A 243,793-nucleotide genomic window follows, 5' to 3' on the forward strand; every position below is an offset into this window, starting at 1 on the left:
CAGACCTGGGGAGGGATATGACATGCTCCAGTCTGTTTTCACCTCTCTCTTCTTTTCTTCTACTGTCCTGCTGAGCGAGCAAGGACAGAGGAACTCATAAATAAAGCCATGGATTTAAGTCAGGACTGAAATCTTATTTGAAAGGATTTGCTCTCTATTTCATTTTTTGTTCAATGTATTTTTATTAACAAGTCTATTCAATCAGAACTGCAACTCGTTGCCTCCTGTGCCTGGAAGGATCTTTTCTCAGTGTAATTTGTCAGCTGGATTCCTTCCCGGTTGTGCTCCTGGTTTTTCTCAGCACATTCTGAATCCCCTGTTTTTCATCAAAACCAGACACTTCCTATTGCTGGGGCACAGGGACACTTCAATCATCATTTTTGTCCCAGACACACACAAATGCACATATATATATATATATATATATACACGTATACACACATCCCCCTCTTTTTCTTTTCTCCCCCCCCCCCCCCCTCTTCTGGTCTCAACTTTTAATTGAGTTTGCTGTGACTCCCTGACAACATAGGACATGAAATTACAGTCTCATCATCTACTTCACAGAAATTGTTTGAGAGTGTTGTTACCTGGGCAATTCCCTGCTACTACAGCTGTAGCAGCACTGGCAGCAGGAGGATGCACTGGTAGTTTTTGTTTTATCACCCAGACAGCAAGGACTGGGGGAATATGGGCTTTCATCTGGTACTCAGAGTCCAGAAATATACCCCATTTCTGCCCCTTGATATGTAGAGGGGAGGAGACCACCCTGGCTTTGTGGGACACCCATGTTAATTTAAAAACTTTATAAGAGAGAACGGGAGCTGACCTGAAAAATGGAGCTTCTAGCAGGAGCGATGGATTGAAACCGAGCTGGTGTTTGGAGCTGCAGGCGAAGGGGGAAAAGCCCAAACAGGGTGACTACTGCGGTTCTTTACTGTGTAATAGGAAGGTTGTTAGGAGGAGGGCAGTATAAAACCATGTCTAGAATAGATGCCCAGAACCTTGTTAGACTGTACTTAAATCCCTCATTCCTAGAGTCCTGTTTAGGCAGCAGCAAGACATATGGTACCGCTGTCATGCTGCTGATGGCAATATAAATATAGACCTGAAGATATGTACCAGGGACTAGTGCCTTGCTGATTTGATTTCCAACACCCAGCCCTTGAAGCTTCCACTATTTCCTAGTTTTAGGGGTTTTGTGATGACTGCAGACAGGGGAGTTTTAAGAACTGGCAGTTTTCTGCTGATTGCGATTCCATATCAAAACTTTGATTAAACTTTTTCCGAATCCTACTCGTTACATAATTTGGGTGGATTTATTCTGTGTCTCAGCAATATATCTGATTATTTATGGAAGCTAAAGGCTGATTACAATTAAGTTTGATGAATGTAACGCTTTCTGGAAGAAGGAGAAAAATATCCCCTCCCTTTGCTATAATTTATAATGCAGGTTAGTTTAGTTTGTGGGTACAAATAAATAGCACTAGGTCATAAAACATCCTGACTCAAGGCAATGAGAGAATCTTGCATTATGCCATCAGGTGGTGCACACCAGAGTAACTTCAACAGAATTCAAAGAATTGCACAGACTTAATGCAATATGATGATCTAGTCCTTCATCTTTAATCTGATATTTTCTGCTGATTAGAGCTTTACTAGAAGTTGAGGGGGGGACTAATTTATGTAGATTTATGTGCACTGACAATATTTATGTAGGTGCTAGTGCGTGCACACCAAGAGGACGGGGAAAAAAAATCGTACCATTGTCAGAGACGTCCATAGTGAGTAGAGGCTGTGGTCTCTGGAGAGGCTTTGCCTTGGGAAGCAGCTCTCTATCCAAGCTAAATAAGAAATCATCTTAACTTCAAAAATGAGAAATGCTGTTCCTGAACACAGTGCAGCCTTGAAACGCAATAATACCCGGAGAGGTTTACTGTTGAAATTATCTGGCAAGGGGAAAGACAGCTTCTCCTGAAAGCTCAGTAAAGCACACCACCAAACCCCGAGTACCACTCCATCTCCTCTGATGGGACATGGTTACGCTTGTCCAACCAGCAACAACCCTGCACAGGCTTTCAGGTTCAGCTGCTTTGTTCAACCCCACCCCACCCACGCCTGCCTTCTGAGCAGAGGGCTTATTTCTCTGTAGAAAGAATCCCGCCAGTTCTGCTGCTGTAGCTGCCTGCTGCAAGGTCTGTCTGCAGGTCTGGAGCTGGCTTGCGAGGGTTAGGGCAGCAGGTCACTTCCCTAGAGCTGTAAGGGTGGGCGATTGTGTAGCTGCACTCGCAAGTGCTGAGGCCCCGTGCTTGCACCAGGCAGTGGCATGGCTCAAGTCTGATTGCATGATGGAAACTCACTCTGTGTCCTGAGCAGCTCTGGAGTCTCTCTGCCTTGTGAGAAACAAAGTGCCATGTCTTGTTTGGCATGAAGGAGGCTTCATGCTATTCCGTTGTTTCTGCTACTAACCTGAGGATAAAGATCTTACATGGAACATTTTATCAGCTGTAGTAAATGTTCTTTCTTTATTAATTCTATTTGGGATCAATAATTAATGCTGCTGCCTCCTTTACAATTCCCCTCAGTGTGAGAGGAGCACGGAGGCAGGCTAGTATTTCATAGCTTTACTGTTAGAAGAGCTTTGCATTCTCTGAAAACCCCTGTGGTCCCAAAGTATATAAGGGTTCTTATACTGTGAAATTCCTTTCCTTGTTTAGGGTCAGCAAGATCCCAATTTAAGTAGACTGGCAAGGTATATAATTGGGCATATAATTCCCATCAGAGAGAAAATGCAGCAAATGCATTGAGCAAGGGTCTCCTTGCTCAACATAATAAAGAGACTTGTTGGGCAGAAAGTCAGCTTTAAGTCGACAGCACAAGCAGTAACAGAGATAGTTTCTCTGCTAACAACCATCTCCCTACTGCTTAGCATTTTCTGACCAAGCCTCCACAATCTTTTTGCAGAGATCACTGAATTACAGGTTTGGTACCATGCAGCCTAAAACTCACATGCTGTTGGCGATTACAGGATTGTCAGACCCCTGTGACATCCTGCTGCTAACAAAGCAGGGCAGGTTTGCTGCTAACCTAGAGGTGGAAAGGCTTTGTGGTCTCCCGTCTGCCACTTGAGCCACTGCACATCCCTGGAGCATCTCTTACTTAAAACTCAAAGTGATTTGGATTCTGCATTTTAGAAAACAAATAGGTCAGGACTAGGGAGACAGAATTTCTTTAGCTTCTAGCTAATGTCTTTAGCCATTAGCTCCACTCGGGCCAGTCTACGGCACATCAGGGTTCTTTCTTGGCTGCTTTTCTGACTAATGCATTAACCAATAGGAGAGAAATCCTAAGCTTATAAGTTTATTTCTGTACCAGACAAAATACCAGGATGGGATCTTTGTGCCAGCAGCACAGCCCTCTCTCAGCCACAGTAGTGGCTGTTGACCCTGCTGTGGGTAAAAAGAGACTTTCAAACAAGTTGGCAGGGTATCAGATAAAGGCTCAGTTTGTTCAATGCCCCTTTCATGCAAGAATGGCAAATGGGTTTTGCACAGACTGTTGAAGCAAGCCTGTTTCTATCCCTCAGATGTAGATGTTATCATCCTTTCGCATGGCAGGGAAACACAGGCAATGATTTAGAATAAAATTTTCCCAATTCGCATCTTCTCAGATCATTTCATTTTTGTGCTGCCTTCTCACAGCTTCTTCCCTCACTTCTTCCCCTCCCCTTCCCTTTTGCCCTTAATCAAAAACAAGTCATCTAACTTGAAAGATTACGTTTTTACTTTTGAATCTGAGAAAGTGCAACAGCAATAAGCCTGACCCTAATACTGGGACAGATATTCAGCTGCCAGGAAGGTTCTCAACGTTATGGAGAGGAGAACTCAGGCTTATTCCGAGGGCTTGTTCAGGCATTTTTCTCTCTCTCATTCGTTATGCTTATACTATGCTTTGGGGGAAATTCCCCAACCCTCTTTGCTGAGCATTGGTGTCAGCTGGTGTGGTCCTTGCAACTCAACCTGCTGCTGGGTTGGGCACTTACTGATTTATGCCTGCACCCCTGCTAACAGGCTTGAAGCTATAACGATTGGCCAACACCCAGCTCGCAAATCCAGCTGAGAAGCTGTCATGCCAAATGCCTTGCATCGATTACTGAACTGGTGTCTGTGTAGCATCTCAAAGACTGCTCCTCCCGAGCATGTCTTGGCTTCTCTGCAAGCCCATCATTTATCTGAGCTGTGAAGCAACAGCCACATTTGCTCTGGTTTTGCTTCAAGGTTGCTTGTTTTTTGTTGCACAAATATAGGAGATAGCTCATATATGAACTGATCCTCTTCCCCTTGGCTTTGTCCCACACATGGAGACAGCAGCTCACTGTAGTTCTCAATATGTGGATAATCCAAGTCCCTGCACAACCTGCTGGAAACTCCTTCTGCTTCTGTTGTCCTTGTCGTTTGTCACTGATGTTTCTACTTGCATCTCAGATTTCACCAATAGTACTTTTTCTTTTGGTGCCCAGTAACTTCTCTTTGGACTGCATTGTAATTGCCTAGTTCCTGGCTCACGTGAAAGATCTTCAAACAGATCTATGAATTCAATGAGGTGGTCAGTCTTTGCCCCACGTTTGAGCCCTGCACAGAGGCTCCACAGCATCAATTGCATTAGTATTGCCTTGGCAATCCTCAGCCTTTGCAAATAGGCTCCTCCTCACTTGAGTATTCCATTCTCTTTGGTTTTGCCTCATCCTCCACCAAAGGCATAAATGGGATTATACCCTAGCCCTCCAGATAGTCACAGACCCAAAACGTGAAAACAATGGAGCTATCTGACAGCATAAGTGAATTTGGGATTCAGAGTCTAATTAGATGGGGAGACTGGGAGCAAATATGTAAATACCAAGACGACTATTGTAAAAAAATGTTTTTAGATATTTGTACTGCAGGATTTCTTGATTTGCTGCTGGGACTGTGAGGTTTACCTCTGTGGTCTCTCAGGAAAGAAAAAAAAAATTATACGCAAAGCAAACCAGTGGTTGTCTGGTTTTGTTTTTCAAATATGCTGAAAAGGGGAAGGGCAGGTAAACATCAATAAATTAAGAGGAATATGAGGGAAAGGAAAAAAAGGTCTCAAGGATGATTAGCAGTCTGATCTCTCTGAACACCATGTGCCTGGATATAAAGCATGGTGTGACTAGTTAATGTCTGAAAGATATGCAATACAAATAGATCCAACAAGGGTGCTCCCTACCCCTCTGCTGCAGAAACCAAGCAATGAGACACACTTATTTTTTTAGTTAGAAATAGAAATGCCTGGTAAGAACAGTTTAATGAGTGCTGCTTTAAAAAATGGAGCAAGGAATAATAGACAAGAAGGATACATGCCCATTCTGCATCCCTGAGGACTTTGTCTGGGCCCCAGTACTGTACGTCCAGATACACAGACATCCTCAGAATGTCACAGAAATGCACAGCGTTTTCTGGTGGAGGCATGGCACCTGGAAAGACTTACAGGCTAAATCCACGAAGGTACTGAGGCACTTTTTTGAACAGTGATGTGCTCAGGGTGACCCAGGACAATGAGCAACCTGCTCTGCAGCCCTGAGCGAACGCCAAACAGGCTCCTCCTTGAATTGCTGCAGGAGGCTTCTGTGAGGTGTGGTAGCCTCAGCCCAGCTGGGGATCTGGCCATTGCATCAAGTTTACATGGGACTTGGGACGTTAAAAGCTGCTGAAACAACAGCCCCAGGCAGGAACTTGTGTTCTGTGGCAGGTAACAGAGTTTGTAACATGCTGATCGGCTGAAATAAAGGAAACTGGTCTTACTGGTAATGCAATTGCCATTTAAGATCATCCAAACAACCTGTGAAAAAGAAATTGCCTAGAGGAGAGTCTGGCCTTTGAGTAAAAGCTGAAGGAAATTACTGTGGTACCTCAGGGAAAACTCTAAAGAACTGATTTAAGATGGGTCAGAATAGTTCTTAGTACAAATTGCCCGGTGTAATTTCTTGTCTGCCAAGTGCCAGCCTATCTCCACTCTCAAATCCCTACATCTCCAAGAACCTTTCCTCCCATGATCTCTTTTCATCCTCCTTTCCTGAACTTTTAACCCATCTGCTTTAAATAGAAAACATCTTTCCTTTCTGCTGTGAAATAGAGACTTACAGTTATCCTTAAAGAGGAAACAGCCACTTGCGCAAAAGTGAGTTTCTACACTGCTTGAGCTCCAGCTCTATCTTCTCAGCCCACCAGGGACCTGCTTCCAGACAGGAAAATGCTTAGCAGCTGAACTGCATCCCACAAGCAAAATTAAAAATGCTCTGAAAGGAAAAGACAATAACATTCTTTGAGCTGGAAACTTGATTTGCCCCATGACCATGTTTTCTCTGTGGCATAACTCTTACCAATTAATATTCATGAAATTAAAAGGGGATTCCATCCGGAAGCCACAAGCTAGCCATAATCATGTTGACCAGTATTAGTTTACCAATGTTAGCTTTTTCTTGCTGAGCTTAGTCTGATCAACTTTAATGGCATATAGTACTGGCAACCCATAACAATACTAAATGCAGAAACTTCACTTCTGTTGCTAGTTCGGTGCAGGAAAGCTGGTAAGCAGCTATCTGTTTTGGGGTTCTGTGTTCTTCACAAAGTCTCTTAAAATCTGGTTATTGCTTCTCTCATCTAACCTCCCATCACTGCTCTACAACTACTTGGAGCTCTCTGAGGGCTGCTCAGAGGCTGCTCAGAGGAGAGTCTTGTCTGTCATTTCTGCTAGGGGAAACCCATCTCCCACTAAGGCCTCTGTAATGTGCTACTGTAATTTAGGAGTGTTTCTGGATTTCTTTGATTTGAAACCAGAAATGTTCTGATATTATCATACCAGACATTATAATTGTCTCTGGAGAATGAAGGATGTTCCCTTTAAACACACAGGTATCACTGGAAACACTCGAAAGTTGTTCACATCTGGAGTTTAAACAGAGTTCGTAGCCTGTCCTGGAGTAACAGCCAGTAGGAGGGCAGCTTGCCACAGCTTGATATGACATTTTCTTGGTCATCTTGAGGTCTCTTGGGGTCAGGAGATTCAGCCTCTGCTTGCTAGGAAGATTCACATGAGGTGAGTCAGGCCATAACTTCCTAGGTGACTCGTACTCTTGTTTCTGGTAAGCACAGTATGAATGGAGCCAGCCCACGCAAAGCCTTGCTTACTGGTTCTAAATGAGATTGGGCCATGGGGCAGAGCCAACCCAAACCATTTCCAGCATTGACGAGTTTGTCCGCTTAGACACATCCAGCTGGTGCTTGCTGTAACACTTGCTGCACCTCCTGGACCACAGCACCGTAAATATTGGGAAACTGACACTGAGACATTATCCATGACAGAGACATTTTTCTTTAATTCTACGCAGAAGTTTGTGAGAACCAAGATAAATGAGGTGTGCACAGGATGAAATCGAGGTGTGGAGTCAGGAACACAAGCCCTGTGCCTGAATTTAATTTTCAAAACACAGTTGTGATTGCAGCTGTATCACTTCCTATATCCCTCCCACTGTTTAGGCTGGGACCTGAACATGGGTAAACTATGACAGAACTTTTCAGTCTCAAGATCCCCTGGTTTTTATAGGGGAGAGGAGGAAATCCACAGACCTCCTTGTGTGGCACTGCCTCAGTGGCTTTTGCTTTCAACGATGTAAAAATTACGCCAGCCTTTTCACCATATACTTACTGTTTTCATTTCACCTCTACTCTGTTGCTGCAACGTGTGGAGGTTTTTCTCTTTGGTGTTCAAAGACTGCTTCCTATGGTTTGGGTGAACCACAGGCTCAGCGCTGCCCTGGGTAACTCTCTCCCGCGTTAACTGGTTGGCAGCAGAGCCAGAAGAACCTGAGCCTTTTGTGGTGTTAACCACGGAGCCATGTCCTCTCCTTTTGTAAAAGACCTTGCCATCGCTACTGCTTCAAAATCTAATCTCTTGACCCTCAGCAGCTCTGGGTCCAGGTCCATGAAGACCTGGCTCTCTCCTGATCACTGCTTTTATGAGAACTGGGTTTCACCTCTGAGGTCTGCCTGTCATTTGAACCGGAGGGCTGGAGGTACAGGGATGCGGCTGCAGCAGCACGGGGAAAGGCAGCGTGAGGAGTGGGAGCCTGGAAGACATTTTGCCATTAAGTGGTGTAATTTAGTCACTGCTCGATGTTTTGATTTTGCCCAGCTGTGTCTGTGTGCATTTAGATTAATCCTGTTAGCTGGCAGGAGCAGGGCTGCCTGCTGTTTATCAAGAGTGCTTGTGTGATTTCTACTTGATATGCAGTTGTCTTGGAGAGGGACTTTGCAGCCTCCTCCTTGCTGTGGCTGGGCTCTTTTAGACAGACCTGTCTGGGAGTGGGGAGAGCTGCTGAGGGCAGGCTGCTGTCTTCCCTGAGACTGTCTGAAACAGGAGGGAAAACAGCCAGTGCCTTGGTGGCCCAGAGGGCACCAGTGTGTGGCGATCACGTTTTGTCAGAGCAGAAACTGGCCAGTTGATGTGCATCGGTTTGTGCCACTGCCTGGCTGGCATTACAACTTCCCTGCGTTGGGTTTTAGTTGCTTGCAATGAGCAGAAATAGTGAAATTCTTCCTCGCCGCAAGTGACAGGAGTGTCTCAGAACCCCTCCCTTTGCCAGGGAAGGTATGGACTACTTATTGAAATTAATTGCTCCTTTAACAAATCACCACTCATTAGCCAAGCCACCGTGACTATGTGCACACTCTTGGCCTGTCTTATCTATGAAATTAAAAAATACTACCCTTAAAAAAAAACCTCCTAATGATTAGCATAACTGACTTGACTGGCCATAACTCTATCAGCATATGATAAAAAGTGATGCCCCATGTTTCTAACAGCCATACTAATATAGCATAATACAGCACACACCTTTGAACTCCTACATGGCTGGTTCAGTATGGAGTATCTTGGCAAGTCTTACTGCAAACTGAGGAGTTTGATCGGAGATGGGTGCCCAGAATTGGCCATCCTAGGTCGGAGAGATGAGCTCTGCATTTTTATTTGTACGCAAAGAGGTTTGTGACCTTGATCGCCTATTTCATCAGTCTAAGTCAGTCCTCTGTCCTCAACCTTTTTTTAATTCTACATATTTCAGTGAAACTTGCTGCATTAGATGTGATGGAAGTGGAGCATCTAGAGGGGTTCAAATGGCGATTAATCATTTCTATGGGCAATGAAAACACAAAGTTATTATGTTAGTTATGAAGGGCAAAAGTCCCTTATGTCTACTGAACACGAGAGTATGCTGCGATGAGATTTTTGTTCTTGATTATTTCCCTCTACTTCCTGCGCAGCTGTTCCTTTAGCAGAAGCTAATGGATTTGGGAATATTCTGTCCTTATATCTCCCTGAAATTATTCTTCTTAAAAATATATCAAATAATAAACCTTTAAGCTGGGAAAATTTTCCTTTTCTCATACTAGTTTTTTTTCAGAAAATACATTATTTAGTTTAGGTTCCTCTACTTCTTTGATCATGTGTATTATCCCATCTTTCCATCATCTCCTAAGCATTGTACCCAAAATATTAGCCTTATTAACCATTTTCTGTTCTGCACTGTTTTCCCATGGTGAGCTTATATATCAGTTCAGAAGGCAGGCTGCAGATACCCAGCTGCCCACCTACCCCCCCAATACTGTCTTGCCAACCCCATCATTTTCATCAAGAGGTGACCTTTCAGCCTGTATGATTCTTGTCCCAATAAATGTGCTACACTGGAGCAAAAAGGGTGGAGGAAATCCCTACATGCGTCATGTCTGCTTTCGTTGACAAGGCCAAGGTTCCCAGTGGTGCCTGCAGGCTCTTCGGATAGAAGGTGGAGCTGTGCTGTAACCCGGTGTTCCCTGCACTAAAACCACTTTTAATCTGCCAAGTGGTTTTCAAATGTGCTAAGATGCCTGCACTACAGTTGTTCTCAGGGAAGTAATTCTGTGAGACTAGACTATAGAATTCTTTGCTGCCACATACTTCTGAGCTAAGGGACAAGTGAATTCAAAATGGGATTAGGTATGTTTGGGGAAAATAATCCTCTCCTGGCTGGAGATTAGACCTCAAATTCCTGCCTTGCTACACACTCTTTTTTTGACCTTAAGCAAATCTCACCTTCTTTGTGCTTCCGTTCCCTGTGGTCATAAAATGGGGATTCACATTTGTTGTGTTGGGAAAATAAATGCACCAGAGATCCTGATGCTGATGCTCAGCTTTATGCTAATAGGGAGCCACATCGGATATGTAGTTAATAGGATTTAAAAATACTAAAAGTGGTATTAATTAAGGACATAAGCTAAGTACTAACTGATGGGGTCATGAGGAAATAGCTGTCCCTAAACACAGTTTATCCCACATCTGTCTACTGGCATCTTCTGTCGAAGCATCTGGTACTGTCAGATGGGTTACTGAACCAGATGGACTTGCTCTACAATTCACTCTAACACTGTCTTTGTTCTTGCATCTCCTGACTGATTTCCCCCTAAAAGTTTCCATTTTCTATTTGCTGTGTGTCAGTGGGGATTGATTACTACAGAGCAGAATCTATACCTTATCCATGTGGAAACCTGATACATACAACAGGCTTGACTGGGACTGAAAGTTTTTATTTTTTTTCTAATAAAATTAGAAATCGTAAATCAATATTGCTGGTTGGTGTTTAGACTTCGGTGATTTAGCCAAAATGGAGTAGCATGAATGAGAGGGAGGAACTACAGAAAATTTGTTTCTTTGTCTTGGAAGCATGTGGCCATACAGAAAGGTCAAGAACACAAATCTGTATCACTGACCTATATCTATCTGCATAAAATGTATATCTCGGGTCCCTCTTGCCTGTTCTCCTTCCCACCAAGTCACCACTGCAAGCCCAGTCGTGTGTGTTTGCTAGCCCAGCCAGGTAGCCATCAGCTGCCTGGGAGGTCAGCTGGGTGGAGGGTGTTTTTGTGGACACTGATCAGTTCCCACCGCTTACAGAACCAAACACGACACTGAAGTTTCCTTGCTGATCACTGCTGACGAGGTTTGGTGATGCGTTGGGCCAAGGAGTTGGATGCCCTCAGTGACAATCCTTGGCCCCAGTAGAGCCAAAACTTGACTGATCCTCTGATCACAGCAAAACAGAGGAGTGGCAAATTCAGCATATGCTGCTCCTGCTGTTGTGCGAGGAGACAGAATAGAGGCAGGTCTGATAAAGCAGAGCGAGGCTGGGAGACCTGGGGCACCGCTGTCCCACCCGCCAGCTCTACACAAGTCCTGACGTGCCTTCGACACTCTCAGCATCAGCCAACTGAGTATCTTACCAGGAAGAGCTGACTGGTGTACTTTAATTAGAGTTAAGAGTAAATTATATCCGACTATGCAAACCCGATTTTTTCACAACAGCTTGGGGAAAATGGAGAGACTAGCATTTTCAATTTAAGGTTTAGTTAGATAATGCCTGTTGGTGCCAGTAGATTACAGAGTGGATATTAATTCCTCCAGGATTTGCAATGGGAAAGTACTCACAGAATCCATAAGTAGGCAGGAGAGCATGGCTATGGAGCTATCGTCCCCTGGAGGTCCCGAGTGGGAAGAGAAAACGTGAAGTAAATCTTTTCTTTGAAAGAGGCTTCATGTAAAGAGCACACGTATGCAGGCTGTGGCCTTTAAAGGTTTCCTTGTTAAGAAGCTTTCTTGCTTTTGACAGCAAGCAAATGGCATGTGAAAAGGTAATAGGGTCTGTCAAACTGCTGGAGCAGGGAAATGTAAGGCTGGACTCCTGAGTGCTAATGGTGTTGCTGTGGGGTTTGAGACAGGTCTCTCAAGGGTCCCGCAAAAAGACTTTCTGTGCATGTCCCTGTAAAACCAAGACAGCTGTCCTGTGGCACTGAGTTGCAGGGACCCTAAAGCGGTTCACAACCAACTCTGGTGCTGAGCTATTTAATAAAGTCAGGGTAAGTTGATGCTGCTGATGCAGGGGATGATGTGCAGTTCCTGACAGCGGCAAAGCAGACTCTCTTCCTGGTGACTTGGGATCGGTTGGTCCATTTAGCCCACTCCAACTTCAGCAGGACTCAGGAGCACCTGGGACTCATCAGGTTCTTTCTAGAGCTTGTCAAAGTCGGGCTAACCAGGTTTAGGGTGCCAGCTGTAGGAAGATTGTCCAACACTGCAATACAAGGGAGACGAGCCAACACTATCGTAAAGCATCTGGTATCAGGCCTTATCAGAGTCAACAAACAGTCCGAGGTAGTGTGATAGAATCTGCTTTGAGTCCTTCCTGAAACATACCCAAGAGCACAGAGTTCAGCATCAGCAATGCCGGGGAAGCTGCTCCCTTTGGTCTGTGCCTCTGTCTCCTGATGAGGGAACTGCAGGCCATGCTTGCCTACCTTCTCAGGGAGAAAGTGTTGAAAACTTGTATTTACAAAAAACTGAAGATCATGTAATAACAAGTGATGGAAAGGGCGAAAAGTTTATCCTTTATTACTCAAATATGCAGAAAGCTTTGTCAGACAGTGCATGGCAACTATTTCAGGACTAGACATATGATTGATGGAAGTGTGTAAGATTGCTAGTTTAAGTGCGCTAAAATGTGCAAATTAATTACCAGAACTAACCATGTATGTTTTATCTAGCTTTTTTTTCCCCAGTTAAGGGAAATATTAATTGTAAGCTTCCTTACAATTCTTTCTCTTCAGAAGAATTACTTCAACAATTATTTCTATTGATTTAATTGAGAGTTGTTTAAATATTTAAGTAGAGGAAAAAGCTGGGGTAAAAAGAATGTATTGAACCAGTTTTGTATTTGTCGTTGTTGGTTTTTTGGGTTACTGTCTGGACGACTGTGCTGTGAGACATGGGCCTCGCTTGTACCAGGCAATAGTGTGTCTTCTACTTGTCTGTCGGTGAGCTGTGGTGAGCTGGTCTATGAGAGCTAAACAAGATGAAAAAGCTTTTTCTTGTCACATGTTGAGGGAGCAGAATTACTGGTTGTACCATATCTGTAGATGCAAAGTATTTCCTATCTGTTTCCAGACCCAGTTCTATGTGTGGCAGATCCATGTACTTAACTTCACGTGTAGTAAGTGACTCTTGAAGGCAGGTCCTAAGCTAGCCCCCAAGGTTATCAAATATGCAAGGTAGAATTTGGCCTTGACCAAGGGTCTGAAACTGGTGTCACTGTGCCCCTTGGCTCCAGCACGGTCTGGAGGAAATGCTCTGTTATGCTGCGCCATTTCAAGGTCAGTAGTCCAAAGAGCCGAAAGTCTAAAGATCACATTCTTGGCAACGAAAATCCAGAAGCTATCATAGTCTTTTATTGAACATCCCAATAGTTTTATTAAGAACACGTTCCTGTATTTTATGCTTGCTAATTAGCAAATTCGAACACTTTATTTCTGTTATCTTTGTGCAAGAGTGTCAAATTTATGTCATTAAAATATTGCAAAAATTTAAAGGTTCACAAGCAATTAGATTTTATTATTCTTGTTTATGCCCCTGAAGAATTGTTCATTTTAAAACTTTATAGTTAATATGTACAAAGATAAAACAGCGGCCTGTCTTGTTCTGGTGACAGAAGTCAAGTGATGGAGTGAGCTGAATGACTTATTAGAGGAGATCAGCTTTTAGAGCTCCTTGCTTTGATCCTTAGCTGACAATTGCAGGTGTTTTACATCCAAGAAGAAGGTCTGCCCCTGTGTTACGTACAATTCCCTCGGACTACCACAGATCATGCATCATGCTAGTTCAGAAGCCCAGAATTACATTTATATAATACATGTATCACTGCAGCAGGCCCAGCCCCTGCCCTGCCTGGCCCCCATGGTGTCTTGACCTGCACTGAGGGTGCTTTGGGCCGGTGTCAGGCTGGGTCTAAAGATCTGCAGGGGAGAGGCTGGAGTTGCTCTGGTGGGCAGTGGGGGTTTACGAATAAAGTCTGTGCTGAGAAACAGCCTCCTCTGGGCCCAGAAACTAGACCCAGAAGCCCAAACGTTAAGAAAACTGCAAATTGTTGGGGGTGAGAGAGGGAGAAGACCACTCTTGATTTCATTGGCATCCAGGCCCCCCAAAGAGCTGTTTGCTTCCCTCTCAGTCCCCTGAATGTAAATTTTGTCATTGGGCCTTGCTCTGATGCCCAGCTTTGGGTGTTTAAGTGTCCGCTGCTCTTCTGCAGCTGCTGGCTGGATCAGAGAGACCCATCACCCCCATCCCTTCTCCCAGGGATCTCCTTGGGATGGAGAGCTGCTGCCTAAGCCCAGATCTAACCCCTCCGGTCTGCCTGAGTAGAGGGAGAGGAGCAGTCCTGTCTCCTTCAGCTGGGCTGGCTGTCCTTGGTCTCCGAGCTGGGTGTGCAGCAGCGCTGAGCTCAGACCGCGCTTCCAGGTTCATTATGGCATGTCTGGGGCTGCTCTGACCAGATTCCCTAAGCCGGCACGATGCAGCCCTGCAGCTTCAAGGTTCATTACTCCATCCCCGTGCTGTTGGCGTGGCCAGTCCTGCTTGCTGCCTCAGACTGCTTCAGCAACGAGCTCCAATATTTTTTTTTCTAGTGTCACAGAGTCCAGGAGTGCGGAGCGTGCTCATCACTTGCTCTTCTCATGCTTAAATGGTGGAACTGAGATGTTTGCAGCAATTTCAGACAGAAAGAAGATTTCTCTTTGATTGCTTTTTAATCACAGTAATAACAGTAATGGAGGCAGTGAGTGGAATTGATGGGAAAGAGCTGAGCTCTGTTCTCTGGTAACTCCCATGTGGGGTAAACAAGAAGAATTTACTGGCTTCTCAAGTGAATTGGTAGTATCCTTGCTCTTCAGGAACGAATCTCTGGGGAAAAATAGCTGGTATCCAGTACCTGGGAGAAGAAATATGCCAGGTATTCTCTGGAATATTGCCTGCCTTAGTTTATCTAGGGCAAATGAACAAACCTTGCCTGCCTCTGTTCTTATCCCCACAGATTCAACAGTACAGTTGCTCTTTTAAGCGGCCGTCAGGGCTACCTCTATGGGTCTGGCCTTGAATCTGCATCTTTAGCAGCCCACAAAGGGGTTTATTCTCTCCCACAAATGGTTTTATTCTCTCAGAGACAATAGAAGCCGTGATATAGGCAAGAAATTTGAGCTGTGCAGAACTGGAGGCCTATATCCCCAGAAGGGTTCAAGTGGGTGGAGGGTCCCAAAGGTGCCCAAAACCAACCTCCCAAGGTGACATGGCTCCAGGCTGGGGCAAAACAGCGCCTCAGCTCAGCTAGTCTCCTCTCAGCGTGGTCTCTTCCAGGCTGATTTTGGCCTGTGCACATGTGAGCAAGCTCTTTCCTCCAGTGGGAACTGGTGAGGTTTAATTCTGACAGGGCAGAAGCACTGAAATCATGAACAACTGCAGGCTGAGGGGTTTCTAGAAACGCCCTTGCAGGGAAGGACTTGTGTGACACTGGTGTTGGGGAACTGACCTGGTTGGGTGTATCTGCAGGGTAGTCTTAAAGTATTGTACTAGAAGTGAGTCCATCAGTCTGGCTTTGACCTTCAAGGATGTGGGAGTTCTCTGAGCTGACATGACCCTGACTCAAAATATCCAGAAAGCAGTGAAAACAAAGCCTCTAGAAGCTGGGAAAATGGGATCTCCAAACCCCTTGATTGTATAAAAGATATTTTGAAGAGACTTAACCTCACTGAGACTCTTAAAAGCATACAAACACCAAAGACAGAGAGAGACTTCAACCCCAGGGTTTTTGGTCAGACATGGAGCTTTCTCCTTTATTTCTGCAGTATGTGTTGCACACGTGAAGGGCCTCACTTACATCAGCGCAGTCGTGTCCTGTCTGAGGAGGTGGAATTCTTCTTGCTTTGCTGATCAAGACAAACACGACAAAAACAGTTCATGCACAATACACCTCAAAGCTAGTTCCCCAGGACTGCGAGGTAGAGCAGGGCTGGAGCTGTGCCCCGTCCCGCACTCCTCCGGCAAGGCAAAGGCTTAGGGGGAGACCGGCGGGGCTGGAAGGGGAGGCCTGGTGTCCTCCCAGGCTAACGCCAATGGGGAGCAGCTCTGTTCCCCTCGCTGGAGTGTGCTGGTGTGAAAAGTCGTGTGTTCGAGGTCTGAGTGAGGCCCTTGAAGTGAGGAGAGGAAGGGAAGCAAACAGGCCGTGGGGACTGCAGAGGTGGGGAAGGGCAGAGCCGGCGGGGAGGGGACAGTGGGAGGAAGGGGTCACTCGCTCCCTCAGGCTGGCCACTCGTGTGCTGGGCGAGGGGCAGTGCAGATCCCGGCTGGCACCGCAGCAGGCCTTTAGGGCAGGGAAGAAGAGGGGGATTTTAATATCCAAGTTTCAGAGGAGGAAGAGGGAGGGATCATGCCCGCATTTTGGAAAACAGAAAGGAGGTGGTGGAAGTTTGTACTGGAACATAAGGGACCCAAGTGGTTACTGGACGCTGCTCCGGGCAAAACAGTGAGATCTGGAGGGGGCTTATTTTATCCTTTCACACACATACTCAAATCCTTCAGTGTATTCCTGGCAACTCTATCCCACTTCCCTTTCTCTACATCCTTCCCTACCATGCTATTCCCTTCCCCTCCGGTCATTAAGGAAAAAAATAATTATAAAATAAGTGCCATTTCACATAATCTAGAGCAACCACGTTTCAGCCTCAAAAGTTTTGTCCGAGGTGTCCGATTAAAAAGCAGCGAGTATCTTTGCACAGGGATTAGCAAGAAAGTAATCTTCAGAGAGTCATAGGTGTGACTTCTCTCAACAAGGTGTTGCAAGCATTTGCAGGTAGGAAAGGTAGGGGGAAGCCATTCCAAAAACCGCTTGAACAGAGCAAACCATGAAAAGTAGCTATTAGGTCTTGGTTCTCTGTTCTGCAGCTGCTTACCACCGTTTGAGGGCTCTGATCCTGCAAGGGGCCATCTGCTCCCATTGACTGGCTGGGGACATTTTTGCATAGCATGGACCAAACCTCTCAGCTTTGTCCAAGGGAAAGGAGAATAATCTCAGTGAGATCATGGAAAGGTTAACCAGCCCTGGCTGGTTTGCAGGCAGGGTGGTGACGTGATTCGTCTATCCAGGGGACAAATAAAAAAATATTATCCTGAGTAAAAAGCTATGGTACTAATTCTCATTGCCCATTGCAGAAAAAAGTACCTGAACCACAATATATAAATCAATTTTGGTTTAGGGGGATTAAAAAAAACACCACAAAACAAAACAGAAAAGCACCTAGCACCTATGGCATCTAATCAATCTTATTTTAGTAGGATGGATTTTCTTTTTATTTCTTAATTTGAAAAGGTGGCTAGAGGGGTACTTTAATGGGATAGAAAGCCTCTCTGCCCTCCACCAGCAGCTGGCCCCGGGCTGTAGCAGCTCCAAATAGGTCCTGTTGGATGGCTTTTTGGAAGGTAGCAGGAGCAGAGCTGAGCTGACGGAGGGCCCTGGGGAAGCGTGCTGCTACGGGCATGGGCTGGGGGAGTCTGCGGGGACCTCAGGGAGGTGGCAGCGTGGGACTTGACCCCAGTGAGAGCTGTGTGTCCCCATCCCAGGCAGGGCCAGGTGACAGGGTAGAGAGGCACGGGAAGAACTTTAGCCTGTCACTGGTCCAGTGGCTGGCTGGGGCCTTTCCATTCCAGGAAGACCTTTAGGTACACCCAGCTTGGGACCTTCACTAGGACTTTACAGGTATGATCATATAAACACACTCAGGACAGTGGGGCAACGGGTATAGTAAAGTCAGGGAGGGGGGTGCTACCCAAGCATGCATGCTTCCCATGAGAAGCAGAGCAGCTCGCTCTGCAGAAGCAAAGGGAAGGGCATTGACAGAGAGGGAATAAGGAGGTGACAGCAGAGGATGGGGTTACATTGTTAAGGCCTGCAGAGCTTTCAAGGTGATTTGGAAAAAGTCCTTGTTTCCTCTAGTAAAGGTTATTCCCTTCTGCACCTTCCCTCTCCCTGGCAGAGATTAGAGCAGTAAGGTTAATACAGTAGCAGGTACATCCATGAAAATCCGCAGCTGAGTCTTCACTTCAAGTGCTGCCAGCTCTTCCCTAAATCTTCAGGAATCAAGGTGCCTCGTTGGAAGTGGCTCCATTGCCTTTGTTGACGTAAAAGGGGCGGTAATGTGACTGCAATGGAGAATTTGGGGCATGTGAGTTTGACCTACCTTCTTTTTCTGACCACCTATACTTTACCCTCCTAGGTAGCCCAACCATGCATATGTTAACATGCTCCTATCTTAACACCTTCAGTCTTTCCTCTTGCAGAGCAACACCACCTCATTTCACTACTGGAGGTGCTGGAGTGATCAAATGCAAATGGTGTTGCTTTTTGATTTATACACATGCTTTGCATGGACCTCATTCCTGAGCCAAATGAGTCTGTGCATCATATAAAATCGCAGACTATGACTCATGATTTGATGAGAGATTTCTGGGAGAAGAGGAATGTCACCTTTATTTTTATGCTACTGACAGTGTCTTTTAATTGCTCGCTAACTTGAGAGCTCATGGGAGTTTTCACACTTAAAGCCATGCACAGTTATGTGAGTGATCAACTAAGTCGCATGGTATTTATTTGTGCTCTCTGGCTGGCAAGCCAAAACTCTTGTGCATGGAAATTTTCACACAATGGTGTATTGTTTATTCACACCTCCGTATGTTGCAGAGCCTAGTACTAAATGTTTGTGTAAACAGAAGCGTAAGTGGAGAGACAGGGGCAGAGCCTAAAGGAATTGCTGTTTTCTGTCTGTCCAGCTCGTTACTGCCGTCCCTAACTGTATCTCTTCTCATCAGGACCTACCCCTGGAATTTCATTCTTATCTGCACCACTGCAAATAAGCAACACGTGGCAAAATTGTGTTGTGCAGCCTAATGCTGGCTTGGGATGACTGCAAAACACAAAAGCCAAATTACTGATTGTGATAGCTGGTTGCACTGTTCAAGGCAAAATCTCTAGCCTGGATGAGAATATGGTTACACCAATGAAGCAGTGACCAATGCAATCGGGAAACTGTGGTTTTGTAATGTCTGATCTGTCTTAGGTTTGATCCCATGCCCAGATCTCACTTGCAGAAGGTGAGAGAGACCCCCCCAGGAACATGCTGGTGTTTTTGTGCAGTGTACTAGTTAATATTAGACACAGCAGGGGGCTGGAAGCATGGGCAGAGCAAACCCAACCCACCTCGCTGCTCAGTGCTGGCTCCCAATACCTCCTGCTCAATGCTCCCTTTTGTTAAAATTCTTTTCATTTTATGCCTTTAATTTCCAATATAATTAAGAGATGGAAGAGGGGGGCTTCATTTTAAAGAACTCCCTGTGGGTTAAAAAGACATTCCTCCTTAAACAGTGTAGTCCTTTGTGAAAATTCATATTTACAGAACTTTTAGAATGTGTATTACTTAAATACATATTTAAGACTATTTTAAAAGCTAGATTATTGGCCCAATAGACCATAAAAGCTCCTGCAGAGCTACTGCAGTCCAGAGCATGTACTTCTATTTTGGGACTTCTTAATGCTTATATTTATCAACTCAATTGTTCGGTTCTGGGCTATCTGGTGAATATAGGCTATAAAAATAAAATAGCCGCTCTGAGCGTATGCATGAGAGAGAAAGGGAGGCAGAAAAAGACTGGTGACTTCATGTGGGCAAAGTTACCCAGGCTTTCTCTGTGGGGATTAAGGAAACTATGGGTTGTGCTCACGAAGCACAGCACGCTTGACTGTTGTGCAGGGGGGTGCTTATTGCTAAAACAACCCCACTCACGTCCCAGTGCTAACAGAGACTGACCAGAGTCCCCAGTATAACACCACCATTGGTGGTATCTGCAATCACTGGGAAGAGTCTCCATCTGAGCACACACGTGATGAAGTGGATGATCTTTTAGAAAGGGGGTGATCAAACACAAGAGAGAAGATATTGCAAAACTTTGCTGTTCCTAGGATACATTTTTTTTTTTTTTTTTTTTTTTTTTTTTGCTGTAGCACAGTCAGAGACTCAAAGCTGGATTTTCTGGAAGTGATACAGTCTACCAAGAAACATCCCTTTCACAGGCATTCATCTCCTGGTGGGGCCTTGAAAATTTAGCAGACATACAGCTGCAGTCCTTAGCCACTTTCTACCTGTTGTGCATTTCCTCTGTTTTCTTCCTTGAAGTGTGGGAATGCTCTTGATTCTTGACCCTCTGCTGCCTACAAGTCTTATTTCCAGGGAACAGTAAATAATCTTTCACAAATGTATAATCAGAATTCAAAAAATAGATTTCATCTGTGGAGATGAGGGCAAAAACTTGACGATCTTAATGCAGATCATGCAAGATCTTAATGCAGCACAGTGTGAATGGATGTTAAGGAAAACACACGAACTTAGTGTTTCGTGGTTATGCATTAACTGTTTGTTAACCTTGTATATTTAAGATTACAAGACCTAAAATAACATTGTCCTCTGCCTCTTGTAATGAACTGTTACCTGTTTTGTGCGAACAGTGCAGAATGAGTGACTTACAGATGTTCTAGTGATCGTAGTTTGACCCCTCATCTTTGATATTGCATCTGCCCACTGCAGGACATAATTAGCAAGATACTTTTATATGGTTGTCTTTGGTGTCATTTACACAATCTGTGCTTTCTAGATGTCACAGACGACTAAAAGTCTGATGTCTCTGCAGGGAGGAAAAGTACTACAAATAGCAGCATGTGTGCTGTAGTATTTGTATAGCTTCTAGAAGCCTGGATCAAATTTTAGACCAGGGCAAAATCTTTTCAAAATATCAATTTGAAGTATTGATTATTCCTACATCCCAGAGCTGTGGAGGCAGGAGGTGCGTGTGTTAATCTGCATCCCTCTGTGGATGCAGTTAACCACAGAAAAAAATAATAGAAGCTGTTGACTTGAAGCTTTTACTTTCCCATCTCCAAAGGACCCAAGCCCTAGTTTCTGAAGTCTCAGGTATCCCTAGGACAGATAGCTCTTTTGCTGAAGCTGTGCACATGCTTTCACACCAAGGGTATATTTCTTACCAATACAGACTGCTTAGAGGATTTCCATGTCTGTGGCGTCACCTTTGCAGACTGATGTCTCACTATTGAAGGATAAGCTGTGACAACATAAAACAGCCTGTTACAGATCAGTCCCTGCCACCATCCCTCTCTCCCCTTGCAAGCCTCAAGATGAGTAGCTGGACTGGCAGTGCCACATAATTAGTATTGCATATAGCTTAACACTGAAATGCAGCCATTTCTGGGGTGGGACGTAACAGCCGTCAGTCAGACAGATGTGTATTCCACCACCCAATCAGTTAGGAAAAGGGAGTAAAGAAGGTCTGTCTAATTAAAATGTCTGAGGAAGGCAGAGAGGTGGAATGCAATCAGTCCAATTAAATTTAGGCCAAGTCCTGAACGAAGCATTCTGACTCTTACAAAGAACACTATAGGCTATTTAATTAGAGCAAGGAGCCGAGGCCTGGATTTCTTGTCAGAAATTAATGACAGTACCTCTGGCAGCACGATAAGCTCTAACCCCCTTCTACCACGCCAGCTCCATTCTGATTCAAAAATAACACCAGCCCTGCCGAATCACAACCAGTTTCAGTGCTATGAGGCAATGGCCTTTCCCCACCATCTCCCATTCGCAAATTAATCCAACCTGACTCTGCTTGGCAGGTGCTGATGCTTTTGGATTCCACCTCTGGTGCCCTTGAACTGAACTAGTGGTAGTGAAAAGAGGATTACGAGACAGTGAACGGGGGATTCTGGTTCAGATGAAGGAGGACAGGCAGCTACTGCATATTTTTTTAAAGTTTGTGCTCAGTGGCTATTATTCTGTCAAGATGATAGCTGTTTTAAAACACTGATGAAGCTAGAGTGGTAAATGGCCATGCACATAGTTTCCTACTATCTTTCTCTCCCTGGTCCCCACGCCTCTAAAATTCTTACCTCTACCTGTTACAAACAAAATTTAAAACCCCTTCAACTATTCACTAGATAAAACTTTTTAATACTTTTAAACACACAATAAACTCCTGTTGCCCTGGTTCAGCAGAGTAAGTTGTTCATGTAAACATGTGCATGTATCTAAGGGATTGACAGTCAGGGCAGGAGATCTGAGCCACGTGTAGGACTGCTCCAGGCCTCCTCTGGGGGAGAAACTACAGGATTAAATGTCTTATCACCTAAACAAGAGGTAGAAGGAAGGGGGGGAAAAACTAAATGCCTAGTACCGGTCTTAGTGAAGAGGCTTCCATCAGACTGTTTGCTGAAGTCGCCAGGCGGATTCTGTCCCACCGAGGAGAACTGAAAAGGCAGCTTAGTACCATTGCCTACTGGAAGATAGAAGAGGTTGTGTTATTCCATGGTGTTGCATGCTGCAGTGGGGAAGCCTAAGCATTTCAAAACACACCCTGTAAAACTCCCTTCCTCTAGCTTGGGGGAAAATGGGAACCAATAGCTTTGTCCCTTTTCTCTTAGTAAAAAAAAGGCAGATGAGAGCAGTCAGTTGTGGGGTCCCAGTGTACACAGTGTGCGAGTGTGAAGAGATCCCAAAGCTCCAGGCAGGCAGGGAAGAGCCTTTTTTTTGAGAGACCCAGAGTGCAGGTGTGACTGAAGAGCAGCAGCTTCCTCGTAGGTAAACTGCATCTCCAGAGACTGGACTAATGAGGCAAAACTACGTAACTGCCAAAGCTCCCTTGCCTCCAAGCAGTTGAGGCTTTATTCAAAGCCCATTGAAATTAAAGCAAGGCTTCCCCTCCTGGCCTCCTTGGGGTCAGGCCCGGGCTGCCAGAATGAATCTGAAAGCAGAGATGATGAGAGGGAGACAGCCCTGCCTGTGGCATGAAAAGCAGGAATGACTTAGGTGTGGCTGTGAGTCACCAGAGCTCCCCCAGGTAGAGTGGCCGTGGATGCTTGTAGGCTGCCTCTGAACGAAAGGAAAAGCAGGACCCTCTGAGCATGAACGAAGCAAAGAAAATATAGGTGAGAAAAAGGAAGGTAGGGAGCTGGGAAGAAAAGGCATGACTCGCCACTGCTGGTTCTGGGTACACTAGCTCAAAGCACCCCCTCCCCGTTGTGCTGGGTGCTGTACAGACAGTGAACATAGGGCAGGCTCCGTCTTTGAGAACGTATGAGCTAAGTAAAAGGTGTACGTGTGATAGAGAAGAGCTTGTGCTTGTGAGACTGCCTGAGGGTATTTGGAGTCGGCTCCCAGTTCTGCCACAACCTCCACAGATTGCCTTGGATGGTGTTGGCACTCCCGTCGGTTGCAGTTGGTTAGGTATCTCAGGATCTTTGCAAATTGGCACCTATGTTTTCCATCTTCTTCTTTCACTGTCTGAACAATGAGGACCAGGGGTGCCTTTCCCTCCTATATACATAGCACCTAGAACAGTGAGACCCTGGGTTTGGGTGTATGCAGATGGTGCTGATAAGCCAGCTAAGAGATGATTCTGTGAGGGATTGACAGGTGACAGGACAGCTGAGAGGGGAAGCAGAAAAGGTTGGTTAGCCAGCTAGAAAGCTGTGGCACGGGGGGTTAGATCCTTTCAAACTGAAGTCGGAATTACCCGTACCAAGTGTTTCCTCAGTCGCCTGGAAGGAGGAAAATTCCCATGATCGTGGGTTGAAACTGGCTGTAAAACAAGAGCATCCAGTTCAGCAGTCGGCTCCTGATGAGCTGGCTCAAAGGCCTGTGCCTGGCATTGCTCTATGAAACAGTCCCCACCAATTTGGAAGCAGCCCCAAACCAGAAATCTGGGTCCAGGGAGTAGAGGAAAGCCTGGTCTTTTTTCTCTGGGTTCTAGGGAACGGTGAATAGACTTCTCATTTGGAGAATAAAGTGCTCTCACTGCCACAGAGCTGTCTTTAGCTGCATTAAATTGCCAACTCAGGTTTGCCTACTCAACATGACTATTCTGCAGAGATCTGCAGGCAGAGGCTTGGATTTAGAGCTCAAGAGACACAAGTAGAGGAACATTTCTTGCTCAAGCACACATTGTCTCGGCCACTGTGACAGGCATGTACTCCAGAGTTTCACTAGGACATCATGCTGTGATGGGCTCGTGCTGTTGTACCCCTTTTGTGAGACATTGGACTCAAGAGTGAAAAAGAGATGAATGCTTTGAGCTGTTATGCTGCCATCCTGTGGACTGCTTTTCTATTTCAGCAGTGTTTCTATTTAAGCAGTTCTCTGTCTCTGTGTGCCTGAGTCCCTTCTACTCTTCATTCAAAGACTTCCAAAGGCACGAGATGATCTTTCCAACCTCCTCCTGGCTTTGGCCAAACTGTTTGCAACATCAGGAGAAGAAAGCTCAGTGGAAGAGAGCAGAAAGGAGTGTTGAGTAGTTGAACAGATTGTTCCTCTATATTTTAGGCAGCATTTGAAACCTTTTATGTCTCCCCTCTGCCTCATTATGTCATCCCTGCAGACAGATGCTCTGTGATACTGTCTTTAATGACAAGAGCAGTGGAAGGCTCCTTGAATTTAAGCAGGGCTTAAAAACCTATAGGTTTAGCTCAAATCTAAGCAGTTTCTTAGGATGGGCCACTGCAATTAGTGCCAAGCACTACTTGGGTAGCATTCCTCAATGCAGCAAACAGACTTGCCGCTGTGGACTCAGGCAGAATTTGCAGTCATCCAACCTAGCGAAAAAAAGGGTGTGTTACAAAACTATCGTGACATATTCGAGGATTCTGGGCATATTGTGCAATGCAAAGGGTGGTCCTCTTTTTTTTTTTTTTTCCTCCCGTTTTATGGAATTCCTTAGAAAAGGTGCAATCGGAGGCAGTGCTGGACTTCTACATGACACACTGATAGAGCACAGAAAGCTCTAGAGAGTTAAATGATTATGGGTATATTGCATTATTCATCGGATAATCCTTTGCTAGCCAGCATGCAAGCTAAGTGGGTCATGTCTCCTGTTTTGCCTACTGATTCATTCTGTTCCCAAAGTCCCCATCAGTGTGGTTTCAGCAGCTGGTTCCTTTCTGTCATGTTTGAGCCCTCACCCTGGTGGAGAATCTGGTGCTGTTCAGCCCCCATTTCAGCAGAGACTCTGTGTGCAATCATGTGCTTAATGTTGTTTTTTGACAAAGTAACTTTGTTGGTAGAAAATACAGAATGAGTAGTTTTGGAAGGCAACATGTCTGTGCTCTCAGGAAAACGTAGATGTGTAGGCGGAACAAATGCTCCCCCAGTATTTGTATATTCAAAAGTCCATTGCAGGAAGCAGTGGGCCACTGAGCTGCAAGGTACAACCCTCACACTACTCTGTAGCTGACTGCATCCAGCAACTGTCCCCGCTGGCTCCAATAAACAGCACTAAATAAGAAACCCTGTATCGAGCAGTCCCTGTTGATCCCTCCTGGCTCTTGACACGTCCTGGAGATTGGGAACCTGGATCCTAGCTGGGAGCCAGGGACCCGCTGCTCCCAGGTCTCAGGAACTGATCCTCTAGAGAGGAGCAGAGGGGGGTCCAGGCACTGCGGGGGGGGAGCAGTGAGCAGCCAGGCTATGCCATGCAATGGCACTGCCGCCAACGGCCTTTCCCTTCCTTTTGCCACGTCAGGTTTCAGCCCTGTCCCAGGGTGAAGGCAGAATGGTGTTGCCTGGCATTAGGGCTGCCACGCTCTTCAAATGCATGTTGGGCCGTTTCCACCTGAACCCAGAGCCCTGTTTTGGGTAGGGATGGGTTCAGCCCATGCACTTTCAGAACAAACTTTCAACCATCCCTTAACATTGGGAGTGGGTTTGGATACTGGGCACGGGGCTGAGCCTGTGGTCTCTCCCCAGCATCAGCAGCTCCGCTTAGCAGAACGTGTTTCCCTGACAGCACAGGGCCCGTAAAGCCCTGAAGCAGCTGGGGCAGAACAGCAGCTGTAACCATCCAGGTGGTGTCTGGAGACAGGCTCCGTGCAGAAAGAACCCACCGCTGGCACAGCGCCCCTCTGCAGCCTCTGATGACAACTTGGGGGGCTGCAGGAAACACTCCTGCTAAAGGCGTGCTGAGGCTGAACTGGGAATGCCGCCTCTGGTATCTGCTCTGAACAGCATCCTCACCCCCACGGCGCCAGGCAGGGCTGCCAGCGAGCTGCCAGGCGTGGGCTGGTAGCAGAGGAGATGGGCAAAGTGGAAATCCAGACAAAGGGCTCAGTGTTGGGATCTGGGTTATCCTCCCAATCCCTAACGACAGAGCAGGCAACATCACACTTCAAATATGCCTGCAGGGGAGTGCTACTGCTAATTGCTGGCATATCCCTTCGCCCTGCCCACCATCTGGCTTTGCAGCACAGCAGCTGTAAACACCTGGCAAATCCAGGCAGGGCCTTGCTCTCTAGGGACCAGAGGAAATTTTGTTGCTTGTTTTGTGCTACTCTTTCTGTTCTTTTGTTTCTACAGGCTTTGCCTTGCCTAGGCTTTTAGCACTCTGCTTCTCCTACGGGAGGTCCTGACACTTAGACAACTCTCATTTTACAACCCAATGTGTTGAAAACAGTCATTCACTCCAAAGACTCATCCTGTAGTGTTCAGGTAACAATTGGGACATAAGCAAATCACCAAGGCTCTTGTTGTTGGTGTCAGAGCTCAGAAAGGCCAGACTCCTGCTTTTCTAGGACACCTCCTCACTTCTATCGCTGTAGGAAAAAAGTATGTTTTCTGGTGTAAGTCAAATCCTAATGCAAAGCAAGCCTGGCGTAGCTTTCACACTTGATAGCACAGTGGGATAAGCTTCTGGTGGAGAATAACACTTGAGTTCAACCTAGTAACACATGTTAAAACTCCCCTATATTCACAAACTATACTCTTTGAAAGAGTTCAGTTACTCCAGCTCTCCTCCACAGAGTTGAGAACCTTTGCTGCCTTGTTTGAAATGAAAAGGCAAAAACTTCTCAAAGCTCTGTAGGCTGGAGACAGGACCCTGCATAAACAAATGGAGAGGGATGGATCTTGTCCAGGGGACAACAGGAAATATGAGGGAAAGCAAATCTGGGGACAAATCATGAATGAAGTTCCTTTCCTATGCTGTGTTTGAAGGAAGCCTGACCACCATTAGGGTGCCATACCTTTGGGAGACAGGAACATGGAAAATCTCTTCAAGTTGTCAGGCTGGTTCCACTCATAGTTGTTCATCATGTACCGGTGATCACCTGGAGAAGCAGAGCAGGGCGTGAGCTGGAGAAGGCAGTTTGCTGGCCTTGAGAGGGATGGGAGAAGGGGGAAGGAGATAACAGATTGGAATTGATTCCTCAAGTGCTGCAGGAAAATGGTTCTGCTCTTTGAAAACAAGTTCCTCTGTTTTTTTCATTCTTCTGTGGGACTCTTTGGCTGGGAAATAAAGCAGTGCTGTAGCTACCCAGAGGTTCAGCCTGGGATAAAAGAGAAAGCTCCTTCGGAGGCATAGCACAGCTGAAGCATTTGGCCATTCAGTAGATACACTGTCTCCTGAAAATCCAAAGGGACACTTGAGGGTTGAGGCGTTTTCCTACCAAAATACTGCTGTGTGGCTAAAAACGTATCCCACTTCAGAAGTAGTGGTTTGGGTTTGGCTTCTTTGGTGTGTTTAACCTGTGCACAGATCTCGAACTGAAGTATTGCAAAGCTCAAGAAAATCAGTGTTGGGGAGGGCTCAGTGGGTTGGTTTCTTCAGTTTTTAAAGAAAGATGCTAAACCTGAGTTGCAAACAGCTCTAGCTTCCTGGGCTCTTGGACAGGGGTGTTTGGTTCAGGCTTCACACAAAGTAGATGAAACTACCCTTTTGCCAGGTATTACACAGCCTGATTTTGTTTTACTGACACTGATCCACGGGAAATGATGCTCTATCAGTAAACTTGCTCATAAAAATACTTTATTTTATGGCCTCAAGTGTTATATAAAGCTATTGTTCTCTGCAAGGGGGTAAATTTGGTTCCCATGTTTAAATAGTTCCATTTTTTGATTCAAAACAAACTTTTATTTCTTAAATTTATTTCTGTGTTATTTAAACTCCCTGGATGCTCTCTGATTATTTGCCTCATTGCCACACTGCTAAGTAGGTACCTGTTACAACTAAAAAAAAGTGGATTCCCTTTGGAGTCTGCTATTAAGCAGGTTTCATTCCATTAATATAATATTTCTTCCTGGGAAGTTTTTTACACTAGAAGATCAAGCCGGTTGCAAATGAATTTGTTGCAATGACTCAGGGGGAGTCTGAGTTAATTAAATCCATTAAGTAATTGTGGAGTTATTTCCTTGCAGTCACTAGATGCAGAGTGCTGTCCTCTTTCAAGTGTAACTGGGGTTTGAAAAACGGAGAGCTCTGAAGTTTCTGAGACTCTCCTTAAATAACATTTCCCAACTGAGTGGATACCACTGTTCTTCTCATTAGGCAGACTCCAAGCTGTGTCCATTAAGTCCTCAGTAAAGTTTCTGAAAATGCCCAGGTTTCTGGCAGTAGTCAATTGTTGCCCTGCTCAGAAATGTTTTGGCACTTGAATCGCATGGATTTCAAATACCATCGAGGACTTCTGGCATCAGTAACATGGAGGGCACCCTAAATAAAAGTGATCAGTGATCAAGTCAGTCTTTATCCAGAGCTACTAGAACTGAACATATGCATACTCTTGTTGGGTTGTACAAATGGCCAAGTGAAATGTATTTGCTTCAGGATTGGCAAAAAACAGCTCAGCAGATGGAAGGTAACTTCCTAAGTTATGGTAATTTGAATGCAAAGTGCTTTTATGCTACTCATCTAGTTTTCAGAAGTGCTGTGAGTAGTCAGGCATCCAAAACCCCTTTGGCATTATGCCATCCAGAGTTTGCAAATTCTGCAAATCTCCAGGTGAGCAAAGAAGAAGACAGAAAAAAATGTACAAAAGTGATTTTTGTATCTGAGCTGCCTGTCATCAACTTGTACTAAGTTATAGCCAAATTTCTCAGCAAACGGGGTGTTGAGAATCTGACCAGGTATGTTGCAGAGTTAAATGTTGGAAGACACGTTCCATTTCTGGTGCTACTTTAAGGGTATGGCTCTGGCTATGCATCGTGAGCACTCTGAATGTGATTCTTGACTTTTCTGAAAGGTTGGTTCTCTGGACCAGAAGTATCTGGTCCATCTAATCCATGTCTGATGGAGAATGATGGTGCTAGGTAAATATTAACAACCTGTTTGCAGTGCAGACTCCTTGGGGCCAGGGACTTACTCTCCATAATGTAGGAAGGCAGCAGGCTGTCACTTGATGATTCACTTGAGAATCACTAGTGATTATCATTACAGATCTGAATGTTCTCTGGTCCCATGTCACCCTCATTCTTATTGCTCTAGATTGTGAATGCCAGACAGGCTGATTCACAAAACCCAGGCTCTGAAAAACATTTGTGTGTTGACCAGTAACTGAACCCGTGTTGTTCTGACCTCTATGTATCTTTTCAGTGGGCTGCTTTTTCTCTGGATTTTTGGGTTTGGTGTTTTTTTTGGTTGTTTCTTCCCCTCTTTGTTTCTCATATCATCTTGTAATGTGGATGTGTCTTTTCTGTAAGGAAGTTGGAGTGATTTGCATGTCTGTTGCCCAGGAAAAAGGTGGTGTATTAACGTGGGAGAAGTGTCTAGTGAGTACTAGGAATTTGAATGAAATAACAGTGATCTTGCAGATTTGCAGCAGAGTTCCTCGCCTGTTTGTATTGTATGAACTGGACTTGAGATTATTCCTGCATCATTTCAAACCACACGTTCTCCTGAACAGCAGAGTGCAATTTATCCTCATGTTACCTATCCAGCTTCTTGACCTTTATTGTTCTGGTATCTAGGGTTCCACAATTATTTATAGATTATAACTTTATAGCAGCCTGGTGAGATAACTAGTAATTCTGATCCCTATTATTCTTCATACAAGAGGTCATTTCATGGGATTAAGTAACTTGCCCAAGGTTACAAAGGCTGTTTGTGGGAGATTTGGAAAGTGAGCCTCAGTTGTGGAGTCCCATTCTAGTGCCTTGTCCTCCTAATCTTACGTGTGAGCTTGATGCAAGACAAGTCCTTTCTGCAGAACTAATTGGGAGACACAGAAAGTAAGTGGGCTCTAAAACTTGTATTGACCATGATCCCTGTATTCACATAAGAAAGATCACCCATCCTTAAGCATCTCTGAAGTGTGAGGACCATTTGGCACTGCAGGTCCCTTGAATACCCTGGCTGAGGGCAGGCAGGAAACAAAGCTCTCCCTAGCAGAACACACAGAGAAGTACGATCAGGGAGAGTTATGCTGGTTCAAGTTGTAGCTTAACCTGAACACCAAAATGGAGACCTTTTTACTTGGAAAATCTGTTATTAGATTTTCAGTGACAGGTGCTTGCAGGGTATTTCATGTTCCAGCCAGGCAAGTAGTGGCTGAAACAGGCTGTTGTAAAATGGCATGTCATACCAGCACAGCACATGTGCTAACCGAGCTGTACAAATAGGCTAATGACAGGATTTCAAAATTGCCATACCGGGGTGACTACATTCATATTTCTGCCACTGCGTCCTCAATTTACCTAGTGAGCCACTGAGTTGCCTTAGTATATCTGTGCAGTGTTCCACATGGAAAACTGTCACGCTAAACTTGCAGGGGCTCCGTGGAGCCTGGCGCAAGGCAGAGGGCCCCTGCTGGCCTCTTGCAGGAGAGAAGGGCCACCATTCTCGACCCCAAAGAGGAGTGTTGATCTGAAGTCCCATGCCGGAGGTGGCTGAGCCAATTAAACACTGCGAAGCCATAACGTGAAACAGTACTCAAGAAAGCAGGGCTAGTTTGGACCCCTGGGTCCCCTACACATGAAATATTTTAAATCCCTGGCAGTTCAACTGGCTCTATCCCCACATAGGTCTGGCAGGATAGCTCTGATATTCCAGAATGAATTCCAGCTACAGGCAGTGTTTCTCCCACTTTCCCTAGGTCCCTACTTACTCTCTGCTCTGTGAGAGCACGCTCATCACACTTCATCTCCTCTGACTCTGTGCTAGGCTTTGCTGAGGGAGGGAGAGAGGGAAGGGGAAGATCTCAGATACTCTACCATTCTCCATGTGGTTCCTCTCTATGAAGTTGCGGCCAAGGTCTGCCTTGCAGATCTTCTCCACGTGCCTCATGCAGACATTTAGGAGATCATCTCTGAGGAGTCCCATAGATGGGCTCATGCTCTCCCCTTCAAGCAGCACACTGTATGTTGGGAGAGATGGAGGGGGGACATAATTCCGCATCAAAGCCCCAAACTCCTGCCAAAAAGAAGGGAGGAGAGGTTACCGAGAAACATAAGAGACAGGCTAGATCGTAAGGAACTGTCTAATGTTAGACTCCAAATAGTGTGAAGTGTAAAGGAGAACAGTGAAGATGGAAGGGGCAGACAAATGTTCTACCCGTGAGCTGTAGCCATCTACAAAAAAAAGCAGGCGTTGGCACACCTAAGTTCATTCTTCACCTACCAGAGCAGACACAGCTTCAAATGTCAGGGTCTGTTCCTGCCATATACATGCATTGAACTGGAGAAGATTAAAGCATCTTACACCAACTTAGGATTTGTCTCTGGGACAAATCCTTCCTTATTGGAAAAGTTAAAAGGAAAATGGGATCTCAGTAACCTGCAGGAAGAGCACAGAATCACTGATCTGGTGGATCTGCTCCCTGTTCTCCTTGTCCTCCCGCAGAAGCTTTGCCCTCTCTTCCAGTTCATCCACGATTTCTTTCACGTTCTCTGATGCAATCTTTTCCCTCTGGTCCAGGGCAGCCTTCACTTCATCCCTCTGCCTCTCCAGGTCACGGATCAGCTCTTTGAAATGCTGGTCCACTGTGGCTTTCTCGTTGGTGGTGTAGTTCTGCGGAGGGAAGGGGCAGAGAAAGGGGGCAGCAGGAAAGGAGGCAGGAGAGATAAAATATTAAACTTCTCGGGAAGTCATTTGCTAATAGAGGGATATAGAGGGGGATATGTCCAAGCATTCTCAGCATTCAGACTGTGACTATGGAGACTCTGGGTACGTAAGTCTTAGCACCAGAGAAGTTGTGCCAAGAGAAGTAATACTTGTTCTTGCACTAATTATGTGTATGTAATCTAAAGGGCATACTGTCTTCCTGATCATAAGAGCATATCTTTTATTTCAACTCATGAAATGCACTCTTAGGTGGTATTTAAAAACCCTGTTTAACCTTCTAAATCATGGTTCTGGCTCCTCAAGAATTTGAGGTCCAAATTCCCACCATTTCAAAGGATGAAAGGTGCTGAAAAACTTTTTACAAACCTGACCCCTAGGCCCTTCTGAAATACTCCTCAAAAGGACTGTGGATGTAACTATATTCAGAGTTAAAATTTCTAGGTCAGATTTCCAATAATAATAATAATAGTAATAATAATAAAGCAGACAAAAAGCAGAACTGGCAAGGCCAATGTGCATGTACCACATAAAAGGGAGAAGAATGGCTTTGCCTATTAATATTATGCAAATTTTCTGGGGTGTCTCCAAATAGTGTTTTCACTGCTCTATTCAGTTAGGGTATAAATGAAAACAATTAACACCATTACTATACTCTAACCCTTAGCATGGTGAAAGAATTATAAAGGAGCCTTATATCAGTATGGAAGTAAGCTGTTCCACTGTAAATAAGATGTTTGTTGGTGTAACTCCATCTGTTCCTGTTACTTTATCTCTGTTTGGGCAATTCAGAGCCCTCCTGGAGTTTATTTTTGTGTGTGGTCCAGCAGGAAAAAAAGCAGCACACCTTTGTTTCCAAATCAGCCTAGCTACTGGTGGCTGAAGAACTGTAAGGGACCCAAAGCAGGGAGGTGCCTTGGATCATTTTGTAACAAGGCTGTGCTGCCTCTTCTTGATCTCCTGCAGGGTATGTTGCAAGATGACTTCAGTAGGAGTTGTTGTTTCCAAGACCTGGCATGAGTGAGTTTTGGAGAGTGATGAGATAGAGACTGGGTAAGGGATGGAGTGAGTAAGAGCTGGATATATCGGGGAAATTGAGGAAAGGAGGAGAGGGGTTTGAGAGAATGGAAAAGAAAGGGACAAGTACAGGAGAAACAGAGAAGTGGACTTAGAAGAATATCCCATACGCACCTTGATACGGTCCCTCTCCTTCTGCCACTTATCCATTTCATCTTCTACCTCAATGATCTTCAGCTGCAGTTGCTCTTTCTGCAGTGAAAGCTCAGCCTGTGAGAAGAGGGGAGTCTCATGAACTGGGGCTGAGGGTGGCCTACTTCAAAGAGGTGCTGTGCTTCCACTTATGCATTTGGCCCTGAACAACAATAGCTGGGAGGTACAGGTTCCTGGCACTGCTTGAAATGGAGATCATGTGCTGACACTGGACAAGATCCCAGAGCTTCTGGCTGGGTCAAGAGATTCAGCTCCCTCAGCAAAGACAGCAGCAGAAGCACCCACCTACTAGGCTACCGTCATGGTGCCGCTTTTAATCACATTAGAGTCATTAGCTGGAGGGGGAAGAGGCCTGTTTCAAAATTCAGCTGTGTATGCAGTGAAGGGCCCATCCCAGGGTGTGCCTCTGCAGCAATAACAGTTTTCATGTAATTACGGAATGACGTTTGACGAGTGTTGCAACAAGAGGACGATGCCTCCGGCAGGAATTCTGTTTAGACAGGATTGTGGATTAATTTGCTCTGAATTGAGAGCTTTCATGTTATGATGAAGCTGGGGAATGATTGGAAAAAATAAAAAACACAAAAGGAGGAGGCAGGAGGTGTAGTCAACCATGCTTGGCTTAGATCAGCAACTTCACTGGGATTCATTTGCATTTCGTTTTGCACTGGCTTCCCAGAGAATCTCAGACCAGACAATTGCGTGCAAGGCAGTTCATAGGACTGGAGCCCACGGAGGGCTGGGCAGCCATGCACTGGTGTAACACGCCGGTTGGTGTGCACGCCGTGTCTCTGGATCAGACCAGGACCTGGCTGTTTAGTAATGCCTTGCGCCGTTAACTCTGGGCAACCCCTCCCTCGGTCGTTCATATTCACCACGTCCCTGCCCAACAGATCATGACAAAGCTTTTGTTTACGCATTTCAAGATCTTTCTGTGTTTCATGTGTGTACAGGTTGGTCACAGGACAGCTGTAACTACCGGCAATCTGTCTATGGGACACTTATCCCCAGAGCTGTTTCAGAAATACTCAGTTGGCAGAAATTACCTGTATTCCACAACCAAGCTATGTCGCGTTAGAAAGGTTCTGGAAACCCACTGTTCATGTGGAATCCTTTGGCAAATGGTTGTGTTACCCAACAGCACTTACATTTAGGCCAACAGTTAAGAGGCAGAGGAGATGAGGGGTGGATAAATCCACTTCCACAGCGACTAACACCGTGAGGTCTCCCTGCTGTTAAATACAAGGTGTAGTTCCCCCTGCTTTACTGCCCATCCAAGAACACAACACAACATGAAAACCTGGGACTTCTCTTGTGATCATAGTTGCCCTCAGGGTGGGAGTTTAAAAGTTTTCAACTCTCCATTCAAGGAGTAAGAAACAGCATCACATGATGAAGAGCAGGCAACAAGCTGTCAACTAGCTCAGACCAAGGAAATCAGCCCATCAGGGCTCCTGTCTTGGTGCCAGTCACTGTAGTGTCTGAACACCTTCTTGAGCTTGAATCAAGCACAGCTGCATCTGAGAGCCATTGACTCTAGCTGTTTAATTTAGAAAATCTCTATTTATAGAGGGAAAACAATCTGATAGTTGTTTTATTGCCTGATAAAAGAGAAGAAAGGTGGAAAAAAAAGGCAAATGTACTCAAAGATATCTCAATGCCAGAAGAGCTGCATCCTCACGTTGTCACTGTAATTGTCCTTTTTTGAGAGTTAGGAGAGCACTGGCCCTCTAAATATTATCCATACACCTTGACAACCTTCAATAGTCAGCTGAATGCTGTCATGAGCTAAAGTTCATATTCTGGGGAATGGCTTGGAAGGGCTTTGCCCTACAGGATCACCAGGGAACCATATAGCTATCAAGATGAGAAAATTTGCTCTACTACTGATCAAGACACTAAAGGCATGAGCTTGTTCCTATAGTTTTCACATTTTCAAGACACCGACTTGGAGGCATACATACTTTTTTCCATTCTCATGTGCATTGTGAGATGTCCTCTGCATCAAGACACAAAGGTGTGCAACTATCTTTGCATAGCAGGGAAATGCAATGAGATAAAAGCATTTTAGTAGCAGATATCCATTGCACAGCAGTAACCAGTGCGAGAAATTACACTATAATGCAAGTTGCTTCCTTGAGTCACAGAGCTACATCCAGATGGCATTAGTTGTTAGCAAAGTAAAAAGCACATCTCCTGAGTAATGGGAGGTCTTGTTTCCTTCCTCATCCCTAAATATCAGAACATTCTTATGACAAGAATGTGAGTGAAATCATACAGAGGAGGACTGGAGGGATTTCTTTGAGAAGAGCAGACCTACCACAGCCACATAGACATTCCCAAACACAAGGGATTTGAAAAGAAAGGTAACAGGAAAAAATGTCAGGTGATGGCTGGAAGGTGATGATAACAATATTATACTTTTATAGTGCTTTTTAATTAAGTCTCAAAGGAGTTTTGAAGACTACTACTTGCTCAAAAGTGATAGCTAACTCTTACCAACTTGTTGCAGTTATAATATCCCTTCACCCAGAAAGGTAGTTTGGGTGCCTCTGGGATGGGATGTAACAACTATTTAAGAGTGGACCCACGCTACAATTTAGAATGAGAATTATGATTTGCAAATGGAATTACAGAGATAGTCCCAATAGCCAGAAAGCAAATACCACAGTCATCCAGGTTTGGCTTGGGTTAAAGCACCCATACTGAGGACAAAAGGAAAACACTAGTACAGACACCAGCAAGGGCAAGGGAGGTGAAGGGAGGTGCTTCATTGCATGATAGTACAAACATTAAAACTAGTCTTCCCATAGAAAAAATTCTGGGGTTGGCTGGAAGATTTCTTTAGCTGTCCGTGTATATCCTGTGTTACATTTACAGTAGGGTGGTTACAGGTACTAGGGACAGTCAACTTCTCAGCTTCATTCCCTATGAAGAAACTTCTCTCCTACCTCTCTTCATATTTCTCAGGTTTTCCAAGGTCAACAACCCCTGATCTCTGTATGTGATGGACCACCCAGAACAAACCCATTGGGTGAGACTTGGATTTCAGAAGGTTCCTGGTGAAAGATCATAGAGCAGCTCCACCCATTGTGGGGGGAGTCCTTGCAGTGCAGAAATAACAATAACAATGAAGAAGATCTAGGAAATATAAATTTAGACCATTCGGTTTGACCATAGCAAGTTGAGAAATGCTGGCACTGAGAGTCTTTGAGCTAAGAGAGGATCCTGTATTAGAGTTAATTAGGACAGTCAAGAGGCCTAAGTGAAAGTTCAGAGTGTACGCCTAAACATCCACAACTGAACCCAGCCCTTGTGCTGTAAAGGACCTGGAGATGTGAGATTATGAGTCTTGCATCATGATGCAACTCATTTTTGCAAGGCAGCAATGCAAGCATCATCATGTCTTAATGCTCTGGGAACCCAGTCCCTGAATCAGGGAACACCCCTGTGTCACTAGCCTGGGAGAGCTATGCTAATTACCTGACAGCAACAACCAAATGCAATAATGAAGCTGGAGAAGTGTTTAAACTACTTGTCCTAGTACAGGGCCTGTATTGGAAATGACATGGCTGAGAAATCAGCAAATTGTTTGAGACGTTATTTCTGCTGGTTTTACCATTACACTTTCTGTCTAAGCTTTTGTTAAGCAGAGGTGGGCGTCAGTGGGCTACAATCCCTGGAGACTCTGCCAGAATCCTGCAGAAATGCCACGAGTCACCGCGTGGGCTGAGGCCAGAAAAGGCTCGCTGGTTTGCACAGTTTGAAGAGAACTCCTTACTTGCAAACGGGTGGATTTTCCCTGGGTTCTGCCCTTACTGTAGAAGCCTTAATGCAGAATGCAGGCAAACAGGCAAATCTACTCTAAATCACGATTTGCAGCAGGTCAGCTTCCCCAGCCTTCCAGCTAGGAAGAACATCCTGCAGGTAACTGCACCATCTCTGTGGAAAGAGCAGCTATTTTAAGCTGCATCCGCAGAGCAACCACAACTAGTGTAGATAAGGTCTTGCAGCCACATCGTGCCCTAACCTTGCACCAGTGAGAAAGGCCAAAAATCCTTCCGCTGCCATATTGATACACTCTTGTTTGCTCTCAATTCAGACAGTGGAAGCATATAGAGAGGGCTCAGACGGAAATCCCTCTGGATCCATCTCTGTGAACGGTTGACTTCAAAGCCTAGTTCAGGCTCTGTGAAGTCTCCCCTTTTAAAAGTCGCTTTGTTGAAACAAGGAACACCCATCTCCCCTTTCTGCACGGCAGTTCTCTGCTGCCTCTTTAAACCTGCTGTACAATGTGAACTTTTCTTTAAAGGTAAAGAATTAAAGAAAAAAATCAAAGTGCTTTTCACTAGAACTGACCTGACATGCTGAGTACTAAGGCTGGCGCTGGATGGTAACACCAGGTTATTTACAGCTCTGTGACTGGCAGGCATATGTGAAGTCGTCTCGTTTTGAGAATAGGCCTGTAAAACAGGTTTTGAATGAAGGATCCCCTTTCAAAATGAAGGATGCAGTCTGGAAGGGGGGCTCTAGTTCTGCTGGTAAATCAAGCTGGCCAGAGGGTTTTATTTGAGTGTACAAGCTGCTATTGACAATTCTCACTTTTCAACTGTGTGTGGTTGTTACCCAGACTCACGGCCTTTTTCTTGGTTGTTTCTCGTACAGATTCTAGTGGGGGTGTTACTTTTCCTTTAAATCTGTAACAGGAAACTAATGCAAAGTGGATCTGGGGAAGGCATTAAAGGTTTGCTGGGTAAAATACGCAAATACTACTGGGTGGAAACTCAGAAAAAATGTCTCTGTCTTCACTGCCAAGTTGTCTCTGACCCCCTGTGCCTTTCACTCTTGTCTGCTCAGCAGCACACCAGGAAAGGGGGGATGAGTGATTCTCACCCCAGGCTCCCGAGAGGTGGAGGATGCTGCTATGTTCTCCCTCTGTCTCACAGACAGAGAGATGACAGGCTTTTCACTGCTTGCCTAAATGCTCTAACCAGTGGGTGTCTGTATACTGGCTCGTTTGCATTCCTCTTCTCTTAAGTTGTACTGTCTCTGTCTGCATTGTGGAGTGAGCAGAGTTACCTAATTCTGCAGAGAGATCTTAAGCTATCCCTTGCTTTCCCAACACTGGAGGTACAGCACCTCTCTTCCCTGCAGGCCTACAGCAAAGATAAACTCATGAAAGGACTACAACCTGCAATAATTCTGCAATACAAAAGGAATAGATGTACCTAAAACAAGCACATTCCACCTTATTATGTGACAGTTCTGTGCCACCAAAATTGCGGAGCACCTAGAGTAACAGTCAGGCTTAAGTGCATCACAGCATAGAACCCCGCCTAGTTCTGCTCAATCCTCTCCACATTTGGAATCACAGTATAGCCAGGGACTGGGAAATCCTTGTGGATAAACCAACTGTTCCTTGACAACCAACACTGTCTGGACACAGCTGTATTCTGCTCGCTAGTCCAGTGGCATAGTTAGCAAATCTGGAGGGAGTAAAGCTACCCTGGAGCTGCTTGGATGCCAAGCTGTGAAAACAGGGCAGGGATAGGGATGACCTGATGTGGGTTTTTTGCTTAGTCTTTCCACAAAGGCCAGCAGCACCAGCCACACTTTGCCATTCTTTCAATTTGTGGTCACATTCCAGCTCGGCTCGTTTGCAAGACTTGAAAAGAATAGGTGGTGCACACAAGGGACTTGGAAATGTTCATTCCTCTTTGTGGTTCTTGCTAAGGCTCCACCTATGGGGAATAAATCAGGGCTAGGAATAAACATTTGTAAGCAACAGCTATCCTGTTAATTGTTTTTGTCTGAGTGAATGCTCACTCAAGTTACAGCATGATCAAAACTCGTTGTCAGGAGAAACTTGCACATGTGTATGATTCATATTGATAAAGCCCTAAATCCTTTAGGCTTAGCAGCAGCAGAAACAGCACAGGACAGTACAGGAACTAAAGCATGGAGCTAACAAGAGCGGGACATGGACTCGGAGAAAGAAATCAAACATCGTTTAAATCTTACATAAAGTCATCTCTGCCCAGCTATGGTTGCCTCTTTAAAACTAAGGTGTTCTAGGTCCATCCAACCATAGGAAGAAGGCTCTGACTAGCTTTGGTTCCTCAGGGAGTTAGGCATATGCTATGTGCAGAGCTGACATCAAAAACACAAGAACAAGCAATTATGAAACAAACAGCAGGCTAGCAATCCTTGCGGGAATTTCTTCAAGAAAGACTGGCTGAGACGTGGAAGAAACTTTGTCTGGTTTCAGCAAGGCTGCAAGTTGGAGATGACATTGCAAGAAAAGACCGAAAATTTGCACAGGAAGATGGAGATAAGCTCTAGACAAGATGCTCTTTCAGCCTCATGAGATAAATTTTCCTAGCACCTTAGAAAGAGTTAAAGTGTTCTTCCAAGTTAAGGGTAACTCAAGAATTTCTGGCAACAGGTACTTGTATTTGCCTGTTCACCCCATCAGAGCGCTGGCTTGGGCTGTGCCTAAGAGGATCTTAGTGCCCTTCCAGTTTCTGCAATGGACTGGCTGTGTGACTCTAGACAAATTGTTTTGCATTATTGTTTCATGGATCTCCTTTCTGTAACCTCTCCTGTCCTGTCTGCTTAGATCTGAAGGTCTCTAGTCCAGAATACGCTTTTACAGTGGGGATGTACAGCACCAAATATGTGAAACCCTGATCTTTACTAAAGCTAGTGGAATAATCATACATCCACCCAGAAAGCAAACAGCATGACTTTAAGCGGACAAATGTGAAAGGCTTTTCATTAGTGAGCACTGTTCCCCATACCAGCCTCATCTCCTTAGATGTCTATTCTCTAAGCCTATTGTAGTAATACTTCAGGGGAAATTATAATGTTTTGTGTTTACACCAGGGTTTTCTCTTCATCTAAACTTCAAAATACTCTTCCCATAGGTGTGGCTTGACACTATTATAACCATAACAGAAAAGAAAAACAAAAAGCCATAATCTCTAAGTAGCTGAGATGGCAATTTTCAGTAGTAACCTCGCAGCCACTAGCAACTTGAGCAACCACTGATCTGACTACCTCTATTCTGGAGGTCCTGAACTTGAGCAGTGCCCCACCTTTCTGGCTGTGGGTAGCGCTGCACAAACACTGTCAAAATTTGAGACAGTTTTTTTTTAAAAAAACTTAACATGTGGGGCTTTAATTCAGCTTCTGCTGAAAGTCTGTGGTGCAACCAGGGGTGGAAACCAGGTTCTCCACCCCCCCAATCCAGTCTGCTACACAACACCAGTGCTATGCTGCTGTAACCAGCCACAAGGAGAATGACAATCCCGTTGCAGCAGAACCCAGGCAATATCAGTTCTCCACTAAATACTTCCCATCCACCACCCCTGCATCCCAGAATTACATTGCAGACATGATTTGAGGAGAGACTGTAGGCTGGAGAGCAAAAGCTGTGGTGTAATATTGAGATCCACTGGAAGGACTGATGGGAACGTGTAATAAAAAGAGCATTACCTCTTTTCCCGCTTTCTCAATCTCCACTGTCACTGTGCTGTGGTTCTTGTGCTCTTGGAACATGCAGAGGTAGCAGATGCACATCTGGTCTGTCTGACAGAACAGCTCCATGGTCTTCCCATGCACAGGGCATTTTCTTGCTTCAAAGTCCCTGATGGGGTCCAGGAGTTGATGGTCCCGGAAAGCTGCTCCCTCCAGATGGGGCTTGAGGTGCAGCTCACAGAAGGAAGCCTGGCACACCAAGCAGGACTTCACAGCCTTCTGCTTGTTATCGATGCAGGAATCACACAGAACATCCTCGAGCTTCACTCTGGGCCGTGACCCAGCTGCTCTGTCAGGCTTATTGAAGGTGGATCTTCTCAGGTCCCCTGTCTCCACCAGAGGAAGGGAAGTTTTCTTCAGGTCCCCCATCTGCCCCCCAGAGAACAACGACTTCCTCCCTTCCCCTTCACTAGGCAGGAAGCTCTTTTTGGAATCCAAGGAGAAGAGGGGCTTCCTGAGATCGCCTTTCTCTGCAAAGGAGAGGGGTGGTCTCCTCATGTCTCCTATCTGTCCGCTGGCATATTGCATCTTCTTTGAGTCAGCCGAATCCATGCTGAAATAGGATCTCTTCTCATCGGATGACTCCACAAACTGAATGATGGGCCTCTTCCAGTCGCTCCCAGAGAAGAGGGAGCTTTTGATTTGCCCTGTCTCCAAAGAAGCACTGCCAGTGCCCTTCATAGCTTCCTTCTCACCTCCACCAGGGTTTGTGGTCTTCTTCACTTCTTCTTCTTTTTTGGGGGCAGATGGACTCTTCACATCCTCTGGCTTCCCAGTGGTACCATTCGTCCTTGCTGCACTCCCCGTTTCCATCGTCTGAACAGGGCAAATTGGCTTCACTGCTCAGTCTTTTGTCCAGTTCCTGCCTCCCAACCCTCCACAAAGCGGGTATGTCTGCCCGGTTGTTGTCTCAGCAAGGAATGACGGTGGAATGCAGGAAAGTTCTGCCCAAGTGACGCACCTGGCGCTCCTGCAAGGAGGAGGAGAACGCCTGGATTATGCTAGGTAGATGCAGGGAGAAAGAAAAGAAACAGACGTTACCAGGGATCAGAAGCTACAGCTGTGCAGTTAATTATACAAGGCAGTCCACACCCAGGAACATTCTTGTCTAACCAGGTTTGGGAGGAAGGGCTGTTTATATACATAGAAATGGTTTTTTTTTTAAGAATAATTTTCATTAAGATGTAGCAACCAGTTCGACTGCTTGTTTCAAAAATAATTTTGCTCGTTGTTGCCAGGAGCTGAGGTTACCTCCTTGCAGAGATGGGCAGGGTTGGAGAGACCATGAGATGCCGAAGATGGGTTTGTTAACTGGGTCATACACATGCACAAAAATAATTATGGTTGTAATTAAAATGAACGCCTAGAATAAAGCATTCTTAAACTGGGTTCCCCTGAGGGCTTACTGTATTCAGTAGGACAGGGAGGGGAAACGTATGGATAATACTGGGTTTAAAAGACCCTTTTATCTTTATTTTGATTTTGATGTTGGGTTTGTGGAAGGTCCATCCATCTAGACCTGGAAGTAGCCCAACCATGTACCAGAAGAACACAGCTGACCTGAACTAAAAATTGGCTAGTCCTGTTTTTCCTATAGGCCATGCAATCTTCAATAATGTGACTAGTAGAATCAAACCCCCATTGCCTATTTCGTTGCATGTTCTCACTTAGATAAGGGTTCAGGTGTATCTTATGTAGCTCTTCCCATAAATGTCCAATAAACTGAGACACACATCTGTGCCATACCTGGAAGAGGAAATATTTTACAGCTAGATGGCCAAAATATTTCTTGCAAGAAAAAAGAGTTTTAAAAATAGATCTGTCTCCACTAGCTGTGTTCCTGGGAAACGTTCAACTTGTTGGAATCACAGAAGACTTCGGAAGAAAAAGGCTTTGTGTTAAGCACTGGTGAATTTCATCAACTTCAAAAGGTCGATCTTCCACTCATATCGTATCAATTTAGCATAGATTATGCTCTGAAGTTCAGTGAGATTACTCCGAGATTAATGCCTAGGGCGTAAATTAACCATGCCTAAGATTTGTGCTTAATTTCATTTTTGCAGAATGCAATGGTGGTGTTGCAGGAGAATGGGATTTTTAGCCTGTAATAATTTCTCGTTAGAAATCTGTAACAAAACCCCGGTTGGAAGTGTCCTAAGTAGTGGAGGAAAAATCCAGGTCTGCATTTTGCAGCCCTTTTTTAGGTGTGGAGGAAATAGAGGTGCAGCCCAAAACAGGAACAGCATACATTTTGGATCTGATATGAGAATGAGATAGCCAGGAAGAGCCTGTCTTACAGATACAGTTTCTAAGGGCTTTGTCTGTGCAAAATGAGAGAAAAGGGAAGAGAATTTTTTTTTTTCTCTTAAACTGAAATGTAGTTGGGACCCCTAGCTCATAGATCCAGTCCCTCTTACCGCTTGTATCTTGTTATGGCTCTCTATATATGAGAAATTATTCAGTATAGAGTATTTTTTTGGATAATAGTTGTTGGGAAAGGCTGTGCCTTTTGCAGTAATTTCTAATGGACATGGTTTTTTTATTAATAGGACCATAGTCTTTCATGAGTCAGAAGTCATTCTCTGGCATAGGAAAGGGCAATGCTATTTTTTAAAAACAAATTTCATAAAAGAAAGAGATTGGCTGACATATATGTATTTCTTTCCCCCTGGCTTCCTGATCTTTATAACATCAACAGTCCTATAGATCTCCAAGTAATTAAAAATACTGGAGGGTGGAGGCGCCTGTTCTCATGTGTACAGAAAAGACTCAGCAGAGTTTTTCCAAGCTAGCATTAATACTTAAGAAACAAAAAACATCTATATGAAGAGGTCTAACTTGGAAGAAGGTGGCCTTGGTTTCTCTTGTTTTCCTGACATTGTTAAGATTTTGGAGTCGGTAAGGCAGTCAAAAGATTAAGGACTGAATTTTTTCATCTTGGTTTTACTGTTGCAAATCCAGAGTAAATGGGTTTAATCCAGTTACTCCAGGCAGATTTGAGAGTAACTGGGCTCAGGAGGAGTTTTATTATTGATTCTTTTGTCCATGTAGAGGCACATACAAGACTGGCACCCTCCAGTAAGTCAGGTTACGGGTGTGCTTTGCCTGACCTACCCTGATGCCGGCCGTGGCTTTAGCTCCTCCATTTGTTGCAGTACTGGTGAAGTGTGGTCTTGCTTGAGATGTAAGACATTGCAATGTCTATCATCTATTGCGGCTCCAGTAAGACTCAGATGGGCTGTTGTCAGCCCTCATGACAGTCGGTATGTTCCATAAAGCTGCAGGTTCTGCTTTGGCTTTTGAATAGCTTGGGTGGCATTTGTCCTTGCTGCTTAATCCTCAGCTTAAATACTCTGTCAGACAGAAAGAGGAGGTCATGTGCATATACGCAGACTAATGGAGCCAAGTGCAAACTGGACTTCTTGAAGAAGAATAGGTGTGCCAGTAGTCTGGGCTGAACCTCCCTTGAGTCTGCAGAAAGAAAGGAAGGTTGTCACTCATGTGCGTAAGGAACATTCCCTGCTGTTGCCACTCACTTCTGCACAGTGCCACTTTCACTGGTTCCCTTTCAACCTCAGCTCACTCTCGAAGCATCCCACATGCCTGGTATTAGCGCCTTGGGCACGTCCTGCTTGCACATACCTGTGAAACCGTGGCAGGCCCCTGGGTGACCAGCGAGAGCTAAATGCATCACCCCTGCTGCCACACGTCCTGGGACTGTGGCTTTGCTCGGTAGCCAAAGGCCAAGCCCACTCTTTTCCCCATATCTCTCTGCACCTTATCACACCTCATCGTGTCTTTTTCATGCCAAAAAATTGTTTGCAAGTGGGGCCCACCTCTCTCTTGTTATTTCTGGCCTTTCCTGGGAAATCTACTGTTCAAACCCATCTGAAACTTGAGGTGCGCGCGGTCTTATTGGTGCTCATAACCACTGCCAATGCTGGCTGATTCTGAACCACAAGGAGGACTACTGGAGTTAAAGGGTAGTTTGTTAGACAATTTGTGCTTCAGTTCCTAACCATGTTTAGAAGACTGGCGCGCACACACGTATTTCAGGCAATTTAGAAGCCAAAATAAAGTACAGACTGGACGTCTCTCTATTGCAGGCTTTATCTTTGCACCTCCCAGAGGGTGGCTCCCGATTTCTGTAGCATGAGTTCACACTTGTGTAAGCATCATCTGTGATTTTTGCACCAGCTATCCCTACATTTTCTGCAGAGGACAACTGTCTCCTATCTAGTGCACTGCGTCAAGCCCATCACACAATATGCCCATGTCTATGCCTCTGACTCAGAGTATACACCCACGTTTGGCATCTGCAGTGCCTTTCATCTGAAAAACTCGGAGCGTTTTTCAAAGGTTCACAAATTAAACTTGACAACACCTTTGCAAAATAGGTCTGGGTTGCTAACCCCATGTAGCAATTAGAGAAACTGAGGCATGTACTGTGGAACTGAGTGAAATTTTTCAGCAAAAATGAAACATTTTTTTCTGAAATTGCTATGCAGCCTTTTTGCTTGCTCATTCTCTTACTTTTCATGATTGTGACCCCTCTAAATCCTTGACTTTTTTTAAATATTCTGTGATGCTTTTGCTCTTGTTTTGAACATCATCTTTTCATTGTATATGCACCAGTAAGTTTGAGTAGTTTATTGCTTGTAATAAAGTGTTTCCACTGTGCAATGTGCTGCACAAAAATCTTCATGGGTAGGTACCTAAAAAAGAAGAATTTCCCCAGGATGGAAAAAGTGAAAAAATTGGGTCCATTTCAAACTAAATAGAATAGAAACAGTTAAGCCAACCCCAGGGCACTCCTTTAGACAGGCTCCGGAGCAGAGTTTCAAACACCAATGATTGATGAAGTCATGGAGAGTCATAGAGAATTAGATCAACCAGCCCATGATTCACTGGCCCCGGTTCTCACAACAACTCCAACCAAACTAGGAGCGGGGAACCTGTCTGCTAATTGTCTACTCTGTGCTCTACCCACTAATCCACACTCCCTTTCACATCCTACATATTTACAGTCCTTTCTCATTTCTTACACCTTTATATAAAATAAATCCACAGCACAGAAAATGATACGCTGAAGTGCACGCAGGCCACCCCTGCTACAAGAAAGCACCAGGAAATCAATCCATCAAGCATGTAGACATCATTGAGCAATGACCATGCATTAACCAGCTCCCAGTGTGACAGCAGAGCAGGCAGAACGAGTTCAGGGCTTCGTGTTGCTTTCACACGTATCAGATTCAGTCAGCAATGCATCCAGATAGATCAGTAGAGCTAGACTGGTACGGAGCGCATGGGGAAAAAAACAACAATGCTGCAGGTGTGCTTAAAGCAGATCTACAGATAGTCTCAGAGCTGTGATTTAGAGAAGATAGACTCAATTTATATGGCATAAACAAGTTCAGATATTTGTGACAATTTGGGCTCACCGCCTCCATGTGATAATCAGCTGTGTGTCTCAGAGTAGGTGATGAAGGGAAGAAAACTGAACCAGGAGGATCCAGCTCTTTGGGGGATGCATTTTCATGTTAGGGAGCATGCTGAATTGAGAGCTCAGTGGAGATGGTCAGGACCTGGCTTCAGATACAAGGACCGGGATTTTTAGGGTAGTGTGAGCATCAGAATAGCTCCTCTAGGGTACCATGGCAGGCCAAACACAAGCTTCCCAGGGCTTAAATCAGGCCTGCAGGCTATGAGCTGGACCATGGGGAATCTTAATTATTGGAACAAGTTGCAGGCAGGATAAAAATGCCCGTTGTGTAACAACGATACTCGGTGAGCGTGCAGAAGGAGGGTGATTCACTGAAGGAGTGAGAGGGTGTGTGACGGGACAAGGGCATTAACTGGAGGATATGTGCTGCCTGGGGGAGGACCCCTTTCTAGTGGTTATGCTGAGTCTTCAACTTTGAAAAGGCTGAAGGGGAAAATGACTACTCAGCATTAAATTCATGTGGAGGACAGGAAGGGGAATACCAACTAAAGAAGGAAGTCTATTTGAATTAAAGGACAGTGGTAGTGTAAGATCAAATAGGGTAAATTTGTTCATTAAAAAATATAGGCTAGAAATTAGAAGACCGTTTCTAGACATCACAGGAGCAGAGTTCAGGGATGGTCTTTGAAACAGAGTCTTGGGCACCAGGATCCGAACTGGATTCAAGATGAGCTTGCTACAGTCATCAACACATTGCATAACTGTATGGATGATACTGCATGCCTTCAATGTACTTACAAGACTTGTTGCACCATGTTCATATTGTTTTTAATTAATTAATTAAACCTGTGTTTCAAGGCTTCTGCTGGTTGCCTGTAGAGGCCAGGAAGGAGTTTTTTTCCCCGTCTTTGATGATTAACTTGGTTTCTGTGTCATTGGTTTTCAGTTTTTGTTTTCTTTTCCACCTCCTTTTCATGCACTGGAGATTGGCACAACCTGAGGTGGGGAAGTTGGGTGGAGCTGGTTGCACCTCTTAGGTGTCTGCTCAGCACTAAAGCACGATCTCCAAATTTGTGATCAGGAAGGGAATATTCCTTAGTTGTATTAGCAAGGACCACTGGAGCTTTTTTACCTTCTGCTGTAAGATGGCATAGTCTCTTCTGGCTTCTTGGGAGCATGGTCACCGGCAGCTTTCAAGTCAGCCTCAGTAACCACGCAGATGTGATTTCATGTGAACTTGGGAGATAGTGATTCTGTTCTGCACTAACCTGTTTATAATCTTCTAAAGCGCTCTGGGATCTTTGGGAGCAAAGCATACTACAAGAGATAGATATTATTTATGTAAAATTGACAGTTTATATAATCTTACGGTTTTGGGGGCTGTAGAAGTAATAAATCATTCCCTGCTTTGCAGCTGGCAGAACTGAATTTATTGATATCTGGATAGCTGCAACAGGTTGTATTCCTTCCAGAAAAAGATTTGGTCCTGGGGTATAGGTGCTAGCATGGGTCTATAGCCCCCATCTTTGTGTAGTCTACTGTGAGGATGCTCTTGTTTCTCTGATGCTTGGAAATGATAACTTTTAGCATAATTTGCTGTTGTTCCCAGCAGCAGGAATTACTTTGTTAGGTCTAGTTACCTGTGAGTTTGCATGTCAGCAAAAAATATGCCCTGCATCAAACTCTGCAAAGCAGGGGCATGCCATCTCCATCTCATGCCTCAGGAAACTCAGGCCTGCTAAAGTCGAAAAACATTGGTTTTCCAGCAAGCCAAAGGCAGAGACTGGAAAATCCTCAAACAGAGACCTTTTTGTTCTTGTCCCATTGCTTAAAAACTTTTTTCCCCTCTAGAGCTTATTTTACTGGTCTGTGAGATACAGTTCCAGCAGCTGAATCACTGAGGAGGTTTCTGGTACAGTGTGTCAGCAGATGGGAAAGGCTACTAGGGCATATCTGGGGCAGGGCTCCTGTACGGTCCTTTCCTCCCTGAGCAGAGGGACAGTTTTTGCTCCCTCTGAAGAGTTGTGCTGATTAAGCTTCTCATACAGCTATATCTGGGGTCCTAGACTGGGAGAGAGGTGCTGTGGGATGGAGCCCAGGCTGGGAAAGGGTTGAGGGCACCACTGGTGAGAGTTTTATTTGTGATGGGAGAGACTTGACAAGTCCACATCATGTGCTGTGGTCAGGCTTGATATTCAGAGGCTCTGTGCTAATGGAGCTGGAAGAAGCTCTACACTGGTGATGGGTGATAAAAAGTCGTTATAAGGAACATCACTACTTGCTCGTCCTTAGTCTTTTTCTAAAGGTCATCCCCTTCTCTGTAATCCCGTGGTTCCCCATTCCCTCATCTCCAAGCATCTGTGCTGTCCCAGGTCAGCAGCTGTTCCCCAGCTTCCCTCTCGGTGCAGAGTCTCTACCTTCATGAGATTGAAGTCCCAGCTCCCTGGTAAGCAAGTGAACCTGATGGGATGAGGTATGACTCATGGTGCTAAGCCTGGAGGAGAGAAAGAGGGGAAATGGATAAAGAAGAGCAGAACCAGAACAGGCAGGGAAAGAAGAAAAAGGACAGAGAGCTATTAATAGAGTCTCCCTTACACACAAACTACTCTGAAATCCTCTGCATTTGGCAATATCAAGCCAAGCTTCCCTCCAGGCAGCAGTTGTTTCTAGCAAGGGTAGCACGGAGAGCTGTGCATGGAGAAGCAGTCCTTGCCCTGGCCTACCCTGGAGACAGAAACTGTGGCTCTGTCCCTCCCGAGGCATCCAGGCCCATGTGGCCACCGAGCAGCCCAGCGTGGTGGGAGGGGGAGCAGGACAGGGCAACCTCTGCCCCGAGAGAGCGCTGCAGGTGGGGCTGAGGAGGGGGTAGATGCTTCCTCCCCTGACACTGTGCTTGTTCACAGTCCAGGTGGTGGTGAGGGGCTGGGGGTGACGGCAAGCTCACAGGCTTGTGGGATCACCTTTAGTCCTGGTTTTCCTTGCTAAGAGCAAGTGCCATTGCCCCCAAATCTTTCTTCACCTCTTGCAAGAGCCTCAGTGTCTGGAGTCAGATCTCTGCAGGAGACTCAGCCTCCTGAGACAGGCCCCCCTGCAGGGAAGTTGCCTAGAGGGACAGTGAGCTGTCACCCACCCAGGGCAGCAGGGGTGCTCTGAGCAGTCCCACCGATGCGGAAGAACCCCAGCGGCAGGGTCCCAGCTGCCCATGGCTTGTGCCCTGCGCAGAAACCTCCATCAGAGGTTTTGCCTGTGCAAGGGCTGCAGCTCCTCTGTCATGCCAGGAGACAGCTCAGCACTTGGGGAGCTGCAGCCTGACCTTGCTGGGCTTCCCTGCCCACTGGGGAGGCTTTAGGGGAGGCGGTGGGTGGGCCCCGGTCTGTGTCATTGTTGGGTTCCTGGAAATCGGGAGCACAGGATGGGGGGGTGAAGCCTGAGGAATGAGGCCACCACACACAGCAAATGACTGTGAGCTCAGCCCTTGTGTCTTGTTGTTCAGAGGAATTCTCATTTTGAAAAGCCCCTGGGAAGTTAAATGGGAAAACATGTTGAAACAAGGACGCTTATTCACTCTGTGACTGAGCAAGACAAATATCCAGCGTGTGTGCGTGCATGTGTCTCTTGATTTACTCCCCTCTTCCCTTCCTTTATAAATACAGAAGTAAAAAATAGGACAGCAAAAGAAAAATGAGACAGAGGTGAAAGGGGAGAGACAAAGAAGAGGGAAAACACTGGAAAAATAAGAGAGCAGGAGAAGAAAACCAGAACAATTCTGGGAGAGAAATATAAACCTTAGATAAGAGAGTGAACTTGGGGCCTGAGCCTCTCTTACCCACTGCCATAAATACAGGATAACTTGACAGAAGCCTAGCAGGGTGAGGGTCAGGACCAGACCTCGAGGAGGGTTAGCATCCACCACTCTTACTCATCAGGAGCTGCGCTGTGCTGCGTGCCTTGCCTGGACTTGCTTGTCCTTGGTCAGCATTATCCCTCTGCAGCTGAATCCCACCCTCTGGTTTTAGGGTGGTGGCAACTGCCTGGGAAACAACTGTGTCATGCTATCCCCTTCTCCAAGTGAAAATAACAGGATCAGCAAGCTGCAGGGAAGGCCAGCAAGGTTGCTTTTCTCCAGGCAGCAGCGCAGAGACCGTAGGGATGGGAGCAGGGGGCAGGCAGTCCTTGATGACATCTTGTCTTCCTACGTCCTTTATCTGCTCCTGTCAGGGGCTGCTCAGTGTTTGGGGCTTGGGAAAGGATCTGCAATTCAGTGGGAGCATGTGGACACTGGCCCTGGCTTGCACAAATGGGAGTGAAATTTGGCATCCAAGGAGAGCAGTGTCTGATGGAAAATGTGTGATGTTTGCCTTGGAAAGGATCTGGGGACAGGCTGATCATGGTAGCTCTTATGTCACTGGCACTGATCTCACAGTCCTTCAGCACCTGTTTATACCTTCTTCCAAGCCCCGCTGTTAAATGGCAGGAGCTCAAACTTCACCTCTCATCCTGCTATCCCAGCTCTCTGTCCTAGCTCCTGCCTCTTTCCAGAAGCATCCTCGCTGCTTTGGACAGCCCAGAGGGTCTCCTGCACCCTGAATCTCCCTCACAGCCTCCCTGTAACCAGCCTCCATCTTCCAGCCAACTGCACTGGGGCCTCTTTGCTTCACTCCTACGTGGTCTGGTGGCAGAAAAAGCTGTTCCCCTCTCCATCACCACCCATCAAAACAAATCTCTGAAGGTTCCTCCAGCTCACAAAACCCCCGCAGCAGGACTTAACTCAAAGTCAGGGGAGATAACGGGCTTCTTGGTGGCACAGGCATGGCCACCTGCTGCATCCTTGCCCACAGGTGTCTGCCTGTCCATCCCATCCTCTCATCTATCTCCCCAAGGCAGGGCTTTCTGCGTGGCTAGCATGTGTAGCTCTCTTCCGGACTTGGTGGCAGCTCTGTCACTGTGGTAGCAGCTGTGTGTGGTGATTTAAGTTGCCCATAATAAGGTGCAGGGTAGCAGACTGGACACTGGCAGCAGCGGCAGCAAGGGGCACAGCCTTAGGCAGGCATTTGCCACACTCCCTGCATGCCAGCCAGCACTGTCACTACAACTGCCTGCTGGCCCCACAGAACAGGATGGCCGGTCAGGTGAAGGACTCTCTTACAGCTTCATGTGAGCTTTGGAAAGTGCCCAGCACCCAGAGGGCCCAAAAGCTCATGTATTCCTGCCTCCCCACCTCACTACCTCCTGGCAGAGCTTGCTTCTGCAGCAGCAAGCTTCTGGCAGAGAGGCAGGATTTGGCCTCCTCGTTGGTGGTATAGTTGTGAAAGAGGGGAAAATAATGGGGGAGATTCCCAGGCAGCTCTGAGCTGTGTGCTGGCACTGCAGCTGCACGGGCCGCAGGAATGCCAGGGACTGGAGAAGGGATGTTGCTTGTTGTGCATGGGCAGGGAACACCTGGAGCTTGGGCAACTCAGGGAGCCGTCCCTGCTGCTTCGGTTGGCTCCATGCATGCACTAGCTGCTGGCCTTTATTACATTAATTGCATTTAAGTTTGAGGCTCCATCAAGTCCAAACGCAGCCTAACGTAGCGTCATGGGGCTGGCTGGCACCCAGGAAGGAAAGCCAAGGGGGTGGAGGAAGATGGGGTGAGAAAGCTGCAGGCCTGGGGGAGCTGCAGCTCTCTTCTGGTACAGGGAAGGGCGCGCTTGCCCTTGCCTCACACTCCCTGCCCGTCTCCCTGGGCCCTGGCAGCAATGATCCTGCCCTCCGGGCTGGCTGGGACAGCCTTTCGGGTCGAGTTCCCCATGTCAGGGGGACACATTGCCAGCCAGAGCCACCTCTGCCACCACAGGAGAGGGAGGGGGCAGCAGGGGACTGCCCTTGCCCACCTGCTTGTACTTCTGGAGATCCTGGCCCCATGGCAGCAGGAAGGGGAGAGGGGCAGTGTGTATGTGTGGACACACATGGACACCTTCACTCTCACTGAGGAGAGCACACGCCTCACACCACTCAACACCCAGATGAAGAGCAGCTGATTTGTAAAAGGGCATTTCTGAGGGCTGAAGGTCTGTTGTTGGACATTTCTGGAAGGTTCCCACATCTCTCACCTGGTGGGCTATAGTGCTCAGCTTTTCCTGGACTCTGTGTTCACATCTGCAAGTTCACCAACAACACCAAGCTGTGTGGTGGGGCCGACACGCTGAGGGAAGGGATGTGCCATCCAGAGGGACCTGGACAGGCTGGAGAGGTGGGACTGTGCAAACCTCATGGAGTTCAACAAGGCCAAGTGCCAGGTCCTGCCCATGGGTTGGGGCAATCCCAAGCACAAACACAGGCTGGGCGAGGAGTGGATGGAGAGCAGCACCAAGGAGAAGGACTTGGGGGTGTTAGTGGATGGAAAAGTGACTGTGAGCCAGCAATGTGCGCTCACAGCCCAGAAAGCCACCCGTGTGCTGGGCTGCATCCAGAGCAGTGTGGGCAGCAGGGCGAGTGGGGGGATTCTCCCCCTCTGCTCCGATCTCCTGAGACCCCCCTGCAGTGCTGGGTCCAGCTCTGGGGGCACCAACATCAGAAGGACACGGACCTGCTCGAGCGGGGCCAGAGGAAGCCACGAAGATGCTCGGGGGGCTGGAGCACCCCCCTGTGAGGACAGGCTGAGAGAGTTGGGGGGGTTCAGCTGGGGAAGAGAAGACTCCGGGGAGACCTTAGAGTGGCCTCCCAGGACTTAAAGGGGCTACAGGAAAGGGGGGAGGGACTCTTGATCAGGGGATAGGGATAGGACAAGGGGTGACGGGTTTAAACTGACAGAGGGGAGATTTAGATTAGATATTGGGAAGAAATTTTTTACTGTGAGGGTGGTGAGACACTGAAACAGGCTGCCCAGAGAAGCTGTGGCTGCCCCCTCCCTGGAAGGGTTCAAGGCCAGGTTGGACGGGGCTTTGGGTAACCTGGGCTAGTGGAAGGTGTCCCGGCCTATGGCAGGGGGGTGGAACTGGATGATCTTTAAGGTCCCTCCCAACCCAAACCATTCTGTGATCTTGCCCATGCAGTAAGGGAAACTGAAACAGTGACCAGAGAGGTCCCTCCCTGTGCAGCTTTAGTGACTTTTTTATAGAGCAGGGCTCTTGGAGCATCCCAGTGGTGGGGGGAGAGGATCCCCAGGCTGGCTGGTGCAGCTCTACTGGCCACCCAAATTCTCCTTCCCCTATTCCACATCTGCAGTCCTCCCCCAGCATCCTCTGGCCCATCCCAGCTCCTCTTATCTTGCCCGTCCCTATGCCCTGCACCATACTGGGGAGACGTGGAAGTCCAGCTTAGAGGTGCTTGTTCCTCCTCACTGATCTGCACCCATATACTCACACCATGTAGCATTCAAATAATCTCCCACACAGCCTGCTCATGCGAGGACGTGGGCTAGGAGGATGCCAGAGGTGCTGAGCCCCACTTTCCCCCCCCCCTCCCCATGCCATGGGACTGTGTGATTTCCCTGGGCCTGGGGCTTGTGTGCGAGCACTAAAGATGGAGCTGTGGGAGAGAGAAGCTCCCAGCAGCTCTCTGCCCTGCTGCTCCCACCCCGGGTGAGCGGTGGGGCGAGCATCTTTAGGGCAGCCTCCCCACCCTGTTCCCAGGAGGTGGGGTGCTGTGGGGTGAGGGCACCCAGGCACGGCTTGCTAGCCACTAGGTGTCCTCCGTGGCCCACACACGGGTGTCAGGAGCCCCGTGGGGAAAGGGGCCTCCAAAAACTTGGGCATGCTGGAAAATCCCTCCATGAGAGTACGGGCCAGTCCCCCTCCACCTGCCCGTCCCAGCAGAGCACCATTCCCAGTAGGGCCCAGAGCAAGTGCCCGGGGCCGAGCAGGGGCAGTGGGTATTATCTCAAGGCCACGTCTTTGGTGGTAAGGTGGACGCCTGGACCTGCCCAGGGCTGCATCCCAGAGGGATGTGGCCATCATCACTGGTGTCCCTGGAGGTCCTGGTGGGAGGGAGGAGGAAGGGCCTTCCCCATGCCCATACTGAGGTCAGGGGGCAGAGGACAGGACTGGAGCTTTACTGGGTATAATCTTCCTGGCTTTTCGGCACTCTGCTAGAAAGGTAAATCCACTGCCATTGAAACACCGCCAGCCCTGGGGAGCAAGAGAGCTGTGCAGAAGGAGCAATGACCCTCTGTCTGTGTTGGAGCCAGCCTCCTCGTGCACTGCTCCCCTGGTCCATGCCTGTCCTGCGCGGACCCTAGCAGGGCGAGTGCCTTCAGGATTAATTTTCACCAGGTATCAAGGGCTCCTTGGGATGTTGACAGTACCTCTTCCCCACCTCCTCCCTGCTGGAATGCCCCGGATGCTGGGAAGGGATAATTGGGTTTACAACAGGGAAAACACCCCAGATTCCTTCCTGGGGGAGAAAAACATGATCCTGGAAATCCCAGCTCTCCCAGTCCTGCTTTTCTATCCTAGAAGGACCTTAAAAGAAAGACCCTAAGCAGCCTGAAATAAATGCTCAAGAGTAAATGCCATTACCTCTGTAGGGTGCCAGCAGGGTATTTCCCAAACACCTTGCAGAATACAGCTAGCAGCTTCCCCATCAACACATTCCCACCTCACTCAAGTCAGCTAGTTCCTGCACTATCTTATCGGCACACTCATTATACCCTCAGAAACACAGTGTAAACATCTCCAGCAAACTGCTCTTGATGACAATTTCCTTGCCAAATAAGCCACTTCCCTGCTTGAGTGATGGTTATGAGAGAGGATTTTTGTAACTGCTGCTGTTTGAACAAGTGAGAAGTAAATACAGCTCCCTTTCTGGGAGCACACACGTGCACCTGCTCTGAAGAGTTTCATCACAGGCAGAGGTAGGAAGGTGTCTGTGGGAACTGCTCATTAAAATACTGGCAGCTCATCACTACTGCTTTGTTCAGTTTCTAACCTGGAATTTGGCTGAGGGAGGAAGATAACACTGGCAGAAGCTGCCAAGGGAACTTTTATAGTCCAGGTTGTCAGACAGTTGGTTTTACATCTTATTCCAAAAGATGGCACCGCCACTGGCACAGCATCTCTCGTCAGGTGCGTCAGGGTGCTGACACGGGCTGTGCCGGGAAGAGATTGGTTGTACTGGGGATGACAAAATTGCAGTGCTGCTGCTGGGCACCAGTCAGAGAGCGGAGTACTGCTGTGCTAAGCAGCAGGAAGATGACAGAGCACTTGCCAGCTTCAGCCCCTGCCTGTCTCTGCTTTCATTCCCTGCCACGGCTGCTGTGGGAGTTAGAGCAGTCCTCGGCAGTGCTCTACTTCACAACAGGTCGTGCAGATGGGTGCAGATGGGCTGGGACCTGTTGGGGATTTCAAGTGCTTCCTGTGCTCTTCTTCAGCATTTTAGCTCAAGCGCAGCCTAAAAAAGCCCTTTCAGCTTTCCCTGATGTTTATTCCTCCACTGAGTGACCCAGCCTGCCCCATCAGAGCCGTACAATCTGGCTGGAGCTGAGCCCTTGGCCGCGTCGCTCTCCTATTCAAAGAGAGAAAGAGGGAGGACGGGGAGAAGGGGAAGAAAAACAGAAATTAAATTAGTCTCCCAGCTGGTAGCAGAGCTTCCGTGCAGCGATTCCAGAAGTCTGTCCAATTACTTCTCCCATGACGAGGCTTTGTTGCAGACCCTCGCAGCTTGCTTTAAGAGCAGCGCTCCTCTCCGTGACCAATGTGCTAATTCCTCCCGTGGACTGGGCTGGGATGGCTTTCTCAGATGGGTACATTCCCACCCCGCTCTGCCTGGGTCTCTCTTTTCTCTCAACTCATATTTCACAAAGATTTATTTTTTCTTCCCTTCCCCATGTAAATAACACCACATACGGCCACAAACAGTGTATTCAGCCAGCAGGGCTCCTCCTGACAGGAGCCAGTGCTAAACTAAGCAAACAGTATCATTCAGCAGCCTGGCCTGATGCCCACCTTAGCAGGCTGAAGTAATGCTTTAAAGATCAGGGAGGGGGCAGAAACATCAGGAGGTGAAAGGGAGGATTTTTAGAGAGGAACTCAAATACAGATTAAAGAGAGAAGAAAGAAAATCCCCTTGGCGTTCAGCATTGATCGCTTTGGTTTGTTTCTCGCGGTCATGTAATGACACTGAAGCAAATTTCTGTCCCACTTCATGGCCCCTGCCACATGTTAGAGCAAGGTGCTGGTGCACAGCGTGCTTCATACGATTGCCCTGTGTCCGCGTTAGCTCTTTGTACTTACGTATCTAGTAGTTGCTGTTATGGTGACTGAGAAGAAGATTTAACAGAAACTAAGATCTAAGCATAGACCCTTGGTTTTTACCTTGACTTTTCAGAGCTGGAGGGATTAGAAGAGAGAGTGAAGGTAAAGCCTTGTCCGTTCTGTGCTGAGTCCCAGCTCCAGTGGATCCCTAGTTCAGGAAGCTGCATTTAATCACTATTTGCAGTGTGCCCTGCTTTCCAGGCAGAGGATTAATTGCACCATGCAATGCAACATCTGTCTGATGAGGTGCAGAAACAGCAGGCCTAGCTGGAAACCTTGCTCTGAGATGAGATCTGAAACAATTACAATTCCCTGAGGGTATATATGGTACAAGGGGCAATACAGGGCTTTATAGTGAGAATCCTCCAAGTCTTGACATGCCATAAACAGAATCTATTAGACTTAAGATCGGTGGGGAAAGAAAGATGGGCTGGTCCTGGCATTGTGAGGGGGCTGTGCAGATTTCCAGGGTCAGACAAGGACATGGACAGAGTCCTGCATAATTATTCACCTGATACAGGCTGAGAAAGTGTGTTCTTATTCAGGAAGTGAAAGTCTCTCATTTAGCATGAAAAATCAATGTCGCTAATAACAGTAGGGGATACATTCTGGCATGTGTGTTGCGGATGAAAATACTTGACACTTGAAACTGAAAATAACAGTTTAAGATTTATTAATAGTGTGAGGTAGATCAAAAGGTTAAATATTAGCAGCACTTAATGATTGACCAATTTAAAGATTAACAAAGTGATTTGGTAGATTATGTTATAATTAAACTAGCAACTTAATTACAGATTTGAGAATTACAAGATTCACAGTAACTTACTACAAGGTATTTCAAATCAAAGTGTGTGTATATATGTGTATATACGTATAGACACAAAACATACACAGAGACAGCACGGAAATATTTGGATATCCAGTGAAATATATAGACATCCACATTCGTGAAGGCAAATGTGCATATTCAAGCACGCAGATAGGTAGAGAGGTGAATGGAAGAGACTAGTCATAGTTAAAATTTCCCTCTTCTCGAGTTTAGAGCAAATACTCACAATGCATCAGCATTCTTCAGTGGACTATAATTGAGCCTTGAGAAGTCTGACTTCACCCTGGCCTTCTGTTGGCTTTGTGGGCAGACAATCTTCAAACTTTGAGGAGTCTGAGCCCGAGAGGCATCCCAGCTCAGGGGAGATGCTGGTCACAGCCCGTGCAACCCAGGAAAGAGGGATCGCTATTTATAGGGTCTGAGATAATTGACTTTCGTCAGGTACTTTTCCATTTCAGCCCAACTCAGATGATGGAATATTTTGGTACTTTCTACCAGTTGTGCAGGTCCAGAACTTGCAAGGTCTTGTAGTTCTGGTATCACCCCCTTTGGGCCACAACCCGAGTATGGATGTACTAGGCTGTCAGGAGGTACTGACCGTCATTATTGTTCTTAAGCAATAAGGGAGGGGGGCAGAAACCAGGTGTGCTAAGGGGGTGCCTTAATGCTCTGCTCCACTGCCTTTCCCAAGTCATCTTGGGTTGACATCTGGCCCGGGGCAGGGAATTGCACTGAACGGCCCAAGAGAGGGGGGGAGCTGCACCACCACCACGCGTGTGATAGTGGGTGAATTTCTTCACCTGTGTTCACTGAACCAATGAGGAAGGGTATTGCCCTGGGTTTTGATAAGTGATGAGGGCACCGTACTGAGAAACTAACCTTGGATTCAGAGATTAACTGCTGATTCAATTAAAATAAAATGGAAAGACAAACAAAGCCTGCAAATAAGGTTCTTGATTTCAAATAGGCAAATCCTTGTTGGTTAAGAGGAATCCACAGGAATGAAAATTTGCCTCAGGAGCCCAGAGGAGGCTTGTGATTTTTCTAAGTCAAAAAAACAAAGTTCAAAATGTTTGAGAGGTGGGGGGTGGGGACACCTTCCAAGGGAGGTTTCTAGTTCTAGCTAGATGAAATAACCACCTCAAAAGGATGCTAACAGTAATCAGAATGCCTGCAAGGGATGTAGAAAGGGTCAGAAAGCCTTAGAAAGAGGCTGGATCAGCAGCTTAGAGGTCCACATGTGGAGGAATCAATGAGAGCTGTCAAAAGCCAAGCTGACTAACCTTGCAATGGGCGTTAACATAACCAGCCTTAAGTTCTTTGGGTGCAGAACAAAAAGAGCAAGAAAGGAAAGAAGAAATGGTGATGCTCTGCAATCAGCATGGGGTAGAGATTAAGGCGGGTCTAAATATTGCCTCAGAGGGACTTAATCATCAGTGGGAAAAAGGGCTAAATGTGGGGCAAGTGAAGGCAAAGGTATTCAAAGGGAAATTGCCAAGTTCCTGCTAGAAACAAAATTTAGAGCTTGCTTTCTGGTGGGGGGGATGTAGGGAAATACCTTCTCCCCTCTGGGTCTAGAAGAGCAGAGGAAATCACAGATCCTTCACTGGGGTTTCTAACAAGTTTGTGTCATCTCAGCATTATCACAGGACCAGAGCACCCAATCCAATACCTACAATTAAAAAGAGGATGGGGTTGGGAGAGATTGTTGTAGGTGACTACAAAAATGCTGCCTCACTTCTCAGCGGGATGTCAGAGCAAATTTTGCAGGAGCGAAGTGTTACGGCTACATGTAAATGGAAAATGAAATTAATTGTGGACCCCTAGGAGGGACTAGTTGTTTTTTTAACTAGTTGTTTTTCTTTTCTAAAATAATTCCATTTGTAGATAGAGCCTGGGGAAAACACCTCTCTAGCTTGCTTTAGGATGAAGCTTGAGCTATTTCAAGGAAGGGAGTGTGTGATACGGTTTCTCCTAATACTAATCCAGTAGACCCTTTCCCGTTCCTGGAGGAGGAGACAGGGCTTCTGAGAAGTACTGCTGCTGACCAGCTTGCACATACACCTGTGCTGGGAGCAGCAGCCACAGAGGCGCTTTACCCTGCAGTTTAATTGTGCAGGTTCCCAGCTGAGTTCCTGGGGAATTCGCTGCGCTGCCCGTTTCCTCAGCGGTGCCCTGGCCGCCCTGTCTGAGGCAGGGTGAGCAGGCAGGGTGGGGGAGTCGGGGTCACCACAGCCAGCACTGCCCTTCAGTGCCTGGAGATTTCCTAACTGCACAGCGAGGAGGCAGGTCAGACCTGAGTCCAGCGTCTGGGTCCTCCTCTTGGCTCTCGCGCCACTGGGTTGCGTGGCCGTGGGCAGGCTGTGACCCCGTCACTGAGATTACGGTGCAGAGACAAAGGAGGCTAGAGAGATGCCAAGTATCACTGTTGTTATTTCCGACCATAGCATATTCAGGTCTCTTCCTCCGCTTCATTGCACACACATACACGCTCTCTCTCTTGCTGCCCTAATAGCTCACAGTAACCTGAGTCTGTCCTTCCCCTTTTCCTTACTTTCTCTCCTCTTGCTCAGGCACGTTGCTGAGCAGGCCAAAAGTCAGTGTTACTTCAGGAGGGAGCCCCTTGTGCTCTCAGCAGTGACACAGGAACAGAGGAGCCAGCTGGCAAGGAAAGGAGTCCCAGAGACGGAGAGGTGGCAGGACAAGGGAGAAGGCATGATGAGAGGAGGAGAGAAAAAGTTAAGAAGAAAGAGAAAACATTTCTTGCCGTGATTTGTGGGAAGTCTCTCTGCTGTCCATTAGCAAATTTCTCCTGTTTTTGTAGCAGCTGCAGCCTCAAGCTACAGCCTGGAAGCAGGGGAAGATGAAAGAAAGGAAGAGGTGGGAGAGGGCCCAAGTCTTGCTAAACCAGCGGGATGTGAAACCCGCAGTACTAACTGGCTGTCAGCGCTTTCTTACTGCTCCCTGCCACTTTCCTGGCAGCAGTTCTGAGCCCAGCAGCAGGGTGAGCTTGCAGGAGAAGGAAGGGGCTGCAGAGAAGCAGCAAGGACAGCAAGGGAGATGGGGAAATGGGAGGGGAACTGTGCTCCTAGCAGTTTCCTGCAAGTACCTCAGGGTCCAGCAGTGACCAGGGACTGCAGAGGACTCCCTCGGGACCTGTCTTTGCCAGTCAGGAGTTTCTCCAGGGCCGCCTGGTACAGATAAAAGCTTCCTCTCTTTTTCTTGCTGCCCTGGCTGGCAGGGAGCAGTTTGACTCCAGTGCCTGCTTTGCCTCTTGGCACTGGAGGAGCAGATGGGAAGATATTCTAGCTCAGTTGTAAGAGTCTGTTCTGAGTTTGGGGTTTTTGTTCTTTTTTTTTTTTTTTTTAAAACCACAGTTAATGTCTCTAATACTAAGCTGGGCTGCTCATAATTCTCCTTCAAATCCTGCACTAAGCAGGCCCGCTCCTGCTCCGACTCGGGGCAGGAGATGTTCAAAGTGCTCCTGCAGGGCAGGGGAGGGGGTTGGCAGCGGGTTGCTTCATCATCTCTTTCAAAGCTGTTTATTGACCTTGCAGCTCTGCACTCTCCCCTGTGCACCCCGGACTATGGCCTCTGCCTTTCTTGCCCCGCTATGAGCTGCTTCCTCAGTGTCAGTTTAAGCATGTTTTGTGTGGGAGAGCACAGCTGCCTTCTTGCCAGATGCCCTATATGGACCCTTATGCCCTCTGGCAATGCCCAATAATGACCAGGTCAGTCCCACTCACCCTCAGAGGGGCTGTGAATATTCACCCCCAGCTCTGAGACAAAGTATTCCCTAAACACCAGGCACAAACACAAGGTATTATACCAGCCGACAAGTCTCACCTGCCAGGATTAATCATTACACCGAATGTACTTCCCTAAAACCTGAAACTGCATTGGCTATATGAAAACCTGAATGACTTCAGTGGCGAGCTAAGCAAGAGCTGTCGTGCCCTTCACTGTCCTGCCCTCAAGCTGTCCCTCGCAGCCTCACGAGGAAGGTGCATTTAATGCTGGCGTGGCAGCAAGGCAGGCGCTCCACCATGGGTGTCAAGGGTTCCTTCTGCCCCCCGCCTCCAGCGTTTGCTGGCGCGTGGCAGGAGGCAGCCAGACTCGCCTGGGACCTGAGCTTTTTATGGACCTGAGCAGGGGGGCCCAGCGGCAGAGCGGCGATGGCCAGAGTGTGTGCCCGCCACGACCGCCCAGGGTGGGCGAGGCTGCTCCCCTAGCTCCTCCATCCCCTGCACTGTCCTGGAAGGGTCCAGGCATGGGAAGACTGGCTGGCATCTTCTGCTGTCTTGCTTCATAGCTGGTGGCTTTGCTCAAAGGCAGGGAATAGCTCTGTTTGGAGCTTGTGTTTTGAACGGGGGCCCCTCTTTCTGACCCCACCTCCTTTCCCCTTTTACGAGAAGCTGGCCTCTTTCAACTGACAGCAAGGCTTTCCTGCCAGGCTTGTTAGCTTTAGCTGGAACAATTTCCTTTGAACTCAGCTTGAATTAACATCGTCATGGCAATAGGATCAGGGCTTTGTCTCTTGCAACCTGCCCTTCACCCTCAACAAGAGGTTCTACCAGGAGGTGGGAAGGGAACAGTGTGCCACCCTGGCCAACGCCACCACCTCTTCCTGGAGAAAAGCAGAGGCGTTTGCTGGGAGGACAACACAAGGATGATTCTTCTGTTTGTAACTTCCCTTGGGGAGGGGAGGATCGGGGAAGCTGCAGCAGATGCTGGCAGGTCCTCGCTCAGTTTAGATTAGCTTGCTGCATAAAGTGCCAGTGAGTGAATGTGTGTGTTGGGGGTAAAAGGAAAGCAGCTTGTTCCATCTCACCATAACAATCACAAACAAACACAGTTCCCCTGGGACTGGATTTCTCTGGTGCTGAGCCAATGCAGCGAAAGGAAAACAGTCTCCCACTTTATCCAAACTCAGCGTTTTCCCTTCTGCCCCGTGCTGTCACCCCACCTCTCCCACAGCCACCCAGTTGCCCACCTCCATCTCTGCCCTGTCTGCGCCTTCATCTCCGTGGCTTGGGAATCTGCTGCTGCCCAAGGAGGTCGGGCTGGGTCGCTCGCCCATCCTCTCACCAGGGTATGCGATGCACGTAGCACTTCCTACCATAATACCTTCTTTCCCCTGTAGTATGAAAAAGCCACATGCAAGTCAACGACTATCTGGCTGTTTGCTCATCGGACACTTCTCCTTATTCCTCCCCTCGTTTCCCTAGAAGAAAGATCCTCCTCTTCAGGCTATTATGAAACTTGACCTTTCCAGTTATGCTAACTATGTATCACCCCCAACCCAGGCACCAGATAAAAGGCCACTTTATTCCCTCCCTGTCTCACTCCTACTCCCAGCCCTGGCCCACGTGGGTCTGTCTGTTTGGCAGTAGTGGGCTCTCACTAACAATATGGGGTTTTTTTCCTCTTGTAGAATGAGAGGCTGGTTTTGCAGCCAAGTCTGTAGGTGGGAAAAAAGAGGCCTTTTCCTTTGAATGCCAAGTAAATTCTTTGGGAGCTGCCTCAGGGAAATCAAATCTCAGTTTCTTCTTTTTGGGGGCAGGACAGGGGGAGATGTAAACACTGCAGCAACCACTTCCCCTTCTCTTGCTCCTCCTCTGTTCAGTTCCCTGCTCCTAATATCCTGGGAAGGCCATGCTCTCCCTGCTCCCAACATCCTGGGATGGGCTGCAGGTGTCTGGGCAAGACAGGAAAGCCCCAGATGGATGTTGTGTGTCCAGAGAGGCTTTGCTGGGTGTTACACTGAAGCCAAGGTCACTGCTGCTGTGATCCCCCAAGAGGCTCAGGGAGCAGAACAAGGTCCTCTCCAGCGTGACATGCTGGGGTCAGCGGGGGTTCAGCAGAGTGCATGAGGAAAGGAGCGCAGGGACAACACTGCAAGGCTCAGAGCTCTTGACTTTGCGAGGCAGTTGTGCTTGTTTGATTTCCTTTTCCACCTCCTCCTTCCCCCACAGCGCTTTTTCTCCCTCCTCCAACGGAGTTACTGCAGCTGGATCACAGCAGGCAGTTTTCATTCTCTGTTAATGAGAAACTCCTGCACTTTGTCCCTTGAAACGGAGCCATGTTCTCCACGTGATTGTGGGGAAGGGCTCCAGCTAAGGTTACAGCGAGGAAGAGAGGCGAAGGGATAAGCTAGCTGTCCTTGTACATGTGGTTCTTATGCCAGGGGCTGGGCTGGGTGGTGGGAAGGCATCAGCTGAAAGCCAGTTGCTGGGGGAATCAAAGCCTGTTTGGCCTCACCCTGCTGACCCCGCGCTGACTCAGCGGGCTGTCTGGATCTCTTCATACCAGGGAATGGGAATTCATCCCCCTACACTTCCCACCTCCCCCACCTCCATCCTCAGCTGTGATTAGCACGCAAGAGGCTACATGCACGTACCAGCCTCCACACTCCTGTAACCGTGAATCATAAACCAGTGGGATAGTTTCCTGGAGCTGGGGAACAGGGGTCATTCCTCACCCCCTGGTATAGCTGGACTGGTCTCTTCCCACAGGACCATCTTTTGGGCAGGGCCAGGGAAACCCCCAGCATCGGTCAGCTGAGGCAAACCCCCAGCTATTCCCTGGGGCAGCTAGCAGGAGTGTCCCTGAGAAGAAAGGGGAGATTTCCTTTCCACAACCTGGGCTTTGCTGCCAACAGTGCCACAAACCTGCTTGGCATCACCAGGGGTGCAGCTTTCCCCACTAATCCCGCCCACCCCCCCTTGCCAAAGCGTTTTGTGAGCACACTTGCAGGGAGCGGGTCCCCTCTGTGCAGCCTGTCAGGGTACAGCGTGGGCTTCATGACTTTCTGCTCTCCCTCCTCTGCTCTGGACAGGCAGCGCACAAAGCGCCAGGCTCTGCCCCCTCCTGCTCTAATTAGTGCCTCATCCAAGCAAAAGGTCTCTCTTTTCTCTCTAATACAGACAAGAGTGCCCTGGCCCTTTTGTGGCTCCATCCCAGTCAGGGATTCTTGTTCTCTTGCACTCCTGCCCCAGGAGCTGTGAAGGGAATATACCGTGATTTCTCCTGCAGCACTGAGCCGCTCAGTTAATTCTGGGCTGCAGATGTCCTTGCAGCAGTGCCCCACAAACAGCATGATGTACGCTCTCAGGCCTGGCACTCGCTGACTAGCCTGGAAGTGGTTGGCAGGGCAGCCGCAAGCAGGACCATCTTGTTTTGTCCTTAGCCAAGCTCTGAGCTTCATGCCACAGTGCCTTGGGCACACAAAGAGGACTTCCCAGTCTGCCCAGCAGTAGCTCTTACTCCAGCTCTCGTGCCCCCTTTCTGTTTTCTTTCACGCTTCTCTGCTTCCATGGATCGCTGTCTAATAGAGGACTCTGATTTTACTCCACAGCATGACTGAAAGACACATCCTGAGCTCCAGAGTAACAGCCTGAGCCAAACCTCTTCAGACTTTGGGGTATTTGAAATGCAGAGCCCAGTTCTTTCACGAGGGACAGTTGGGAGCTCTGGGATTTGGGAACAGGTAGCTTCTCAAAAGATGCTGCTGATTTCTCCCACATGCCACAGAAAGGGAAGGCAGAAGCATCTTGCCTTTGATGCCCTGGAGGGAATTAAAAACTTCCCAGCTCTGAAGGCTTCTCAGCTTTTGCATTCCTGCTTTCCCCACCTCCTTAACGGGGGGGGGGGGAGGCAAAGCAACAGGAAACTCTCAGACAGCTGTGATTTTTCACCAGATTCCGAGAAACTGTCTGAGCTCGGCTGCTGCACTTAGAGCTGGGTCATTAAAATGACACAGCAGCTCGGCTGGGCTGTGGGGAAGGAGAGCCTCCCAGCACGGGGGCCTTTGGGAGCAGGGGTGGGGGCAGTCCCTTCTCTGAAATAACTGGGGGAGAGACAAAAACAGAAAAAGACTGACAAGGGACATAGAAAATTTTCCTCTAAAGTCCTGGTACAGCGCCAAGCTAGTGAGGTGCCGTGGTTTTTAGCCACTGGACTGGGAGCAGGATGGGGGTGTGTAAAGGGTCACCTGGAAGAGTTAGGTTTCCTTTGCTGGCCTTGTGCTTCTCACGCTTTATCAGTCCTCCAGCAGTGCTGGAACTGAGGCCAGGCAAGGAAGAGATTTTTTTTTTTTTCTTTGCTTCATCCCCCAAACGCCACATCAGCAGCAAACTGCAGGATGACCTCAATGAGGAACAGATTGTCCCTTGGCCTGCCTCCATCTCGCTGCCTGCAAGGACATCAGGCAGGGGGACCTTGAGCTAGGAAGACAGAGACAAGGGAGGGTGGACTGTTTCCAGGAGCCACGCGTCAGGATAACGGCACCCGGGAGCTGGAGCCAAAGCAGCAGCAGGGTTTAGGAGCTGCAGGAGGGGCTGCAGGAACTGGCACAGGGGGGATTTCTTTCCGTCATCTCTAGTTTGATGGCTTGTTGGCAGCACCCAGCAAAGATTCACAACAAGAGTTAGTCAAGAGCTGTGATCAGTTGGTGAAGCTAACACTGTGACCTGGACCTGAACCAGCTCTACCCCTCCCTCTCTCCCACGGAAGCCCAGTGTGGGGTGAGTGCTGCCAGCTTCGCTTCAGAAAGCTGGAGGGAGGTGACACCCCTCCTGGGCACTGGCAGGCCCCTTGCCACAGCCCTGCTGCACCAGAGCTTGCGGCCTTCCCTGGGAAGGAAGGGAAGGTAACGTTCACCTTCACCTGCCTTCCCAAGCAGGCGTGGAACAGCCCTTCACCCCCGTGTAAGGTAGAGCAGCCTCTGCATTGCTCTAACCTCCACTCAACCGCCGTGCGCTCCCCAGACTCAGAGGTGAACAGTGCGGCTCCAGGAGGGAGATGGCAGCCCTGTCCCCTGGCAGTGCTGGGCTGGAAGCAGGGTGGCTGCAGAGCCTTTTCATCACAAGAAGCACAGGCTGTGCAGGCAGAAGGTGTCACCCAGACGAGGTCCTCACCCTTTTGAAGATGGTAGATAACACTGACAGAGTCCTTGTGTAGCCAAGGTCATGTGTTCTCCTTGTTTGACTGCATCCCTCACCTCCGAGTTCAAGATGTGTCTGTATAAGCTGTGCTACTCTGGTTCTCAGAGCCAGCCAGCACCCCAGGTCCTTCACAGGAATAGACTCCTGGCTTGGACCTTGTAACTAGTCCACTCTAGATTCATCAAGCCTAGCTTTCAGTTTTGGTTTCATTTCTTGACAGGCTATGAAGTTTCTCTGCTTTTACCTTGTTTTGTTAAATCCACCTCTCCAGGTTGAATAATCATTTCATCACTTAGTACGTTTATTGCAGCAAGATCTGGGCTTCTCAGGTAAGTTCCAGGATCTCACCGGCCAGGAGCTGTCAACAGGCAGCATAAAGACAGAGCCTTAACCCCAGGAGTACTCAACCACGAGTAGGATCTTGTTTGTCCTTCTTCAAATGTTATTGCAGCCCCATGTTCTACCCTGCTGTAATAACCAGCGATGTTCTCCATCTTAAATCATTCCCCATCATTTTTCAAAGCGTGCTAGGTTATCATACATTTTTTCATGTCTGCACACATGGCGCATAATGCACCGAGGTGCTTTCACTGTGTTTCAGGCTGGTCTGGACAGCACTCATCCTCCTGGAGCCACTGGAAAAGTTTTAGTGACAGTACAGAGTGAGTGTTTCATGGCTTCAGGGCTTTTGTTTGTTGATTGTATCACCACGATTATTTCAGCGTCTGTATTCAATACTGATTGAAACCACCTCGGCAAAAGAACAGAGTGAGAAACAGCCTGGTCATGAATCTCCACTAAGTCCCAGGGCTGCATCCAGCTTGCATTTGCACTATGTGAAATCCCCAGAGCCAGATCCTGGCCCCCATGCTCACAGGGACTAGCAGCATCCCTCGCATCTAATGATTTCAGGGTAGGACTAGTTGCAGAGGCAAAATAATTCTTGGTGTAAAATTATAGAAATCTAGGACAGAAGGGTAACTCTAGTGACCTGTATGATTATTCCTTCAGGACGGACTGTAGCTGAGGCTTATTGCTGTTTCAAATAATTGGAAGGTTTACTGACAGCCAAAGGAAGGCAGGAGGCATTGATGTGCCGCTGTGGGAACCAGGGCTCGCAGGAGTTTGTTCTGGATTTGGTGTGTAGCTTCTAGCTGTTAGTCACCAGACCTATTTTCCAATTTCCAGCTCATTCGTTAATTCCAAGTGTCACATCTTATTCCTTCCAGCTTGGGCTAAATCAGGTTTGAATTTTGCTGATGCTGAATGTCTGCCCACCTCCTTGACTCCAGGTAATGAGCTCGGCAAGGTTTTACTGGAGGCGCCTTAAAACAGAGGTGTGGTACAAACAGCTCTGTAAGGGTGGCTTATTCACTCTCCCCTGGTCATCCCAAGCTCTTTAACCCAGTTCCAAGCTGATCCCTGTGGTTAGACCCCCCACGTGGCTTTGATGAGAAGAATATAATCTAATGTAATATAACAATATTTTACAAAACTATTTCCAGCGAGCTTTAAGACCACATAAAATTAGGTGACACAAAATGAAAAGCATCTGTCCATAGATGAAGTGAATAGACATTTTGGTTAACTTGGGGGTTTTTTTAAAGCTGTTTGATTCAGTGGACCCATCAGTCAAACAGACTGCCTAAGTTTGCATTAATGTTCCAAGAAAGCACAGGAGACGTTTCCAGCTAAATCTGCAAGAAAAATATTTGCATTTCCCTCTAGGCTGATTTCTAACCTAAATTGTTGGGGTTGGGGGTTTTGGGAGGGGGTTGCTGCTTTTCAGTAAGTTTCCACAAAATAGATATTTTCCTTTACTCTGGAAAAATGAAATTCAGACCACTGCAGATGCTCAAATGCCAAATGACTTTCAAGCACGAGAAAATTTTGAAATCGTGAGTATAAAACATATGGCACTTTGCTTTGGAATAAGTTTGGAAGGGAAAAGCTCAATTGTAAAGCTGAACTGAGGATGTTTTATTATTCAGAATGAAAAGAAAGAGCTTTCTTTTAGCTAAAGGAAGACAGAATTTTGAGCAGATCTGACTATTTTCTGAAATTGATTCTTTTCCAAAGACAAGCAACAGCCTTATTAAATATTTGTATTGTGGTCGTATTAGGTCAATTATTAAATCACTCAAGTGAAAACCAAAAGATCCTTAGGCATTTATTTTATGTGAAAGTGGATGAAAATGGAAACGACTAATGAGATTTTTCCAGTTTAAGAGAAAAATATTAACCACTGTCTCCCTCTGCAAACGTAGATTTGGGACAGTTCTGCCTTTAAACATGGGAGGCAAAGGGGGAAGGAGGGGTTCATTGCTCATAACTGAACTGGAAAAAATCCCCAAATACTTTTTTTGTTGTTGCTTCACCGTACACAGGAAAGTTTGAAATGGAAATGAGCCTCCCTGGGGAAGAAATTTCAGACAGGACTATGCTGGCTGCCTCTGCTCTTGTCCCCTCATCTGCAGGGAAGCCGGACCCCTCGGCAGCTCCGGGGAGAGGGGGAGCCACTATCACCCCTCCCAGCTCATCCCTCTCACTGCGGGAACTGCTGCGGGGTGTTCGCCCCGTGGCTGCTGGCACTGGGCACCCAGCGACACCGCGCAGCGGGGCACGGCTGAACGTGCCTAACCTTTTGCTGAGGGCTTAAATTGATGCCGATCTCTCTTAACTGTTTTGAGAGTCGACCCTCCCCACGGGGCCACCTCTCCCAGCCCGCGTTGCTGCCCCGGGTCCGACAGAGCCGGATGAGTGCGGTCAGTAGTGAACTCCGCTTAACTGAGCACCCCGTAACGCTCCCAGGACCTTGGGCTGGAAGACTCTGGGGTTCCCCTGAGCAGCGCTGTCGTTATCTTCACTATGTTACATTTACCCCATGCAAACGCCCCCATTTTGCTTTCTTGCCATTCATGTAACGTGGGTCAGAAGCCACTGTGGCTCAGTGTCGTGCTCAGAGAAGAGCAGCTTTCCCGACCCCTTCTGCAACTGGACATTCCCTGAAGCACAGCACCTCATTAACCTTGTTTTATTCTTTGTTGCTGCAGGTGTTTTTATTGCTCATAAACCTATTCTGGTCCCTCTCTTCAGCTATTCTCATCTTCTGTGGGCCATGACTCTTTTTGAAATGTCCATTTTATAAATCACTTTAATTAGTTTTATATCATTCTCTTATATTTATATCACTTGATTTAGGTTTCAGATTGCTTCCATTACATCTTATATATTGCTTTGATTTTATTTATGGTTTTTCTAGTGCATTTGCATTGCTTTCCTTAGATGGATATCATTTTGGCTGGATTTACAGTGTATTTCTTCAGTTAGATTTATATCTCTTTAATTAGATTTATATCCCTTTAGAATTTGAGGGCTTCAGTTAGATTTATAATATCTCTTTTTCTAGGCTTATCTTGCATGGAGATTCACATCCTTTTTGTTTTAAAGGATACTGCTTAACTCAACACTGATGTTGCTTTATCTAGACTTTGGTCAGCCTCCCAATTAGATATATGAAGCATCACCACCTGTTTTCTTTCCCGTTAATTTCCACTGGGATCATTCCAGCATAAACTGTGCTGATTTAAAGTAACCTCCTCCAAGTCAGCACCATCAGGAATGTAATGGAGATCATCTCACTGACTGGATTCCTCAGAATACCCAGTGGGAGTCCAGTTAGTGAGATACCACGTTTATTCCTTTCTTTCCTGTACACTGAATATCGCACCATCACAGGGGAGCTGAGCACCCTCTCCCAGCATCGCAGGGGCCAGGACTGTACTCTCCCAGGATGCAAGACTCCAGAATCAGTGTCCAGTTGGGCAACGTAGGCCCCAAACTGGGCTTTCCCTGTCCAAGCAAGTGCCCTAATCATGAAGCAAGTGAGTGTTGAGAGAGCAGTAGCATTTCCTTCTCCGCTTTCCTTTTTCCAGGAAAATACTCAAATATTTTAAGGAGAGCTCAGAGCTGGTCATCCCAGGCATAGTGGCATCTCCCTCCTCAGCATTTCCTACTTGCTGGTGTCCCCAAGACCACAACTGTGCAAGGCAAGCACGCACCGGGGCAAGGCCATGCCCCCTCACTCCTTGTTGAGCTCTTGCAGGACACGAAATTCCAGTGCAAGAGCCTGTGCCCCAACACCACAGCAGGAGGAAAACAGCAGTGCTCTGAAAAGCCGCTCTTCCAGTTACCAGACACTGAGAACTTGGCTTTGTGTTTCCTGCCCAGCTCTGATCACATCAGCGTAAGAAATCAGCTAGAAGGGATCTAAATCCACGTGTTTCAGGGTGAAAGCCAACCTCTGATTGAGACGGGTCAGTAGATGTCCCTGAGGGCTGTTATTTCAGATGTTCACAGCAGGATATTTGGTTGCTTTCCCGGAAACATGTAATTTGGGGCTCTGTTGGAGGGCAGGACAGTGGGCCAAGTGGACCCCTGCTCCTAGACCTTACCCAGTTCTATCTCTAAACCCACTGAGGGCCTTAGCTGATGGGCTTTAATTTCTATTAAGATCTTCAGCACTTAGTTTGGTAGGGGCACTCACTCAGAGGCCTCATGGAGACAAAACCAACCTCCTGAATCTCTTCTTTTACAAAACACAACACGACACTGGAGCTTACTGTGTGTCCAGGGACACTAAAAGCTTATGAGACATGCCACTCACACAGCTGCAGCGATAGGGTACGTGGGGCCTGGCTGTGGGAGATACCTGCCAACCAAAGGACAGCCTGGCAGCAGTGCAGAGAGTTGCACATCCTCCCCACCCCTGGAAATGGCAGGAAGGTTTCCCTTCTGCTCGCTGTGAGTACTGCAGGGCAGCCTTCATGGGACAGTTTCAAGAGACTTTTGCAGTGGGTGTGAATGGGATTCCTGTATTTGTGAGGCATTTTGGAGCCCATGTCAAACAGGCCAAGAGCTGGGTTCAGGAAAGGAAAAGGAAGAACTTTTTCACCTACTGATGCCTTCATCCTGCCCTGTCTTTGTCTCTCTCTGACCTCCCCTTCTTTGTGTTTATTCCCTCTGTGAACAGGACAAACCCTATGAGGCATGAAGCAGAGAGGGAGGCAAGGAATGTGTTACAGAAAGCCTGGTGCTTGATAGTTGAATCCAGATGTTAAGGGAAGGAGCAGAGTTGTGTGAGTGGGACAGAAAAAGGCTGGAGCAGGGGCACCAAGCCTGCCCTGCCATTTAGACCAGTTAAACGCAAAAGGGATGTGAATTCGACTCTTTGGGTACAACCTCTATTCTGCCCCCAGGAGAGGACAGAAGCTGGACTAAAAGGGAAGCCTGCTCAGATCTTCAGGGTAAGAGAAGGGCTGACTTGCAAAACCTCCTAAATCCTACTCTCCTATTCCAGTGCGATGTATTTTGGCCCACACCAAGAGGTGTCTTCTGCAGAAGGCATCCACAGCCAATGCTTAGCCCTGAGCCTGCTTCACAAAAGCAGCTGTTACTCCTGTGAGGAGCTGTAGGACAGTGTTGGCCCTGAGGAAGATTTTCCAAGAATTTCCTAGTAGCTGCCTGTCCTGGTTTAACCAGGACACTCCCAAATCTACACCATCAGCATGAACTCTGAAGTCCAGACTTTTCCACGTGATCCTTCCAGCTCTCATGGCCTTCCTAAGGAAGGGCAGCCCAGATCTTGATTACTGTTAGTGGATGATCCCCACCAGCTCCCACGGTTCAGAATTTCTCTCTTGGGGCCTCAGGTCCCCTGTGAGGGATCCTTATCTGTATTGCATGGTGTGGCTTCAAGGATATTATTTTTGTGGCATTTCCCTATTCCACCCTAGCTGTGAACCAGGTCACACGGACCATGGCCAGAGCAGGCTCATGCTTCTGAGTCTCTTCCCATGAATTTACCCAGGAGAAAAGGGGCAGAACCCCTTCTGCACACACCAGGAACTGCTCCAACTGCTCTCCTCCCCCCTTCATCTGCCTTTCTCATCGTCCCTGCAGCTGCACCCAGCCTCTGCATAAATGAGTATGGTATCTCAATTAATGTGCATCTAATCAGGACATCAGCATCTCTGGAAGAGAGTCTGCATCGGCTATAGATGTTGAGCACTCAGTTAACCTCCCAGTGCTCTGCCACTGGGGCCTGTTCATTTAATTACACCCAGGCTTCTGTACTCCTCAACCTTTTAATTGCCCGGGGCAGAGAATAGGGTGGTAAACAGGTCAGATAGAAGATGCCAGGCATTGTTTTGAGACAGTAAAGCTGTTTTTAAACACCATTCAGAAGCTTGTTTCATGTAATTGCCGAGAAAAGGAGGGCATTCAGGAGGGGCAGGAGGGAACACTCAAAAGGGATGCTGAATAGTTTTTAGTTAATGAAAAATGACTTGAAGCCTGATTCCCCTCTGTAACAGTGAGATCTCTACCGAACACCACAACACAAATCCTTTCCCAGAGCCTCAGATCAAGCCATAGGTCCTCTGTAGTAATATTCCTGATAATAGCTGGGATTTAGTCAACAAGTTGGGGGACTGGGAGAGTAAAAAAAAAATCCAATTAACTCTCCCAGAGCCCTATTAGTTCTGCAGTGCTGTGAACAATAGTAAAAAGCTGGGTTTTATGTGTTCAGATCCCCAAAATAGTTGCCCTGATTGAATCCTTCAAAAAGCACTGATGATTCTTTCATGTAGCTTTAAAAGCAGAGTTTGGCATGAAAATGAAGGATGGAAGATTAAAGAGATCAAGGCAGAACATTTTGGTCTGATCCCTGACCTCAGTTACACCAACTTTAGTTGAGATTAACACCAGCGTAAATAAGATGAGAAACTCAGGGACTGAACAGGGGGCAAAAGCTTGTTCTTGGTTGATTTTTGAAGACTTGGATCTCTCAGGCTGTTCTGGACCACTGCTGAGTGGGTTTTCAGAGCACAACCAAAAGTCTGCTTTTCTTTCCCCTTGCCTTTGCATTACTGCCCTGAACTCTGTCTGTGCAACCAGTTAGCCAAAGTGCTGGAAGGAAAAGTCTGCCTGGCTCTTGGGATGTGCACACAGAGCTCTTCTCAGGCCAGCAAGGGAAATAAACCTGATGAGGCCAGGGCAGGGGACAGAAAGCCTTGGTAAACCACAGGCAAGCTGCCCGGAGAAGGCTGGAAGAGAGGATGGCTCTCGGGATCTGCTAGCTGGATTAGCAGTCTGATCGGGGTACAAGGCCTGAGGCTGTGGTGACAGGGTGTTTCCTGGGGTTCTGCTCAGCTCTGCAGCTTCTGAGACGAGCTAGCTGTGCAGTGTTTTCCCTGCTGAAAGTGCTGCAGGAAGGACCTGAGGAGCTGAGAGTGTGCTGTGAGTAGCTCCCAGAGAAATGCATTGCCCCAGGAGCACAGGTGAGCCTTCTCAAGCCACTGTTCTACCTCCATCCAAAGCACATTGTGTTTCCCAGCTCCAGCAGGGTCAGGATCTTGCTGCTTCCCATTGCAGTTTGTCGGCAATCCTGGTCTGTTGTAAGTGAGCATAATCTAGTCTTAAACCTCTTGCCGTGACAAAACAGGTATATACACCAGCTTTGATGCTTGCTCCATCCATCTCCTCCACACCTTAACCAAGCAAGGACAAGGGTGCTGTGCACAGTTCATTAGACACAGCCCAATAAATCACCTTGAAAGAAATATGGCTTGACATCAGTGCTTTGTCTGAGCTCTGGCTTGGAAAAGACTTGGTGTCAGGGCCCTGAGCACACCAGCAGGCACTAATTGCCCCAATGAGCATCACACACTCTCTTCCCACTGGCCCCACAGCTCCATTTAAGCCCAGGCCCCTCTGCCCTCCCCTGAGCTGGCTGTATGGAGCACCCAGAGGGGGGCTGCCCCCCCTAGGGAAGATGAGCAGTGTGGGACAAGGCTGCATCTTTGCCAACACAGGCATGATCCTGGGCAGGGTGAGCAGAGCAGGCTTAGCGGGGATAACTGGTTCAGCCAATGGTCCAGTGAGCACCAAGCAAGTGTGAGATGATAAGCCAGGTCCAGGGCCGTGCTGAGGAGACAAGTCAAGCCAAAGAGGTCCTACCTGCAGTGGAGCTCAGGTAAGGGCTAGGGTCTTTGCTTAAAAGCAGCAGTGGAGCCAGGGCAGAGGGGGTGCAGGGGGAGAGCTGAGGCTGGATAACTAAGGCTTGTTGCTCTTGGGGTCCCAGCAGTTAGGCATGGCACAGACCTTCTGAGGGTGCCCTGCCTGGACATGTGTGTGCCTTCCCTGGCAGCCAGGGATTCCTAGCTGCTGCGTGGCTTCTGTACTGAATTTCTGTTCAACAGAGTGCAAACTGGAAGTGGCAAACAAGAGGCCTTTCTGAAGAAGTGGAGACAATTTGGAGGACCTAGAGCTTCTTGGGAACCACTGTGGTTGTTGATTTAGCAGTCTGAGGGGAACCACTCTGGCAGTGATAAAGCTTGTTTCTGCAGCAGCGGCGTTGTGCAGGACTAAGATCTGTAAGAGGTATGGTGCTGCTCCTGCATGAAATCCCCCTGCAGCCCCCAGTCACCCAACACAGGCAGGGCTGGCTTTCTGCCTGCTGCAGAGGGTAGGAGCAGTGTCCTTGCCCCCCCAAAGGCAAGGGATGCAGAGGAATTGCTGGCAGCAGAGTAGTTCTCAGCAAGCTGCTGTTCCCCACTGCCCAGCCTCGCACAACCCAGCTCCTCAATGAGTTACCAAAATAGTTTCTTAGAATAAGCAGCTTGTTCACAACAAACATCCTCACACTTTGATGTATTGCTGGTGCTGTTGTTGCGGTGTTCTAAATACCTTGGTTTCATGCTCATAATAAGAAAACTGGCCACAGAGCCTTACTGTAAGTTGATGAGAAAGTAGCAGTAATTATTGCTCTCTCCTCCATGGGAGAGTAAACTTCAGATGCTAATAGCTTCTAGACTATTGACTGATTACTCACATTGGGGTGAAACAGCAAGGGGAAAGGGCCTTTGTTCTCTTTGGTCTTAAATGTTCCCGTGTTCAGGGGACTGGGCAGGAAGCATCCTAGACTGCATAAGAGGGTTGCAGCAGCCTGATTTTGGACTAAGGGAGTGAAGGGATTTGGCGGGGGAGGGACAGGACTGGGCATATGTTTTCCTGGAATGGGTGAAGGGAGAGGATGGTGCAGGTATTTACGCATCATCCAGCTTGACAGCATGCATGCAACAGCAAGTGGGTGGTAAGTGGTGAAGACAGGGTGGCTGCAAACATTTCTGTTTGCCTGGTAAATTTGCATGCAGGGAAGGTAGGGCTCTTGCAAGCCGTTTACCCACAGAGCCTCGTGTGGGATGCTGTAGGACTCCTCTCACTCTCTGCTTCTGTTTTTCCCTTGCCTGCTAAGGCTCTAAGCTTTTTACAGTGAGGGCTGCCTTTGAGTCCAGGTTTTTGTGGTCATCGATCCCTTCCTGGTTTTCCAAGGTGCCGATGTGACTCTGAGCTTCTGTAAATGAAGTTTTGAGGTGAGGAATAGGGAATGAAGATTTGTAGCTTGGCCAAATATTAGTGGTTTTCCCCAGGGATGACAAAGGATGCATCTAAGGCACCAAGGCAAACCCCATGTCAGATTGTAATCCCCTGCTCCCACGCACTGCCCTGCTTAAACTTCACAACAAAGCACAGCGGGGAGTGTTTTCTTTTAACAGCATTTTTTTTTTTCCTTAACCTTGTTCTCAAACACGGCTGAGGTATTTTAATGGAAGTTTCCTCACAGTAAAAAGACTGCAGCGTGCACACATACCAGAAACTCTTGGCCCAGACCATTAACATTCAGTAAAACTAAACACAATTCAGCAACTGATCCTGCAATGGGAACACTGAACTGGAAGGCATGTTCCAACGTTCCTACAGCTCGGAGAAGAGATTACATGTATGAAGAGCTGTCCCATGCAGCGAGGTAGAGGCGGCCAGTTGACACCAGTAAAGAATTGGTTTGGCCATTTGGACGTGTCCCAGAGTCTTTGAGCTGTACTTACTCTTCTCTGGCCACCCTTAATAGCCAGTAATTCTCCACACACCACTAACCTGTTGAAGTGTCTCTTGCTGGGATGCTGACCAGCCTTTAGTCTCGCTCAAATCTCAGCAAAGTTCTTCTCTCCTGTGCTCCCTGGTTACTTTTTTGTTATCTGCTATTAGAGAGCTACTTGCTCTTTAATTCTGTTGCCTGTCTGTGCGTCCATTCATTTTAGGACTGGGATCAAATCTGCCATTCCCAGGTCAGACTTAAGGTTCAGTTGTGCCCTGCTCAAATTGCAATCTGCAGGACTACAGCGTTCCTGGCAAGGTGCTGAGCCTCAGAAAAAGCTCTCCAAGACAGCATGCTTTCTGATTTCCTTTGCTCTAGGAGGTACCAGGGGAAAAATGATATCACTTACTCCAAGCCAACTTTGCTAGCTCGGCAACACAGCAAAGGATGGTCCCGAATTACCACTCTCACCCCAGGATGGGCACTGCTAAAACCTGCAGCTGGGAGAGTGTGTTCCCGCAAACATGTAGAGCCACAGGGAGTGTGGCCTTATCTCCCTTTATCCTTTACTCTCCAGCACAGACACGGGACTGTGCTATGCTCTGGTGTTGAGGCTCAGTTGGGAGCTGATGGAGCTGAAGTAACCCTGATGCAAGGGAAGTGGATTCCAGATCTGGGCCAAGAAGTGAGTGTGGCTCTTTGGAAGTCCTCCAGGGGTTATTTGTGCCCACTGGCCTCATGGCACTCTTCCTTCCAGCCCCTGCTGGGGTCCTCCTGTCTTTTTGCATAATCTCCACTGAATAAATAGACTGTGAGTGGGGCCACCCCCTTTGCAACTTTTGTCATGAGGAACTGTCTTCCTCTACGTTTCTACCTTGTGGGCCCTGCTTCTCTTTTTGTATCCGAGCTGAGCTGTTTCTTTCCTCGGATCTTATTTTTAGCGCTGCTATTGTCCTGAAATGTATTTCAAGGAGACAATTTGTTTGAGGGAGGCTGTGAGAATTTAGGGTTAAAACTTGTGTGAGGCCCCACAAAAAGCACTCCTTGGACAAGAGTGATCTCTTTGCCTGGAAGCGTGGATTTAAATGGTTGTTTCTATTTATTTCTGTGCTTCTCCTTGCAAAGCTCTTTCTCTGAGGCCCTGATCCTGCTGCCGCAGTGACCTTTGTGTTTGCAGAGAGACCTTTTGAAATCAAAGGGGCCCTTCATGAGCATCTGCCCATCTGGAAGTGATTGCAGAATGGGGTGGGTGAAGGGCGGATTAGGAGCCTTTTGACTGTGAACTGCAGGGTCTGAAGTGACCCAGGTCCAGATGGCTGTGAAAGCAAATCTGAAGTGCCCCGCGCTCCATCCTCAGGGGCAAGAACACGTCCTCAGGGGCAGGCAGAGACCCTCAGGGGCAAGAACACATCCTCAGGGGCAGGCAGAGACCCTCAGGGGCAAGAACACATCCTCAGGGGCAGGCAGAGACCCTCAGGGGTAAGAACACATCCTCAGGGGCAGGCAGAGACCCTCAGGGGTAAGAACACATCCTCAGGGGCAGGCAGAGACCCTCAGGGGTAAGAACACGTCCTCAGGGGCAGGCAGAGACCCTCAGGGGTAAGAACACATCCTCAGGGGCAGGCAGAGACCCTCAGGGGTAAGAACACATCCTCAGGGGCAGGCAGAGACCCTCAGGGGTAAGAACACATCCTCAGGGGCAGGCAGACATCCTGCACGCCTCACAACAGAGCTGTAACGGTGCGCGGAGAGCCTGAGCAATCATGTAAATGTCGCTTGATTCACAACACCCACATGTTTAGAGGACTCGGGGTGGATTTGTGCCGGCAGGAGAGCTGGGTTTGGTGTTACCGCTGCCCTCCCTTCCCCTTCCCAACTGCAGTTTGGGAAGAAAAACCCCCAAGCCGCGCCAAGCGAGCGCGGGGGAGCCCCGGCGCTGGAGGGGGAGATGCCTCTCTCCATCCCCCCGCACCCCGCGGGCAGGCACGGAGCCGTGTGTCCCCTCCCCTCCCCTCGCTCCCCCGGGGGCGGCCGCGGCCCGGCGCTGCCCCTTTAACGGGGGGGCGGCGCGCAGCCTGCGCGGGGCCGGTCCCTGGGCCTGGGGAAGGAAGTGACGGCCGGGGGGGGGTGGGGGTGGGCGAGGGAAGAGCCCGCCGAGGGCTCGAATGAAAAGGGCGAGCGGGCGGCGCGCCGAGGCAGCCCAGCGGGGCCGGGGCCGGGGGCGCGGCGGGCCGCCATCCCGGGCCGCCATCCCACGCCGCCGCTCCGCGCCCCATGGCGGCCCTGCCCTGAGCCCGCGGCGGCCGGCCCCGGCTCCGCGCCCCGGGGCGGAGGAGGAGGAGCGGGGGGATGCGCGGCCCGCGGAGCCGGCTGCCGGCGCTGCCCGCGCTGCTGTGGCTGGCGCTGGCCCCGCTGCCCGGTGCGCCGGGCCCCGCGGTGCGGGCTGAGCTGCGGGTGCGGGTGCGGCTGCCCGGCGGGCAGGTGACGGAGGAGAGCCTGCAGGCTGATAGCCGCTCCGACTGCGTCAGCCTGGAGCTGCGCACCGCCGACGGGGCCCTCGTCACCCTCACCGCCGACTTCAGACAGGTACGGCCCCGGGGAGAGCCCCCCCCCGCTCCGCCCTCCCCGCCAGCCCGGCATGGGGGGACGCGGGGCTTTCCCTGACCCCTCCCGCCGACCCCCAGCTCCCGGGAGGGCGGCGGCGGGGGGACCCGCGGGGGTTCCCGGCGGAGCTCCGAGCCGGCAGCACCCGAGCATGGTCCCTTCACGCCTCGCCGGGCAGCGGAGGGGGTGGGCGAGAGGACGGGGTCAGGGCTCCGGCGTGCGGGTTTTTGTGGGGTGGGTGCCGGTGGTGCCGGTGCACGGGGGGTCCCGCCGCACTTGGGACCGACTCGGAGCCTGGGAAAACCCTGGCTGAGGGTCCAGGAGCCAGATCTGCTCCTGAGGAGTGGAGGGTCCCCCGGCACCCACCGCCGAGCGCCGGGGTCTTTGCAGTCCCCGCAGAGCGGTTCCCACGCCATCGCGCTGTCCCGGCGGTGTTACACCTGTAACCTGCCTCCTCCCTGGCGAAAATAGGTGCCAGAATCCTAGCGGGATGGATGGCAAAGCCTTCCCCCGCCCAGCTGCCCCAGTAGCTCTGCTTCTCTTCGCTGAGCTGGGAGCAGCACGGTTTTGCAGGGCAGGAGGGTCTCGGTGGCGGGGAGAGCTCAGGTTCTTGGCTCCTGGCTGGGGGTGACCACGCTCAGCTCTATCTCCGGGACATCTCTCCCCACGATGCATGTGGGATACGGGTAGTTCCTTAGGTGGGCTCCTGCTGTCCTTGAGAGCACGTGTGTGAGTTTGTGGCGTGGGAAGTGTTTGGCTGACAGCTGTCTGTGGGACTGACGACAGCCCTCCTCTAAGGAGAGCCTTTCCTCCAGCCCGTGCGTGAGAGGTCGCCTCTCTGCGGGGATGCGGTGCTTGCTGAGCCGAAGCCCAAGATCCCACACTTCTCGGCGGGAGATGGTAGCTTCTGGGCCAGCGTGGCATTCTTTGGAGCATGCCAAGCCTGGCTGGATGCAGCGAACTTCCTCTTGCACAGGGAAGAGCTGTTTGCTGCCATGTGGGTGGCACGGCTGTCTGGGTGGCACGGCAGGGTTATCTTGTTCCAGCCCTCCGTTCAGACTATTTGCTCAGGTGGACTTTGGTTCGCAACAGGAGGAAGCTCAGACTCATGAGATAGGAAGGTGTTGTGTCCCAACCTGTTGTGAACCTTGGAGCCTTTTGCCAGGGATTGTTCTGGTGCCTCTTCCCCTTTCAGCCACGCTCTTTGGTCTTAGTCTCCTTGCAAGCCTCTCAGACAGCCCTCTTCCATCTGGGGGGTGCAGGATCAAGCCCACCTCTTTCCAAGATGCTAGCAGAAGCCATGGTGATTTTGGAAGCAATCGTATGCTCCATGTACTGCATGTAGGAAAGCAGTCCCATGACTCCTGCTTAAAAAAAAAATAAAATTGTAAGAAGACATGGCACACCAGGGAAGTTAAGGGAAGAAGAGCTCTTGAGCCTGCAGAGTGTAAACTTGCATACCACAGCATATTCCTGGCCAAGGGAAATCCAAACTCATGATGGGTCCTCTAGGTAGGCCCTTTGGGAGCCTGGGATGTGACTTGGGACTTCTGGTGTCCTGAGCTGTTGATCACCTCAGCATTTTTCACCTGCTTTAGCTCTTCTTGAGGGGAACTTGCTCTCAAATCTCATCAACAAACCCAACAGAGTGTATGTTACCTCTTCTGTTGCTCTCATCCTTATTATAGTTGAGCTGCTTCTGGGGACAGGTTCTCTGAAGGTATCTTGACTTAAGTATGTTAAATCCTTAGCTCCATTCATCCCCTCAGCTCCTGCTGAAAATACAAGATGGTCCCTGGAAGGCTTTGCATCGGACTTGCAGAAGTCCATTCATAATCTTTAGTTTTGGAACAGTTGGGTACTGGCTTTCTTGGTTTCATGGCTTTGCTAGAAAATAGCTGAAAAAAGCCAGAAAAACATAAAGGACCGAGGAGATGAATTTACGGTGCAGTGAGTAATGATGTGAGCAGGCAGCTGCCTGGCCAGGCTTCCCCTCCTGACCTGTTCTGGCTGCACGCAAGCATTTCCCTGTTCTGCTCTGGTGCTCTTCTCACTAATATTACACAACTTCTGCTCTCCAGAGAGAAGGTGTTGAGGCTCTTAGCCTTGGTAAAAACAGCTGGGGTTGTTGATCTGCTAAGGTTGTGTGGTCATGCTGTGGCCAGGATGCTGGGGTTTTGCACAAATGCTTTTTCCACTTCTCTGGCTTAAACTGCAGGGGGTTAGTCCAAAGGCAGATTTTTTAAATTTTTTTTTTTCTCCTTTGCCAACAAGAAGTTGCTGCTAGACCAGGGGCTGGAGAAGAAAGGAGTTATAATGAGATCACGGTTCATTTCTCTTGACACTGGTGGAAGCTGGGTGGGACTTGAGCAGTGGTTGGGTCTTCCACAGAGGTGGGTTTTTCATTTCTCTTCCACCCCTGCATCCCCTCCAGAGCTGAACCTGAAGGAGTCATGTCCTCAGAGCACACCAGGCTTTCTTCCCATTCTGTAGTGCCGCACAAACTGGTCTGTGGGAGTCCAAGCTGGGACTTGATGTTTTCTGGGCAGTGCAGTAGTGAAGACCGTTTACTTTCTTGCAGTTTGAAAGAGCGTGATGAAAACACTTCTTCTTTCCCTGTGTAGTACTGTCAGGCATAAAATCTATTGCAAAAAAGAGTGAGGGGGGAACAGCAACCCTAAATGTTGTGTCTCATTTGAATAGTGTGATCTTGCCAGTTGTTCAATAGTGGCCTGAGAACAAAGTGGGTGGTTTTATTCCAAGGTCAGCACAAAGATATAGGAAAGTTTCTTTTTCCATTTGATTGCTGGAAAAGTTGTGTTGGAAACACAAGGGAGAAAGCATGGGTAATTGTATTTTAACACTTGCACTGCCAGTCCTTTCAGTTTCCTTGTTAGTAAAGCTGATGTTATGTTATTCTGGGGTGGTGTTTTGAGAATTTCCTTCTGCCAGGCGTCCACTGTGTTAGGTGCTAAATGACCAGATGATACAGGAAAGCATCTGCCCAAAGACTGTATCTGTGTAATTTGGAAAGCAGTCTCTTCTCTGTAGAGATACCAAAAATATGAAAGGAGGAGCATTCAGCACTCTCTGGGAAGGCAGGAGGGATGGCGCATTAAACCAAGGTGGTGGTTGTTACCCTGAGCTGTAGTGAAGTATCTCAAAATGCTCTCTCTTGATCAGAGCACTCGAGGGCGGGTGGATAGTGGATAGCAAGGGCAGCGCGGCGGCTGCTGAGCCGAGCACGGGGCTGGAGGGCTCAACTCCTGCCTTACGGCCAGAGCTGCCCTTTGCTCACTCCACTGCTTTGGGAAAGTAACTTGTTAGGGAGGATCCAGTTTCAAAAGTGGTCTCTGACAATTACTTTTAGGCATTGCTCACGTTGTGGGTGCTGAGCACAAGGATGCTTAACCTAGAGGATGATTTTCTGAGCATTGTGGGGATTTCTGGCTGCTCAGTGCTTGTAAGAGTCAGGGTCAAACCTTATTGCTCCTGAAAATATGGGGGGTTTTTTTCCACTCTGCCAGCACATCCTTAATTTGCCTTTATAGATACCTGAGCTTAAGAGGCAATGCACCAAAGTGCCTTCGTTCTAGCCATTTCCAGTAGGAAAGGGGTTTAAAACCATAATCCCCACCCAGGCAGGGTAACTCAGCTGGCCGGACCCCTGATGTGGATGCAATAACACATTCTCTCTGTTCACAATGACTTTCTGGCCAGCTGTAGCAGTTTCCCCAGGGCAGCGCAGGCAGGGCCCTGACCACAGCAAAGGCTGCTGACAGGGTAAGGAGTCAAGCCCAGGAGCATCGGTGTTACCCAGAGCCCTGAGCAGCGCAGCCCCTTCCATGTACCCCCCACTCTGAGCAGGCGTGTGACAACAGAGACAAAAGTGGGTCCCACAGCAGCACTGATGCGCTTGAGGGAGAGAAATTTGGCAGGAAAACTGAATGGGTTGTGGGGAAGAAGACATTGAAATAATTTATTTCCCTGGGAACTGGTATGCTCCACTCAATGTGAAGTTGAGATGCTGGGCTCAGATCTAGACCACACAGGCTTGTAAGTCTCTGTTGGATAGACCCGGGAAATGGGGGTTGAATTGTTCTCGCACCCCAGATGACAGTCCCTGGAGGAGCTGGCTGAGGACGGTGCGAGGAGGGAAGAAGTTCGATGATTTCCCTGCTCCTCCTTGCAGGCTAGTCTTTGCTGGAAGTCCTTTTCATAGGTGCAGGCAGCCTGGGCTGTTGGGAGTGCACTGATTTCCTTTCAGCCTTTAGGAAAGAGGAGCTGCTCTCCCCTGGCTGTGAAAGCCAAGGCTGCGGTTACCCCCAGTGCCATGGCTAGAGCTCGGCTGCAGAACTGGTTGTTCTCCGTTACACCAAGCATTTGTCGTCCAAACCTAAACAATAGCTGTAACTGTACCCGCCACACGAGTGCGGGTCAGGGCCAAGGATTCTCAACGCCCCCGTGATGAGTTCATCCGGAGAGTCCCCGCGTTGCAAAGGCAGTGTTCTGCTGGGACTTGTTCGCTGCTGGGAAATTTTGCAGAAACCCAGAATTAAAGGTGCCGTTTGTTGCCTTGGCCGGGTACCCGCCTTGGCACTGATTTGCCCTACTGCTGCTGGTGGGAAAGAGGTGAGGTGGCTGGGGAGGGAGAGGCGTGCTCTGAGTAGGAAGAACTTCAGTGGCTCTTTCAACGTGAGAAGTGTGACACGTTTTTGATGTGACAAGCTTGGGTTCTTACTCCACCTGAGGTTGCATAGCCAGGGCAGGGAGAGCTGGGAAGCTAGGGAAAGCCAAGCAAAGCTTTGAGACAGAGTGGTGAAGCAAGGCTGGGGAAAAGAAGAGACTGACTGCTCAGGAGAGAGTGGTCACTGCAGAGGACACACGTCCCAAAAAAATGGGCCAGTGTGTGGCACAGTTTTAGCCTTGCTCTGAAATCCACAGCTAGGGTCGCTTTGGGTTTACTCAGAGACAGGTAAAGGTGAGATTTTTCTCTTTAGAACAACACGTGCCATAGGAGCCAGCTCCTCTAACAGAACAGTTTGGTTAAAGCTGTTCGTTGGTTCACTGGTTGTTTCAGTGTGGGCAAACCCAGTCCATTCCTGTCTTTCCCAGTGCACCTCCCTCAGTATCAACAAGTGTGCTGGAAATCCCTGACACCTGGAGTTCAGGCAGCACCAGAGCCCTCGTCATGCCTCAGTTACTTGCTTTAGATGATGTGGAATGAGACAGAGCTGGGAGAGGGACGTGGGCCAGAAGCCCTGGGGACACAGGGAGGAGGAGACGAAATGACCCCTCTCTGGGGGACCCAAGCCTGACATAGCAGGGGGTTACAGGCGTGGAGGGTGGCAGCTCAGGGCAGTCACTCTTGAAGGCACCAGCGTCAGTGGGGCTGGTGGAATGCAGATAAAGATCTGGCTTTGCTGTTTCATGTACCTGTCCAAGCAGCTGGGCACAGAGCCTCTCGGATTCAGCTGGAAGGGGCCGCAGCAGGCAGGTGGGGAGCAAAGGACTGGCTGGGTGTGTGCCTGAGGACAGGAGGGGGGAGGCGTGAGAGCCATCAGCTGTGCCTTTCTGAGAAAGGAGAATCTGGGGCTGAAGGAAGGGATGGGTCACACAGTGGGACACCACCCCGTTGCTCTTTACTGTCTTCTCCCTTGCCCTTTCCTCCTGCAGCTGTAGCCCCCCCACTGCAAGACCACCTTTCCCCACCTTTTTCTTTCCCTCCTTCCATCCCCTAACAGTGAGCTTCAGTGATGATTTTTGCAGAGATCTTTACCAGAGGACTCGTCATGGACTCGTCAACCTATAAATCAGGAAGCACACAGAGATAGGCAGATAAATATTTAGATTAGCTGAGCAGCAGCCCCAGGCCACTTGCTCGCTGGTGTGATGGGAGCAAGGCTGGAGCTGGAAGGGATACAATAAGGTGCTTTGAGGGCAATACAGCAGTGGCTGGTGACCCTGTGCATGCCAGGCTTGCTCCTGGTGTCTGCCTTGGGTTGGAGGGGGGAGTAGGTGCTTGTCTCGATGCCGAAGAGCTGTTCGTTTGCTCCAGTGGTGCATTGATGTGATATAGATTTGGTCCTTCCTCTCCTGTGTGCTTGCTTGGAACTCAGAAACACTTAAAACAGATATTTAAAACCTTTGTCCGAATTCTTCACTGAACAGGGTCACTGAACCCAGGAACCCTGTGTATACTGTGGCAGTGGTGCCTTGGGACCTGCGCCCACTTGGGAGGGAGCTTACCTCTGCCTAGACTCTGCGGGGGCTCTGGACTTTGGAGGCAGAGCGAGGGACCCGCAGCTGGGTGGGATCGCTCGGGAGCTCTGGATCGTTCGCTACGAGCAGTGAGAGCTGTGAATCTCTCACACATATCAGTGGTGAGGAGGAAAGAGAGTTGGATGTCTGAAGGCTAATTCTTAAATAGGCAGATCAGGAGGACTAATCAGTTGCTCAGCATGTTCTCATTTTACAAAAATTGCCTCCAACCTGGGAAGTACTGCACTGTTTTTAATCTCCTGCCTGTAGAGGTTTTCATCCCGAATGCAAAACATGGCTATCCCTGTTTGCGTTTTCCAGACTAAATGCTGATTGTTCAAAGTGAATTAAAATTAAATTCGCAGCTGAAGAATATGCCAGGGTCAGCTGCTAGTTTTAGTCTACTCATCCTTGGGCCCTGCACAGTATGGGAGCTCACAGCAGACGAGCTCAGCTGGACTAAATGTAGATCATTCCAGTGGTGCCAAGGTCTCAGTGGGAGTTCTCCCCATTAAAGCTGTCAAAAAATAATGATTCCATAGTAATTGCACAAGCATTTTTGGTGTATCTTTCTTCTCAAACTTCCTTCATGTCTTCCTCTTACGGCGAGTTTTCAGTCAGCAAATGCACCAGCAAAACCCTTTCTCCTGTGCTGGGGAGGGGAATGTATCCCAGATTGCAGCTGTTCTTTCATCTGTCCAGATGTGCACTGAATTGCATAACCATTTCTCTTCTGGACATGGAAGAGAAGGCAGGGAATAAATAGTGGGCTGTATGAGCTAGTCTGCAGAAAAGCTCAGCGCAGACACTGCTTAGAGCTTGTAGAAAAGAGAAAGGCTCTCTTCTTCTCAGGGCAGGATGACGTTTGGAAGAAGCTGAGCTTATGAGCCATACGACAGGAATAGCTCAGGAGGGGAGGGATGATCTTAGCAGCTTGGCATAGCTTCTGCTTGCTGGTCCCTAGCCACCCGTATCTGTCCAGTTCTCTGCGGAGGACGTTGTTAAGAGTGGTGGGTGCCAAAAGGCAATTAATTGCTCTTCGTACTGAGGAGGAGGCACCGTTCTGATCCATCTGCTTAGCCCTTGTAGTAGCATGGTCTGACACCAAGACAGGGGATGGCAGATTCCCACAGAGTCTACAAATGCCCCAGAAGCCAGATGATTTGATACCTGCATAGAAATCACTGTCAATCTGTGCCAGAACAGGGTATAGGGAGGTTTTGCTATTGAGTCTACGTGAAGGTAACTGTGACTGGTTGCCAAGCTGGATTTGGAGATGGACTACAATCCATGTCAGAAGCTCTATATATAACATGCCAAAATTATTGACCCAGGCAGAAAAAGGAGGTCAGCTGCAGCTGATCATAACAGGTTCCTTCTGGCTTTAACAGTTTAACTTTCATTTCTGTTCCACGTGCTGTTGGGTTCAGGAGTAAATAACTTGTTCTCCAGGATGCCAGTTGCTCAGAAGCAAGTGAGGGAAGGCAGCAGAGAAAATTTGGGACTGCTTGCCCTAGGTAGTGCATGGAGACAATGGCTGTGTGATATTTGTTTAAGAAAATAAAAGGAGACTCCTTGGAGGCTTGCCTCCCTGCTTGGTAAAGGATAGAAACCTCCAGCTGTTGTTTGAGGAAGACATGGATGTGGGATGTGACCTGGCAGCAATTTGTCCTTGCCACAGTGGGATTGCGAAATCCCTCACTTCTTTACAGGCACCAGTTATTACGCTGCAGGCTTTTGGGTGGGATTGAACCTGGGACTACACCCCTGTGCTCAGGTAGCAGAAGTATGAGACCTTTGACTTTGTTCTTTTGGCCGCAGCCTTTCTCTTTAACCCTGACTTCTGGGTTCACCCCACTGATGCCAAAGATCTGTGACTCTCACTCTGTTTATTTATGTCTTTGTCAGGAGGTGAAGATCTTCCGTGCCTTAATCCTAGGGGAGCTGGAGAGGGGCCAGAGCCAGTTCCAAGCACTCTGCTTTGTCACGCGGCTTCACCGCAACGAGATCATCCCCAGCGAGTCCATGGCAAAGCTGCGGCAGGTAAGGGGCACCCTGCAGCTGGCTGCAGTGCTGGCTCCATCCTCCAGTCCATCAGGGTTTCCTAGAGCTGTCCTGCCTGGATACCCTTCCCAGGCAGCTGCCCGATTGTTCAGCTGTTAGACCCACCTTTGATCACCCTTGCTGCTTGAGGGACTCGGTATTAAACTGAGTTTATCAATAGTATTGATCCTGTTCTACTAATATCCTAGAAGGAGGCATGATTTAGTTCAGCCTAGTCTGCATCAAAGGGCAGGTGGATGGTTAGAGCAATCACCATGAAAATCCCTGCCCCACATTGCCCAGTGAAGTAAGTACTGACTTGGGACCATTCGTCATGACAAAGCATTGAGAAACAGTCACAGACAAATCAGAGCAGTGATAAACTCTCACCAGTTTCAGCATCAGTATGAAGTTTTTTAAGTGCCTTCCATCCAGAGAGGATGCAGGTGCATTTGCAGAGGAACATCCAGTTGCACATCATCTTATGTTGGCATGAAATCACAACATGCTATAAGGAATAATTTGTTGCAACCAGGATTCACGTTTTTGCTATTTCATCCTCTGCAGAAAAACCCCAGGACAGTGCGGCAGGCTGAGGAGGTGCGGGGCCTGGAGCATCTCAGCATGGATGTAGCTGTCAACTTCAGCAAGGGGGCCCAGCTGAGCTCTCACATCCACAATGTCTGTGCAGAGGCCAAAGAAGCAATTTACACCCGAGAAGATGATGTCAAATTTTGGCTGGAGAAAGGTAAGTTTCCCTTGGTTTCGTTGGAACTGCTCCTGTCAGCAAGTTGGCACTCTGCTGTGATCTTCCCTGCCAGGTTTCTGGTGATCAGCGCAGATCGTTTGGGCTTCTCTTGCACTGTCTTTACAGTGGATGAGGCATGCGTATCGCTTGCATGGCGCGTTGCACCAGTCTGTCTGTTAGCATGTCTGACTTCTTTCGGTGGTGCTCTCCTAGTGAACCTGTTTAGGTGGGTATTTTCAAGGTAACCTTCCACCTGGTCCGTCACCCAAAAGAAATACGTTCTTTACACAGTTTGTGTATCTTTTGGCTTACTTTCCCCAGGGCCCTTTCTTCTCCCACGGTTCCTGTTTGGACTCATGTCCAAAGAGCCCCTGGAAATGCACTCTGTCTAACCTCCTTCTCCTCGACTGTCCTGGACGGCGTGCGGAGAGCGCAGCGCTTGCCTTGGTGGCTCTCTCCTTTGGCCTTGCCTTTTGGCAGCGCCCTGAGCAATGTCTCTCTGCTTTCTCCCGCAGGGGTGGATGGCTCCATGTTCGAGGTCCTGCCGCAGACATCGGATCTCCCTGACCTGCAGCGTTGCAAGCTGTGTGCAGACCGCTGGAAACCCTGCATCTGCAGCTACTCGCTGAGCATCGAGTGGTACCCGTGCATGCTGAAGTACTGCAAGAGTCGCGATGCTGGGGGCAAGGTTTCTTCTTACAAATGTGGCATCCGCAGCTGCCAGAAGGGCTACACCTTCGATTACTATGTGCCACAGAAGCAGCTGTGTCTCTGGGACGAGGAGACCTAGCAGAGCCAGGCCAGACCTTTTCAAGGGGCAGCTCATCTGCCTCCTGCCACCGTTTATGATGCTAAGGGCTTCCTGGAGCTGGCTGCTCCAAAGAAGGAATATGGTTCACAGCGGTGCCTTGTAACCAGGAGAGCTCTGTGTGTGTGCCTTTCCTTCTGGCCCCCTGTGACTCTCTCATACTGTGATAAGCAGGCTCAGCCCCCTGCGTGTTGATGCTCTCCTGCCGGGACATCCGGCTCCCTGGAAGAAGCAGGAGCCGCAGGTTTCTGGGGTGAAGCACGGGGAGGGGTGTGTTTTGCCCTGCTCTGGTGTTAGCAGAGGTGAAAGGAGGCAGCTCTGATCAGTTATCAGCCTCGAGCATCCTGATCCTGTCAGGGCAGGGAGAGAAATGGTCTTGATGACCTGGGTTGTCAAACATCTCTGCTGCTGAAGAAGCCCCTTCACTGACTTCACCACCTCCTGGTGATGCAACAGCACTTCCCAATGGGAAAACAGCTGTTTTATGGGACCACATACCTGAGCAAGGAAGGTGTGAAGCCTACCCAAAGCAAGAGCCTGCCTGTAGCTTTTCCTAGTATCCAAGTGGCTATTTTATCCTTCCTGTGACTAGAAGATATAATGGGGGGATACATCCCAGCAATGACTGTTGCCCCTAAAGGGCTGGTAATTAGGGCTCTAATTAATCCCTGTTTAGACTAGTGAAGGCCCAACTTTTTGTGTTGGTCCTGTGACTCTCCCACTAAGAAAGAAGCATCTAGAGACTTGTGACTACCATCATAACATTGTGGTTGCAAGGGGGGAGGATGATCCCAGGTGGGTTTGTGCTGTCGTTTTGAAGAAGACAACATCCTACATCTACGTCCAGTTTTATATCCTACTCTGCCAGCTATTCACAAGAAGCTCTTAGATAATTGTACTGCTTTGCTGTGCCTTGGTTTCCCCTATATGTAAAACAGGGACAACACTGAAGCTGACCTTGGCCCTGGTGTATACCTGGAGGGCATCAGACAAAAAGCACTGCAGGAGTGCTGCCTGGTTCCTGTGTCCTCTTCCACCCAAGTTAGAATAAGCAGGGAGGGGAGAGAGGCTGTTGGGGTCATTTTGAACCCCTGTACCTCCTGGTGAAAAGCCTTCACAATGTGCCTTTTTGTCTAAAATACAGGAATTTTTGACAAAAAAAAAAAAAAAAGAATTTGGTCGCAATTATTTTTGTATTGATCACTTAAGGGGGGAGAAGGGAAAGGTATTTTAATATTGCAACATGAAGTAAAACACACTTGAAATGATTTTTTTTTAAAAAAAACAAATTATTTATCATTTGTAAGGTAAAATAAACTGAATTTTTTAAAGCATCTCTGGCCTAAAAGATTCTCTGTGCATAATAGTCTATGTGACATCCAGATGTTTGGGGTTTTGATTAAGAGTTGCTCCCTTATGGGTAAATCTCAAGCCTGCACCTAGGACATTGAAGACCTATGGATGGGGGGGAACATCCTGCTGTTCGTGACCATGACCACGTATCGGTGTGCTCCTGCATCTCAAGCATAACGTCCACCAGCTCCTTAGTAGGGAGACAGCTGTGACTCTTCTCAAGCAGCTGTGGCAGCTTCGAGCCTGAGCTCCGGTAAGTAAAAGACCAGCAGTGGAGGCAGGTCCTGGGGTTAGGCAGGCTGGTGCCTGCTCTTCTCTCCGAGGGATCGTGGGGTCCCACGGGCGGATGTTCTCCAGATGTGCCGCTGCACCATGTGGCTGGAGGCTTGTCTGGGTCCAGCAGCCTCCATAAAGTATTCTTTGTCCGTTCCTCTGCAGCTATAGCTGAGGGGAGGTGAGGGCGGCAGAGTTTTGGGCCAGCTCAGAGCTCTAATTCAGCGGCTGCTGGAGGGAGAAACGTGGAGTGCTGATTCCCCCTAGTGTGGTGAACGCGGAGACGGGACAAGGACTCCTGCAGCCGCGGCCCTTCGCTTGCCCCCTTACTGCCATTTCTAGGGAAGCTGAAATTGCTGCTTTTTCACTTAGGGGGTCAGCGTTTACAGGGGTGTGTTCTCCGCTGCCTCGGCTCCTGCTGCGGTGGGACCCCGTGGGATTTGTCCCTGCTTGCCCGAGTTAAACCCGGCTGTGGGGCAAGGTGGGCTGTGGGCAGAGGGGGCGGGTTGCAGGGCAGCTGCGAGCTGTGCTGCGGGGAGCCCTGCGTAGCCCATTTCCACTGTTCCCTCCAGCACAGGGCTGCTGGGAGGGACAGGAGCTCGCTCTGGGAGCATTGGGTCATATCCCAGCAAGCTCCAGCGTGCTGATTTTGTAGCGGAGAGATTTTGCGCAGAGACACCTCGGCCCTTCCCCGGTTCTTGTGGCAGCATCAAGCTGGGGTATCCCCAGGCCACCTCGGGAAAGCAGCGTGATGCTCAGCAGTACCAAACCGTCGCCTCAGCTCGGGGGGGTGATGGAGGAGCCTTCTACGAGCTGGACCCACGCTCAGCGGAGCAGGTTGGAGAGGATTTTGAGCTCCTGCATGCAGCAGGACCAGCACTGTGTCGTGGGAGCTCTGGGAGTAGCAGATGAGTGACGGACATTAACTGGAAAATGGGCAGATACACTGAGCTCAACTCGACAGTCATTTCTGGATTGGTGGGCGCCCCGGTGGAACTGGGCTTTGAGGGGAGGCAAGCAACTGGGGCCTCAGGTGGTGCCTCCCCAAGCTAATGCCACCTGCATGCCCTCAGCTACGGGGGCCTCCAAGGGGTCCGAAGGGTTGGCCAGAAGTGGCGGGGTCTCGACAATCGCGGGGGGCACTGGTGGAGCCCCAGCACTGCCTGGGCTTGGGACAGGGTGGGGTTCTGCCCAGGGCTGGGGGCTCTGCCGGGCTCTGGGGGGGCTCTGCCCAGGGCTGGGGGCTCTGCCGGGCTCTGGGGGGGCTCTGCCCGGGGCTGGGGGGTCCTCCCCGGGGCAGCCCGGCTTGCGGTGCAGCTTTCCCGTCCTCCACAAGTGGGTGCTGGCGGAGCACGCCTCGGCTCTGCGGAGGTGAGGGGGGTGCGGCGACAGAACCTCCTCCGGGCTGTGCTCCGTGCCCGGGCTACAGCTGCGCACCCCGGTCCCTGCAAGGTCTCGCTGTCTCCCCAGCCTTGCGAGGAGAGAACTGCACTGCGGTGCCTTTGCCTTTCCAAAGAAAAATCCTTCTTCTTGCTGCACTTAAATAACACTCTCAGAAAGCAGCTGTTGCAGGTGGAGACAGGAGACCTCCCTGGCACAGAGAGAAGGCGCAGTTGGCCAAGAGAACTGGTATAAAAATCCTTGCTGCTAGAAAAAAGCAGTGGGGGATTTTGTAACATCTTTCTGCAGGCCAGGTTGGATGAGGCTTTGAGCAACCTGGTCTAGTGGAAAGTGTCCCTGCCCATTGGCAGGGGGTTGGGACTGGATGGTCTTTAAGGTCCCTTCCAACCCAAACCATTCCATGATTCGTGCTTTCAGGGCCCGTCCAAAGGCCATACTCCATAAATCAGGTGCTATCTGCAGAGCTTATCTTCCTCCAAGAGGGGAATAAACATTGACAGCAGGCGTGGAGGAACACATGAAAGCAGATGGATCATTCATTGATGGCCGTGGAAAAAAAAGAGCAGCATATCTGCTGGCATGTAGGAGTGATCATCTCGGGACAGAGTTAAAGCAAATCTGCCTTTGCCTGGAGAAGGGGGTCTTCTTTCCACAGCAGAAAGGAGTGATGATGCTGGGGTCCCTCCCCTGTTTTGTCTCTCTCTGGGTAGCAGAGGTGTTTCAGGGAGCTTAACAAGGGGGGGGTGTATTCTCTTGCCTGCATGGCACATCACTGAAGCTGTCTGGGGAGAAAAGTGCCTCGATATTAATGTTTTCCCTGCTGTTCCGTTGACCACAAAATAATAGTGGGAAAAAGCAGATCCCAGCGGCTGCAGAGCAGGACTGGTGGCGGCGCGGGCAGGGCCAGGAGAGGGCACTGCGGGCTTGCCCGTGGCCGGGCCAGCATCCCCGGCCGAGGATGCCCGGGATCCCTGTCGGGCTGGGTGAAGGTGCCACCGGCGAGGACCTGCCTCCCTGGGGCTCCGGGACAGGCTGCTCGGCTCTGGAGCAAAGGACCAGCACCAGCAAGCAGAGAGAAAAGATCGGTGTCAAGTGAAACTCCCGACCGGGGGACAAAAGGTGCTCTGATGTGGGGGGAAGGAGAGCTCTCGGGGTCCCCAGCCTTTCCAGGGCCTTCAAACTGGCTGGAAGCCACCAGCAAATCTACGTTTGACGCAGTGAAGACACCTGATCGCGTCAGTCTTCAGGATGGGGAAAACCCAGACGTGCATGCAGAAAACATGACCCAGACGGGTCATGCAGAAAACACTAGAAAACAGACCAGCAGCTGCCCAGGAACGCCCCGAGGATCAGGGCCTGAATGGCTGGGGCTCTGCCACAGGCTGGGGATCGGTGGCAGGAGGCCAGCCCCTCCAGCAGCTTCAAACAAGCTGCCTGTGCAAACCACCCCCTGCCACCTTTCTGCTTCCTGGAGCAGTGCTAAACGCAGCCCGCAGAAATCTCCCCTTGCGCCCTGTCCTGCAGACGTTAGTATGACTCAGGAACTTCCCCTCCGCCCTGCTTTCCCCCTTCCATTTCTCCCCCCACTTTCCTCCACTTTTTCCTTGTTAGAGTTTCGTTTAACACATCCACCCTTTCCTCCCAGCGTGTTGCCCTCTCCCGAGGATGTCCTCTCTGACCACGCAAGCCAAGGGCAACCACTCCAGCCCAATAACTCGGACTGGGTTGGAGGTGAGGCTCCAGAGCCTGCCCGCCCGCCCACCCATCTCTTCAGAGAAACCTGTCTTTCCAGGGAGGGAGAGCAGTATGTGGGAAAGCCGAGAGCCCTGGAACGTGAATTAGCCAGGGAGAGATGAATGTGTGATAGCTTGTACCTGGCAGCTACCAATTGAGCGTGTTAACGCTTTCAGGAGGGGGTTGAGCAGGGCTGGAGCTCAGGCGTTGAACGCAGGCGTCCTGCTACCCTGGGCCGTGGCAGGGGTCATGGAGGCAGCGCACGGCAGGGACAGGGACCAGCTGCAGTGCCCAGGTCCATCAGGGTGACTGTTGGTCCCTGTCACGGCACAGAGCGTAGGCTGAGGATCTGGCCTCTGGCAGCTTCCTACAGAAGAAGCCAACGTTAGGGGATTTTTTTTTTCCCCTGGCTTCCCTGGAAGTCGGTTAAATGCTGCAGCCTTAAACAACATGGAGGAGGAAGAGGCTGTCTGCCACTTCTCCACGCTTCTTGGGGGACTGACGTACCACACAGCACAAGTCAGGAAAGGGGAGTCTCCATGTGCTGCCTAACACTGTGTCTTTAGCCAAACCAGGTTACCTTTCTGCTCTTAACTTTCCTTTCTGTGCTGACTGTTTCGTACGGCATCACTCAGGTTCAGCCCAGACCTAGGGGATGCCAAGACTCAACCGCACAGGCTGCTCTCATGGCTCACTCTGAGCAGACCCCAGGGTTTATCAGAGAGGCCAGAAATGAAGCGAAAGGGCTGCTTACTGGAGGGGCAGTTCCCGCAGCTCAAACACCTTCCCTTCTGGGTGCTGGTGGCCACTGCCCAGCCTGGCTCGATGCCTCGGCCTCTCCTACCCCTGCATTGCAAGGGGCAGAGCCAAAAGCCTACCCACGATGGGACTACTCGGATCTGGGGCTGGCGGCGGAGCCCCTGCAAAGCCCCCCGCTTGCAGCCCAGCGGGCAGGTGCTGCGGGGTGTATCTGTGCAGCTGAGGGCGGGCAAACCGCCTTCCTTCCTCCCTCCTTCCCACCCCACCCCACGCCCTGGTAGCGCTGCAGGGACTCATCCATCCCCGAGTTACTAATATGCAAATGGGTGCTTTTGCATGGGCCGGGCGCCAGGCTGCTGGGTGTCAGGGCACCCGAGGGAGCCGGAGGTGGGGCGAGGCGTGGCGCGGCGCCGCATGCTCACCTGGCCCTGCATGGCAACAGGCAATGGAGCTCTAGGTCCCTTCGGGAGCGGACCCACGCCCGGTTCGAGAGGCAGCGGGTGGCAGAGGAGGGAGGGCAAACTGGCAGCCCCTGGTAACCTGGGGCTGACGGCAGGAGGCTGGGCGCACCGCGGATTTCCCTCCACCAGCAGGATGGTGAACCTGGAATCTGTGCACGCAGGTAAAGAGCACTTGAGGAAGGATCGGGCTGGAGCTCACCACGTAGCTGAGACCGTGGACTTGGGCAGGAAATGGGATTGCTCTGATTCCTATGAACTTTCCTCCCTCCTTTCCCTCCTCTCTTCTCCTGCTGGAGTCAGCTATCACAGGCAGTGGCTGGTTAAGTGCTCACGTTCCTACCGGGGGATGGATGCTGCCCTGATCCTATTTAGGGGGATGCCAAGCCATGCCCACAGTGTGGGCGCAGCGCTCGTGCTGCCAACCCTAACGTGGGTCTGGGAGCAGAGCACAGAGGTCTCTCAGGTACCTGGAAAATGGGCACCTAGTGCCTGACCTGTGGGTCCAGTCACTGGGATAAAGCCGGGAGGTGTGAGAGGGGATAAATTCAGAGGGATGCGGCAAGGGTGAAGGGGGGTGTGTGAGTGAGAGCGAGATGGGACGTGGGTTGAAAGGAGAAAAGTTAATGACAAAGAGGGAAAAGGAGGGAGAAATGAATGAGGAGGGAGCTGCAGGAGGCTGGGCTGGGTGAGGAATGAATGAACAGCGATACTCAGAAGGAGGGAGGCTCCTTCCAGGGAGTCTGATCCAGAGGTACAGCTTAGGTAGTCTCACATCTTCTCTGAGCAGACCTCCCTCTGCAATTAGCTGGGGAATGAGAGCAATCACTGCCAAATCCCTCAGAGCTGTGCTCAGCTCTGGCTAGCCCTGACAGAGTGAATTTAGCTTCTGCCCTCAGCTCAAGACCCCGTGCTCGAGGGGAAGGACGGCGTCCCTGGGCATGACGGAGCTGAGGGTGACGCTGAGGTGGGAGCAGGGCAGCAGCGGGGAAGGCCAGAATATGACAGACACCAGGGCATTGGGGGTACAGGAGCCGTGTGCCCTGCTAGTGACCTGCGTCCAGTGCTTTGTGCAGCACAAAACCCTGCGTGTTGTCCCCAGGTTTGGAGGGGAGGGGGTGGATGCATCCATCGTGTCCCAGGCCCGTTGCTTTTGCGTACCTATTGGCATGCTGCAGTGAAGCTCGGGTGTTTGGTGGTCCTGCCGTGCAGGGGAGACCTGGCAGTCCATGCTCAGTGCTTGTAGCCCCTCAACAGGCCCCTGTGCGGGCTCAGAGGCAGCCCTGCCAGGCGAGGCAGATGCTGTGGCAATGCTATCACCCAACACAGTGCCAGCCTGCCGTGGGCCAGCAGAGGTGGCCAAAGCCTCTGCTCCACAGCTACATTGCAACCTCCCCACGGCTCTGGGGTGCCAGCAGCCCCTTCACAGCTGGTTGGCACCCCACTGAGCAGGCTGGCTCCCTGTGCCAGCCACGGGGGGGGCAGCGGGGGAGCCCCCGGCGCTGCGCGGCCGGCCGTGAGGAGAGGCTGCGGGAGGCTCGTGGTCTTGGCTCAGTGTGTGAGCCTGACTAGTCTGAGCACCTGCGATGGGCGTGCTTGTGTGTGGTGTCTCTCGGGGACGCATCCCCCGCAGGCTCCTATCCACCCATCTGCTTTGCTTGTGGGCGACTCTTTCTTCATGAGAAGATTCCCAAAATCGATACTGTGCCCTCTGTCAAAGCCAGTGGCATCAGTCCCAGGGAGGATTTGGCCAGGAGCTGTGCAGAGCTGGGTCCATGCTGAACTTCCATTCTCCCAAATCTGTGAGAAGGACCTAAGCTTTAAGCAGTCTTTTCGCAGGGAGGGAGACCAGCCTGGCCCCAGACGCTTTCACGGGCCAGAGCCCAGCGCTGGTGGGAGGGTGTTTCTTCACCCTCGTGCAAAGGCAGTTCAGTGTGTTCAGTCTTGGAGACCCCAAACAGCAAGACCTTGCAGTAAGCTGCTTGCAGAGGTGTGCTCTGTTTCTTCCCTGGCCGTGTAGAGAGGACACAGGGTGCAAGATGAAGGTGGGCTGCTCGGGCTCCACACGCCCTCCACCCTGCCGAGAGGGTTTCCCTGCAGCAGCATGTTCCCCGGCGTGTACCACCACCTCCTCCCCAGGCGTTTGGAGATTTCACCTTCCTGCAGCCTCCAGAAGGGCTCGGGCACCTAAAGCGCAGAAAATTCAATAGGCCTCATGCAATGGTCTCAGTCAAACTGAGTTCCAGCCCCCCCCAGCACCACGGGCTTTCGTTTTCCCTTAAAGTCATCAGGCTGGTTTACCCTAGTGCCCATGTCTGAACAACTGCTAGGAATAAGGGCTTGGGAAAGCTTTATTTGCTGACAGCATTTGTTTCAGCAAAAATATAGATGCAGATATATCCCCAGAGAAGTGTCTGCACTGGCAGAGTTTCTTTGGTCTGGGTGAACAAACCAGACTACCCCTACTCCAGGTATGTTTGCTAGCTGAGGTATAGCAGCACATTTTTAATATGGCCCAGGCCACAGTGGCGGCTCCTAATAGGTCTGTGGTTAGGAGTTAGGCAGTCCTAAGTTGCATTATTTTTCCCAGAGATTTTTTTCACTAGCCTGCTTATTCTCTATATATTGCCGACCTGGCAAAGCTGTATGGAAGGAGCCTGCGTTTAGCTGGACTCACAGCCTGTCGTGTTTTCAGATGGAGGGGAGGTCAAATCCAGGTGCATCACTCTGCCCTGGATTATAGTGGAAGACTCTTGGGTGTCAATAAAAAGGTGTTGCCTTTATCTTGGCTACACTTATATCGTATTAGAACGTAATTCCTCTGTACGTCTGCTCCTTGGTCTTAAGGACCCCTTGGAGGAGGGCCAGGGCTGCACTGCTGTCCACAGAAACACAAAAGCTGGCCAGCCCCAAACCAGGCTTTGATCTAAAGGGGTTTATTTTTCTTCCTGTTGCTTTTTTTCCCCCCACAAGGTACTTAAACCGTAATAACTTGTGTACATTTATGATGGGAATTTGAATCTTTGTGAAAATAAAATTCTTCTGCTCTATGTATGAGAGAATCACGGGGTAATATCTTCTTATCTCCTGACTCCAGAAGGAGGGAATTTAACTGATGGCTAGCATGTGATATGTAATCAAGTCACAGCTGCAATTCCACCTTTCCTCCCCGCCCACCCCAGGTTATAAATGGCAGAGGGGCTGAGGGTTTACTCCTAGGGGAGGGAGAGAGCTTCTCATGGTTTGCTTCTGTGTCTTCACTTCTTCAACTCTGTCTGAATTGCTCTGTCTCTTGATCTGTGCCCATAAGAGACACAGTGATCTCAGTGATTAGATAATTTTCTTTCACTAACATGTGTTCATTTGTTGTTTCTGTGCTCACAATGAAACCTGCATTACTTTTTTTGCAAACTTGCAGACTTTCTCACTAAAGCAAGCAACAAACTTTTGCACAGTTTATGGTTTTTCTTACTCTATTTTATGAGAACTTGGCTCTTTTTTTTTTTAAGACACTTTTTGGCAGCAAGCAAAACTTTGTGCTTTGTAGATTGCCTCAGTTAGGGTCCTTTGGCAGTATTACAAGACAAGAAGATGTTTATAGCTGATGATAATTACTCTTCCTGCAGTAGAAACACTTAGAAACCCCACTAAATGTTCATGTCTTAATTGCAGTGGGTTTATTTGAAGGGGGGGGGGGGAAATCCCACAACTCTTCTCTCTCCTTTTCCCCCCTCACTACTTAATACAACTTAAAGAAAGGAAATTTCTTAAGTATGTGAATGTTTCTGTGCTCTGTCTCTGATATAAAATCTTGTATTTTTTTTCTTTCTTTACTCATTTGCTGAAGAAAAAGACTCAAACTTTAACCTAAACAAAGCTATTCAGTTTTGGTCAAAAAAAAAAAAAAAAAGATAATTTGTCATTTGCACACTGGAAGTTTGAGTAGGGGAAAAGAAAAACTGAACAAACACACAAACAAAAAGGCCTGCCTGCTTTAGTGTGTGTAATAGAGGGAAATAGGTATAAAAACTTATGGGGTTCTTCTCACCCTTTTGGCTGTTTGGAAATAATACAAGGCATATATAGGAAAGAGGAAAAGGTTTGCATGATGCCTTTAAGAAGGCTTCCACCTGCCTTTTCTACCCCAGCAAAACCACAGCAAATACTGGCCCAGCTTTCACACTGTTGTTATTACCCGATGCAAATCGGGTGACTTCTGTGGCCGGGATTGGCTGCAGGAAGCACATGCAAATCAGTTGGTTCTTTATAAAAAATTATTATCTTTTTTTTCCCCAACTAGCCTGGAAAGAGTTAAAATTCCCATGCAAAGGGTAGAAGAGCTGAGGGGGTGTCCATCTGAATTTGAATAGATAGTCTTCCTTCTTTTACTGGTGTGTACTTTGCCTCTGTTAAGGAGGAGATGAGCAATCCAGTGCAAAGTTGACTCTTCCCACCTTTTCTTTCAGCTGTCCCTGAAGGAGAACGTGGCCCCGGGTGTGGTGGCAGCCATCACTTCAAGGGTAAATGACAAATTTATTGGCTGGATAAGGATGGGGGGAAATACGCAGGAGCTTTATGGCAAAGCACTCCTCTTGCTCCTGGGTTGGGGACAGTGCTTTGGAGCAAGGCAGCTTCTTCATGGTTTGAGAGGGCTGTGAGGATGTGCATGTGGGAGAGAGCAGGGGTAATCGTTTGCAAAGAGGGATCAGACCTATTGAAAGGAACAAGCTGAGTTTGCAATGGAGCGAGAGGAGAAGACTTTGCTTCCCTCTCAGAGAGCATCTTGCTCTGCGCCTGCCTTTCCAAGGCCGGTCCTCCCTGCGTGAGCTTTGTACAGCACCAAGCACCGGCCCAGCTGAGCCCTCTCGAGGGACAAGGAAAGGATGTGGGAGAGGGGGAGAAGGCTGGGAGGGCCCCCCTGCCTCTACAGGTGTGGTGGGGGATGGAGTCAGGCTGAGAGCCATGCCACCTGGTTTGGGAAGCCAGAATAAAGCTCGGGGAAGAGGCTGGGATTAACCAACCCCTCATCCTCTGTGGGGGAGAGGAGTGATGGGAAAGGTGAGAGCGCAGCAGCAAATTGGGGAGGGGGAAAGGAATGAGGGGGATGCAAAGAGCAACAGGAGGGAAAGTGCATCCTCGGAGCTGATGAATATTCTAGTGACTGTATGTTGAGGAATCAGAAATTTGAAAGTCTGATGGTTTATTATAATTACACATTCATTTGTGCTGTTTAGTGGAAGCCACATGTGCCTGTTGCCTGGGACTGTGACCTGTTATTAAAATCAGTTGTGCCTTCTTTTCCAGAGATCAAGATGAGCGGTGATGCGGCAGATTCCACAGATACTCGGCACGAACCTGACCAGGTGGAGCCAGGTAAGGAGGGTCCAGGATGTGGGGGGCAGGTGAGGGAACCCAAGGAGGGAGGGGAAAGAAAAGAAAAGAAAAGAAAAGGGGGGCACAGGTGCTGGAAGTTTCTGTCTGTGCTTTGCTTGACTCCTGTTGCTGCTACGTTACGCTCTTCCAACCAGCCTGGGAGCTGATCAAGAATGTGCTCTGGGCTAGGATTGCGTTCGTATCTTGATCAGCATGCAAGATCCTTCTGTAACAGCAGTGAATCAGTGTGTGTCTCAGTAAAGTCCTCTGCGGTTTTAGCATGGAAATACGCTCACGTCTTGCCAAAGGAATAATGCCATTGAAATGCTCTTGGTCCGCTCAGTTTAGCACAAACAACTCTTCATTTTATACACGGCTCATGCGAGGAACATTTCCTTAGACACAACTCCCCGGGGAATAAGCCCTTCTTGGCCACGTATATGTAGAAAAATAGGAAGGACTTTGGGAATAATCAAATCCAACTAGGTAGTTCCAGCAAAAATTGATCACTCCTCATCTTGAAGCATGATTGGGTTTCTCATCTCCACTACTCCCACCTGACGGCTGCTCTGTGACTAGAAGCCCCAGTTCTCCTTGAATATGGAAAGCTGAAGAACAGGGTGTTCCTCTGAAGATGACAGTGCTGGTGTTAGCACTGACTTCTGCCAGGTTACCTACCAACTTCTGCACTGTCACAAGGTGTGATACGCACCAGAAAAATCAGTTTTGTATATTCTGGCATTGCTTCTGACTGACGCTGCCTGCAGTGGGCTTTGAATGTGAGACCTCAAGTCTGTAATTTCACAAAGGCTCACGGTCAGATTCCTTTTTAGGCAAATAAACAGCAATAAGAAATATTTTTAGCACCCACTAGGCATAAGAAATTAAGATTATTAGAAACCCTGAGGCTCGTCTATACACCTAGAAATAAACACCTTTTAAAACCAAAACTGGTAGAGACAGTGTGGAGGAATCATTGTTCTCTGAGTAATGGAGAGCCCTAGGCTTGGGGTGGGGGGGTGTGTGACAGCAGATTAAAACTTTATGGAGAATGATGTTACTGTTTCTCTTTTACCTCTGTCATTTGAGAGAGCTTAGAAAAAATGAGATCTTGGTAAAACCAGAGAACTCTAGTCATGTTTTAATGGGACTAAAACTACCCCTTTATTTACACCTTACACTGAGGACTAGAAATCCTCTGTGCTCTTGCTATTAAACTGGGTTGTTTGACATAATCTAAGGTAGAGATAAAATCTGGTCTATTCACGTCCATGAACTCTGATTGACTTTGGTCAGGTCAGCTTCTGCTCAGGGCTTTCAGATGACCCCAAGTTGTTTTTTTGAGATAAATGTTTCCAAGCCGCCTAGCAACAAACATGTCCTCAACTTCCCAAGCTCTTTCAAAAAAAACCCTGGTAGCTGTTACAGGGCCTTAAATTGGGAACCACAGGCTCCTGAAATGTTTCATGCATCTTAGAGTTGGTGGATAGCGTAGTTGAATCAAGATTAGGGAAGGCTGTATTATGTTGAGATTATGGTTGGGTTTGGTATTGGCTGTTACTAAATGTAGTGGGACATTCTGGCTGCTGATGCTGTAGTCAAAAGTGTTAAATGGGCGAGAAGCTGGCACCGCAGTTGATTGGATAAAATACGTTTTTCAGCTTAAGCTTCCCAGACAGCCATTAGTGTTAGCTGTAGCACCTCTTTCTAGTGGTAATTGGGCAAAGAAAGCAGAGAAGTGAAGTCAATTTGTTTTAAAATAATAAAAATGTTTGCAGCAGCATTAGCGCTGCTCTAGGAGCCTTCAAATCAAGCAGGGAAATCAGAACAAGTAAATCTCCTTCATTTGCAAAAGAGTGACACTTCCCTGCGGACTGATACAAGGAACCTGTTTAAATTATTCTTTTTTTCTAATGCAGTCCCCGTGACTGGTTGATGTGTTCAGGCTCTTCAGAGATCACCGGACTTAGCTGTGATGAGAGACACTGCAGTGAGTTAGGAGCTTCTTGTGGGACTCTCCAGCCAAAAGCCACAACCCCTCCTGCAGGGTGAGCGGTCCCTCATGGGACTCTTGGAGAAGAGGGTGGCCGGGGCAGGAGCACACGCTATTGCTCACTGTATGTTCTACCTCAGGTGCAGTAAGCTGGCACATCAGCCCCACTGGCAGTCACGACCAGTCAAGCCCACAGAGGGTCTGCCTCGATGTTTTACCCAAAACCTCTACGCCTCTTTGTCGTTTTTTTTTTTTTTTTTCCCTCTCTTTCCGACCATTCTGTTTATAAACAACAAAGCTCTTTGTACTGAGCTTCCCTGGAAGTTTTTACTTTCCCTTATACACATTGTTAGAGGAATATTTACTGCAACACCTAATAGTTTAGTGTTTTGTTTACTAGCTTCATGTGGGAAAATCTGTTTTCCAATGACTCATTAATTGAAGACCCATTTCCTAATGAATTAGACCAATCCACACAGATCCCCAAGGAATCTTGTTACCCCCAAAGGAGAGGGCAGTTACCAAACTAACAGTATTACAGCTTATAAAGAATGGAAATCCTTCTAGGTGCATATTTACAAAGACCTTTCATCACCAAAAGATGCAGACTGGCTCCAAGAAGAATTAAAAAAAAAAAAAAAAAAAACCAACAAAAAAACACTGGAGGGAGTTGGGTGCCAAAATGCTTTTGTAAACCAAGCCCTTGATCTAAAACTGATGCCTAAAGATCTGATGGGAAGTGTCAGTAGCAGAAGTATAATCTCATCCTTTCATATCTCTGCCAGTTCTAGGCTTAAGAGGGGAAAAAAGGGTAATTTGGGGCATTGTTTTACTTTGAAAGTGTTTAAAATAATCGTGGGGCTTTTTTTTTTTTTTTGAGAAAATTGTCAGAATTGTTCATCTCTTATAGGAGGTTAGGAAAGTTAAGCTTTTTTTTTTTCTTTTTCATCTACACCAATTTCATAGAAAATGCTTCAAAGCTTTTTAGTAAGATGTTCTCCAAAAATCCATGTTTGTTTGATTCCACCCTTCCATGTCTACTGGTTGTAGCGAAACTTTGCCATTTTACAAAAAGCTATGATTAAAAAAAAGAATACATTCTAAGGAATGTCACCCACCCTGCCCACTCCTGTGAATCTTAATCCTTCCTTTACCTTAACTCTGCCTTTTTTATCATCACAGTATGTGTGTGAGGAGGAAGAGGGGGTAGGCAGGAGTTTCTCCCGCAAGGGCCGTGGTTTGGACTGACTTCCCCTGTTACCCAGGAGCTGTGTAGGTCAGTCCCAGGCCGAGCGCCGGGTCATCTCTCCAGTCTGAGGGTCCTCTTTACCCTTTCCTGGGTGATGTCAGCGTGGTTTAACGCTTGGCGTGAGGCGGCGGTGGCTTGGCTTGCAGGCAGTCCCACTGACTCCATGGGGGGTAATGACAAGCGTGAGTTTTATGCTTGGCTGTAAGCTCTTTTCATCTTTTTAAACTGATGAAAGCCATGCCAGCAAGTTCTGGGCTGATTTTTTTTTTTTTTTTATGGGAACTGTGGGGGCTTGGCACTGCAGAGTGTCGCCCCTGGTCTTCAAGCCGAGAGGCAGAGATCTCCCCCTTCTTGTGGTTTATCTAAGCCCTCTGTATCTGATGCAACAAAATGCTGAGGTGGGACTTGCCTCTGTCTGTCTGTTTGTTTGTGTCAGACACTTGTTCCCCGTTTATCTGCTTGATCAAAACAGGTTACACCAAGCAAAGCTACTTCCCTTTGATTTCATCTGTTGAGGCTATGGGGGGGAAGCCAAAGCTTTAACAAAAGGGCGATAGGGAAGCTCTTCAAACACAACCATCGGTAACTGAATAGCTGCAGGCGCTCCGAACATCTTCCCTCCCCACCCTGTAACAGGGGGAACTGGCCGGCCTGCCAGGAGCCCAGGGCGGGGTGCGCGATGGGCACCCCGGCACACGGGGAGAGGAGCTGGGGTGTGGATGTGTGGGTGCAATATAGGACAGCCCTACGGCGTTATCGCTGCCTCGGGAGCAGCTGGTATCGCTCCCTGGGACAGTGGGGGATGGCTGACCCGGCAGCTTCGCCCTGCTCTGTCGGGGCTGGGATCTGGAAGAGCAGCAGCCAGGTAGAGGAGTGCGGTTTCATGGGGAGGGCACACGGAGCCAGAAAGCTGGGCTCTTGGCCCGCTTCTGACTAGTGGCAATGGTAGCAGGGTTATCTAACCCTCACAGCTTGGGTAACCTATCTGAGTCTATTAGGAAGCAACAAAGCAGGTATCTTCTCTCTGAGGGTAAGAAAGACCCTTTCCTTAAACCCCAAGAAAATGGCAGCGGTAAGGAGCTATGATGCATCTGCTCCTATGGCCTTGCAAAGTGTCCCTTTTGAGGAGATGTTCCTGCGAATGTCATCTTCTCCCCTGGCATCCTCAACTTCAGCCAGCTTGTGCCTGTGGAAGGATATCGGTATGAGACACCATCCTCCGCTGCTGCCCCCAGAGACCTAAGGTCCCCTGGCAGTGGAGGAGGGAAAGCAAGGGCAGCTCTGGAACTGAGCACCAAAACTTCCACCTAGCACCCCAGCTTCTGTGTATTTAATGCATTTTGTATTAAATCAGGGTAGATGGAAAACCACAGGCCTTGTCTCAGTCTTCCTCTCTGCCACACACTCCCTGTACAAATTAAGTCTATCTCCGTTCCTCAGCTCCAAAGTGAGGGTCCTGATCTCTTCTGCCACCTTTTTGCCAGGGTGTAAGCTCTTCGATGCAGGTGCTGCTCTCCCCAGGGATGGTACCGCTCTGGGCAGAAGGGAGCCAGGATCTCTGCTGGGCTCTGGGAAGGCTGTTTATTGTATTCCAATCACAGGGGTCGGGCTAGGGGCTCTTTTAAACTTGATGGCTCATGCTGGAACAGGGTGTGGAGGCTCTGACCTCTGTGTCAGATTCTAACTCGGGCAAAAAGAAATGTGCATCAGCAAGGGATGCCAGACTGAGCAGTGCAATGGCTTGTGTGAAATGAGTCGGTGGGTGCTCGGGCTGTGCTGCTCGGTGCACAGGCACACTCCCTGGTGCGCTCAGCAGGCGAGCTAAGGGCTGCACAGTCTGAGATTTTTTTTTTTTCTCTTGCCTTTTGTTGTTACTTCTTCAGATCTGGCTGGAAACAGATTGCCAGGGCAAAGTCTTTTGAGGAAACTTGGCCTTCCCCGGCCCCCCCGCTGAGCCTAGACCTTTGCTACGCCTTTGCTCTCCAAGGCTAGCTCTCCCTGGTGAAACTTTCCTCAAAGCCTCTAGGATTTCTCTTGTCTCTTCCCCCTGCAGCCATGCACAGCCCCAGGCCAAGTCCCGGATAAATGAAAGCAGCAGCAGTCGGGCTGGAAACAGCTGGTTGCTATGGCAATTGGCCCTGCTCAGGATTTGCATAAGGCTGATGATTTTCATAGCACAGCCACATTTAAGGCAAGCAGGAGAAATTTCCATATTCCCAGCTCCGAGTCAGTTGGGGCGTGGGGGAGGCCAGGAGGGGGATATTTGAAATTCAAATGAAGGTGATTAGGGTTTGAGGTTGGGTTATTTTATTTTTTTTTTCTTAAACATCCCATTATGGAAGAGGATAAAAAAGGATGGGGAGGGGAAAGGGGAACAAAAGGCTGGTTTGACTTGAATTAGAGGGGCAAAGGAAGAGCTGGTCTGATCTGCCTCTTGCCTCTGGTCTAAGAGAAGAGACTTGCCCTCTCCCAGCACCTGCAGGTGAACTGTTTTCCGTGGGAACAACTGCTGCCCTCGGGTTTCCTTCTGGAAACTGCCCGAGTCTCCCACACTCGCTGTCCTGCTTTCTCCCCCTGCTCCCTGCCCCATGCGAAGGGTATATTGTGCTCAAAGCTGCAGTGGGACTAGAAGATGGGATTTCTTTGAGGCACTGCTGACAAAGGAAAGGTGTTTTGATAACCCAGGGGTTTCCACCCAAATAACACACTTGAGTCTTCAGTGAAAGCTTCCCCTGAAGTCTTTAGTCATCTGAGTCAGCGCAGATTCACTTCTCTCTAACCAGCCTCAACTTTCCCATGGAGATGCTCCGATGCCCCAGTTTGGTCCGTTTGTGTCTTTAGAGCAAATAGTTAACATGAAAATTGCAGCCCTGTCCAGCTGTCTCCAAAACTCCCCATTCTGTTCACACTTTTCCTTGCTCCCTTTGGAAAGCACTTCTTAAGGCAAGGCTTGGGAACAGCAGTCACACCAGAAGGGCACGTAAGGATCCAGGGAACTGACTGGTGTCTGCTCAGCTTCACTTTCTGCTCCCCAGTGCCACTGGATACAGCAGGGGGGAATCAGGGGTAGCCACTAAAATGGAGAGATGGTGATTTGAGTGAGCTCCTACCACCCAGGGCTTTTCCTGCTAGTTCTGGAGAAGGTGCTGGTCTGACTGGGAACAGTAACATCAGGGCTATGACTGGGCGTTTGCTTGAGTCTCCAAACTGAATTGAAATCCTGCAGGGTGTATTTGATGCTGAATATATTTTTAGCTTAATACAACCACATCTTTCTCGGTGCAGGTGGCCATTTTGCTTCATTTACAGCATGTGGGTCCAGTATTGTTTATAGTTATAATAATTGTTGCCACTGTTTTCTTTACCTGCTCTCGGGTAATCTTTTAACTTCACATGTCATTTGAGGCGAGAGATTTGATTTGTGTCTCAGTTAATGTGAACAAGTTAGTATCTAAGCTTCTAGAAAATGTACATTGAAAGGCACTCTGCATATGGCCTGCTACGTCAGTCTCTAATGGCATCGTGCTTTATCAGCTGGAGTGCTAAAGTCTTCAGGATAGGTGAGATTAATCTTAATTTTAGATATTCAATACTTTGAAGCTGAAGTCTGACCTGCTCACCCCAGGCTCCTTGTACAGTCAATGATGAAAATAAGTATCTCCAGAAGGTGATTCATCTCTCTGCCGTCTATCTCTGGGGCGAGATGAATTGCCCTCTGGAAGCGCCTGCTTCCTCTCCGTGGCTGTAAAGGGAGCCTAGAGCAATTGGCTCGGAATTAGACACCTAAAAGTTAGACATCTAAGCCCAGGCAGCTGAATCCCCTGCCTGGTGTCTGCCTGGCACTGTTCCTCCATCGCCGTTCAGCTGTTCTGAATTTCCCTCCCAAATGCACGCGGCAGAAAACTGATTCCCTGTGGGAATTCCCCAACACCTGTTAAAGATTGAAATCACCTTCTAACTCCCTGTCCCTTCTGTGCAGCTGAGATCAAACCGTGGGGTGAATTCAGCGTGCAGTTGGGTGGGAAGGGGGATAAGGGCAGCCTCCTGGTTGCAGCCCTGGTTTTGGCACTGGGTGAAAAGCCACGGGAGGCTGTCGCTCCCCGTAGGTGACACCTGCATGTTGCTGCATGTGTTGCCTTGCGAAGAGGAGGGAACACCCCAATCTTGATTTTACTTTTCTCCCATTACGGCGCTTTTATCCTCAAGTGCTGGACTGGCTTGGCGGCTTCCAGTGGGAATCGTGTCGGTTCTGATAGAACCGCTTGTCTTTGGTTTTCAGAGCAAACGCCGCGTTCCAGGCAGGGGGAAGAGCAGCGGGTGGGGGGAAGCCGTCCGGAACTGTTCTGCTGCTCCCATCCCCAGAGAAACCTCCCCAGGCAAACTCGCACCAGATCTGATGCCAGTGCTATGCAAAACAGCTGCCAGGTGAACCAAGGAGAGCAGCATGGTCCCTGTCTGCCGTGCTGCGGGAGCCAGCTGAGCTTATCGCTGCCTTTTTCCTCCTGTCCAGAACACCCATAAAGAGGGGAAGGAAGGCTTTTTTGGTGGGGAAGCTCTCAGGAACAGTAGTGCAAGGGGCTCAAAGCAATCTTTCTCTATTTAAATCCCAGGGCTTCCCCAGTTTGATGCAATTTAAGGAGGGGAGGACTGCGTCTAGCAGACGCTGGAGACTTTGGATCCCATTGTGTCTGGCTGGTGTAGCAAGAGGCAAGTTGTTGGCTGGTGTGAAGCTCCATTAAAATTAGTGGAGTTCTGGCAGTTTACAGCAGCTGAGAATCTGCTGCCACTTACACTTTTCTTTCTTTTTATCTCCTGGAGCTAGAAAAGATTAAATCTTAAGTGCAGATCCTTGTTGTTTGAACAACCCGTTCCTTTAAGGAGAGAAATGACTACTTCAGTGTGAGTCCTGATGTTGATAGAAACTGGGAGGAAACCGAGTCTATTTTTAAAATATTTGTAGGAAAGTTACTGATTTAACTGAAAGAGGAGAGTTGTTATCCCTATCACATTCAAACCTTGTCTTGCAGCTGGAATCGTTTTAATTTTACTCAAACACAAGCTTTTACTGAAATAGAAAAATATGAGATTTGTTTGCAAATAAATCTGTGCACAAACACTCACTTGTCCTGCTGAAATGTTGTTGAGATTTGTGTATCCAGCTCCCATTTACATAACCACTGGGAGTAGAAATCACCTCGCCCAGTTTTAAATATCTCACTATTGGACATCTAAGTCTGAACTAGTTGCCCCTGGGTCCCTTTGTAGTCAATAAAGAGAAATAGTCATCTCCAGAGGGCCATTCATCTCAACTTAAGATAGGCGTCTAAGATAGGTCAGATGAATGGCCTCTGGAGGTGCCTATTTCTCCTCACTGTCTACCAAGACAGCCTGGGGCAGTTATCTCAGACTTAGACGCCCAAGCTACGACTGAGTTAATGTCAGTCTCCATGCATATTTGCAGTATACTCCACTGTCACACAACACCTGGCTGAGGTGCTCCCGAACACTCCTGCTGATCTGCAGCAGGACGTGCAAGAGAACAGAGGGTAGGAATTGGAGGAAGCTGTGTCTGGCCTTGAAGGAGAGGAAGGGGGAAAAAGAAAGGTGGAAGTCTGTCAGCTGCACGTGCTTGTGAAGGGAGTGAAAAGTAAGAAATGGTAAGCGTGGAAGAGGAGGAAAGAATATGCTGGAGAACTTGGACCTGGTGGTAGCGATATGGAGTGAAACTCCGTTCCAGCTGTGCATCTCAAATTGCAGGTTTTGGGGTGTATGATAGTGACTCAGAGACATCGTCACTGGGACCCAGGGATTTCCCTCAAGGTCTTTGAATCTGGCCTCTTCAACAAGCTGCATTTGAACGTGAGCAAAACTCTTGTATCCAGGATACCAGAAGATTGCCTTTTCCTTCCTGTTCTATTTTAGCAACTGGGAACTTTATTTCCTCCTTCTCTCCTCCTTGCCTTTCTTCCCTTTAGCTACTGCCTTTAGATTGCATCAACCCCCCATGGGTTTCAAAGGTAGAAACTGCAGGCCTTGAAGATCCTCACACAGTCCCGCTCAGGTGTGTGGATACTGATTGCGATCATCTATTAACACTATCAGCATTCCCATCGTTTATATGTGCAGTTGTTGGCTCTTGGGGCGTAGAGCTGGAACGCAATGAATGAACAAATTCCTCAGGCGGGAGCAGCTGGAGAGAGGTGGTCAGGGAGCAGATGGTTACAGCGAGTGGCACGGGAGCACGGAAGCACGTGGCAAGTTGGAGGTTGTAGTAGAGTAGGGAATTACATGGAAGAAGATAAAGACCTGAGATTGGGAAGAGAAAAAGCTTTGAGAAGCAGGTCGGGAGGAAGACAGGAAGCCAGGGCAGGCTCTAGCACAGCAGAAATGCAGACAGGCTGGGGGAGAAGGTGCAGAGCTGGATCTAGGTTGAGTTGCAGGTGGTGAGAAGACAGAGGAGATTTCAGACCAGGGGAGGGCAACAGCTTGTTCTGCTGTGAAATAGTGCTCTGGTATTGTTTGAGAACAAAGACCTGCTCAGCCTAACAAGAGCAGCAAAGGCAGCTCAGTTTCCACTGTCCATGCCGTTAACGTGTTGCAGATTAAATCTCCAGAGCTGTTTCTAGATAGCAGAGAAGAGGGTGCCATGAAATTGTTATCATTGACTCTAAAATATTTTGCCATCTATGAATAATAGTACCAAGCACGCTCCCCCTGAGGACCTCAAAGAACCATGCTGATTCACCTGGGAGTATTATTTGTATGGTGCAAGCTGAAAAGCTGTGTGCTAGAGGAGGGTAGAGGCTTGTTCAGCTGAAGAAAGCAAGTCAATGGGAGAGCTGGATTTGCACTCCTGCCTGCATAGCCTCTCTTAACCGCTTTCCAACTTTTTGCAAGAGAGACGTGAACTACTGAAAAACATGATGTGTTGAAGCTTGATCAGATCACAGGGCACGGGCTATGCTTTATGGGGAACGTTATACTGGAAAAAACAGGAGCAGGAGGCCCTCAGGGCTTGTGCCGGTGGGATGTGAACAATTTAAGACTGTTTATCACAAACTCAGTTGGACTGGAAGAGAACAACTCAGGGAATGGTTTGCAAAGGGAAGGGAAGGGGTATCTTGGGGTTGCCTTTGCACTAAAGAGCTTCGTGGAATCCCTTAAAGCATTCATATCTGTGGAGCGTACAACCTTTCCTCTGTGATGTTCTTGATGAATTTGGCAGGTGTGATGGGGGGGGAATGTTTATCATCAAAGGGGAATGAGTGAGGGCCTGTGCGGTACCTTCAGGCTGAAACCTGTCTGATTTTTCCCCCTGTGCCTGCCAATCTCTTTTGGAATCAAGGAGACGCCTCTTGAGCACAACCCCACGGCACCCTCTGTTCCTTTAGATATCCCGTAATTACTCAGTGCCACACGGGTTCCTGAAGATCCCTGGTTAACAGCCTCGGCCACCTGTTTGCTAACCTCTCCCACAGTTAGTTCTTGTTTTGTGTACAGTGCCTTGGTCCTGGATGTCTCTGGAGATTTGTAATGTCCTCCAGCTCACCTCTGCTGGAATCTCCCTTGCAGTCAGTGAGCGTCCCCCCACCCTTGCTGCTTGGCCAGGTATCTCCCAGGCAGAAGCACTTCTGTTGTACTTCAGCAAGGGCTGATACCAAGAAATGTTGCAAAAGCTGCCTTTGTACTTCCATGGCTGCATTCGCACTGACTCCACCTTCCTCCTCCTCTCCTTGCTCTTACAGTAAACTGGCCTAGCAGAGTGTCTTTGGTTACGTGTGTTCTAAGTTCTGGAAAGTTTACCTCAATGCTGACTGTCATTAATACTGAGATATTTTTTTGTTTGTTTCGTGTAGGGAATGAACAGAATGGGCTGGACTTTAACAGGCAGGTAAGACACTCCCTGGGTTACCAGGTATTCTCCTGCTTTCTTGACTTACTGTTTTTTAATTGCTCATCTTGCTGAGTCCCAGGCAGCTACTGCTAAGAGATAAAAACTGTTAGGTCAGAAGCTACCATTAAACAGACCACATAAGTTATTCTCAATTCCCCTTGTGGGATAGAATGACAGATTAAACTTCTGGTTTCCAGGCCTTCCTATTTCATAGAAGTTCAGTTAATTACAGAGTTTCTTTAAATCACCATTTGCTTGAGGCTTTTTAATTTTTCCCATTGTCATTTAGAAACAAAAGGGACCTCAGTTACACTGGCAAATGTGTAAATCCCGCCCCAAAGCCCCATGCATTTCTACCGCTTGTGACACTGGTGCTGGAAGCACTGTGGTATGCAAGTCTAAGAGCACGGGGCTGACTCACAGGAGTATCAGCAAGGACTGAAGATGAAGTGGTTTGAGGTCTTCAAGTTCATAGGTCAAGAGCAGGCCTGCCTACAACAGCAGATGCCTCTTTGCAAGACAGTGGGGAAAGGGATAGCAGATAAAAGCAAGTGCTTTTTGCAGGGCAAGCAAGCCCTAATTGCAAATGAACATGTGAGGGACCGTTGTCTTTGCTGTGTTTGCTGTTATCCTTCTGCTTCATACAGCTAAAAGCAACCCCTGTCCCACTGAGGGCCTGGAGATTTTCATATGTGGCTCTAAGAAATCCCAAAATGTCACCTCAGAATTGCAGTGGGAGGAAGGTGGCAGCGCTCTGCAGCATATAGGTCTTGACTTGGTGAGAAAATGCTCCGAGTCCAGAGCTAAGGACTCCTGTGGCCATCAGTGGAGCTGGACTCAGACCTTGTAAAGAAAAAGAGGAGGTCTAGAGAGCTAACCCACTGATGTACTACAGGACTCCAGGGGTTGGCCGGGGAGCTGGAGTGAGGAAAGCGAAAGGGGCTGTAACTCCACGGGCAGTCGGTAGCATTTGAAGCAGATGTTGGCACTCGTAACAGTACAGCAACCTACCTGCTTCCAGCCGTGCATTCCCCACATCCAAAGGTTGCAATCCTTTGCAAAGCCTTCCTGCTAGCAGCAGGTGGGAAGCTGAAGCTTCTCGCTGTGACTTTTCTGTCCTTCAGGCTTGCCTTGGTGGCTCTTCTCTGACAGATGTCAGCGAGCTGCTGTTTGTTTGTTTGATTTGGCTGCTCTGGTTTTGGGTGGGTCGTAACTTCCTATCAAAGGTGTCTTAACACGTTCAGCCATCTTCCAGGTTTTTGGAATACCCAGCTGAAAACAAAAAGTCTTGTGTCTCCAGCTCTGTGGATTGCAGAGCCCAAAGCACAGGCTTTCTACACGCCAAGAGAAGAATCCAACCTGCTTATAACTAGTGATAAAAGGAAATTCCCTCAAGATAGAAATAAGCTATGAAAGTACAAGATCATTACATGTTGCAAACTTTTCCTATGGCAACACCACAAAGATGTTAGAACTGGAAGCTGGGCTGAGGTTAATCAAGGAAACGTTATCGACTATGGTGAGGCGGTGCTGATTTACACCCACGGATGATTTGACCCATTATCTTTAAGGTCCTAGTCCTCTGCACGTCACTGAATGAGTAGCTGATGGTAAAGCTGAGGGGGCAGACAGCTTCACCGTCAGTAGGATTTTGGGCCAGAGTCTGCTTGATAGAAACGCCCTCCTCCCCAAAAGACACTGTGGTTTTATGACAGCTTTTGTAGCGTTCACTTCCCACTTCTGTTTTTCTCCTTCCGTCAGAGGGGTACCGCAAAACCCCTTTCATTTGTGCCAGCATGTCTGAGTAACTGGGTAGCAAACCTGACTGGGGACTTATTAAGTTTTAAAAAGCAAAAGCCTGTGAACAAGCTCATATTAATGTGGGTTTTTTTCAATCTGGTCCGATTCTCCAGAGCACAGGTGGTGCCCACAGAAGGGATTTTGCAGTGATGTCAGGGATGAGGCTGTACCAGTCCGTGTGAGTGGACATAGGCGATGCAAATGGCTCTTTGTCTCCCTCTCTTGGCCCTCTCAAGGCCATGTGTAGACTTGAGCCATTATTGTTATTATTATTATTTTAAATGAGCATGAGCCCAAATGCACATGGGTTATACACTCACGTTTCAGGCTGACCTCAGCTATTGGTGAATTCATCTTCAATTCAGCAAATAGATTGCAAATGACGAGAAAAAGGGAGATATGGAAATATCAAAACGTTTTCATGTAAAATCAGGTGCTGAGCTCTTTCATTAGGGGTGGAGGTTGGTGGGTTTTTTAATTTTGGTTTGGGGTTTGAGGTTGGTTTTGGGTGGCTTTCTTTTTTTGTTACCTTGCAATTCAAGTTTTCAAACTGAAGCCAGAGAAGTATGGTTTGAAGCCCAACTGCAAACTGAATGCAAGAGCTGCTGAGCTCTCTTTGACTTTATTTGGAGTGCTGGGCGCTAATCACTTTGAAGATCATAAATCTCACATCATTTAAGCCTCTCCCCCAGTCTTTGTAGATGGCCTACATTTCAGGTCTGTTTCCCTCCCATGTTATGCTCCAGGCGGGAAGAGAAGGGTGGAGTGACCTGGTTAGACCCCTTACCTGCCTACCAATTCCCTGCTGTGGCTGCTCTCACCCTGCAAATGGGGAGGAGGGAAACTCTTGCGGAGTTTGAGGTTTTCTCGCAGTTTGTGGGTCAGCCCTGAGCTTTATGAGAAAGCTGCCTTCTGATCCCTCAACCTATTTGGCAAACATTTCTTCCCCCCTCCCCTCTTCAAACTCTCCTCCCACCTGGATGCAACAGTAATTTGTATGTGAATGAGAGGGGAAAGGGTGTGTATGGAAAAAGAAGCATCTTCTGCCTTGCCTATCTGGTTTGGCTTTTTATTTAGTGAGTCTAATGCTGGTTGTTTCCTGTTTATATCAAGGGAAATGCAAAGAGACAGCAATAAACTTTCACCTTCGGTGAGAGGCTGGCAACCTGGATAGGGACATCTGCTTCTTGATGGTTTGGGATCACATCCAGAGCGTGTCAGGGACAGAACTGAGTAACTCGGCAAATGTGGTTTCAGTCTTGCCATGAAAGGGCACAGAGTGGGACCAGGAGAAGGCCTGACTGAAGTGTTGAAATCAGATCTTTTCCTTGCTATAATGTGGTGATCCTTACCAGGTGATGCTGCTGCGGTCTTACCAGGTCTTGTTTGGTTTATTTCCCCGTTGGTATAAGCAGCATTTAAGGAAATACTGCATTGTTTGTTTTTGTAGATGGGTTTGAAGAGAGCTGTTCTAGAGAGACAGGTAATTCACTCTGTGTCTGGGCTTAATCCCTGAGACAATAGTGCCTTCTGAAATACACACACGGAGCTCAGGCTGATGGCTTTGGGAGATGACAGGGCTTATGTGCATGGTGTGAGTGTTGTAGCCCAGCACACAGTGTCATGCATCGATCTGGAGGAGGGAAACAGGTGCTGAATCATGGATTTCTTTTCCCTCAGGAAAGTGATGTGTAGGACCGTGTGGTCTGTTGGTCCTTGCAGCAATGCAGTCTCTGAGTAGCAGGGAGGAACAAAGGCTCAGATCTCCTCTCCTTCCAGAGGAGGGAATGAGAGGTCCTCTCCAAGCCCCTTCATGCTCTCCAGCTGTGCTCCAGTGCTGGGAGAGAATATGTCTCTTCTGAAAGAAAGCTGAAAGGTTATGTGTTACCAGTGCAGCGAAGGCTTAGCAGGATCTGCATGTGCTTTGTATCCAAATATGTCATGCAGTTCCATTCCAGCAAAAGGCTAACCCTTGCAGACAGGCTGTCATTTGTTTAATGGTAATGATAGGTTTGATATTTGTATCAATGTAAAGGTGATCCTGCCGTGAGACTTTACAATATTTAAAACAGACAAGCAGGCACTAGTGTGATGGAGTAGCCCAGGGCTCAGCACAGCCTGAATTTTCCTGTTGGTTCTTTACTCCTACTAACTTTACTCCTACTAACTTTAGTTTCTTTGGTTTACACCAATCAGGGAATGTAATAAGGATTGGGAAAAGGAGGTAGCTTGGAAATGTATTGCTGGGGCAGGAGAGATCTTCAGAACACAAAGGAAAGCATCCAGAACAAAATAAGGAAATAAGATATGCAATTGAAGTGGCCTTGTATTTCATATGCACATTAGCTCAACACGTACCTTTGCACATCGGGTTGTACACATTGCCATTTTGACTGCTACACGTGACCGTAAGGGACATGTTTCCAAATCCCTCTCTTCCAGTGATCAGTCAGCATTAAATAATTGAGCTGCTTAAGATTCCCAGTCAGGAGAACTTGAGCAGACTTTTTTTGGCCAGTTGAGTGTGTCTGCTAGTATATCACAAAAGAGCGGTAAGAGACTGGGTCCATTGAAAAATTCCTCCCTTCCAAAACCAAGTGAAGGGTCCTGTGTGTTAACTGCCCTGCTCTCCGCCAAAGGGGTTCCCCTCCCTTGGGGCCTCCTTACTGAACTCATCTCCCTGCCCTGTTCATACCTGACAGAGTTATTGTCCAAGGAAACTCTAATTTTTGAGGTTTATGTGGATTTTTCAACAGTTATTTTGAGGTAATCGAGTGAGTTGTCTCAGGTCTTCACAGCTGATGTTCTGTAGACACATGATATGAGAAATTAAAGTGGGCAAACTGCACCTGAGATCTAAAATCCCTGTTGGCTCTTTTTCAGTGCCATTAACGACACTCTGACCTTGTTTGGTACTTTCCACCCACACGTCTGAAGGTACTTTGCTAATGAATTTAGCATCCCAGTGTCTCTGGAAGGTAGGGAGGTGTTTAACCCTGTCTTACAGATGAAGCAGACACAGACTGACTACCTGGCTTTTCCCAAAGATGCTGAGCACTGTGATTGCAGTTGAAATCAGTGGATGCTTTATAGGACAGTTGCCTGTGGACATTGAGGTGTATTGTAATCCAGGGACCTGCTCCCTGGCAGAGCTGGGATACGGACTCCGATTCTCTGATTCATAGTCTTGTGCTCAACCACAGACAAGTTCTTCCTCCCCTCCATCCTTTTGAAGGTGGAAAGAAGGGCCTAACTTGCTAGGTAGTTTGTTATTAATATCTGGGATGCAAAACTCCCTGCAGATTTAATTTTGCTCAATCAGGGCTTCCCTTCCCCCCAGGGATCTCTCTCATAGTTTTTCATTCCACTTTGTGTTCCCACCTCCCCCTAATCTCATGTGTTCCCTATATGTCATTTCTGTTCCTGCTTGGCTTTTCCCTGTGGGTAGTTCAGGTTTCAGTCTACCCTCCAGATTTCCATCCCAGTCCTGTTTTGCCCTCCTCTCAAGGGGAGGTTCACATCCTGCTTCCTTCTCCCCTCTGGGGATCAATTCAGATTTCACTCTCTTCTTCTCCGCATTGCCCCAGGGTATCAGCCTAAGTCTTGCATCTGCTTTTCATCTCTTGAGCCTTCGCTAACTGGAAATCAGCCCGGCTGTCCATATCTGCCTTGACTGACACTGGATCTAAGCTGAACACTACCTTGGCCTTTCCCTTTTGAAGTTTCCTTGCTCTGTCCTAGGGATAGACTGATTGCATAAATTTGTATGTGTGTGCTGGTTCTTCATTGAAATGCAGCCCTTTGGGAAAGCATCAGAGAAAGCCCTGGCTTGAGGGAAAGTCCTCTGTTTCTATATATGGCACTGTTTTGCTTAGGACAGATATGTAGAGGAACCCCTTCTTCAAGCTAGTTTTGTTCTGGCACCTTGCAGAGGCCCTCAGATGAGATTGCTGGGAATGAACTCCAAAACAGGCCAGCGACTCTCTGGGGAAGGTATGAGGGAAAGGGGGATGGAAACAGGAGGAAGGATTTGGTCTTTTAAGATTTTTTTCTCAAGAGGTAAACTGAAACCACTGAATTAATTTTATGCTAGCCAATAACAGCTGACAACAACCCAGCATCGCTTCAGTGTTGGCTGGATTGTATCTGTTCCTGAAGGTCCAACTGCAGTCCGTTCTCAAACTCCTGCTTTCCCGCTCCAGGCTTCTAAAGAACAACCTATATTTAAAAGGTATTTCCTATATCTGTTGCCTTGTCCACTGGCAGTATATCTTGTACAGCTGTTTTAAAGCTGTCTTAGAGATGAGGGAGAGACAGATAGGTCTTGTCTTAGTGCAAATTCCCTGCTCCAACTGCACTCCTATCATCCTTCGGGAAATATTTTCTAGGCTCACAGGGGACGAGCCTTAGTTTCACGGACCTGTCTAAAGGGACATAACAATTGTTTCCACAATAGGAGCTAAGCTCAAGGCATGGTTGTCACTGTCAAACCACTATTTAGGTTGCTCGGCACCTTTTTAAGCAGTGAGTTGCACGAACTACTGTGCATGGATATGACTCTTCTGCCTACTGGAGCATGGCTCATTGCTAATAAGGAGAGGACTCCGAATTCTTGAAGGCCTTTCATCTGGTGAGCTCCAAGAATTCAATCAAAAGCCTGCACCACCCAGCAAGGGTGGGGCCCTACACCCATTTTGCAGAAGGGCAAGTCATAGCATAAAAAGGTGAAGGCGATGGGGTTTCAAGCAAGGCCTCTAATTTTGGAAGCCTGACATCAGAGTACACTTTCTCTCTTCCCAGAAGTGCTGATCTGCTAGCGCTCCATGTGAAATCAGTGGGCTGAACTGGGGCTGCTCAGCCCCTTAGGAGTCAGACATTGGGTTTATGCTAGCAAGAAACCCTCTTGCCCTGCTTCCCCAACACATAGAATTGCCCAGAGCCACCGAGTCGGGAGCAGAGAACTGGCTCTGAGCTCCCTCTTCCCCTCAACTACTAGACTTCATTCCCTCCACCCAAAATGAAAAACGACGTGATACTCTCCAGCAAAGTTGATCTTTCTCACTCTCCCTTTCTTTCTTAATTATATTACTTGTGTGTATTTAATGCAATCCCTCTAGCTGCTCTTCTTGTGTCCCAGTTCCCTGGGGCGCGGCAACTGGTGCCAAAACTACCGTGAACCAATCAGAGAAATCTGCAAAGCTGGGCTGGAGCCAGCCCCAGTCACGGGAGCGGTCTGACTCCAAGTTAATTCCTTTCAAACGTGGGATGTGGTGGAAAGTGCCTTGCTACCGAGGGCTACCTGTGCCATGACGCGCTAGGTGGACGCTGCTCTGCCCTCCTCGTGGATGACCGATCCGGGGACATCGGTACTGTACAGCTGGGAGGCAGTGCCAGGTATTTAGATGGTTTGTGACTGGTTGACAGCCAATGGGCACAGAGAATCCAGAACAATCACACAGTTTCCTCCCTCTAGACAAGAGATCCATGGAAAGGGGAAATTTTTTATGCAGGGAATTTGGAGAACAGTTAAGGGTCTGTTTCTGGCCCCAGAAAAGCCCAATAAGGCACCTTTGCTGCTGACTTCAACAAGAACATGATTAGGCTCCAGGGAACCTGTGTGAGCATGCAAGAGGGCATGGGAGAAGCCATGAAGCCTGGTGTGTGTGAAATCGGATTGATAAGGAAAGGGGCAGGGATGCAGCCCAGGGTGGGAGCAGAGAAGATAAGCACAAAGGTGTAGGCAGAGGTGGAGTTCTGGAGAGCTTTGGAAGTTGGGCAAGTGAAATTGAGAGAGATGCAGGGAGCAGTGCTGCAACGCATGAGAAGGTTGGGGCAGAGGGGCAGGACCCCTGGGCTGAGGAAGGGGCAGGGAGAATCCTGGAATGGAGACAGGAGAGAAATCGCAGCCTTAATGCTGGTAAAATTGTTTTCCATGCTTTGTTTGGAGGTTCTCACCATTCTGACCAAGAAAATGGCATCTTACCTTCTTTTTTACAATACTTCCAATCTGGCATGTCCACAGGCCTTGGCAGAGAAGGTGCCACATGCCTGAGTACCAATAGCAAGAGTGAAGATGCTGTAAGCGGTTGCTTTTCAGTATCTTTTTTGCCAGTTCTCTGCTCCCTGAACACAGATCACCTTCCGAAAGCACTAGCTAGCTTCTGTGCTCCTGAGGCTCGTGCAGAGGCTGCAGTCTCATGTGGAGAGCAGCCCTTTGTCAGGAGGCACCTCCTGAGCAGGCGCCGATACGAGCATGGCCATTCAGGGCAGGTGCTCTTCCCACCTCTGGTTTTGGTTCTCCACTCCCTTGCCCAGAGCCTGCTTTTGAAGCCTGCTGTGCTACACATGATCGTTTTGAGGTTTATTGTTCAGCACAGAGGAGAGCGGTGACTTCTTTCTTTTTCCTGTTCTCTGTTTAAAAGCAAAAACACTCTGGAAACGCTGTATCAGAAAGCCTGTGAATACAAAGCTGAGTGTGGTTCTGTTTGTTTTCTTTTGAGAAGCATGTAGCTCGGTTACTCTTAAAGTTTTGATTTCCCATCCTGACTTCTACTACAGCTAAGGCACAACTATTAACATCCCAAGCTGAACCTCGGAGAATAAAGCAGATCAGATCAGGCCTCAATTAATAAACTCGGGGGCCTCATGTAGCTGTGATGCAGGTGTGTTGGGGTTAGGGATTACATTTTAATTTTTCAGCGTGCTGTCATTGCTGAGTTTTAGGATATAGTCTGTTAGGTATTCAGCACGGGATTAACTCCCCTATTGACATGCTGACAGGTTCTGAAAAATCCCACCCTTCAGTGTGAAAGGATATCAAATGTTATAAAGTGAATATCGTTGCACTGACATGAGGGTTTTCTGGTTTCTTCCTGGGTGTCTGTTAAGCCTTGCCGTACATGCAGGATAGTACATGTGGAAATAGTAATTGCAAGCCCATTATTATTATTGCTATAATTTATTATTAGTGTGTTTTTTATTTTATGATGCCCACGTGTGCAGGTAATTCACAGAGAAGTACACTTACACCTTCGGAAGGTGGGAAGGCTTAGTTAACTGCAATAGCCCTGGATCCAGGTTTGATACCTGTTTCTATCATAAAACTTCCTCCCTTGACTTCAGGCAAATCACTTTGCAGCAGCTTCTGACAGCCCTGTTGAATTGAATAGCACTTTGGGAGTGATTCAGCCCTGGAAGAACTGTGCTGTTGGCTTTCAGCAAGGGGCAACTGGTTCAGATCCTCTTAAGTCTGTGTGCACCTGCCCCTCTTCAACCCAGGGAAATAGCCTTACCGCTCTGCAGTGGGGGGAGGGAGGGATATGAGTAAGTCAAACTCTTAAACAGTTGTGAGTTGCTGACTATGAGATAAGCCAGATACGAAGGCAGATAAATATCTGTTTCAAAGAGGTTACTGTCTAAATAGAAACTACACAACAAATATGATTGTCTTCTATCTTACAATAACGACCGCAGTTCCTGCCTAATAACTGGTACTGGAGAAGGCTGACATGGCTTTGACGGCCTCACTCTGGCAGGGTACGGAGATCTCTTATCTAGATTTGGGGAAAGCATCCGAGGCTCTGGGTGCTGAATCAGTCAGTGGGTCCCACCTTTGCAAAGAGGATGACGGAGCGGTGCTTACGTTACATCAGAAGTGCTCCTCCAAAGGAGGTGGCTTGGGGCTGCATTCAGGCTGCCTGCTTTGGTGTCTAATAGATGAGGAAGACCAATTCAGATTACCAGAGAGCAGTGACCCTAAGCTGGGCTTATGTGAGGAGGGCTGCAGCTAGAGTCCTGCCCAACAAATGGGATCCAACCGTCAGTCCATTGAATCAAACGTGGGTTGGCCGGTCTGCCTGTCGGAAGGGTACGGCCTTCCACGCGGTGAAATCAGAGCTGCTAAGGTGAATCTTTCCAACTTCCTCATCTAAGGCTGGCTTTTTACAGCTTTGCAATATGTCTGCAGGATGTTTTCATGAACCGAATGTTTGCCAAAAGTTCACAGATCAGTTACAAAACAGATGTACTTTTTTTTTTTTCCTCCCTTTCCTACTGGTAAGGAAGAGTTTGTGCAGTAATTGCAGGCAGGTTGGGAGATGTTTTCTTCATAATTCTCCTTCTTATGAAATGTTTATGAAACACCTTCCACAAATCGGTTACGCAAGCAAGCTGAAGAGCTTTGATCATTTTCCATCGCCCTCAATATGTTTCTTAGTTTGTTTTGCTTTTTGTTTTTGTTTTTAGGCCAGAGATAGGTAAGAAACAATCCATCCTTGGCCAGGCCCAGCAGATGTGCTAGCCAACTAAGGAAAGGACGCTCCTTCCATCCAGTCACCCTTCCTGTGTTTTTCACTCTGATTGCCTGGGGGCAGCTGACCCTATTTTAAGGCTGTGAAAACATCCACTTGAGATTTCCAAGTGTGATTCCTTTCCTATCCCGGAGAAACCCTAGGTAGCTCTACGGACGGGTGCCGCCACCTGCCGTTCCCTCCTCCGGAGGAGCTCCAAGCTGCTCCCAGCCTTGCCCGGAGACTCCCCTCAAGCCCAGGGGGAAGAAGGTGCCTGTAGATTCGCAGCTGGCAGCCCAGGCTCCGCACCTCTCCCTAGCTGGATGAGTTTGCAGCCCATTACTTGGTCCCGCTGGTTTACAAGTCTGTTTTTCCTTAGACAGTGTTATTTCCCCAAATCAAATTCAATGGGAAGAAACTTAGCTTTGCTCCCAATGACTTCTTGTTCCCCATTCCCTGTCTGGCCTGATTGTCGTGTAAAACCAAGGTCCTGAGGAACCCCAGTGGGATCTGGTCCTGGTTTTAACTAAATCACAGTTGCTTGCTTGCAATGTTTTAGCAGGGTTCCCATCAAATACCTACATGAGGTGATTCGGTGATAATTTCAACCTTTTTTTGGTTCCTTAAAGAAAACTTTTCTTGTATTTGTAGAAAGTGCTTGTAAATGAGTCAGATGCACTGGGAAAGGAGAAGGCAACTCCTCCCATTGTTTTATTAATTTGAAATTTACATTATTTTAAGGGAGTCTCATGATATTGAGTGGCCTCGCCCACAATGTGTGTGGTTTTTTGGGGTTTTTGGTTTTGGTTTTTTTAATGTACAGTTGGTAATACTGCCGGTTTAGCCAGGGAAAAAATGAAGGTGCAGGATTTGCATAAACCATCCCAAAAGTTTTGGATATACCCCGAACTCTTGCTAATGAACAATTAGCCAGCTGCAGGCCTGTTGGGGAGAGGAAGAGGAGGGAGAGGTAAATTTGAGCCTAAACCCAATGAAAATAGGTGCAGGGGAGAAGGATTTGTCAAGAACACACAGGTTCCCGCCCACTGCGCAGGAGGGAGCCAGAGAATTCCAGGGACGGGGGAAGGAGCAGTGGGAGATGTTGTTGTTTTTAAATCAGGAACCGGTCCTTTGCCAAACCCACCTCCCATTCTCATATTGTGCGATGCCGGGATGCAGCTACACACCCCTTTCACCCTGGAATGCTTCCAAATCATTCCGCTTGGCAGCTGTAAAAATTGATTTCAGTTTGGAAATGGCTCGTGCTTCTTCAACACTTCACTCCAATTGGGACCATAACTTAGGCGGGATCAAGTGCCTTGTTCTCTAAGACACGGATAACTTTTCTTTTTGGGACTGTTCAGACTTGGATGACGGCGTTGTGTGAGGGAGACACGCATGAATTGCAAGCAGGAGTAATTTTTAAAAAATAATTATTTATTTTTTTCTTTTTGGCTCAGATGACTTCTTTTTAATGAGCCGTCAAAGAAAAACGTGCATAAAACCATTTGCCTGCAATGACTGGATGGCTCAGGAGTAACGGTGTATTCTCCTGAGCCTTTTCTCTGACATTTAGTAACTTAGACACTATCCGCATTGATAGTGATCAAGAAGATCCTTCCATCTGATTTTTTTCGCCAGGCTAAGAGGGATGATCATGCCAACCTGAAAGGTAGGAAAGAACTGGAATTTGTAGCATGTATAACTCTTGTTGCAAGGAGCTAGTATTATTGCAAAACTAGTTTCGGCAATATCCAGAGCTATAGTTGTAATGAAGGGAGATGTTGTAATTCTCTTCCCTTCATGCAGGACCTTCCAAAATGCAGAGGTTATTGTTACAGGGCCAGCTCCCTGCACTGCAGCTGCGAGCCTCTTGCGATCACATTTTCTCCTTCATTCCTGCTCCTGTGGGGATTTGTGTGTTTGTTTGCTTTAGTCAAATTGAAATAAAACCTCCTGCAACCAAATATATTCGCTTGGGCCATTGTTTTTAAAAGCTGAATTTCTTGTCCCCCTCTGCTGGTGGGAGGTTGTATGACCTAAAGTCCACATCAGCACTGCAAGACCCCGGCAACCACGACCCTGCTTGTCTCCTGGGGGATGTACTGCTTGGGAGTAATTTGATGGGAGATGGTGAGGTTCAGCCCTAGTAGTAAGAGTGAATCTGCAGTGCTGAGCCCGTGGACAGGGTTTTCAAGAACCTGTCCTTTCTGGTGTCCTCCTGGTTTTTCCAGTCCGTGTGAACTGAAGCGTCTTCTTGAACTGGAAAGGCTTAGATGAGGAATGGGACTCATGATGTGAGCCTTATTCCAGGCATCCTCATGCTTAGGAAAAACTGGAGCCTAAGTTTCAAAATTGTTTTCTTGGATCCTTTGTTAGAGAAAATGCGTTACAAGAGCTCTGTATGACTTTTCTCTCTCCTGTGCATGGCATCTGCGCAGAGACGCTCTTCAGACAGCTTTCAGAAATTAACCTAAAAACTTCTAAAATCTCCCCAACCAGGTCCCCCTTTCTCCTGCCCCAGTCAGCCTTATCAAAGGATTTAAGCTAGTACAAAGTGATGTAACAGTTTTTTCGTTGGGGTTTTTTTTTTTTATTATTATTTGTTAGGTTGATTGGTTTTTTGGTTTTGTTTTTTGTTGCTTGGGTTTTTTTTTTTTTTAAATGTAGTTGCAACATTAGAAATTAACATGGAGACTATGGAATAAACCAGAAGCAAGGATTCCATTCTGGTCCTTGGATAAATTCTTCTCTTAAGAATGTGGACTCAGAAGTCATGATTTTTTTTTGGTAGACAGGAATCTTTCTTGAAGATTAAAGTAGGTCAAAATGACCACTGGACAAAGGGCTGACATCTGTGAACCTTTCCAGTTCTTTTTCCACAGCTTGTAAGGAAGCAGATTTTTCCTTGCCAGACCAGTACAATTTTTTGTTGCTTTCTGGTAGAAGCTGACCAAATACGTTTGGTGTCTGTGGTGCTGCATTTTCAAGTCTGGATGATTACACTGCTTTTTGAGGTCTTTTACTTCATGACCTTTCCTTTCCCATCCCCTCATACCTGCAGAACAAAATGAGAGGCCATCCATAACCAACCCCACCATCGGTTTGCAAGTTGTGATTTATAACGGAGAATTGCTTTGTGTCTTCCTTATAACTCCACAAAATGCCTCAGTGTGTTGTCTGAGGAAAGCACTCACATGCTTAAAACTTGGTAGGTCACTGGAACTTGGTTACTTCCTAAAGTGTTTTAATCAGTGTGTTTTAACTGAGCAAACTCCAAGCTTCCCCTTGGCTTGGCAGAGCAGGACAACTATGTCCATGTTATAAACTGGAGAGCAGAAGTGGGGAATGACCATGCCATTCTGCAAAGCCAGGGATGGAAGCAGTGAGTCCTGACCTCTCACTTTTCCCTGAAAGGAGCCTCTTCCCGATCCTTCCAGCCTCTCAGACTCCTAGCTGCCCCACGCCTCCTGCATCCCCTTGTCTCTGCTCCCTAACGCTACAATTACTTTGTTCTTTTTCAGATTAAAACCGAAGACCTCAGCGACTCCTTGCAATCTACAATCCCCCCTAGGTCAGGTCACCTTGTGCAGGGATCATCAATGATGCCCGGAAGCCAAATCGCAGGGGTAAGTGGCTTTGCTGCTTGAGGGATTCAGACGTCTGAAACGGCACTGGTTAGTGAACCTCCGGAGAAGAGGCTGGTTTTGAGACACTTGCCAATTTACGTATGCGTTTTGAATGTGGCAAAAGAAGACTTGAGGGTATGATGGACTAAATTGGAAAAGTGAACCTGTGTTGGCAAAAGCCAGCTTCCTCCTCAGCCTCTTTCTCTTCTGCAGAAAGATTTACATGGGTTCACAGGTAGACTGGACACATACTTGGAAGAGATTTCGTTTGAGGGTTTACTACGTAGACAAACCACACCATGCTCAGGAAATCCCTTGAACTGAAAATAATTGGAGACTGAGACAACACCAAGGGGAAGTGTTAGATATACATGCCCTGGTCTTCCTCTTTCATGAATGTCTGGTTAATGCCATTGTTGGAGATAGGATTCTAGGCTAGATTAGCTCTTGATCTGAACCACTGTAGCCATCCTTGAATATGTTGCCTCAAATTGATTTACACCAGAGAATAAATTAATTCCTTGAGGGAATTTTTTTTCACTAAGGTAAAAAATTGGAGATTAGCACTTAACTCTTATTAAATTCTAGTGGGAGTTAGATGCCAGAAGGCCACACAGCTGCTCCATAATCTCTTCCCTCATTCTTTCGCGGGGTATTCAGATCCCTTACACAACTGAGGGACTGTTCTATTTCCTCAAAGCTTCAAAACAATTCTTGAGAAGCTCAAAGACTCATTTTCTTGAGTAATGAGTTCCTTCAAAAATGTACCTCTAAAGAGAATTGGGCTTATTGGGGCATATTTTTTTGTGTGTGTCTATCCCAAGCAAATGCAAAAAAAATACAGCTGAAAACTTCAGATCCTGGAGTACCTCTGGATCTGTAGCTCTCCAGTGCATGAATTAGACAAATCTGCTGTGTTGGCAGTTAAATGAAAATTATGAATGGGGTGAAGGAACAGGGAAGCTTTATGAGAGGTGACGCTGTGCAAAGACCTTTGTGTTCCCTTTGCTTTTTCCCATAGGATATGAGCTCTCTTCACACCCTGCAGCAGCTTGTATTGCTTCCTGGTCATATGCAGTCAGTTCCCCAGTTTCTTCTGTCTCAGTCTCAGGCCGGGCAACAAGGTAAGAGAAATAAAAGCTGTCAGGGCATTGTTATGAGCAGATACATATCTAGGAAAAACGTCCCTTCTCGTGACTGTTGCTTTTAACCTGATCTGTTACGTTTTCCCAGCAGGAGGGTGTCTGTTCCCCTGCTATGTTCCATTTTCCCCCCTGTACTAGTTCCCACCCCTGGGATGATCCCGTACGCCTGTAGCTGCTCCGGGAAGGGTCCCACTCGGGAGATGCTCCTGGCACCTGTGGCTTGTGTGCACCAAGAGTGCCACCTTGGGGCCAGTCTTCGCAGGCTTGGTAGGGATCCTGCCTCTGAAATTCAGGACAGCATCTGCTTGACTCTCAGCAGAACAGCAAGGAGCCTGCTCCTTGGGGAGCAGTTGCAGCCTGCCTGGGCTCCCAGCCTCGCTGGGTTAGCACTCTTCATTTCTTCCAGAAAACTGATGAGAGGTTGAGTTGATCTCTCTAAGTACCTTAGAGGGAGAGCAAATCCAGGGAAGGAGCTGAGCTGCTCTGGTGGAAGGACGATGCTGGCACTAGAACAAAGAGGTCTAACCTAGCCAGGAGCAATGCGGGGATGAGAGCTGAGAAGTTTGGAGTTGCCAGTGGTTGTTCCCAAATCTCGCTCCAAGCCATGGGGCAGGAGAGGACAGGAGGTCTAACTACTTCTGAAACACAGTGTAATCAGCTCCACGAAAGGGATGAAAGGACTGAGGGCTGAACTCAATGCTTGAGAAAGTCCCTCTGTTTCTATTTTTACTGCCAATATTTTTTATGGCATTTCTCCAACAGCGGGGATACAGGCGTGCCATTGATGAAGTTCTATGCTGCTTATGGACAGACAAACATAAGCTTTGATCCATAACCTGACAGATGCAAAGGGGCTTGGGTCCTTTGCTCACATTCTTGATTTATTTCGGCACAGAAGTCCCTCCATGTGAATCAAAATTCAGAATTAAAACCTTAAAATCTCTGCAGCTGGAATCCACTGGTACATATACTCCAAAAGAAAACCTGTATTGTGTACGCAAGTGGGAAACCTATTTCTCATTGAGAGTATATAAACGCTTCTTGCTACCAAATGATGCTGAGTGATGTGTAAAGAAACTACTTGATGTGTATTTACCAATACTCTAGAATCTAGTTTGTTTGAAATGGCAGGGTCAGGATAATCTATTGCTTACTGCCTGCTTTTATTCATATGCAATAGGAAACGCATTATACCGCAAAACAGAACTTGCTTCCTTTTATAGAGTTAGAGTTTCTTCTGTTAAGTGACTCCCTTTGGCAGCTATAATCCCTTCAACAGATGGCCACTTGTTTGGCCATGACCCCTTTTGGTTCCAGACTTGATAAAGACTGGAGATCCTGGCCAGTAGCCGGCTTTTTGTGCAAGAGCACTTGCATTTGAATAGATGATTGCCAAGTTTTAATGATCCTTTACCATGTGATGCACAGCCACTGGGGAGTGAAAGTGAAGGCATAGATTGGTTTTGTGGAATTAGTTGGTTGGTACAGATACAGTTAGAGTGTTCTTCATACCAAAGAGATGCACAAAATATTCCTGAAATTGTCCCTTGGGCTTTCATGGGAACACCTTCAATGTTTCCTGAGTTCTGACTGGTGGGTACAGCAGTTCATGGATTTCATGGCCAAAGAGACTTGATTGTGGGCTTAATCCTTCCAAGAGGACACGCATTTTGGTTCGGTTTTCTTGTTTTAAAGCTGGTTTTAATCCAGATAAGTTCCCAGTTCTGATTCATTGTGCAGCCTTTCAAACAGCTAATGCTGACACACTTGAATAAGGGGGTGAGAGCTCCGTGCCATAAAGGTGAAAACAAGCAGCCAGGTAGATGCTGGGAATGCTGTCAGCCAAAATATTGCTGCTGAAGTCTTCATCTTACGAAAACACAGCCTCGGTCTCATCAGCTGTCAAACCGGTGAATCCTGAATCCAGTCCATAATTTTCATTTGGGCTAGAGCTTAGCTTTCGCAAAGGTGTTCAATCATGATTTTAAAGACTCCAAATGACAGAGCATCCGCCATGTCCCTAGGCAAGCCATTCCGGTGATTAATTACCTTCACTGTTAAAAATGTGCACCTCATTACCAGCCTGCATTTGAAATTCAAAGTTGTTCCAGCATTAGAGAAGGCTTATTGAAACACCAATCTAAATAAATAAATGGGAACCTGCACACGCAAACCTAAATTAAAAAAGGAAAGACAGAAAGAGAGAGAGGGGAGAGTGATTGATTCTGGAGATGATCTTTTTTTCCTTTTTTTTTAGCAGAAGTCCATAAATTTCTATAGTTTTCCCTATAATTGTCAGTTACAATCAATAGAATATATTGGCTGTTTCAAGAAAGGTTATAAATCCTCACTGAATTCTATAGGCTTCACCCACAACAGACTTGAAGAACCTAACTAAATTTCTAGGGGACTACACTGCTTCAGTTGCTACTTAATCCTTTAGGACGTTCCTCGTAAGAGATATAGGTTTGTACGTGGCAGTTTGTCAACTGAACAATTACGCAGTCTCTATAAATACTAGTTTTTGTTAGTTTTATAGATTTCCCTTCTTTTGTCCTTTCATCATTTTGTGTCAGCTTATATATTCCGAAAGAAATTCAATTTATTTGAAATACAGTAGGGTAGAGAAGAAAGGGTCAGATGGCTTCAAAATGACACTTCAAAATGAAATGTATAGTAGAAAGCAGAGTGGGTAGGCTCATGAGATTAACTGTAGGATCAGGATTTTTTTAACAAGATCAAGTGGCTGAAAGTTGCAGTCAGAAAAGCTCCTATTGGAAATAAGATGCATGGTTTTTTAACAGCTACAATGATTAAGCACCAGGAGAGATCACCACTAAGGATGTAGTAAATTCTCTGCTGTTTGACATCTAAAATCAAAGTTATGTCTATGTAAAATGTCTGTGCCCTGGTTCAGCCTTAGGTTAATGAGCTACATGCAGGGATCAGTGGATGAGATATTTTACCTATATCATTACTGTAATAATCCCTTTCAGGCTAAAAAGCCATGAAAAGAACCTTTCCTTTCTCATAATCCAATTCAGAGCCACCCACATTGGTAATGGCTGGAATCCTCCTATTTTGAACAAGAGCTAACGTTTTCCATTCAGGGCTTCATGAGCCTTTCCTGTGCAGTGATGTTCAGCTGCCTGGGTGCTGGTGAAGGAGCTGGTCTGACCAGATGTGTCTCTCTTTCTCTCCTCAGCTTTGCAGCCAAACATCCTCTCCTTCCCTCAGCAACAGGGCAGCCTTCTCCTCTCCCAGCCGGGACCCAGCCTGGCATCACAGGTAACTTGTCTCAACACACAGTCCCACACTGAGAAGCACCCACCTACAAAACGTGCCGCTTCATTAAGGGCAAATGGCAGAGGAAATGGTGTACTTTTCTATTGTTGTGACTCTAGGCATCTTTGTTGTTGTTTTAACAGGCTGTGGGCCGTTCTGGACTCCCTGGCTCATCAGTTGAACCCCACCTGGATGTACCCCAGCATTTGCAAGTGGCAAAGCACCTAACTCCATCAGGAGCGTCTGAGGAACCCAGTGACCTGGAGGAGCTGGAAAAGTTTGCTAAGACTTTCAAACAAAGGCGAATTAAATTGGGGTTCACGCAGGTGAGCAGCCTCATCAGTGGGAAGGGTGGTGCCACCTGTGATGTGGACATGTTGGGCTGGGGGAGTTTGTGGCAGAGGCATGGATGGAGGAAGGGCTGGATTAGATAGTTCGGGTTTCTTTGGAGTATCCCCTTCCAAACACATGAAGAGACAAACCCTTCCTAGCACTTCATTACCACGACTTCATTATCTCCACCTTCTCCAGTACACAAAGGCCTCAGGGGTGTGGGGCAGGTTCCCATGGGAAGAGAAATCACTTTCCCTGCAGCACAGGTCAGGGAAACAAGGCTGAACCTATTCTGGAAGCAATCTGAGAGGTGGTCTGACAGCAGGAAGCTGTGAGGGGTTTTTCTGAGCTCATGTTGTGATCTGGATCCTCTCTGGCAGGGTGACGTTGGACTTGCCATGGGGAAGCTCTATGGCAATGATTTCAGCCAGACCACTATTTCCCGCTTCGAGGCTCTCAACCTGAGCTTTAAGAATATGTGCAAGCTCAAACCCCTGCTGGAGAAGTGGCTGAGTGACGCAGGTAGGTGACATTGCATGCAGAAATGCCACCAGTCTTGGCCAGGATGAGAGGATCCATCCAGGACCCTCCAGTAAAAGCCAGGAAAATCGAAGCTGGAGCTATGACCTCTCAGATCCGTGGCCGGGCTGGTAACAGACTGCTTTCCCCTGCGGATCACACGGCGGGTGACACAGCAGCCAAGATATCAAACCACATCTGTCCTTTCTCTCTGGCAATTTGGAGTCTGGGGCAGTCCCTGCATCGCCTCTTGCTGTGTTGCGTGGCCTGGGGCAAATCACTGGGCTAGTCCGTTCAGTCCCTCCTGTGTAAACTGGGAGGAATAGGAAGGGACTCCTCCTAAAGTGCTCAGAGCTCTGCCCATGAGCTGTAATTAGAAAAGGAAGATATCGCACAAGGGGAATCCCCAGTAGCAGCAGGATTAGGCTGGTGTCCTCTGCTGACTGCAAACTGCTGCAGGAATGACATTAGTCTGATGTGCTTCACCCAGCCCTTCAGGAGTTGCGGGTTTGACCAATTTATAATGTCAGGAGGTGTCTCAGCTACATGAGGCCTGAGCCCGGAGGTGTAAGTCAACATCCTTAACTGTGTGAAATTGCATCATTGGAAAACGCGTGGTGCCCAACAGAGCTGGCTGGAAACCAAGCTGGAAAAAGGAAAAAGAGTGTGTTGATTAAAATCTTAGCACTCATATTTCTTTCATGATTTGGACAAGATCAGTGATGGATTTGGGACTGCTGGAGCAATTTTAATCATCATCAGAGGAAGGATCAACAATGTAGGAACATTTTGCTTATTTTAGGAGGTGCCATAATTCCCAGAAGGGATCTAGGAATGAAAATAACTATCTTCTTGAATATCTCTTTTCTCCTCCCTCTCTCCCCAGAATCTGCTCCTTTGGATTCTTCCATGAGCACTCCCAATTCCTACCCCTCAGTGAATGAGATGTTTGGACGGAAAAGAAAGAAGCGAACCAGCATTGAGACCAACATTCGCTCCACGCTGGAGAAAAGATTTCAAGATGTGAGGGGAAAATCTTGCAATGTGTTGTGAACTCTCTCTGAGTTTGGCATTTGTGAGGTCGTAGTAGCACTGAATCCTCATAAAGAGAGATCTCTTTTTTTGTTTGTTTTGATAGCAGGTTAGAAAATGCTTGAAGGGGTTAACAGGAAAAATGTCAAAAACAAAGAAATTGGATCAAATTATTTATTTGGTAAACCTCTTCTCTTTGGGAGTTGCGGGCCTGTGTCACTGGGACGGTGTGGCCATGGTGCAGCATGGAAACAGATGCCCCGTTAAACAGGTCTTGTGAGACCCACAGATATTGCTGCCGAACCATTTTACATTTTACGTTTTAAGACTTTTACATTTTAAGCATCAAGATTTTCAAGAAAAATCACTACAGAGAGCAAACAGGGCTTTACATCAGTAGGACTAAATTGTGCATTGAAAAGTTTTCATCAAAACTGGTTTTGACCAGCCCCCATTTTTTCTTGGCTTCTCCCTCATATCTGATCATATAAAAATTTCCTCCTAAGACTGTCAATGAGAACAAAAGACAGTCATTGGCAGATCATTATTGGCACCTCATTTTTAGCTAGTATGAGGCATTCTTTGTAGCGGGAAAACTGTCTTGGCATCTCCCTCTGACTCGGACCAAAACCCGTAGAGCTAAATACTGTCAAATGCACCAGAAAATAAGTGACTCAGAAGAAAGGATAGGTACTATTATTTCCCTTTATAAATAAAGGATGGAGGAAGAAAAAGAAATGGCTTTTCTGAGATGGTGCAGGTAGGCGTACAAACAGCACTCAGAGCTTGTGTGTCCTGTGTGGTGATAAGACCACCAGTCATCAGCTTCCCCCAAGCAATGATTTAGGTGCTGTTAAGATCAAAGAGCGTGGTGCTTTATGCAATAACAGGGCCAGGGACTGTGACTCATCCCCCACTGATTCCATGAGACTTGATGTTGAATCAGTGGTGCTTTCTGGTTCACAGAACATAATCTCTCACCCAAATATTTACCCTTTGTCTTAGAAGCAAATTTCCTCCCCTCCCCAGTTTACAGCCAACGTCACCTCTGCCTTTCCAGCAGCAGAAGCATACATTGATGCTGTACGTTACAGCTCTTTGGGGCTTTCTTTAACCTCCTGCCCTTTCTCAGCAGAACCCCAAGCCCAGTTCAGAGGAGATATCCTTGATAGCAGAGCAGCTCTCCATGGAAAAGGAGGTGGTTCGGGTCTGGTTCTGCAACCGGCGCCAGAAGGAAAAACGGATCAGCTGCCCAATGCCATCCCCCATCAAATCACCTATCTACAATTCCAGACTGGTGAGAGACTTTGGATTAAGGAGTTCTACATGCCATCCCAGACAAGAAGGGGAAAGGGTGGGGGGAAGCAGTAGGGTTTGCTGGAAAAGGAAACAGGCCAGGACGCTTCCTTGCACACACAAGTCCCTGAGCTGCTGGCAGGCAGGCCCACTCCACAGTCCAGGGTGGGACTACACCTGCAGGAGTGTGCAGAGGGGCAGCTGGGCTAGCCGTGGATTGGACATGTACTCAACATCCCAGCTTGAATGGAATCTCATGCCCGCACTTACAGAACATTTATTCTATTAGTGAAAACAATAGAAAGAAAATACAAGTTTCCTAGAATGTGCAGGTCAATATAACTGTGGGATAATTTATTCAAATAGGAGTGCTATCCCAAAACTTCTCACCCTGAGATTGGTAAATAAAAGCTTTCCAAAGCTAATGGAGTAGGAATCAGCACTCCATGGAATGAGAATTGCATCCATTCATGTCAACAGAGTTGTTAACTCTGAAACCTAATGGTAACCATTTACATATCGGCTTGTTGTTTTACAACTGTGCAGAACTGCAGAATACACTTCAGTGGTGTTAACTGTCCTTCTCTCATGTTGTACAATCACATTTTGGTAAGTGTATTTTCATTGCCAGGAAGGATGAGGAAAAGAGAAACTGTTGTGAGAGTTGGTGAAAGTGTGTCCTTGTAATCTACTGTCAGTGGCTACTGTGGATAACAAGCTACTATTGCATTTCTTCTAGTTAATAGTTGCGTAGCTGCTTCCACATATAAAAGTGGCAGGAACCTCCCTACGGTGTTGTTAGTGCCAGAGCACATGTGAGTGGGAGGGAGAGTACGTATTTGCAAGCAATATTTTATCTTGAAATCTTCTGGGTTTTGGAATTATCCATCAGAAGGCAGGAAAACATCACAAGAAGTTTGGTCACCTGTTGCACAACACATTTGGTCTACAGTCACAAACACAAAATGCTGCTTGCAAGCCATGAATTTTTAAAGCAGTAGCTTTGGTGAATAATTTCCCTGTGAGTGCGTTGTACAAAGTATGCCTTTGCTCATCAGTCATTCTGAACAAGTGTCGCCTGTAGTTAAAGTATCACAGTTGAACAACAAATGCCCCAGGCTCGTTTTGATTGCAGCCACCAAATTACTAATTGTCACCTGAGAATTCTCACCCATCAAGAACTCCCTAAAGCAAAAGGGATTATTTGTGCCTAAAACCAGAGCTGGGAAGTTTCAAACTGAGAATATCCAGCCTGAAACATCCAAAGGGCAGCAGCTCCTACCAACTGGATCTCGGGACTTCCAGGAAGTTTGGCTTGTGTTTGATAATTTCAGGCTTTTCCACAGTTGATCCATAAATTCAGACCTATGTAGAGAGTGTCAAGCACGTGTAATACTCGTTTTGGTTTCTTTCCATGGTCTTGGATATGGGAATGGTGCTTCTACACTAGAGTATAAATAGAAGTATCTGTGGGAGCCTCAGATGTAGATAAGAAGCCTGCCTGGGAGCCAGCACACTCTAAAGGGAATGTGAAAGGAGTGGCATTTTGTGATCTATACCCTCATAGCGCCAGCTGCTTACTGTTCGCTTCTGTTTCTCTCTAGGTGTCTACCTCAGGGTCCTTGGGGCCCCTCTCTGTCAATCCGGTGCATAGCACCATGCCTGGGACAGGTAAGCCTTGAGAAACCTGTCTCCCTCACCATTCCTTCCCTCCTTTGCTCTTGCTCTCTGACTACTTGGTCTCTAGGTCACATTTTCAGGCCACTCTTAATAAGACCCTTGGGTTTGACCAGGGAAAGTATCCCCACGTAACTAGTGTACCAGGGATAAAAACAGCCAGGTCTTTCTCTTGGCTGGAACGACGAGATGAAAAGCTTCCTGGGCATGATAACATTCCCAGGATAATCCTAGGCAAATTTTATTGGCTGTTTAGGTTTGGGAGCCAGGCACACCTAGAAGCCAAACAAGAGGAGTGCCTGGGGTTAGGTTACTGCGTTGCTTCAGCAGAACACAGTCAGATCTCCTCCGAGAAGTGGGATTCACAGTCATAGAAACCCAGCGCTACAGAGGGCGCAGTCCTGGAGACCCCCACCCTCTGCGGGGCAGACAGTGACCTGGTGAACGACAGCATGGGGGTACAAGATATGGTGGCAGCGTTTGGGCTTGGGCTGTCCTTAGCAGGAAAAGGAGATCCCAGTCTTATTCTGCTTTCTCTGCTGCACAGTAACATCATCGTGCTCCCCAGGCAACTCCAGCAGGCCCTCGTCCCCTGGCAGTGCACTCCATGCCAGCAGCCCCGGCACAGCCCAGAGCAACTCCAAAGCTGCAATGAACTCGTCCGGTTTCAACTCTTCAGGGTAAGGCAGCGCGGCCCCACAGCTTGCTCCTTGGCAAGGGCATCGGAGGGCTTGGGAGAAAAGCAATGGGACCTTAGTGAAGAACATGCAAGCCCTTAGAGACTCCAGCAATGTGGAGCTATGTGCTGGCACGTTCTTACATGAAGCTTCACATCTAACCTGAAGCTTCTTGTGATATGGCTATTTTTCTGCTTGAAGACAAATAGTACATCAAGTTTTGCCTGAAAAACTGTGCTGGTTTAAAAAAGGGAAAAAAAACCCCAAACATCCAAAAACCTGAATAGAAATGCTGGCCATAAGGACTGTCCTGAACCAGCCCCTTGTGTGGAGGAAGCAGAGAAAGGCTTGTTTTGCTGTTTCTGCTTGGATAACCCCCTCCACAGCCAGTTTTCTCTCCTGCAGTGCCATCCAGAGAGCTCTGCTGCAGAGTATCTATTGCACAGTGGCAGATGAACGAGGATTTTCCTCTGCCCTGCCTTTAGATGCTACAAAAGCATTAAGCCACACATGTGGGCTCAGAGCCCTCCTGGTTATTTCACTGAACATGCCTCTGCCACAGCCTGTGCTGCTCAGGCCTCCCTGTACTGGTAGTTTCTGCTCCATTGCATCAAGGATGCTGTGTTAGTAGGAAGGCAACAGGGAGCAGAGGGCGTTACCCGTAGCTGCTGGGCTTTCTGAGTCATGGCTCATCCTGTGCCGTGAATCAGAGCTCCTCTTACGCGAAGTCCAACAGCCGGGCAGCATGTGAAATCACGAGCACAATGGAAGATGTTGCTTAGAAAGACAGGGGTTTTGCTCTGAGCTTCCTGTAAGATCAAAGGATCGTTTGCTGGCTGCCAGGTTGAAGTAAGGTTACAAACGAAGTAATAATGATTTTTATTTCGAGGGAAACCATTAACAACATGGCAATTGTAGCTCTTATTCCCTGTGTTGCAAACAGATCTTGGTACCGATGGAATCAACCTACCTACCTCCACTGAGACGACTCCTCCATCATGTGTAAAAGGAGCTCTGGCTTCCAGCTATGGACCAACTTCTCTAGGAACAATGCTTGGGGCAACATCTGGCATTCCAGTGCCTTCAAAATGCTGCCAAATGAAGGTCTTGTTTAAGGGAGCCCATAGCAGCAGAACTCTCCAGGGACTCAAACTGCAGCTGACCTTCCCCAAGGATTCTCAACGCCAACAGTGACATTATAATACTCTTCCAGGCATTCACTTCAGGAATGAGCCCTTGCTTAGCACTATTAGCATGAAACACTGCCCTCTGCTTGCAAATCTCTGCATTCACACTGGATCGCCTGGCAATCTCTAATCTGGAAGGATTTCTGTATCAGGACCCCCTTTTCCCCTCACTCATTTCAGAGCTTCCCATAAGAAGGGTCTATCATGCTGTTACTATCACGCACACGTACCATAAACCCCCAAACTGAGCCGAGGTTACCCAGTTCATTTCACCAGAGACCTGTGTCTAGATGTGAGCCTTGGTTTTCAATAGACTTCCAAGGTCAATGGCACTGTGCTTTATCCACTGCCAAACTCGCTTTGCTTTGAGCCATTCTGCTCTGTTTCTAAAGGTGCTTTTTTTTTTTTTTTCCCTTTTTTGCTTTCTTTTTTTTTTTTTTTTTAATTAAGTATTTTAGAGCCTTCTTATTTTTTCCTTTTTAAAAAAAATTGTTGTCTTTTGCAAAGCTTGTGTCCAGGTCTTGTTATTGTTCGCAGCTGGCCTCACTGCCCCACTGGAGGACGTCACTGTTTGAAAACCTTGGGTGAACTTCTGACTCCATTGAACACAGAGCAGTTTCTGTTGATTTGATGGGACAAGGATTAGTCTTGACCTTCCCTTCTTTCTTTTATTCATCCCTTGGGTTTTATCTGATACCAAATGAAAACAACCTCTCTGGAGTAGAGGTGTGCATGTGTTCTGGTCTTTCCTGAACTGTAAGTAACGTAGTTTGCCTGTTCTCTGCAGCATGCTCTTCTGTTCCTGGGAGGACAAGTTGATTTGCTCAGGTGTGAATCTTGAGGTTTGTGTGTGCAAGTGTTTCTTAACTTCATGAGATGCCAAAGTGTAGGAAACTTCAACTTTCACAGCATATCACCAAGGAAATTGTTGTTATGTCGCAACTCTCCACTTGAGAAGAGGTAGATATTTAATTTTGTTAAAGTAGACTTGAGTAATACAAATTCCCGGTCAGGTTGTCTATGGGTACAAGTAACTAATTCAGTGGAACTAGAGTAAGTGAGTGAATCTGATTCACAGAATGTAAATAGACATTTTTGAGCAGTAGACTTTTTTTCTGATGGCTTTTTTTTTTTTTTTAGGTAAATGTGAGCTTTTTTTTAAAAGTAAAAATCATCCTTTGTCACTTCTGGGGAAAAAAAATATTTGATCCATTGTTTCTTATGCTATTCATCGAGTCCTGTGTGATGAATTATTACTATAGGGAGTCTGTGGACCTTAAGAATTTATCAGCTACCTTCACACAAAGTATTGAGCCCTACATGCACATTGTATATAGAACTGCATTTGTTGCTTTGAGTGAGGTTTTGTTACAGAAGCAGACACTGATAATAATGAGAGAGGACTGGAAAAGATAAGGTAACATTTCTTGAAAAATGGAAATAAGAAAATATTTCTTTTTTTTTAAATACTAAAATAAGTTTTTTCAAAATGTTCTAACACAAAAAAGGGAGAAACTGTATTTCTGTTTCCTGGATTCCCTACCACCACTCATTTACCTCTAACTGAAACACTTTCATCATATCTGTTTTTCAGTGGAAACATTAAAATTAAATGAAACTTTTTTTTTTTTCAACAAAATCTGTTGTGATTTAAAAAACATTTTATGTTGGGAAAGCAAGAAATGTAGATGGGAAGTATTATTCCAACTCTCCTGATTGCCATGGCCCTTCTTCTGCCATTAATTAAATTTTCTTACACGCTTGGAGGGTTGATTTCAAGCCTTGTTCTCCATTGCTTTCCAACTAGATTTAGAGATGTGAAATGAATTATTTGAATATAATCATTCTAAAGCCAAGCTGCAGCAGGTTTGGTACAGCTGCACGGGGGGGTTTTCCTGGCAGATTGAAGGTTCCCGTTACTGTCTCTAACAGGGACTTCCCTGCAAGAACTCTCTTCTACAGCTAGAGTGACGGGAATTAAACGTGACAGCTTTTTCTATGGTGTGCCTCCATCACAGGATCCTTGAGGAGAAAACAAATTCTCCTCCAGCCAAGACAATGATACTATGACAGTATTTTAAAACAACTGTGCTACGTCAACTACATTTAAACTTGGCTAGCTGTTCGCTGGGTCAGCTGGAGGGACGGATCCTGCCAGCGGGCCCTCCCTGCGTGAACCTACCCCTGCCCTTTGCCTCCGTGGGACTGCTCCTAACGGGGGGGCTCTCCAGGTGAGCTCAGGCAGGCCCTGGGGACACAGAGCAGCAACATCTGCTCAGCTCCGCTCCAGCACTGGCTCTGTCCTGCTGGAAAAGCCTGTGTGACCGCTGCTGAACGCTAGTAGTGGAAGATCTCTAGAAACGAATGCACTCACGTATACACAACCAGGGACTGCTACTAGATGTAATCCACACACGAGGTCTTTGTTACTGGGTAGAGAATTGGGGTTGACAGGATATTTAAGTATTTTGCCTGATTTGTTTCCATTAATTTCATGTAAGCAGCTGAGCTAAACTGGCTGGGGGCTGATGGGGTGAGATGAGGGGATCTGTACTAAAATGGTGGAGGGTAGAAGAAACAGGAATGAACAAATCAGCAGAAATGTTTTGCAACTAAAACATGCCAGTGTTTTGTTGGAAAAAAACCTTTTCAGGGTTGTGTTTCTCTCTAATCTGGTCTAAAAGATTTCCAAAAACTATACTTTTACATGAAAATTTCAATTCTGTCATAGTTTTTAAAAAAATCCATTCAGAAAACAAATCATTGACCTGTACTCGTGTGCAGATAAAGTGTGTGAGAGGAGAATTTTCCTCTCCTGTCTTGGGCTGGGATGGCATAAACCCCACGGCGTACGAAGATGAGCCAATGTGCATTGACGACTCAATCATACCTGCCCCGGCTGATCCCTGGCAGCTGCACTGCTGTGGGCTTGTGTCCTTGGAGAAGAAATGCTGCAAGTCCTAAGGGAGAGGTGTGGGTGGTGACTGGCAAATTCATAACCCCTCCCTCAAGGAGCTGCCTTTCCTCTCAGGCCTCTCACTGAAACACCTCACAGGGGCTCGGTGAGGGCTGGCCAGCACTGTGAGAGGAGGATGGAGGACAAAACAGTCTCTTTTCATGCCGGCCTGAGAAGTGATTTGCATGTGACTGTTCACTGAGTGTGTTGCATAAAGTCAGCAGGATTTGGATTTTGACCAAATAACAGCCCAGGCCAGGGATGAAAAAGAGGGGTGGCTGGCTGTTGCTTTGTAATTATAAAGACCCCTTAAGGAGTTTCTGGATCTTTCAGCTATAATTTTACGATTCTTACTCAAAGCCAGTTCCACATGAAAAAGATGTTCAAGTGGTAGGAAGGGATCTTGCTCCAGCCTCTCCCTCCTAAGATACAGACCTTTTAAAATTAATACTCTACATAATGGAAACAAGTGCATCACAGGATGGCATGCTGCTAAGAAAATGACACCCTCTCTCTTTTACTTTTTTCTTTTTCCCTTTTTTAAAAAAAAAGTTGGCTATTATGAATATTTAAAGATTAGCAGATCGAAAGAATGAATTTAAACCACCGATCTGTACCTTTGGGACGCTCTATTTTATTTTCCTTCCTGAATGACCTTGAACAGATTACTTAATCCCTATTAGGCAACGGTGATGATAAGCCTCCCCTTCTCCCAGTTCTCAACTTGTGCTAAATAGCATAGTTCAGGAATGATGGACATCACAGCTGACACTGCTGCCAGTCATCACAGAAGACATGTAGAAAGCTCTAGTTTCCAGCTCATTTCTACTGTGAAAAATCTCAAGTTATTTCACTGATTATAAGAAATTATTTAAAAGCTCAGAAGTGACCATTATGATTGCCTTCATAACCCTAGCCTGCAACTTTTACCCAGTAATTCCTGCATTAATCCTATACCTGGTAGCTGAGCTGTAACTTGGCTACTGACTTCAGAGTCAGTTGACAGTCTCCTTAAACACGGGGTAAAGGCTCCCAGATGGTTGAGTCTTTTTGTCAAAAGAGACCAAAAATAAAGTTGTGAAAGGCAGCTATTTACAATAATATATTTACAAGTTACTCTATCTGTATACACTCTTATAATATAGAGAAGATACATCCAGATCAAAATCTGGCTCTTAACTGACAGGGACGATTCCATTTAATTTTTAGAAATTCCTCTAAGTAATTTGCTCCCAGAAAAGCAGCACCGCATAAATTTTTGAATATTATTTCTGAAAGCTGGGAGGCAAATGACAAATGTATTAAATGCTGAATAATGGTATCTGCACATCAGTACTGCAGCTGAGATCAAAGCCAAGCTGTGTCAGGTGTTGTGCAAACACATCATGAGAGCTGATCTCCACTGAAAAGTTTATAAACACAATAACAAGTCTCTCAGATTTATTGATAAACTGGTCCTGAATAGGAAAACAAACAGTAGCAGCTGGTTTGTTTCACAAAAAGCTACAGCTGGGAAGGTAAGGTCTTCATCCCCCTGTCTTCTAGGAATACTTCCAATCTCACAGGAGCATCTAAAGGATTAAAAATATACAGAGCAGGAAATTCCAGCTTTCCAAGGCTGAGAGTCACCTCTCACAGCCACAGATAAACAAGGCAGGGAGCAATTGTTCACAAGCAGATGTGCCTCACAGTGGCTGTAAGGACTCACGTAATCTGCTGAGCGACCTCGTCTGCTACCAAAGCAGCCCTTGTGCCTGAGCAGTCTGCACGCTCTGTCCTACTCTCCTCTTGAGGAGAAGAGCTCCTCTGCTCCACCACCGTTAGGGCTCAGGCATCAGTGATGTGAACCCCAGGAGTGAGTGAAGAGCTGAGCTGCCAGCTCAGTCCCTCTCTAAAACACCCCTGTGGGTCCCATCCCTATCGCCTGTGAGTATAAGGGGTGTAACCCCACTTATCTTTTGGTTTTGTTTGTGGTCTGGATATTCACAAGTTCTCTGGAGAAACGGGCCAGATCCCATGCAGCTCCAAAATCAAATCAAGGACGTGATACGCCTTTGGAAGTTATGGTCTGTCTGTAGGTAGACCTCTCTCTCTAGTTCCTGCTCTTCTCAGCCAGAGAGAACTGAACTGTCACCCTCAGAAAATAAAATGGACAAATACTCCTGACTTCCCTCTCTGTTGACGGCTGCTGGAGTGCATATAGGAGATGCACTCCTATTAACGACTGACATCAAGGCTGACTTTTCCACTTAACTGCTGCAGCAACTCCAGAGCTCTAAGGGAGTGTGCAGACCAGGTAGGAGGTGGGATACCTGATACATCCATGATGTTTAGCAGTGCCCAAGTTCAAGCAAGACTGGGAAGGGCTGGAAAATTAACAATTTGCTGTTGGTGTTTAATTTCTTGTATTGTTCATTCCCCTTTCTTTCCTCCTCTGTTTCCACCTATGAGGAGAGTGAGTGCAAGCTGGGAGAACAGGGCTCTGTCCCTTGCCCTTCCCAGCTTTTCCTGTGGCCTGAAAGGAGACTTTGAGCATTTCTATGTGTCCAAATGATCCCTCATCAAGTGCCTTCATCATTCCTGATGCTCACAGCCTTGGGACTTACAGTCCTGGTAGAATTAGCATAGATCCTAACACTACAAAACAGTGCCTTCAGTAGCTGGGTTTAAGTTCAGGCTCACCTTTACAGATGTCAGCAGGGACTAGTGCCCGAGCTGCACTGGGACCCCCTTCTGCAGTGTCTGCACAGCCTGTGGGCTTGCTTCAGAGTGGGGGCCAAAATGCTGCAAAGGAAAGAAAAATAAGGAAGTTTCATCTCAAATATAAGAGCAACCTATAATCTACAGTCCCAACTAGAAGTGTACCTTAATGTATTACTTTTATAGCTTTTATAACACAGAGAAACATCCTATGGAGAGCCAAGTGACAGCGGGTGAGGCCTCTCATGCTCCGAGTGATTGTCTCGCTCTCAGCGTCGAGTTCTGTGGCTGTAGGAAGGCTTGGGTTCTTTGGGTCACACAACCTCCTTCAGACAGTTTTTAAAGCAAACCAAATAAACAGAAATTACATGGTACGGACACAAGCTGGCTGTCAGAGCTTGGAGGAAGCACAGCCCTTTCCCGGTTACTCACCCCTGCCTCTGCCCAGCCCTGGTGCTCAGCCCTAGCTCAGCTCCTCGCCCACTCACCCTGTTCTGCGTGTTGCGTGTCCCATCTCCCCGCACATCCCGCACCACTCCCCAGCTCCCGACCCAAACTGCCCCAAAGTCACCGGCTCCCGGCTCTGCCTCCCCTCCTCGCAGTCAGCACAGGACAACACAAACCCCCACCCGGCCCCTGCTTCCCGGAGCAGTACAGAACTCGAAAGGGGACTCCAGGACGCTTGTTTAAAACGCAAGAAAAGGACACGCGCACCTCCCCCCTTGCTTTATTCTCCACTTTATTCTCCTTTATAAGAGAAGAAAAACATTCAGTCAAATTAAAGCCCGGGGACCCTCTGGGGCTCGCCCAGCCGGGCGGGCTGAGGCGGGATGGCGGTGCCAGCCCGGCGGACACTCCTGTCCCTGTTTCTCCTGCCCCGTGTGTCCCCCCCCCCCCCCCCGCCCTGCCCCCGCAGCACGGCTCTCTCCCTGCCCCGGGGCACGCAGCGGGGCCGCTCGGATCCCTTCGGTCCCCGGGACAGAGCAGAGGGGGATGAGGAGCATCCTCCGGGGGCGGGGGGGGGCAGAGAGACCCTGCCCGGCGGGAGCTGCCCCGGCCGGGGGCGGGGAGGGGAGGAGAGGGGAGGGGAGGGGAGGGGAAGGGAAGGTAAAAGCTTCCCGGGGCGCCGCCTCCCTTCCCGGGCAGTCCCGGAGCCTGCGGCCGGGCGCGCAGAGCCGGACCCAGACCCAGACCCGGACCCGGGGTAAGGAGCGGGCAGAGGGCGCCTGGGGGTGACCCCGGGGGGAACCGCCGCTCTGCGGGTGCCCGCGCTGCCCCCCCCAGCCCCGTGCCGTGCGGGGAAAGGGGGTCCCGGCCCCACGGGCCCCGGGGGGCGAGCGGCCGTCGGGGAGGGCTCGGGGGCGTGGGGAGCTTGCTGGGATCGTGTTTGTCCCCAGACGCGGTAGGGCAGCGTGCTCCCGGGAGGGGTCCGAGGCGTGTTTTGGTGGGATTGTTTGGGTTTTTTTGCTCATGTGTGTGTTTTGGGTTTGGTTGTTTGGTTTGTTGGGTTTTTTTCCCCCCTGGGATGGGCTGGGGTGGGTGCTGAGGCAGGCAGCCTGGGCGAACGCCCCTTGCTGAGGGGGCTGCCGTGCTCACAACGTCCTCGCTCGGTGTTTAGCAGGATGGTTTCCATCGTTCTCGAAGTGGCCTGCAGCCTTGGTGCCTGGCTGTTTCTGTACATCTGCTTCTGCTACTGGAACAAGCACCGTTCCCACGAGTGGAGCTGTCGCTTGGTCACCCTGCTGCATGGGGTGATTGTCACCTGCCTCTCTGGTTACGTGGCTCTCTGGGATGGCCCCTGGCCTCTGACCCATGCAGGTATGTCTGGAGTCTTACCCATGTCCTTGTCATGTGGTGGAGTGGGGGGCTGATTGCTTTTGCTGTCTGTTCTCTTGCGTCTATGCTTCTGGGATGGGAATTTATTGAACTCCCCTGCTTCTTCTCCAGCACTTACCGCTTCTCACTGTTAATCTTTTTATTCTTTTTTGTTTGGTTGGTTTATCCTTGTACATATGCAAAGTTTTCAGGTTGGCAGCTTGAGTTTATTGCAGCATTAGGTGTAGCAACGTGTTGAAAATAGACTTAAGTGCTGTTTGCATCTTTAAGGGTGTAATAACTGCTGGCATTTGTTTGCTGTTTTCTATCATTAAATCTCAGATAGTTCTGCTGATGGGGTCAGGCTTTCCATGCCTGTTTTCTAAAAGGGAGGAAGAGGAAAAAGAGGAACAGAAGTGTGGCAGGATGGGATGACCTGCCTGGGTCTGCAGGGCAGGCTGAAGTGTGGAGGGAGAGCAGAACCAGACGTCCAAGCTTCCAGCCTGGCACCTGGCCCATAGGATGAGGCTGGAAACTAAGGAGGAAAGAGACACACTCACAACCTGTATTGCTCCATATAGCAGAAGAATGTCTTAAATTAAGACTCCAGGCTTATGTACGTCTTTCTTTTCAGGTTCACCAAACACACCTCTTCAGATCCATGTGCTGTCCCTGACTTTGGGTTACTTTATCTTTGACCTGGGCTGGTGCCTGTATTTCCAGACAGAGGGGGACCTAATGCTGTTCCATCACACGCTGAGCATCTGTGGCATGATCATGGTGCTGGGCCTCGGGAAGTCTGCTACGGAAGTCAATGCTGTTGTATTTGTTAGCGAGATCACCAACCCACTGCTCCAGACCCGCTGGTTTCTGCGGGAAATAGGGTGTTACCACACCTTCCTGGGAGAGGTGGTGGATTTCTTCTTTGTGTTCCTCTTCCTGGTGCTGCGAATTGGGGGAGGAGCTCTGATCATGTACGCGATGGTGATATCCCCTGATCCCAGCTGGCTGCTCAAGGCTGGAGGCCTGGCCATGTACATCGTATCTTTGGGGTTCATGGCTGAAATCTGCCGCTTTATCAGGAGGAAAATGTTGAAAAAGTACCATTCCTGGACGAGGCTGAGGAGTATGAATGCACCTGTGAAAACTAATGGGCACTTGGCAGCTCATTAATGAGTTGTGGATGACAATCCTTTGGGCTAGGATCCCTGCTACTGAGGCCTATTCCTGTGAAAAGAACTCCTAAAAGTGATGTAGAATTGACTTTCTGGCACTGGCAGTGGTCCGCTACCCCTGGAGGAGATGAATCCGTGCTAGGAATGCGGGGAAGCTGACAGAAGAGGAGTTTGAGTGGAAATCTGAGGAACCTGGCACATCTACTGAACTCTCATTCCCTGACTTCTCCAGCAATGGTACAGTCTCAAGGAAGGTGGCAATGCCAGACCTATTCAGTCTGCAACCAATAATTGCACAGTCTCTATGTTCTGTAATCATTTTGGAGGTAGAATTATTTTACAGTGTAGAGCCAGAAAATGAATTCTGAAAAATGCCATCTTCCTGCCAGTGGGACTGGGTAGGGGTGTGACCTAGCAAAGATTTACTGAGCCTCACTCTCCCTTAATCCTGGAGTTGGACAACACGCTTGACTAAGTACTTGGATGCAAGCCCCTGAACAAGATTCCTGTGCTTGCGAGGTTATAGTAGAGTTGTCCTTTGAGTGTGTGAAGTGGTGGTACTTGAGGTGAGGTAATGTTTTACCTCATTGTTTTTAATGATACATTTCTCTTTTTTGTTTTTAAATACTTGCATTCAAGCAGATACTGATCTCAGAGCAGTGTGACTTCACTGGGATTGACTCAGGCCCTTGCAAACAAGAGTCAAGAATTAGACTTGTGCCAGTAAACCCCATAAGTGGGTGTTCACCTAGCATTGGATTGCTTTAAAAAAAGATCAGGCATATTGTGGGTGAGAGATGGTAGAGAAGAGCCCTCTCTGGATGCTCTTTCTGTCCTGAGGTTGGCTTGTTTTACAAGCTACTTCAGCTGAGTGCATGGCTAACAAGTCTAATATGTGACTGTATTTCCAGGGGTGACAGTGATGTTTAGGCAGATCTCAGTGTAACATCTGCTCCATACCAGCAGGTCTCAGAGTATGGACCAGTTCTGTTGTTTTCTTTACCTCTCAGAATTGTGTTCTGACATTTCCCCTGGGGTTTTAATGTGAATTTCCTTCTGCTTAAGGCTGCAGTTGAGATTTACTCTCCCATAAAAGCCTGGCTTACAGCTAAGAGACAAATGGCCTTGTGTTGCCCTCAGGCTTAGCAAGTCTGGTTGCCTTTCCTTGCTGCTTTCAAAGACCTTGTTTAGAGGAGCTCAAGAGCCCCTGAAACGGCCTGTGTGGCTCTTGCCTAAGTGAGGTGTCACCCCTGCTGCAGAGGTGAAGGAGGGGAGCAGTGGGAACACAGCTGCTGGGGGGGATGCAGCCTGACTAGCTCCTCCGTGCCTCTTATCTCACTGACTTTGGCACTGGTTAGGGCAGATATCTGCCTTGGCTGGGGATTAGAATAAGGTGTCTGGAGAGATTAAAAAATTCCATGAATTAACTTTTGACATGCCCTCTGAATGCACTGCAGCTGTGAATCCAGGCAAGTTAGCAGGCTACTATGTTTAGAAAAGCAGGAGCCTTGCACCCCTGATAGGTTGCCAGCATGGCTCTGGGGAGCCTGGCCTTGTGAGGTATGAACTCCTGCCAGAGTCACTGTGCTCTTCTGAAAACTCCTGAGTGATGAGACTTCTAATAAAGTTACGTTCTCTTTTTAAAAAGAAATGATTGCTGTAATGTTCTTTTGTTCTGGGTCTTAAGGAGGCAACTGAAGTTAATGCTGAGGAAAACAGGCTTGAGTGTAGCCTAAGCATGCTAAAGCTAGTCATCCCTGACAAAGCTCTGGCTCAGGCCCTTCATGCAGTTCAGGAAGGAGTGAGCTGGTGGGGAAACAAGCACAGACTGAGCCATGTGCTCTGGAGCTCAGGCTTGAGGTGTGAAGGATAGATGAGAGTCAGCTGAAGCTCAGATTTGTGACTAATGTGGCCATAACCTGCCTTGCCAATGAATCATGGTCAGTACCACAGGGAACTTAAGAATGGGCCATTAAACTGAGATGTTTGCTCTTGATGGACACAAGGTCACAGGGATAACTTAAATTCTGGCCGTGGTCTGCATCCCAGGTTGCCTCTTTTTCTCTGCAGCAACAAGGTGCCTCTGTTGCTGCGTTTCATCCTAGGAATGACCAGTTTAGAAGGCTTGGGTTACAAGGTGGTTTGTCTATGCTATTTTTGGAGAAGCAATTGAAAGCATGAGAACACCTCTGGTGTTATGTGATGTCCTAAGCCACTGCTCTGAGTGGCTGTTTCCAGCTGAGAACGTGCTACTGCTGGGCCAGGACTCTGCTGTCTGGAGTGGAGGTGGGGCTGGGCTTGGCTTCCAACAAGAAAACTCTCTTCCTTCAGCTGAGGGACAGTAACCCACTGCACCCAGCTTGGATGCAAAACAGAACTGATGGTAGTTACTGTGTGAGATTTAAAGCAGAATAAGTGCCCTCAGGTGGTCATGTACCGTGTCTCATCTAAGAATAGTTTTAGTGTTAAACCCTCTAATGTGATGCTAGAAAAGCATCTGGCTCCACCCTCGGTATCCCATTGGATTTCTTATTTGCTAACGTTTCAAAGAATGTAATTTTTAATATAGGTGCCTGATTTTTATCTGTCAAATGTCCTCGAGGGCTTTTACAGTCACAAAAAGTGAGCATCAGTCTTGGCCTATCGCTGAGGAAGGCTATGGGACTCGTGTATTTCCAGTTCCTGTATCTTTCCAGCTGATTTTTGGATGAGAAGTTTCCCAGTGTTGGCAAGCTAATATGTTCTGTGACCCTCCAGTGTTGTAAGCTCTCCTTAGAATAGGTACAGAAAGAAGGCAAGAAGAAAGAATGTACTGCTGAGGGAGGGTGTAGCTGTACTGGACCGGGTAGCAGAGTGCAAATAACTGCTAGCAGAGGTTCCTGTCCTGAGCTGTTTTGCTGAACGCTGTTCATCTGCAGGCAAAACGAGCCAGCGCCACTCAGCCTGCCTATTTAAACGGCTGACTCTGCACAAAGCAAACAAGAAAATTAGTGTATAAGCTGCACCTAACTTCTGGTACAATCCACCGGGAGGTGATTTAACTTGCCACCTTGCATCTCACTAGATGCAAATTTTGCACATGGGATGATCTGGAACAAAAAAACGCCTCAACTCCTCTATATTTTACCTCGGGCGTTAAGTGGTCCTTGCCTCGTTAGGACTCTCCGAGTGCTTTTCTGTGACCATCTTTGTCATTCTGCCTGGCTGCTCAGTTTCTGTGCTATGAGTCAACATCAGCCCTACAGCTTTCTGTGTCAACACTGTTCTTTGTCCTAACCTAAATATTAGAACAGCTCCACCTCAGTTGTTTCTGAGGCTGCTGGTGCCTGGTCCAGCAAAGGTGGAGGAAAGCAAGAAGAGACTAAGATTTGTGAGGGGAAGCCAATGCACTATGAGTGAGGATGTTGTGCTGAAATAGCTGAAGGATGAGCATCTTGAAGCAATGGGAACCTGTGCCTGGCCTGAACTTGAAAAGTAAGATTAGAGAGATATCCAGTTGCAAACAGGCTTATTGCAAGTGCTGTAAGAGGCAGGACAAGGCACTCCCATCATCTCTATTTCAAAAGGTAAAACCTGACAGGGTGAAGGAAAGAAAAACCCACCCTATTTCTGTGTGTGAGAGATTGTTTTGATCGCATCTTAGGAAAGGAGTGTGTTGGTTGGAGGCACGTTTTTGTCAGCTGCTTTAGGTGTCCTGCTTAAGCCCTGGATTTTGCTGCTCTGTGGATGGACAGGAAGGCAGGAGAGAGGAAAGATGCGGTTTCGCCCTGGATGCTTGTAGTGAGAAGAAACTGCGAGGTTTTGTAACGGCTGCCCTGCAGGGGCTGAGGGGGCCGCGGAGGGCAGGGCTGTGCCCTCTCCCAGCCCGCTGGGGCGGCCGGCCCGGGGCTGTGCGGGGCGATGAACCCCGCGGGCTTCGGCACCTTCCACCCGCGCCGCACTGACGCGGTTTTGCAAGTCCGGGGGCCGTCGGGCGCTGGCCGGGGGCGAGGGAAGCGAAGGCCGCGTCTGCCCGCGGCCCTCGGGGCCACGCGAGGGGGCTGGAGCGGGTCGTGGGTGCGCGGGGCTCGTTTCCTGCGCCCACGGGCTCCAGCGATGCTCCGGGGGGGTGTGTCTGTGTGTGTCTGTGTGTCTGTCTGTGTGTGCGCCCGCACCTGCCCCCGCTCCGCCGGCGGCCGCCCCGCGGGCACGGACCCCCCGGCAGACCCCCGCGGTCAGCGGCCTCCCGCGGGCCCGAGGAGCGCTGCGGCCCCGCCCGCCCCTGCCGTCCCTCCTCCCCGCCAGCAGGTGCCCCTCGGCCGCCGCCGCCGCTTCCTCTTCCCGGTTGCCGGGGGCGGGGGAGGCGCCGGGCCGGCCCCAGCAGCCGCGTCCCTGCAGGTGGGTGCGCGGGGCCGAGGGGCCGGGCCTGGCCCTGCCGCCTCCCCCGGGAGCGGCCCGGCCCCGCGGAGCCGCGGGAGAGGAGCGGGGCCGGGCGAGGCCGGGGCGGGGGGGCGCGGGCAGGGAGGGCGGCGGGCGGGCTCGGCTCGGCTGGGCAGGCTGCGGCCGCGGTTCAGCTCTCGGGGCGCCTCCATTTTCTCATTTGAACCAAAAAAAAAAAAAGATAACGGTGCTGTGCTGGGGATGCCCGTGTCGGTTTTAAGCTCCTTCGGGGCGAACGGGGCTGTTCTGGACTCGGGTCTCGGGCACATGTAATTACCGCAGAGCCTGTTTCACTGATGTCCCCATGGCTGCTGGTGGCACAAACGATACTGTAATTACAGCTGCTTTTAAAGGATGTGGCTCTGTCCAGTGTGCGAGGACAGGCGTCGTTCACAGGTGCAATATCTATTGTATATGGCAATGACAAATGTTAAGCTTTGATGTGCGGTTGGAAGGTGGCCCCCATCTTTCTTTCCAGGGGATGGAGAAACATTTTTTTCATGAGTAGCTGTAGAAAACACCTCCAAGTGTTTAAAAGGTCATTTGTCTTCCTCCTACCAGCCTTGTCCAGCTGGTCAATCCCTTTTGTCACATCAGAATTCTTCCTGCCTTATCTGCCCTTAGTCTAAATGCGTACGGACCTGGAGTACCAGGGATGTCAAGGGAAACACCTGGTCAGAGCAGTTAATCACATCCTTATTTAATTTCCCCGTGTTCTGGAGGCCCATTATGCCGTAATGGTTTTGTTTACGCATCCTCCTAAGTCATCCCAGGTAATACTTGCAACAGGCCAAACAGGAAGGTTGGGCATTGCAACTCTGACTCCTCATCACGCGTAGTCCTTTCGGTGTTCCCCAGCCCTGGGCGTGAATCCAGCACGCTGGCCAGCCGGGACCAGCACGACCAGTGGCACTTTTGCTGTTGCGCAACTGGAAACTCCTGTATCCCCCAGCGTGACTCAACTTCTTTTGATGTGCTTCCCTGAATGCTTAGGAGTAATGAGGCACATCTTATATCACATGGAAAGGTATTAGCCTAGAGTTGAGGGTGTTCAGCCTGGAGAAGGCTCAGGGGAGACCTTAGAGTGGCTTCCCAGTACTTAAAGGGAGCTTTAATGTGTTGTTCCACTGGAAGTTCTCCTGGGGAGAACAAGGGGATTTTACAGGTTTTTCTTCCCCAAGTTGTCCTTGAAATGTGTTAGTGCTAGAGGTTAAAATTCAGTAGCAGGTGATGGCAATGCCTCTGTGTTTCTCTTGACTTGCAGTTGGTGTCACTGCACTGGGAAGATTGCTGAGCAGTGGATCTAGCAAGACACTCTATGTTTTTTGGGTTTTCTTGTTTTTTTTTGTTTTAGGAGTGGAGGAACCAAGCTAGCAAACAAGATGACAGGATGAGTAGGTCAGGTGGGGCAACACAAGCAGACCAGTCAAATGCAGATACATGGGCAGGGAACTAAAACGAAGGGGCAGGCGTAGCTCTGGATCAAAGCCTCGTTGCTGAATGCGGCACTCCTCAGCCTGTCCCTCGGGCAGTGCAGATGAGCACAAACATATCCCAGCAGATCCTGCATTGCAGACTGGTTGGGGAAGTCCTCTGAGGTGCTTTACCAAGTCGCGGAATGTTTTCTGTTCAGCAGGCTAGGAACTCCCTGCCTTACAAGGTCATTGCTTTTAGGGTGTCTTCCCACAGCTGAGGTGACACTGGTGGGGGTCTTTGTGCTGGTGGCCACATGGTGAATCTGCTCTAATTTTCAAGAATACCCTTCTTTGATGTAGGCCTTTCCTCAGAGGAACTGCAGTTCTTCTGCAGAAAAAAAACCTGTCAGGAGCAAGCAACACCATCAGGAAACAGCACAGTAACTCAGCGCTGGGATGGTTGTGGGTGAAATGCTGCACTGGATTGTGCTAACGCTGCCAAAGGCTAGAGCTTCTGATGCATTTTGTCTTTCTGTTCCTGTGACAGGATGCTGTTCCCCCTGCCTCTGCGGGTAGCCTGCAGTCTGCTTGCCTGGCTTGCTCTCTACACTTGGTTCTGCCATCGCTACAAGCACCGGAATTACGAATGGAGCTGCAGGCTGGTCACGCTGACCCATGGCATCCTTGCTACCTGTCTCTCTGCTTACATTGGCTTCATTGATGGCCCCTGGCCTATGAGTCACCCTGGTAAGTAACGAAAGTTGTGGTCCCAAGTCCCCCAGTGGGTGAATGGCACAAAGTGGGGTTCTCCTACTACCTCAGTATCCAGCCCACTGGAGGAATGATGATTGTAATGATGTCTGAGCTGCTTTGTGATGGAAGTACTAGAGAAATGGAGAGACTGGTACTGTATTTTGCTAGTGTAATGGCCCTCCCCAGCTGCCGTCTGGCAGAGTGTGCGATCACGTTGCGTGGTCATTACGTGTGTGCAGCTGCTGGACTTACAACTACAGTATTGTGACTTGTCTGCCTTCTCCAGCTGAGCTGTGATCAGTACAAGCTAATACTGGCCTGCCAGTGCTGAAGGTGAATACTCCCTCCTTGTCTCAGATCCTGCCTGCTTGTTGCCTCCACGCTTTAAAGCTCTGTCTGGTGTCTTTATGTTTCAGGATCACCAAACACAACTCTCCAGGTACACGTGCTGTGCCTTAGCTTGGGCTACTTCCTCTTCGACCTTTGTTGGTGTGTGTATTTCCAGACAGAGGGTGCCCTGATGCTGGCCCACCATCTGGTGAGCATCTTGGGCATCACGGCATCTCTGGCACTCGGGGAGTCGGCTACGGAGGTCAACGCCGTCATTTTTGGTAGTGAGATCACCAACCCACTTCTGCAGGCCCGCTGGTTCCTGAAGGAGATGGGATGTTACCACAGTTTGACAGGTGATGTGGTGGATTTCTTCTTCGTGGTCCTCTTCACTGGGGTGCGGATTGGAGTGGGGGCCTGGCTGATGTACTGTGAGCTTGCTTCGCCCAAACCCAGGTGGTACATTAAGCTGGGTGGCGTCATCATGTACGCTGTCTCCTGGGTTTTCATGGTCAGCATCTGTCGCTTCGCTAGGAGGAAGAGCATGAAGAAGTACCACGCTTGGAGGAGCCGGAGGAGTGATGAGATATACTTGAAAACTAACGGACATCTGAAAAACCACTGACTGGATCCTGAGTAAGACTTCCTCGAGTTCACAGTCTGGCAAGGAGGGGATCGTGCCTGAAATGCCACTGTCGGGAGAGGAGCCAACACACGTTAGAAATTCTGCAGCCAAATTTATCCTTGGCATAACTCCACTGAAATCCATGGAGCTATGCCATGGATTCATTGGACCTGCAGTATTTGACCTGGCAGAGGCTGGCTCAGTGTGTACATAAGCATACGCTAAATGAGATGAGTGAAAGAAGGGCTAATTTTACAGACTAAACATAACTAGTCCAGCAGTGCAGGTGTAAATAGTAATGTTAGTAGCAAACTCCTTCAGCACTGGTAGAATATTGGAAGGGAGGAGAAAATAACACTAGATCTTCATGTTCAGTGTCCTGTACAGTCTAGACATCTAGAATGACTCTTCTTAGGGTTAGGAAGAAGCATGTTCTAGTGTTTCATCAGAGTTGGGATTCCTGGCTCTTCCACCAACTCATTATGTGACCTTGGGCAAGTCACATAACTCGAACTCTGTGCCTAATTTCCCCATCTGTAAATTGGGGGTGATGGAGCTGATCCATCTGTGTTATGCACTTTCAGATCTTTACTTGAGAGGTGCTATATAAATGCAAAATGATGGTTGTTATCTGCACTTTGTTTATTATCCCTGTGTTTCCCTTGGGAGAAATTATTTTGGTGGTTGAGCTAGAGTGTGACTCTAGGAAGAACAGTATTTCAGGTAGGTCGTTGTTTCCTACCCTAATTCCTTTTAATAACTTATTTAATAACATATTTATAACTTATTTTTCTGTAGTGTCCAGAAGCTCTAATCAGCACTGGCGCCTTGCAGGACTAGGTGCTCTGTGAATACCCCCAAAGACACAGCCCCTGATGTGAAACGCTTTTCAGATTTTTTCCCTCTTCTTCATCCCTGACTGTTAAAACTCTCCCCACCCCCTCCAAATACTGCTTTTAACTCCTTGAGTGACCCAACACTCTCCATTATGAGAAGCCCCATCAGGACTTGCCAGTAAGTGGTTTTCTGGCCCATGGGCCAAGCCCTGTTTTGTCTGCAGAATGCCAAAGTTCCCTCTGCTGTGCTTATTGGCCCGAATGCAGGCATAGCGTGGAGCCAACCTGAGACCAAACGGCATGCCTTGAGACTGTCAGACAAATACTCTCCCCAAGCTGTAAGTAACTTTAAAATAAGTAACTGCTGAGTGTTTTACTGCGGCAATCTGCAAACAATCTGTAGTTGCTGATTCTGGCAATCTAAAGGGAAGAGGGGCCAGAACCTGATTTGTAGTGAAGGCTGTGTATTTCTGTCATCCCAGATTCAGATCAGTGTATCTGAACCCAGAGTCTGCCACAGTGTTTGGGGGTAGTGGGGTACGGTAGGTGAATGTCTGGGGGCTCTACGGAAAGATGACTGAAAAACACTTGAAACTAGCACTGATGTTTTTCCCCAGGACCATAGATACCAGTTTCGACAAGAGTGTTTCCTCAGATCCAAATTGGGATGTCTGGTTGAAGAGTGGCCAACATGCATATTCAAAACATGGTGGCTAAAGGTGGAAGAGCTCCCCAGCGTCAAATCTGTCCCCTGCCCTGTTCAAGCCAGAGACCTAACCTTGGCTCTCTTTCATCTGAATTGATGCCTTGATCCCCGGGCTTTGAATTCACTTCTGTCTCCCTGATTGGATCTGGGTCACATTATAAAGTGAGCATTTATAGGGTAAGAGAAACTTATTTTACAGCCTAATAATTAAAGAAGCGAAAGGCACAGAATCTGGCCTTTTTTAAGCAAAAAAAATGAACCTGACTGGCAGAAAAAATAGGTGTTAACTTCTCTGGTCCCATTTGCAGGGTAAAACTGTCCCCCAGTTGGCAGCTTCTGGTGTTTATTTCACTGTATGTTCTTAAGCGCTGTTTCTTTGTTATTGCTGTCATTATGTTGATCATTTATTTTGAGCCTCAGCATCAAGCCTCCAGGGCAGCTCAGGTGCTGGTTCTGCTGTGAGCTTTGCCTGTTGCAGCCAAAGACGTGGAGAGCCCAAAGCACTTCAGATGGGCAGAGCCAACTGATGGGTGAGCTGGTGCTGAAAAGGAAACTTGACTCATTTAGCACAGCACAGGGATACGACTGTTGAGCCTCGAAGGGAGCCAAGAAGGGCTAGTTGGGGCTTGCTGGTTCTTTCCCAGCTCTGTTGCTGTTGGGCATGTCAAGGAGCCTTTTTGCCTCAGCTTACCCACTTAATTAAGTGGGTACAGTATTACCTACCTCGTGGAGTGTTTTCATGTGTTAACACTGAGCCACCTTTGATGAATGCGTGGTGGTCTGTGTCAAGCTGTGCTGTATAAAGGCAAAATGCTGTTGCTTTGAGCGAAGCACTTCCCACTATGACCCATCATCAGTACTTTGTCACCTGAACATGGCACTTCCTGGCATCTGGCTTGCCTCACAAAAGCAGGAGCCCAAGGTGCTTTGCAGAGGTGCTTACGGGTAGGAGTCCAAAGGAGTAAGCTAGACGCACACCTAAAGATCAGCAGTGCTGCTGCTTGTTCAGGTGGACTCCCAAGTTGAAGAAAGGATGTCTGGTGGGTTTTTCTTAGTAAGGATTGCAGTACATCTGGAGCCAGAAAGAGTTTCAGCAGCCAGCCTGACCAGGTGATAAGGACTTTCAACAGCAAGTCCTGAAGAAATGTATGTGAAAACAGCCTGCTCATTTCTCAGCGCAGCTGTTGACTTGCCCACCAAGAAGAGTTTCCTGAGCAGTCCCGATGATTTGGACTCTGACCTCTGCTGAGGTTTGGTGTGCAGCTTAATGCGTGGTTACAGCCCTTCTGTGGGGGCTGTACAGCCCGTACCTGCCCAAGTGAATAAGGCTGTCAGTAACTGCAGGCATCTATGAAACACCTTGTGTGAAGATGTTTTGAAAGACCATGCACTTTTCATGGCTGAGTGGTCACCTTCTTCAAACTGTGGGGAAACATAGTTGGAAGTAGAGCACTGTGATCAATGCTGAGGCTTTAGAAGTTAAGCAGGGACACCAGAAAACAAAAGAGCAATGAGGAGTGGCTTTAGGAAGTAGAGCTAGCAACGATGTATCAGAGCAAGGCCTGTAGTCTTGTCTAGTGGGCTCCAGCATAGAATCACAGAACCAGAAGTATAACTTTCAAGCTATGGAGCACATGGTGGGACCTGTCTTCAGGCTAGTCCATAGTGGCTAGAGCAAACTGTAAAAGGAAACTGCAGAACTAGTGTGAAATAATAACTTGTGTTTGAATTACTGTGTAATAGCAACTAATGTTCCACCAGTGAATGGTGTAGAAGCTTTGTATTATGTTTTATAAAATAAAGATTATTTAATTTTATGAGGAATTTCCTTTCTCTCTTTGGATGCAGTTCTTAAGTTGTATTGTGTGTTGCTGGATGAGTCGGCATTGCCAGTGTAAATGAACAAAGCGATGGTCCGTGGGTGCTTGTCAGGGACTGAGCCAACAACTTGTACAGCTGTCACCATTTAACAGGCAGAGACACCACTCTTTGCAAGGTCGTCCTGAGGAGTACTTAGTAGTTTGGTGTTTGCTAATAGGTGCTTCCAGGTTGTTGACTGGCTGAACAGGGTGCATTTCTCCCATAGGTTTGTTCCCAGGCCTTTCATGGCGCCTATCCTCAGGCGACTCATGGAGCAAAAATGTTTCCTTTGTTTTCCATGCCCTGTATGCTAAAGGAGAAGGTTCTGCTGTGTTTCCACACCATAAACCATGAGCTCTTCTCAGTCATAAACTAAGCGTTGTTGCCTGGGAATTGTTTCATTGGAAAGTCTGATAGGAAGAGAGTATGTTTTAGCATTATTTAGTGTTGCCTTGCGTGGGGGTACTTGCAGCTGTAGAGATGAGCCAAAGTCTGCACCGTGCAAAGGTCCAAGTGGTGCTAATCTTTGGTCTGTGGCCTGCTGAGGTATTGCTTGTGTACTGGGGAGCTGTCTTCAGAGCCAGAGAGAAACTGCAGGGCTGTGCAGCTGCTGGGAGCTGTGTATATCGTGCTCTGTTCACCCCCCAAAGCTCCCTGGGCAGGACTGACTGTGCCATGTAACGCGCTGTAGGAGATGCGAGCTGCCAGGAGGGTGTTGTGCAGGGCTCAGGTCTGTTTGCACAGGGGCTTCTTTTGCCCTTGATGCAATAGGTTAGCACTGGGAAAGCCACCAACACACAGAACAGCTTTGTGAAGTGATTTAGAAAGTTGTGCACTCCTTTTTAAAAGCAAAGGATGCTCCTAAAATAAGAGGAGAGGAAAGCTTTTTTTTCAGTGATGCTGTCAGCGATTGCAGTAAGAGACCTAGGCACCAAGAAGAATTTCTGTGCACTGGGCGCTGTACAGACCCAGAACAGAAGAAAGGCTCTGCCTGCATGGCCTATGCCAGCAGCTCCGAAACTGTGTGTAGCCAAGCCCCGCTCAGGAAAGACCTGAGTGTTAGTGTTGCGTTGGTCAAGAACAGCTAGTCTGCCTTGCTGATGGTCACAGCATTTTGCCAGAGATCCAGCATGCCAAAAGTCTGCTTTCTATAAATAGTTAAGCCAATTTAGTTGTTTGCATGTAACCCTTAAATCTACCTCAAAATCCTCCAGGTCCGGGGAGCAGCTGTGTAGATGTTGGCTAGAGGTGCTGGCCTGTTTACACTCTACAGGCAGCCCGGCTGCATGATGAGGGGGTCTCAGGGACTGCAGTAATTTATGCTGGGGGTTTGTTTAACCTCTGAGGTAGTCCAGAAGCAGAGAAGAAAGTACAGCAGCATTCTGAAGCTTTGCTTTAGAGCTGCAAGTGTCTTCCAAGTTTCATGTCTTCAGGAATGATACACCAGAATCTAGCCTTAAGTCAATGGACAAATGTGCTTTGACTGTAAAGAGTGAAATCTGCCCCCCTACCTCCATTTAATTTCATTTTTTATCTTCCCATTATTTATTTTAAAGCCATTTCTTCCCTGCTGCCTGCCTTTTGCTTCTACTGATGGCCCTGCAGTAGAGATTTGTAAAATTAACCTCCTCTTTCAGTCCTCTGCCCTCTCTTTCTAGCTGAACTCCTTATTTGTATTTGAAGAAATTGCAATTTTGTGATATTCAAGGCTTTATTCCCTTGCAACAGTAGTCCAAGCACTGATGTGAAAGAATAGCATTTTAAGTCTTCTGAGTCTGCTGTTAGACTAATACCAGTGCTGTCAGCAAGTCTGTTTCTTGGACAAAAAAGATGAAAGTTTTAAGCTTCATGGAAGTCATGGGTATGTTCCTGATACTTGCAGACTTTGTATGGCTTGGCTGGAAGTAAAATAACACATCTGCTGCCATTTCCAAAGAAATCAAATTTCAGAGACGGAGTGGGAGAACCAGTCAGCATTAGCTCTGTGTTGCATAAGCAATTTCTGGGCAAGGAGCAACTCTTTTTTGGTTATACCGATATACCAGCACTTTTCTCTTTCCAAGTCAGCTTCAATATGTGCTCTAGTAAATTCAAGTAGGAGAAGGTGTTAAGATTTTGCTGGCTTTGTCCTGCGTCCATCAAATTCCAGGGGGAGTTTGGCAGCTGATAAATTGGCAGCATATGGGATCTTTAGGAAATGACTTTAAGAAGGAAGTGAAGAGATCAAGGTGTATGGAAAAGCTTTTGCAAAGCAAGAACAGTTTACCTGTAGTTATTTTAGTATGGGAAGGAGAAAGTGTTTCTGTGACTTCTCAAATGTTACAAAGTACAGGTTTTCTGCAGTGCTTGTATTATGTTTGAATGGTGTAATGTGACAGACGGTTAAGATCTGTTCACTGTAGCTGATAATCCTCAAATGTGATGAGAAATAATGTTATTCTCCATCTCTAGATTTTACCCTAATAACCAAGTACTTTTTTTTTTTTTTTTAATCCCCCATCCAATCAGAGGACATTGATTATAGCAGAGAGCAAGAGGGAAACTCATAACAGAATGTACAGCGGCTTCATCTGTCCTTACAAAGGTTGCTGCTTTAATTATGCTGATATGGAAAGAAAGATTAGTGCTATAAAAATGCTTACTGCAATGTGGATTATCCAGGTTTAGGAACTGTAATAAGCTGTCAGAGTGGAAGGTCTGATAGATTAGGCCATCTGGTCTCAACAAAGTCAGCAAAGTATTGCATTTGTGTGCAAGTGACTTAAAAGCATAGGCCAGCTCTGTATGCATTTCCAGCATTTCCAGTGAACTGGATGCAGAACAAGCTGCCTGGCTGTAGTAGCAAATCATGTGCCTATTTTAAGGTATGAGATGCTAAAAGGCTTTGAAATTGCATAGCAATGTGGAGCACAGCACAAATTCATGGGGTTTTTTTTCAGACTAGGGTTGCATCCAGACGTCCGTTAGTGGCCGTCGGATCGGTCGGTAAGTTGCTCTAATGGCTGATTATCCTGTCTGAAATGTGGTGAAGGGAAATTTTCCTGAAAGAAAAATTATTACATTCACTGTTTGTTCATACTTAGAATTTGAAGTATACCAGCTATTGGAGGCAAGGCAGCGTTATAAATCTGGCATCAAGGAGTAAAAAAAAAAAGTATCATCCTTTGCTGATTTTCTACTTTTCTTTATGCTGAGCCCATGGCAGTGCAAAGCCTGATGAGCTGCCACATCTGGGTGGGATCGAGTGCACCCTCAGCAAGTTCACCGACAACACCAAGCTGTGTGGTGGGGCTGACACGCTGAGGGAAGGGATGTGCCATCCAGAGGGACCTGGACAGGCTGGAGAGGTGGGACTGTGCAAACCTCATGGAGTTCAACAAGGCCAAGTGCAAGGTCCTGCCCATGGGTCGGGGCAATCCCAAGCACAAACACAGGCTGGGCGAGGAGTGGATGGAGAGCAGCACCAACATCAGAAGGACACGGACCTGCTTGAGTGGGGGCCACAAAGATACTCGGGGGGCTGGAGCACCTCCCCTGTGAGGACCGGCTGAGAGAGTTGGGGGGGTTCAGCTGGAGAAGAGAAGGCTCCGGGGAGACCTTAGAGCGGCCTCCCAGGACTTAAAGGGGCTACAGGAAAGGGGGGAGGGACTCTTGATCAGGGGTGTGGGGATAGGACGAGGGGTGACGGGTTTAAACTGACAGAGGGGAGATTTAGATTAGATATTGGGAAGAAATTCTTCCCTGTGAGGGTGGGGAGACACTGGTTGCCCAGAGAAGCTGTGGCTGCCCCCTCCCTGGAAGGGTTCAAGGCCAGGTTGGACGGGGCTTTGGGCAACCTGGGCTAGTGGAAGGTGGCCCTGCCCGTGGCAGGAGGGTGGAACGAGATGGTCTTCAAGGTCCCTTCCAACCCAACCCATTGTATGATCTGAACCCTTCGGCGGCCAGAGTGCAGCAAGCAGAGCCCCTCAAAGCTCCACTACCTGCACCGCTTAGAAATGCTGCGAGCAGGACCCCGCTGCTGAAGTGCCGGTGGGGAGGGTTGGGGACGAGGGGTGCCATACAAGGCTGTCCCAGCAGATGGCAACAGCTCCTCAGTGAGCTTCGGGTGCGAGGCAGGAAACCTGGGTCACTGCAAAAAACACCTCGGTGAAACCTCTCTGTAAGTCTTTCAGGAGTCCCGTATGAGGCACCTCCACGGATCTGTCATTTTGGTGCCATCCTTTACTTTAAGGCAAAGTAATAAGTTATCCTTCGCAGGAGTCAACCTTCTTCACTTCAGGGTCCTCCTTACTTGAACTGGACTGTAAAAAACAGACTGTCGGGGACATTGGTGCTTTGCCCTGGAGACACAGAGGGATGAGGTTAATGCACAGTTTCCACGTCTAGCATCCACGTCGGTGTGACAGTACTATATGTAAATTCAGGCTAAGTGATGACTTTAGAGCTACCAGAAAAAGTCTGGTTTAATTGACACTGCACTGTGTAATTGCTTATTGATTTCTCCACCCTCCACCCTCGATTTCACATTGTAAAACTGCCCAGGCAGAAGTATCGTAAATAGGCATCTATATTCACGTAAGTATGCAATCATCTCCCACCAAACAAATCAGCATTTGCGGAAAAGAGAAGCAGGTATGTTTTCGGGAGCTACTTTTGAATTGTTTTGTTGGTGCTTTTTCTTTTTAATTGTCACATTAAACATTGAAATGTGAATGCAGCCCATTATGAGCAAGAGTTAATGTACTGAATCGTGTGGCATAAAGGTTTTATGCTTCCTTTTTGTCCTTGGTGTAGTTTTGTGTGATGCTTCTTTTGACAATATTGAGCAAATTTTTGGCAAATGTTAATCACTGTCACTCCACTAAATTTTACATCGATTTACTGCAGCAGGGATGTTTCCTTCACCTTCCTGTATTTTTTTTAGGATTTCCTCCAGCTAATTGCTGTTGTCATGCACAATAAAATATAATTAAAGTAATAAAAAAGCATCGAGGCCTAATATGCTAATGCTGGGCCTGCCATGAAACAGAAGGTCTCCCAGGAGCCGTTCTCTTTCAAGGCACAACACTCGATGTCCCCTGAGTTAAAAGCAGGGAGGAGTTTATTGCAGAGAAGATGCAATAAAGAGATGTATAATAGACAGACAGACAGACAGAGGTATTCAGTCACTCCGTTAAGTATTGCATAGAGCTGCAGAAGGAGAAGCAGTTGTGGCTGCGTGTCTCGCACTCCCCCTCCACCTTTTATTTATTATTTCCCCAAGCCTCTATCTTCCTCAAAAGGAAACCAAAAGAGGAAGTATAAATGTCCTGCGTATATATGACAAGTATCATGTAGAAAATGATTTCATCCCCCACTTCCCCTCTTTGCACTGAACTTCTTCAAAACAACACATTCTTCAGACTATCAAAGAGTCTCCCGGCTTCCTGATTCACGCTCAGTTCGCTCCGAGGAGGAGGCAGCTCTGTGTTGTGGAGCGGCAGGGTCCTGAATACAGCGTCAAGCAAGGTATGGTCCTGTGTGCTTCATGATGTGTCTGGTCCTGAGTTTCCAGCAGCCTGTTTTCTAGACTTTCCAAGTCCAGTGTCTTGGTTTTTAAGAAGTATATCAAGGTAAGATTAATTAGAGGGAACAAGGATGGTGTCCTATATGATTGGGATTAGCTAATGAGATTATTTTGATCTGTTGGCATTTGGTAGGAAGGTCTGATGTTCTACAAGTTCCTCTGCGCTGGGAGGTCGGGTATTAATGCCCCCCGTCCCTGGCAGTGGAGCTGTCCTGCTTCCCATCCCACTTCTGTGGTGTCATGAGCTTTAATTCCTGGCGCCATGAGGTGCGGTGGCACGGAAGGTTCCTGAACGTATAGACGTTATTCCTTGGCGTTTGAGAACAAGAGTTCCTGGCTGGCGTTTATTTATCCCCTTGTGTTGGCAACGAGATTTTGGGATTAGGTAACGCACCTGGAGCTCTGCTCCTGATCTGTTACAGTTTGCTTCGTGCCGTTTGCGCGTTGTCGGACACAGGCTCTGCCGTTTCGATCACGCGGGGTCGAGGCGGGCGCTTCTCCCCACAGCTGTGCTGGATGTGGCACGAACGGCCCGGAGATCCCGCAGTGCGCCAGCGAGGATGCGCCGGCCGAGGAGAGGGAGATCCACTCGTGCTGAAATCTGAGTGTCCAGCCATTCTGTACTTAGTAGGGGTGGTAATACACAGTCTCTTGCTCGCCGTTTCATACTGGAGGGAGGTTTTTTTGCATTAAGAGAAGGGGAGAAGGAGCAGGCCCTCGGCTGCAGTGTTTCTGGAAGGCCGAGGTATGCGCAGGGAGGGATCAGCTCCCCTTCTGATCTTGGATTTCTGTTGACCTTCACCTGTGAGAAAAATTCCTAAGGAAATGTGTTGTAGCCACGCAGGGCACACGACACTGGATACGGCGCTATGAAAGGTCGCTGCGCGGCTCCCGGCACCTCACGATTTTAATTTGCTGGTTATTTGCTTTGTTATAAGTTTCTTCGGTGTCCTGTTTTCCACCGTGCAGATGGAGGGACTCCCTGCCCCGAGAGCTTGTGACGAGACGAAAGAGAGGAGCGGGGAGGGAGGCGGCCGGCTCGAGCTGGAGCTCCGGGGGGGTGGGAAGGCTCCGGCAGAGGAGGAGCCACCGCGCCCCGGCCGTGAGGGGAAGGGCAGGAAACCCCCCGGCGGCCTGCGACGGGCCGCGGCCGGCGGGCGGGAGGAGGGGCGGGCTGCTGCCGGCGGAGGGGTCGGGCGGGCGGCGCGCCGGCGGAAGGATCCGGCGGGGGGGGCGGGTGTGAGGCGGCCCCGAGGTACGAGCCCCCCGAGGCGCGGGGGACGGGGCGGCGCGGGGGAGGGGCGAGCGCGGAGGCGGCCCGGCCCGGCCCGGCTCGGCGCAGGCTCCGCCGGGACTGCGCCGCTCCCGCCTCGCCGCCGCGCAGCTGGGCCGGAACCGGGCCGGGAGCAGCGGAGCGGCGGCAGGAGCGGGCCGCGCCGCCAGCGCTCGCCGCGGGACTTTGCCCCCCCCCACCCCGCCCCGAACCGGGCCGGGACCCGCCGGCGCCGCGGCTGAGCGGACCGAGCCCGGCCGGGGCCTCTCCGGCAGGCCGGGCCGCCGCGCCCCGCTCTAGCTCGGGCCGCGGGCGGGACAGGCGGAGCGGCGGGGCATGGACCTGCGGGCCTAAAGGCGGCGGCGGCGGGGCGGCCGCCCTTCCCGACCCCCCTGCGGGCGAGCCGGCGGGCGGGGGGTCGGGGCGGGCCGGCAGCGGGACATGGGCCCCGGCGCGGCGGCCCTCGGGACACCGGCAGCTGGCGGGGCGCGCCGCCCGCCCCCCGCGGGCGAGAGGCCGTAAGCAGCGGCGGGGAGGGGGGGACCGGGACCCCGCGGCCGGGCAGCCCCTCCTGCCGAGAGCCAGCCGGGGGGGGCGGGTGTCCCCGGCGGCGGGGGGAGCCCCGCGGGCAGCCGGCCCTGCTCCGACGCTCCCCGGGTTTTTGGCCGCTGGCGTTGCCGCCTGCGCGGACACCGGGGGCTGCCCTGCGCGCTGGAACTCCGGACCGGTGAGGATTGGTTGCTTCGGAAGACTTTTTTTTTTTCTCGGCACGCGTTTATTCCCCACCCCCCCCCCCCTTTTTTTTTTTTTTTTTCGTTGGGGCTAAGGGAGCATCGAGGGGAACAGCTCGTTTTGTTGGTTTTTGTTTTGTTGGAGTTTTTCTTGAACATCCCCCACACCTCACTTCCGTGGTCTGGATATTCTGGGTGACTGCAAGAAGAGTTTTGGAGTTGTTTTGGATTTTTTTTTTTTTTTTTTTCCCTCCTGCCCTTGAACTGAATTTGTCCTCTGTGCATGCCTCTTCTGGAGCAAGGCTGGATCCTGAACCTCAGTGCATGTGGGGGGCAAAGCCTCGTTAATATCCCTGCAATAATAATAAAATGTAAATTGGATAATACGACTTCTTGCCAAAGGCTCCAATGAGTGGCACACAGTCCACAATCACGGACAGGTCAGTATAAAATGAGATTCCTTTTTTATTTTCTTAATTTTTTTTTAGTTTTTGAAGTCTAGGCTCTTCCCCAGAGCTCGTGTGCTTTTGCGTTCTGACTTCAGTGACGGTGGGCCAGATGGGATCAGAAAAGCAGGATTAAATCTGAGTTTCTGGGAATCAGTACGTACCTGGGGTGGCTGACTGTCAAGACAACTGCGTTGACTTTGAAACTGGAGTATTTCAAGTCCAACTGCTTTCAAGCCTGCCAGGCTGACTTTGTAAGAACCAGGGGTTGTCATTCAGCTCCCAGGACAGGTTGGTGCTGGGAGGAACACCAAAGCAACTGTTTCTGAGAGAAGTTAAAGCAGAAAAAGCGATAAGAGCTTAGGATACAGCTCGAGCCTGAACTCAAAAACCGCATAGAGGATGTACTTTGCTTCTTGTTAGGTGAAGCGTTGTAGCCTTCGAAAGAGAGGTCACTTCAGGCGAGGGCAGGAGGGGCAGTTGATGAGCAGGAATGTCTGCTGGTGTCTACGCTACCATCGCAGTAGTCTGTCCCTTGCCTTGAGACCTGCTCAGGTCTCTGGGCTTCTCTGCAGGTGCTGCCATGTGCGTTTCATTAGCACTCTGGGGTTCTCTCGCTTGTACTGGGATGCTTCAGAGGCAGGGGGAAAAATGTGAGGGGAAAAAAAAAAAGTTGGAAAACTCTTATGTGCTTTTGAGGCAGAAGTATGGAATGCGTGTCTTCAGGTTTTTTTGACAGAAGGAAAAGATACGTTTTTGATACTTGTAAGCTGAAAAAACTTCTCTTTTATGATGTATTTATTATATTCTCCTTTATTGTGCATATTTGGTGGTTAAGGTGTGTGTGTGACACAGGCCTCGCTGCCTAGGCCCTTCGTGACCAGCACAAGCAGTTCTGGCACAGGAGAGAAACCAGGTGTGGGCAGGCAAGAGGGCCAGTGCAATTCTCACACTTAGGCCTTCTTGTGGCTCCGCAGCTCTTAACAGACAGTGCGGTGCCTGAGCAGCGCAAAAGGGCTCTAGTACAGCTCAGAATTGTGTATAGTCTGTGTTTATGGCTGTGCTGTTCAGAGAGTACGAAGGTGGCATTTCAGTGGCTTTGTAAGGATTTTGTCACGTACTTAAAAGAGTGTGTATGTCTTATGGCAGGTTGCAACGTATCAAAAGGAACGACAGGATTTTCATACTGAGAAGCAGTTGTGTGATGCAAGGGAAGAAGCACAAGGATAGTGAATTTAATTTGCTTGTTGGTAAAACAAAATACTTTCCGTTACTGAATTGGAACAGCCAAATTGAAAATGAAGCGGAGACAAAAAATGTCTCATTTCCTTTTGCTTTCAGTCACGTCAAGAGGATGTTTTTGTTTGGTGTTCCGTTAAGGTTTTGGTTCAAAAGACTTTTAATGTCAGGTGAGGAGCTGTCTCCACAACCCTGGCAGTGAGAGCCTTTTGGTGGCAGGGTTGTGTGATGGTTGGGGAAATGCAGGGAAGCAGGGCCTGACATTGGTGCTGCTCTTCGCTCCAGCCTGAGGAACCCCAGCCCTGGGGGTGGGAAGGGAATTGGGTTGTCGTGGCACATTTATTCCCTGGCTGAACCTTTCAGCAGAGCGGCGGATGTGGTGATGCCATGTTCTCATGTGGACGCCTGCTCGCTAGTGTCTGGAGCAAGGCCGCTCCTTTTTATCCACGGCGTTGTGCAGGATCTGGAGCGGGGTGGTTTTTGGTCACTGTTGTCCTGGCAGTCCCTTGGTGAAAAGCTTGCTTCCCCATTAGGCCCAAAAAGCCTCTGTATTGCCTCCTTAAATCCGGCTCTTAAGTCTGGAATGTAAAGCAGGTGCAATGTAAACAAACTCGATGCTTCTAGTGTCATTAGATCTACATGGTATAAATCATATGACATGTTCAATTCTTTATTTATCAGTGACCTTCCTTGGTGAGATCAAGTTGGGAACTGCCTTAAAACAGAAAAACCCAGCTTGCATCTGTGCCAAATGGTATTACAAATATAATAGGGTAGCATGGGCCTGCATTTTTCTCCATGTTAGCTTTACATATTTGCATTTTGCATATGTATAGCTGCTTAAGTCCCTGTTACAGACAGCAAATAATTTCCTTTTGTATCCCTTCAGTTTAAGGTGGCAATTGTAACGTGTTTTGATAGCTGTTAGACATTTCCCTTGTGCAGGTTGCGCTTGTCCCATCCTTAACGTGTTTTGTGTCTTCTATGTTCTTGGTGGTGGTGTTGTGTATGGCATTAAAGTTTATGTAAATTAGGAGTGTATGAATGGCCATTTTTAGTGCTGTTCTGTAGCCAGTATGATAGATTATGTTTTCATTAAGCCCCTCATTTTTTTCTTTTTTTTTTTTTTTCCTCATTGCGTTTTCTTCTTTTTCGCAAGAAAGTTCAATGGATTTCCGTGTCTGAGACTATGCTGAAATACAGTCGTGCCAGTTCATATCTCATGTGTCTGGGATAATTTTCTCTGTGGAACAAACCTTCACCCAGTTAATTTTGATGATGGGTATGCTTCATCCCCGAGTTGGATTCTGTTATACATCTGGCTCTCGAAGCAATATCGTTTTCTTGCATCTTTTTCCTCCAGTGTCTTAAGACTGGAGGGAAGTGAGTGCCTGGGGGAATGGGGGAATACCAGGTATTAAACAAAAAGACATAACAGATGTTAAGACTTCTGAGAGTGTAATGGCTGTTCGGCAAAGTTACTGAAGAAGCATCTGACACGTGCTGTTCCCAGTCTCCTACTCCGCATTTGGAGAAACATGTCAAGGTGCTAGCAGAACAGAGATTTACCTTGTAACGTAGTACTTGAGATTTTGAAATATAGAAGCAAAAAGCGGTCCAGGATAGCCTTGGTGCCCTGCGTAGCTTATGGTATGAGAGAGTCAGAACTTTAAGCAGTTACATTTACTTCCCCTTCTTTATTTCAGGATGTTCTTTTACTTTGTCAGCAGCTGCTTTTCATAATCCTGTTGCCCAGTGGACTGTATCAAACAACTCATCTTCAGCCTTATTGCTTTGCCACTTTATGTTTGTAAACATTTACACCCTCTTAATTTAATCTTCTCTTAGCTATGCTGTATTTGTTTAGAGGTCTCCTAAGGTGGCATTTATCTTGCTTAACTTAATAGGTCTTTGAGGTAGATGTCTCTATCTGAGCTGTTTGTCTAGATTGCCTTTATAGTTAGTGGAAGAAAATAGGCACATCTGGGGGACTATTTCTTATCCTAAAGTAGGTGTCTAAAAATCATCAGGTGAATGACAGAATGCCTGCTTGTCTTCACCCAGCTTTGGATTTAGGTGAGATTTGCCATACATCCTAGCCTGAAAATTTCTGGTTGTGGTCTTCCTCAGTTACTAGTGTTAGGTTGGATTTTTGTTGCTGGGTGCTGTTTGGGGCTGTCAGTGTGAGGACTTTGGAAGGGGGAGATGGGGCTGCAGGGACCATCTGAGGCCAGCTTTGGGACCTCGCTCTGGGTAGGGTGTGTTAAAGGAGGTGTTTTCCTGTTACTTCTTTGAGACTGCACACGAGCGTGCCCGCGGCCACTGGCTTCTGAGCCCTTCTGGCCCAGACACACTTGGGCAGGCCGGCTGGCTTTGGGCGTTGCTCTGTTCTGCCGTTTGTGGCAGGCGATCCGTGGCTGAGCGAGATAAGGGTTTTATTCTTTGCAAGGACATACTGGGGCCAGGATGAAATTCGGCAATTTGCAGGCTCTGGTTGGCCACTAAAGGATGATCAGAATCCTGCTGTATCCTGTTATGACACTAAAGAAACATTTGTGTGCGATTAATTTTTTTTTCTTGTCTCGTAGTTAACTGTATTTTTCTTCCTGTAACCATTCCAAGCATGCTGCAGAGTTGAGCAATTGCACAGCTACAAAACTTGTTTTATGTTTCTTTCTGTTTATTAAAGCACAATAAAAGAGTGGAGGCTCTTGCTGCTCTCGCAGTACCTTGTTGAGGAACTGATGACTCTTCCTATGCAGTTGCTTGCAAATGAGTTTTATTTATAACAGTGCTGTAGTTTCTGTTGCTATGATTGGAAAATAGGAGAGGTAGAATTTACACATAATTACCCTTGAGAGGTTTTAATTGCTGATTTGCTCCTGACTTGGTACTAAAATAGACCCTAATTGTTTCTTATCTGCTTAGATGCACTTTCCCTGTCTTTGGCTGTTTGTAAGTCCCCGTGGTAACTGGGACTTCTTTAGCTGTATGGTGGGAAAAAGGGTTTTATTTTTTCCAGCAGGGTAAGGGTAAGAACTTAACAGAAAGTCACTCCTTAGTGTTATTGAGTAGCTAGATGTTATTATCGTGCATTTATTTAATTAGTAGAGTTTGTAAGATCTCATATTTATGGGAAGTGGGCTGCAACACAGCATCTGTTTCTATGGACTAAAAGGTGTAATAGTCATCAAGGCAAGACTTGCGCTTTCCATCGTTGGGCCTTCACTGTGTGTGCAAATTAGTAGTTGACATAGTCTGTGCATAAATTCCTTCTTTATTTTGCTTTTATTGAAGCTGTCAGAAGAGAACACTGTCCATGATGTTTACTATTGGCTAGGAAGCAAATGCTGCCAGTTCATGCTGCATAGTTTATTAGGGTTTTTACTGGAGACAGAAGTTGAGGTGAGCTTGATTTTCTAGTTTTGAATAGAGCTGTGGGCGTCATGATTATTTGGGTGGAGGCAGGAATGATATTTCATCTGTTAGCCCAGTTGTATAATTCTCCCTGTGCACATAACTCCTATTATGGCATTTATTAGTGTTTCAAATGGATAGATTAGGAGCAGTACTGCGATGTAGGCTACTTCAGTTTTAGACTTTTAAAAATCTTGTATCATGCCCTGATTCCTGTGGATCTGGACATTTAGCAGAAAAAAAATACTCGTCAGAGGTAATTATGGAAAGCCTAGAGGGTATGAAGGATTGCATGAGATGTCTGGAGAAATGTCCTGGTGATAATCTGAGATCTTCAGATACAATTCCTGTCAACGTGGTATCCATAGGGGCACAGGTAAACGTGAAACACATAAACCCTGCTGCAAGATGGAGGGACCTCTTTGACTTTCCCAGCCTGATCTAGTCTGTCCTACAGAGAACTCTGACTTATCACGGTAATGTTTGAGTGCCGGTAGTGCGTTGACACAACTAATGACTGTCACGTATGGGTTGTCCTTCTCTGCGATGCGTCCCTCCCCTTTCTTCCTGTGGACGCTTGTTGCACGTTGGAGTGCTTTAAGATCACTGTTCTGTTTTGTTAAGGCCTGCTGCTGTCCTATTTAGAGATGCCTGAGAGGAAATGTGCATCTACCCTTGGAGCAGAAGTTGCTGAGGTCACTGGTGGGTTTTGTAGGTGTTCATTTGTGATCTTCTCAGACCAGTCTTTGACTTCTGTATTGATGAGCATGACCCATATAGGAGAAGAGTTTCTTGGTCCTTAAGGGTGACAGCACTGACCAGTCTTCCTACTGGAAATCGAGGTGGTCTTCTGTTTACTCTCAGAACTATTCTGTATCGTGTTGTAAAAGTAGTGATTTAGGCATTGAGGATTATTTGGCAGTCCATCTGAAGGTAGTGTAGAGCATTCATGTATTTGCCTGGGGAAAGCAGTGCAGACACCTGTACCAGTTACTTTACATATTTCATGACTATATCCCAAGATCTTTTGATTATTTCAAGAAGTGGGGTCTCCTAGTGAATTTGTGCCTTAAGCGTTTTGTGTGAATCCTGTTCAGTGAGTAGCTTCAGTGCCTGCTTCTGTTTCCTGGCTTTCCCAAGAAGCTTTGGAGTATAATCAACAGGATTTTTGACATTAATGGTTTTTTTTCCCTTTTTTTCCACAGTGTTCTGGGTAGCATTGTTTGCCTCTCATGGTTACAACTGTCCGCCCCCACCCTGGCCAGTGCAGTGCTATAGCACGTAGTTGCGCAAAGTTTCTCAAAGAGGAGCAGTGTTTGCCTTGGTCTGGAGACTGAATTCTCCACTTAAACCTCAAGGTGGTCCTTCTGGGTCACCAGGAAAGTATGTTGGCTGTGCTGCTCGAAAGATAAGCTTAGGCTCTGACTTTCAAGGCTTTATCCTCCAGGTTTCTCATTGAATACCTCTTCCTTCCCTCTGAAAATTAGCAGTAGGAGACTTACTAATTAATGCATTTGTATTATCCTTGAATTTCTAGACTGGGTGATCTGAGATGCTAATAAAAATGTTTCTTGTAGCATTCCTAAGGCTCTGCAAATATTCCTCTGCCTAGGCACTCTCCCTTCTTTCACTCTAGTCCTGATATTTTATCTACTTTGAGATAACTAGATCTTTCTTGTGTAAGAGATGTCAGTAGCACTAAGAGAAGTAGCCTTGAATGCATAGTTTCTGGTAGGTGATGCTGTGTTCTGTTCTCTGGCCCCGTTCTGGATAATTATTAGGTTTAAAGAATAGAAGTGTTAGTTCATGTCTCAGCTTGATTAAACTAAAGGCCAGGAGACTGGATGCAGATAATGTCTTAACATCAGAAGAGAGGGCTCAAAATAAGAACAGGGGAAGCAGTAGCAAAGTAATGAGTAAAATGAAAAGGGATGTAAAACGTGCAGTGTTTGATTAAGAATGTACAAGGGATAAAATACAAGGCAGGATACATACAAAATAGGAACAGCACACTTAGAAAAGGACAGGAAGAAACAAGGTTTACTCATTTTTCTTTTAAAAGAAAACATTTAAAAATAAATACATTAAAAATGACAGGAAAAAGCAGTGTCCTTATGTTTAAAATGTAAGCATAAGTATAAATAGTAAAAACAAAACAAACAATCTTCAGACTGTGACATTCACAAATTGTCTACTAAACATCGCTCATGCTTTGTTATTACTCTGCATCCTTTCCTTGAGTATTTTCCGTATTGTGTCTGTTTGACTTCTAAGACCAATGGGCAGGAACCCTTTCTTGCACAGTCTCACCATTTAGCGGAGTCTGGTAAATAAGAAACATTGCTGTTTACATTTGTTGGCAAAGGCTTAAATATTATCTACTTGGCTATTTTAAGCTTTGTTTTGACAACACAAACTTCTGAGCTCTGCGATGTCAGTTGGTAAGGTACTTCATTAAATTGCTCTGGCACTGGAAAAGCAAATGAATGGTGTCCTTCCTGAGGCTGAATACCTGAGGTGGAAAAGATCCTAAGGCGTAGCATGTGCGTTCCTGGACTTGAAATAATGTGGTTGTACTCTGGATCATTGTCATGTTAGTTACTTGGCTGCTGTCAAATGTCCTGCTGAAGATAGGCAGTGTCCCTTGCAGGACTGGCATGCTAACAGTGTGTGCTGTCTTGGAAGTGGCACTTGGGTCTCAGGTCATTTAAGGGTTCAGAAGAACTAAACTTTTTGTGATCAGGGAACAGAGCTATGTAAAAGATGGACTGAACTGTGTGAATTGAGCAGAAGGGCCTCTCTTGGTGGTTACAGAGAAGTTGCAGTGTTGATGCAAGAAACCTAAAGGAGAATCCCCAGGTTATGGGAGTTCTTGGTTGCTCTCAGTTGGCACAAGAAATGTGTGTGCAAGGGCAAGACTTGAGCAGAGCTCTTAAAATACGTATTGGAAGTCTTCAGAGATATTGGTGGAAATCTTAATTTTATCCAAGCGCTGTTCCTCCTTGAAACGATGAGTAGCAGCACCACTATTCTTGTTTTGGTGAGAAGCTATCTTGAATTTATTTGCGGACTGAATCCTCGTTCGTGGTGTCACAGGCAGTCGTTTTACCAAGAGCTTGGGTGACTTCCCACGACGAACCAGTAACCTCTGAAGAGTTAGATATTCTTTTGTGGAGTCCTGAATGAGCTGTAGTGCTGGAAGGGGCTTGGGTGGGACCTGAATTGACCTCAGCAAGCATTTCCCAGTCTGGAGGAAAAGACCCATCTATTTAATAAAACACTAGACTGATCCGAGACAGGTACAGGATTCAGAGTCCACCACTCCCATAAACATACAAGCTTCAACCTGCAGGCTTACCTGAAGTATCTGATTGCTGCTTGAAAGTCTTTTTACCCTGTTATGATAGTGGCTGTTAGTGTAGCCTATTGGCAGCACATCAGACAAGGCGTCTCCTCTCAGTACTCCTGTGGCACAGAGGCACCATTGCAGGCTTCTGTTGTGCCCAGATGCAAAAGAATATTCTGATGAGTAGGGACTGAGATCAAAGCTACCAGAAAAGTGTTGGAAAAAGGGGAAGAGAATTGAAGAAGGGAAGCTATAATAAGTGAGGAGAAAGAGGAAATAGGAAAAAGCTGCAATGTGAGACACGAGAAAGTCAATAGGAAATGAGTGAGAGGGAGAGAAATGGGAGAGGTGGTGGCAACTGCCAGATAGGAGAGAGGTTTCCTGTCTGCCAGTGCATTCTGAAGGCACACATCAGCCCTAAAAGGACTAAGACCTGCTGGTGTAAGGCAAAAATCCTGACAAACCAGGGCTACAACTGTGTTGAGTTTTCTGTGGAGGACTGAAGATATGTGTTTGGGGTCTGGGAGTACCCGTGTATTTCTTGAGGAGGCAGATACTCTTTGTTTGGGACCAGACGACTCTTTCAGCAGCTGTAATACCTCCTAAATTTTGCTCTGGTTTGAGTGACAGCAAGTCCCGTGTAACAGTATTTGAGCCATGATGATGATAAGTCCTGTTCGTTTGTTAAATAGCTTTCAAAGATGGTGCTTGCAAGTAAGAAAATATTGTGGTTTTCTGATCTGTGTCGACAGGATATTTCATTCCGCCTTCTGAAAAATTAGGATTATGTGATGTCCCAAATTAAGCAGTGGCTTCAACCAAAAGTAAGCTGCTGTTCTCAGATCATTTCTGGTTTTAAAAGAGTAATTTTCCCCCCTGCTGCAGATGCTGTATAGCCATCTAATCTGACTTAGGTAGGCAGCATCGTAACAATTTGAGAAAATATTCAGGGGGAACTGTAATAGAGAGAAGGGCATGAATTTATATGAGGTGAACTCCCTAAATGTGAGGTGGGTGAATGATGGTTTATCAGAATACTTCTGTGTCGAGGATAGAAGTTCTTAGCTTAGAGATCTCATAATGATGAACTGCAGCTCTCTAGTTGGCAATTTGTTCTTGCTGTCTGTTGAGAGACACAAAATGATAGGTTGTGGTTTGCCCTGCGTAGTCCCTGCGGTTTCAGTAGCGGAAGTGGTTCGTGTGGGTGCAGATCTGATCTTAGCAAGCCAACAAGCTCAATCATTTTGGCTGGTGAAGGTGGTATGGGGATACTGCAGAGAGCGCCATTTGCAATTGTTGTGGGATTTTCTTTGTTTTAAGGATGTGTCAAAGTCTGTAGGGCACCGGTAAAATGAATACCTTTGTCACAGATGACTTCTCTACCCTTGAGTTACAATAGAGCCTTCAGCAGTAAAAGAAAATATCTTACATAGTTTGGAAATAGGTACATGATCTAAAATAACTTTGCTCTGTATCTGGTCTAGTTGCGGGTGCCTTGGTGTATGAGTTTGATAATAGTTACTCAACGGTTGGATTAAGTATAATGTTGCCAAGCAGTGCAGCCCTTTGAGTAGTATTGAAAGCTCCAAGTTTTACACTCAAGCATGTCAGGTCTATGAAGTTATGTAAAATGTTCAGCCCACTCACATTATGGAAATTGCTGTGAGAACAAAACCCTGTAATACAAAAGAAAAAAAACAACAAAGCAAACAAAAAAGGCAAGCACACTTTTTTGTTCTTCCACTGTGGAAAGATGTAGGAATGTTGGTGATAGCTTTAAATGCTAGAGTGTTGTTTACTTTGGATGGTAACCAGCTGTACGTATTGCACAGCAAACCTTGACCTCCTCTCTCTTTTCCTTTTAGTAGACTTATCAGGTTTTGCACTCATCAGCGAGACATTAACTATGTTTTTTGGTGTCTGCACCTGTTCACCCGTGCTTTTCACTCCCCCTCTGTAGATGGGCTATCTGGCTGTGCTCTGGCCCTGGTAGGCCAGACTTGCAGTCCCCTGGTTTAGGCCAGGAAAACACTCCTTTCCTGGTAGTGTGAAACATGCCTGCCCGGTTGTGAGATAGAGTAATGCTGCGTGGCGGGTGCCAGGCGGAGGGGAATTGTCGCTGTGTGCTGATCACGGCTTGTTTTGACAGTTGGCACCAGCCTTACTGGAGGAGGCTCTTTCTCTCAACAGAGCTCCTGGGTCACGTGTGAAGCAGAAGCAGATAATTAAGCTTAGCTGGAAGGGGGAGAGGAAATAGCCTTGCAACAGGTTTGAGTTTTAGGCAGCCTGCAAATCTAAATGCTCTTGCTGGAATTCAGCCAGATGGCGAGAACCTGCTCCTTTCCCCCTCTTTTTTTTTTTTTTTTTTTTAATTTTTTTTTTTTTGGTCGTCTCTGCGGCTACTGGGAGGCAGCTTCACTGAGCCTGCTTGCTTACTGCAATGACAGGAACATCACAGTAGCTTGGAGTGTGCTGAAAATCCTGCTCCATCTGTTGCTCTTCGTATATGGAGAAAATGGCTCCTTCTGATCTAGAACACGGTTCTTGGAATATTGATGGGTTTTGATCAGTTGTTGGATCAGCAAATGGCTTCAGAAAGTTGCTGAATTTTACTCCACCAAAATAAGTTGGTTCCTCTGCTTTTATTGGGAAGTGGGAATATGTTCTCCCAAAAATAAGTTTTCAGTTAGAGTGTATGTAGGGATTTAGGGGTTTTCTTCCCTTTTTTTTTTTCTTTTTTTTTGTTAAATGAAATGTCTTTTTAGATCAAAGCTGCTGCAAAAGTGCATTTCAACAGCTAGGTAAAGAGAAAGAAAATAACAAAGAACATACAAATAATGAGGTGGGGTTGGGGTTTTGTTTGTTTTTTTAAAAAAGAAATATTTGTAATTGGTTGTGAGGACAGGCACAAAGGGACTCTGGACACTTCAAACAAGGACTCTTCTGTTCAGGGACCTTGTTTGTTTAAATCCCCATGTGAAATCTCTTCATCTTCTTCTCCAAGTTGTATTTGGATCAGTTTGCTGTGGTAGTAAATTTGAGATACAATGATTAGCTGTATGGCAATGAGAAGCCTACTTGAATATCTGGGACCCAAAAATGGAAAGCTTGTTTCCTGTGGGATTTTAAGAAATACTTGCTCAGTGGTGCTAAAGCTCGTAGCATTCCTGAAGGTGGTCGCATGCTCTGCGAATCCATGAGCGCTGCATCCTCCCTTTGTCTCCGTTACCTCTCCAGCTGTGTGCGTGCTGGATATAGATGTCAGGCTGCATGAATCTGGCACAGGAATAACAGATCTGTGGGGCAGCCCTTTGTCAGTGACAAATACTTTGGCTGTCGCTGTGGCCCCAGGATCTGTTTCTCAGTGGCAGTCAACCCAATTCAGTTGCATGCTAATGTGCAGGAAGAAATGCTCAGTAGCAAATGAATTTTGTCTTGTAAGATTGCGAGCTGCCTGTACTCTCCCCCTCCTCGCTCTTTTCCATCACGTGGAGATGTTTGCTTTAGATTAAAGCACTTCTGCTGGCATCCTGGTGCTTTCCATGCTGCAGCGGGTCTGATTACATATATTCCATTTCAGAACCCCAGGCAGAAAATACCTTGGGAGAAATTGCCTTACTGCAGGCTGTTCACAAACTTAAAGAAAACTTATTTCCCTTACTGATTTAATGTGCTGAGGACTGATGTTTTGCTGGTGACCAGTGCTTAATTTTAATGCATGCGAGTTTCTTGCATATGTGGTAACTCGAATCATCTCAGTTACTTAAACTCAGCTGTTGGTTATGGTGATAACACAACATTTTGTTTAATCCTGTGAGGATGTTTGACTGTGGACAACTGCTGATGGGCAGTGACCACGTTCAGTTAATACAGTATAGCGGAAATTGGAGAGGGAGGTCTGTGTATTGGCATGTGGAGCATGCTTTGACACAGCATTGAGGGAGTTGTGGTTTCTTGCAAGCATGGATGACTCTCAGATCTAGCTGATAAGAACAAGTATATTAACATTTCTGTAGGTAAGTTGCATGCATGCTCTGCTTAAATGGAAATGGTCACAATTTTGTGTATTTGATGATCAAATGTTATCTGAAAAGCAGCTGCAATTACTGTGTTAAAATTTGCCTGGTTTTAGCGCTACTGCCCCTCCAGAGATTAAAGCAGGAAGTGTCTTGTGAGGCTGTATCAGTACTCAGCTTGTAAGCAAATATTAAAAAATTCAGATGAATCAGCTACCAGGCCCCACTAAAGTGCTGGCCTGCCTCTTTGAGGAAACGTACCGTCATAATTGCACTGGTATAACTAGCTATGTGAACGCTCTTGCTTTGGAATTTCAAAGTAAGAAGCAGATGCGCTGTTGCAGTTACAATGGTAAAGCTTTCTGGCAAGATGGAAAACCTTTTCCTCCCTGCCCATCTCCTGACCCCTTGCATGGCTTCGGTGGTGTGCTTTAGGCATGATGGTTGCTGTGAAGGGGGAGATGGAGAGCCCTGGGAAAGATTGTTTATGCATTGGCTTGAGGGCAAAGCAGAAATCGTCAATAGGACAGAATCTGAAATAAAATTAATTCTAGGGGAGGTAAACTGGTATTTGGCTCGTAGACAATGTCTGGAAACACTGTGAACTGTAAATATCAGTGGTTGTATGTTCCTTGTCGTACTGAAGTGATGAAAGAATTACAGTACATTCTAGTGCCTTAAAGAAATGGATTTCTGTGTTTTCAGAGGCCGGGGCTGTGAACACAGGTATTGTTACCTTGCATTTTGGGTGGGTTGTTTTTCCCCAGCTTTCAGAATTTGGGAGTGTAGGGCTGCAAATGCAGTATACAGTAATGATAAAGCCTGTGCTGACTTGCTTATGGGGTCAACATTTTGATGCAGTTTGTGTCCTTTAATTTTTTTTATATGTATTGTACTGTAAAGCCGGGGCGGGATGAAGTCTACAGTGAGTTGAGAATGACCTGCAAAATCCTTTGGAAACAATAAGTCAAACTGCCCTGCTCCTCCCCTGGTTCTCGATATACAGTGAGCAGTTGGTAGTTTTTTTAGGCCTGAAAGTATTTATTGCTGAAAATTTCCAACTCTAGAGTGTACCATAACAAGGTATTGAGTGCTAAAACCATGTTATTGGTCTCGTGTTTTTATGTCTTTGAATTATGACACAATTTTAGCAACTGCATTCAGTAGTTTGCTATGAATGAAGTAGATTTTTGTCTTAGAAAATGGAGTATCTAATCTTTCTCTCTTTTCAAATTGTCAGTTATACAGTAATTGTATCTCTCTTTAATGTGCCATTTTGGCATTGATTCAAGTTTGAATTTAGTGACCGGCATAAATATTGTATTTTGGAGCTGTTTTGGGGGGGCTTTTTTTTTCATAGCAGTCTTACTGGAATCAGTTGAACTTAATTCAATGACAGGATAAGCAAAAATTTGTTTAGATAGGCTGTTCTGAAATGTTTAATGCCTTCTAAAATTGTTCATGGTAAAAGATCAAGGAAGGAAACAGTATGACCTTTTAAATGAAGCTCCATATATCCCATTTTCCTATGCCAGAAGTCGGACCAGACAATGAGAGACTGAAAGAATTAGGGTTCTCTTTCATAAGGGATCTTTCATTTTTTGCTTTTACAGATAGGTTTGTTTTTTTTAATTTTGTCACAGATTTAGTGGACTTTACAGCTGTCTTTTAATCAGTTTCCATATTAGTACCAGAACTTTCTTATTTTAATTACTGTCTGTGGAAAATTGTCCAGTATCATGTTGTGTGTCACAGTAGAAAATGGTGGGTCCTTCTGTAATTTTTTTTTTCTTTGGTTAGCAGATTCTTTACTTCAGTAATATCTATTACTAGTAAATGCTTGCAATTAACAATTGTGCTTAAAGTTTTAATGACTTCAGTGTTTTCTTTTTTGAAGATGATTTTTCTAAGCACTGCATTTTGCTTAGGGTTAATGCAGCCATGCATTAAAAACAGACAGATGTGGTTCAGTCTTGTAATGATTGACTCTGTAAAGTAGGTTGCCAGTCTAATCCTAATTTGTGCTGATACGTGCTTTTTAGTCAGCTGGCTGGAGCCCGGAAGGTGGGTTTTGTTCAGAGCAGAGCTGGAGGATTTGTATGGTGAATCATTCAGTGAGGTGCATAATAAATTGAGTTGTATCTCAAGCAATAGAGCGCTGTTATATTTTCTTAATCCTCTACCCCTGCTTTTGTATTTTCCCACCCTGCTCAGTTTATCAGTTTCTCTCACGTCTAAATCATCCTTACTTTTTCCTCTGTGGGTAGTACTTCTCTGGAGCTTGTCCTATGTTTGATTTGATCTCCTCTTGTTTCTTCTATGCCAGTTTTTAATTTGAATTTTGCCTGGCATTCTACAGGTGCTGTCACTTGACTTTCACATAGTGACTGCTGAAGCTGTTTCCACTAATGTACTTAGCAAGTTGGGAGTATTTCTTAGGGCAGTCTCATCTGGTATCTAAGGATCCTAAAAGCATTTGGTTAACTCTCATGGAGCAAAATGCTCTGAAACCCTAAAGTTTGCAGGTCTTTTGGCTTGCATGTGCATTGCTAGCACTCAGTTTAACTTTCCTTCCCAAATATGTTGTATATGCTAAGCATCTGTGAACTTGGTTTCTGTACCTCACAGGGTGCCACGCAGACTTCTCTTGCCGATCTTTTAAAAAAGGAGTTATGGTACTGATTTAAGATTAGAATGGCTGAGTACTGGTCAAGTAATCTGGGTAGTATTTCTACTTTAGCAATTGTTGATCTACTTTTTTACTGCAAAAATAAATTCCTGTTTCTGTACCTCAGTTTCCTATTTTTCAACCTAAGTTCCAGTAATTTAAGGCATGTTTCTAAGGAGCTGAAATAATGAGGGGTTTGTATATGTGAAGCAGTGGTTTTGAAAATTATTATTTTATTTGACATAAGCTCTCCTTAAATTGTCTACTCTGACTTGCAGAAATTCCTAACAGGAAGCTTCTGTATCTTTAACTTCCACTGCCTGTTATGTAACGCAACATACTTCGGATACTCAAATGAAATACTAACTCATTTGATCATCAAGTTGTCTTTGGTTTTCCATAAAGCATGCCTGAAGTAGCCAAACAGAAGATTTCTTAGTTGTGTGCTGCTTGTGAATTGTTGATGCTTCAGTCCAATAAAAGTTCCTGAAAGGGCACGATCCGTGCTGTGAAGGCAGAGAGGCTGAACTTACTCACTTCCCATGCGTCAAGTCGGCGCAGTAATGCGCACGGCGGAGAGAAATCGTCTGTGGGTGATGGAACAAGTGTGGGGGTAACTGCTGCAGGTGGGCAGTGCTGCTGTCAGAAACTATTGAAAGCTCAATATCGGTTCTGTAAAGACAGAAGGTCAAAGACCAAGATGTGTCTAAAGCAAAAATAAAATGTACGTGACTTGAAAATAAGGCAGCATAGGCATAGAGAAGAAAAAAAGGTATAGTTTATAGTTCTTTCGGTGACAAGAAAGAAGTGCCATTGTGAATGAAGTGTGAGAGTTCTCATCTTTTCATGAAAAAGAAATTCGCCATACTTTACTAAAGTGAAGTTCAATGCTTCTAACATGTTTGTGATTTCTCAATAAGTACATACTTTCTAAGTAGTGACCCAGTATTTTGGTACTTGAAAACACTCAGACGTTTCTCAGATGTGTCTAAAAGATGCAGGTCATCTAACGGACTCTGTGTTCTTGCAGTATCTTGCGATGTCAGATTTCATGCGTATCTTCTTGTCTGTACTTTTATGTTTATATACTCTCTCTCAAAAAAAAAAAAAAGCATAGTAGCCTTTTGCTAGTTCCTGTGTATTCAAGATGCGCAGGATGGATGTTGTTGCTTTATATGAAAGATGGGAGAAATTAACATCCTGAGCCTGTCGAATGAAAGGGAGAGACTGAGGGTGTGTTCATAACGTATGGCTCTATAAAGTATTTAGGTACCCTGATGGGGGAACTGGACAGCCCTTCTGCCTATCGTTTATGATTTTAGGGGATAATGAAGTGCATTGGCAAGCTTTTTATGTATTGCTGTGATGTGTTATGATGTTAGGGATTCACTGATTAAAAATACATTTATCCATCTATCCCATATCCTGATAGTATCTGAACTAAATCCTTTTTTAAAAATAGATCTCTTCATCCGTGAGTCTTTGAACTTCCCAAAAATGATGAGTGAGGTTTGGCCTCTTCAGCTAAGCTGCAACCAGGATGCTTAGCGCTCGGTGTGTGGAGGCCTTAGGTTTTGTTGTAGAAACCCAACCAGCAGTGGTGGTGATCAGATGCAGAGCTTCTCTTGCTGCTTCGTGGACTTTTTTTTTTTTTTTTTCCACAGGGGTGTGGACTCTGTTCCTTGGGGACCACTTTGCTTCCGCTGTACTGAGCTCTGGGAAGCTGTTCGTTTCCCATGCCTGGCTCCTTATTGGGGTAAAGGTCTGTGAATTCTGCATAAATATTTACCATATCCCAGCCTAACCAGCAGAGAGCTGCTAATTGTGTTATTGAACAAGGAGAAGAGCTTTGCTTATGTTGCTTGCAGGGTGTGTGGTTTGTATATGGGCAAGAAATAAAGCATTCCTTAGTCAACAGAGAGTGTAAGGGAGGCAGCAGGGACCAAAATTGCAGTTACTTGACAAAGAATGGTGGAACAAAGAGATGTGAAAATTTTGGAAAGTGAAAGCTGAAGTATACAGGCTTGCCACTTGTAGTGTGATATTTTAGAAGCACTTACTTAATTGTCTTAGGTTTTATTACGCTTTTTCTAAAAGGGCAAAGAACCTGGCTAAATGAGGAGTTACCTACTTATTCTTTTACCATTTTTCCTATGCTCTTAGGAGAGATTTCTTTTTTAATTCTGTGGAAAGTAACATCTCTCTTCCATGTTTTCTTTCCTTATCCTCCTTTCCTGCTGTTGTCCAGGACTGTAGGAATCCCCATAGAATTAAAATAGTGATACTACATTCACAGTCCTAGCCATATCTTAGCTATCTCTCCTTTCTTCTCAAAACCTGGTTGCACCAGACTCTTGCTTTTTTTGGTCAAAGATTTTTATTTTTTTTCCCCCTCCAAATTGTTTTCTTCTTATGTCCTGTGGCTGAGAGAGTACCAAGGGAAGGAAATCTGTGAAATCAGAGTAGGAAGCAAGATATAAGCTTCCATTCCTGAATCTTTCTTGTTTTTACGCTGTTTCCTGGCAGCTGCATTGGTTTGTACTTGAAAGGAATGCATTGTGTTGCTTTTTCCCGAAAGCTGTAGATAAAATACAAATAAAAATTAATACTGTAAAATTAAAAGTTTATTATGTCCATAAGCAAAAAAACTGCAGCCAACAGTTAAGTCTTACATGACTGGTCTGTGTAGTTCTGCAGCGATCATACTGGATGGCAATCCTGTTAAAAATCAGTTATTTGTATGCCCTTCCCCATCATAAGTGAGAGAGAGAACTTTTCTCAAGTTGTGACGCATGCCACCTTTGTGGTATTTTAAGTCTGGACATAATAGGCTTCAAAAGGTGGTTGGTGCTTTGGAAAGCAATGTTTTTTCAGAAATTCAGTATTTCAGGAAAGAAGCAATGTACAGGGCTGGCCCTGTTTACTCACAACAGGCCCCTATTGTTTTGGCAGGGTAAAAGAAACCTTAGAGCAAAAACTTAACAAACTCAATGTTGGTCTCAAGTTCATTCTTACAATAGTTTTCCAAACTGCTGTTGCTGTGCTCTGTGCTTAAAACCTTGATCTGCTTGATACTTTTCCTGACAAGACTGAACTTTCATTTGGATTCTTCAAAGTGTTTTTGACTTCGTTATAAGGAAGAGAAGGCTGCAGTATGTATTTCTGAAGCTTTTGAGATTGTTTTATGGTACAAATGCATTTATTTTCCCAAGTGTTGATGCCAGTAAGAGACTTTTTATGTTTAAGGGGATTGAAAACATCCTTTCTGACGAAAGGCGTAACAGAGACTTGAAGGACGTTTCTCTTGTATACCTCAATTTGTTCGCTGACCTGAATGGTTTCAAATTAAGTATTTTACGTGCAAATTTCAAAAAGCAAGCTTAGAGAAATTTGAGTTTTGCAAGGATATAAGGTGTAATACTCTGCAGTGTTGTAAATATTCATTCTTACAATTGTAAAGCAACTTACAAATCTTAAACTTGTGGTATTTTCCTGCAGTAGGGTAATATGTGCTTTTAGTGAAGGGTAAACCGAGGCACGCAGCTAGGGAATGTGAATTTCTGTGGAGGGGAGCAGATCTGGTTCTCACCATCCGTTCCAAACTCCACTTGTTGGAGTGTGGTGTTTGGACTGCTGCAGTCAGTAAGAGAGTACCCTGTGCAATGAAGGAAATGGGAAACAACTGTTTTAGGCAAAATGTAGTTTAGTAAAGTAAGGCTTATTGGCCTGCTCACGTTGTTTCATCTATGTTTCACTTGATGATGAGCATTAGGGAGAAGAATTAGGAAATACTTGATTTTAAAATGTAATCCAGGTTTAAAAATATCTCTGTTTTGACACCCTCTTTATGCCTTAGCAGTGGCTGTTTAGTGCACGTGATTCTCACTCAGGCATGAGTAAACTGGATATGAAGCTGTGCTCTGGGATTTGCAGTGACTTTTCCCTCACTTCTTTAAGTCTTTGTGATTTCATGTTTGCTTAAAAAAATGTACTGTTCATTTTTTCTTTGTGCTTCGGGTCAGATACCAGGACTCTGAAAGGAAGGGGTGCTAGCTAGTGAGTATATGAGCAGCTGGCTATGTATTGGGGTTTTTGCTTTCCTCTGGTTACCATTTTCTTTTTGAGAGCTGACATTTTATTTTCTGATTTGTGAAATTCCTAGAAAATGAGGAGCTGGGCAAATGTTTCAAAATATGAACCAATGAAATACAGCTTACTACTATTTAGAAAATGATAATGCATGCCACTGGAAAAGACAGAAGCATGGAAAATACAAGCTCTGTCTGGGAAATTATTGCATGCTTAGAACCATGGAGCAGATAGATGTAGGGGTAGGAGTTGATTTCTTTGGCTTCCTGTCTGCTGTGTAATTGTAGCCTTGATGCAGTTGTGGCTTGGAGATTATATTTGGTACCAGCATGCATTGGACTGGGCAGCACAGAAGTTGTGGTGAGTGTAGTCTAAAAAATTTGGTTGAGAGAACTGAGGAAATGCAAAAGAAAGTAACTACTATTAATACATTAAGTGGTTTGCTGCAGTTTCATCCTTCTAATAGGCCCCATGATTTGGGAAAAAAGTGGAATTTAATTAGGAATGGTAATTCAAATAATGAAAAGTTATTTCGATTGAGTTAGATGATTTTATGGCAAAGGCTGAAATAGAGATCTTGCTTTCTCTCTCTTCCTGCTGTATATGGCGGCTTGGATGCTTGTTAATGGAGAGCCAGGCATCACACTGCCTGGGGCATGGTTAGAGCCCTGGGAAGATTTACATTAATCAAACACAAACAGACAGTGTAGCGTGAAGAAATTTCTATCCCGCTAGCAGTGCTCACAAACTTAATTAGGTTATTGGGGCAGAAAAAGAAAACAGCCCCTTCACCCTCCAATCCTTCTTCCCCAGGGCTTGACCAGTCACATAAGCTATAAGAGCAGTAAGCTCATTGCCCCCCTGTTTTGACCTCCCAGTTTCTTTCCCTGGATGACAGAAAGAGGCATGCTTTCTTTCTCGCCCTCTTTCCTGCCCTCTTCTCTTCTGATACAATACAGAGGCTCTGTTTTTCTGAGACCCTGTGCTTTTCAGGTGCCACGGTGGTCGGGTGTTTTCAAAATGCCTGAAAACAGAATACATGACGTGGCACAGAGTGACCCTGTAAAAGGCTGAAAGTGGATTGAAGGAAAAATCTCGCTGCCCTATGCCAAGCCTTTGTTCATGTGCATCATGTGATGCAGTTTCTTTGATCAGTGATCTGATTTAATGACATGCATGCACATATATATGTATATAGACATACACATGTGTACGGACATATACATAAATACATACAGAACGTGTGTATTGTATTTACATAAATACATGTATAAGTATATATTGTTCTGTCCCTTAGGACAGTTGGAAACACTAAATTTTAAAATCCTAGCTCTCTTCTGCTTTCTTGTTGCATGCAGTCTCTGTGGGACCTACGTGGATGCTGTTCTCTGTGTGTCCATTAGCAGTGCAGCGATGGGCCACAGCTGATGGTGGTTGGGAGGAGGTGGGAGAGAAGAGGTGGAGTTTCTTCCCTTCCCTCAAGTGGTCAGTGAAACAATCAGGCAGATGCCTCTCAAGGATATCGGATAAGCGTAAAAAAACCAGACAGCTTCCAAGAGGGGTAGCTTGCGCTCCTTGGAGAGGACTTGGTCTCAGTGTGCTCCCCCTGGAAATGGGCCTTTGGGATCTCCCTGTTCAGCTGACTTTGTCTTGTGAAACAGGTAATATCTGACAGTCTTTGTTCCTATTCTGAGATATATGAATATATTGAAAGATGAGAAAATAGCTTCCTTGATTGCAGAGGAGAGAGAAAGGATTTTTTCCTTTAATATCTATTGGGAAAAGGGCGGGAGAGGAGGTTTTTCTCTTTTAGCTGTTTTTCTCTTTTCTTTTAATAGCTGCAACGTGAACCTTAGTTACTCTTTTGTATTTTCATTGCGGAAGTGGCCAATTAAATATGCTTGCTGTGAAAATTTGTGCCTCAGTGTCTCAGCTCAAGAACAAAGGTTTTGACAGCAAGGAGGGATGCCTTAGATGTAGACGCTGGCAGCACTACCTTCTTTCCATTTCTCCACGCTGAATTACATACCAGCATGTTAACAGAACCTTCTCACCAGACTTTTTAGACTGCTTTTGCAGTCTAAGTGAATGTGATTTTTTTTTTTTGATAAGCTGATATTTTATGCATGTTGATGTTAAATTAGCTATTGGTGCTCAAGAAACCATCTTTGAGTGTTTTGGGTGTGTTTTCTTCTGAATACAGTTTTCACTGATCTTTTCCTTTTTTTTAGGGGGGATTTTATTGTAAAGTGCTCTAAAAATGAAGCAAATTGCAGCAATAGAGGGTAGTCACAGTGATGGTCTGGACAGTACTGTTGGTGCAGAATTGAGACGACATTAATACAGTGACAGCCATCAGAGTACTGAGAGGCTTCTCTCCATTTGCAATAGTTTCTGCTAATGTATGGGTTGAGGATTTGAAGTAGAAGGGCTGTGAGATGCTAATCACTGCTGGGGGGATTTGGTTTTTACATGTATACAGATATATATATATATATATGTAAAAGTATGAATGTAAGAAGCCTCTTTTTTTTTTTTTTTTTTTTTTTTTTGTGAGTGGTGCTATAAAGTGGTTACTTCCCTTTGTGGACAGATGCTTATTTTCCAGGAAGGCAGCACTGTAGGTGGCTCTGACATGAAGAGGTAACTGTCTAAAATACTGAGCGACAATCTGCAAGTTATTGCAAGCTCTGCTTTCACCAAAGTCAGTGAGAGTTGGCAGTTCTCAGCATTGTGCCTGTGTGAGGAGGAGGTACCAAGAACTGGTGTAAGTGAAGCGGGTGGGGAAACAACTTAAAACTGGTTATGGTATTTCTGATAGCTTGGTTATCTCTGTGCTGCTGCCACATGTCTTGAGGAATTTTGCATCCATCACCTCTTAGCAACTGGTAGGTTTCCTGAGTAACTGTTTTTTCTTTTCTTGTATTTTTATTTATTTTAAGAGACCCAAGAGAAAAATACTAATACAAACATATTTGGAGGCCTATTAATAGCAGTGTATTTGACTCACATGCTGTTCTCAGGATCTTGAGCCATTTTACAAGTACTGTGGCTTTGCTACTGTTTTTTTTCTCTTCCATTTTATAGAAGAAGAAACAGGGCTTGATGTTGATGTGAAATCCTAATCCTGTGTTCTTCTCCAGTCCTTTACCGTTGGTCTTTCTGGATTTATCCTGTAATTTAGATGAAGGGGAAAATGAAATGCAAAGGAGCAAAGCATGCCACGAATGCCTGTGTAATTTTTTTCACTTCTCATGCCGTGTATGCTATGTGCATCTTTTGTCTTGTGTTTTATAGGTGGGACCTGCATTTCAGGGGAGAAATAATAGGCATGCACATCACAGAAGTCTCTCTTCTTAGGCCATGTAAATAACTAAGATAGCTTTAACTTCAGTATGTAGCATTGCTAATCTCTTTATAGTTCAGCTTGCATCACATATTTTCTTTTGGATACTTTAAAAATATGAGTTAATACTAGGATAGAAACCCTCTTGGGAGGTGTTGAAGCAAGTAAAGTGGAATGTTCAGTTAGTTGCACATTTTTAATTTAGTCTCAAATAGTTTAGATTTCTATTGCTCCTGGTGTTTGCATCTACATGAGTAAAACTTCTGCATCAGAATTAGCTAGATTGGAAGCTGTGAAGGACTAAGAGCTAGTGATCTACTATACAGGTTAAGCAACAGTGTGGTAATGATTTCTTGGTCCTCTGTGTTACAGCTTTTGTTGGTAAAATTGTGTATCCAGTTTTTCCCTGATGTAAATTAGGCCACTGGGAGCACTTTGCCTTTGGGTAGTTCAAGACATATTAGCTGTAAATTAGTTTATTGCAGCTGGCAAATATTTAGAAGCTTTGCAAAGGTCGTAAGGGTGGATGTTGTCTGCACATCCCATGCAGAAGGGGTGTAGTTTGACCAAAGGTTGACGACTGGGTGGGAGAAGGAAAGGCAGGGCTGAAAATGCTTTTTGGTTGAGTGTCTGCTTAGCTTTGAACTGATAAATTCCTAGTTCTGATGAGCAGGCAGGTTCTGGGTTTGAAGTGTTGGCATTATATTTCTAAACCAGTAAACACTCACTGACCTTTAAAACAAGCTAACAAGAGAATTGAAGGAAAATTTAAATTAAGGCAAAGTGCCTTTCTTGGAGCTAAGTATTTTAGTCATGCTGACCTTATTTATCATAGGAGTAACTTAATGAAATTTTGCGTTGTACAGTAGGTCAGACCAACTTCTAATGCCGTTTGAATATATAAATCCAGCAGTGAAGGTGTTGCTGAGCTCTGTACTTCTGCTGATGTTCTCAAATTGTAGTAACATCTGCATCAAGGTAAATCTCCAGTGAAACGTTGTCAGGCATGAGTTGATAATGCTGAGGAGCAGAACAACTTAGCCTTGTTGGTTCTTTATCTTTTGAAAAACATGCTGGAGGAATAGTAAATATGTCTTAATGTGGCTCCTTTCTTACTGGTATCTAGCACCCGAGCCACATTTATTAGTTACAAGCTATAGAGGTGTGGTGTTCCTGTGCCAGGCAGCTGTACTCACTTACTCACCAGAAATGTGATCTCTGGGCCAAATATTCAAATGTGGCTCTGAACCTTGTACATATATTTGCAAAACTTGAAGCTGGGTAATTGGAGTTAGTGTTACAGTATTTGAAAGCTATATATCCAGTTGTATTACGTGCACTGTGTTTTTTTTTTTCTCCTCCCTTTCTAATTGCTGTCTTTTGCTGTTTTTAAGAACTGTTTCCACAGTAGTCTCGTTGCTGGTTCATAACAACCACAAGCTAGGTATGGCATTAATAAGGAGCTAGGCTGTGTGCCTAATGAAATGCAAAAACTGCTTGACACGCTGGGGCAACACGAGTGATCTCCAAGCCCTTATGCGTGCGTTGGGTGAAAGCAAATCCCATGGCAGTTGATGGCTTTATGGTTTCTACAGTTGGTTTAGGAAAATAAAATTGTCTGGCGCAGCGTTCTTGTTCCTTTGTCTCTTGCTTTGATTTTTGTGCATCTAACTAGAAAGCTTTTCCAGACGCCGTGTAGGAGGAGTGGTGGTGGGGAGGCGGGGAGCAGGGCTGCTTCCATTGAGCCAGTTCTGTATTGCAATTATTGGCAAGCAAAGCAAACATTTCATTTCCCCGTAATTAGCTCCAGTTTAGGGAGGCAGGTTAATTTTGACTGCCACGCCCTGTCTGCTCAAGAAACCTTGTTGCTTTATTTGATTCTTTCATAGAGGAGCAGTTTGTGGGCAAAGGGATTTAAAACAATTTTCAGAAATGAAGAATGGAGAAAAGAATTGGAACGCACATGTTCTGCACTTTTTTTTTTTCCTTCTCAAAGAGCTGAAGCTCAGGTTGCCAAGATGATATGAAAATGTGGAAAAAAAAGGGCTATTTTGGAGCTCCTCTAGTATGGCCAAACCATGCATATTTCAGCTGCTTTTCCTTTTTTTCAGGGAAGCTTGAGCTCTTCATGCCTGGGAATATTTGTCTATAGCCTACTTAAAAATAAATAAATAAGCAAGAAAGCTGGGTCATAACTTCTGAAATCACAAGGCTTGACCTTTCTGCTGTGCCTGGTCAGTTCTGTTAAGTGGGTCATGCAATAAAAGCTTGCAGCAACTGGACAAATCACGGACGTTTCTTCTCTGCAGTGCTCTAGAGTTCTGCTTAAATTTTTGTTTTGATAACATTTTCTGATGGTCTTTTTAGAAAAATACTTGGCCTTTTTCAGTATTGCTGGTGTTTAATTCATTTAAGTTGTTTCATTTCAAAGATGTCAGTATTTCTTTCCCAGAGTGGGAACTGATGGATTTAGTAATTTATAACCAGTGATGTTGGGAAACTAGTGGGAAGTCACCTGTGATTTGGCGACCTCTGTTCTTCAGTTGCTGAACAGAGTTTATTCCTGCTCTGAACTACGTTCTGTGGGCAAACTGCATCCCTGTTGCCCAAATCTTGCTTTTAGGCTGAATCTAAAAGCAGCGTTAGGGAAACATGAGCAACTTGGTTTATTTATGTTCTCTTCCACTGCCCCCTCCCCAGTTTTAGTTTGTTTGTCTGCTTCTACCCCATTGTAGAGATATTAAACAATAGTTGTCCTTGTCTTAAAAGGCTGGAACTTCAGGCCCTGTAGATGGAAAGCTGATGCTTCTGAGCCTTGGAAGTCAGTCAGGAGTGGAAGAACAGTACTGGCTGCTGAAAATGTCTCTGTCCCCTCCCCTTTGTAGAGTTTCTGCGGGGACTAAAAGTTCTTGCAGGGTCCTGGCTTCAGCAGCAGAGCAGCACAAAGGCCACATTGAGAATAGCTGCTGGGGAAGCCCTCCTTCCTTGCCTGCCCTGTAAATGCAGTTCTTTCTCCATGAAAAGCCCTGACATCAGCTCTTGGAAAAATCCAAGTGCTTGTGTCATGGAAAATAGCTGAGGCACTTGCTTGGGCTGGGACTGAATGACTGAACTGTGGATGAAACTTCTCTAGAGATGCTTTTCTTCTCCCTTTCCAAACGTTACTGTTCATAGAGAAATACAAACCCTTCCCATCTGGAAGTTTTACAGTGAAAGGGTGCTAAGGAAAGAACTACAGTTGGCTATAGTATGTTCAAAGCTGCTTGTTGTTTCTCTTTTTTATTTATTTTTGTTTTGTCTGTTTAACAGACACTGTTGCAAGCTCCTTTTTAGACCTGGTCACATCTATCTGCAAAGGAGTGTTTCCAAGAGAGAGCAATGCTCATTTGGATGGACGTACTACCTGTATGGTCAGGAAGTTCCATGTACCTCCATGTGTGGAGGCAAAATCTCCATGTTCTTGTAATCCGTTTTACGAAGAAGACTTAGCTTTGCATTCTGTTTTTCTTTCATCTTTTTGAACTGATTTTTTTTCCTCTTTTCTTGCTCCCTTCTCATGCTGCCGCTTTCTCTTCACCCGTCTTGATGAAACCCTCACACAGAATAAATCTCCAGTTAACTGCAAGAATGAAAGAGATATCTCTATCTATTATCTATCCATTTTTGTTTTAAAGCTCAAAGAGGAAACATCCCTGTGATGGAAAGGTGCTCTCACTAGCACCAGTGGAATGCTCTTTCCCTGTAGAAATACCTTTTGGAGTCCTGACCTTCTCTTAAAGACCATCAGAAACCTGCCAGCTTTCCGGACTTGTGAAAAGGCATAATTATTTTTTCTTGATTTTTATAAAATTTATCTTAACCTAATTTGAGTTAAGCACTTAACTCAGCACTGTTGGTTGCCATAGCGCTGGTCCCTTGCATCGATCCTTATACTGAGCCATCAAGAGGTATGTTGATGGGCTCTGTTGGCTACTCTGCTTTTTCTAACCTAAAAGGAAAATTGAACGGCATACTCTAGTTATGGATAGAAGCGGTGGTGGGCCAGAAAAACCATGTAACGTTGACTGAGTTGGAGGTATTCACTGATGCTTTATTAGGGCAAATTCAGCACTGAAGTTGTTGGGAATGTGTAGAAGGTGGAGCACTGTGTGGAGTTGACACAGAAGATATTTGCTATATGGGCTCTGCAGTCACTTCACTAACCTTCCTGTGGTCCTTCTCAGAAGGCAGTGGCTAGGTTTATTCACAAAGCTGTCAGTAATCTAAAGCTAATAATGCCACAAACGATTCTTCCATGAGTCATTGCGTCAGCTGTAGTTGCTGCCTTGGACTCCTACAAAAATAACATGGAAACTTTTATTGCCTTGCTCAGTTTCACCTCCTTGTGCACTTGCAGGTTCGTAAGATCTGTCCGTAGGCTCTGGCAGCTCCCAGGAACCCACTGGTTGGGTCCCTTCTTCAGCCTGACTGTTTCTCTGCACTTCGCATGACAATCCGTGGTCATCACTATGCAGTGGGGTTTTTCTGAGAAGAAAACTCTGGTTACCTGAGCTTAGGTACTTTGATATGGGGAGAAGATGACACTGCATAAAACTGCTCTTTAAGTGGGTTGATGCGAAGGTAAATAGACCTGTTGTGTTGAATCGGTGTTGTCCACAGAATAGGTGATGTGGTTACAGCTGTAGTTTGTGGGCAGTACAGTGAAATGGCAGACTTCTGTCTGCGTTTTTTCTTGGTTGCTAATAGTTGCCCACTTGCTGCATCTGTGTTTCTCTCTATCCGCCTGTCATTTGCTATCTCATCAGTTCCTTTTACTCAGCCACTGTCCTATACAGAACATGTCTACCTCTTTTTTGTTGTGACAGAAGACTGCCTTTAGCTCTATATTAAGGTCACATTGGTACTGCTTTTGTTCAGGTCATGTCAGCACTCTCCCATAATACCTTTCTCAGGGCTTTTAAGCCCTGCAAAAAACTGCTCTGGTGGGTATGTGCATCTGCAAACTGGGAAAACAAACAGACTTTCTTTTTTTTTTATTCTTCCCGTCTCTTTCAAGATTAAATTCTGGGAATTATCTGAAGAATGGCATTTAAGACATCCATGCTTACTGTACTTTCAAGGCACTTACTTAAACCTACTAGATTTAGACAGAAAATGTAGCCTTTTTCTGACTGCTGTCAGTGCAGGGCCAGTCATGGTGTTGAAAATAAAGCTTAATAGGTGCTGCAGGAGTTCTATCACTAGATGCACTTGAAATAGTCATGAAGTTGTTCGGTGATTTTTTTTTTTTTTTTTAACTGTCACCCAAGAACAGACTTCAGTTCTTCCAGTTACAGGATCTGTTTGGGTATGTATGAGCAAGAGGAGAGTACAATCCAGCTCAGCCTTCCAGAAGCATAGCTGCCAGTTACACAACTTGCTTTTCACCAAAATCCATGGAGGTGGCGCTGGCAAAAGGCATCCCATTCACCAATTACTTGGTGAAAACCTCCTGAAGTAGGATGATGTCATTTTAAATAGACATAGGGTTTTGGGGTTTTTTTTTGGGGGGGGGGGGGGGGAGGGTCAGATCAGACTTTGAGTTAACCTTTGGTTTTCCTCTTCTCTTTCTAAATGTGTGAAAAAAACAAATGAGTGAACCTGTAATATTTCTCATCAGTCCTGAGTTTGCAGTGGTCAGGTGTTTTTGTTGCTTTTCTTTGAAATTTAGAATTCTGTAAGAGGGTTTGTCTGTAACAAGCAACGTCTTATTTAAATGAAACTAATAAAGCAATGAAGAAGCTTCTATTGCAACTGTTCATCTCCTAATTAAAGATTAGTTCTGTCAAGCAAGCAGTTTTTGGCTGTTCTCTTTTGTATGGGTTTCACAATATTTCTTACTCATCTCGGCACAACTTGTAGTAATTTATACTTGCATCGTGCAAACACACACAAGCTTAATTTCAGGCATGTGAGTAGTCCTGCTGAAGTAAATGGAACTAAAGTTAGGCATATGAATAAGTATTTCCAAGGTTGGGGCCCTTGTCTGAATCTAAATATTTTTGTCTTTGATCAGTTTTTGAGATAGCAGTTACTTGAATTCTGGTAATATTTTAGTATGGGAGTAAAAAAAACCCCAACATGGTTATCTGAATGCTGTGCTATTTTTGGTCAGATATATTTTCAACCTCCCAGGCTAGAATGGAACGCTTTGTACTGTTGGAAGCTGGGAATCCTTTCTCTCTCTGGTGTGTTTTGACACATCAGGTCTTAAAACTATTTTTCTGTCTTGGCTTGAAGGTAGTTGTTAGGCGCTGGTCCAGTACTGAATGGTGCATGCATGTGTGAGCTAACTTGGAGAAGTACAGTTTTTAATCCACAGTGTTACTAGTTGTAGGTATATTTTTTTCACTTGGCTTTACAGTAAATAGATTTTCCTAATGCAGCATGACTAACAAGACATACTTTCAGTAATTTGTTGCATTTAAATTACTTAAACTATTTGACCCAGTATTTTAAAAACAAAATGTGACTTGGCTTTTAATTGTTCCTGGTATTTGGGAGAGTGGAACAACTTGTTTGAAAATGTGCTGATGTTCATCAGTTATCAGACAAAATGTCTACAGGGTTTTATCACGTAGCCTACACTTGCCAGCTAGATTTGGAATTAAGTCTCCAGCTGTTAACCGCACCCTGCTGTGCCTCCAGCTCACATGGTGTTTACAGTAGTAGGTGAAATACATTTTCTATGTTATATGTAGTGCTGGATGCTCTAACACGGTTTCAGTACTGCTTTCAAACAATACTGTTTCAAAGTGAAGATAAATTGCACTGAAATACAAATAGTTGTTGGATAAACTCCTGGGAGCTCTTCTGTGTTCTTTGATTATACTCCATTGATCCACTTACACTTTTCTTTCTGCTGTAGTATACGAGCGATGCAGTGTTTGGGAACTGATGAATGTCTTCAGCTAATGAAGAAGTGCTAGGTACTCTTCAGGTAGGAACCTGGGAGGAGAGGAGGAACTTCTGTACTGAGCGCTCCCCACAGGCTGGCTAGCAGGGTGGTTAAATCCCAGTTGTAGTCTTAGCTCAGCTGACTCTTCCATTTTTGATTTCTGTGATTTCATAACTCAGTGGCCTGGAACTATTTCAGGTCCAGCAGGGAAGTTTTTCAGGGTGGGAAGTTTCACCTCCAGCCTAGCTCAACAGAGCCCTTCCTACTCCAGTGATTTTATGGAGTACCTCTGAAGTAAAGCAAGTGCAGGAGAGGGCCTGGAGCTCCCTCAGCCTCACCGCCTCTGGTTGAACGTGCTGCTGCCTGTGCCCCAGAGGCTTCGCTGTGATGGTGACCTGCTGCCTGCCCCGCTTCCCCGCCACGTCCCTCCCTCCCTCCCTGCTTCGGAGAAGAAAGAAACGCAGGAAGCTGGCGGGTGGCCAAGGGCCTCCAGAGCTTCCGGGAACTGCTCCGTGGCCGTGCTCCGTGGCCGTGCTCCGTGGCCGTGTGCCCGGGACAGAGCCCGAGGGCAGCCAGTGCTGCGCTCCTGCCATCCGGGCCTGGGCTCGGGCGTCTCTTCCCGTGGGTGTCACGGCAGTCCCCACGGGCGGTGGTGGCTCTTCGGAGCTAGCCGGCTCCGTGCGAGTCCTGACCCTTTGGACCGAAGTGCCGTGCCTACAACTGTGAGTGCAGTTACGGCCTCAGACTAGGGAGCTGTGGGATTGTGGCCCTCACTCAGCGGGACTTCCATGCTCGCCGTTAACATCAAAGCACAGAAACAATTCCTGATGTTTTCAGTGCCATTTTATATACGCAAACTTTAGGGTTCTCTGTCTAAATAATGAATGTCGATGGTCTACATATAATAAGTAGGAAGGTTTGACACAACTTTCTAGACCTGTAAAATAGAACATTTGCGCTTCATCCTTGAACACGTAATGAATAGCTCTGAACCAACCAAAACGGCACAACAATGAACTACCTTTATTTTGTTCAAAAATCGTTTCTTTTGCTGTAGGAGCGTAAGCCTGGAGAAACACTATGGGATAAAGGTTTTCACTTAAATGCTTCATTAAATATTTGCTAGTAGTGTTAGATTTTTTTTTTTATGCAGCTCAAAAGTTCAAGTGCATTAGATAAAATATGTGGTATAATTAACCTTAAGCATATTTTCCTGCCTTTGGAGAGACGATAGATTGTCTCTGCCTGGATTCCTTTGTCTCCTTTTCTGCTTTTCAATGAAACGCTAGATTACTACAGCATCTGTTTACCATACAGTGTTCAGACAGGGTTAGGTTGGCCTGAGATGACTTTTGTTTTCTTTGCTTTGGGATTCCGGTTGTCTGTCTTGCACAAAGTAGTTCTTTACTGGCCAAAATTTGTAAGTGGGAGGACTGAATGCTGAAGAGATCTGGCTTTGCACGTAGAGCAGAAGAAGAGGCTTGATTAGCTACACGTTCCTCGTTTGAATCAAAGTGCATTTCCCAGACTTCTGAGATGAAAACAGTGCTTTTGGAGGGAGGAGGAACGAGGACTCCCGCTTCCTGCGGAGTCTGTAGGCAACCTTTTTTCTTCACTTCTGTGCTGCTTTAGGTTCCTACGACTTACGCAATCAAAGGCCCTATCTAGCACCTTAATGTTGAAGCCGTTGTTGTATTTCAACTAAATTTGACGCTGTTATCTAAAGGATGACAAGTGTTTTGATGTGTATAATTATTTTCAGTAGTAGACAACATTTTAATTTCGTTTGCCTAATGTGTCATCAGATGTTCGTTTCAGAGTTGCCATATTAGTGCATGCTTGCATAGGGGATTGGCATGTGTGAGCTGGCCAGCGTTTAGGGTGTATACGCGTTTAATGGAGTAGCGATTAGTCAAAGAGAGGGATTAAGTTGAGTGCTTCTGCTGTGTATCCAGTTATGTTTTTCAGGTAATGGGGAGGGAGTTATTGTAGCTTTAAGACTGTGCTATTTCTGGCTGGGCCACTCTATGTGTAGTTATCGAGGAAAAGAGAATAGGTGAATAGGTGACAAGGTTGCCCCTCCTTTGGAGAAAGGAGCTTAAAACATGAGGTGTGCATTTTGGGTCATTCCTTGGCGCTGCTCGAGGAATCTTTGCTGTAATGCTCTGAAATGCTTTTGGAGAATGGTTTGGTTCTGAGCAGCGGACCAGTTGGACAGGGCCATGGCTCAGCTCAGTTGAGTCTGAGTTTGGAGGTGGTATCCTTGGGACTATCCTGCACCGATGTTGCCTTTTTCTAGTGCAGACTTACCATGGGACTATAGATCTTTATCAAATAGGATCTGTTTAAACTATGTTTTTAAAAAAAAAAGAAAGAAAAAAATTTGAGTCGTTTAATACCCTGTCAATGTTCGTGGTACTATACTTCTTTTTACTTGAATCTCTTCTCTGCCTCCCTCTAACCCTCACCCTATTACTTCTTGGAAAACCTGTATAAATAGGAGAAACTGAATGCAATAAGGATAACTTATGTATATGGGGGAAATTATCAGCTATATAATAATTGTAGATGTCTTCATTTAGAACAAAAAGTGACTTGAGTTGTCTGTTCTTTTCTTAAATGTACATACACAGCTCTAAATGTTTATATTGCTTTCCAGCCAAAGGATCTAAAAACATTTAACAAGTAGGAATGGAGCTAATTTCTAAAAAGTTCTGAGAAAAAAATACTTCTGCTTCATGAAAGTAGAAGTTGGTGCTTTAAGCTACATGGCATACACCTTGCTCTGTCATTTTTCTGTAGCAATTCAAGGAAAAAAAACCTGGTTTCGTAAGTCCCACATCTTTTCCTTAAATGTGTATAGAATTCTTCCTCCCTTTAACTGTGGGTTTGTGTTGCCTGTTATGTGTATGTCCCAGTAATAATATTTGGAATAGTTAATATAATTTCAACTTAATTTTACTCTGTTGTGCTTGTCTCAAAGATGTATAGTTTCACGAAAATGGTTAGGGATCTTGTTAGGAGATGTCAGCATGAGCTCCCGTGTTACCAGGTGCTGCAGAACCCACGTAGGAGGGAGATAACCAGAATGTCTCAGCTATAGGAGAATTTTCAGTTAAAGTTTGGACCTTCATTAGATACCAGGTACTTGGTCCATTAGCAGGACAAAAAATCAAGCTACATTGATTTTTAGTGTATGAAACTAGTTGTTATTGGAGGAAGATGATCCATGAGCTGCTACACTGTACTAAGAAAGACCTACTAGATGCTGGATTTGAGAGCACAGGTTCTGCTTCTGTTCTTAGTTCTGTTTGAAACCTTAAGCATATCGATAATAATTCTTTACCTAATCGACTGTAAATGAACTTAATTGGCTGAAGTAGAAGAGCAAAAAAAGACTTGTTCTCTTGTGAAGGTATTACAGAAATGTAGAATAACTGTATTTAAGCATTAGTGATATCAAACATAATATTGAGAAACAAAAAATGTTCATTAAACTTATGTTCTTTCTTCTTTTCAGGTTTCCTCTCAAAAAACCTACAAGGTGAGTTATTGAAGTTTGACTGTTTATCTGTATTGCAAGTTATGATACAGCCTTTTTCAGAGGAGGAATGCTTTTAAAAGGGAAAAAAAAAAATGTACAGACACAGATAGCAGTACCCATTATAGATGTGAGGAAATTAATATCCAGATTGGGACAGGGTGCCAAAAATATAGTTGGTGGTGCACTTAAAGTGCATGGCATAGTGTTACCATTTGCACTTCTGTTACGTACACTGGCGGGTTGTCTTACCTGAGATTTGAGATGCTCGGAGAAAGTGACACTGTGTCGGTGCCTGATGTACAGACACTTCCTTTGGGGGGGGCTGTATTCTAAATCTTTAATTTTTGCATACAAAGAGGTTTAAGGTTTGCTGGGAGAGCAGGTAGAGGTAAGATTTCAGGAGGTTTTTCAGTTTTCTGTAACTTAATTTTGCTTTTAAAATAAAATATGGCCTGCTGTTGAATGATAAAGAGAATGCACTTGCAGTTACTAATTTCGAAGGTTAATGAGACTGTTTCTAGAACCTTGGATACGCTCCCAAAGCTCCTGAGGGAGATCATTTTTCCACTTGAATTCAGTCTGGGAATAAATTTTTTAGGTGAACTTAATGCTGCGTACATTTTAATCTAAATTCCTTGTTAGCAAACAGAGCTAGCTAAGGTTATTTCCGAAGGCCTCGCCAGCGAGGCGATGCTTCTGTGGTGTGGTAGTCAGGATCCTCTGCTTTGGTTTGACACAGACACGGCAGCATTCTGAGCAGAGAGTCTCCAGCTGACAAGAAACAGAAGGTTGAACGCTGCAGTAGTACGCACGACTTTGATCCGACAGGTAAAGTCCTAAAACTTCACAGGTGAAAATCTAGACTTTCTATTTGAAAAGTACTGGGGATTGAAATAAAAATTATTTTAATGTGACAGCATATGTGGTTTTCAGAGTTGCATTGTTTTGCGATTGCAAAGCCTTTTTGAAGCATGCGGGCAGTGAAATTAATATGGGCTTGCTTTTAAACATGCTCATCTACAAAGCAGCTGTTAACGGTGCAAGAATAAACCTAGATTAGTGGTATCAGTGAATAATTATAATTACTTCCTCTTTCAGAAAAGTCAGTCTGAAATTTCAGTAGGCAAATACTGTAATTAGTTGTGAGTAGTTCTTTTGGCTGTTTTAGTTGAAGTGTGAAATTGGAGATGTTATAGGCTCGACTAGGGCTGGTATTCCTTGTTGGGTTGGTTGGGTTTTTTTGAGCCTTCGTGGATTTTGGTCTATCTCCGTCACTTGTAAAGTGAACTTGTACTTTCCAACATGATATATTTTAAGATAAATGTCCATTTTTAAAGGATATGCTATCCTATTTTTTTAATCTTCCAAAAGGTTAAATTAGGGTCAATTTGGTAAGCCTGTCCAGTGCTGTCTTAGAAATCAGGATGCATGCAGGGATTCTTTATTCTCTCTGAAACACTAACCCAGTGACTACTCTGTGTGTTCATGAAATGCATGACAGGCTCTTGTCTGAGCCTCCTGGCCCCATGCAATGTGTGTTTTTCACGTCTGTGCATTCTGCTGTGTAGCCCAGTCTTTTCCCTGGGGCTTGTGGAAGACATGAGAGTTGAATGTAAAGGTGGTGTGACTTGTAGAATGTGTTTTTTGCATAAGACATCTGAAGCTGGTGTTTATAAACCATTCTGTTCGTTAATGCTTTCGGCCACTAGCTGCATGACTCCTTCCTAGTGTGCACAAAATAAATTAAAATGGGCTTTTAATGTTAGCTTAAAAAAAAATCCTGTAAGGATTGTAAGGATGTAAGTAAACCTGAATTAGTGCTTGTTGTCTTTACCTATTTGCAAGGACAAAGGAAATGTAAAATTATTCAGGTTGGGGTACGTCAGAGGAGGTCTCAGGCTATAAACCTGTTTTGTAGAAGGAATTTGTTTTCTTCAGAAGCAAATTTCAGGAATCCTGTAATCTTAATTTGATGAAAGTCATTCCAATTTTGAGAGCTGTTACCTGGCATCACTATTAAGATGCTTGTGATCCGATCTGATCTGATCGATGAACTCTGTACTGTAGCCTTCATAAAATTCTTTTGTTTTTAAGGGGTGAATTCAGAATGCTGAACTACTATGTGTATGTTGATTACTTGCTCTGGAGATAAATGTTAACAGAGTTTCTATGCTTGGAGTGTTTTTTTTAACCAGAATACTTCCTGTAGTTCATTGCAAAGAACTTCTTTTATTGTGTCTTAGATTCTGTGTCTTCATGCTCGTATTATTCACCCCTTATTCCAAGTGTTTCACCTATGTTTTGTTCACATCTTATTTGTGTTTTGCACGATTTAACCTAATAAATCAGTCTGTGTTTTTCATGAAGTTTTTTTTCTCATGTTTGGTCTCCATATTTTCTATATCTCTCTCTCCTTTTCTCCTGCTCTCGTGCAGATAGCTCCTCCAAGAAGACAAAGTCTAGTTCGGAGGAGAGTAGATCCGAGACGTATGGTAAGCTAAAGCAGCTGCTGCAGCCTTGCACCTTTGCAGTCTGCTCCATGCTTTCTGTCTGTGCACCCAAGGCTTTTATCCTTTACGTGATCCGCATGGTTGGCTCTGCAGCAGGGAGTGGGAAACTGGGTTTTAACGTTGCTTCAGTGTATCAGCTTGTAGTTTTTGTAGTGGCTGGAAACTAACCCGTAGCTGGCAAGCATAGGCTGTCACCTGGATTCTCCTGTTATCTATTGATAGTTGGAAAAACTTGCTGGGACTGCCCTTCTTGGAGGTCTTCTGCCACTGAGTATGTTTGGCGTTGTATGGACACAGCTCATGGTGTGGACTCCAGAAGAGGTTTTGTGGTTGTAGAAAAGTCTGTGTCCTGTTCTAACTGCGGAGGTTAATCTGGATGAGCCAGCAATTCATCTTTTTGCGTTATTTGTAGAGGATCAGTTGTCAGTTCCTTTTCATATTTCACAGAAGTGGGAATATGTATCTGTAAATAATTTCAAAAAATGTAAGAATATGGACTTCACCATTCTTTGTTCTGAAGAAGGAGTAACTTCCCTGGCAGTCCTGTATTGTTGTGTATTACTGCTCTGTTGTGGGCTTGTAGACTGGGACAAATTGGCATATAACAGTTTGGGATAGGAGTAGCCCCCCCCCATCATTATGCTGTCAGTACACCATGATGGATGCTGTTGGAAATAATGTCTACCAAATACAGCCTGTTTGCTCATCCTCCTTCCTTAGCTTACATCAGCTATGTCAGTCCTTGGGCTGTGACACTCTATCCTACCTTTATGTTAATGGCTTGTTGAATTTCTGCTCTCTAAAGATAATTGCGCTCGTATCTTAGAAACTAGAAGGTAATAAGTTTTCACAAGTTGTTGGGTGGTCTTTTGGATCCTACCAGCTCCTTAAGACCCTTGGACCTAGGCTGAATCTGGCCAGTACTGCTACATTTCATGGTTCTAAGTGTGCATGTCCAGCTCTGTCTTGACTCCAGCTGTGGGTTGCCTTTCTTTTCCTTTCCTGTTTTTTTTTTTTCTTGATATTTAAAACAGTCTGTGACACTTTCTGATTTTTCTCTTGAGAAAATTACTTGCTGTATAACCTGCTGTGTTGAACAGATGAAATGACTCTTCCAGTATCAGCTTTATCATTCCACTAGAACAAAACTGCCACGTATTAATGGCTGTGATCCAGCTTCCGAAACCACCTATGTAATACAAAATGATGCTGTCATAGCTTCGATTGTAAGGAACATTAAAAAAATAAAAGCAAAAAAAAAAAACCCCAAACGCAAAAACCACCAACCCTGAAGAGTTCCTCCTAAACCAACATAGGCATGTTAGCAAAAGCCCTTTAGTTGGTGCAGTTCAGGGAGGTGTGATCCGTTTCTTCTGTGAAAATGAGATCTCTTAACTTTCTCTGGAATTTTGAATCACACACTTTTTTTTTTTTTTGTCTAAAGAAAAGTATGACAGACATGTTCCTCAGGATGTGAGACTGTTCCTCAGAAACTGTAAACAGGTTTTGAGAGTGCCTTGATTTGCTTCAGCAGAGCTGGAAACCTGTCTTAGGGAGACCTGGCTTGCTGCAGCTTGTACGTTTTCCTCCCATGCTCAGAGAGAATGAACAGGGAAGTGGCCTGCTCGAAAAGCAGGTACTTTGGGATGAAGCTTCACATGAGCTTGTGTTGAAGCCTTGACCAGTTCTTCCATTTGCCAGGCAGACGCTGGTTAGTGACAGTGCAGTCAGGTTGACAAGATCCCTGTGTCTTGAACCTGCATTAATTTTTGCCTAATGCTGCTTACCCATAATATACTGGAGGTGCTGTCAAACCCTTGTAGGTTAATTACAGGAAACATTTGGTATGCTTGATGGAATGTATCTGTGTTTATACTTCTCCCTCAGTCTGTACAGTGTCCTGGTTTTTCATGTATGGCAGAAAGAAACATGACTTCCTAACGTAAGCCTTTACTTCCCCCAAAGTTTCCTGCAGATGCTCTATCCATGTCCAGTATCTATGGGAGCAGTTTCCACTCATCCTTCCTTTCCAGTGGCCTTTTCTGTGTTGGACCTTGCCCTGCCTTTTGTCTCAACCCTCTACTTTTCCCAGGTTCTGTGGTATGTGCCGAGAAGTCTGTTGTTTGCTTTGGACAGGACCAAACTATTTAAAAACCTACAAGTAGAAATGCTGTACTGATATTTTTCTCGCTGGTGACTGGACGTTAGTTGGCTCTTTCTTTGGCTAGCCATTGGGAAGTGAATAATAGAAGAGTCTTGAATGACATCAGGAAAAGGAGGTGTGGCTTTTGTGTATGTGTTTGTTTTTACCTCTTGAAATTCTTAATTAAGGAGCCAGAGACCAGAATTTCTTGAAGATATGAGTGGCTTGGAGGGGAAGGCAGAGTGGTTAGGTAGGGAAATTTTCTAATATATAGAGGGTGATTTATAGTGACATGAAACTTAGAGTGTGGTATTTTCTTCCATCAATCCAACCATCTCATATCTGTGCATTCAGATGATCAGGAGAGAGATTGAGCGTAGTTTCAGATGTGCTGTAATTTACTAATTAGTGCCATGACCTCCCACGATACTTGATACCTGTTTCTTCAAGTAGAATTCTTGTCTCTTAAATGAAGTCGAAATTAGTTTTCAGGGTGGTAGGTGAGGTATCAGTTACTCTTCCTTTTTCCCTGTGACTTGGTTGCTGTCCAAAGATACCTTCTTTTTTATTTAGTAGTGATCAGTTTCTGACCCAAATATTAGACTAGACTGTATACATACTCTCTCACGTAATCTCCTCAACTTTGGGATAACTTTTTAAATCTCTTTGTTTTGAAACCCCAGGTTTTCCCCCGTTGAGATATTTTCAAATTGAACTTAACACTTCCTGTTTTGTTTCTTGCAGTTCTTGTCAGCCTTGTGTTTTTATGTTGTGGCCACCATTTTTCCAGACTCTTGAAAGGACTCTTGGGAGCCCCTCATCACTACCCTTACAATAGCCAGAAAGGGCTGCGAGTGCAAGGGGCACTCGACCACAGGGGTTGAATGTGTCGTTGCCATGGAAGCAGATAGTCCTATTTATCATGGTTAAAATACACGGTTCTCTTTCTCTAGAAAGATTGCCAAGCCTTATTTTATGAAGGGTATTCAGTGCCATCGTTATTAACAGTTTTATCGAGACACTATACACTGCACTAATTTCAAACAATACACTTTTTGCACTGACTTTACATGACTTCTGTTACCGGGTTAGTGGAAGAATCTGAAGAATGCTGCTAATATGGCACATGGTATGAAGATCATGGTAATAACTAGAACTAAGTGAAATTCAGAATTTCATCCTATGAGAAATTCTCTTTATTAAAGCTGATCGTTTTATTTGTTTTGAGGAGCAGGGTTTCTGAAAATATGTTATAGAAATAAAGCTTCCCAAATGAAGTGAAACATTTGGACATTCTCAAAACCCCAAGGAGTTTGTTTTTGTTTATGGAATGATTCATTTCAAATCACTATATTAAATTGCATTTTCCCATTGTGGCCTCATGCCTCCAGGGAGGTTATAGTTCACAAGTCTCCTCCCATGCCATGTCCCACACAGTTCGATCAGAGGAAAAGCTACATTGTGTTATGGAAGATGTAATTCATGTCTCCATTCTCTCTAGTGAGTCAGGTTTTTAGAATGAACCCCTGCTCTATTTGTTGTGCTCTGCTAGGGAAATGAAATTTCCTATTTTACTGAATAACTTCCAAATATTTAGGATGTAGAAGAGAAGAAGGTAAATGATCTCTTTACTAGAGAAGCTCTCGGACAATCGAAATGTGTCTGGCAAGACCGTTTGAGACAATCATTTTTAGCATGGTGTGTCAGTGACCTTGAGGAGTTCGGACTTTACCCTTCCCTATTATCCAAAAGGCACACTTGTAGCTGGGCTGGAGGACTGAGCCACCATGTCGCAGAGGGAATAGTGCCACCTATTGAAGAGTTGCTCGTCTTAGCTTTTCTTGCAGTTCCTTTTTCCCGAGACTGGTAATTTCTAACTGCTTTCATTTTTAATCTTAAACCTCTTTAACTGCAGCACACGGTTAGCTGCTTTACTGTACTCTTGGCTTGAGGCTATAGGAGTGGGTTTGGGGAATTATACATGAGGATTAAAAAGGATTTTTAAGATTTTTTTTTTTCCACAGAATTTTATGAATCCACTCAAGATATGAACATGTAGTCCAATTTTGTGTACTTAAAGCATAGTTACAGTGACGTGTCCTCATTTCATGACTTCAAGATACAGTCATGTGAAAGCAAATGAGGGAATAAGATTATTATTGATTTGCTTTTGAGTATTTTCAATGATGAGTTCTGTTGACCTTGTAATCTTTACTAAGCTTCAGCTGGAAAAAGTGAAATATCATGGTAAGACACTTCAAAATGAATGACTCGTGATTTTCATCCGGGGAACGCTAAGAATTGGAACATGAAAGCAGAAAAGGTGATTGAAAAGCTGATTGCCACTTGCTAACATGGACTTTTCAGTGTTGCCCCAAATTTACAGACTTTAATTAAAGTGGGTGAAGTTGGTTGAGTTAGTAATTTAATGTAAGAGTTCCTGTATGTGCTTGTGATATCCAGGCGAGACAGTAACAGCTATTGAAATCTTCACGTTGCGTGTCATTGGGCTCTCAGTGGTTTGTGGCTTTCCTTTCAGTCCATTCCAGAGTGTCTAATGAGGTGTTCAAGGTACGAGATGTGGGCTATGAAAACATTGCTGCTCTGGCCTTAAAATTCCACCACTAAGCAGATTTCAAATAGAATATATTTTACTTAAAGAACAAAAGTGAGCAAATGACAGATTTGGAGGGTCTCTTTGCTAATTTTTCCTCATAGCAAAGAAAACTCGTGAAGGTTACTTCTTTTAGTCTACCTGGTTCAGACAGGGAATGCTACCAAAGCTGATCTAGGTCTGCAGGTAATAGTGTTATCTTCAGCAAAGTTTGAGATAACTTCATTACAATCACTATAGAGCTGTAGTGTATCTCCATCAAGCACAGTATCTCTGAGCTGGCCTACGTAGACCTCTTTCCAGCCATTTATATTGTGTTAGGAGAAGGGTTAAGTGCCTGCTTCTTGTCTAAAGGGAACAAATATAGGGGAAAAGCAATTTGGGTTCAAGTTGTCCTAATTTCAGTTGCCTCCCCATTCTAAAATTAAAAGGTGGTCTTGGGTGGAATTGAGACTTGTGGTGTGAAACGCTTTAACTTGATTATTCTTGGAACTTAAATTATACTCTGTAAGGTCAATTTATGTTGCATCTCCCACTGCATTGTCTCTGCTTTGGCATCAGGTTCATTCAGAGAGGAAGCTTGTCGGTAGATCCAGGGATTATTGGTTCTGGAAAATAAAGAAATTCAATGGAAGAGCGAGCATGCAGGGCTATACTGTGCCTTTAAACAAGGACAGCTCTTATGAGTCAAAAGATTAGTTAGTGTCTTACTCATAAAACCTGTACGTCTGGCAGCAGAGTTTAAAACAAGCAGTTTTTATGAAATAGCATATGTTCTCTTTCCCACACCCCACCCTGGGGCATCATTCTTGTGAAGTGAGACTTAAAGAAGCTTGGTCATATAGAAAAATGGGAGGTACAAAAGGGAGAGGCATGTTCTTTCACTTAACCATATAAAGAGGGTGTGAGGGCTGGTGGGTTTTTCTCCTCTCATCTGCTTTCACCTTGCATCCATTCCATCAGCTTACTGCAGATCGCTGTGTATAGCAGAATTTGCTTCTACTTTTTCAGCAGAAGGGGAGTTACTGGGGTATGATACCGTGACCAGCCTGCTGCAGAAGTGCTGGAATGCAACCTATTCCACTGCTCCCACACCCATTTTCATATGTGCCATGCTCAAGGAGAACAGGGCTGACTGGGCAGACAGTGTTTTCACTTGAGGCTCCTCATTTCCATTAGGAGTTGCTCCAGAGAAGTGAAAGGAGCTTAGTGGTGTGAGGGTAATTTAAGACATGGGTATGACTCCACACTCTGTTACAAATAAAAATTATTTCAGAAAAGACAGCCTTGCTGGGACAGCATCTTCACAATAACCTTTGCTCCCTCCATGCTAAATGAAACTGCTGCAATTTTGGTATGTGATTGTGGAGAGCTCCGATTCTTTCTCAGGATGCTGGTGTAAGAATTTTGCCTGATGTGGCTTTAGAAATGAAGAGGCAGAGCAAGCTCTTAGAAATAAGGGTGATGTTTAGCAGCTGGTAGTTTCTGCTGTGTAAATAAAAGAATGAAGCATTTGCAGACTTCTTAAAGTGGCTTTTCAAGATAAGGGCTCCCTTGGTAGGCTTTTTGCAGGTGCTCTTAGGGAAGTGCTCTGCAATGAATATGCCAGGATTGTTGCTTTGTTTTGGTTTTCCCTTATTTGGTTTTCAGGTGAACAGTAGACACACACACAACATTTCACCTTTTTAAAATGCTGCACCTACGAAGTACATTTATCTCTGCAACAGCATTTATGTTCACATTGTACTGAGTAATCCTAACACTGGGAAGCAAAACAAGTTCCTTCTGATGTCACACAAGTTAAAGGAGGAACAGATTCAAACTCCATCTCCTGGGATTTTGGCGCTGTACACTTCAGCAGCTCAGTGGGAAGTATGGTCTTGATTTCAAAAGTCTTGTTTGGTGTAGTAAACGTGGCTGGTTCTTCTTTACTGCGGCTGTTCTGGTTCTGTGTGATATTCTCATCTGGAACAGAAGGTGCCCCGAGATGAGATTTTTACTGAGAACTGGCAGAACTTTTCCTGATCGATAAATCTGCTTTAGCCCAACCCACTGATGTTAGTCTGAGAGATTTGTGACTTATTTTTTAGAGTAGGTTGTAAAAGTGGCTTGGTGTTTTTGATGCTGTGCTGGAACATGACAGCCCTCTGCCGTACTTTGAAGAACTATTAATACAGACAAAGGGAAATTGTGCTCATTGGTTCATGTACATAGCTGCTCTTCTTTAAAAGCTGCTTTTACCTCAAGTTGTGTCTGATGTGCCAGAGCTGTCTGCGTCTCTGCTGTTGTATATCTCTGTTTTGTGTAACTGAAGCAATAAGCTTGACCTGTCTTGACATTCCTATCTGTTTCTGGACTGATGCCCTGTTTCTGTCTCTCATATATTTTTCCCTCTGTTGTATTGTACCAGTTTCTTTCAGTGCTCTGTGATTATCTAGGAGGATAAGGTTTTGGACTGATGCCTAGCTTGTGTCTCTTTGTATTTCTCTCCTCTTTCTTCTGCCCTTTCCCCACCTTTCTTATGCAGGTCTTGTTCAACGGTGTGTTGTTATCCAACGGGATGAAAACGGATTTGGGCTGACAGTCAGCGGAGACAATCCAGTCTTCGTGCAGTCCGTCAAAGAAGGTAAGCGGACTGGCTAAATGTGTTAGCCAGAGAGCAGCCTAGAGGGCTTTCATGTGAATCAAAGAAACCCGTGCATGAGCTGGAGGAGAAAACTCCAAATGCCTTCCTCACGGGTGGGATGGCTGTAGCTTCGGAATAGGTGCGCAAGCCCAAAGCGCGTCGTGCTGCTCAATGCAGTGAATCACCTCCTCGGTGTCTGATGTATTTGGAAACTGATCTCGTGCATCTGAGAGGGAGTAAATGACTCCTTGAAACTTGATGGGATTGTGGCTTGATGTGTCCACTGTAAAATGAGAACAGAACTGCTCTAGCCTAGATACTCTGAGATTTTAATCTGATAGAGACAGAGGAAGCTTGGGTGAGTGCAGGAAGTAGCTTTGCGTGGAACTATAGAAGTGCTTAAACTGTTTTTGCTTTGAATAGTTCTATTGAAACTGGAACTGAATCATTTCTTGCCTCTCTAGATGGAGCAGCCATGCGGGCTGGAGTGCAAACAGGTGATAGAATTATCAAGGTAAGGGCATTCAAATCTTCAGAGAAATGGATCCTTTATATTAAACGAGCTCTTTCCCCAAAAGAATGTCATTGATATGTCTGCTGTGGTGTTTGCATTTGCCTGTGGGATAGAGGAATGGTCTATGTTTCAGTGTTCTGGGGACGCCAGAACAGTAACCACTGAAAGCCCACTGCTGAATGTTAGTTTTATTGTGGAGATCACTCTCATTTCAGAACATCATCAATGAATTCAGCATCCTACGAGGTTCAAGTATCACATGTACAATAAAAGCAGAAGTGACGGAGGAGAGAGGAAGAGAGTTATTAATAATTACCTGTAAATAAATAGTCATCTTGGATTACTGCTTTTCCCCTAACTGCCCCCAGATCTGTGTTCTCTTTTAGTCCCAAACAAGAAATCAAGTCAGTAACTAAAAAGTCTATCTAAGCTGTTGGTGCAAAATGATGGTTTTGCTACAGCAGCTACTGGCACAGATGGAGATGGGATTTCAACTAGGCATTTAAATTAATGAATTAAATTAACTACCCTTTTTTTTTTTTTTTTTTCCTGCCCAGTCAGAAGTGGATTGGGTTTTTTTTTTTGGTTGGTTGCTTGGTTTTCTTTGGTATGTGTGTATAGTTTTCTTTTTGCAGAGCTCTGCTCACTGAGATAAACTGTTAAAAGTATAAATTGTTTATCTGTTAGTGTCTTGAAAGACATAGTAAAGGAGATGGGGGGGGAAAAGAAAATATTGTTCCTCATGCTATGTGCTTACTGTGTAGTGTGTGGGTACCTTTGGTTGGAAGTCAGTAGCTAAACACTGTTAACTTTCTCTTCCTCCCTCCCCCCAGGTGAATGGCACTCTTGTAACACATTCAAACCATTTGGAGGTGGTAAAGCTGATCAAGTGTAAGTAAAGGCAGGTTGCTATTTTTGTCACTGTGCTCCTTTAAAGCATGAAGGGCATAATTTTAAAGGACCAATGACCAATTCAGTTATCAAGTGACAAGGACAAGGTCTAACCATGCCCCGTGCTGAGAGATAAAGGGTGTGTATGAAACAGTGAAGTGAAATTGGGGTAATTTTGACATCTCAAACTTGAGCCAATACACGCTCTGCAATTTCTCCTTAGCTTGGTGTTCAAAGTTACCATCAAACCTTGCCTACATGTCTTCCCATCTTTTGATTCCACCTGAAATACCACAGCTGTTCAGGCACTCTTAATGTAGATTACTGTATGATGCTTGCAAAGTACTGGTATTTCTGAAGGAACTGCATTCTTGGTTGATTTTCTTGTACAAGTAAGAAGGTGGTAGTGGTTCCTTCCACCCTAGCACAGTTTATTTTGTGGCATGAGCATATGTATACTGTAAATGCAACCTGGTAAATGAAACCTGATAGACTAGAAATTGGATTACGTGCATTTAGTAAGGATGACTATCATGAAAGTTGTTGGATTACCTGAAATTTAAACAACATCTCTAAACCAGAGCTGACAGTGCTTTCAGGCTCTCTCGTTTGAAGAACGAATGGGTGAAGAATGGTCTGTGTTTTGTCTCTCGGGTGAAATGGCAACCATAGCAATCTGCATGTGTGTCTGAAATGTGAATTGTTCTTGTTCTCCCTGCAGCGGGTTCCTATGTAGCTCTCACTGTTCAGGGGCGCCCACCAGGGTCGCCTCAGATTCCATTAGCTGATTCTGAAGTGGATCTGGCAGCATTTGGGCATATGTCTCCCATCATGACATCTCCCCATTCGCCTGGCGCATCAGGAAATGCAGAAAGGATTACTAGCCCGGTGCTTGTGGGGGTAAGATTTAAAGCTCTCTTTCCAAAGAACTAGCATAGCAGTGAAAGAAATGCAGTCATACATATTTTTTTTTTTCTTGAATTGTTTTGTGCTTCTTGTACAAATTGGAATATTTATCCTGCCACCCAGTGGGCATTTAATCACTTTGGGAAAAACATTTTGCAAGTAAAAATATCCAGTCCTATCTGAGATAATACAAAAACAATTGAGAGGTTATTCATGGGTTGTATTTGAGATACGCTGCAATTTGGGAAAGCAAATAAGAAAACACTTGTGAATTTTATTTTTTTTTAAAGTGTTGATAGCTGTGTTCAAAAGTAGGAAAGAATGCATAGGATAGGATTTAGAAACTTGAATTGCTTCTCTTTCAGAGCCCATGTTTAGGAAGTAGGTGAAAAGTGGGCATATCCATTTTCCTTATCTTCCTAGCTCCACTAAAAAACCTGACCCTTAATCTCTCCATGTTTTCTAGGAGGAGAATAATATTGTCCACAACCAGAAGGTGGAGATTCTGAGAAAGATGCTACAGAAAGAGCAGGAGCGGCTGCAGGTACTGGAGTTGCATGAGTTTGAGAGGAGTGGAGGGAAAGTATGATGCAAATACACAGATTGGTTGTTGAATCACTGCTTAGTAGCATCTTCAACATTCCCTTGCACAGTTTGTGTTTCAGCTTAGGGCTTCTGTATGCAGGCCTGACACCAGAGATGTAGTCACTCTTACTGATCAGCTCTTGAGTTCTTAATCCTTGACAGAGTAAGAAAAAATCTGTGGTAGCTTTCTTGAGTGGAAATGTACATATCTGTCAATCTGATCTAATCCTTGGGCCAGTAAGCATCTTTGACTCTTACTGACAGATTTCACTAAGTCTCTAGAATGTGGTTATTTTCATATGGCACAGGACAGAGAGAAGAGCTATATAAAATGGACATTCTGTAGCATCTACTTGGCATGCAGTTGTGCTGTTTATTATTTAAAATGTGTAAATGAAGATTAGTAGTGGATTATCGTTCTAAGCTTTGATACTGAGGAGATACTGAGTGAAAGCTCATAAAATTATTTTTCAGTCTCTGCAAGAAGAGTATAGCCGATCACCCACCACACGACTGCTCAAAGAGATACAGGAAACGAAGAAGCACATTCCTCAGCTGCAAGAGCAGTTGTCCAAAGCCACAGGCTGTACTCAGGTAACAGAATGTGTCAGGCTTCTCTGTGGTATGTTCCGGGTGAAAATTCTTGGGGGATGATGGTGTCCTGGGCAAGCAGGAGTTCCTTGCCATGCTCTTCTTTGCTTCCGCAGGCAAATTGCACCCTCTAGAGTTGAGACTTGTAATGAGGCTTGCAGCAGCTGTCAAGCAATACAGTGCAATCAGTATATGGAGTAGACTTTACAACAGACTTTCAAATCATCTGGAAAAACTGCTTTTAAAGCAGTATGTGCAAACTATGATGTGTTTATTAGTCTGACTGTCAATACAACTTAAACTTACGAAGTCATTCTAACAGTGGAGAATGAAAAACTGGAAGCTTAAAACAGTTTTGCTTTTGCTTTTGGAAAAAAAAAATGTAGGTGGTATTAATTTTCCCCTTTTGCCTTTGCCTATAATGTTATAAGTCCTGAAAACTTGGTGTGATTTTCTGTTGTCTTCTCTTAGAAAAGCATTGCAGCCTTTTCTAGATACATGAAGAAAGTTCTATAAATAATGTGAACTAACCAGGTTTTGAAACAGCTAATGTTTAAGGATTGTCTCTTGAAATATTCTACTTGCTTTGTGCTGTCTCCCAACTCACTTTATCTTTTTAGGATGGGGTCTTGTCCTCCAGGTCTGTGACAGAATCGCTGCAGATCAGTGAAGTGGAGGCAGAGAGTGGGGATTGTGTGAGCAAACTGGATTACAGTGGTGACAGCCCCTCCCGACCAAACAGTGACATTGCTGATGTGAGTCTTGAACAGCTCCATGACTTTGCTTCTATACCTTTTGGATTTGGTTTTCTTCTGCAGATTCTTTACGTTTGTGTTGTCCTGTGTGTCATATATATGTACTCTGTAACACTATGTATTACTTAGAATAGGCTCAGTACACACCAAAAATATTTCCTCGAGGAAGCATACTATATTGGACTTCCATTAGGGACTGGGAAAGAAACAGTGTGGGTTTTTGGGTTTTTTCCAGGATTATATTTTCCTGTCACAATCCCTGTAACCAGACAAAGAAAGATGGATGCCTTTCTCAGAACTCAGAGATGCCAATTAGAGCATCTTTTAGGAGTATGGTAATGTTCCAATTGCAGTAGCTGTGACTCAGACCCAGTCAGTGGGCAAGTTGCCATGAAAGTGGGGAAGAGCCTTACTTCTACCAAATAAGCTTCAATTATTGCCAACAGGAAAGACTCTTAGTCTGTTCACTCATTAGTTATCAATCTGTGTGCTCGTATGCTCTCCCTATTGAAGTGTCTTAGCACCTAATCCTTAATTAAGTCACTATATGATTAGTGCAGAGCAAGTGAGACTCTGTACTTGGGTTTTGGCCTAAGTTTGTTGTTTAACTTAAGGATGTGGGAGCTAAATTTGTACTAGCAGTTGGAAGTGAAAAGGAAGGTTGGTCAGATATACGTCCAAAATGTGCACATACATGACTTTATTTTGAAACATAACTCTTCCAACTCCAAATCTGACTAGATATCACTCGTGTTTGTATACAGTAAATGCAAAACAAAATTCATAGCTATCTTCCTAATAAACTTTATCCTGTAAGTGTTGTGGATTGTATTTGATCACTGGAGGTTATTGACACACCAAACATTCATAGACTCACAGAATGGTTTAGGTTGGAGGGGACCTTAAAGATCATCCAGTTCCACCCCCCTGCCATGGGCAGGGCCACCTTCCACTAGCCCAGGTTGCCCAAAGCCCCGTCCAACCTGGCCTTGAACCCTTCCAGGGAGGGGGCAGCCACAGCTTCTCTGGGCAACCTGGGCCAGTGTCTCCCCACCCTCACAGGGAAGAATTTCTTCCTTAGATCTAATCTAAATTTGCCCTCTGTCAGTTCAAAACCGTTACCCCTCGTCTTATCACCACACCCCCTGATAAAGAGTCCCTCCCCAGCTTTCCTGTAGGCAAATGATGGACAGTGGCTTAGCCACTTCATCTGCCAGTTCCCTCAGGACCCATGGATGTGTATCATCAGGGCCCGTGAACCTGTGCACCTTCAGGTTCTTTAGATGGTCTCAAACCTGATCTTCTCCTACAGTGGGTGGTTCTTCCTTCTCCCAGTCCCCGCCTTTGCCTTCTGTGCCTTGAGCAGCATGGCTGGAGCCCTTGCCAGTGAAGACTGGGGCAAAAAAGTTGTTGAGTACCTCAGCCTTCTCCATGTCCCGGGTGACCAGGTCTCCCGTTTTCTTCCAGAGAGGGCCCACATTTTCCCTAGTCTTTTTATCACTGACCTACCTATAGAAGCTTTTCTTGTTGCCCTTGACATCCCTGGTCAGATTTAATTCTGTCAGGGCTTTGGCCTTCCTAACCTGATCCCTGACTGCTCAGGTTAGGAAGGCCAAAGCCCTGACAGAATTAAATTCAAGCTTTTCAATCCAAAGTGACCCTGAGAAACTTAAGGATCAGGGGCAATAGAAACCTCTTGAAGTTTAACAAGAAGTGCAGAGTTTTACAGCCGGGGTGAAATAACTCCATGTGTCAATACAGGCTGGAAACCAGCAGGTTGAGTAGCTGAAAAGACCTGGGTGTTACTGTGGACACACGGAAGAGGAGCCAACACGTGGTTTTTGCAAATAAAGCCAAGTGCCTGCTGGGCTACATGAGAAAGAGGATTGCTGCAGGTGGAGGGAAGTTGGTGCCCTTCTGCTGGGCACTGGTGAGACTACACCTGAAATACTGAGCCTGTTGCTGGGAGCCCCCTCTTCAGAGTGGATGTTGAGAAAAATGCCCAGTCAGAGAGCTGACAACATGGGTACTACCTAAACTGTAGTTTACGTAGTAGAGGTGGAGAGAGCAAAGAGAAAGCTAAGGACAGGGTACCAGTAGATTTTACAGCTCTGTTGTTACTCAGTGTCGCTATCTTCCTTACTGAAGCTGCTTCTGCATTTGGTTGGTTTTTGGTTTTCTGTGGAAACCGTGCATGTAGGTCGCACTTTGGTTGTTTAACAGTTGTTTAGCAGTTAACTCTGTGAGAAAGGAGAAGTTTTGGCTGTTGTGACTGAAAAACTTGCTGTTCAGTTCTCATTTCCTTGGATTTGCTGGTACTTACCAGAACTGAACTTCCTTCTTTCCCAGAGTCCTCGCAGTGGCTTGAAGGAACGAATTTATCCAGATGAGAGCCCAGAAAAGACTGAGGTTCAAGATACTGTGAGTACAAAACATAGTGTCACAACAGCATCTCCTGTAATGGGCCCATTAAAATCTTGCTGTTTTTCCCCGCTTTCTAGATGAAGCATGCATAAACTTTGCTTTAGAAAATAAAATGCAATTAAAATTGTGCAGGGAAAGTTAATTAGCTGAGTAAATGTTTATGGAGCTTAAGAGCTGGCCCGTTTAGAGGCAAGAAATAGATAATCAGCAGTAAAACAGCTGGACCTAAAATAGGTAGAGCTGTTCTACATATTTTATTCCTTGAGTCCAGCAGTAAATGAAACAGTCTTTTCTTTAGGATATTTAGGTATTACAGGGCTGGCATTATCAGGGATGGCCTCGAGATTAGGTAAAAGTGGAACACAGCAGAAAGTAAAGACGTATCTGAACGTATTACTATCTTCCTTAGGATGACTTGAAGTATTTTTCCCCTCATCTGCTTGACTTTCCAAAGTCATATTTCTCCTTTTGTACTAAGATGGCATTTGTCATATGCCACATGCTTGGTGTGCTCCTGTCTGTAGATGATGCAATTGGTTTTGAGTCATCTGATTTAATGTTTCTGAATGCTTGCGACTTGGGAGAAGCATTCATAAGGGGATCTCACAGCTGCAAACTTGGACAAGGTTGTGTAAAGACACATGGGTTTCCATTGAGTTTTGAGAAGGAGAATAAAACTGATTGTAATATCTCTAACTTGGTAAAGAAGGTTTAGTGTGCCAAGAGACAGCACTGTACATTTCTTCCTTCTCTTCCCTTGCTCCCGACTCACCCCAGGATTCCCAGTCCAGTGTTGGAAGTCCTTTATCCCGAGTGGGGCCTCAGATCATTGGAGCAGAGGATGACGACTTTGACACTGAACAGGAGCAGGTGGGAATGACTTTCAGCCCCAGCCACCCCTTTTCCCCCTCAGCCAAAATTCTGTTCCTCTGTGCCTAAACTACAGGTGCTCCATGACTTGTTTTTATTGAGCAGTTCTTGTGTGGTGAATTAAGAATTAAAGAATGTGATTCCTGTTACTGCTGATCTTGCCAAATAAAAACATTTGGGGAGTTTATGACAATATGCCATCTTTGATTCTTTCTGTTACTCTTCTCATAACTTCAAGCTTTCTGGAAATTCATTTGCCTTATTTAATTTTCTTTTGCTTATTTAGTTTCTATTAAGTCCTGCATTATTGTCACAGCAGTATAGCTGCCATGGCTTTTTACATATTTACTCTGAGTTATTTTAGCTGTCCTTTGCTCTGAATTACATTTCATTATATTGTGCTCAGTGTTCAGGTGGATATTTAAAAGAAGTGTTCCTATTGTGAGCTCTTCCTGGAACATTAGAATGGCATTGCAAAGGTTCTGGAATTGATCAATTTTTAATTAAACAAATGAGGAGCGGAGCTTTTGGAACAAAGCTTCTTGTTTTTTCTCGCAGTAACTTTCTTGAGTAATTCAAATAGTTTCCATGTATCTCTACAGATTAACGGACAATGCAGCTGTTTCCAAAACATTGAGCTCCTGAAATCTCGTCCAGCTCACCTGGCTGTTCTTCTGCATCATGTGGTGTCCCAGTTTGACCCTGCAGCATTGGTGAGATGTTCTGGAATTGTTTCCCTGGCCCAAATTGGTAGTCTTAACCAGAGTGTATCAGGGTCTCCTCGTTCATGGCTGGATCTGCAAGGAGAGAAATGCAGTTCCTATGCAGGCATGAGAGTATTTCGGATCAATGAAGAGAAGCACGAAGAGAACTGTCTTCCGCTCGTTGAGCTGTTTACAAATAAGTATTTAGCTCTTGAAAGTACTTCATTCCACCTTAAGGTGGTGGAATTAGTTGTCTATGGGGAAGATCTAATCTCTGTGTCTCTCTCCCAGCCCCTGGCCTTTTGCTTCTCTGCTGATTACTGGGCAGCCTAGCAGAGGTTACCTGAGCAATCTAGATGGCTGAAGGTAGCTAGGAAGAGTTTCAATCCAGCAACGTTGAATTCCTTGAAATATTTGAAAGAAAACTTAGAGTTGGGGGTGTTAGAAGAGTTCTCATGGTATTGTTTAATTTCTTCCCCTCTTGTTTCCCACAGTTGTGCTACCTTTACACAGACTTGTATAAGCAGACCAACTCCAAAGAGACTCGCCGTGTCTTTCTTGAGTTTTACCAGTTCTTCTTGGACCGAGCTGCTGTAGGTTCCCATCATTTCTTTCATTTTCAAGCATATCTGACTTCTACCTTTCTCCATTCTCCTGAACTGGAAAAAAACAAAGAGTTATTTAAGTCCTCCAAAATAAAAAGTTTTTTTGTTTAAATGTTACCAGTGAATACAGCAGATTGAATGGTGTATAGCCTCAGCTGCCTGGTAACTCAATAAACCACGGGGAATGCGTTATCTGATAGGAGAAATAATTTTGTGATACGTAAGCAAGCTCTAGCTGATACACATTACCTTTTAGTGGCTGTTGCAAGGATTGGGAAATTCTGTGTGTCTGGAAAGCCTGAGAAACTTCTTTACTGTCATGGACTACCAGATAGTGTAGCAGAGGCTAGTACCACATGTTTAGATGAAATAATCCTTGTGTAATATAATATATATTCAGGATGGGAGTCTCCCCCTTTATACCATCAGGTGTTCAGGTTGTATGATTTTGTCTTCTGAGGGGATTTTCTTGGATGTTTTGTACTGTGTGTTTTACTGGGGTGGTGTTTGTTGTGTATGTTCTCCCAGCCTTTCTTTTCTTTTGCAGAATCTAAAAGTTCCAGTTCCAGATGAAATCTCCTTAGAACTAGGTATGGTGCTCTTGCCTTGGGTATCTATCTCTGCAGGTTCTGCTGTCTGAGGCAGTCCAAGCAAGTGTCTGAAATGCACTCAGGGTTACTTCAAACATACGGTGTCACATGTTACAGAGAGAGACAAAGAAATACTTCTTACGTTTCTTGGGGAGGGCGTAATGCATGCTGTGATACATGCATAAGTAGTGGGAAGCACTGGCCACGTTGGCATGTACATTTTTTAGTATGATAATGGATGTGACCAAAGTTGCTTATGCTTAATGTGCTGGAGTTCATGTTATCAGCAAGTGAAAGGCAAAAGGGTACTCTTGGATGGGCTAAAGTATACATGTCAGTGACTTTATTCTAAGGTGGAGAGAACTGTTCTCAAAAGAATATTAACTTTTCTGACTTACAGACAGAAGAAGGCCAGATCTCCTTCCTGAAGAGCTTCATCGCCAGTTTATACAAACTATGCAAGATAAAGTCTGTCCAGAAGTTCAAAGGAATCTGGAAGATTTCAGGTAACAGCAGTTGTCTGTGTAGTATTTCATTTAATTCCTACCTGCCCTCAGTCAGCATGTCCAATACAGGGGAAGTCCAAACTTAAGGGACATGGTGATTCATCTTGGACTGAATAGGAAGATACCACTGGAGAGGGCCTCCAGGGTCACCCTGTGACCAATCGTTGAATGTTTTTTGACAGTGTTGCAAGTAATGGATTACAAGATCAGTTTTAGAGCTTGGATTCTTCATTCCTTGAAGCTATCTGAGGCAATTCAGAATATTGTTACCTATGTGATGTTATATAAATTCTTATTACTAATTGTGTTTATAATCAGCTTATATCTCTTCCCCCCGCCCCGCCCTTCTTTTTCCTTCCCTCTCCCCTTTGGGCATGGAATAATCCACTTTACAAAGCGGTCGTGGGCATATAGTAGAATTTGATAATTAATATGCCCTTTTATGTGGAGACATAAGAGCTCTGTGCCAACATGAGACATTATACCAAGACAGGTGTTCAATAATGGACTTTTCCCTACCTAGAAATGTCTCAGTTCAAGTATATACTTCAAATATGAAACCGGGGATGTTGCAAAAAGAGTAACTGCCTTTTCTTGACCCTTGCAATAGCTGTGTCTCTTGATGAATACACAACTTTATCCCTCCGAAGTCTATCTTAGCTATGTTTTACAGTGAGTGCAAATGTTATGGAGAAATGTCGTGTCTTTTCCATTTTCATACAGAAACCAATAATGAAACCTGTTTGGCATTCTGAATGTCAAGAGGTTGCTTTTCCCTGTTACAGGTCATACTCAATTTCAAGTAATGCTTCCCTCTCCCGATTTTTCAGGCAGAAACGTAGTATGGGGTTGACCCTGGCAGAAGGAGAGCTAACCAAGCTGGATGCAGAAAGAGTTCGTGACCGAAATGCGGTGGAGAAGGAAAGAGCATGTGCAGAACAGATTATTGCTAAAATCGAGGAAGTCTTGTGAGTAACAGCAAGTATAATTGTGGGGGTAAAAACTGTTCTGTGCTGAACCTGGCAACAGCAGAGCAAAGGAATTGGGAATGAGAAGCAATTTGACATCACTACATTTACATTGCTTCCCCTGTTTGGTATCAACGTGTGTTTAAGTAGTGATTAGCCAGAAGTAAGCTAACAGTTAGGTAAAGTCCATATATCTTTTCAAGGAGACTACTGTTCAAATAGCAGAGGTAATGCTTCCATTGTCAGCTTGTGCATTGCTAGATCAGAGCCTTTTTTCTGGGTTATAGAAACCTATAGCTTCAGAACCTTTTTTTTCTTTTAATGTGAGCTGAGCTCAATTTTCCCAGTTGAACCTTCATATTTGACACTTTGAACGCAACTGCTGATGCTCTGGGTGGATGTGACTGGGTGTTAATTGGTTTTTGAGTTTTGTTCTTAAATTCTTCCTTGTTTTCAGGATGACATCTCAGCCTTTGGAAGAAGACAAGAGGTAATGGAAGTTGTGTGGACTTAGTCTGTGAAGTAAGAACCCCCCCACTGCTGGCTCTGTGTTCTGCTGAGCAGAACAAGACAGCCCTCTCCTGGCTGTAGCCACAAACTCATTTTCTAAATCCCCTGGCATAATTAATTGGAATTCAGAGCATCAACCTCTTGCTCTCAGCCTCTTCTTATTCTGAAGTTTGTTGCCTTTGTTTCAGATTTGACAAAGTTACTGCCACTGAGAGTTCATATTTCATCTGGTTTTGTTTTGTAGCTGTTTCAATCTCATCTAACCTTTATTTTCTGTATGTCCCTTGCCTTGTTCAGTTTGTATGTATACAACTGTCTGGGTAGCTTTTGGTATACTCTTTACAGCAGCCATACCTTTTACTATTACTTATTTTTACCATCACTCAAAACTATAATGTGTTTAGTATATCATTTCAGGACCTTCTGTGTAATTCTCAAAATTTTATTTTCACCTCCTAAGCTGGTATGCCTTTTATATACTCCATCTTTTGTTTACAAGAGGACAAAATCTGATACAGGCCAAGTCTTTCCCATTGCGATAGCTTGTTTCATATTAAAAAAAATAAAAGATGCCAAGTTCTTTTAAACGAAAAATGGTTAATTTCTCAGTAGAACCCTTGAACCCATGCATTTGACCTTTTTCATTTTCTTGACTAAATGTATTTTCCCCAATACATTTCTCCTTATCCTCATTTTTTTTTTTTTTTGTATATACTTGGCAGTTCCACAATGCAGTATGTGATTCTTACTTACATGAAACACCTGGGAGTCAAAGTTAAAGAACCTCGGAACCTGGAGCAGAAGCGTGGCCGTATCGGTTTCTTGCCAAAGATCAAGGTAGTAGTGTTGTGGCCAGAGTGCATTTGGTTAAAGCTGCCCAGCATGGGTGCTTCATTGGAACGCAGAATCCACTTTTGTGTGACACATTAGAAGTTGGTATGATTTTACAGTCTTCATTGCTGCATCAAGAGGATCTGGGATTACTGAGCTGCACAGTTGAAATTGGGTTCTACATACATTTTCAGAGACGTGAATTAGAAATGAGTTGCCTTCTTACTTTATCTGTATGCCTGAATTCTAACTGCTTGTTTTTCACAGTTCTAGCCTTATTAAAACTTTGGGTGAGAAGTGTTTCATATAATACAACCTCGAATCACTTGAGGATCTCATTAAGGCTTATCAGGCTTGTTGGCCTGTTTGCTTTAGTTTTCTTCTTGAGAAACTTGCCCTAAACCTCATGCTTCATGTTGCAGGAAAGCTACTCTTCCTGCCACCCACACTTTCCCAGTTATATAATGAATTTTTCCACCAAAACTCCATCTCTGTGGGTGTGTGCAGTCGTCTCCTGTAGTGTGGGGGTGTATCTGGTCACAGTAGCTACTTATTTTCATCAGCATTCCATCTTCCTTTGAAATGTTAAGACTGTTACGAGCAGTTCTGCACTGTCAGTGCAAAAAAGGTTAGATCAAGCGTTCGCAGCCTTTCTGAAGTGGTAAGATAAGTTGTATTTCTCTCTCCCAGATGAGAGTCTGTATGCTTGTGGAGGTTTGGAGTCACAACATGTTGTGCCTTAGAGAAACAAGGTGCTACTGGTCTCTGTAAATTGGTCTCTTACCCTAGGGAGGAGAGTGGTTTTCAGCTCCTGATAAGTTAAAGACAGGGTGTGTGTTTTTGCTCATAACAGATGTATCTCTTGAGATGCTGTGGCTCCCTGCTGCTAACCCTGTTACACACCACCCATAGTCTGTCCGTAGGCTGTCTTTGCCTCTGATGCTGCAGGATGTTCGCCTCTCAATAATTTGTTAGAAATAAAATTATTTTGTACCAAACTCCTGCAGTTTTAAATAATTAGTCAATATTTCAGTAAAAAACTGATTTTGAAGAAATGAGTGATCTGTTTGCTTTGCTTTTCTTGTATATTAACTGCAGCAAAGTATCAAGAAAGAGAAAGAAGGAGAGGAAAAAGGAAAGAGAAGAGGCTTTCCTAATATTCTGGGCCCACCAAGGAGACCGAGTCGACATGATAGCAGTGCAAGTATGTCAGACAAGGAAGTATATGTTCCCTGACTGTTAGTCTGAAAGCCAAATAAAGTCTCTGCTGTCTTTTAAAAATCCATGCTAAGGGGACTCAGCAAACCTTTTGTTCTTAAAACATGTTTTTGAAGACAACACAAACCTAATTTTGTCCTGAAATGCTTCCCCTCTCTACCTCTGAAAACAGCAAAAGCTCTTTCAGCAATAATAATGGCTCTGTGCTTGTTTAGTTGGCAGAGCCATGGAAATGCAGAAGCCCCGCCATCCAAAGCACTTACCTACAGCGTCCTCTGTTAGCCCAGAGCCACCAGATGCTAGCAAGATGCGTCAGAGCGGGTCCTCCAGCGATGGAGCGGATGCGCCATACCCACCTGCCAACCCAATGTCCCCTTTGGCAATGGGTCCCTTTTCCTCTCCAGAGGGAAGCAAGGACAGCGAAACAGGTAGGATGATACTAGCAAAGCAGAATGAGTAAAGATCATGTTGTGAATGGCCTACGCAAAGCACGGTTCTGATGCAACAAGTTTGACAAGTTAGGAAATGTTTTTATGTCATTAGATGTGATCTTCCTTGCCTTAGTCATCTTTTCTGACTTGGTCTCTGGTTCAAATTAGGAAATCTTATGGCCAGAAATTGTTGTTAGATGGGTTCTATCGCTGTGGCATTGGATAATCTAACAGGAAAAACAACCAGTCTCGGGTGCCTGCTTTTGTAAGCACAAGTCAGTGTCGTCTGGAAACATTTGTCACTGAGATTTTTCTTGCCAACCTAGGAAATCAGTTCCTCCAGCTCTAAGCTGAAATGAGGCTGTGAATCAAGAGGCTAATTTGGCATGGTTCTTGACGTTTCATACTTATTCTCTGTTTAGGTTTGAAGCAGACCGGAGAAGCTCCACCTGCTAATGACTGTATGGATGGCACACCCCGCACACCTAATAATACCTTTGAATTCCCATCTCCCTTGGAAAACTTGCAGGAGGAGGAGGGAGAATCAGAGAGGTAACTGTGGTGCCCTGGTTGCTCGAGCTGTGGAAGAGAGTCGATGTGACAATGGCTGTTGAAGCTTAAGCCCATAAAACTGTTAGTGACATCATTTGTATTAAACATTATTGGTAGAACTAGGAAATGCTGGTCTGTGTCTGCTGCTGTGGTAGTATTAGAAAACTGTGTATCAGGAGGGTGAGGCTGGCAGGCAAAATGTTCTTCTGGTTAGGAGGTTAGGCCTTTACTCTGAAGTTATGCTGAATGTCTGATGGGGTGAAATTCTTGCATAAGCTTCCCTAATAATTTCTTTTGTTCTTTGCAGAATGGTTGACATGGGAACACCAAAGGCTTTTCGCAAGTGAGTATGCTTATAAATGTTTGAACTTCACTGAATTTGTTTGGATTTTAATAGGTTATGAAGTAGAATGCAGTAGTGTTCGTTGTTCTGAGCCAGTACAGTTGTCTGCATGATCTTTTCTTTTCTTAAATAACGCATATATGAATGAAACTCTGGCATCCGTATATAGGACAGGTGGAATGAATCATATGCAGATAAGCCCTTTGATCTATGAGTGATTGTTGTATCTACTGATTTGAATTGATGGGTTAGGGAGTTGAAATTTCCACTTTTTTTTTTTAAATCTGTGTATTGCTATTAGCTCCCTACTTGCAGGTAGGTGGAGGAAAGAGATTGTAACCTGCCCTTCCACCAACCTGATATCTGACTTCAAGCAAATTATTTTATCTGTATCATTAAAAGGAGGGTTATGGAAATCCTGTAAGAACAGATGTTCACTCTTAGTCATTTTGTAAGGGGCAAAATTAGAAAATGTGCCTATAGGTTCAGATACCTTAAGAGCTTCCAACTGTTATGGAGAGCATATTCATAATGCTTTACACCTGAGATTATATATATATACTTAGAGTTTCTCTTCTTTTTTCCTTACATCCATGCCTACAATGGGGGAAATATCTGACATATTTTTTCATGTTAGGATCGACAGCGTTGGTTTCGCAGATGTACAAAGTGAAGATGAGCTGTATGATTTTGACATGGACATGGACCCTCCCAACTGGCAGCAGCTTGTGAGCCGAGAAGTGTTGATGGGGCTGAAACCCTATGAAATCAAGCGCCAAGAAGTGATTAATGGTGAGATGGATATTTTTTCCTAGCTCACCAAGCACAAAGTTGAAATGTGTCCTCTGGAGCTCTGAAGTTCTTAAAATTTAAAACTAGGTCTTTCTTCACTGATCCTCTCAGAGTAGTGGCCATCTGTTACTTCTGGTTTGCAGAGTTCGTGTGTGTGAAACTTGTTACTGAAAAGTATCCTGAGACGAGACTGATCCAGTCCTTAGAGAAAGAAATAAGCAATATTTAAGTGGTTTGAAAGGCCAGTTTGTGATATCATGTTCTATAAAAGAAAGCAAGAGGCACTTTCTAGACTGCCAGAAAGCACATGATGCAAATGGAAAGCTACTACCAAACTTCATCTTCAAACCCTCATCTCAATTTCAGGTCTGCAGTCCCGCAGAACACTCTGTGTGGCTATATGAACTGCTAAGAGCTCACTGTTTGTTTGGGGTAAATTATGAGTCACGAATCAGTTGGCTTCTTTGTTCTTTTAAACATGGAAATGTAGCAGAGCATGGCTCCGTTCTGGAGCAAGCTGGAACATGGGCCAGCAAGGGAAGTGTTGGTGAGGGAGGCTTTTGTAAGTTCATGCTTCTGACTTCTGTTTGCTTCACATTTGGAATCACATTGCCATGCCTCTTTAAGTAGGTAGTTACAATCCTGCTTTCTCCTCTCTCCAGAATTGTTTTACACCGAGAGAGCTCATGTCCGCACGCTGAAGGTTCTGCATAATGTCTTCTACCAGCGCGTCACCCGGGAAGGGATCCTGAACTCCAGTGACAAACGGAAAATCTTTTCAAATCTGGAGGATATCCTTGGGCTTCATGGTGAGAGCAGTTTAGGTGCCTTTCAACTCTGTAGTCTCAGCTGGAATTCTGGGTACAAATATCTGAAAAATTTAGGCAAGTGACCCTGAAACAAGAAGCAACCTCCTACAACACTTCAGACGAAAAAGAGTGCTACAGCAGTTCTTCCTTTTGCACCCAGTTCTTCCATTTCTGGTTTGTGAAGATGTTTTGATAAAGAATGCAGTGTTTCAGATACTTGCTTTTTCTTATCTGTGTGCACAGACTCTCTTCTCCTGATTCATGCTTTGATAAAAGGAGCAGTGCTTTGATGAGTAGTCTTTATAGGTCAACATTCAATACGTTACAACTGCTGTTGTTGAAGAGAAGATGAAAACAAATCTGAAAAGATTGACGGCTTGCAGGTGGTTTTGAAGGGCAGCCCTTCCTAATCGTTTAGAGAAAGGGCTGTTCAGAATAAGAATTTCAGCTCTGCCACTGAATAATCGCTTGTATAATTTTATGCAGCTGGCTTGAATTGTATTCTACATTATTCCTATGTTTTTAAAAGGGCAATGATATTGAGTCTCAGAAAAGATAAGACTCGAAAGGTTCTTAGGACTCATTTGAAGGCAGGTGAGACAGAAGTGCAAAGGAGTTACATAACATTTTCTTAGGCATTCTGCTAAATTTATTATGTTGCAGGACACTTTTCAATTTAATTGAAATTATCGCAAATCTAGTCTTCTGCTAGAATAGCTTTTATTTTAAAATGCTGAAAATTAAGCGCAAACAATTTGAGCAGTATTAATAAAATTTACTTTTATTTTTTTTAAGTTGCATTGAACGATCAGATGAAAGCGGTGCGAAAAAGGAACGAGACTTCTGTCATTGGCCAAATTGGGGAAGATTTGCTTTCCTGGGTAAAATCCTCTTTTACTTTCTTGTACTTGAAAATAACATTTCATAGAATGACAAACAGAGCCAGAGGTTAGTGAAGATAATTGCCAGCTAATAGGAACTGAAGGTCTTACAGTTGTCATTTCTATGGAGCCAACACAGAGTGAGAGAATGAGGGTTGAAGGAAGGTGAGAACTCATAGGATTTTCATTTGGCTAGAGATAAGAGTAATTTAAAAAAGAAAAAATAATTTCCTTATGATGTGTGGGTAGAGTAGAAAGGTAGTTTTGGAGACACAAAGGTGAGAGTAGGATTTTGAAAAATGTAATAGCACAATTTATTTCAGTAACGCTGAAGTACAAGTCCTGTGTTGCCTGTGGTGCAGTTAAAAGATAGTTAAAAATACTGGTTTCCAATCCTAGTTTACATAGCTGAGCCTTTTCAGATTTATAGCACTGTTGCAGGCTTCCTTTCTGAGATCCAAATGACAAGAGCAGGAGTGATGTAGGTTCTTCAAAAAAAAAAAAAAAGAAAAATTCTCTCTTGGGAATCTCCCAGCTTGTTGCTTGTTTTCAAGCCTACTTAATTTAGGATTGAGGATTGATCTGCTTATTCTTTTCAGCTCTTCATGCAGAAGTCTCTTGTGGGGTTTTTTTTTTACTATCCCACTGTTTGTCTAGTATTCCAGGAAAAAAAGGAAGAAAATTAAAATCAGATGTGGCTGGTAAAGAAACACCTCCAACCCTTTCAGTTCTCGTGTGTATTATGAAAAAGCAAGAAAATACCTGCTAGAGCAAGCTAGACCTTAAACTAATAGTTATATGCCCTTGCGTAGTGTTCTGGCTAAGTGGCTAAACCAAAAAAACCACAGGATCTCATTCTCCAGAGTGAGTATTTTCAGGAGTTACTACGCTGCATCACAGACTGGGTAGCAGGAATGGGATGCGTTGCAGTTGCAGTAACAGATTAACCATCTGTCATCTGCAGCACATTTCTCAGCCCTGCTCATGCCTATCATTTCCCCAGCCATGTTTTTGTAATACTTTTGTTTAGGAAATAAGATGTTATGTTATATTCTGGTGTTTAAGCATGAGTGTCCCTGAGAAACGAGGTGATCTTTGGTCTTGGCTTTGCTGACCTACAGTCTGGTGAATAATCCCTTGTCATTCATCTGAGTGCAGTTTTTTCTGCTCTCCTTATGGCTTGACAGTGGAGACATGGCACTGTATTCTCCCTCTGAATCAGCAGTGCATTTATGGAAAGGAATGGATGTGCTAGGGCTGGAGACAGATCTGTAGAGTTTGAGATGTAAAGGGGTTCCTCAGTAGACTGGGAAGACAGGGCCTTAAAAACAGGATGGAAATGACTTCTCGTATTTTGCCAGTAATTCCTTTCTTCCCTGGCAAGACCAGTTCTGCTCCGTGTCTATCTGTGTGTTGAAAGTGGCACGTGCTGAACTTGAGTCTGTCTAAATTTGACTTTCTTGGCTTTCTGGCACAGTTTAGTGGACCAGCAGAGGAGAAGCTGAAACATGCAACTGCCACCTTCTGCAGTAACCAGCCCTTTGCTCTAGAGGTCATCAAGTCACGCCAGAAGAAGGACTCTCGCTTCCAGACTTTTGTGCAGGTGAATTTTATGCAAGGGTTTGAGTTGCCTGAGGATGTGGCTGGTGGCCAGCATGGCATAATGAATGGTTGTAGATAAAGTTATTATAATTAATGACATCATGTCTAACATTATCTTCAGATTGGGATCATTTCCAATACTGTATTTAGCTCTGCTAATTGTTTCTGGAGGGAGGAGTCTTTAATTCTGGGGAACACAGAATGTCCTGATACAATGCAGGACAGCACATGCTGTCCCAGGCAGGACATGGCATCTCACTTGAGGTGGCTTTTTCCCAAGGGTGAGTATTTCTGTGGGGAAAACTGCATATAGTAGTCCAATTTTGATGCATGCCACGAGCAGAAGACAGATGATATACACCTATTCTGCCTGCCAGGAAAGGGGCTTGAGTACATGTGGCATTTGGAGGAGAGAACATTATCTTCATTACCACAGGCTGGGAAGAACTCTGGTAATACAAGGGTTGAGGTTATATTGAAAAATGTACTGTAGTTTTGCTGTCGTGTGAAAGCCTGAACTGATGTCTTCCCTGTATGGCGGTGACTGAGATGGATTGGAGATGGGACCAGACCTCTGTGAAGTAATGAGGGAAGGAAGCCGCTGCTTTTGTGATGAGCCTTTCCTATATGTAATTGCAAATGGAGAGGGAATGTGTTGTCTGAATGATAGATCTTGGCATTTCTTGTCTTGTATTTAATTAGCGGAAAGTGAAGTAATAGGCGTTTATGTGATGAATAGATGTTACATGTTCAGGTAATTATAGTCTTAATAAAAATGACAAATGTAGTTATTGTGCTGTTTAAATTTAGGATGCTGAGAGTAATCCGCTGTGTCGCCGGTTGCAGCTGAAGGATATCATTCCCACAGAGATGCAGAGGTTGACTAAGTACCCCCTTCTGCTGGATAACATTGCTAAGTACACAGGTAAGCCTTTACACTAGGGTTTGTGCGTGCATCTCAGCAGGTTTTCTAGGCAAATGTGATTTCAGAGTGTATGTCGAAGTGACCCATAAAATCGAACTGTTCTGTCTGTTTTCATTGTGACCTTGCTGCTGCCTTCTGCACAGGAGGGCAGTTAAAAGGAAATTCAATGTGAAATAAGTGAATGACAGACTGCGTTGGCTTGTAGTGTATGTAGAGTGCAATATAATCATCTAAATGTAGTTTTAAACAGTTGGTGGAGGGGAATGCTAAAGTTTTGAAGATAAACCAAACCACTCTGCTTATGAAAGTTACTGGCAAAACAACTAGATTTGCTATTTGTTTTTGAAGAAGGAAACCAGATATTCCTGGCTGTCTCCTCTCCACCCTCCAGTTCCTAGCCTGTTTCTTAATTTTGCACTGACTATGAGCTGTTGTAAATGCTTTTTAATGATTATAACAACCAAATGGAAGTGAAGAAAATATTTTCTCTGCACCCTTACGTTTCTGATGGTATAAGAGTATGTGATAATGTCAATAGCTGGAATTAGATTCAGAAGAAAAAGAAACAGAGGAAAAAGCAGGTATTTTGTTACTCTTCCTTATTACATGCTCTTAGCAACCAAGTCTTTAGGAACTTACTGAGAGCCAAGTTGCATTTCTGCTATTGTTTTGAATAGTCATTAGCGTGCCTGTTCTTTCTGTAATTTTCTAGATATATTTAACTCATTTCTACAATCTTAAAGAAGGAAATAACTAGAAATAATTCAATCGCTAAAGATGATACTCTATTTGTTTCATTAAATTGGTTTTCAATAATAAATATGCTCTGATAAACATACTTTTTTCTCGAACTCAGAACATTAAGATAGCTAAATCAAGCTACTAAGAGAAGACACTTTTAAATGAATTCCAATTTCTGTGTAGATGCGTTTTAGAGAGAAAAAGAGTAAGATCTTCAATAAAAGAAATCCTTAATCATCCACTACTAACATAAAAGTGTGAAAAATGAAGAACCTAATAAAACCTATCAAGTTATTCCATTGCTTAAACAAGCTTGGATAGCCACGGGGCATCCTTCAGAGCAAGGAAGGAAAAAAAGGAAAGTATTATAGAATCTAAGCAAAAATCATGTAGTGTTAAGGCCTATGGCAAATCAACGTGTTTCTTTAAGAAGAGAACAAAAAGCAGATAATACAGAACAAATTGATTTTTTTTAAGGTCAAGGTTTTCTTGTTACTGACCAAGAGTATTTGTGTTTTGGTTTTGTGGGGTTTTGGGGGTTGTCTTTTTTAATCAATTCTCGGCACTATTTTTCAAAATTCCCAATATCTGGGGAAAATGTGCACTCAGAGTGCAGTCTGACCTACACCCCTAAAGTCTTGTATAAAACAAGCTTCATATAAAAGTCTTGGATGTTATCAATGTAATGTCAACTAAGAATTTGAAGCAGGCTGAACTTGGGAAGAAATACTTTCCCACACGATAGACACCAATAGAATCTTAATGTAGCCTTCCATCCTCATCTGTTGAATCTCTAAAGCACTGCAGAAGGTTTTCATGTTCTTGCAGAGGGTGGAGTTTAGCTAGGATGTGTTACACTGAAAGATATTTCCAGCATAACAGGCAAAAATATGATTAATAATACCACAGAATGACTTCAGGTTTACTAGCGGATACCTGCTGCAGTGTAATTTCAGTACTCATAGAAAATATACTGCCTTTACAAGTTCACTCTAATCATCATTAGGAAAGCATGCGATACTCCATTATCCTTGATGTACTTGTTTGTTTGCCTGTTAACTAAGTTCTTAATGGAGCTTCTGGTAGTGAGAATTGATGGGGTTCACCTGTGTCTGTATGGTAAGTGACATTGGCTGGAAGGATAACTCTTGTTTGCTCTTGCTGTAAGGGAAGACTGTTTTTATAATCATGCTGCATGAATGTAGCCAGAGATGCTTTTTTCCTAAGCTGTTAAAATAAATACAGGCTATCTGGATGGAAAAAGTTATTATGTAACAGTTTTTTTGATATTTTGTGTTATGTTTCTTTCTCTGTTTCTCTCTCTTCCAAAAAATAAATAAAAAGGATTGGGAGAAATGCAGAAGCCAGTAGTCAGTTGCCAAATCCTGGGACTTTGCGTAACTGGCTCTGTGTGATTTTAAATATCTACCCCAAGACTCTCTTTGTACCATGGTGGAGTCTTAGTAAACTTTTTAGATTTCTCAGAATACTTCTCGGATATATGTTTGTGGAGTGAATAGTTGTCACGAGCCCCTCGAAAAAGGGAGCGTAGCAAGTGCCATCCTGTATACGGTGATCATCAGAGACCAGTGTCTTTTGCAGGGCAGAATGAAGTATCTCCTGTCACAGATCTATTTTTGCTATTTCACCTTTGAAATGCAGTGCTTTTGTTGCTAGGCTATTCTGTGAGTTTTAAGTTCTCTTTCTCAAATTTGAAGTCAGCAAACTGCACCAGATTTCTGACTTTTTCAGCCTTTATTGGAAAGGACGATTCCATTTCCTTTTTCTCTTGCAGAACTGCCTGAAGAGAAGGAGAAAGTGAAGAAAGCAGCAGATCATTGTCGTCAGATCCTTAACCACGTGAACCAGGCTGTCAAAGAGTCTGAGAACAAGCAGGTAGGAGGCGAATGGAGTGAGCGTCAAGGGTTGGGGAGAAGAGAGTTGAAGTGCAACAAGCTATTTAAAACACCTAGAGTCTCTGTACTAGTGACTTTGTATTGTGCTGAAAGATGTTTTGTGGCACAAGTATTCCTGTGAGAGGAGGAATCCCGGGCATTTGGGAATGTGTGGAAATATTCATGACTGCCTGCACTCATGACATTAGTGAGTTTGGTAATCAAATTGACCACCTTAATTGCATTTTCTGTAGCATTTGGAAGATTATCAGCGTCGTCTCGACCTGTCCTACTTGAAGCAGTCTGAGGATCCCATGATGGATGAGTTCAGGGTGAGTGACAGCATGAAAGCAAGCTCTGTGTAAATCATGATTGCAACCCTGTTGTTCAGGTTGCGGCTCTTTCTGCTGCAGTCTTCTCATGTACAACCCAAATGGTCTTTGGAGATAAATATTTCTGCACAAAAATTAAAACAATTAGTCTCAGAAATTTGAGGTTTGCTACCTTCCTGAAGATCTCTGTGGATGTAACAACTTGGTTCTGCACATAGTAGCGTTGATGAAGCTTGTGAGCTCTGTGAAACAAATCTTAATGGGCTGCAAGCTAATGCACTGGATCACATATGAGATATCTGATGGATGAGAAGTCTTATTATGGAAATATATCTCACATGATCTCATGTCTTAGTTGTGCTGTTGGAACTGGGGAGGTCTCAGACAGTGATGAGATGTAGCAATGAAGTTGGCTTTAAAAGAAGAGCTTGTACACAGGCTGATTTGTGTAGGAGATCCACAGGTATAGCCAAACAAAGTCTTAAGTCCAGGTCTGTGTTTCATGGCCCCTGTAAATTCTTGTGGTTACATTAGTGAAGCTGGTTACTTGCTGTTAAATGGAATGGACAACACTGCATCCTTGGAGCAGGACTAACTTTAGGAAATTTTCGTGTTTCAAGTGAATGATACACACCAATAGGCACTTGCAACTTGAAACAAATTTTTTCTTTCTCACATATTCCAAATAGGTACCTTCCGCACAAGGACTCATCCCCCTTTGCTCCTGCATCTTTTCCTCATGAATTGGTACTTTATCCCCAGTTCTTAATTTTTACCACTGTCTGTGCCTGTGTCTCGTATAGATTCTCTGTTGTTTATTTAGCACTCCCCTATCTTCCCCAAAGTCAGTGTGTATCCAAAAAATTTTTATATGAAGACTTTTCTATAAAACTGTGTCATGTATCCTTCCACAAATAAACTTGCAAGCATTTAGTTGGGAAATGAAGAACTTACTGGCAGTTATGAAATCTTGCTGTCATTGATTGTAGACTCTGAGACTTGGAAGGAATGACTTGTGAAAATTGTCACTTCTACTTGCCTGCAGATCTAAATGTCACAGTCACTGAAATGACTGAAGAATCCATTGACATTATGAAGTCCATCAGATCACTGGAATGATTTGTATATCATTTGTAGGCACACTTGACTTGCAAATCAAGTGCTGAAGCATTAACCACTTGTAATACTAGAACTTTATGTGGGATATTGTTAAAACTCCTCCTAGAAATCAGATGACATCCTAATGCCTTAGTAGCTTGACTTAGTAGGAAAATTCTCCACCCTGTGACCTCTGGCATCTGTAGAAGAGCAGTGGAAGAGCAATAACAAACACCCCTCACAAGATTTTGGTTTAGAAGCATACCTTAGTCCCGCTCCATGTTTTTTCCAGACAGGGTTTAGCTGCTCATCTCCAAAATGGAGTGCCTATCCCAGCTTTCTCTCTGACATTCCTATGCTTTACCATTACTTGCTTCCACAAAAATTTCATAGTGCTACTTTTTTTTTCTTTCCCCTGGTGACAGAACTTGGATCTAACGAAGAGAAAAATGCTTCATGAAGGACCCCTAACTTGGAAGGTTAACCGTGACAAAACTATCGGTGAGTCCTGTTCCATCAACTGACTTAGTTGGGTTTGTGTGTGTTTGCTGAGAAGGAGAGAAAGAGAGAGCATTTCTGCAGTTTCCAATTATGATTCTTACTGCCACCTATAATAATGCCTGTGTGTTTCTCAGAGCTGATTAAATTATTCTTGTCAATTCTGAAATGTGCTGGAGTATCATTAAGGCCATGCAGGGACACAGCAGTCAGTCATGAGAAGATCCAGTTCCATCTGTAGCTTTCTGCTGTAGTTTTGATGAGGAAGATTTGCAAGCTTTGCCTAGAATGGCATAGCACTGATTACTGCCTCTGCATGAGTAATCAAAAATGCAGCCTTTTTCTTTCTGCATGGGTGTGATACAAAACTATGAATCTTTAACTCATTCTGGGTTCTTTTGCACTTTGTGCAGATCTCTACACTCTGCTTCTGGAGGACATTCTGGTGCTGTTGCAGAAACAAGATGATAAACTGGTACTGAAGTGTCACAGTAAAATCTTGGCATCGACAGCTGACAGTAAACACACCTTCAGTCCTATCATCAAATTGAACACCGTTCTGGTTCGTCAGGTGGCAACAGGTCAGTGTAACCGATTGAGAAAGCAAAAGAGGAAGCCAAAAATGAAGATTAGATCAGTTGAGGATAGATGTTTTTGTCTAGAGTTCCAGAGTAGAACATGGAAAACTGCGTAGGCTTAATTCTTGGTTGTCCAACATCTTGCTTTGTATGTATGAGCTGTTTAACTTCTTTGCATCAGTAATAGGCATGGCTTGAGTTTTAAATAGACTTCTAAATTAAAGTACTCTGATTGTATTACATGAAAGGTACTCTAGAAATTAAAAAAGGGAGAAGAGGAGAAATAAATCTGTTTCAAAATTGTTTGGGCAGTAATGGCTCTTTTCTTTCAGGACTAATAGACAAATTTCCTTGATAGGGAAGGATCAATGTTTGTATATTACAGTATTGGAGGGTTATCTCATGAACTCTTTCATTGCTTCTGGTTGGGGTTATGCCCAGTTTTAGGAATTTTCAGAAAGCTGTGTCAGATGAGGCATCTAGTTAAATTCTTTCCTCCCTGTGTCGCTTCAGATAACAAAGCTTTCTTCGTCATCTCCATGTCAGAAAACGGCGCTCATATTTATGAACTGGTGGCACAGACTGTTTCGGAAAAGAATGTGTAAGTAATTGGCTCAGCTCCATCTGCTGCTTGAGTTGTACTTAAGAGATCTTTTAGATCAGCTTGCCTGTAGTAACTGTGCAGGTGTCCATGAATTACCTGAGTTCCTTCTCTAAGCTTAGCTGAAAACATTGCTATGTTGGCCTACATAGGAAGTATTCAAGGGCAGTCTCTCCCAGCTTATAAAAAGCAGGGGGAGGGTGTATACATGTCTGTTAGTGAGCGTGTGTGTGTGTATATATATATATATATTAAAAAACCACCCCATGTGTACACTCAATGCTTTTGTTGTTGTTGCTTGCTATCTGGCTCACTCCAGTCCCTTTTCTGACCTCAAAAATGCTTTTATTTACCCTTGCGATTCTGGTCTTATGTGACTAACTTGCCAGATAAGTAACTGTAATAATCCTGCACCTTTGTGCAGAGCTGGTTACCTTCATGGGCTTTGATATGAGCATCATACACGCCCCAGTGCAGGAATTTGATTCCCTTGCAAAATGCTTTATTTTCCTCTTTGGTAGAAATGCTTTTCTTCTAAGATGTAAGCAGGGCATAGACTTATTTGTATGATACATAGCAACTGTTCTAGTGTGTCACATATGAAACTCTTCAGTAATAAGTGAAATGTTACTTAATGCTTTTGTATATATTTATATATAAAATAACTGCCTCACCTGACAACTCCTGTTAAGGTGCTGTCATTAATTTTCTTCTGCTGAAGAATATCCTGGTGAAGTGAGCATTTTGCTGTGGTGCTTCACTTGTGGCTGCAAGGTATTACTGAGGAATTGAATGTAACAGAATTTAAAAAAAAAAAGATATTTCTGTTGATAAGAAAAGCAGTGATAATATTGGTTGAATTTAAGAGATGTTAAATATAGAAGTATTCGTAATGCTTCATATCCTGCATGTTTTTATTTGATGTTTCTACTGCAGATGGCAGGACCTTATAGCTCAGATGGCAGGGACTGTAAAAATGGGGAGTACCAGAAGAGTGATTCCATTACCACAGTCAGGACCTGGCGAGTAAGTAAAAGTAGCTGGAGGAAGAAGGGCTGTTTTTTTTTTTCTAGTACCCCTTCTTCTGCGCAAAGGTTGCCAGCCAAAGCATGGATTCTCATCCAGCGATTCGGATGTATGTGACTAAAAGGATGTGTTCATTCTTTCCCCCCTGCAGAGAAGAGCGTGAAGAAGAGGAGCAGCAGAAGCTCAAAGAGCAGCATGACATTCCTGCCAATAGTCTACAAAGTCCAGGTAAAACACTGGTGCAGGTAAATGGTGTCAGTAGATTTGCTGCATGGTGTGCAGATGTGCCGAGCCATATTCCTTGTGGCTTGGGGATCTTTTGGTAGCTTTGACATTTCTCTGGAAAGGAATGATTTCTTTACAAGGCACATAGAGAAGTGATACTGAACCTCTTGGAAACGTACCTCTTACTATTTCCGTCTGTTGTATAAATTGTTGGGAAAGGTTCTTTTTTCCCATGGAAAGAATTGGCATTTTACCAATCCCACGCTCAAGAACTGTATTTTTTTTTTTTAGTATTTTCAGAGATTTCTACATGAAGCAGAATTTTCTGCAGTTTATTGTCATATTTGACATAGTTGTTTAACCTGAATGTATGTTTTTTGTTTACTAGATAAAGATTTGGGCCTTGAATCTCCCTTAATACTGAATGCTCAGTCATCTTCGCCCATCATGTCTGGAAAGTCCAAGGTAGAAAGTCTTCTTGTGTCAGAAAGACAGTTTGATAAAGTGCAGCAGGCAGACCTGACACTTAAAGATTCTCCTGCGTGCTATGAGCACACAACCACCAGTTTACCTTCGGTATCAGAAGGGCAGTGGGCACTGGATGCATTAAGGAACTGTAAGTATCTGTGGGCAGTGTCTGATGGGGTGTGATGTGGAGATGAAAGTTGTTAGGTCAACCATCTAAATCAATGAGCTAAAATAAAATCTAAAGCCCATTTCTGTTAAATACCAATTCTCTCTGTGCTGTATATCACAGCATAGCAAAACAAAACGGATCTGACAACAAGGAATTCTAAGTTCTGAATTCATATACTGGCCATTTCTTTGGCTTTAGGCGTCTCACTGTTTTTCTGTGGTTTTCCCATGTATGAAATGATGGTGGTAATGAGTTGTTACTTACTGTCCACGAAGTGCTTTGATGACAAAATTATATTGCAGAACTTTGTGCAGTGCTGTACAGTGCCATTGCTAGTCAGCAGTTTTTTAAAAGACAATGCAGTTAGCCTGGGGACATATTTTGAAAGCACTGAAGCGGAGTAGGAGAGGTTGCATGAGTTGCAGAATATGATTTTGCATATTTTTTTTTTTTGTAAAATCCTGCAAACGAGATTGGATATATGTGATCTTGACAAAATCTAGGTTTAGATTTTCTGAGGACTTGGGAGGTGGTTGGATATAATTAGATCAACACTTGTGCGCGTTGAAAAGAAATTTTCCTGATGGACAGATTATTCTGTAAAATTGTTTACAGAAGATTTTTTAATCACTTCCTCTGTTCTCTAGTATACCTCCTTTCAGAGGAAAAATGCAGGGCTGTGCAACCTACTTGATCAGATCTAGCAGTGCAATTCCTAAATATAACTTCCTAAAATTTGAATGAATTCATTAATCCATATATCTCTTCTTGGCAACTCTGAAAGGGACATGGAGTCCCTTAATTGTACTTGGAGGGAATAGTCTGTATTTGCTTCTCTGTGGGTCATTTGCTTTTACCAAAATGCAGAGCATTCATATCCTTGGCCCAAATTCCCTCTTCTGTCTCAAGTAATGACAGTTCTCTGCAATCTAGTAGTTTATCTTGGATCTTTTGATCCATTTATGCTTCTCCTTCTTATAGGATTCAAAGTCCTTTTCTAATTCTGAATGCTGTACTGGTACTTGTTTTCAGAGACCAGGGATAAAATAATCTTAGTGTGTGGGGTGGGTAAAGACAGTATTAGTGACCTGGCATCTCATGACTGTTCAGAATTAAAAGAGCAGCCCTCTACCAGCAGCAGTGGGTCACTCACATTTTGACAAGAGCCTTCCACTTAGATGAGTGACTGTTCTGTTGTATGAAATTATAGCTTTTCTTGGGTGTTACATGAGCATTGCATGGTGAGAGTGAACAGTGTTCTTATGCTCTTGACAGTATCATATTTTTGTTTTGAACAATGTGTCCTTATTATGAAGTGTTTGGTTGGGATAATTTGAGAACTAAAGGAATGTGGGTTGAAGTTCAAACAAGCATAAATTTGCATGAAATTTTAGACAAAATGTGCCTTCAGTTTTTTTGATCTGTCATTTCAAAGTTGAGTGGAATATTCTCAATATGCTTGTTTCTCAGGTGGGAATCCCCTATTACAGCCATAGTTTTTAGTTCATTTGGGGGCATGGGTATAACCTGGGCACTCGCCTGCACTCCAGCTCACTTGCTGGATAATTTCAGTGGATGATTTCTTTGTTTTTCTTAAGCAAGAAAGTTCCAACTTGTACTGACATGTTTGCTCTTGCTTGTAATGTAAAATGTGGAGTAAGGCTTTGGACCTTACATGTTTATTTTTATCCCTGTTTTTCCTACCAAGAGCAATGAGAGGGCTGGCTGCTACGAGATAGACCTTTTTGAAAGGGAGGTTATGGTTTGTGAAGCCTTGTGAATGTTATCTCTACTTGCAGTGGGCTTGCTGAAACAATTGTTGGTACAGCAACTTGGCTTTTCTGAGAAGGGGACCCTTGAAGACCGGCAGCGCTTTCCCAGGTTTAGGACCGTTTCTCAAGAAGCCCAAACAGGGAGTGGAAATGAGCCTGGACTACAGCACTCTGACAATAACAAATTTCACCAGCCTGGAACAGACAGAACGCTTCTGAGAACCGGAACTAATGAGTCCACAGCTGGTTATGGCCTCCGGACTTCGGCTGGATCGCCAGCTTCAGGGGATGCCATGCAGCTGATAGCGAGAGACCCCAGATCAAGTAGTAACTTAGCAATAGACCACATGAGTATGAATCTGGAGATCTCAACCACAGAGCTGGAAGGGGTGGGTGCTGATGAAAGCGGGGAGCATTTTTTTGATGCTCGAGAAGTTCACAGTGATGAAAACCCATCTGAAAGTGAACTAATGGAAAGGAAGGAGGAAGAGGATGTGCAAATACGGATCTCAGGTGAGCGTATTTCATTCACTCGTTGAATGATAGTCTGTCCAGGTTCAGTATTAGAGACTTCCTCTCTTGCTTATATGGTATAGGACATTTAAAGTTAACTCTCAGACTTTGACAGTCATTTTAGCCCTGAAGAGGGCCGTGCAAACATGTGCTTAAAGAATTCGCTATTTTATGAATAGAGAAGCTGAAGTACTGTGGGGCTAATACACTGTGACAGACTGTAATTACGGAGGCACAATGCAAGCTCTTGATTGCAGTTGCCACTGGACCACTTTATCTCCTAACTGACTGTTGGGACCTGTAGGAAAAACGTTTTCCCTGAAGGCAAAGCACTTCCTTAGCCTGTAGGCACAGAGCCCCCATGACTCATGCTGTTTTGTAGATACTGTGTTGGCTTCCGAAAAGAAACGGTTGTAACTTTACACTGTAATTGTCTCCTGGGACCTTACCCCAGCCTGAAGCTTTTAAAAGCTTATTATTTTTGTTATTTCTATTATTATTACTACATACGGTATATTTGTCAGTTACCTGAGCAGCATCTCTTCTAGTCTTCAAGAAGTATATCTCTTCTAGTCTTCAAGAAGGCTGTAGAGCTGTTAACTTGGCAGAAAACTAGCTCTAAGACAGCAGCTGTGAGCACTTTCATGGGACTTTGTGCACTTTGTGTTTGGAAAGTCCTGTGACTTTGATCAGCCGACATGGTGACACTGCACGAAAACTAACACACAAATTGAGGTTTATCTCATGTACGTGTTGTTGTAGAACTAGCTACTAGCAGATAGATTCTGTATGACTATTAGTCTTGAAATCTCTTATCCATAAATACGCTTTTATTTAATAATTGGATTCTAACAATGTGAATAAGCCAATTTGTGACTGTCTGAATGCTGCCTTCCAACTACATATTGAAAATAATTTTTCTTTCCCTGAATTACTGAGACATTTTAAATTATTAAAACTGAGCCAACAACTTGAAGCATCTAATTTATTTGTCACCTCTTACGCTGTTTACTTTAACTGTGCAGGGACATCAAAATTAGATTGACCTGTTTTTAGTCAATTCTGGCTCCACATGATAGCTTTGCTGTAATACTGTACAGAAACTATTTAATATAATTCTATTGCTAGGTGCAGGTTGTGAAAGCATTTCTGTCTATAATTGCTTTATCCTTTAACATATCATCATCAAGCTAAGTTTCACAAGCTAAATTTTAAAGCTAACTCATCTAAAAGCATCCCCAGTACTGTAGCTAGCCAGTGGAGGTTAGAAATGCAGCAGTGTGATTTGTTGGGTACCATTAGTATAAGTGCAGGTTTTTCAGGCATTATGACAGAAACACAGGTTTTGGAAAAACAGGAAGGTAGGCGATTAGCTCATCTAATCATGTTATTCTCAAACTGCAGTCCAAAACCCACCCGTGATCTCTGAAGCCCAATTCAGAACCAAACTAGTCTGGGCTGATATAATCACTATTCTGTGTAGTGTTCACAAATGCTTTTTCTTATCCATTTTAAAATGTCTCAGGGGATGGGCCTCTCACCACTTATCTTTCTTAAAGTCTGCTTAAACTGTCTACAGTTCAGTGGTTCTTGGTGATCATTGAGCTGGAGGTGTTAGTAAAAAGCTGTTCTCTTAACAGGAAATTATTTGATCCTTGATGGATACGGAACAGTGCAGGAGAGCTCCACAGATGAGGAGGTATCGTCTCTGGTTCTCCAGTGCGCTGCAGGTGGCCGCACCTCTTTGGACTCTGCCCCGCAGCAGCCACTTTCCCCGCGGGACACCCAGTCGGATGGAGGAAGCTCCCCGTTTGCTGAGGAGATGATGGCCTCACGCTGGGGGGGAGTGGAAGAGTCCTGCTCATTTGTAGCAAGCCCTCACTTCTCGATAGAGTCACGTGTGCAGATGATGCAGTATATTCAGAAGATAGAGGATGACCTTGAAAAGTTAAAGGTATAGTATGTCTCTATTTGCAGTATCAGGGTTTTCATATTCCTTAGGTTTTGTTTTAGAAAAGAGCTTGAAAACAATTTTGAGCGGCAAGAAAGGCAGCCATGCTTTTTTTTTTTTTTTTTGTCTTTGGCTCTTATCTCTGGAAGCTTTTGAAGCAGAAACTTGGTGCTGTTTTGCTTGCATTAAGTTGAGGGTTACAAGAGGCAAGTAGTTCCCCTAGAGCTAGCGGGTATGTATATTGCTTTGATTTGAATTTAGAGAGATTCGTGGTGGATGGGACAAAACTGACGCAAGTCTGCAACAGTGGAGTTTTGAAGGGGCCACTGGCCTAAGGAATATGAATTTCTGACATAAAGAGACTTATCAAATGTGTTGCATACTGCTGCTAATGTCAAGTGAAGTGCTAAGTTGCAGTAGACCAATAACAAGGTTTTCAGCCTCACTCTTTTCAAAATTATTTCTGGTATGTGATGTCTTGTGTGTGTGAGACATACCAACATCTTAAATCCGTAGCCAGCCTTTAATGTAACTGAAATCTGAAAAGAAAGTGGAATACTGCATGCAAATGGAAGGCCTGATAAAGGAGTTGAGATCCATTGTGGGTCACTGTGCAACATGGGTGATTCCAGCCCACTCACCTGTTGTGAATCCTCTCTTTTCCCATTTGAAGCCCTCTTTGTTCACTTGGTAAATAGAGAAAGAGCCACGTGAGTTTTGGGGTTGTTTTTATTTTTTTAGGAGGTTGAGGAAGACTACACCATTCTCCGACGCCAAGGGCTGGCTGGATCAGCCTCCACAGGAGAGCACTCAGGTACGCCAGACTGTCTGTAATTGGTAGCAGGTACCACGTTAGCTTCAGACACTAAACAAAGAGCACAAAAGCAATTATTAATGTTTCTCACACACACACACAAAAGGTTTCACCTACATCAGCAGCTCTCTCAGGGCTGAGACCATGCTGATTCCAGGAAAGGTCAGTTGACTCCATTGAGACTCACACTTGCAGAGGAGCTTGTTCCTTCCTCTGAAAAGGTTGTTTGCAAGCTGCCTCTCCCCTACCTGCCAAAGACCTACATCTCGGGATGTTACAACTTCTCTTTCAAAGAAGGCTAGGTTGATGTAAAGTCCCAAAGGAAGATTTTTGAATGTGTAAAATTATTACAATCTGTCTTTTCTTTCTCTGGGGTATCTCTGATGCTGTGTTAAGTGGCCTTAGGCATCCTGGAGATGTAATTGCTGGAATCACTAACAAAGGTCAAAAGGTTAAATGAGTGTGCTGTCTCTCATGTAACACATTTTCTCTGCTAGTACTAGTGTTCAGAAATGTTGGGCATTCATCTGTCATTGCAACCCCCTCTCTCACCACACTTTTAAAAAAAATTTTCTTGTTTTTTTTCCCCCTCCTTCAGACAAAAGCTAGTCATGTTTTCAGGAGTGGCTGAAGATTGGATGAAGAGTATCAGGACACAGCACCCGCTGTCTTCCTTGTGGACTCTGAGACAAGAGGGTTTGGACCATCCAAACGTGAACCATACTCTAGCAAAGTGGGCATGGGGTGCTTTTCCTGTGGGGCATCTGCACTATCTTGTCAGTGAGGGAGTCTATGCTATTCTGCTCCTCTCCTTGCTACCAGAAATTCATTTTTCAGAACAGAAAAACCAAACCAAATGTACAGAGCTTTGGGTGTAGGATATAAAAATGTATTTAGACATTTAAAAAAAAAATCAATGTATTTATTTGACTTCATTCCGTGTATCAAAAGCACATTTTAATTTTTTAATCTGCCTTTTTTGTTCTATTTTAATTGGGTAGTGGCAGTTCTAGCCCTCTGCATATAGTACACCCTTCCTGCTACTGCTCCTGAACCAAAGGTCAGGTCTGAGGGGAGAGGGTGTGCCTATGTGCAAGTGTATCTTTACTTGGCTGGACTGGACTCTGCACTCCCTGCTGGCAATCGAACTGCCACGCCAAGAGCTACTTATGAAGGTGTTAGGATGACTTGTGGCTGGAACTATCTGTATTCAGCAATTGCATGGGAACTGTTCATGTCACCACACGTGTAACGAGAATTTTCCATGCACTAAATGGCCAGGCACTTGAGATGGGCAAATTTTTCTTTTTCCCCTCTCCCATTAGGGGTCTCTTTTGTTGACATGCAAGATTAGACTGGGAGAGGAGAAAGATAGGTTTAATTTTTTTCTTGACTTTGTTGGCTTTGATCATTGTCTCCTTTGTAAAGTGATAAAAATACTTGGACCTGCAGCACTTTTGTAACTCTTCTCTGGATCAAAAAGAAAAAATGCAAACCCAGAAGTGTTTCAAAGATGTGGGGCAGATCTGCCCCTGATTCACTACTGAATGAATAAGGGCTGCCATTTGAGTTAGCCGCAGGTACTGCTGATTATAGGGCCAGTAAGTTTTAGTACCTGAAAGTATGTCTTGCTGAGGGCTTGGGGTGGGGTTTGGGGTTTTTTCTGGGGGGTGGGGTTGGATTGGATTGGGTTTTTTTAGTTGTTTTTTTTTTGTTTTGTTTTTTTTTTAAACTCATTTGTGCCAATGTGTTCTCACTGAAACAGAGATGTGCAAAACAAAGGAAGCTGAAACAGCTCTCTGGTACTTCCTTAGGCCTGTTCTAATGGGTTTTGCTGTTGGAATACCTTCCAGTCTGGGGACAAGATGGTAAATATCAGGCTACCAGCAGAGCTAACACCGGACAGCCTAAGCTGGCTGTGCCTCTGCTCTGAAGCTGGTCCTAGGGCAGGCAGTTCCTGCTTAGCATAGGGTGGTTCAAGCTGTCACTGGTATCGCAGACACCGTCAATAGGACTGCTAGTGGAAAGTGTGTAAGGCAGTCTCCTTTGCACCCTCTTCCCAAGTTCTAAACTATTTAACAAACCCAAACTGAACAGCATGCTACACCTGTAAATCCCATTAGCATGTCAGAACTGCTGTAGTGTTGTTTGCATCACTGCATGCATCATGAAGTGTAGAGACTCTGGTCAGCATAAAGATCATACTCCCTGCTCCTTTAAAACAAAAGCTTTCTCTTTAGCTACTGGCAAGAAATCAGATCTGTCCTTTGTGTCCTCACATAGGAAAAAACAGTTCTTATTCTTCCCATTAGACATATGCAAGGGACAAGTTCATGTAAAGATTGACATCAGAGATGATTTTGGGCCTGATAGGGAAGTTGGAGCCATGAGCCCTTACAGAGTAGGGAGGAGTTTCTCTTGTTTTAAGAGCCAATTGCACAAAGTATCATTTTTCACCAGCGGAGCATTACACTGCCAACACAAGCCAAAGTGTTCTCTTCCAGGCTGGCTGGAGCTTCCTCTTCCTTGGGACCCACCAAGGCCTGTCCTGGTGCACCTCTATGAGTATACTGTCAGTATTAGCCGAGCACTTCCGTTCTTAGTGGGTGGGATCTCCCCTCCTCACCTTCAGCCATATAGGCATAGACTGCCTCTGATAAGCCCCCAACCTAGAATGGTGCCTCATGCTGATGTGGCATCTTTTACCTGACCCTGCCAGAAAGAGAACCGAGCTATAGCTGGGCTTGGTGTTTAAGGCCCTTTTTCACCCTCAACTCCCCTTCATCGGCTGGCATGATGCTTGCCTGGGTCTACACACTCGAGAAACAGGAGCAGTTATTACGACCTTAGCTGTCTGAAAGCTTTCCAGCAGGCTTTCATGGTTGACTGAAAATTACCACTGAACTCTATTAGAGAGAGCTTAGTCTGGCTTTTCAAGAGGTTGCTGGAAGAGCAGCAAAGACAGGACCTGTGAAGGCCTGGTTGCTTAATACTCATTCTTTGTGACTGAAGAAAAAAATCCTTGGTTCTCTGGTTTTCTCCAAGTTGCATGAATTTCAAGGTTTATGGTGAGCAACATGTTGCACGAGAAGCATATAGCTGTTCAGATGGGCCATGGGGGAGCAACCTGCCCGTGCTGCCTCTGACTTCTTCACCTTTGTGTAAGCATTTTGTAGCAGCATTCACCACTACGTTTTTTCATCTTTAATAGATGTAGCAGCAGTGAAAAAGCTGGGAATGCAGAGTATTTATGTTGCCGTGTCATCCTTATGTTTCTGCCTCCAGAGGTGCTGGAGTGGAATTTTCCCCACCTTGGACATAATCCACTGGGAGGTCAGGTGTGGTTCTGTCCCTGGCACCTCTCAAGATGCGTAAGGGGAAACATCCCCACTTTGTGCCAGGCTAACGATGGTGGCAGAGAAGCTGGAGGAAACGGGCAGTCTCCAGAGCAGGAGACTGCAGAGAGCTTTAAGGGATGTTAGAGAAGATCAACTCATTTGAACCCAGTTTTATGGGCAATATAAATGACACACAGTGTTCTGTCCTGTTGGGTTTTTGTTTCAGCTGACCTTATGCTACATTGATCATCCTCACAACTGAGGCATTACTCCTCTAGAAAAATGATGGTGGGGTCAGGGATCCATTATCTTCTGGGAGCTGTAACCTGAAGTAACAGGGGAATCCTTTTTCCTCTCTAGCACATCTACTGTACGGCAGACCTCAGGCCATGTCTCGCTGTGTGGAAGGAGCTGGAGCTCAAATGCACTATTCAGGATTCTCACTTTTTTCCTCCCCTTTAAGCCATAAGATTACCTTTTTTAAAATTGCAGTTTCCAGTGTAAGGAAGCATTTTAATTTGCCCCTGGTTGGTGATTGATTGATTGTACATTCCCTTACTCAAACTGGATAGCAGAGCAGGATAATGTTCTCTGGTTTGTTTGCCCCAGCCCCTCCTCCCCAATGTTTTGTTGCTTTGTTTTGTTTGTTCTTTTTTTTCTTCCCCAAATACAAGATAAGCAAGGGTTTCTTATCTTGGGAACAAAGATGTAGTATGGCAACCATTCTTTCATATCCTCCTGAGAAGTGATTTCTCTACTGCTATTACAGGATATAGTTCATGGACAAGCAACAAGGTCAGATGGGGACTTTCTGGAAAGGGGAATTTCCTTCTCCTGTAGAGGGGTAGAAGAGCAAATGCTAAGCCAGCATTTGATCCCTCTGGTTTCTTGAACATACCTGGTCTGTAGGGACAGGAGATTTCTTTAACATCCTGTAGGTGAGATCAGAAGGAAGGATGAGGAATGTAAACCTCAAGAGCTAAGAAATCTAGATGGTTTTGGTCAGCTTTCAGACAGCACTATGCCTATTTCCAGTGTCTTGATAAAACTTATTAGAAGGGGGGTCTGATGCTTCAGCAGGTGACCCTTGATTATAATCTCAGTGCTTGATGGTATCTGGTATTGTTTTTTCCCCTCTGTTCCCCAGAGAAATCCCTTAATTCCCCCCCTCTCCCCCAAAGGTGCCAACTGACAAGCAGATGTACTGCAAAAGGGATACTGCAGCCAAAACACTGCTGTTTTATTTTGAATTAAGTCTTGTGGAGCTCTCTTCATACTAGAATATTTTTATTTTCTTTGTACAACATACAATCATGTACTCTTAACAGAGATTTACTTTAAAGAGAAGAAAAAAATCTGGAAGTATTCTTTAAAAAAATACACAAAAATCTTTATTAATAATCCTGTATTTTTACTGATCATGTTTGAATGTCTAAAAAGACTTTATTGTTCTAATTATCCAGATGTATGTTTGTAAAATAGCTCTTTTATGACTTAGCTGATAAGGTTGTATGTTTCTGGAATTAAATATTGGTCACTTAAAAAAAAAAATCTGTTTTCAGGATCTGGGAAATAGAAAATTTAAGCGTTTCAAATATCATTAAATAAGCTTAAAGGAATTTGTCTGCTGGATTTTTTGGGGGTTGCTTTGCTTTACTTGCCTGGAGCGTTTGGCAGGACAGACTGTCTAGATCAGCAAAGGAAGCTTTCATTTGTTACAAATGACCTTTCAGTTGTTGCTGTTGCAAACGTGGGACCCCCAGTTCTCCCAGTTACCACAATTCTTATTGATCAGTCGCTCTCCCTTGAGGAGAGAGCGGGAGCCTCCTGCCCGCGGCAGTGGAGGTGCCCTCCTGCGCCGAGCTCTCCTGGTCGAGGTAGAAGGGTCCTGTAGCTCCGTGCGCCCAGTGTTTCCCCTCCTGCTCTGCCCTCTCCTACCAGTTTCAGAGGAAATGTTTGGGCCACTTGACCAACTTTGGTTCTAGTTGATGAGTTCACCCTAACCATCCGTATCTCATCCCTGACCTTGTGAGTAAACACTGCAA

The 243,793-nt window shown here is 45.9% G+C and overlaps 6 protein-coding genes across 16 annotated transcripts; 5 read left to right on the forward strand and 1 right to left on the reverse strand.

Annotated features, from left to right (window-relative positions):
- Positions 1 to 18,012: 18,012 nt before the first annotated feature.
- On the reverse strand, positions 18,013 to 41,433 carry TRIM29 (tripartite motif containing 29). The gene is made up of 9 exons (XM_074848848.1): positions 40,579 to 41,433; positions 33,043 to 33,138; positions 31,567 to 31,800; positions 31,005 to 31,203; positions 27,044 to 27,127; positions 23,548 to 23,613; positions 22,210 to 22,311; positions 21,011 to 21,087; positions 18,013 to 18,120 (listed from the first exon to the last, which is right to left on the reverse strand). Exons 1-9 carry the CDS (start codon positions 41,431 to 41,433, stop codon positions 18,058 to 18,060), a joined length of 1,776 nt encoding a protein of 591 aa, XP_074704949.1. The 3' UTR covers positions 18,013 to 18,057.
- A 36,738-nt stretch (positions 41,434 to 78,171) lies between these two features.
- Positions 78,172 to 89,804, forward strand: OAF (out at first homolog). The gene is given in 6 exon segments (XM_074848928.1): positions 78,172 to 78,253; positions 78,256 to 78,350; positions 78,353 to 78,592; positions 86,780 to 86,914; positions 87,482 to 87,662; positions 88,178 to 89,804. Coding segments are annotated over 6 exon segments (1,008 nt in total). The 3' UTR covers positions 88,453 to 89,804.
- Positions 89,805 to 94,326: 4,522 nt separating this feature from the next.
- POU2F3 (POU class 2 homeobox 3) lies at positions 94,327 to 135,621 on the forward strand. Its single transcript, XM_074848821.1, has 14 exons — positions 94,327 to 94,612; positions 98,915 to 98,968; positions 99,753 to 99,821; positions 110,920 to 110,954; positions 124,570 to 124,674; positions 125,696 to 125,798; positions 129,025 to 129,107; positions 129,248 to 129,430; positions 129,818 to 129,959; positions 130,843 to 130,979; positions 132,124 to 132,285; positions 133,889 to 133,955; positions 134,509 to 134,641; positions 135,582 to 135,621. Exons 1-14 carry the CDS (start codon positions 94,327 to 94,329, stop codon positions 135,619 to 135,621), a joined length of 1,599 nt encoding a protein of 532 aa, XP_074704922.1.
- Positions 135,622 to 142,569: 6,948 nt separating this feature from the next.
- LOC141933700 (TLC domain-containing protein 5-like) lies at positions 142,570 to 146,122 on the forward strand. Of its 2 annotated transcripts, none has more exons than XM_074848630.1 (3): positions 142,570 to 142,685; positions 143,100 to 143,299; positions 143,931 to 146,122. In XM_074848630.1, exons 2-3 carry the CDS (start codon positions 143,104 to 143,106, stop codon positions 144,467 to 144,469), a joined length of 735 nt encoding a protein of 244 aa, XP_074704731.1. In that variant the 5' UTR covers positions 142,570 to 142,685; positions 143,100 to 143,103; the 3' UTR covers positions 144,470 to 146,122. The 2 variants fall into 2 exon arrangements, with proteins under 2 accessions (XP_074704731.1, XP_074704732.1); XM_074848631.1 differs by having other exon boundaries at positions 142,587 to 142,685; positions 143,103 to 143,299.
- On the forward strand, positions 144,577 to 155,379 carry TLCD5 (TLC domain containing 5). Of its 6 annotated transcripts, none has more exons than XR_012626193.1 (4): positions 144,577 to 144,708; positions 150,853 to 151,052; positions 151,475 to 153,187; positions 153,467 to 155,379. XR_012626193.1 is itself a non-coding variant. In XM_074848627.1 (4 exons), the coding sequence occupies exons 2-3, from the start codon at positions 150,854 to 150,856 to the stop codon at positions 152,011 to 152,013; spliced, it is 738 nt and encodes a 245-aa protein (XP_074704728.1). In that variant the 5' UTR covers positions 144,577 to 144,708; position 150,853; the 3' UTR covers positions 152,014 to 152,024; positions 152,812 to 155,379. The 6 variants fall into 6 exon arrangements, 5 of the variants coding, with proteins under 5 accessions (XP_074704728.1, XP_074704729.1, XP_074704725.1 ...); XM_074848627.1 differs by having other exon boundaries at positions 151,475 to 152,024; positions 152,812 to 155,379; XM_074848628.1 differs by having other exon boundaries at positions 151,475 to 152,024; positions 153,057 to 155,379.
- A 7,189-nt stretch (positions 155,380 to 162,568) lies between these two features.
- ARHGEF12 (Rho guanine nucleotide exchange factor 12) lies at positions 162,569 to 243,367 on the forward strand. 5 transcript variants are annotated; one of them, XM_074849026.1, is made up of 41 exons: positions 162,569 to 163,425; positions 196,010 to 196,033; positions 196,773 to 196,861; positions 198,469 to 198,525; positions 205,828 to 205,926; positions 206,391 to 206,440; positions 207,274 to 207,331; positions 208,053 to 208,231; positions 208,704 to 208,781; positions 209,297 to 209,416; positions 210,034 to 210,168; positions 212,518 to 212,589; positions 213,370 to 213,462; positions 214,065 to 214,175; positions 214,661 to 214,759; positions 215,319 to 215,361; positions 215,762 to 215,867; positions 216,698 to 216,835; positions 217,293 to 217,325; positions 218,068 to 218,185; positions 219,275 to 219,380; positions 219,610 to 219,822; positions 220,248 to 220,377; positions 220,685 to 220,720; positions 221,358 to 221,512; positions 222,175 to 222,321; positions 223,117 to 223,202; positions 224,680 to 224,805; positions 225,615 to 225,729; positions 228,266 to 228,366; positions 228,620 to 228,697; positions 230,221 to 230,296; positions 230,707 to 230,874; positions 231,385 to 231,472; positions 232,409 to 232,498; positions 232,650 to 232,726; positions 233,112 to 233,339; positions 235,160 to 235,645; positions 237,286 to 237,599; positions 238,338 to 238,410; positions 239,009 to 243,367. In XM_074849026.1, exons 1-41 carry the CDS (start codon positions 163,394 to 163,396, stop codon positions 239,017 to 239,019), a joined length of 4,638 nt encoding a protein of 1,545 aa, XP_074705127.1. In that variant the 5' UTR covers positions 162,569 to 163,393; the 3' UTR covers positions 239,020 to 243,367. The 5 variants fall into 5 exon arrangements, with proteins under 5 accessions (XP_074705127.1, XP_074705128.1, XP_074705129.1 ...); XM_074849027.1 differs by having other exon boundaries at positions 218,068 to 218,182; XM_074849030.1 differs by lacking the exon at positions 162,569 to 163,425 and adding an exon at positions 169,453 to 169,470.
- The last annotated feature ends 426 nt before the right edge of the window (positions 243,368 to 243,793 follow it).

The sequence above is a fragment of the Strix aluco genome, chromosome 23, assembly GCF_031877795.1.
Source record: "Strix aluco isolate bStrAlu1 chromosome 23, bStrAlu1.hap1, whole genome shotgun sequence".
In the NCBI taxonomy this organism is placed as follows: Eukaryota; Metazoa; Chordata; class Aves; order Strigiformes; family Strigidae; genus Strix; species Strix aluco.

Excerpts from the sequence above, each read along its gene's own strand:
- ARHGEF12 (XM_074849026.1), top strand. The coding sequence starts at position 163,394 with ATGAGTGGCACACAGTCCACAATCACGGACAG. Across the intron at positions 196,034-196,772 it reads CCTCTCAAAAAACCTACAAG|ACACGGCAGCATTCTGAGCA; the intron begins GTGAGTTATTGA and ends GGTTTGACACAG. Across the intron at positions 215,868-216,697 it reads AGGAATCTGGAAGATTTCAG|GCAGAAACGTAGTATGGGGT; the intron begins GTAACAGCAGTT and ends CCGATTTTTCAG.
- LOC141933700 (XM_074848630.1), top strand. The coding sequence starts at position 143,104 with ATGGTTTCCATCGTTCTCGAAGTGGCCTGCAGCCTTGGTGCCTGGCTG. Across the intron at positions 143,300-143,930 it reads CTGGCCTCTGACCCATGCAG|GTTCACCAAACACACCTCTT; the intron begins GTATGTCTGGAG and ends CTTTCTTTTCAG.
- TRIM29 (XM_074848848.1), bottom strand. The coding sequence starts at position 41,433 with ATGGAAACGGGGAGTGCAGCAAGGACGAATGGTACCACTGGGAAGCCA. Across the intron at positions 33,139-40,578 it reads TTGAGAAAGCGGGAAAAGAG|GCTGAGCTTTCACTGCAGAA; the intron begins GTAATGCTCTTT and ends CTCTTCTCACAG. Across the intron at positions 18,121-21,010 it reads CCTCTAAGCAGTCTGTATTG|TCACATTACCGCCCCTTTTA; the intron begins GTAAGAAATATA and ends TCTCCATTGCAG.
- POU2F3 (XM_074848821.1), top strand. The coding sequence starts at position 94,327 with ATGGGCCGGGCGCCAGGCTGCTGGGTGTCAGGGCACCCGAGGGAGCCG. Across the intron at positions 125,799-129,024 it reads GTCTCAGGCCGGGCAACAAG|CTTTGCAGCCAAACATCCTC; the intron begins GTAAGAGAAATA and ends TTCTCTCCTCAG. Across the intron at positions 134,642-135,581 it reads TCCGGTTTCAACTCTTCAGG|ATCTTGGTACCGATGGAATC; the intron begins GTAAGGCAGCGC and ends TGTTGCAAACAG.
- TLCD5 (XM_074848624.1), top strand. The coding sequence starts at position 150,854 with ATGCTGTTCCCCCTGCCTCTGCGGGTAGCCTGCAGTCTGCTTGCCTGG. Across the intron at positions 151,053-151,474 it reads CTGGCCTATGAGTCACCCTG|GATCACCAAACACAACTCTC; the intron begins GTAAGTAACGAA and ends TTTATGTTTCAG.